The sequence below is a fragment of the Chiloscyllium punctatum genome, chromosome 22, assembly GCF_047496795.1.
Source record: "Chiloscyllium punctatum isolate Juve2018m chromosome 22, sChiPun1.3, whole genome shotgun sequence".
NCBI classification, from domain to species: domain Eukaryota; kingdom Metazoa; phylum Chordata; class Chondrichthyes; order Orectolobiformes; family Hemiscylliidae; genus Chiloscyllium; species Chiloscyllium punctatum.
This window is the reverse complement of record NC_092760.1, coordinates 13,117,892-13,406,249: the sequence shown is the minus strand read 5'-3', so window position 1 is coordinate 13,406,249 and position 288,358 is coordinate 13,117,892. Positions and strand designations below refer to the sequence as shown.

The 288,358-nt window shown below is 42.1% G+C and overlaps 3 protein-coding genes across 4 annotated transcripts; 1 reads left to right on the top strand and 2 right to left on the bottom strand.

The window, feature by feature from the left end:
* Window positions 1-12,094: 12,094 nt before the first annotated feature.
* Window positions 12,095-26,796, bottom strand: LOC140493410 (uncharacterized). 2 transcript variants are annotated; one of them, XM_072591814.1, is made up of 7 exons: window positions 26,687-26,796; window positions 26,237-26,346; window positions 23,365-23,461; window positions 18,621-18,892; window positions 16,636-16,691; window positions 16,293-16,480; window positions 12,095-13,478 (listed from the first exon to the last, which is right to left on the bottom strand). In XM_072591814.1, exons 3-7 carry the CDS (start codon window positions 23,453-23,455, stop codon window positions 12,460-12,462), a joined length of 1,626 nt encoding a protein of 541 aa, XP_072447915.1. In that variant the 5' UTR covers window positions 23,456-23,461; window positions 26,237-26,346; window positions 26,687-26,796; the 3' UTR covers window positions 12,095-12,459. The 2 variants fall into 2 exon arrangements, with proteins under 2 accessions (XP_072447915.1, XP_072447916.1); XM_072591815.1 differs by lacking the exon at window positions 26,237-26,346 and having other exon boundaries at window positions 26,687-26,732.
* Window positions 26,797-54,342: 27,546 nt separating this feature from the next.
* Window positions 54,343-170,789, top strand: f2 (coagulation factor II (thrombin)). The gene is made up of 22 exons (XM_072591813.1): window positions 54,343-54,472; window positions 65,906-66,066; window positions 67,773-67,797; window positions 68,557-68,616; window positions 75,993-76,098; window positions 83,345-83,481; window positions 99,140-99,308; window positions 101,350-101,489; window positions 102,429-102,557; window positions 123,134-123,294; window positions 124,686-124,710; window positions 125,456-125,515; window positions 129,621-129,726; window positions 131,750-131,886; window positions 132,709-132,996; window positions 139,066-139,194; window positions 148,162-148,285; window positions 149,475-149,642; window positions 152,036-152,209; window positions 153,253-153,431; window positions 161,344-161,414; window positions 170,484-170,789. The coding sequence occupies exons 1-22, from the start codon at window positions 54,397-54,399 to the stop codon at window positions 170,637-170,639; spliced, it is 2,781 nt and encodes a 926-aa protein (XP_072447914.1). The 5' UTR covers window positions 54,343-54,396; the 3' UTR covers window positions 170,640-170,789.
* A 14,014-nt stretch (window positions 170,790-184,803) lies between these two features.
* On the bottom strand, window positions 184,804-232,937 carry cat (catalase). The gene is made up of 13 exons (XM_072591812.1): window positions 232,769-232,937; window positions 227,027-227,198; window positions 220,846-220,956; window positions 215,602-215,732; window positions 211,974-212,078; window positions 209,277-209,402; window positions 208,596-208,787; window positions 203,497-203,649; window positions 200,432-200,570; window positions 194,897-195,027; window positions 193,164-193,271; window positions 192,533-192,619; window positions 184,804-187,862 (listed from the first exon to the last, which is right to left on the bottom strand). The coding sequence occupies exons 1-13, from the start codon at window positions 232,832-232,834 to the stop codon at window positions 187,809-187,811; spliced, it is 1,575 nt and encodes a 524-aa protein (XP_072447913.1). The 5' UTR covers window positions 232,835-232,937; the 3' UTR covers window positions 184,804-187,808.
* Between the last annotated feature and the right edge of the window lie 55,421 nt (window positions 232,938-288,358).

Here is a 288,358-nt window from a genome sequence, read left to right as displayed (position 1 = left end):
CTCCAGTTCTTCAGCAGAGTTTTGAAGAAAATCCAGTGAGGGTCTCCTGTCAATCTGAAGCAGGTTGTTCAGTAATAATTCACATGGTATAATTCTACATGTTGTAAAGGATATTTTGGCTTATGAGGGAACATGGCATGAATCGGAATTCTACCTGGGCTCCATGATTAAGCTATAGAAAAAGATTATGTAAAGATATTTCCCATTATTGACAGTGCTTTTCAGACTGAAGGATATGAACAGCAAGCATGAGTGCACCACATCTGCAAAATTCCATTCAAGCCATCCTCTCTTAGAACTATGTCACCATTCCTTCAGTCATTGGGTCAAAGTCCTGGAATTTCTTGACAGATGGTATTTCCAATCTTGAATCACTGCAACAAATTCTGGCCTAGTCAAAGATGTCCACATCCTTTGAGTGAATGAGGTTATCTAGTGATTTGACTAAAGTTTTCAAGATATTGAGGGGAACGTATAGGAGAAATTACATCTGGTTTGGAAATCTAGGACAGTGATTTTCAAGCAGTGTGATACACATTTTCAAAAATATATATTAAGAGATCTGAAGATAAGACATTGAGATAACAATTAAGGTTTTAATTGTTTTTAACATATACATATGTGTTACTCAGTTGAAAGTAAGTGGGTGCAAGGATGTTTTGGACAGAGGGAGTTCAGATCGTGGCATTTCTGAGAAAGTTAGGTGGTCTACAGGCTTAGGAGAAAAAGCTAGATATTTTAATGATGCATTACTGCCATTAGTATGGAGCTGCAACACCACAGCTTCTCCAGGTAAGATTTTCCTTTTGCTTTTCCTGTGTAAATTCTAGGTTGCCCCAGCTTTGTGAATATGCCATGATTTTGCGCACATCAGCCACACTGAAACTTCAACTTATAAAGAAATAGCTACTAGTATCTCATGTAAGCTCTTTCCTTCACATAGCAATAAAAATGTTTTTTTTCAATCCACCCTATGATCATCATCATGGTATACTATCTGAACTCATACTTTCTCTCCCCCGTTATTTTCATTACAAGCACTAGCCTAACCACATTAAGTTAATTATAGCCTTTGTACTGGCTAATTTTAGTGAGCTAGGGACTTCTCTAGCCCAAGGCACAGACAGACATTTCTGTGGCCAGCAGTGAAAAATCAGAGTAGTGTATTGCTTCCCTGGTGCCAGAACCAAGGATGTCTCAGAGAGGGTGCAGAATGTTCTCAAGGGGGAGAGGAGCCCAGCAGGCAGTCATTGTACACATTGAAACCAACGACATAGGAAGGGAAAAGGTTGAGATTCTGAAGGAAGAATATAGGGAGTTAGGCAGGAATTTAAAAAGGAGATCCTCAAGAGTAGTAATATCTGGATTACTCCCAGTGCTACAAGCTAGTGAGGGTAGGGATAGGAGGACAGGGTAGATGAATGCATGGCTGAGGAGCTGGTGTATGGGAGAAGGATTCACATTTTTGGATCTTTGGAATCTCTTCTGGGGTAGAAGTTACCAGTACAAGAAGGACGGATTGCACCTAAATTGGAAGGGGACAAATATACTGGCAGGGAGATTTCCCAGAGCAGTTTGGGAGGATTTAAACTAGTAAGGTCGGGGGGTGGACTCGCAGATAATGACAAAAGAGATCAATCTGGGACCGGTACAGTTGAGAAAAGAAGCGAGTCAAACAATCAGGACAGGCAGGGACAAAGTAGAGAACAAGGTAGGACTGATAAATTGCATTTGTTTCAATGCAAGGGGCCTAACAGGGAAGGCAGATGAACTCAGGGCATGGTGAGGAATATGGGACTTGGATATCATAGCAATTATAGAAACATGGCTCAGGGATGGACAGGACTGGCAGTTTAATTTTCCAGGATATAAATGCAACAGGAAGGACTGAAAGGGAGGCAAGAGAGGAGGGGGAGTGGGGTTTTTCATAAGGGATGTCATTACAGCTGTACTGAGGGAGGATGTTCCCGGGAATACATTCAGGGAAGTTATTTGGGTGGAACTGAGAAATAAGAAAGAGATTATCACCTTTTTGGGATTGTATTATAGACCCCCTAATGGTCAGAGGGAAATTGAGAAACAAATTTGTAAAGAGATCTCAGTTATCTGTAAGAACAATAGGGTGGTTGCGGGAGAGGATTTTAACTTCCGAACATAGACTGGGACTGCCATAGTATTAAGGGTTTAGATGGAGAGGAATTTGTTAGGCATGTACAAGAAAATTTTCCGATTCAGTATGTGCATGTACCTACTAGAGAAGATGCAAAACTTGACCAACTCTTGGGAAATAAGGCAGGGCAGGTGACTGAATTGTCAGTGGGAGAGCACTTTGTGGCCAGAGACCATAATTTTATTACCAGATCTGAAAGTTGAAGTGCTAAATTGGAGAAAGGCCAATTTTGACAGTATTAGGCAAGAACTTTCAAAAGTTGATTGGGGGCAGATGTCTATTGTACAGATAAAGGGACGGCTGGAAAATAGGAAGCCTTCAGAAATGAGATAATCAGAATGCAGAGAACCTATTAGGGTGAAAGAAAAGGCTGGGAGATGTAGAGAATGCTGGATGACTAAAGAAATTGAAGGTTTGGTTAAGAAAAACAGGAAGCATATATCAGGACAGGATAGATCAAGTGAATCCTTAGAAGAGTTTAAAGGCGGTAGGAGTATACTTAAGAGGGAAATCAGGAGGGCAAAAAGGGGACATGAGATAGCTTTGGCAAGTAGAGTCAAGGAGAATCCAAAGGGTTTTTACAAATACATTAAAGACAAAAGGGTAACTAGGGAGAGAATAGGGCCCCTCAAAGATCAGCAAGGCGGCCTTTGCGTGGAACTGCAGGAAATGGGGGAGATATTAAATGAGTATTTTGGAGCAGTTTTTACTGTGGAAGATATGGAATGGTGACATTTTGAAAAATGTCCATATTACAGAGGAGGTGGTACTAGGTGTCTTGCAACGCATAAACGTGGATAAATCCCCAGGACCTGATCAGGCGTTATGTAGAACTCTGTGGGAAGCTAGGGAAGTGACTCCTGGGAATCTTGCTAAGATATTTGTATCATCGATAAATCACAAGTGAGGTGCCGGAAGACCGGAGTTTGGCTAACGTGGTGCCACTATTTAAGAAAGCTGGTAAAGACAAGCCAGGAAATGGTAGAGCAGTGAGCTGACCTCAGCGGTGGGCAAGCTGTTGGAGGGAACCCTGAGGGACAGGGCGTACATGTGTTTGAAAAGACAAGGATTGATTAGAGATTAGAGATGGCTTTGTGCATGGGAAATCATGTCTCACAAACGTGCTTGAGTTTTTTTTAAGAAGTAACAAAGAGGATTGATGAGGGCAGAACAGTCGATGTGATCTATATGGACTTCGTTAAAAATCACACAACACCAGATTTTAGTCCAACAGGTTTAAATGGAAGCACACTAGCTTTCGGAGCAACGCTCCTTCATCAGGTGATTGTCAATATATGGACTTCAGTAAGGTGTTCAACAAGGTTCCCCATGGAAGACTGGTTAGCAAGCTTAGATCTCATTGAATACAAGGAGAACTAGCCATTTGAATACAGAATTGGCTCAAAGGTAGAAGACAGAGGGGGTTGTTTTTCAGATTGGAGTCCTGAGATGAGTGAAGTGCCACAAGGTTCAGTGCTTGGTCCACTACTTTTCGTCATTTATATAAATGATTTGGATGTGAGCTTCAGAGGTATAGTTAGTAAGTTTGCAGATGACACCAAAATTGGAGGTATATTGGACAGCAAAGAGGGTTACCTCAGATTACAAAGGGATCTTGATCAGATGAGCCAGTGGACTGAGGAGTGGCAGATAGAGTTAAATTTCGATAAATGTGAGGTGCTGCATTTTGGGAAAGCAAATCTTAGCAGGACTTATACACTTAATGGTAAGGTCCTCAGGAGTGTTGCTGAACAAAGAGACCTTGGCTTGCAGGTTTGTAGCTCCTTGAAAGTGGAGTCACAGGTAGATAGGACAGAGAAGAAGGCGTTTGGTATGCTTTCCTTATTGGTCAGAGTATTGAGTACAGGAGTTGGGAGGTCATGTTGCGGCTGTACAGGTCATTGGTTCGGCCACTTTTGGAATATTGCGTGCAATTCTGGTCTCCTTCCTATTGGAAAGATGTTGTGAAACTTGAAAGGGTTCAGAAAAGATTTACAAAGCTCTTGCCCGGGTTGGAGGATTTGAGCTATAGGGAGAGGTTGAACAGGCTAGGGCTGTTTTCCCTGGAGCATTGGAGGCTGAGGAGTGACCTGACTGAGGTTTATAAAATGAAGAGGGGCATGGATAGGGCAAATAGACAAGATCTTTTCCCTGGGGTGGGGGAGTCCAGAACTACAGGGCATAGGTTTAGGGTGAGAGGGGAAAGATATAAAAAAGATTTAAGGGGCAACATTTTCATGCAGAGGGTGGTATGTGTGTGGAATGGGCTGCCATAGGAAGTGGTGGAGGCTGGTACAATTGCAACATTTAAAAAGCATCTGGATGGGTATATGAAGAAGAAGGGTTTAGAGGGATATGGGCTGGGTGCTGGCAGGTGGAACTAGATTGGATTGGGATATCTGGTTGGCATGGACGGGTTGGACTGAAGGGTCTGTTTCTATGCTGTACATCTCTCTGACTATGACTATGAATTCCATTTAACCACCTTACACCAAATCAAAATAAAACAGAAAGCTGTGGCACCATATATGAGTGAACATAGACATTTTCTTGTGAGTAGAAAACAAAATAACAAGGTACTAGTATATTCAGCTAGCAGAGGTTAAAGTGAACCAGGTGATTAGTGGTTGTTTTAAAGACATTGCTGCTTTATCTGAGAGTAACTGTTTTGGTGGAAAATCTTGATTTGCATTTTTTAAAATTTTGAACTACAAATAAGATCATTCCTGTATTTGTTTCAATGGAATTCTCTATATTTACAAAAAAATTTTCATGGATCAATGGTATTGTTCCACACGAGCATTTTATGATAATATATATGAAGAGCACCTATGCCCATTAAAATTAAGGTATTTTATGTGAAATCATTTATATTATAATATTCCAAGCTATTATACAAGACCAGTTGAAATGCTCGTGTGGAATAGTGCCTTCACTCATTTTTTTATAACTGATGTGTACATCCTTTCTTGTTCCAAGTCCTCAAAAAGAAAGAAAATTAAGAATTTCTTGTTTCACATGAAATTAAACAAGCAAAAGTTATTCAACAATACTGACTGGATTTCCAAATTGGTATGCATAGCTGATATATTTGCAACCAAGGTTTCAAAAAGAAATTGTTTGTTTGGGAAAAAAACAGAATTGGTGAGGGGTTACGTAACGTTTCACCGATTTGCAGAATTAGCAGTGGACACCATATGTGACATCTGTAATAATCTGTATAAGCTTGAGACCAAATATAATGAATATTTTCCACCTGAAAATGATCCTCAAATTGGATTTTTGTAGGCGATAGATTAGATTAGATTAGATTACTTACAGTGTGGAAACAGGCCCTTCGGCCCAACAAGTCCACACTGCCCCGCCGAAGCGCAACCCACCCATACCCCTACATCTACCCCTTACCTAACACTACGGGCAATTTAGCAACGCCAATTCACCTGACCTGCACATTTTTGGACTGTGGGAGGAAACCAGAGCACCCGGAGGAAACCCACGCAGACACGGGGAGAACGTGCAAACTCCACACAGTCAGTCGCCTGAGGCGGGAATTGAACCCGGGTCTCTGGCGCTGTGAGGCAACAGTGCTAACCACTGTGCCACCGTGCCGCCCACAATCTAGTCACTCTGACGGTGAAATATACAAGATGTCACTTTCAGTGTTAGAGGTGGACAGTCTCAAAAAGATTAGCAAGTGATCTGACAGTGAAAGATTTAGTCAAAAATCTACCTTTGGATACTTTCTGGCTTCAAGTGAAGTCAGAATATGTATAATTTAATGAAAAATGATTATTAAATTACTACCATTTTCTTTGTGAACAAGCATTGTCTGTCATGGCAACTATAAAAGTGAAGCAAATAACTCATTTTTAACTCAGAGCAGCTCTTTGTGATGCTGTTTCAAGTATCAGCCCTAGAACTGACATACGTATGGATGAAATGCAGCCAAATACACTAGCTTCTCACTAATGATTAATGATCTAATTTTGTTTTAAAATTTTGCAATAAGATTTATTCTCAGCAAAATCATTACAAATTTTAATGTACAATTATTATTTTAATGTACTTAAAAATGTCAATAATTTTTTGTATAATATTAAAATTCATTTGCAGGTAAAAATGCAGTTTTTAGAAAAATGTGAGTGATTGCATTTATCATTGTGGAACAGGGTTTTTGACAAAATAATGGGTAGCATGCAAATGCAAAAGCCTGAAGACCATTGTAGGTACCTCTTGAAAGGTTAGGTCTTCAGATAAGAGTCCAAGTGTTGGTGATAGTATATTGCAAGGATACAGAACTCACCAATGGGCAGGAAACAGCAAGTGGGGATAAGATGTTCTTTTTCAGGTTGGTGACCTCCTCTCCGACCTATCACCTTCTCCCTCACCTTCATCTACCTATTGCATTCCCAGCTCCCTTCCCCCCAGCCCCACCCTCACTCCTCTCCCATTTATCTCTCAGCCCCCTGGCCCACAAGCCTCATTGCTGACGAAGGGCTTTAATCCAAAACGTCAATTCTCCTGCTCCTCGAAAACTGCCTGACCTGCTGTACTTTTCCAGCACCACATTCTTGACTCAGAATTAAGCAGTGGCAATTTAAGACTGGGATGAGGACGATTTTCAACTCTGAGGGTTGTGTGTCTTTGGAACTCATTGACAAGAGAGCCATGGGGGTAGGGTCCTTGTGTATACTGAAATAGATAGATTCTTGATTATACAGGGAATTAAGGGTTATGGGGAAAGGGCAGGGAAGTGGACATTAGAAATGTCAGTTCAGCCATGACCCTATTGAATGGTAGAGCAGAATCAACAGGCTGAATAGACTACCACTGTTCCTATTTTTATGGTCTTACAGTCTTATGGTTGATGTAGGATAAAGGATATGATCTAATAAAATGACAGATTTTTGAGTGGAATTAGGAAACAATGTATATAGTCTCTATTCTATGAATTCTACACATGCAGTGAAGTGCAAGTTTGGAACCATCAAATAGTAATTAATGCTGGATCAGTTATTAATTTTAAAACAGAGATTAATATATTCCTGTTGATCAAAGTACTGAGCAGTATGAGGCAAGGGGATGTAGATCTTGGTTGTGGATCAGCCATGACCTCCTAATATGGCAGAAAAAGAATAGAATTGAGGAATTAAAACACCTATTTCTGTTCTCGTCTCCCATTATGTTCCTAGGGTGGAAAACCTTATTCCCCAAATCAAAATGTAAATCCACTAGCAAAGTATATACTTGGAAAGATGATGAATGCCACTTCAGTCCAACAAATTTTGTGAGCAACGAGACTCATTTGAAATTCTAGGTTGTGTACAGTTAGTTAAGAATCTTGCTGAACCACCATCTGGTGGCTTTAAGCCCAGCCGTATCTACTCTATTTACACAGTTATGTGTAGATCAGGGATAGATTACTGTGCCAGCATCATTTTATTCAAGACATGCTCTATTTACTATCATGGTGGTGCTTTTAAACAGGAAGGATCTGCACACTTGAAAACTGATTGAGGTAAATGCTGCAGGACTGATTGCAGGACTATCACATTTAAAATCAGTATTGTGCTGATATTAATTGTCTAGATTGGAACAGGGAGCTTTTAACATCATTCAAATCAGGGAGGTAGAAGAATCCCAAATGGGGAATGCAATGGTAGAAAACTCAAACCGAAGAAAATATCAGACAAATTACCCACAGATATTAAGAAGCTTAAGGTGATGTGCAATGATTCTGGATTAGTGGTGCTGGAAAAGCACAGCAGTTCAGGCAGCATCCGAGGAGCAGTAAAATTGACGTTTCGGGCAAAAGCCCTTCATCAGGAATACAGGCAGAGTGCCTGAAGGGTGGAGAGATAAATGAGAGGAGGGTGGGGGTGGGGAGAAAGTAGCATAGAGTACAATAGGTGAGTGGGGGTGGTGATGAAGGTGATAGGTCAAGGAGGAGGGTGGGGGAAGGTAGCAAAGAGTACAATGGGTGGATGGGGTGGGGGTGAAGGTGATAGGTCAGAGAGAAGGGTGGAGTGGATAGGTGGAAAAGAAGATAGGCCAGTAGGACAAGTCATGGGGACAGTGCTGAGCTGAAGGTTTGGAACTGGGGTGAGGTGGGGGAAGGGGAAATGAGGAAACTCGTGAAGTCCACATTGATGCCCTGGGGTTGAAGTGTTCTGAGGCAGAAGATGAGGCGTTCTTCCTCCAGGCATCAGGTGGTGAGGGAGTGGCAGTGAAGGAGGCCCAGGACCTCCATGTCCGCAGCTGAGTGTGAGGGGAGTTGAAATGTTGAGCCACAGGGCGGTGTAGTTGATTGGTGTGGGTGTCCCATGTGTTGAGTGAATCCTGCAATTTTTGTCTGTGCAATTTCCGTACAAGAACAAAATATGCTCAGGAGTATATGCTCTTTTGAAAGACTTAGCTGACTGTAAATTATCGGATAATTAGGTTCCAAGAACTGTCTATGTCATCTAGACTGCCACATGAAAAACTAGGGAGCAAAGGGTAAATAGCTCATTTCAGTGAAATTGAATTTGAATTATTTTGGTTGGCAGCTTAGAGTACTGGGAATTCATGCACAATAAAAGGAATAGACAAGACTCTCTCTGAATGGAACAGTTTTCTATTTGGCAGAATAGAAACTGCTGTTGAATTGCAGAATAAGTGTTACCATGTGTTATACAGTTGGAAAGAACAGAATGGTGATGACAAGTATAAACTTGTAAAGTTGTGGAATAGACAACACTGCAAGGACAGATTTTATTTGAAATATAAGCAGGAAAATAGAAGCTTGGATTATTGCTTTTTTAAAAAAATAACTCAGAAGTGAAACTGGTGTTCGTTTGCAGGAACTGTATTCGATACTTCTGAGGTACAACATTATCAGCTGTACTGAAAAAAAAGGTCCATCAACAGGTTTTGAATCGATTTAAATATGGTTCAACACAGACCTCCAAAAAGCCTATAATCAATCCTCTCTTCTTTGTTGAAAAGTTTTAAGAACTGCAAAAAAAAGGAAGAAAACTTTTAATTCAAGATCTAACACCAACTAACCAGTTATCAAATTGAGGATTACCACAGTCAACACCATGCTATCATCACCAAAAATGAAAAAGAAAACTGAGAGAAATATCATCTCATTCATCCTCTTTGGCTTGGGCTTCGACTGACAAATATTGTACCTATAATATTCCTAAAAAAAGCTTTCTGTCTCATTGGTTTGACTGTGTTATGTCTAAACAAATATGTGTTCAGATTTAAAAAGGAGGTACACTAAGTTAGGGTCATAGAATCCGACAGCACAGACAGGCCCTTTAGCCAAAACTGGTCCATGCCAACCGAAATGTCCTTCCATGTTAACCTCATTTCCATGCACTTGGCCCATATCCTTCCAAATCTTTCCTATCCATGTATTTTCCAAATGCCTTTTAAATGTTATTAATGTACCCACCTCAACCACTTCCATTAGCAGCCCATTCCTTAGTTAAGTTACCCATCTGTTAGAGGACAATTTTTAAAAGATTTTGGTTTTCTCATTCATTGATGAAAATAGGTATGAGTTTCTTTCACATGATGGTCACAATCAGGCATTGATCATCTAGAGATTAAACTGGTCATATTTCACATTTGCGTTGACTTCTAGACTAGTGGGGCTTGATTTGCAGTGCACTATTCCCACCACTGTTGTCATGACAAAACTGATCGCAACTGTTTTTTTAAAAAATTCATTTGTATATTCAACATGAGTGTGCTGGCTGGGCCAGCATTTATTGCCATTTAATTGGTCTCAAATAAGGTGGTGGCAAGCTGCTTCTTGAACCATTCCAGACCATGTGCGGTCAGTAGGCCCACTCAAGCTCTACACTATCCAACGCAAAGCATCTCACTTGAACAGTACTTCATTTGGTATTCACTCCCTCTGCTACTGGCACATAAGTTTGCACCATCTTTAGGATGCAATACAGTTACACCAAGGCTCTTTCAATAGCACCTTCCAAATTTTTACCAGCTTGAAGAATGAGGGCAGCAAACATTAGGAAACATGAGAACCTGCAAGCTCCTCTCCAGCCACGTGGTATACTTAGATTAGATTAGATTACTTACAGTGTGGAAACTGGCCCTTCGGCCCAACAAGTCCACACCGCCCCGCCGAAGCGCAACCCATCCATACCCCAACATCTACCCCTTACCTAACACTACGGGCAATTTAGCATGGCCAATTCACCTGACCTGCACATCTCTGGACTGTGGGAGGAAACCGGAGCACCCGGAGGAAACCCACGCAGACACAGGGAGAACGTGCAAACTCCACACAGTCAGTCGCCTGAGGTGGGAATTGAACCTGGGTCTCTGGCGCTGTGAGGCAGCAGTGCTAACCACTGTGCCACCGTGCCGCCCACTTCTTTGGAACTATATTCTTTCACAAATCACCAGATCAAAATCTTGAAATCTCTCTCTGATAGGACTGTGGGTCAACCTCCACTCCACCCCAAAGGACTACAGCAGTTCAAGAAAGTGACCTATCGCCACTTTCTGAAAGGCATTTACTGGAGGGCGATGAGTGCTGGCCCAGCCAAGGATGTTAATATCCCAATCAAAAAATAAAAATTATTCCCTTTAGCATACAAAGTCCCTTCATCTTCTTACATTCTGGGATAAGGGAAAATTGTCTTCATTCAATGCCAATCTCATGCAGGATAGATACAAGAGTAACATTGTACCAAATTTCTATGGAATTCACTTGCCCTTCCAAAGACACTATTCAGTCTCCATTCAGAAGGTCCTCACAGATAGAGCTTACATTTCTGCTTGTACCTTTCAAGCTATCAATATCCACCAAACTACTCTGCAGCCAACTAAATGCTTTCGAAATGTAGATCTTGTTTCAGATGTTACCTATGACAGAACTGTAGAACTGTTGCCAAGGGCACTAAGAAGAACTGCCACACTGGTTCTCAAATGGTGCCATAGGATCATTTTATGTGTATTCAAGAGGCCAGACTCATTGGTCACCCATTTAAGATGAGATGTTGCACTGACAGTTCCATGGATGCTGCATTGAAGTGTGAGCTTCGATTTCTGTGCTCAAGTCAGAGCTATCAATTAAGCCATGGGTGATAATAATGACCATTAGTAATTCAGTATTGGATTAAGGTTGTGTTAAAATCACATCCAAGACTGCACATTGTATGAAATGTGTTGGCATGCCAAACAAAACTTTTATTTTGTGCTTTTAAAAACAAACTTTGTTTCTCATATCGTCTGTTCTTGTCCTCTCCAACAAGCCTGGCAAATGGATAGAATAATACTGCACAAAAGAAGGCTATATGCCCATCATATAGCCAGTGAAAAGACAGACTACCCAAAAAGTTTCATTCTTTCTACTATTTTCCCCACAGTCCTCCAAACTTCTCTTTTTCAAAGTTTACCCTTTTGAAAGTCACTACTGAATCTACTTCCACCATCGTTTCAGCCCATACATTCTAGATCATAATTTGCTGCTTTAAAATAAAATCTCCATCTTCCCAGCAATTGTTTTTGCCAGTTCTTGAAATTTATTGGCATGTATTATTATACTTCACACATATATCAGGAGATGATAAACCGTCAGTTTCTTAGACTAATGTCTCAGGAAGCATGCTGACTGCTAGGCAACTAACACCTCATTCCAACACTCTCCAAGCCCATTACCTGTGGATAGCAGCAGCTCAGTTTCGGAAGATGCTGGGTTGATCTATGGAGTTCAGCAAGTGTCCTATCTGCATTCTTCAGAAGAACACAAACAATAAATCACACAGCATGGAGATGTGCAACCTCAATGAAGAGATAACTTCAGACAAGATGCTGTGGTTCAGTGGAGAGCTACAGTGGCCAGTGAAGAGGGAGGGTGGAAGACACAAAGAAAATTCTGAAGAATTTTAAACCAAAAGCTTCAAAATTAAAATTCATTTTTAAAAAAATTCTTTACATGCCATTCATGCATCACAATTTAATAATTCTACGTCGGTTGCCAAGTGCACAAATAACAATTATTGCTGCCTTTTCCTCTGGGTTGACAGTGACTGTGTGGGATTGTAGTTGGATATCTGTGACACCATGTCTCCCAGGCACTGGCCCTGAAGTGAAACATGAAAGATCCCCAGTCACAATGATTTACAGGTGGAAAACTTCAGGGAACAACGTGCAGCTACATTTTTTTTCCTCAGCTGCTTGACTCACAAAGCCATGCTTTAAGGGCACAAAATTCTGGGTCGTTGAAAGAGAAGGGGTATGGTTAAAATGCCTCTGAGGTTATACTAGGTTTCTTGTACACTGAGCTCTATCTCTGAGCATAGCTGTACTTTAGCATCTCTCTTCCTGTGTACATTGAGATGCTTCCTCAGGTGCTGAGAGACCCTAAAGGTCTTTCCACATTTGCTGCAAGCAAAGGGCCGCTCTCCAGTGTGAATTCGTTGATGTTTTTTCATCTCCTTCAGCAGGGTGTAGCCCTTATTGCAGTAACTGCAGGCATATGGTTTCTCACCTCTGTGCGCCCTCAGGTGTGCCTGGAAACAGGCAAAGTCATTGAAGCCCTTTCCGCACTCACTGCACAAGTACTGCTTGACCCCTGTGTGGGTATAGCGGTGGGTATCCAGGTAAGCTGCCCGAGTGAATGATTTACTGCAGTCTGGGCACTTATAGGGCCTTTCACCCGTGTGAACTCGTAAGTGTCGGTGCAGCTCACCACTACCTTTGAACTGCTTGCCACATTCAGGGCACTCCAAACCCCCAAGGCCCTGGTGTGTCTGGAGATGGAGCTGGAGGCCAGAGGGCTGTTTGTACGACTTGTTGCACATCACGCAAACATGAGTTTTTCCTTTCAGGTGGATCTTCTGGTGTGCCCGAAGGTTGGCCATCTGAGCAAAACGCTTCGCACAGATTAGGCACACGTGGGGTTTCTCCCCGCTGTGGATGCGTACGTGGATGCGGAGATCCCCTGGTTGCACAAAGGCCTTCTCACACTCCGCACACTTGTGGGGCCGCTCATTTCGGTGGTAGTCCATGTGCAGCTTGAGGTGTTGGAGCCGCTTGAAGGACTTACCACAAAGCTCGCATGTGAAGGGTCGCATTGAGGTGTGGGTCCGGCAATGGTCAAAGAAATGGCCCCGGCGGCTCGTACTGTAAGGGCACTGTCCGCATTTGTACACCTTCTTACCACCCTGGGACTGTGAATCTTCTCCTCGGCTCATCACACTCCCAGCTTCATGTGCAAGGGCAATCGCTGTCTCGTCCTCTTGAACTTCTTCACCGACATCCAACACCAAAACATTCAGATCTGGACACACAGCAAACAAAAAAAAAAGTTATTTTCAAGTATCATTTTCATAGGAACATTGGAGCAGATGTCAACCTCTCATCCACTTCACCTCATTTTTTCCATAAATCATATCTGATCAATAGTTCTTCCTCACTCACTGCCTTTGCTCCACATGTCTTGATACCTTTGCTCTCAGTCTCAGCCTTGCAAACTTCAACTATCTCAGCAATCCACCTTTTTTAGAGAAAGTATCCAAGATTTCCATTACCCTCGGTGAAAAATTACTTTCAGGTTTCCCTCCTGACTCTTTTTTTAACAATTATATCATTTAAACTACTTCCATGTCTGGGGAATCGAGAATATCTAAACCTGCCCTATCAAATCATTCTATTATTTTTAAAAACTGGATTAGGTTACTTCTCAATTATCTGTTCCTTTATTCAGTTTCAGGAACACATCAGGAAATGTTTCTGCAGATTTTCTCTCTTTAAATGGATATCTGCTGGTACTCACAATGTTTGGGAATGCTGTGGAGGAATTATTGTAAATTGAATTTGCACTGTTTGGGACCAGAAAGCTACAATACAGAGGAGAAACAAGGAATACAGGTAACTGGAAGAGACAAATAGCACAACAGAAATAAACACATTCAAAAGTGGAAGGGATCAGACATAGGGTAAATTCAAGATAGTCTAAGGTTCATACTACACTTACACAATAGCATGACAAATAGACTAGCTTGCTGTCTTTACTGCAGAGAACCTTTGGAGGAGATTCGTCAAAGTTATTGAGAATCATTCGGGTTTTAATGGATTAAATAGGAAAAATCTGTTCTAGTAGCAGAGGGTTGATATTCAGAAAACACAGATTGGCAAAAGACCCAGAAGTATCTGGAGGAAACACTTTTTAAATCAGTGTCTTTTTTTACTGTGTTATGGAATTCCATGACCTGGAATGCACTTCCCAAAATAGTATAAAGAGAAGATTCAATAGTATGTTTTAAAAGTGAACTATATTATTAATTGAAGGGGAATAATGAACAGGGCCAAGGGAAAGAGCTAGTGAGTGGAATAATCCAGATACTTAGTGAAAAATCTTGCACAGGCATGAAGACCAGATTACTGAGTCACTACATCATGGGGTGTAGACAAAAACTGCACAGAACAGTGCACACACAACAGATTGATTCCACAAAGCATTAAAATCAGGCCCAACCACCTGCCAGTTCCCCTCTAAGTCACTCAATGTCCTGACTTGGAAATAGATTGTCATTCCTTCACTGTCACTGGGTCAAAGTCCTTGACTTCCCTCCCTAACAGTAGTGCGGGTTAACCTACAGCATAGGGACTACAAATGGTCAAGAAGGCAATTTATCACTGCCTTTACAAGGGGCAACTAGGGACAGGTAATAAATGCTGGCCCAGCCTGTGAAGCCCACATCCCATGAGAGGTCAAAAAGAAAAGCCATTAAGGGCTGGTTGAAAAAGTTAACATATTCACTACTTCAGTGAAAACCAAAGGGTTTACATTTATACAGTACTTCAGCACATCACAAAACACTTCAAAACCAATGAAATAATTTAAATATAGTCAGTGATGTAATGTGGAGAAATCCAGCAGCCAATTTGCATATAAGGTCCCACAAAAAGGAACATTGACCTGATAATAAGTTTCAGTGATGTTGGCTGAGGAATGGATTCTGGACAAGACAATGGCCAACACCTTTCTGATCTTCTTTGTTATAGTACTGTGGAATGTTCTATATACTTTTGAGAGAGCAGACAGCAAAACCAACACTGCCCCACTCCCTTGGTACTGCAGTGAAGAGTGTTTAAATTTCTGCAGTGGGACTTTCATCCACAAAACACTGCCATTGAGACAAGGCTGACACTTTGTCTCATTCCAAATTCAATATCAGAAGGCAGTAAGTGCCAGATGTCAGATAACATTGCAAATTTGACATACAGAAGACACCAAATTTAAATTACAGCATGGAAGAGGTTTAAGTCATCAACATTTTGTGTTCGCTACCTTGGCCTAACTGTCTTTGTTAACGTTTGGGAGAAGATTAGTAGCTCGGGTGCTCGTTGTTGTGGTTCTGTTCGCCGAGCTGGGAATTTGTCTTGCAAACGTTTCGTCCCCTGTCTAGGTGACATCCTCAGTGCTTGGGAGCCTCCTGTGAAGCGCTTCTGTGCTGTTTCGTCCGGCATTTATTGTGGCCTGTCTCTGCCGCTTCCGGTTGTCAGTTCGAGCTGTCCGCTGTAGTGGCCGGTATATTGGGTCCAGGTCGATGTGTTTGTTGATTGGGTCTGTGGATGAGTGCCATGTCTCTAGGAATTCCCTGGCTGTTCTCTGTTTGGCTTGCCCTATAATGGTAGTGTTGTCCCAGTTGAATTCATGTTGCTTGTCGTCTGTGTGTGTGGCTACTAAGGATAGCTTTGTTAACATGTAGACAAAAGAAATGAATCTCCCAAACAATTTTGATCGCAGAAAACACTAAGCCTTTCCCCTCCACATCTATTCATGGAATAGAATCATAGAATCCCCAGAGTGTGGTCATTTGGCCCATCGAGTAAACACCCACCCTCCAAACAGCATCCCACCTACTAATCCTGTCCCTGTAACCCTGTATTTCCCATGGCTAATCCACCTAACCCCCAGGCATCTTTGGAGTGTGGGAAGAAACTGGAGGAAACCCATGCAGACATGGGGAGAATGTGCAAACTACACACAGACAAGTCACCCAAGGCTGGAATCGAACCACTGAGAGGCAGCAGTGCTAACCACTGAGCCACCGTATTGCTCAAAATTCCATTAAAACCATTTACTTACTGCCCTCCACTTTGGAATCCCTGGTCTTTGATACACTCTCCAAGGCCTCATTTTTATTAACATCATCAAACCACACCAGCAATGCCGATCCCGGCTCTATAGACTTGCATACACGGAGGTACACCAGATCCTTGTACAAGAAGGGAACTGCATTTTGCTCAGTACTATTCCTTGCAGAGTTGGTATATCTGAAAAGTCAAAGATTACAATCACTGAAAATGCAGAAAAGGTTTCAGTACAAATATGTCAAAGAGAGGAGGAAACTAACACTAAGAGACTGCAGTCTGACAAAGCTGAATACATGCAATGCACAAAATATCATAAAATGTTCTCCATATCCTACCTCATCCAGTTTGATTCAGACTCCTTAATCTTACATTTTGACACAACGTGGTGCTTCTACATTAAAAGAAAATAATATGAAAAGAAAATAAAAAGAAAATAAGACTATGATCAATTCTAAACAATTCTAATCATAGTTAGATAATATAGATAATATAGAAGTTAGATAATATAGATAAATAATATAGAAAAGTAAAAATACCTGGAGTAGCATCAAGATGCAATATGGTAAAAACAAGGACTGCAGATGCTGGAAACCAGATTCTAGATTAGAGTGGTGCTGGAAAAGCACAGCAGTTCAGGCAGCATCCGAGGAGCAGGTAAATTGACGTTTTGGGCAAAAGCCCTTCATCAGGAATTGGGCTGATGAAGGGCTTTTGCCCGAAACGTCGATTTTCCTGCTCCTCGGATGTGCCTGAACTGCTGCGCTTTTCCAGCATCACTCTAATCAAGATGCAATATTCCAACATATTGAAACTCTGAATGAGCTTTAGTTGGAGCATAACATAGAACATGCTTCTCTGGATAGTGAGGTCCTATTCTCAACAATGCCATGATAGGGCTGAAGCCACGCAATGTCCACACTGAAGGATTGTTGGGAATACTCTAAAACAAATATGCATTTGGGAAACAGAGGACAGTTGAATTTGGACAGTTGTACTTTCTGTTTCTTTTTTAAAAAAAAGTCATTTGACTTTAGAGAACCTGCTAAGCAAAGTTCACCGAGATAAGAAATGCAATTTACTTTCATAAGTATTGTAAAAAAAAATATAACTTTTGGAGAACTAGGCAGCTGGTTGTCAAGCAGCCTTCTGTGGTTCAGAATTCTGTTTTTCAGGCCTAGCAGTCAATGAAGAGACACCCCAGAAGCTGCAGTCTCTGTCCTAAAATCCTGTGGCCTAGAATTTCTTGGGAATTTGACAAGTTTCCAAATACTAATGTTTCTGCCTCCCAGGTAAAAGTTGAAGGAGCAGACTATGATCAATTCTAAACAATTCTAATCATAGTCGATTAGATCAAAACTGGCCAATTGTCATTAATCCACAGCTACCTGCAGTCAGTTTTGTTGAGCAAAGGTGAGAGATCAAAGCATTTTATCTTTTATTTCCAGACCTTTGGCTCACAGGAGTTCCCTATTTGTCTTTTCCTATAATTTCTACAGACTTGTCTGACTCGGTTGCATGTGCATGAGACTAAGTGGACATAGGTGTGAACCAGAGTTTATCACTTGCTTAAAGAAGAAATTGTTTTTCATTAAAAAATTGATTACTTTCAGTTCATGAAAGAAGCCTGGTGGACATTTTTTTTAAACATTGGTAGTTTTACTAAGGAGAAGCAATTGGCCATTTTGCTAAACAGATTAGCAAAATTATATCAATAGTGCGACTTGATCATCAGTGCATGCTGCTATAACAGCATGGAATACTTCAAGGACAATCACTTATTTTGCCCTTCTCGGAGGCCTATTCAAGAGTAACACAAAGAATTTGGGGTCAGTCAGTGCTGTCTCCTTACACACAGAAGAAAGACAGACTTTCTTAAATTGAGTCGGATACACCATTTTCCCCACTAAGGGATTTTTAAATCCCACACGCAGCAAAGCAAATAATAAGAGACGCTTGCCCATTGTTTAATCAAAGGAAGAAGGAAAATCATAAGATGACTAGTCTCTGGGCAACTCTTACACAACTCCAAGTGGTAAAAACAATGACTGCAGATGCTGGAAACCAGAGTCTAGATTAGAGTGGTGCTGGAAAAGCACAGCAGTTCAGGCAGCATCCAAGGAGCAGTAAAATCAACGTTTCGGGTAAAAGCCCTTCATCAGACACAACTCCAAGAGCCCATCTTTGGCAAAGGCACAACAGCAGTACACCTGTACTCGAGTCAAAAAGACGTGAATGGATCAGTGATGCCCAGATGAAATGTGAACACATTTGTTTGCTAGGTAAGAAAAATTTCATGTTTCTACATCATCAAAAAACTTACTAGCCAAGAATGCAGAGCAGATCCTTTAGATTCATTATCAAAACCACCTCCGCGCATAGGACCAAAGATAGCTCCTTTAGGTATTGTCTTCATGGTGCACCAAACTCCTAGTCCTTGGTTGGGATCCTCAGAAGGGCCCAATGCCAATCCATATGGAAGTGAATTCAGTGTCTGATAAGGTATCCCATGGGCCATGGGGCAATCTTTGATAAACAATGGAGATGCATGTACAGGACATGTACCGACAAAGTATTCCTGACAGTCTTCACAAACTAGAAGACAGAAAAAATAAAATGCATTTTTACAAGCAAGCAACCTTCACAGTAAAGTGTAGAATTTTCATAAATGAATTTCTAATACAGAAATAGTGCTCATATATTCAGTCTTTTAAAATAAAAACTATTCTTTCAGTTTATCCAATGACTATATAATTGGAGCAATGACTGTGAATCATTTCATTCAGGTGAATCCGCCAACCATCTCCCTAACGGACAACAGCAACCAACCTCCCTATAATACCATTTCACCCAATGACAATAGACCTTCCATTATATTACCAATGAGTCACCGTTTATATCCTTATACAGCCTTGGTTCAAATATGGACAAAAGAGCTGAATTCCAGAGGTGAGGTGAGAATGACAGCCTTGACATCAATGCTGCATTTGACTAAGTGTGACATCAAGGAGCCCTATCAAAATTAGAATCAATGGGTATCCAGGAGCAAACTCTCCAGTGGTTAGAGTCATACCTGGCATATAGGAAATGGTCACAATGTTGGAGGTCATTCATCACAGCTCAATGACATCTCTGCAGGAGTTCCTCAGAGTAGGATCCAGGCTCAACCATTTTCTTCTGCGTCGTCAATGACCTTCCCTCCATCATAAGGTCAGAAGTGGGGATATTCGCCAATGATTGCACAATGTTCAGCACCGTTTGTGACTTCTCAGATACTGAAGCAGTCCATGCTCAAATACAGCAGGATCTGGCCAATATCCAGGCTTGGGTTAACAAGTAGCAAGTAACATTTGCATCACACAAATGCCAGTCTACGAACATCACTAATAAAGAGATAATCTAACCACCGCCCCTTGACATTCAAATGATGTTACCATCACTGAATTCCCCACGATCAAGATCCTGGGAGTTATCACTGACCAGAAACTTAACTGGACTCACCACATAAACAAAGTGGCAACAGGAGAAGGTCAGAAGCTAGGAATATTGTGGCAAGTAACTCATCCTGACTCCCCAAAACTTGTACACCATGTACAAAGCATAAGTCAGGAGTGTGATGAATAATCCCCACTTGCCTGGACGAATGCAATTCTAACAACACTCAAGAAGCTTAGCAGCATCGAGGACAAAGCAGAACATTGATTGGCACTACTTCCACAGGCATCCACTCCCTCCTTCATTGACGCTCAGGAGCAACATTGTGTACTATCTACAAGATGCACTGCAGAAATTCACACAAGACCTTTAGACAGCACCTTCCAAACCCTCGGCCACTTCCATATAGATGGACAAGGGCAGCAGATAAATGGGAACACCACCACCTGCAAGTTCCTTCCAAGCCATTCACCATCTTGACTTGTAAGTACCTGTATATCACCATTCTTTCACTGTCGCTGGGTCAAATTCCTGGAATTTTCTAACGGCATTGTGGGTCAACCCACAGCAGGTGGACTGCAGCAGTTCAAGGCAGCGGCTCACACCACCTTCTCAAAGGAAACTAGGGACAGGCAATAAATGCTGGCCCAGTCAGCAATGGCCACATCTCACAAATGGATAAAACAACATGAAGGCATGAGCCTCCAGCACAGATATCAATCAAGTACAGAGTATGATTCTGCTCTTACACAAACTATACACTAAATCATAGAATTGGTACCACACAGAAGGCAGCCACTGAATGCACTGTGGCTCTCTCAGAGTAAGAGTATCGCACCTCACACCATTCCTCTGATTTTCTCCATAACCTTGCACATCCTTTAATTTCAAACCATCTATTCCCTTTCAAATGCCTCAATGGAACCTGCCTGGCAGTGAATTCCAGACCCTAACCAATCAGGGTGTGAAAAGGTTTCTCTTCCAATTACTTTTGCTTCTTTTACTAAACAGTTAAATCTATGCCATCTTATTTAAACCTTATATAATTAAACCTTTTCTCTCTGTTTATGTTGTCCAGATTTTGAATACATCAATCAGATTTCCTGTTGGCCTTCTTTTGTCAAAGAAAGACACTCTCAACTTCTCTCTTGATTTTTATAAGTAAATACTTTATTCATAAAACCATTCTTCTAAGTGTCTTCTACATTCTCTCCAATGCCTTCACATCCTTACTCAAGTGCAGCGCCCAGAAGTGGATACAATGCTTTAACTGAAGCCAAACTAGTATATTATGGGCGACGCGGTGGCACAGTGGTTAGCACTGCTGCCTCACAGCGCCAGAGACCCGGTTTCAATTCCCACCTCAGGCAACTGTCTGTGTGGAGTTTGCACATTCTCCCCGTGTCTGCGTGGGTTTCCTCTGGGTGCTCCGGTTTCCTCCCACAGTCCAAAAATGTGCAGGTTAGGTGTGTTAGGTGAAGGGGTAAATGTTGAGGACTGGGTCTGGGTGGGTTGCTCTTCGGAGGGTCAATGTGGACTTGTTGGGCCGAAGGGCCTGTTTCCACACTGTAAGTAATCTAATCTAATTACCCACGTTCATCCAGTCCTCCTTTCTCTTGTACTCTATAGCCCTATTACTAAAGCTGAGGATGCTGTGTGCTTTATTAACTGCTGCCTCTAACTTGCCACATTTAGGCACATCTACACCCAGGTCCCTCTGCTCCTGTATACCTTTTAGAGTTGTACCTTTTATCTTAGGTGGTCTCTCTGTGTTCTTTCCAAAATCTTCACACTTCTCTACATTGAATTACTTCTACCAACTATCCTCCAACCTGACTAAATCCTTTTGAAATTCTATACCATTCACATCATAATTTACAATGCTTCCACGTTACATAGTTTGAAACTGTGCCCTGTTGCCCAAGGTCTACATAAGTAATATCATCAGAAAAGGCAGGCGTGTCCACATTGGCCCCAGGAATCTCCACTACAAATCTTCCCCAAGCTACACTCTTTCCCATTTTCCCATCACACAGCCAACTTCCTGTTCATGTTACTATTGCCCCTTTTGTTCCATGAGCTCAAACTTTGCTCCAGTCTTTTGCGCAGTTCTGTTTCAAATGCCACTTGGAAGATCATCAACAGCAATGCCCTGATTAACCCTTTCTGTTAACATCCATGGTGGTTCTCCTTAATTAAATAGCATTTATTCACAAATTCTGTCACAAATCATTGATTCTTGAAGTCTCCCAATCACTGAAGTTAAATTGACTGATCTGAATTTGCTGGTCTTATCCTTACTTTTTTTATGAACAAAAGTTTAATGTTTGCATTTCTCCAGGCCTCTAGCATCTCAGAGTATAAGGAAAACTGCAAAATTATTGCCAGGGTCTCTGCAGTTTCCATTTTTACTTCTGAGTATCCTGCCATTTCTTGAGTCAGGTCTCAGTTATTGACACACAATTATATATTCACTTGGCAATCTGCATCTGCAACTCACTCATCTTACTTAGCACACTCCCCATGCCTTGCCATACATGTACTGTAATCTTAATTTAGACTTCATCACTTTCTGTCTTACCCTGACCCCACTAGCATGTGATATTGTTTCAGAGTATGGTACTCCCCTCTGATATAATCTCTTAATTCAAAAATGCTAAATTAGATTTTGCTTGTCCCAATAGCTCAAACAAAACACCCTGTAAGGAATTCCGTCCCAATTCTGTCCAGGTGCAAGCTATGAGACCTGTAAAGGTCCCATCTTTTCCACGTGTCCCAAGAATCTAAAGCCCTCCCTCCTGTATCAGCTTTCCAGCCACAGTCATATCCTCCTATACTAATACTAATACTAATTTGTGCATAGCACTAGAAGTAATCCAGAAACAACTGCTTTTGAGGTCTGCTTGCTAATTTTCTACTTAGCTCTCTCAATTCTGACTGCAGGACATCCCGCTTTATACCCACCAACGTTGACCATGACTGCTATCTGTTCACACTTTACTCTCATGAGATTCTACTCTGCAGTCAAAGAAATGCCCGTCTGTTCCCACATGAACCAAGTTCACTGCCACACTCAGTCTACGTCTCATTCAGGTGTAGTTGGCTGACTATGTGTCCTTATGAAGTGGATGCACTTTTCAAAAGAGAATCACTAGCTAATGTTGTGGAGAGGTAATCCCAATTAGAATTCCCTTTTCCTTTCTACAGATCAGGTTGCTGACACTAACAGTGATGTTTCTACTATCAACAAAGTTGATATAATCTAGCGCAAAGACTATAGACAAAACCTGGATTTTCCATGTACAACAAGCAGTTCAATACCTCATTGAGTCTCAAAGTTAGGTTATTTGAACTGAAGAAATCTGAAGAATGATTCTGCATTCTATTGTTGATCAGTAGTATATTGGTACTGCTGGATGTTGGTCCAGAATTAATAGCCAGTGGTCTAGCTTGAATTGTCTGTAGCAAGAGATAAACTGTTGCATTTGACTCACATGCTGGAATGCTAACACTAAGCCCAAAGCTCACTCCAGGTTTACTGATGTTAAAAAGCAATGCGAGTAAAGTCTAGTGTACAATTCTGAGATCTCAGCATACCAGATCCTGAAAGAGAAGTCACTATTGATACATACACAGCCGTTCCTTCTCTGGCTTTGATGTTTCAGTGTGTACTTCTATTTCCTTTGACATGACGTAGGCTTTTCTTTTTAGAAACTGGAGCATGAAAACCTGCAGAAAATAAAAGATTTGAATCTTCTAATAACCATAAACATTTCGCAGAAAAGCATTGAAGGAACACTGAGAAACAACCAACCTGCCTTCCACTATTGAATGTTGACCTGTGACTTCCGTTTGCTACAGAGGATTATATCCAAGCTTGCAAACAAGGTGAATCCCAGTCGGCTACTTTCCTATATACACAGCTCGATGAAAAAACCATGGTCCGAAGATCCCAGCCAACAATCCTCTCTTTTCCTATGTTATGCAATATAACTGGTCATTCACTGAATGCTCTTCAGCTTTTTATCTAACTTCTACGTGTCCTCCTCTTAGTCTGGCTCATCCATTTTTAACTTTATTTCTCACTTTTTCCACTTTTACACTAAAAAAGAATGCAGTGCTGAACTCTTTAAACGTATTTTTTATTTATTTTTCTACTTCTGTAACTAAGATTTTATACCTTGGTACTTTGTACCCAAGATGGTGCTACATATGGTGACATTGCACAGTTTTCACTGTACTCTTGTAATCTGCACTTGAGTATGCGTGATAATAAAACCCAAATCTAAATCTACATTAGCCACTCACTGAAATGTTGTTTCAGCAAAGTTTCCACAGGATAGAGAGAGGGATCAAACCAATCAGTTCAAGTGCAGTTTGTTTCAATATGCACTTGATTCGCAGAATCAGTTTCTGGAAAGTATTTCTCAGCTTAACTGATTCAAAATGGAGAATTTGTATGATGCCTCCTGCTAGACACGGTCAAACCAGACATGGATACAAGGAAAGGATGCAAACATCACATAAAAAAGATTAGTATAGTTTAGTGTCGCAGCCACAGCTTTTCATTAAAAAAGTAGTAAAACAATGAGAAAATTTGAAATTAAAAAAAATGCTGGAAGTATTCAGCAAGGAAGGCTGCATCTCTAATGTTTCAAGTTGATGATCTTTTATCAGACCTGTTCAGTATTTCCAGTTTTTCTAATTTATAACAGCTATTTATTGTTCACTTCTTACTCATAAGGCAAACTTGATAACTAAACATTTATGATTTATTATTATTTATTGTTTCACATGTTTGGCAGTTAAGAGACCAAGTCATAGTGTATTGCAGAGGTATTCCAGTGATTTAAGACAAGGAAGATTACACTAGGACAACTGTTAAGACCAATAAGCCAGCTTAAAATGTAGAATAACAAGATTCATTTAAATAAGTCTCCCAACATACTGTACCATAAAAATGTCTTCAATTAATTAAATATCAATGAAATCGTACCCGATCACTTTGTGAACCTATGCGCTTGTCACAGAGAAAAGCTGCAGTGGACTGTGAATTTAAAAGGAACAACAGCCCTCTGACTTTTATTATTTTTCTTCCTAAGTGTCTGATTGCCGTCAGTTCTCTTCCTCCTGTTTACATTCTTAATGACTCTACACAATACTTCCAACTCCAGCTCAAAATTGTGGACCTCTCACTGTCCTTCCATCCTCATAGATACTGCAAGGTTTTTTTTAAGAAAAATCCACATTGGAGTCAATTACCGCTCCTTTATCTCTGCTAATCCTTCCATTTATCTATTTCAATCTTACTGCCCTGCCGAGCAAGTTCTACTTAGCGTATATGTTAGCAGTGTGACAGGAGCGAGGATATTAAAAAATGAAAATAAACAAATACATCTCAAAAGGGAGCAGTGGCAACAGAACACAAGCTGGGAATAGTGAAACAACCACCAGCAAATACCGCAATATCATAAGATATAAAAGCAGAATCAGGCCATCTGGACTATCAAGTACGCTCGATCACGGCGGTAATGTTACTCTCATGTCTTCTTCCCATAACCATTGATCCCCTTACTAATCAAGCTCCAATCTATGTTTGTCTCCACAGATGCTTCATCTTCTAACTGAAGAAATTCCTCCTCAGCTCAGTCACTCTGAGGCAGTGCCCTTGGGTGCTAGTCTTTCCTACGAGTGGAAACATCTTCTCCAGATCCACGCTATCCAGGCCTCTCAGTATTCTGTAAGTTTCAAATCAGACTCCCCCCTCCCCCCAATTTTTCTAAACTCCATCAAGTACAGACCCTTCCTCAAAAGACAAGACCTTCATCCCCAGGATCATTCTCATAAATCTCCTCTGGACCTCCTCCAAGGCCAGCTCATCCTTCCTTAGATACTAGCCCAACACTGCTCTCAATATTCCAAATGTCGACTGATCAGAGCCTTACATTGCCTCAGCAGTACATCCCTGCTCCTGTATTCTAGACTTCTTGAAATGAATGCTGACATTGCATTTGCCTTCCTAACTGCCATTGTATCTACATGTTAACCTTAAGGGAATCCTGAACTAGGAATCCCAAGTCCTTTTGCGCCTCAGATGTCCAAAGCTTTTCCCTATTGAGAAAATGGTCTACATGTCTATTCTTCTGATCAAAGTGCATAAACTTACACTTTCCCACACTGCATTCCAAATGCCACTTCTTTGCTGACTCTCCTAGCCTATCCCAGTCCTTCTGCAGCCTACCTGCTTCCTCAACACTACCTGAGCTTCCACCTATCTTTGTGTCCTGTGCAAACTTAGCAACAGTGTCCCTAGTGCCTTCATCCAGATCATTCATGTATAATACAAATAATTGTGGTCACAACACTGGCCCCTGCAGAATAACACCAGTCACCGGCTACCATTCTGAAAAACAAACTTTTTCCCCACTCTCTGCATTCTGCCAGTCAGCCGAATCCTCTATCCATACCAATGCCAATGCCTTGCCCTTAGCACCATGGGCTCACCTTATTGTGGAAATCCAAACTGGTCACATCCACTGGCTCTCCTTTGTCTAGCTTGGTCGTTACCTTCTCCAACAGATTTGTCAGGCATGACCTCCAATTTTACACAAACCCTGAATGACAGAATGTGAAGGATATATTACAGTAAAATATTTGTTTCCACCCTCAGAATGTATTTGAATTTATAAGCACGAGTGTTTAGTAATCATGTGCATTGTACTGCGTCCATTCTGTGCATCCCTCGATAGCACATTCAGCCAACTGGCTTCACACCAAAACAATGCACAGCTGCATTGACAGTGTCAGATTCACTGCCAGGAATCATCTATTATTATTTACATAAACATTATTTCAAGGATGCCTTCTAAAGAGATAAAATAACCTTCTTCTCCAGACTTGATACAACTCAATATTCAACATTTACATTAAAACATCTCCGAAGAACAAGCTCACCTCTCCCACACTTCGGTTTCAAAGGCCTCCCGTCACGGAAGCTTCCCCGCGGAGCATTTTGAGGATTGTAGTCCTCCCCAGCGGGATGTTACATTCCGCGGATACGTTAGGGCACGGAGGCGAAACTACAATTCCCAGAAGGCGGCGCGGCACATCGCCACCTGCGCTTGCGCATTGAATATTGTGCGTGATTGTTAATTTGGATGTGGGAAATTCATATCATTCCTATCATTGCAGATAGGACTTTCACCTGATTTCACATTCGTTCCGAAATAAATTCACATCTGGTAATGTCTTTAAATTTGGAGGTGTATCTGAATACAAATTCGTTTTGAGAAAGAGTGGGAGTCCAAGATTATTTTTAAATTTAAATAAGAGAAATTATAATGACATGAAAGCTGAGCTGGCTAAGGTGAACTGGGAAGTTAGCTTCAACGAATAAATCAATAGAATTGCAGTGGTGGACGTACTCAGGGGATATGTCTCAGAACCTGTAGAATTCAGATGATAAAGAAAAAATCCAAGTGAAGGAATCACTGTTCACACTTCACTAGAAAGTAAAAATATCAAAGATAGGCATATAATGCAAAGGTGGTTGGCAGGTTAGCGGATCGGACAGAATGTTGAACAAAAAACTGAATTGTTAAAGGAGTATGAGAGAAAACTAGCTAAAATATAAAAATAGTATTTGCATTTTGGTAAAACAAACCAGGACAGCAATTACACAGTTAATGGTGGGGCTCTGGGGAGTGTTGTCGATTGGAAAGAGACCAAGGGGTGCAGGTACATAATTCCTTGAAAGTGGCGTCACAGGCGGACAGGATAGTGAACAAGGCATTTGACACGCTTGCCTTCATCGTACTATTTTTATATTTTAGCTAGTTTTCTCTCATACTCCTTTACCATTCAGTGTTTTGTTCAACATTCTGTCCGATCAACTAACCACCTTTGCATTATATGCCTATTTTAATATTTTTACTTTCTAGTTAAGTGTGAACAGTGATTCCTTCACTTGGATTTTTTCTTTGTCATCTGAATTCTATATGTTCTGATATATCCCCTGAGTATGTTATGAGGACGGCATGTTATGGCTGTACAAGGTGTTGGTAAAGCCACATTTGGAATACTGCATACAATTTTGGCTGTCCTGCTATAGGACAGATGTTATTAAACTGGAATGGGTGCAAAACATATTTACATAGCTGTCACTGAGACTGGAAGTTTGACTTATGTAGAGATGCTGGGACACTTTTCCCTAAGTGTAGGAGACTGAGGGATAACCTTACAGAGATTTATAAAATCATGAAGAGCATAGTCAAGGTCTTTTCCCCAGGACAGGGGAATCCAAAACTAGAGGGCATAGGTTCAAGGTCAGAGGGGATTTAAAAGGAACCTGAGGGACAACCTTTTCACACACATATATGTGTGTATATGGAACAACCATATACATAGACACGTACACATATGTGTGTATATGGAATAACCTGCCAGGGGACTGGGATAAAGTAAGGAGTGCGATGCTGGAATTCCTGCTGAAGGGCATATGCCTGAAACGTCGATTCTCCTGCTCCTCAGATGCTGCCTGACCTGATGTGCTTTTCCAGCACATTTTTTGACTCTGCCAGAGTATGTGCTAGAGACAAGTACACTTATAGCCTTGAAAAGACAGATGTTACATTTTGGTAAGGCAAACCAGGACAGAACTTATACAGTTAATGGTAGGGCCCTGGTGAGTGTTGCTGAACAAAAAGACTTATGAGTCGAAGTGTGTAGTTCCTTGAAAGTAGAGTCACAGTTAGGCAGTGAGGTGAAGAAGGCATTTGGCATGTTTGCCTTCACTGGTCAGTGCACTGAGTACAGGAATTAGGACATCATGTTATGGCTGTACAGGACATTGACGAGGCCACTTTTGGAATATTGCATACAATTCTAGTTGTAGAGAGGTTTAAGAAGATTGAGGTTGGGGATTAGGTTGAGGTTCTGGATGTAGGTTTGCTCACTGAGCTGGAAGGTTCATTTCCAGATGTTTCGTCACTCTACTTGGTAACATCTTCAGTGGACACTAAGTGAAGCACTGCTGATGATTCCTGCTTTCTATTTATATGTTTGGGTTTCTTTAGATTGGTGATGTCATTTCCGTTTCTTTTCTTAGGGGTGATAGATGGGGTCTAACTCGATGTGTTTGTTGATAGTTCCGGTTGGAATGACATGCTTCTAGGAATTCTTGTGTATGTCTCTGTTTGGCTTGTCCTAGGATGAATGTGTTGTCCCAGTCGAAGTGGTGTCCTTCGTTATCTGTATGTAAGGATACTAGTGACAGAGGGTCATGTCGTTTTGTGGCTAGTTGGCAAATTTACAAAGGAGTTTACAAATTCCTTGGATCCTGATGGATTTTATCCATGTTATTAAAATAAATGGCTAGTGAGATGCAAAAACAGAAATTGATGGAAAAGCTCAGCAGGTCTGGCAGCATCTTTGGAGAGAAATCAAGTAACATTTTGGATCCAGTAACCCTTCCTCTGAACTTCCTTTATTCTGAGGAAGGGTCACTAGACCATAAGACACAGGAGCAGAAATTAGGCAATGAAGCTCATCGAATCTGCTCTGCCATTCAATTATGGCTGATAAGTTTCTCATTCTCCTGCTTCTTCCCTATAATCCTTGATCCCCTTGATACTCAAGAACCTCTTAAATATACTCAATGACCTGGCCTCCATAGCCATCTGTGGCAAAGAATTCCATAAATTTACCACTCTTTGGCTGAAGAAGTTTCTCCGTATCACCTTTCTAAAAGGTCTTCCCATTAGTTTACGCCTATGCCCTCAGGTTCTAGTCTTTCCTATCAATAGAAACATATTCCCAACATCCACTCTGTCCAGGCTATGTTTCAATTAGATCTCTTCTCATCCTTCTAAACTCCATAGAGTTTAAACCCAGAGCCCTCAAACATTCCGCATATGTTAAGTTTTTCATTACTGGGACCATTCTTGTGAACCTCCTCTGAACATGTTCCAAGGCCAGGACACCCTTCCTGAGATATAGGGCCCAAAACTCTGCACAGTACTCCAAATTTGGTCTGACCACAACCTTATAGAGTCTCAGAAGTACATCACTGCTTTTATATTCAAGTCCTCTCAAAATAAATACCATCATTGCATTTGTTTTCCTAACTACTGACTCAACTTGCAAATTTACCTTGAGAGAATCCTGGACTAGAACTCCCAAGTCTCTTTGCACTACAGATTTCTGAATTTTCTCCCTATTTAGAAAATAGTCTATGCTTCTATTCTTCCTACCAGCATATATGACCTTGCACTTTCCCACGTTGTACTCAATCCGTTGTAGACCTGAAACATTAACTCTGATTTCTCTCCATAGATGCTGTCAGACTTGCTGAGCTTTTCCAGCACTTTCTGTTTTTGTTTCTGATTTCAAGCATCTGCAGTTCCTTCAATTTTTACTTGGTTAGTGACATGCTTTTCCAGACTTCCCTAACTGGGGAAATTTCCATCAGATTGGAAATTAGCACATGTAAATCTTTTATTCAATGTGGTAAGAGACAGAAAGCAGTAAACTGCAGACCAGTTATTAGAAGCTATTATTAAAGATGATAGTGCAGGGTACTTAAAACATTCAAGGTTATCAGGCAGCGTCAACGTGTTTTATGAAAGAGAAGTCACATTTAACTAAGTTATCGGAGTTCTTTAAGAAAGTAAAATGTTACTGGTAAGAGGAACTATACATGATTTTTCAGAAGGTATTTGATAAAGTGCCGAGTCAAAGGTTATTGCAGAAAATAAAATCTCAGTGTATACAAAGAAACATTGCATGAATAGAAGATGGGTTAGCTAACAGGAGACAAGACAGTAGGCAGAATTTGATCATATTTTGGTTGACAAAACATAACAAGTATACATAAATGATCTGGTGGAAAGTATAGGTAGTCTGATTAGCAAGTTTGCAGATGACACTAACATTGGTGGAGTAGCAGATAGTAAAGGGGATTGTCAGAGTGCAGCAGAATATGGATAGTTTGGAGAGTTGGGCTGAGAAATGGCAGATGGATTTCAATCCAGGCAAATGCGAGGTGATGCATTTTGGAAGATCAAATTCAAGATGAATGATACAGCAAAGGGAAAAGTCCTGGGGAAAATTGACATACAGAGAAACTGGGTGTTCAGGTCCATTGTACCCTGAAGGTGGCAACGCAGGTTAATAGAATGGTCAAGAAGGCATACGGCATTCTTTCATTCATCAGACGGAGTACTGAGTACAGGGTTGGCAGGTCATGTTACAGTTGTACAGGACTTTGGTTCGGCCACATTTGGAATACTGCATACAGTTCTGGTCACCACATTACCAAAAGGATGTGGATGCTTTGGAGAGGGTGCAGAGAAGATTCACCAGGATGTTGCCTGGTATGGAGGGTGCTAGCTATGAGGACAGGTTGAGTAGATTAGGATTATTTTCATTAGAAAGATGGAGGTTGAGGAGGTACCAGATTGAGGTCTACAAAATTATGAGAGGTATAGACAGGGTGGATAGCAAGAAGCTTTTTTCACAGAGCATGGTTTCAATTACTAGGGGTCACGAGTTCAAGGTCAGAGGGGAAAAGTTTGAGATATGCCTGGAAAGTTCTTTATGCTGAGGGTGGTGGGTGTCTGGAATGTGCTGCCAGTGGAGATGGTAGAGGAGGGCCCAATAGCATCATTTAAAATGTATCTAGACAGATACATGAATGGGTGGGGAGCAAAGGGATACAGACCCTTAGAAAACAGGCGACAAGTTTACATAGAGGATTTGGACCGGCGCAGGCTTGGAGGGCTGAAGGGCCTGTTCCTGTGCTGTAATTTTCTTTGTTCTTAAGTGGTGTGCCACAGAGATCAGAGCTGGGCCTCAAGTTTTTACAATTTTTATAAATGAGTTGGAAGAAGAGACGGAATGTACATATGCTTAATTTGTCAATGAAGCTTAGTAAGAAACTAAGTTGTGATGAGGACACAAGAAGGATATAGATAAGTTGTATTTGGATAAAGAGATGGTAAATACAAATACAGCATTTTGTGAGATAATGTGAAATTGTCCATTTGTCAGTAAGTGTGAAAAAGTGTGTTATCTAAATGGTGAAAGATTGCAGAGTTCTGAGATACAGAGGGTTCTGAGGGTCCTGATGCATAAATTGTGAAGTGTTAGAATACAGCTATGGCAAGTAATGAGGAAAGCTAATGGAATGCTATCACTTATTGCAATGGAATTTGAATACAAAAATAGGAAGGTTTTATTTCAGTTATACAGGATATTGGTGAGATCACATTTGGAATATTGTGTACAATACAGGTTTCCTTATTTAAGGAAGGATACAAATACATTGGAAGCAATTCAGAGAAGATTTTCTAAACTGATATCTGGAATGAATGACTCGTGTTACAAAGAAAGGTTGGACAGGCTATACTTAAATTGACTAGAGTTTAGAGGAGTAAGAGGCACTTTGATTGAACCTTGTAAAATTCTGAGGAGTTTTGAGATCGTGGATGTGTAAAAGCTGTTTTCTCTTTGAAGAGAATCTAGATCTAGGGATCACTGTTTTAAAATACAGGTTGCTTATTTAACAGAGGTGAAGAAAATACTTTTTCTTACAGCGTCATTAATTTTGAGAACTTTCTTCCTCAAAAGGACGTGGATGCAGAGTCTTTGAACATTTTTAAGTCAGAGATGGATAAGTTCTTGGTGAACAAGGGGATTAAAGATTATCAGGCACATGAAGTATCCAAATCAGCCATGATCTTATTAAGTAGTGAAGCAGACTTGAGGGTCTGAGCGACCTCTTTCTGCTTCTAATTCATACGTTCATATATAATGTAACCATTACTCAATTTTAGGTGGGAATAGTGGCATAGTGGATTTGTTAATAGACTAACAAAAGAGTTCGAATCCTAACACAACTGGGAAACTTAAATTCAATTAATTAAATAAAGCTGGAATAAAAAGCTAGTGAGCAAGGAACTTGTGGTAAAAATTAATCAAATGCTGTAATGTCATTGACTAACATGTATATCTTTCCCCTGGCTTTTCCTGATGCACTGTGTATTTAAATAGTTGTTTGGTAAGACAATACATCATGATTTCCAAGATGGCGGCGGAGTGGGTAAGGTTTGGCTCATCAGCGTGGGGGCGGGGCGGGGTGGGGGGGGTCTGCCGCTCCCGGGCTCACGCGGTGGCTCCAACCACGTCCACGCAGCTCCATCGATGTCCTTCCAACTCGCTCACGTTTTGTGTTTGGTTCCTCTGGGGCCTCCTCTTGCAAGACTATGAGCCATCTCGGGTGGCGGCGGCGGCGGCATCGGAAGACGAGCCAGGACACCCTGTCGGTCGATAGCCACGGTCAGAGAAGAGGTGTGTGAGCCGTGCAGCGTGATCGTCTCCAGCTCGGCAGGCGGACACCGAAACGACGACGCCAATGGCGGCAGAGAGAGAGCACGTTGCCAGGGCCCCACCCCGGAGATGAAGTCGGACGGTAGCGACTGGAGGAGCAGAGAGGGTGAAGGCTCTGGAGAGGCAAAGATGAACTTTTGAAGCTGTTTCAGTAATATGATTTTTTTTTCACTGAGTAATATAAATTGATTCATTATTTTACTATTGATATTATTTATTCAGTAACTTATTTTTAATGCAAGATGGCGCTGGAACATGGCGACATTAGCCATGTTTCACGGTACCTACTACAAGGGGCAATATTAAATAAATCTAAATCTATTGCTGAGAACAAAGAAACATTTTGACCCTGGGACTTGTTCTGATGATTGCAAAATTAAAGATTTTGATAAAATATGTCGTTTTCAGCAATGCACTCAGTATCTGTTAAAGCTTTTCCATAACTGAATTTCACTGTTTCTGTCACCAGGATGAGGTACAATCTGTACTTCATTTTTTTTTGTCACAACAAGGGGGTACAGTCTGTATTTCACCGTCTCCGTCACCAGGACAAGGTGCAGTCAATATTTCACTGTCTGTTACTAGGATGAGGTAGAGTCGGTATTTCACTGTTTCTGTCATCAGGAGTTGTTGCAGTCTGTATTTCACTATCTCCATCACCAGGATGAGGTCCAATATGTATTTCACTGTCTCTGTCACCAGGTCGAGGTACAGTGTGCATTTCACTGTCTATGTCACCAGGTTGAGGTACAGTCTGTATTTTACTGTCTGTGTTACCATAAGGGGGGGACAGTCTGTATTTCACTGTCTCTGTCACCAGAAGCTGGTACAGTTGGTATTTCACTGTCTCTGTCACCAGGAATTGGTACAGTCTGTGTTTCATTGTCTCTGTCACCAGGATGAGGTACAGTCTATACTTCACTGTCTCTGTCACTAGGATGAGGTACAGTTTGTATTTCACTGTGACTATCAAAAGTTAAAAGTATTGTCTGCATTTCTCTATCTCAGTCACCAAGATTAGGTACAGTCTGCATTTCTCTGTCTCAGTCACCAAGATTAGGTACAGTCTGTATTTCACTGTCTCAGTCACCAGGATGAGGTGCAGTCTGTATTTCACTGTTTTTGTCACAAGGGGGTACAGTCTGTATTTCACCGTCTCCATCACCAGGACGAAGTACAGTCGATATTTCACTGTCTGTTACTAGAATGAGGTAGAGTTGGTATTTCACTGTCACCAGGATGAGGTACAGTCTGTATTTCACTGTCTCTGTCACCAGGAGTTTTTGCAATCTGTACTTTACTATCTCCATCACCAGGATGAGGTTCAGTGTGTATTTCGCTGTCTCTGTCAGCAGGAGTTGGTACAGTCTGCATTTTGCTGTTTCTGTTACCATGATGAGGTACATGTGCATTTTGATGTTTCTGTCATCATGATGAGGTACATGAGCATTTCGCTGTCTTTGTCACCAGGAGTTGGTGCAGTCTGCATTTCACTGTCTCTGTCACCAGGAGTTGGTGCAGTCTGCATTTCGCTGTTTCTGTCATGATGAGGTACAGTGTGCATTTCGCTGTCTTTGCCACCAGGGGTTGGTGCAGTCTGCATTTGCATTTCACTGTCTCTTTCACCAGGAGTTGGTGCAGTCTGCACTGCACTATCTCTGCCACCAGGTTGAGGTACAGTCTGTATTTCACTCTCTGTCACCAGGTGTTGGTACAGTCTGTACTTCACCGTCTCTGTCACCAGGACGAGGTACAATCTGTATTCACTGTCTGTTACTAGGATGATGCACAGTCGGTATTTCACTGTCTCTGTCACCAGGACTTAGTACGATCGGTATTTCACTGTCTCTGTCACCAGGAGTTGGTACCGACTCTATTTCACGGTCTCTGTCACCACAAGGGGGTGCAATCTATATTTCACTGTCTCTCACACCAGGATGAGGTCCAGTCTGTATTTCACTGTCTCTGTCATCAGGTGTTGGTACAGTCTGTAGTTCACTATCTCTATCATCAGGATGAGGTCCAGTGTGTATTTTGCTGTCTCTGTCAACATGAATTGGTACGGTCTGTATTTTGCTATCTCTCTCACCAGGGGTTGGTACAGCCTGTATTTCACTGTCTCTGTCACTAGGACAAGGTACAGTCTGTATTTCATTGTCTCTGTTGTCAAGATGAGGTACAGTCTGTATTTCACTGTCTCTGTGACCAGCAGGCAGTACAGTCTGCCTTTCACTGTGTCTCTGTCACCGGGAGGAGGTGTACTCTGTGTTTCATTGTCTTTCACTAGCAACAAGTATGGTCTGTGTTTCTGTGTCACTGTCACCAGGAGTTGGTACAGTCTGCATTTCACTGTCTCTGTCACCAAGCTGAGGTATAGTCTTCATTTCACTGTCAATATCACTAGGATCAGGTACAGTCTGTACTTTACTGTCTCTGTTAGCAGGTTGAGGTACAGTCTTCATTTCACTGTCAATATCAACAGTGCAAAGTATTGTCTATGTTTCACTGTCTGTGTCACCAGGGGTAGGTACAGTCTGTATTTCACCATCTCTGTCACCAGAACGAGGTACAGTCAGTATTTCACTGTCTATTACTGGGACGAGGTAGAGTTGGTATTTCACTGTCTCTGTCACCAGGAGTTAGTAGAGTCTGTATTTCACCGTCTCTGTCACCAGGAGTTTGTACAGTCTGTATTTCACTGTCTCTGTCACCAGGATGAGGTACAGTCTGTGTCTCACTGTTGCTGACAACAGTGCAAAGTACTGCCTGTATTTCACTGTCTCTGTCACCAGAAGGGGGTATAGTCTGTATTTCACCTTCACCCTCAGCAGGAGCAGATTCTGTCTGTACTTTACTGTCACCAGGAGTGAGTGCAGTCTGTATTTCACTGTCTCTGTCACCAGGAGTTGGTACAGTCTGCATTTCACTCTCTGTCATCAGGTTGAGGTACAGTCTGTATTTCACTGTCTCTGTCCCCAGGATGAGATACATTCTGTAGTTCACTGTCTGTGTCACCAGTGTGAAGTACAGTCTGTATTTCACTGTCTCTGTTACCAGAATGAGGTCCAGTCTGTATTTCACCATCTCTGTCACCAGGAATTGGTACAGTCTGTATTTCACCATCTCTGTCACCAGAATGAGGTACAGTCTGTATTTCACCATCTCTGTCACCAGGTGTTGGTACAGTCGGTATTTCACTGTCTGTTACTAGGATGATGTACAGTCGGTATTTCACTGTCCCTGTCACCAGGACTTGGTACGGTCTCTATTTCACCAGGAGTTGGTTTAGACTGTATTTCACGGTCTCTGTCACCACAAGGGGGTGCAGTCTATATTTCACTGTCTCTCACACCAGGATGAGGTCCAGTCTGTATTTCACTGTCTCTGTCACCAGGAGCTGGTACAGTCTGTAGTTCACTGTCTCTATCATCAGGATGAGGTCCAGTGTGTATTTTGCTGTCTCTGTCAACTTGAATTGGTACAGTCTGTATTTTGCTATCTCTCTCACCAGGGGTTGGTACAGCCTGTATTTCACTGTCTCTGTCACCAGGACAAGGTACAGTCTGTATTTCATTGTCCCTGTCCTCAAGATGAGGTACAGTCTGTATTTCACTGTCTCTGCGACCAGCAGGCAGTACAGTCTGCCTTTCACTGTGTCTCTGTCACCAGGAGGAGGTGCACTCTGTGTTTCATTGTCTTTCACCAGCAACAAGTATGGTCTGTGTTTCTGTGTCACTGTCACCAGGAGTTGGTACAGTCTGCATTTCACTCTCTGTCATCAGGTTGAGGTACAGTCTGTATTTCACTGTCTCTGTCCCCAGGATGAGATACAGTCTGTAGTTCACTGTCTGTGTCACCAGTGTGAAGTACAGTCTGTATTTCACTGTCTCTGTCCCCAGGGTGAGATACAGTCTGTAGTTCACTGTCTGTGTCACCAGGATGAGGTACAGTCTGTATTTCACTGTATTTCATAGGTGACAGTGAAAGGCAGACTGCACTTCATCCTGGTGACAGAGACAGTGAAATACAGACGGTACCTCATCCTGGTGACAGGGATGGTGAAATACAGACTACCTTGTCCTGCTGACAGAAACAGTGAAATACAGACTGTACTATGTCCTGGGGACAAACACAGTGAAATGCAGACTATACTTCATCTGGTGACAGACAGTGAAATACAGTGTGTCTGTGTATTACTGTCTCTGTCACCAAGTGGTGGTAAACACTGTATATCACTATCTCTGTCCACTGGGAGTTGGTATAGTCTGTATTTCACTGTCTCTGTCACCAGGATGAGGTCCAGTCTATATTTCACTATCTGTCACCAGGAATTGGTACAGTCTGTATTTCTGGATTAGTGGTGCTGGAAGAGCACAGCAGTTCAGGCAGCATCCAAGTAGCTTTGAAATTGACGTTTCGGGCAAAAGCCCTTCATCAGGAATAAAAGCAGCTTTTATGAAGGGCTTTTGCCCGAAACGTCGATTTCAAAGCTACTTGGATGCTGCCTGAACTGCTGTGCTCTTCCAGCACCACTAATCCAGAATCTGGTTTCCAGCATCTGCAGTCATTGTTTTTACAGTCTGTATTTCACCATGTCTGTCACCAGGACGAGATACAGTCAGTATTTCGCAGTCTCTGTCACCAGGATGAGGCACAGTCTATATTTCACTGTCTCTATCACCAGGAGTTGTTACAGTCTGTATTTCACTGTCTCTGTCACCAGGATGAGATCCAGTCTGTATTTCACCATCTCTGTCACCTGGAATTGGTACAGTCTGTAGTTCACTGTCTCTGTCACCAGGATGGAGGTACAGTCTGTATTTCACTGTCTCTGTCACCAGGATGAGGTGCAGTCTGTAGTTCACTGTCTCTGTCACCTGGACAAGGTACAATTTGTAGTTCACCATCTCTGTCACCTGGAGCTGGTACACTCAGAATTTCACCGTCTCTATCACCAGGATGAGGTACAGTCTATATTTCACTGTCTGTCACCAAGATGAGGTACAGTCTATATTTCACTGTCTTTGTGACAACAAGGGGGTACAATCTGTATTTCACTGTCTCCGTCACCAGGACGAGATACAGTCAGTATTTCACCATCTCTGTCACCAGGATGAGGTACAGTCTGTATTTCAATGTCTCTGTCACCATGAGGGGGTACAGTCTGTATTTTACTGTCTCTGTCACCAGGAGCTGGTACAGTCTGTATTTCACCGTCTCTGTCACCAGGATGAGATACAGTCTGTATTTCACTGTCTGTCACCAGGATAAGGCACAGTCTGTATTTCCGTCACCGGGACGAGATACAGTCAGTATTTCACAGTCTCTGTCACCAGGATGAGGTCCAGTCTGTATTTCACTGTCTTTGTGACAACAAGGGGGTACAGTCTGTATTTCACTGTCTCTGTCACCAGGACGAGATACAGTCATTATTTCACTGTCTCTGTCACCAGAAGGCGGTACAGTCTGTATTTCACTGCCACTGTCAGTAGTGCAAAGTACTGTCTGTATACCATTGTCTCTGTCACTACAAGGGGGTATAGTGTGTATTTCTCCGTCTCTCACAGGAGGAGCAGATTCAGTCTGTATTTTACTGTCACCAGGAGTAGGTGCAGTCTGTAATTCACTGTCTCTGTCAGCAGGAGTTGGTACAGTCTGCAATTCAATTTCTATCACCAGAACGGGGTACAGTCTGTATTTGTCTCTGTTACCAGGAGTTGGAACAGTCTGCATTTTGCTGTTTCCGTGTCACCAGGAGTTGGTACAGTCTGCATTTCACTGTCTCTGTCCCCAGGTGTTGGTACAGTCTGTATTTTACTGTCTCTGTCACCAAGATGAGGTACAGTCTGTATTTCACTGTCTGTCACCAGGATGTGGTAAAGCCTGTATTTCACTGTCTTTGTGACAACAAGGGGGTACAGTCTCTTTTTCACTGTCTCCGTCACCAGGATGAGGCACAGTCTGTATCTCACTGTCTCTGTCACCAGGACAAAGTATTGTCTGTATTTCACTGTCTCTGTCACCAGGATGAGGTGCAGTCTGTATTTCACTGTCAACAGTGCAAAGTATAGCCTGTAATTAACTTTCTCATCAGGAGTAAGTACAGTCTGTATTTCACTGTCTCTAACACAAGGAGCAGTTCGTAGATTCTTTGAGGTGTACAGCACAGAAACAGACCGTTTGGTCCAACGTGACGACTAAATAAACGTAGTCCCATTTGCCAGCATTTGGCCCATATCCCTCTAAACCCTTGCCATTCATATACCCTTGCAGTTGCCTTTGAAATGTGTCATTCTACCAGCCTCCATCACATCATTGGCAGCTCATTCCATACATGCAGCACACTCTGCATGAACATGTTGCCCCTTAGATCCTTTTTAAATCTTTCCCCTCTTACCTTAAACCTATGCCCACTAGGTTTGGACTCCCCATCGCTGGTGAAAATATCTATTTACCCTATCCATGCCCCGCATGATTTTATAAAACTCTATAAAGTCACCCCTCAGCCTGCGACATTCCAGGGAAAACAGCCCCAGTCTATTCAGCCTTTCCCTTTAGCTCAAGCCCTCCCACTCTGGCTACAGCCTTTTAAATTATTTCTTAAAGTTCTTTCAAGTTTCACAACATCCTAAATCAGGGAGACCAGAATTGCAAACAGTATTCCATAAGTGGCTGAACCAATGTTACGGCTGTGCAGGACATGACTGAAACATGTTAGGAGGCAGTACAGCCTGTATTTCACTGTGTTCCCTCCCTCATTATGAGGGGGGAGCAAGCTGTAATCTGGTTGAACCTTGTTTATTGGCAGGTGGGATTGTACAAGTGTTAATGTTTGATCATAAGTTGTCTGAATTCAGTGTGCTGGGAGGCTGCTGCCCTCAGTGTTTGTTCATTGCTTTCAAAATGTCTGAATGCAAATGTAAACTTTGTTTTATTGTGTCAGAAATGAATCCTCGAAATGAAAACAACCTGAAGCAACTTTAAAGAAAGAAGACTAAGTTTCAGTGAAATTTATCTCTTAGCGGAAAAAAAGTGTTTTTAAATCTAGTGTCCAGGTGCTGCGCCTATTCTTGATTGTTATAACAATGATGAAATGTTAATATGGGGAGCTGGGTCGGATCCTAAATATCTTCTCATATTTTTTATCGTCCTGATCTGAGACCAGTTGAACCCCCTCTTGAGCTATTAATTTTGTAACTGAGTCCTCCAGATTTCTCTTATCTTTAATGCACAGAGACAACAACACATCCACTGAGTAAATCTCCACTCGATCTGCATTTGACGACACCACGATTTTTCCGTGGATTTGTCGTAACAAGTTTTAAAAATTTCTCACCCCCAGAAAATGCGGGATAAAAGGTGACCTGGAGAGAGAAGGAGCCGGTGAGTGTCACCAGAAGCTAACAGCAGGTGGAAGGAAGAGAGGGTGCAGATACCTGATAAAACAGTGTGTGGAAAGCGGAAGAGACATGGGAGTGACATCACAGGAAAAACATGAGTTGATCCATGTTGAGCAGCTGCTGCCAGGGACTGTGTTTCAACTCCAAATATTTGTAAAACATAAACTTTCCAAACTAGCTCAGGAAAAAAAAGAATTTGTAGGCATAAGAGACAGACTAGTTTGTAAGGGCAAAGAATTTCTACTTTATCAATAATCTTCAGTTTTTAATTAATAGTTCAAGAGTTACAGTACATTAAAATAAGGGTACAATTAGTAAAGAATGTAAAAGTATGAGTTAAGGTATGGCAGGACAGCTTGATCATGTGGAATATCTGATATGGGGAATCGTGGTCAAGATGAGCCCATGTCACAGGCTGCATAAGCATGAGATCCGAGTTTCAGAGCTCAGGACGTTACTGGAGTCAGCAAAGAATTATGTGGACAGCACGCTTAGAGTGGTGGGAACACACACAGTGTAGGGTAATGACACATCAGCAGGGGTGCAAAAGAAACAAAAACTGAAAGAACCCAATGGATGCTGTAAATCAGAAACAAAAACAGAACTTGCTAGAAAAGCTCAGCAGGTCTGGCAGAATCTGTGGAGAAGAATCAGAGTTAATGTTTCGGGTCGCGTGATCCTTCAAGTGCAAGAGAAACAGGCAGGTATTGAGGGAGTTCCCAGAGGACTCAATCACTAACCAGCTTTCCGTTTTCGACAGTTGTGAGGGCGATGAATTTTTGTTGAGGCACAGCAACAGCCAAGCCCATGGCACCATGGTGGCACATTTGTATAGCAGGGGAGGAAGAGGATGGAAAGGTAGAACTGAAAAGAGATTGAGGAACAGGCATGCCTTTATGCAGTTGTTATTGTGACTCCAGTGTGGTTTGTTGCCTCTGCTGTTCAGGTCAAGGATGTTGCAAAATGATTGGGAGAGTGAACAACTAGAGGGCCTGGTCCATGTTTATATTAATGACATAGGTAGGAAGGGAGGTATGGTCCTGCAATTGAAATTTACGGAGCTAGGTAGTAAATGGAAAGACCTCTAGTAATCTCCAAACTACTCCCATGTGCAAGTGAATACAGAAATAAGAAGATGCTACAGATGAATGTGTGATTGGAAAGGTGTTGCAGGAGGAGGAAGGGTTTTAGTTTCCAGAGAAACTAAGACCATCTGGGGAAGAGAGATAGCACCTGAACAAGTTAGACAGATCACACTTGAACAGATCTGGGACTGAGTTGCTTGCAGTCCGTTTTGCTAATGCAGTTGGGGAGGGTTTAAATGAACTCAGCAGAGGTGTGGGAACATATTACATGACAACTAGGGTGCACAGAATGCTAGGATAGATAGATAACACTAAAATAGAGAATAGTAAGTAAATATGTGGAGTTGGAGTAAAGAATAAATTAATGAAGCCTTAATTAGGTATACACTGCATGTAAGTGTAGTTAATAAAATTGGGGAGTTACAGGTACAGCCTGCATGATGAAATTATAAAGTTGTGGCGGTAACAGAGACCTGGCATAAGGAAGGCAGGTCTATGAGTTCAGAATTCCTAGTTATAAGGTGTTCAGGAAAGACAGGAAAAGAAAAAAGAAGAAAACAGTTGGAAACAATGTTCTATCACATTACCTTTCTACCATTTTTGCTTTCTGTCACTCATCAATTTTGGATCTAACCTGTCACTTCCCCTTTGAATCAGATGAATTTCTAATTATCTGAAACACCTACCATGTGAAAAAAGGAGATTGACAGGGGACCTGATTGAGGTTTACAAAATCATGAAGGGTATAGACAGGGTGGAGAGAGACGGGCTTTTTCCCAGGGTGAAGGATTCAATAATGAGCGGTCACGCTTTCAAGGTAGAGGTGGAAAGTTTAAGGGGGATACACGCAGTAAGTACTTCACACAGAGGGTGGTGGGCATTTGGAACACGTTGCCAGCAGAAGTGGTAGAGGCAGGCACGGTAGATTCATTTAAGATGCGTCTGGGCAGATGCATGAGTAGGTGGGGAGCAGAGGGATACAAATGCTTAGGAATTGACCGACAGGTTTAGACAGTACATTTGGATCGTCTGAGGCTTGAAGGGCCTGTTCCTGGGCTGTAAATTTTCTTTGTTCTTTGTTCGATGGAAACTTAGCAGAAGCTTTGCTAAAATCAATGTCGACCACATCATATGTGCAACTCTCATTTGACTCTCCTTGTTACCATCTCAAAACATTCAATTAATTTAGTCAGACACATCTTGTTACTATTGGGTAAGTAGTAGAATAGAAGCCTGCATATTAATGAGGTGAGATTCATGTTAATAAGGCTAATAACAATCAATAATCTCCGTTAATAGGCATCTCACTGTTCCCTCATGAGAATCGTAATTCCTGGAACTTTGTTAGAAAATGGTTTCCCTAGTGCTGAAAAACTTTTCATGACACTTCTCCAGGATTTCTCACCATAGCCTACATTGTTCAGGGCCTTATAAGATTCTATCCCTTGTAACAGTTTTTGATACAATTGAGTGACTTGCTGGACAACTTCAGAGGACATTGGATGTGAGACTGGGTCAGCTATAGACAGAAATGGATCAATATTACAAATACTATGCCTACAGGAGCATGTCAGATGCTAGGAATCCTGCAGCGAGTAACTGACCTCCTGACTCCCCAAAACCTGCCCATAATCTACAAGGCGTAAATCAGGAGTGTGATGGAATACTTCCCACTTACCTGAATGGATGCAGCTCCAACAACACTCGAGAATTTTGTCACCATCCGGAACAAAGCAGCCCATTTGATTAGCACCATGTTTAGTACCATGAATATCCAGTGACAACAATATGCACCATGAACAAGATGTAATGCAGTACTTCACCAATGTTCCTTTGGCAGCAACCTCCGAAAATTCTAACACCCAGCAAGGAAGAAGGCAGTAAATGAATAGGTGCAGCACAAGTGCATTTCCCTTCAGAGTTTGAGTCAAAATCCTGGAACAACCTGGTTAACAACAATCTGGCTAAACCTACACCAGATGGACTGCGGTGGTTGACGGGCAAGGGAGGGGATTGTGGTACGCCACCACTTTCCAAAGAGCACTTGCAGTTGGCAATAAATGCTGGACCAGCAAACATCCTGTGAAAGGTTCATGAAAGCTAAAGTCAGTAGGTTTCCTTTCCCAGAGGACAAGTGAATCCTTGTATATTCCTCTGTGTCCACTTTTAATGTTTGTTGCTAACAAATTTGACAAATAGGAGTCAATGAATGTAGTAGGCTGGGAAAGTAGACCAAGGAGTAGATCTGGAAGATAGTAAGTATTGCAGATGCTGGACAGTCAGATTGAAAAATGTGGCCATGAAAAAGCACAGCTGTTCAGGTAGCATCCAAGAAAGAGGAAAGTCGATGTTCTGGGCATAAGCCCTTCATCAGGAATGAGGGAGATAAGGGGGCTGACAGATAAATAGGAGGGTGGGGGTGGAGCTTTGGGGGAGGTAGCTTCCTCCTACCAGGAGGTTGAACAGTTCATCAACTTCACTAATGCCTTCCATCCTAACCTTATGTTCACCTGAATCATCTCAGACACTTCCTGCCCCTTCTTGGACTTATCCATCTCCGGGAACTGACCCAACACAGACATCTATTTCAAACCCACCGACTCCCCCAGCTACCCGACTACACCTCCTCCAACCCTCACCCTCCTGTAAAAATGCGATCCCTTACTCCCAATTGCTTTACCTCTGCCGTATCTGCTTCTAGGAGGAGCAATACTACTCCAGGACATCCCAGATGGCTTCCTATTTCAATGACCACAATTTCCCCTCCCACGTGTTCAACAATGCTCTCTAGCGTATCTCCTCCACTTCCCGCACTTCCGCCCTTGAACCCCATCCCTTCAACTGGAACAAGGATAGGACACTCCCTCCCCGGTCCTCACTTTCCACCCCACTAATCTCTGAATACAGTGCATTATGCTCCACCGTTTCCAACACCTACAATATCAGACTCTGCCACTAGAAACATATTTCCCTTCCCACACCTATCTGCGTTTCTTAGAGACTGTTCCCTCCACGACCCCTTTGTTAGGTCCACGCTCCCCACTAACCCACCCTCCACAGCTGGCATCTTCCTTGCTGTTGCAAGAGGTGTAAAACCTGCTCCCACATCTCCCTCCTCACCTCCGTCCAAGGCCCCAAAGGTTCTTTCACATCTGACAGAGACTTTCCTGTACATCCACGCAACTAACCTACTGTGTTTGTTGCTCTCGATGTGGTCTCCTCTACATCAGGGAGACAGGATGCCAACTCGCGGAGCATTTTAGGGAACACCAAACAATCCACTTCTGCATGACCGACCACTTCAACTCCCTCTTCCATTCCACCAAGGACATGCAAGTCTTGAGCCTCCTCCACTGCCATATCCAAGCCACCCGACGCCTGTAGGAAGAACACCTCATCTTCAACCTTGGGACTCTTCAATATCGACTTCACCAGTTTCCTCAACTCCCCTCCCCCTACCTCATCCTAGATTTAACCCTCCAACTCGGCACCATGCTCTTGACTTGTCCTACCGCTACATCTGGATTAGTGGTGCTGGAAGAGCACAGCAGTTCAGGCAGCATCCAACGAGCAGCGAAATCAACGTTTCGGGCAAAAGCCCTTCATCAGGAATAAAGGCAATGAGCCTGAAGCATGGAGAGATAAGCTAGAGGAGGATGGGGGTGGGGAGAGAGTAGCATAGAGTACAATGGGTGAGTGGGGGAGGAGATGAAGGTGCTAGGTCAAGGAGGAGAGGGTGGAGTGGATAGGTGGAAAAGAAGATAGGCAGGTCGGACAAGTCAAGGAGGCAGTAACTGAGCTGGAAGTTTGAAACTAGGATGAGGTGGGGGAAAGGGAAATGAGGAAGCTGTTGAAGTCCACATTGATGCCCTGGGGTTGAAGTGTTCTGAGGCGGAAGATGAGGCGTTCTTCCTCCAGGCGTCTGGTGGTGAGGGAGCGGCGGTGAAGGAGGCCCAGGACCTCCATGTCCTCGGCAGAGTGGGAGGGGGAGTTGAAATGTTGGGCCACGGGGCGGTTTGGTTGATTGGTGCGGGTGTCTCGGAGATGTTCCCTAAAGCGCTCTGCTAGGAGGCGCCCAGTCTCCCCAATGTAGAGGAGACCGCATCGGGAGCAACGGATACAATAAATGATATTGGTGGATGTGCAGGTGAAACTTTGATGGATGTGGAAGGCTCCTTTAGGGCCTTGGATAGAGGTGAGGGAGGAGGTGTGGGCACAGGTTTTACAGTTCCTGCGGTGGCAGGGGAAAGTGCCAGAATGGGGGGGTGGGTCGTAGGGGGTTGTGGACCTGACCAGGTAGTCACAGAGGGAACGGTCTTTGCGGAAGGCGGAAAGGGGTGGGGAGGGAAATATATCCCTGGTGGTGGGGTCTTTTTGGAGGTGGCGGAAATGTCGGTGGATGATTTGGTTGATGCGAAGGTTTGTAGGGTGGAAGGTGAGCACCAGGGGCGCCACCAGGACAGAACGTTTATGTCCAAAACGTCAACTCTCCTGTTCCTCGGATGCTGCCTGATCTGCTATGCTTTTCCAATGCCACATTTTTGACTCAAGGGGAAGATCTATAGAATGAGAGGTGGCAGATCTTTAAGAAGATATAACTCTCAGAAAAAATGTATTGCTATCAAAAAGAAGGACTTGATAAAAAGGATGAACCACATGTGATTAACAAAGGCTGTCAACAAATGTATCCAACCAAAAACCTAAGGCATACAATGTGACAAGAACTAACAGAAGAGGACTGGGAATTATTTTGGAAATCAGCACTGTATGTCTAAAAGTCCAATTAAAAAAATGAAAAAAATTGATTATGAAAGTAAATTGAAAAGAAATAAAAAAAACAGCAAAACCCTTTACACATACATAAACAGAGTGGTTAAAATGAGAATGGGACCCCTGGAGGATGCAACTGGGAAATTAATAATGGATAATTTAAACCAATATTTTGCTTTGGTCTTCACTTCGGAGGACACTACTAACATCCCAAAGATGACAGGAAAGGTGCTAACGGGAGGAAAGGTCTTATTACAGTGTCTATCACAAGTGTTACGACACTGGGTAAACTCTCCTGCTTACTGTAAACCAGCAACACAGAAAATATTTACCCGGTGCAGTAATCTGTGAAAATTCGAGAGGCCAAGACCTATTAAAAGTGAAAATTAACAACTTTATTTCTTAAAGTATAACAGAGAATAATTAACTAACAACTATTTACAACTCCCTAAATGATCTTTTACCTTCCCTTCTATAATACTAGTCTGATAAAACTCCCAGTTACGATTTACAAAACAAAACTTCTTATCTCAAAACCAGCTTTCGGTTTTCTCTGTATTCCGGTCCTCTTTTCTTCTTTGTGGGGATTCTGTTTGATAGGTTACTGATCTCTAAAGATACCTTTTAACAGAGCTATTTTTCAGACAGTCTTTACATGCTGGTAGCTTGGCAGTTCTCCTCTCAACTGTTCAGTTTTCCTTGGTCTTATACCCCTAAAGCATCGGATTGTGTTGTTGGCTTTTAAGATTGTCAATGTATTAAATTTAAACTCGATTGGAGGCTGTTTTTTTTTTTGGGGTATAATTTAAACTGATTGGCCTAATTTGAATCTGTTTTGTCGTTTCCAGGTAACCAGCTATCCTAGTTACCCCAGTAGCTAGAGCACATGTTACTTTGTATCTTTTTTTCAGAACACTTGTTGCTGTCAGGTCATTTATGCTAGCTTTTAACTCTCCTAAAGGGACAGTACACCCACAATTCATAACGAGACAAAGCACTTGAAGAACTATTGGGACTGTCGGTAAACTAGTAACCAAGACCTGATGGCCTACACCTAAATGTTTTAGAGTGGCTGCAGAGATATAAGAGGCATTGGTCAAAGTATTCCACACCTTACTGAATTCCAAGAGGATTCCAATGGATCAGACACTGCCAGTGTGATACTCCTGTTTGTGAAGGGAAGGAGGCAGAAGGCAGGAAGTAATGCCAGCTGACCTAATATCTGTCTTTGACAAAATGCTAGAGTCAATTTTTAAGGAAGAAACAGGATATTTACAAAAGCTTAATGCAATAAAACAGAGACAACATGATTTATTGAAAGGAAAATAATGTTTGAAAAATTTGCTACAGCACTTTCAGATATAAAATGCAAAGTTGATAAAGCGGGAACCAATAAATTAGTGTATTTGGATTTCCAGAAACCATCAATAAAGGGTTATTGCAACAGAAAGGAGCTGACACTATAAGGGGTGATCTATTATCATGAATTGAGGATTAGTGTACAGAGGATCATCAGGATTTATGCCTCTTTTTCTGGCTGGAAATATATAAGTAGTGGTTCTATATTAGTGACTTGCTGAATGGAACTAAATGTAATGTATCAAATTTTACTGCTGATACAAAACAAAGTGCAAGGAAATGTGATGAGGACATGAGGAACCCGCAAGGGCATATATGTAGGTTGGTGAACGAGTGAGCAAAACTTGGTGGATGGAGTTCAGACATTCATGGAGTTGTAGAGCAGTACAATATGGAATCAGAGCCTTTGGTCCAACTCATCCATGCTGACCAGGTATTCTAAATAAAATTAGTACCATTAACCGGCATTTAGCCCATATCGTTCTAAACCCTTCTTATTGATATACCCACCCAGATATGTTCTAATTGTACCAGTCCCCATCACTTCCTCTGGCAGCTCATTCCATACATGCACCACCCTCTGTGTGAAAAAGTTGCCCCTTAGGTACCTTTTACATATTTCCCTCTTACCCTAAACATATGCCCTCAAGGTCTGGACTCTTCCCACCCAGGGAAAAGACCTTGTCTATTTACCCTATCCATGCCCCTCATGATTTTATAAACCTCTGTAAGGTCACCCCTCAGCTTCCGATGCTCCAGGGAAAACCCCCCAGCCTATTCAGTCTCTCCCTAAAGTTAAAACCCTCCACCCTGGCAACATCCTTGTGAATCTTATCTGAACCCTTTCAAGTTTCACAACATCCTTCATTTAGCGGGGAGACCAGAATTGTATGCATTATTCCAAAAGTGGCCTAACCAATGTCCAGTACAGCCACAATGTGACCTTCCAACTCCTATACTCAATGCACTGACTAATAAAAGCAAGTATACCAAACATCATCTTTCACTATCCTATCTACCTGCAATTCGGCTTTCAAGGAGCTATGAACTTGCCCTCCAAAGTCTCTTTGTTCATCAACACTCCCCAGAACTTTATCATTAAGTGTACAAGTCTTGCCTTGAGTTGCCTTTCCAAAATCCAGCATATTTATCTAAATTAGACTCCATCTGCCACTCCTTGGCCCAATGGCCCATTTGCTGTCCACTACACATCTAATTTTGATGTCATCTGCAAACTTAATTTTCCTATGTTCACATTATTTATATAAATGACAAAAAGCAGTGGACCCAACACCTTGCAGCACACCATTGGTCACAGGCCTCCAGTCTGAAAGGCAACCCTTCACCACTACCCTCTGTCTTCTACCTTTGATTCAGTTCCTTATCCAAATGGCTAGATCTCCCTGTATTCCAAGTTTTCTAACCTTGCTAACCAGTCTACCATGAGTAACCTTGTTGAATGCCATACTGAAGTCCAGATAGATAACGCCCACCACTCTGCCCTCATCAATCCTCTTTGTTATTTCTTCAAAAAAAATCAATCAAGTTAGTGAGACATGATTTCCCATGCACAAAGCCATGTTGTGTGTCCCTAATCGGTCCTTGCCTTTCCAAATACATGTAAACCCCATCCTTCAGGATTCTATCCAACAACTTGCCCACCACTGATGTCAGGTTCACTGGTTTATAGTTCCCTGGAATTTCCTTACGATCTTTCTTAAACAGTGGCACCATGTTAGCCAACCTCCAGTCTTCCGGCACCTTGCCTGTGGCTGTCAATGATACAGATATATCAGCAAGGAGCCCAGCAACCATTTCCCTAGCTTCCCACAGAGTTTGAGTGTACACCTGATCAAGTCCTGGGGATTTATCCACCTTTATGTGTTTTTAGACATCCAGCCCCACCACCTCTGTAATATGGACAATTTTGAAGATGTCACCATCTATTTCTCCATGTTCTCTATCTTCCATATCCTTCTCCATAGTAAATACTGAGGCAAAATATTCATTTAATATCTCCCACATCTCCTGTGATACCACACATAGGCGGCCTTGTTGGTCTTTAAAGGGCCCTTTTCTTTCCCTTCCACACTTCTATCTTTAATGTACTTGTAGAATCCCTTTTATTTTCTCTAACTCTCTTTGCCAAAGCTAACTTATTTATACTTTTTGCCCTCCTGATTTTCTCCTTAAGTATACTTCTAGAGATTCAATTGATCTCTGCTCCCAATATCTACAAAATGCTTCCTTTTTATTGACCAAAACTTGATTTCTGTCATCATCCAGCAGTCCCTACTCCTACCAGCCTTGCCCTTCACCCTAACAGGGACATACTGTTTCTGGACTGTTAAGTTAATTGTTGGAAAGTGTTTGGTCATGCACTTTGGTCAGAAGATTCAAAAGGCAGATAATAATTTAAATGGATAGAGACTTCAAAAAGTGGCAGCACAGAGGGGTGTGCTTGTGAATGAAACACAAAAAGTTATCATGCAGAGGTGGAACAAGTAATTAAGACAACAAATAAAATTTGGGCTTTCATTGGTAGGGGTTGGAGTTTAAAAACAGGGAAGTTTTTTTACAACTGTACAGAGTGTTGGCAAAACTGCGCTGGAATACTGTGTACAGTTTTTTTTCATATATTTAAAAAATGGACATACTGGTTTTAAAACTTGTTCAACTGAGAATCACTGGGTGCTTCCTGGGATGAAGGGGTTGACTTATCAAGAAAAGCTAATCAGCTTAGGGCTTTATTTATTAAGAGTTTAAAAAAAAAGAGGGGTGCGTTTATTGAAACATGTAAGATTCTGAGGGGTCTTGATGGAGAGTCTATTAATGGAGAGTCTTGAATTCAGGAAGATATTTACAGAACAAAGGGACACTGATTTAAAGCAGAGATGCAAAGGGCTTTCCTCTCCCAGAGAGTAAGGAATGTCTGTAATTCTCTACCTGAGAGCAGGTTAAATCACTGTAAGTAATTAAAGAGGAGGTAGATGGATTGTTGAAATATTGAGGCATTGACAGCTAAGAGGAGCTGGCAGAGAAAGGATCTTGAGGCCCGAAGCAGCTCAACCGTGATCTATAGAATAACAGGGCAGGGATAAGGGCCAAATGGCCTTTTGTTTCTCCTATTCCTTATTTTCTTATGATTACCAGTGGGGCAGTGTAGGGAAAAGGCACAGAAGTATTTGATCAGCCATGATTGTATTAAATCAGGCTTAACAGGCTGTTCAGTATTGAAGAAAATATTGCTTGGGATCACTAATGTAGTACAGTGAGCAGAATTGCAGGGAGTACTCTAAATCTGATACAACCAATGTTTGATATTAGAATTAAAAGTAGAATTATTGTCATATGCATTCAAGTGCAGGAATATAATGATAAATTTACAATGTCGCTCCTGACAGCGCCATCTTGGGTGCAAAGTACCTTAAGTACAAATGTTCAATATAGGTTTAGCATTTTTTGCTGTCTCCGAATAAAATCTGGTATTTTGTTTGCTTTTTTTGTGACCTTGCGATAGGAAATTTGCATTTCCAAATTTCCAACCAAGTTGCAAACTATCCTGATTTGTGTATACCATTCCTTCACTATTGCTGTATCAAACTCCTGGAACTCTACAATTCACTGCATGTATGAGTGCCTTCACTTTCCAGAGTGCAGGAGGTATTTCTATTGCCCTTCAGAGCCCCTGAAAATTGTATAGCTCTGAAACTGTATGATCCCATAGTGCCTCAGGTTGCAACTCAGTCAATAATGTTCCATTCTACCATCAATCACTGTGTCATTTACTGTCTACACTACTGCAAACACTTACAGTTTAAATCAAGAATGGAAGTACTTGCATTGCTCTAGCAGCTTTCACTATTGTAATAGATTGCAACATGTTTTCTGGCCATTTTTGAAGAACGGTGACTGCTGCACTGTGTTATACCATAAACCATACTGAGATAATGACCATATAACCTGCTTCATGGATTTGTGTCAGAAATATGGGAAGTTATTTTACTCATTACCTGCATGGAGCAGCCCGAGAAGTGCTTGGGTGAGAACTGAAGTCAATCATCAATTTGTCCTCCAAATTAAAAGTGTTATTTTTTAGATTGACAAAAGAAGGTAAAAATGTTAATCAAACAGTGATGGACAAAAATACATACGCATTAAAACTTAAGGCAGGGATAGGGATCTCACAGGCTACTCCCAGAATCATTTATTTCCATGTTATAACAATTCTACCCATTTTCTAATAAGATTCATGCAATTCTAATGAAAGGAATCTATATCGCGAGGGTTTTTTGTTCGGTATCTTAAACAAAGGCAGCAGTGAGTGGTTGGCCCTTGATTCAAGTTCCTTTCCTTTTACTGTCATCACACTGCTGCCAACAGTCACGGATGGAGTTATTTATTTAATAGCCCCATTTAGTTGGCATTGCAAAGCACTGCTGAGTTAATCACACTTCAGTCATACTTCTGTATATTGCATTCTGACCAATGAACCTGAATGTGGTAGATTTAAGTCCCAATCCAGAGACATGACCAGATAATTCACCATTCTAGAGACTGTTGAGGAAGCTTAGGTCTGACAGCAGTCTAGCCTTTTGGATAAGATGCCCAACTGTGGCTTCAGTTACCCTGTCAAAAAATGTGGTGCTGGAAAAGCACAGCCAGTCAGACAGCATCTGAGGAGCAGGAGAAATGTTGTTTCGGACATAAGCCCTTCATCAGGAATGAGGCTTGTGGGCCATGGGGGCTGTGATATAAATGGAAGGGAGGTGGGGCTGGGGAGAAGGTATCTGGGAATGCGATAGATAGATAAAGGTGAGGGTGAAAGTGATCAGTTGGAGAGGATGGTGGAGCCAATAGGTAAGAAGGAAGATGGACAGGTGAAGGGGATGGTGCCGGGTTGGAAGATTGGGACTGGGATAAGGTGGGTGGAGGGGAAATGAGGAAACTGGTGAAATCCACATTGATCTAAGAGTCCCAGGGCTGAAGATGAGGCGTTCTTCTTCCAGGCATCGGATGGTTAGGATTTGGTGATGTAGGAGGTTCAGGACCTGCATGTCCTTTGGTGGAGTGGAAGGGTAAGTTAAAGTGTTCAGCCACAGACCGGTGGGGTTGGTTAGTGCAGGGGTCCCAGCGATGTTCTCTGAAACCATTTGCAAGTTGGCGACCTGTCTCCCCAATGTAGAGGAGACCAATTGGGTGCAGCGGACACAGTAATGATGTGTGTGGAAGTATAGGTAAATTTCTGTTGGATGTAGAAGGATCCTTTGCAGCCTTGGACGGAGGTGAGGAAGGCGTTGTGGGCGCAGGCTTTGCACTTTTTGCAGTGGCAGGGGAAGGTGCTGGTAGTGGAGAGTGGGTTGGGGGCTGTGGACCTGACAAGGGAGTCATGGAGGGAATGGTCTGTCTGAAACACAGATGGGGGTGGGGGTGTGAATACAACTCTAGTGGTGGGGTCTGTTTGTAGGTGGCGGAAATGGTGGAGGATGATACAATGTATCCAGAGGTTGGCGGGGTGGAAGGTGAGGACCAGGGGGGTTCTGTCTTTGTGACGATTGGAGTGGTGAGGTTCAAGGGTGGAGAGGCAGAAAGTGAATGAGATGTGCTGGAGGGCATTGTTGACCACGTCTGGGGCAGGGGGGTGGCGGTGGATTGTGGTCTTTGAAGAGGCCATCTGGGATGTTCTGTGGTGGAATTGATCGTCCTGGAAACAGATGCAACAGAGGGAGAGGAATTGGGAATAAGGGATAGTGTTTTTATAGGAGTCAGGGTGGGAGGAAGTGTAGTCCAGGTAGCTGTGGGAGTCGGGTTTGTTGTGGATGTCTGTGTTGAGTTGGTCATTAGAAATGGAGATGGACAAGTCCAGGAAGGGGAGGGAGGTTTCCGACGTGATCCAGGTGAACTTAAGGTTGGGGTGGAACGTGTTAGCAAAGTTGATAAACTTTTCAACCTCCTCGTGAAAGCACAAGATGGTGCTGTAGGGAGGAAAAGGTGGGGAATGGAGCTGGTGTAGCTGTTGAAGATGGACTGTTCCACATACCTGACGAAGAGGCAGGCATTGCTGGCATGGCTACTGCTTTGGTCTGGAGGAAGTGGGAGGGCTTATCTCTCATCCCTCTTGGCCCACAATCCTCATTCCTGATGAAGAGCTTATGCCCAAAACGTCAATTCTCCTGCTCTTCAGATGCTGCCTGACCTAGTGTGCTTTTCCAGCAACAAATCTTTCAGCTCTGATCTCAAACATCTATAGTCCTCACTTTCTTCCAGTTGCACATATAAATAATTTCTTGGCAGAGTCTTCCTGGTCAATATTTATCCATTAACTGGCACCCATTAAACAGAACATGGAAGGTTGCCGCATCCTGGCTGCTGAGTAGTTTTAAATCAGTGACTATACTGTACTTCAAAAGGTCTTGGTTGTCCTAAAAACACACTTCCTGAGTCATGAGGGTGCTATATAAATGCAAGCTCTTTCTTCCTCCTCTGCTAAATGTCAAACAGAACTTTGTTGTCAGTTCTCTGGCCTGGAACAGAGAGAAGCTTGCTTGCTTGAGCAATATGACCTCTCAGTGCTGCAATCTGCTCTCTGCTGATCTTGGTGTACCATTAAGCAGAGTGTTTTTTTCCAGCCCGTCCATCAGTCTGCCATCAGGAGTTAGCAAACATGGAGCTAATCAGACACTCTCTGGTTGTGCAGTTTTTAATCCTTTCTATTATCCAGCTTTGCTTGACTGACAATGGTACGTATGATGATTTTTGTTAAACTAAATTTGAATGTGTATGGGATGTTATAATTGGGCCGTGGAAGGTTGGGATCCAGATAGAAAGTTTAATTTCAGTGTTTGTAATTTAACAGTAGGCAGGAAAGGAAGGGTTGAAACCCAGTAAGGAGCCTTGAGAAGTGGCTAGAACACAAAAGGGAAGAGGGTACGTTCAGTGGTACGCAGTTTTGGTCAAACACCATCTGATGTTTAATTTTGCTTTTATGCACCACACCTTAGGTACAGTATGTAAGCTTCAGATGGTGTTTTTGAAGATTTTATTCCTCTTACTCTAACCATTGTTTAGATTAATTTTCTTGACAGTTTAAAACAGTACTGAGGAGATAGAAGTATTTATTACATTTAGAAAAATTAACTAATTAAACTTCATTACATAAGGACAGAGAATAATCGAGCAATATTTTTAAACTTGAAAGCTAATTAATTAAATGGAATAAAAAGAAAAATGGTAAACCATTTGTTGTGTTGCATCTTGAGCATGTGGAACTGGCAGATAGCTGAGTCATCCATGACATCATCTCCACAATAGTTATCCGCAACTCAAGGGATTTCGTCCCTCTACAATTCCCAACGAGCAGGGCTGGGAGCAAAGCCAGAGACTGTGCTGGACAATCATTGCTGAATCCGGGACATTAGCTTCTGCTGTTCATCATCTACAGGTCACAGTTCATTAACCTAATGGGACTGGGCTCTGAGTTAAATCTTTGGTGGAGAGGGGGCAGAGGTTGATCCCAGTGGGCTTTTATTTCATGGTGGAGGAAAAAGAGTCTGATTATCATGGGATTTTTGGTGGAGAAACTGTTTTTCCTGCTTTCGCAAATTGAATTGAATTAGCTTTACTGACTATCAAGGTCTCCCCTCTTTATCTTTCTGGGCAGAAGCTGATTCAAGTTGGGAGGGAGTGGGTGCCAGGAAAAATACCAATCTTCATGGAATTTGAATTCAGGCAGAAACTGGAAGCATTTCTTTGTGTTTTTCAACTTTCCACTATAGGTCCTTATCCTCGGGGCAATTAATTAAATTCTATTTTATTGCCAGTTTATATAGAGCTGCAATGTTGAATTCTCAAGTTTCTCTGTGTAGAAGGGTGTTTTAAAAAAATTGGATGTGGATGTCTCTGACAAACTATTTGTAGCCCATTCTTAATTGGCCCTGAAGCAGCAGTAGGAACGCCAGTGCCAGCCACATATCTTCTCCAAGAGAGACAGATTACTTCAAGGGACGAAGTTTGGTGTTGAAACCACAGAAATGGGCATGAGGTGACATTGACGTGAGGCTATTTACATACAAAGTTCAGGTAGGTAAGGCAACACTGAACAAACATGTGGATCACATGAAAGTGCTTCCTCTCAAACAGGGCAGGAGCAAAACATACCCGGCCCCTCAGAACAGCTTGAATGGTTGTCAGAAACCATGGGTTCTCCCCTTCCACCAAGCGTTAAAGGTATCCCAGAGATGAGATGGATGCATTCTTGATACCATTACTGCCTGAAGAAGAGAAGGAAACTCTCCTGAGATACTCCAGGCTCAAGTGATGGACTACGGTCCAGTACATGCCGCCCATGTTCAAGTCAGAGGAACAGGACCTGGGGCGAAAACGTCACAGGTGAAGCTACAATAAAAAAGAACAGGTCTACATCCTCAGACTTTGTGGGAGGAGGAATGTGATGATTGGAATGAGGGCCAGGTGGATCTCATTGGGGATGTCCTTGATTGCCCAGATAAACTAGCCCCAATCAGGGAGCTCTGGCTGACAAATAGAAACAGGAGATTCAGAGAGTCTCCTTCTTCTAGGAACTGACTCTTAGCTGATTGGTCAGAGCTCATGTACTGTGCACATGTAAATGAAGGGTGACTTAGTGATGGTATACCAGCCTCTAGGTAGCTATTTCTGTCTCTTCAATGGTAAGGTCACATGAGTCAAACTTCCCAAGGCATGATGACAGAAATGCTTACCCCAACTCAAAGGCGATTGTTACAAGCAAATTTTCTTCTCATTACCCATGGCTATAACTGCACAGAGGCCGGTAATCACCAAGTTATTTGTAAAGTATATGGGCTCTGACTAACCAGCTCAGAGCAAGTTCCCAGAGAGAGGCGACTCTATGAATCTCCTGTTTATATCTGTCAGCAGGGCTCCCTGTTTGGGGCAGGTTAGCAGCCCCAATCCAGAATCACATACTGCATGACATTGACCTGGCCCTCGTTCCTAGCATTGCATCCCTGTATTGAGTGGCTTGCTAGGCCATTTCAAAGGCAAGCTAATTACGGTGGATCTGGAATCACATATAGTTAAGGATGACAGATTTCTTTTCCTGGGAGATTATGAATCAACAACTGTTGATAATTTAGTAATGATCTTAACTGAGACTAGTTTTACTCACTGAATCCAAATTCTATCCCAGAGCATTAACCCAGGAATGCTCAGAATAGGAAGTTTTGCCCATGAAGTAGTGAGATCCTGAGGAGCTCTGTCAGGACTGATCTTTTACCTATCTTCAAATCTACATAAGGCACTAGCAAGAAATAAGTTGAATCTTAAAGTGATGGATTTAGTCCTGTCTGATTTTGTTTTAAAGGGTGGAACTATGGTGTGAATTGGAGAGAATTTAAGTTAGAGCTTTAAAGCTGGATGAAATGGACCCAGTAATGAGTTTGATAGGGATCACAGTGTGTTTTCATCTCTTTGAAACCCCTTGTGCCACACCACAGGCTTTCTGTGACTTCACATTGACTACCATCTCCCAGAAAAAGTCAAGCCAGATTTGTCAATTGTATCTTGTGTCCCTCCTCAATCCAAGGCCTCAGGTAAGTGCAGTACCAGCAATAGCCACCATCTCTTCAGTGGTGCTGCTGAGTACCACAATGCCACCAGGCTGTGGCTGACTCCTGACAGTGGAACTCCACACGTGAGACCTAATTGTGTCTGAGAGCCCTGCCACCTCCACATGATTCTGTTCTTCATTCCAGGAAAAGCCAGGGAGATTATTCAGATTTGATCTCTGGACAAAGACAGGAGAGCATGATCTTAAGACTACTAAGGGGCAACTTTTTCACGCAGAGGGTGGTACGTGTGTGGAATGAGCTGCCAGAAGAAGTGGTGGAGGCTGGTACAATTGCAACACTTAAGACGCATTTGGATGGGTATATGAGTAGGAAGGGTTTGGAGGGATATGGGCCGGGTGCTGGCAGGTGGGACTAGATTGGGTTGGGAAAACTGGTCGGCATGGACGGGTTACACCGAAGGGTCTGTTTCCATGCTGTACATCTCTATGACTCTATAAGATATAGACACAGAATTAGGCCATCAAGTCTGCTCTCCCCTTCAATCATGGCTGATATGTTTCTTAATCCTGTTCTCCAGACTTCTCCCAATTACACTTCATCCCCTTACTAATCAAGAACCTTGGTCTTAAATACACTCAATGACTTGGCCGCCACAGCCCTCTGCAGCAATGAGTTCCACAGGTTCAGCAAGCTCTCGCTGAAGAAATTCCTCCTCGTTTCAGTTTTAAATGGTCATCTCATTCTCAGGCTGCCCTCTAGTCCCAGTCTCCCCTACAAGTGGAAACATCTTCTCCCCGTCCGTTTTATCCAGGCCTCAAAATAAGTTTTAATCCTATATCCCTCGACATTCTTCTAAACACCATCGACTACAGACCCAAAGTCCTCATCCAGCAAGCCCTTCATCCCCAGGATCAGCTTGTAAAATTCCACTGAACTCTTTCCAACGCCAACACTTCCTTCCTTAGATATGGGCCCAAAGTTATAAGAGTGTGATTATAAGGCATGTACAAGGATCCAGAAGGTTGCAACAGAGAAGCTTCCATGCCCACAATCCACAAGTTTGATGTTCTTGTAGTTTGTGTGGATGAGGATAGAGGAACTCCTGATGACGCTCATGCCTGAAATGCCGACACTTCTGCTCCTCAGATGTTGCCTGACCTGCTGTACTTTTCCAGCGCCACACATTTCGACTCTGATTTCCAGCATCTGCAGTTCTACTTTCTCCTGGATGAGAGTACGATCTGTAGGGAGGATGAACAAACTGACAACAGTAGATCTATATTTAAGTGGAGGGAGTTAAAAGGAGTGCAGTTGTAATAGATAACAGTATCATAAAGGGTTAGAGATAGTTCTTTACAGCTGAGAGCATGGACCCAGAGAATGTGCTGCCTGACTGATTCCACAGTTAATGACACCTTCTTGGGGCTACAGAGGAACCTGGAGTGAATGGGGAACCGTTCACTTGAGTATCATGGGAGGGAGTATAAACAGTTAGGGTCTAAATTAAGAAGCAGAACTAAGAGCATATAATCTCTAAAACTTTACCTAAATCATGAGCAAATTGGACTAAGGTAAACAAGATTAGGGTTGAATATGTGCCTCAAAGAGTGGAATGCGAGATACAGGTTGAAATAAACAAACACCTTAAACACAGTAAAAATGAAACAAAGGCTTACAAGTCGAAGTTAGAAGGACAGAAGGAGAGAGAGTTTAGCAGCCTGTTTCCACACAGCTCCATTGCTGAACTCCTAACTAAAGTTCTGAACTGAACTGAACTGCTGAGCTAGAAAGCTGGCCATGCCCCCCTTGACTTATACAGTTTACTTCTAAAAACATAAAAGCTTTGACCTAAAGTCTCATCTGTTTAGGTATGAACAAAAACGTCTTTCATCTCTGTACCAAACCAGTCAATTTGGAGCCAAGGTGGTCGACAAAACCCTCTGAAAAAATCCAAGGACACAGTATCCTTGAGAAAAGGAACAGCTTTTAGAAAAAAGGACCAGCTTTGTGACAGGAGTGGGATCTCATCAAATGCTTTTTGGAAATCTATGCAGCCCACACGGACAGCATAACCCTCAACTCTCTGTATCTCAAATAAACCTAAGCAAGTTGTTTAAATACAATTCACCTTTATCAGTTCGAAGCTAGATTTCCTTAACTATCCCATGTATGTATAAATGACTATTAATTTTGTCCTCAGCTATTGTTTCCAAAAGCTTGTCCAGCACACAGGCTAAAGTATCTGGAATTTAGTTGCCTTTGCACTGTTTTTCAAACTATTTGCAATTCTCCAGCTCTCTGGTACCTCTCCCAATTCTAAGCAAGATTGAAAAATTATAGTGACGGTCTCCAATATTTCTTCTTTTACTTCCCTCAGTATGTTCAGATGGGAGGCAAAGGTGTAGTGATATTATCGCTGGATTATTAATCTAGAGACCCAGATTATGGTTTGTGGACCTGGGTTTGAATCCTGCCATGGCAGACAGTGGAATTTGAATTCAATAAAAATCTGGAATTAAGGGTTTAATGATGATCATGAATCCATTGTGGATGGTTGGAAAAACCCATCTATGTCACTAATGTCCTTCAGGGAAGGAAGCTGCCATTCTTACCTGAACTGGCCTACATGTGTGTTCAGACCCACAACAGTGCAGTTGACTCTTAACTGTCCTCTGGGCAATTAGGGATGGGGAATAAATGCTGCCTAGCCAGCGACACCCTTATCCTGTGAATGAATGAATAAAAAATATTGGTACTGGTACTTATCACTTTTAAGTATAGGCAGCCAAAATTTCCTCCATTTCAATTTTAATAGCTTCAAGTGCCTGAACTGGCTCCTTTTTCATGACATTGGGAGCACCTTCTTCCATAATAAAGACAAATGTAAAGTATAGGTTTGGTATGTCAGTGATTCTCTCCACTTCCATGTGTAAATCTTCTTTTTGATCTCTAATTAACCTCACTCCTCATGTTTCCACCTTTTTCGTTACTATTTATATACCTACACAAAACATTCAAATTCATCTTTGTTGGCTGCCACTCCTTTTGGCTCTTACTTGTTCTATCAATACCACTCTGAACATTCTATTTTTAACCTGATTCTCAATTATATCATCCACCTGACATAAGTACAGTTCTTTTCTGCTTCATCTTAATTTCCATACATTTCACCTTCCAGGTAGGTCTGAATTCATCTGCCCAACCATTCCTCTTCAGAAGAATATATATATTGCCAGTATTCTATCACACTTTTGATTTGTGCCTTGTAGATGTTCAAAAGGCATTGAGACAATACAGGAGGTGTGCTACCCGGTGAATCATTCTTAGTCTCCGACCTTCTCTTGCAACTGCAGGATTTATATGGCCACTTGAATATCAAGGAAAGATGGTATTTCTCTCTTATTGGAGGGGGTCATTTCCTGGCACTTGCTACCTATCAGCCAAGCCTGGATTCTATAAAGATGAAGTATTTGATGGAGCACAAAGCTAAAGAATTGAGTATAATGTGTCAACCTTTAGAGACATGGTTGCAAAATGATAGAGACTGGGAGCTGAATTTGACATGTTGGACTTGGACATAGGAAAAAAGGAAAGGGAATGGCTCTTCAGGATGAGATCAGTAAATAGTGAAAAATTATCTTGGTTCAGAAGATCAAGATAAAGAATCAGTTTTGGCAAAGATAAATAAAAAAGGAAAGAAACAATTTGTAAGAGTCAAGAAGTAGTTGTGACTTAAGAAAGATACTTGACAAATTGCCAAATGTAGCACGGCTGTTGAGAGTGTATTGTGGACAGTTTCTTTAAGCAAAATGCTCTGGGATCAAACAGGGAAGAGGTTATTTTAGACTATGTGATTGTAATGAGACAGGATTAATTAATGACCTCATTTAAACAATCCCCCAGGTAAGAATGATCATAACATGATCAGATTTCACATTCAGCTTGACATGAGAAATTTGAGTCTTAAACTGCTGGTTCAGAGCTAGGCATGCATTGTAAAAGTGACTTTTTCTCTAATTACATGACAACTTTGGGCCTTACAACCAATATAAAGGAAACTGAAGTCCTACACCAGCCTGGTCCTGGAATGCTGTATCCCAAATCTGAGGTTTCTGTCCTTGAACAGGACCTGTTAGCCGTGCATATGTTCATTTGTCTTGGCAGCACACTGTCGGGACTGTCTCCATGCAAACTTTGGATACACAAATGTTGCTTCCCGACAGACATTGCCCATCAGACTGGGAATGAAGAGGAAAAAGTTTGCCATTAAATTGAAATCTGTGAAGCAATAGCCCTGCCTACTCTCCTCTACATATGTAAGATTTGGACAATGTACCAACATCTTTTCTAGAATCTTTAACACTTCCACTCAAATTGCTTTTGGAATTTTACCAGACACTGAGGTGCTCACCTGAACTGGTAGACCAAGCATTCACATGAATGTCACAACTGAATTGTCATGTAAGGACTACAAGATCATGTGGATAGAATGCCTGACCTTTGTTGACCAAAATGAATCTTTACAGAGAGTGTTGGTCTGGCGTCTTTCCCATGGTACTCAACGTAAGGGTTGTATGCACCCAATGACAGCCAAACTTTGAAATTTCAGCATTGACTTTAAGTTCTGAGAGAAGCTCACCCAGCATTTCTGTATCCAGTGCAACCAAATAATAACCAATGCAGCTTCCATTGAAAGCAAACGCATTTCATAAGCAGAGACAAAACACAAGAAAATGACATACTGAACAAGCAATTTGTTCCAAAATGTAATCATCTGCAATATCCTTTCCTATGTGTAGGGGGAGCTTCTGCACACAAATTGGCCCAAACCTTCACCGACCTTCCTAACTACTGAAACCCTATCAAACACCCTAGATGAATGTGGTCATCTTTGCCTTGGAGAACCTTATTCCATACTGCATGATGTGGTATGAAATCCTTTTAATCCCTGTGATTGTGAGAGCCTGTTGAACAGAGAGGACCAATGAGGAATAAAGATGTAACAATAGTTTGTTAGAGGGCAACAATAACTATGTCAGGTGAAGCAGGCACAAAGCTGCTTCAACATCTCGTCATGCATCTTCCTTGAGGCCATGTGAGGAAAATCAAGAATAACAAAAATGCAATAGACTTTTAAGAAAGATTGCAAACAACTTTAAGATGGAAATCTTTTACGATAAATCTGGAATGGGTTACATTACATGAGACCATTCATTCAGTCTGTCACATCACTGCCAGCTCTCTGAAGAAGAATCACATCGGGCTCAAAACGTTAACTCTGTTGCTTTTCCCAGATGCTGAGCTTTCCCAGCACTTCCTGTTTTTATTTCAGACTATCCAACATCCACAGTATGTTGTTTTTAGTTGAGGTTTAAACTATTTGCTGGCATGCAAAGGAAAGGTGCTGCCACAGCTTAGTTAGAGCTGTCCTTAATATATTTCTATGCAGATTGAAAATCACTTTGATAAGTCTTGAAGTGAATGGACTGATGAAAAGTGTAAGAATCAAAGTAGGGTCAGGCCCTGGGGAGTATTGTTGAACATAGGGACCCAGGTATGCGAGTTCATAGTTCCTTGAAAGTGGTGTTGCAAGGTCGTGAAGAAGGCATTTGGCAGAGCATTGAGTATAGGAGTTAGGATATCATGTTGTGACAGTGCAGGAATTGATGAGGTTTCTTTTAGAAGAATGTACTTCTGGTCTCCCTGCTATGGGAAAATGCTTTTTCACTAGAAAAGGGATAGAAAAAATTTACAAGGATGTTACTGGGAATAGAGCGTTTGAGTTATAAGGAGAAGCTGGATGGACTGGGAATTTTTTCCCTGGAGTCTAGGAGGCTATGGGGTGACTCTTATGGAGTTTTATCAAATATGAAAGGCATGGAGAGGATGAGTCCAGCTAGGGGAGTCCAAAACTGAAGGGCAGGTTTAAGGTAAGAGGGGAAAGATTTAAAAGGACCTGAAGGGTATTCTTTTTACACAGAGGATGGTGTGAGACAGGTACAATTACAACATTTAAAAGACATTTGCACAGGTACATTAATAGGAAAGGTTCAGAGGGATGTGGGCCAAATACAGAAAAATGGGACGAGGTCAGTTTTGGATACCCGTCGGCATGTTTGCGTTGGGCCCAATTGTCTGTTTCCGTGCTCTATGATTATGACTCCATAACTGGCTACCCAGTCTTTCTGCAAGTATCAGTTACCTCCATGAGAACCTGATGCACTCTCTCTCTCTTTCCCACAGCCACCATGAGTACTTGATTATCCTCCCCCAATCAAATTTCCTCAGCTCCTTCTCTCCTGATAGCCCACATTCTAAGTTTTCAATTGAATGAGCTGCCGTGATGGTGGATGGTTACAACTTTCTAAATTTTCCTACATTCTGCAACAGATTGGAAGTTAGTAAATGTAACTCTGCTATTCACAAAGAGGAGACACAACAGCGAATGACAGACTAATTTGCCTGATATCAATTGCCAGGTTAGTGTAGTATTTCTATTTTAATGGAAGACTTAATAATGAACTTAGAAAATTATAGCTTCATCAAACAAGGGAGAAATCATGTTTCATTAATCTGTTTCTTTGAGGATGTAACTGCTAGGCCCATGGATCCAGAAGATGGATTCCCAGAAAGCATTCAACAAAATGCCACATAAAAGTTTTTAATGTACAAGAGATTTGTTTTTGTAAATTTTGTAAATCAATGTTTATATGTAAGCCATTTTAATAGTGGCAGGGAAGTGGTGGACACAGAGCTGGATGCTGGATTTCAGCTGTAATTTCACCGCTTAGGCTTGATTCCATCATTACTGGGAACCGATGGACTGGATTTGAACAATGATTTAACAAATGGAAACTGTCATTCAGAGATCCTGGTGCATTGGGAGGAATCCTCTTCTGTTTGCTTATTCTAGAGAGGCATTAGAAAAGTCTTTAGGGCATCAGTACTATCTAGAGTTTGCAATATATTGATGCTGATTAGCCATCCCCAAGGAAACCTGCTGTGGAGAAAGTACTTCTTGCACTTTTGCATTTGAGAATCCTTTTCTATGAAGCATCATTGAAGCACAGAAGACTTTACATCAGCTGCTTCTGACCTCGACATTGGGTGTCAATAATGCAAGTTATCCTCCATATTGACTTCCAACAGTTGTATAATTTTACTGGTTGTTAAATGTCCTTGAACTAAATCATTTATTGATGTTTTTCATTGAACAATTGATCTTGGTTATTACAGGAAATCTATGCTGTACGTTTTGTAACTAAGATTCTGATTCCAAATGTCAGTCTAGTTAGATTATGTGAGGTTATGACAATAAAAACTGTTTTTCAAGTTGCTCTAAACTAAAACTAAAACGAAAACTATGGATCATCTACACATTACATAGCTGGGCACAAAAAGAGCAATTACGAGGAGAATCATTGTGTTTACTCATTGTCAGATGTATTTAATTATGGTTTCTGCTTCTGTGGCCAGGAGACAGTTGCTGTGTTATTTTCTAACTCTTATAAAGATTGCCCCTTTATGATCTCTGATTAAGAATCCCCTCTGAAAAGAAAGATATGACTTGCATTTATCTAGTCAAAAGTGAGGACTGCAAATGCTGGAGATCAGAGTCAAGAGTTTGGTGCTGGAAAAGCACAGCAGGTCAGGCAGCATCTGAGGAGCAGGAAAAATCGACGTTTCAGGCTTTTGCCCGAAACATTGGGTTTCCTGCTCCTTAGATGCTGCCTGACCTGCTGTGCTTTTCCAGCACCAAACTCTTGACTCTTGCATTTATGAAGTACCTGTTACAGTTTCTGGCTATCCCAAATGCTGTACACCCAATGAAGTATTTTGAAATGCAAACAATTGTAAAATAGGGAAGTTAACAAATCGGATTTAAGTAATTACTCTTTTACAATGAAACACTAACTTTTCAATACCCCAGGATAAAAAGTAATAGCCGAAGTCACACATGAGAGAACTACGGTGGGGGTTTCTAATGAGTCATTTGGAATGGGCTGAGAGAGGGGTTGGGCAGGAAAACCTATTAAAAAGCATGACAGGCTGGCTTCCTGACATTTTCCTGCCTCTGAGTGCCTCGTCCAGGACCAGATTGTGTGCCAGATGGCAATCTCCAGGCAGGAGCAAGAAACCAATTAACCAACAATTTCCTTGGACAGTGAGAGAATGCCAGGAGCACATCAGGTACTCACGGTATCTGCTGCTTGTCTCCTCACAGGAAAAGCACAGGAGAGCACAGCTGTACCCGAGCTACAAATCTCCCAAACTTTGAGCACAGCTGAAAGTTGGGGAACCATGAAATAAACATGCAAAGTTACCTTTAAGAGGGACTAAAGGATTTATTCAGTATACCTGTGAGTAAATGCTTTCAAATGGAAATGTTTCCCTCACAGACAGATTTGTTGAATAGTTCTGGATGTCAGGGCTTGTCTGCCGGTTCTAGTATCAGTAGTATATTTCCACGTGAAGCCCTCTCCATCCCTGATCACCAATGCAGACCTATCAACTAAACTTTCATGTGGGTTTATTTCTTCTTTCTATCTGTTATGTGTCCCATGTTATTTATTTGTTTCATAGTGCACTATTCACTTTCTTTAGTGTTCCTTGACAACCAGGAAGCATTCTCTGTATTGAACCGAATTCGGCGAGCCTACAACTTCTTTGAAGAGATGAAAACCGGAAATTTAGAGCGAGAATGTATTGAGGAGTACTGTAATCATGAGGAAGCCCGTGAAGTGTTTGAGGATGACCAGGAAACAGTAAGGAACAAGACCAAAAATTGCCTCGATTCAGAAAGTATAATTATCAGTTGTATTGCAGTAATGGAAGTGATGTCGTGTTCAAGTGAGGTTTTAAGTCATAGATTCATGGAGTCATAGAGATATACATCACGGAAACAGATCATTCGGTTCAACCCATCCTTACCGACCAGATATCCGAACTTAATCTAGTCCCATTTGCCAGCACTTGGCCCATATACCGCTAAACCCTTCCGATTCATTTACCCATCCAGATGCCTTTAGTTGTATTGATTGAACATTCATCAAAGCACCAAATGTTTCTTGACAGTGGGGGCATTCAAAATGTCATCCTAAGGAAAGCAAAGTAGTAATGAATAGTTTTCATGAGTAAAGCAAAATATTAATGAGTATTATAGCGCCAAGGGGCTCTTTCACCAAGTTTTAGGGAAGGTTTCTCTACATGAGGACCAGTGAAATCTCTTGCTATATCTCACCGAACCAGCTTAATTAATTACAAGCCCCACCCTTTGGCATTCCCTTCACTAACTTTGGATTCACATCAGGTCATTGAACTTCTGCGACACTGCATTGGGTTCTCAGGTGCTGACCTCCATAGTTAAATGCTTTCACTGTCTTTTCATTATGTGTCTCAAGGCCTCCTATGGCCAAAGTAACTCCCCTCCTAATTCCCAGCATCTTACCCAGGCAGAGAGGTGCAGAGTCCAAAGAGATTGGACCCTACCTTCTCCCACATTAAGTACTATTCTCATTGTTCCCTTTCTGCAAAACTTTGAGCAACTGTTCCAGACACAATGCAGCTCTCCTTTAAGAGGTGCAAATTAGCTTTATCGTGCCCAAAGAAGTTGTGGTTTTGGTCCCCTTAACTGACACTGCCAATACACAGTGCAATGATGGCTCACTGAATGCAGAGCCTATTCAACTGAGCAGGCAGAAATTCTTTGCAGTGCTGCCTCGCTACATTTAACAAATGCTTCATGATTCCCATAATCATTTTTAACTGATTATCCAATTTAACCTCTAATTATACCATCCAGTCTCACATTGATAATATTATATATGTTAACATGTGACAAACTCAAAGCACTTTCAAAATATAGCTCTGACAGTATTGACAAACTCGCATGCAGACATAAAAAAACAGATTGCTCCCTTCCTCTGCAATTGAACATCAAACTCATTTAAGCCTTCAGCCCAGATCGGAAAAGGACGCCCCTCCCTGCCATGGTGAGAAGGTTTGGATACATGCATGTCCTCCTCAACCCGTAAATTCTTCATCTCAGCAAATTGAGAAAAAATTGAAGCTAGTTGACTATCTGAACTGTGGTTAGCACTGTTGCCTCACAATGCCAGAGATTCAGGTTCGATTCCAGTCTGTGTAGAGTTCGCACATTCCGCCTGTGTCTACACGGGTTTACTCTGGATGCTCTGGTTTCCTCCCTCAGTCCAAAGATATGCAAGTTAGGTGGTTTGACCATGCTAAATTGTCCACAGTGCCCAGGTATGTGCAGTTGATTAGCCATGGAAAATGCAGGGTTGTGGGCTGTCAGTTTGAGTAGGATGCTCTTTAGAGGGTCAGTATGGGCTGAATGGCCTGCTTTCACACTATATATTAAATATATTAAAATTAATATATTTAAATCAAATTCTCTCAATATTCTCTATTACAGCATGCTATTTATTAATAATTGTTTTCTCTTTCTCAGGATAAATTTTGGGACAGTTATGATGGTAAGAAACTCTGCTCCTAATTCTTGCATGTCATTTCCTTCTCTTTTCGTAAAGATTTTCTGCATCATAGATTGCCATCCCTCTCCCCCTGCTTCTCCTTCTCTCAACTACTTAAAGATGGCAGCTGGTCTGCTGTAGACTTCTCTGCGTTTCTATGATAGGAAACAATTGGTCACTTGTACTTGGAATGTATAATCTGAATATTATAGATTTTGGACCATTAGAGACATATTTGTGTTTTCATTGCATTCTCAGCCATTGCTGACAACACAGCCTATTGTCCATTTCTATGTTTCACTGAAAGATTGGTAGTAATTCTTATTGAATTCTGATGTTCATACAGTGAAGGTGTTAGCACAATACTGTTGGATAGGCAATATCTGTTGTTACACTTTCTAGCAGTTTGATAGAGCAGAGGGGTTTGTTGAGCACCTTCAGAGGGCAGCTAAGAATGAACCATGGACCATACAATATGATACCAGAGTCACATGTAGGATAGACATCAGGTTTCCTTTCCTAAACGACTTTTGCAAACCAGTTGTATTTTAGTTATAATTTAACAGTTTTGTGGTCAGTTTAACTGATATCAAAGTCCAGTTCTTTCTCAATCTCTGTGGTGGAACCTGAACTGACATTCTCTAGATTATTAATCGAGATTGCCTGACTGATGATAACCTTTTCTATTCACCCCCTGTTCTGATATTCACACCAATACATGACATAGTTGTGTCTAATGTTAGTGTATGCTTTCATTTCCAGCATGTGTTGGTGACAGAGAAGGCACTTCCCCTCCGGATTATCTGAACAAATGTCTGGATGGTAAGAATTGATAGCATGCAATTTTGTCTAAAAAAACTAGGTTGTGAGAGTAATGCACTCACTTAATGCTAATTTAACATGGTATTTTCATATCTTTTTCAATTAGTTTTTGCTGCATCAGACATTGTTCTCTCTCCTCCTTCTACCCCCTCCCATGCTATGTGTTACCACAGTACATAAGGAAGTGAAGACCTGCCACTGACATTCAACTACGTCAAACAATTTAAAACTCTTCATCACTGAATTATGTTCCTGGTTTGGGCACGCAGTGATGGAAGAAACCTTGGCTACAGAGATTTTAAAATGGCTGCATGCACTTCAGATTTTCAATTGAGGGTGGACATGGCCCTGTGCATAGCTGCCACTGATCAACCTTTGCCCCTCCTTCTCCAATGCCAATTTACCTAGCATGGGCATCACTCAGGAGGTACGCTGATTTAAAAAGTAATCAGTTTATTGATGATGTCACTATTAAAGAAAAATCATATTGATGCAAAAAAACAAGTTGAAATTGTTGCAATTAATCCTTTATGTAAACAAATATTTCACTTAGGTGTTTGATCCCTTGGGTCATCAAACACTTTCATTCAATAATCAGTTGGATCCGTCCATTAATAGGCATTCCTCTATAAAAGAAATAGATCGGAAATCAGTTATGCAGCACAAATTCTGTAGTGGCCTTATGTGAACAGTAGAATTGACATTTCGGGCAAAAGCCCATCATTCCTGATGAAAGGCTTATGCCCGAAATGTCGATCCTCCTGCTCCTCGTATGATGCCTGACGTGCTCTGCTTTTCCAGTTCCACTCCTTTTCATTCTGATCTCCAGCATCTGCAGTCTTCACTTTCTCTCTCATGTTAACTGGCACTCTGATCTGGCTACCGTTATATTTTAACTCCATTGATTTTGGTTGGTGACTTGACAGCTTTGCCAGTGCCAGTGAATTTATACACTTCTTACACGTAAGTGTTCCTTTTCACAATCCCAAAGAGTACTATTCTTCACCGAAGTAGTCCCTTGATTCTCCTGAAAGGGTGTCTTACCTCCACCGAACATGTCCCAGGACCAGATCCAGACAAGTACCTTACCACCAAAAGAAGAGAAATATAAAACTATTCTTCATCTTAGTTCCCCTTTATTTCCCCTTATCTCCACTGGAGTCCCCATGTTCAATTATGCCAACCTAGTGCCCTCTACCCCTCGCCTATAGCCCCTTATACACCTACCATGCCAACCAATTGAGTATCTGCAGTATTCATGCGCATTGAAGGAAAAATATTCCTTTAATTTCTAAACTGCAGAGTACACTCCTTTTTTTAAAAAAAACACTTTCATTCCTAAGTACACTGCTTGATACGTAGACAGATCATGATACTTGTTAATACTTTTTGACAGGTTGGCAAATCTTGAACTTCTTGAAGTTTTTTGACAGGTCAACACTTGTTCATTGGTCAACACATCTTGATAGATCTTGACCAGTCAGACAATTCCAACAAGCTGGCACTGGCAAAGTTGTCAAGTCACCAATCAAAATCAGTAGAGGTTAAAAATTCTCCAAAATTATGTTCCTTTAACTCCTTCTATCCAGAGATGGCTAATAAGCAAGTTGCCTTTAATTTATTTCGAACAGCTTCTCCTTGTCCCTTTCAATTTGAGAAACAGTTTATTCCATGAAGAGTCATTGCTGTTTATATCCATCCATGAAGTTATTAATGTTTTAAAATTTACATTGTCATAATATCCTCAAAAGTGATTCAGCTCTCCAAAAGGGCTACTCTAGCTATCCAACTTAAATGGACTGGGCACAGAGCTGCTCCTTACCTGGGCTAATCTCCACACTCTGAGTTCCAGGCACCAGAGGCTCCAAAATCTCATTTCAAAAGACGTACCCAATCATTTAAATAGCCATCTATATCCGGAAACTGTGCATACGTGAATGACAACCTGACCTCAAACTCCATCCCTGGTAAAAATGAGACAGCATGGGTTTGGGGTCAGGACTTTGAGATTCCCAACCTCTTTTGGCATTTTCAGCATATCCACAGGATCAGAGCACAGAAAGAGGCCATTCAACCGATCGTGCCCTGCGCAGGTTCCAGTATCTTGTGCCAGTCTCCATGGTGGCATCATTTTCCCAGGGTGTATATCTGAGCCTTCAACACCAATTCCTTTCGAATGTATGGATTGTAACTATTTAACAGCCACACAAACATACTTTACACAATAAGAGAACACTGTGGATGTTGGAAATCTGAAATTGGTAACAGAAACCACAAGAAACATTCAGCAGTTACCATGGAGTAACAAACAAAACTAATGTTTCAGGTGATAACAATTCAGAAGAATTTGAAGTTGGAAGAAATTAACAACTGTTAAGCAGAAATAAAACCAGGGTTGCTTCTAACACTCACAACATCTTTTAATCTGATTAATGGCCATTGCCCTGCAATGTTAATTTGGAATTTTGTGCAAATATACTACCTGAAATACTTTTATATAAAATCATAGAACAATTTTTTGTTCTATTCATTCCTGGAATATTGGCATCTGACGAGGTGAGCTATTATTGCCCATCTGTAATTGCCCAGAGCGCAGTTAAAAATCAACCATGTTAATGTCTGTCTGGAGTCAAACATAGGCCAGATCAGGTAAAGACAGCAGATTGCCTTCCCTGAGCCAGATGGGTTTTGATGACACTGACAGTGGCTTTCATTAGGTTAGCTTTTTAATTCTAGATATCGATTGAATTCAGTTTGCAGTATCTGCCAGGGTGGGATTCAAATACAAAACCTCAGAACAGTGGCCTGAGATTCTGGATTATTAGATCAGAGAGGTGCTGGAAAAGCACAGCAATTCAGGCAGCATCCAAGGAGCAGTAATTTTACTGCTCCTTGGATGCTGCCTGAATTGCTGTGCTTTTCCAGCACCTCTCTAATCTAAACTCTGATTTCCAGCATCTGCAGTCATTGTTTTTACCTATTCTGGATTACTAACCCATTGACATTACCAATACACCATCACCTCCCCAGCCTGGATTGAGGCCTTTAAGCCATGCTGCTGGTTCCATTTCCCTGCCTTTTTCTGTAATCCAGAATTTCTTTTTCTCTTCTTCTACCTATTAAACATCTTTTTGAATCTCACAATTGATCCTCCACTACAGTCTGAGCAACATTCTGCTTTTAAAATAAATCTTATCTTGACGTCGAGTTTTTGCTACTTTAAATCAGTGTCATCTGGTTGTCAGTTCTTCGACCAATGGGAACAATCTCTATCCATCTATTCTTTCTGGAACTCTCATGATTTTCAGCACTTCTGCTGAATCTCTTGTCAACCTTCTCTGAAGAGACCACCCCAGCTACACTCATCTATCCACTCTACTGAAGTTCCTACAACCATTTGTATAATTATTTTATACATCCCTCTAAAACCTTAACATCTTTCAAAAATATTCAAGAATTGGATATAATATTCCAGTTGACATCAAATCAATGTTGTATAATACTCCCTTGCTTTTGTACTTTGCTTTCAATTAGAAACCTCGGACACTACCCACTTTGTCACTTATATCAATTATTTTAGTGAGAATATAGGACATTTGCGGGTGACATTAAAATGGGACAGTATAGTGGATAATGAAGAAGGTTATTTCAGAGTACAACGGGATCTTGATCAGTTAGGTAAAAACAATGACTGCAGATGCTGGAAACCAGGTTCTGGATTAGTGGTGCTGGAAGAGCACAGCAGTTCAGGCAGCATCCAAGTAGCTTCGAAATCGACGTTTCGGGCAAAAGCCCTTCATCAGGAATAAAAGCTTTTTTTTGTTTTTAAAGGCAGTGAGCCTGAAGCGTGGAGAGATAAGCTGGAGGAGGGTGGGGGTGGGGAGAAGGTGATAGGTCAAGGAGGAGAGGGTGGAGTGGATAGGTGGAAAAGGTGATAGGCAGGTAGGACAAGTCTGGACAAGTCATGGGGACAGTTACTGAGCTGGAAGTTTAGAACTAGGGTGAGGTGGGGGAAGGGGAAATGAGGAAACTGTTGAAGTCCACATTGATGCCCTGGGGTTGAAGTGTTCCGAGGCGGAAGATGAGGCATTCTTCCTCCAGGCGTCTGGTGGTGAGGGAGCGGCCTGATGAAGGGCTTTTGCCCGAAACGTCAATTTCGAAGCTACTTGGATGCTGCCTGAACTGCTATGCTCTTCCAGCACCACTAATCCAGAATCTTGATCAGTTAGGCCAATAGATTGAGGAGTGGGGCAGATAGAGTTTAATTTAGATAAATGCGAAGTGTTGCAGTTTGGTAAGACAAACCAGGGTAGGACTTCCACAGGGCCTGTGGAACATTGTTGGACAGAAAGACTGAGGGATTCAGGTACATAAATCCTTGAAAGTGGGCATCACAGCTAGACAGGGTGTGAAGAAGACATTTGACACATTTGCCTTTGTTGGTCAGAGCATTGAGTGCAGGAGTTATGGAGTCATGGAGTCATAGAGATGTACAGCACGGAAACAGACCCTTTGGTCCAATTCGTCCATGCTGACCAGATATCCCAACCCAATCTAGTCCCACCTGCCAGCACCCAGCCCATATCCCTCCAAACCCTTCCTATTCATATACCCGTCTAGATACCTTTTAAATGTTGCAATTGTACCAGCCTCCACCACTTCCTCTGGCAGCTCATTCCATACACGCACCACCTTCAGCGTGAAAACGTTGCCAAGCCAGTTTTGAGAAGATTTGTAGCTCAGGTTGAGGTTCTGGATGTAGGTTTATTCACTTAACTGGAAGGTTCATTTGCTGACGTTTTGTCACCATACTAGATAACATCTTCAGTGAGCCTCCGATGAAGCATTGCTGATGACTCCTGCTTTCTATTTATATGTTTGGTTTTCTTTGGGTCGATGATGTCATTTCCTGTAGTGATGACATTTCCTAGTTTTTTTCTCAGGGTGTGTTGAATCGGGTCCAAGTCAATGTGTTTGCTGATGGAATTCTGGTTGGAAATCCATGCTTCAAGGAATTCATGTGCGTATCTCTGTTTGACTTGTCCTAGGATGGATGTGATGTCCCAGACAAAATGATGTCCTTCCGCATCCGTATGTAAGGATATTAGAGACCCACTGTCACTAATATTCTTACATATGGATGAGAAAGGACATCACTTTGACTGGGATAACACATCCATCCTAGGACAAGCCAAACAGAGACACACATGAGAATTCCTAGAAGCATGGCATTCCAACCAGAACTCTATCAATGAACATGTTGACTTGGACCCGATTTACCATTCCCTGAGAAAAAGAACAGTAAATGACATCACCATAGGAAATGCCATCACCACAGGAAATGACAACACCAACCCAAAGAAAGCCAAACATATAAATAGAAAGCAGGAATCGTCAGCAATGCTTTGGCTGGAGGCTCACCGAAGATATTACCTAGTATAGTGACGAAATGTCTGAAAATGAACCTTCCAGCTCAGCAAGCAAACCTACATCCAGAAAAAGTTGCTTCTTAGGTCTCTTTTATATCTTTCCCCTCTCACCCTAAGCCTATGCCCTCTAGTTCTAGACTCCCCCACCCCAGGGAAGAGACTTTCCCTGAGCCTCCAGCATTCCAAGGAAAATAGCCCAGCCTATTCAACTTCTCCCTATAGCTCAAATCCTCCAACATCCTTGTAAATCTTTTCTGGACCCTTTCAAATTTCACAACATCCTTCAATAGGAAGGAGACCAGAATTGCACACAATATTTCAAAAGTGTCCTAACCAATGTCCTGTGCAGCCACAACATGACCTCCCAACTCCTGTACTCAGTACTCTGACCAATGATGTCTCATTGTTTTATGGGCAGAGCAGCTTAGAATTTTTAAGGACTGAACCTCACATTCAGTCCTCCCCAAAATCACTGTCTTCAAAGTCAACAGAATCTCTAGCTGACCAGCAACCTGCAATAAACTATATCTTGTTAACTACAAGAGACTCTAGTTACAGTGGGTAGTGGTTTCTTTCTACCATTGGCTTAAAGTTCCCCCCACTTAAAGAGGATGTTGGTAACTACCTCCGCGAGCAGTGTAGTGAGCTGACATATTAGTACTGCAGGGAGTTGTGGCTGTGCAGGGTTGGTCAGAGCATTGAGTGTAGGAGATGTGGCTATACAGAACACTTTTGCAGTACTGTGTACAATTCCAGTTAACCTGATATAGAAAGGATGTTATTAAATTGGAAAGGATGCAAAAAAGATTTACAAGGATGCTTCTGGAACTGGAGGGTTTGAGTTATAAGGAGGGATTGGATAGGCTGTGATTTTTTTTCTCTGGAGTGTAGGGAATGGAGGGGTGACCTTATCGAGGTTCATAAAATCATGAGAGGCATAGATAAAGTGAATGGCAAAGGGTAGGGGAGTTGTAAACTAGGATGCATAGATATAAAGTGAAAAGGGAAAGATTTAAAAAGGACCTAAGAGGCAACTTTACACAGAGCATGGTGTATGTATGAAATGAACTGCCAGAAGAAATGGTAGCTACAGGTACAGTTACAACATTTAAAAGACATTTGGACATGAATAGGAAAGGGCTTTGGGCCAAATAGGACTAGTTTAGTTTGGGAAACTTGGTCGGCATGGATGAGCTGGACTGAAGAGTCTGTTTCCATACCGTATGATTCTATGCCTCTATGAGCTGTAGCTGTCAATGCTCTGCACGCATTTAAACTTGAAGCCCTTTTAGAATTATACCCTTTCTTTTATATTGCCTCTTTTCATTTTTTCAGCCAGAATCTCACTTCACACTTCTCTGGATTCAGTGCCTAAACCACCAACCTTTGCATGTATTCTTCTCACACTTCATATTGGCTTTTTAAGTTTTGCATCATCTGCAAACTTTGAAGTTCTACTCTATGTGCCCAGTGTCTAGATCATTAATAATATCAAGAAAAACAGTGATTCAATGGAAAACCACTGTATACTTCCCTCCAGTCCAAAATAAATGGGTGCAAGTGCTTCTCAGTTGAACACAACATCATGAACCTTAGTGATGTGTTCTTGAAAAACCTTGAAAACTCTTGAAAACAATTTGAGATGTCTCTGCTCAACAAAATGTGTTTCACCTGATGAAGGAGCAGCACTTCAAAAGCTTGCAATCTCAAATAAACCTGTTGGACTATAACCTGATGTTGTGTGACTTCTGACTTTGTCCACTCGAATCCAACACTGGCATCTCCACATCACAACAAAATGTAGATCAAAATGAGCCTCTGCTTCTAAACTGAAGTCTTCGAACCTCAGTCGTCACCAGTATGGCAGCCAATTGGTTGAATTACTATTCGGTCTATTAGTAAGAAAGGAAAGCATGATAGACATGAAATTCTGTGTCTCTTGTTCAGGAGAATGCTATGTGGGGATTGGCTCCCATTACAAGGGCAACGCTTCGATAACTATGTCTGGAAGATCGTGTCAGAATTGGTCGAGCAACTTTCCACACAAATCAAAGTAAGTGACTGAGGCACCTTCATCAGCTCAATGAGCAGCTACTAAAAAGCTCTCTGATTCTATGTCCTGTCATGATAGCTGAATTCACTATTTATAAAATCTGTACACGTAAAAAGGTGTCATCTAGTAGACAGTAAGGAGGTAGTAACTAAAGTCTGTAAGGAACTTGATAATTAAGTCAGTGTGACTAAGGGGAAGAGTGGGTGAGGAGCAGATGATGAACGCAAAGGAACTGGTCGTCTCAGGTGAACTTGTTGTAATGTAAGAAGTGTAGTAGGTAAAGCAGATACACTGAGGGCTTGGATTAGTACCTGGGAATATGATGTTATTGCTGTTACTGAGACTTGGTTGAGGTAAGGGCATGATTAGCAACTAAATATCAATGCTTCAGGTGGGATAGAGAGGGAGGTAAAAGGGCTGGAGTAATTGCATTACTGGACAGAAAAGATATTACAGCTGTCCTGAAGAGGGCACTATGGAGGACTCGGCAATAAGGCAATATGGGCAGAGCTCAGAAATAGGAAGGGTGCAGTAACAGTTTTGGGGCTGCACTACAGGCCTCCCAACAGCGAGTGTGAGATAGAGGTACAAATATGTAAACAGATTATGGAAAGATATAGGGACAACAGGATGGTGGTGATAGAAGATTTTAATTTTCCCAACATTGACTGGGACTCACTTAGTTGAAAAATGTGTTGCTGGAAAAGTGCAGCAGGTCAGGCAGCATCCAAGCAGCAGGAGAATCGACGTTTCAGGCATAAGCCCTTCTTCAGGAATAACACTTAGTGTTATAGGTCTAGATGGAGCAGAATTTGTAAGGACCATCCAGGAGGGTTTTCTGGAGCAGTATGTAAATATTCCAACTTGGGAAGGGGCCATACTGGACCTGGTGTTGGGGAATGAGCCTGGACAAGTGGTTGAAGTTTCAGTAGGGTGTTACTTTGGGAATAGTGATCACAATTCCATAACGTTTAGAATACGCATGATCAAAGACAAGAGTGGTCCTAAAGGAAGAGTGCTAAACTGGGGGAAGGCCAACGATACCAAAATTCAGCAGGAGCTGGGAAACATAGATGGGGCACAGCTGTTTGAAGGTAAATTCACATTTGATATGTGAGAGGCTTTTAAAGAGAGTTTGATGAGAGTGCAGGAGAGACATGTTCTTGTGAAAGTGAGGGTTAGAAATGGCGAGATTAGGGAACCACAGGTGAAATTGTGAGACTAGCTAAGAGGAAAAAGGAAGCATACATAAGGTCCAGGCGACAGAACACAGACAAAGCTTTGGAAGAATATTGGGAATGTAGGATCAATCTGAAATAAGGAATGAAGAAGGCTAAAAGGGATCATGTGATATCTTTAGCAAACAGGATTAAGGAAAATTCTGAAGCCTTTTATTCATACAGAAGGAGCAAGAGGGTAACTAGAGAAAGGGTTGGCCCACTCAAGGACAAAGGAGGAAAGTTATGCGTGGAGTCTGAGAAAATGGGTGTGATTCTTAATGAGTACTTTGCATCTACAGCCCTTCCCTCATCAATCAACTTTGTCACTTCCTCTAAGGAGGGGGACATGACGGGTGTTGAGGTTAGGGATATATGTTTGATTACCCTAGGTCAATTCAGCATAGCGAGGGAGGAAATGTTGAGTATTCTAAAAGGCACTAAAGTAGACATGTCCCCAAGTCTGGGTGGGCTCTATCCCAGGTTACTGACGGAAGTGTGAGAGGAAATAGCTGAGGCCTTATCAGATATCTTTGCAGCATCCTTGAACACAGCTGAGGTCCCAGAGGACTGGAGAATTGCTAATGTTATCCCCTTGTTTAAGAAGGGTAGCAGGGACAATCCAGGAAATTATAGACCAGTGAGTCTGACATCATTGGTAGGGAAGCTGCTGGAGAAGATACTAAGGGATAGGATCTATTCCCATTTGGAAGAAAATGGGCTTATCAGTGATAGACAATATGATTTTGTGCAGGGAAGGTCATGTCTTACCAACTTAATAGAATTCTTTGAGGGAGTGATAAAGCTGATTGATGAGGGAAGGAGGAAGGTATAGATGGTCTGATTAGCAAGTTTGCAGATGACACTAAGATTGGTGGAGTAGGAGATAGTGAAGGGGACTGTCATAGAAAATAGATAGATTGGAGAGTTGGGCAGAGAAATGGCGGATGGAGTTCAATCTGGGGAAATGCGAGGTGATGCATTTTGGAAGATCCAATTCAAGAGCGAACTATATGCTAAATGGAAATGTCCTGGGGAAAATTGATTTGCAGAGAGAGATCTGGATGTTCAGGTCCATTGTTCTCTGAAGGTGGCAACGCAGGTCAATAGAATAGTCAAGAAGGCATACAGCATGCTTTCCTTCATCGGATGGGGTATTGAGTACAAGAGTTAGCAGGTCATGTTACAATTGTACAAGACTTTGGTTCGGCCACATCTGGAATACTGCGTACAGTTCTGCTTGCCACATTATCAAAAGGAATGCTTTGGACAGGGTGCAGAGAGGGTTCACTAGGATGTTGCTTGGTATGGAGGGTGCTAGCTATGAAGAGAGGTTGAGTAAATTAGGATTATTTTCATTAGTTAGACAGAGGTTGGGGGCGGCGGGAGGGGGGGGGGGGGGGGGGGGGGGAGCCTGATTGAGGTCTACAAATTCATGAGAGGTAGACACAAGGTGGATAGCAAGAAACTTTTTCCCAGAGTGGGGGACTCAGTTACTAGGGGTCATGAGTTCAAAGTGAGAGGGGAAAGGTTTATGGGAGTTATGCATGAAAAGTTCTTTACGCAGAGGGTGTCTGGAACACGTTGCCAGTGGAGGTGGTAGAGGTGGGCATGATAGCATCGTTTAAGATGTATCTAGACTGAAACATGAATGGGCAGGGAGCAGAGGGATAGAGATCCTTAGAAAATAGGCAACAGGTTTAGATAGAGGATCTGGGTCGGCGCAGGCTTGGAAGGCCAAAGGGCCTGTTCCTGCTCTATAATTTTCTTTGTTCTTTTGTTCTTTGAAACAAATGACTGTGCAGTTGTCAGGTTATTAGCAAAACCCAACCAGTTAACTTAATACCCTCTAGAGAAGGAAATCTTCAGTCCTACAAGTGATTTAAATTCCACACCAACATAGTTGACTCTGAACTGCTCCCTAAACTCTCTAACTCACCCAGTTAGTAGCAAGGAGAGGGAGGTCTCTCAACTACCTGGACCTTAGGAGGTTGAAAGATGACCTTATTGAGGTTTATAAAATCACAAGGGGCATAGATAAGGTGAATGACAAAGGTCTTTTCCCCTGGGGGGTGGGGCATTGGGAGGGTTGGTAGAGATCAAAACTAAGGGGCATATTTGTCAGGTGAGAGGAGAAAGATTTAAAAAGATATGAGAGGCAACCTTTTTGCACAATGAATGATTTGCATGTGGAATGAACTTCCAGAGGAAGTGGTGGATGTGGATACAGTTACAACATTTAAATGATAGCTGGATAAGTTCATGAATAGGGTGATTGAGAGTTACAAGGTAGCCAGGAAGTACCTAAAGAGAAAGCTAACACGAGCGAGGAGGGGACATGAGAAGTTGTTGGCGGATAGGATCAGGGAAAACCCTAAAGCTTTCTATAGGTATAAAAGGGATAAAATTAGGGCCAATCAAAGACAGTAGTTAGAAGTTGTGCATGGAATCAGAGGAGATAGGAGAAGTGCTAAATGAATATTTTTCATCAGTATTGACACTAGAAAAAGACAATTTTGTCGAGGTGAATACTGAGAAACAGGTTCACAAGGAGGAGGTGTTAGAAATTCTGCAAAGTGTGAAAATAGATGGCTCCCCTGGGCCACATGGGATTTATCCTAGGGAAGTCTTTGGGAAGCCAGGGAGGATATTGCCGACCCTTTGACTTTGATCTTTATGTCGTCATTGTCTATAGAAATAGTGCTAGAAGACAGGAGGATGGCAACTGTTGTTCCCTTGATCAAGAAGGGAAGGAGAGACAACCCTGGTAATTATAGACCAATGAGCCTTACTTCGGTTATGGATAAAGTGTTAGAAAAGGTTATAAGAGATAGGATTATAATCATCTTGATCGGAGTAAATTGATTAAGGATAGTCAGCACTGTTTTGTGAAGGGTAGGTTGTGCCTCACAAACCTTATTGAGTTCCTTGAGAAGGTGACCAAATAGGTGGATGAGGGTAAAGCAGTTGATATGGTGTACATGGATTCCAGTAAGGCGTTTGATAAGGTTCCCCACGGTAGGCGATTGCACAAAATACAGAGGTGTAGGATTGAGGGTGCTTTAGCGATTTAGATCAGAAATTGGCTAGCTGAAAGAAGACAGAAGGTGGTTTGTGGGAAATGTTCATCCTGGACTTCAGTTACTAGTGGTGAACTGCAAGGATCTGTTTTGAGTTTGCTGCTATTTGTCATTTTTATAAATGACCTGGTTGAGGGTGTAAAAGGATGGGTTAGTAAATTTGCGGATGGCACTAAGGTCGGTACAGTTGTGGATAGTGCCAAAGGATGTTGCAGGTTACAGAATAACATAGATAAGCTGCAGAACTGGGCTGAGAAGTGGCAAATGGAGTTTAATGCAGAAAAGTGTGAGGTGATTCACTTTGGAAGGAGTAACAGGAATGCAGAGTCCTGGGCGAATGGTAAGGTTCTTGGTAGTGTAGATGAACAGAGAGATCTCTGTGACCATGTACAGACATCCCTCAAAGTTGCTACCCAAGTTGATAGGTCTGTTAAGAGGGCATACGGTGTGTTAGCTTTTATTAATAGAAGGATCAAGTTTCGGAACCATGAGGTCATGATGCAGCTGTACAAAACTCTGGTATGGCCACACTTGGAGTATTGTGTGTAGTTCTGGTCACTGTATAATAGGAAGGATGTGGAAGCTTCGGAAAGGGTACAGAGGAGATTTACTATGATGTTGCCTGGTATGGAGGGAGAGTCTTACGAGGAAAAGCTGAGGGACTTGAGGCTGTTTTCGTCAGAGAGAAGAAGGTTGAGAGGTGACTTAATTGAGACATATAAGATAATCGGTGGGTTAGATAGGGTGGACAGTGAGAGCCTTTTTCCTCAGATGGTGATAGCTAGCACAAAGGGGCATAGCTTCAAATTTAGGGGTGATAGATATGGGTCAGATGTCAGAGGTAGTTTCTTTACTCAGAGAGTAATAGGGGCATGGAATGCACTGCCTGCAATAGTTGTAGACTCGCCAACTTTAGGGGCATTTATATGGTCATTGGATAGGCATATGGATGAGAATGGAATAGTGTAGGTTAGATGGGCTTCAGATTGGTTTTACAGGGCAGTGCAGCATCAAGGGCCGAAGGGCCTGTACTGAGCTGTAGTGTTCTATGTTCTATGTAATAGGAAAGGTTTGTAGGGGTATGGGCCAAGTGCAGGCAGATGAGACTAGTTTAGTTTGGGATTATGGTCTGCGTGGGCTGGTTGGACTGAAGGGTCTGTTATCATGCTGTATGACTATGAATTTATGGGTCGATGACTCTACCTTCTCAGGACAACTCGGGATGTGCAATAAACATTACTCTCACAAGAAACCCCTCATCCTGAGAATTCTGAATTGGAGAGTATATTTGAATGCAAAAAAAGTGCTCTCAATGGCAGTTAATTATGTGTGGTAGATTTTATTGCTGTGATTATATTTCAAACATTATCAACCTATCTGGAAAAGAACTCTATCATTTGACCATTAGAATCCTTACTGTGTGGAAACAGGCCCTTCAGCCCAACACCAGGCAGCCAAAGAGTATCCCACCCAAACCCATTCCCTATTACTCTACATTTAACCCTGATTTATACACCTAACCTACACATCCCTGAACACTGTTGGGAAATTTAGTATAGCCAATTCACCTGGCTTGTGGGAGGAAACTCACGCGGATACAGGGAGAATGTGCAAACTCCACACAGACAGTTGCCCAAAGCTGGGATTGAACGTAGGTCCCTGGCTTTGAGAGGTAGCAGTGCTAACCATGAGCCATCATGCCACCCAGCTAAAGAATGTAAGTTTGTCAACAGTATTGAAAGATAGATTATCCCTGGTGACAGTTTAACCTTGCTCGTTGGAAATCAGAATTCAGGCCCAAATTAAGTCACTTGTCCAAATATGGATTATTTAAGGATAACTTGTGTTTAATTAATTTACTTGAGATTTTTGATGATGAAGCCTTGTTACTGTTGAGATGAGGGTAATGAGTTTCATGTGATATACATAGACTGCCTGACGAAGGGCTTTTGCCTGAAATTCGATTTCGAAGCTCCTTGGATGCTGCCTGAACTGCTGTGCTCTTCCAGCACCACTAATCCAGAATCTGGTTTCCAGCATCTGCAGTCATTGTTTTTACCTTGCCAAAACAAAGGGCACGTAACAATTGTAATCTTGTCAGCAAAGTTAGAAAACCATGGAATGAAAGGGCCTGTAACAGCATGAATACAAAATTGGCAGTGTCAGAGGAAACAGAGAATAAAGGAGAACAGTGGCCTAGAGTGCAAAAGCAAGGAGGTTATGATAAAATTGTATAAGCTATTGGTTTGGTCTCATGTATTGAATTGACATAATTTCAGTAATCTGTAGGAACCAAGGCATTAGCTTGTCAGGACAATTGTTCACCACTTAGGCTGCTGACAGGCACCCACATCCATTGGCAAATCAGGATTTGGCCGTTCAGCAGCGCCACTGGGATCACTGGCCTAAATTAGGACTGCATCTGCAAGAAGGGGACATAATGAAACCATGCTGCCTCCCAACAAGCAAACTAGGTATGGGGGTGGTAGGCCTGGTCAGAAGTGTCCCACTGAGGCAGAGGGATGGGTTTGGTGAAGGAAGCCTACAGGGTAGTAGATCAGTCCACCACCCTGAGCTGGACTGGAGGTCACCGGGTCTGCCTAATGATCTCCCCATGCAGTAGACATCCTCTGGTGGTAAATTCCCATTGATGGCAGGAACTAACCTTTAATTAGCCTCTTAAATTACTCCCTTTGACCTTTGGTTGAGACTATCAGCCTTCCCTGCCTCTTGCAAGGTGACAGGGCAGAGGGATTACACTGGGCAGTCCACTCAGTGTCCACTTTACAACCCTTCTCAGAGTGTCCCTCGGCAGCTAGTAAAATCCAGCTAATTAATTCTACGTGCCACTCTGTGCAGTAACAGCCTGATTTGCCGAGTATTTGCAACATTTTCAATTGCTAGATCTAATGAGTTGTGTTTTTGCTGCCATTTCTGTTACATGTTCAGATACAATCCTGACACACACAGCCAGTATGACCTTATAAATAACTACTGCCGAAATCCAAATGACAGTAACATGGCGCCGTGGTGCTACACTAAGGACCCAGCAGTCCAATTGGAGCAATGTTACATTACGCGATGTGGTAGGTCTCATTTTGTCCTTTAGTTTTTTTTGTGTGTGTGGGGGGTGGTTTGGCGGGGGAGGTGGCAGTGGGTTTGAGCTTCCATTAATTAAAGGCTGCGGTTCTGATGATTGCTATGTGTATTACCTCTTCTGGTTTTGACCATTTCAGTTTCAGTGGCAGGGAGTAACTCACTGCAAAGATTCCAAAGAACTATGAAGCAGAACAAGTACAATCTGAAAGCATCTTTATACTTAACAAACCTTGCACTGCACCAACAGTCTGGTGTGACCATTGCCATCTCTATTGTCTGTAGTATTATTTCTGTAATCACCACATTTCTTGTTTATTTGAAAGTTCCTGCTGATTTCTTTACTCTTGCCCATTCTATCCTGAAAACGTTTTGTAACTTGTCTGAGTGGCATTTCTCATTCTGAGGTGGTGAACTGTGTGACCAATTGGCTTGATGTGGTGTCACAGTCAGTCCCGAATCTCTGCTCAAACATTGACCAGCAGGCAGTCTGAATGGGTTGGGCGAGAGTGGTGGTTTGCTGGATGGCAGTCAGCCACAGCAGCCTTTGATTACTTTCTCACTTGTTCTTATCCTAGTGTCGCTCAGCATCCTGGCTAAGATCAGCTAACATAGGACAGACCAGGCCCTTCCAGAACAGGTAGTACGGTGGCGCACTGCTGCCTCACACTGCCATGGATCCGGGTTCGATTCCAGCCTCAAGTGACTGGCTGTGTGAAGTTTGCACATTTTTTCCCCTTGTTCCAATCTCTTTCCACAGACCAAAGATGTGCAGGCTAGGTGGATTGGCCATGCCAAATTGCCCATCATGTCCAGGAATGTGCAAGCTAGGTGGGTAGTCATGGGAAATGCAGAATTACAGGGATTGGGTGGGATACTCTTCAGAGGATTAGTGTGGACTCAAAGGGCCATATGGCCTGCTTCCACAGTGTAAGGATTCTATATAAGTCTTTGACAATTAATGCTGTAGATTGAAGGGGATGTCATCACCATTTTCTGTCCATGATTTGGAGATGCCGGTGTTGAACTGGGGTGTACAAAGTTAAAAATCACACAACACCAGGTTATAGTCCAACAGGTTTATTTGGAAGCACATTAGCTTTCGGAGCACCGCTCCTTCATCGTGTGATTGTGATAGAAGAGCGGAACTCCGAAAGCTAGTGTGCTTCCAATTAAACCTGTTGGACTATAACTTGGTGTTGTGTGATTTTTAATTTTCTGTCCATGTAGTGAAATATCCAAGCTCATGCTGTTGTTATTATACTTGTGCATCCTGGGTCTGATAAGTGTCTATTTGGCACATGTCAGTGAGATATGTCCAGTCAATAGCTTGAAGCAGTCTTCATAATATCACACCAGTTGTATTTGACAATGACAGATCCTTTCTCCAAGTGAAAATTAGAGATATTCAGCCAACTTTTTTTTTCCGTCATGTTTCTGTTGCTTCTTTAGGTGAAGAATTGCCGCCATTATTGACAATCCACCAGTATCAGTTGGCTGTTGTGTTCCAAATCAGGGAGCAGACTACAGAATGTAACTAGACATGGAAAACAATGTCAGGCTTGGGACTCTCAACACCCCCACAAGCACAATTTTACCAGAGAGGAAATGATATCAGCAAATCTAGAAGGAAATTACTGCAGGAATCCAGATGGGGATGAAAATAGTGCATGGTGTTTCACCACTGACCGAGAATTAGAAATCGATTAAGGCAACCTTAATTACTGTGGTAGGCTATCAGAAAACATTACTTATACACAGTCTCCAGTCACCGAAGAAGTCCCTACATGTGGGAAAACAGATGCAGTCATGTTGGAATTTGATGACGGAATCAGTGAGGAATCAATAACAGTGATAGAATAGGTTTTGAAACTTTGACATTGTAGAAATTGTTTAATGAAGGAAGATGAAAGGTAAAATCTTACCATGCCCTGAATGGCATAGCTATGACAAGATGAGGGGTAGAATCGGGCAAGAGAAGGGGTAAAATCAGTGATACGGGGTTAGAATCAGGTGGGATGAGGGGAAGAGTCAGCGAGACAAGGGGTTGAATCAGGCAAGAAAAGGGGTAGGATCAGCAACTGCACCAGGGAAAGCAATGGGAGCCAACTTCATGGCACCATGGATGGGTTTGCTAGAGGAGAGGAAAGTAGAGAGTGTAACAGGGATATAGGGCAGGGGACTTGTCTGTGAGGGGAACAGACTGGTGTTTCTATAACTGTAAAAGAAACTCCAGGTGTGTTACCTCTGGTGTCAGGGTCAGGGACGTCATCAAATCATACAGCACGGAAGCAGACCCTTCAGTCCAAAATGTCCATACCGAACCTAAACCCAAACTAAACTAGTCCCACCTGCCTGCTCCTGGTCCATATCCCTCCAAACCTTTCCTATTCATGTTTCTGAAAGGGGAGGGAAAACAGACCGAGAATGTGGTATATATTGATACCAACAACATAAGTAGGAAAAGGAGGTTGGGGTAGTCCTGCAAGCAAGATTTAGGGAGCTGAGAAGTTGATTTAAAAAACGGGACTCAAACCATTCTAATCTCTGGATTACATCTGATACAATGTGCTATTGAGTAGAGAACTAGGAGGTTAGTCCAGATGAATGCATGGTTGGAGAGATGATGCAGGAGGAAGGGCTTTAAATCTCTGAGACATTAGGAGCATTTCTCGTGGCGCTGACCTGTACAAGTCAGGCATGTTGCACGCTGAACTGGAATGGAACCAGCATCTTTGTGGGTCGGTTTGCTTGTGCTTTTGGAGAGAATTTAAAATAACTTGACAGGGGATTGGAATTCTGAAAGAATGATCAGCAGGGGACACATCAGTGGCTAAAATTAGAAGAGGCAGCAGGGGGATCCGAGATGGTGGCGATTTGAAAGGTCTGCTTTGCTGAGCTCTACATTACAACTCAAGCAAAGTAGTACTTTAACCCTCCACACTTAAACCATTTTGGTAAAATTTGACATTGAAACAGTGCTAGAACCTTTACTAATCCTGTTTTGTAAAATGGAGATGCCAAAACATGGAAAAGGTCTAAGAATGTCCCAGCAAGTGGGACATCTGCTGGAGACATGGAGTATACCTGCAGCCGCGGCTGCGACTCCCCCTGCTAGTTCATTGGATCCAATTACTTACCAGGCCTTGGTCACAGAGTTCGCGAAGCTGCGCAAAATGATTGAGACTTTGATCAAAGAGAAGTTCTGCAGCAGGTTGGACACGGTTGCAGACATGCTTGAAGGCCTTAGAGAGAGAACGGAGGAGGTTGAACGCCAGGCTACAGCATCAGAGGCTGCAACAATTCCTTGAAAGAGCAGATTCAGGTACTCGAGAAACAAGTCCTTAATAGAGCAAGTCGACGATCTCAGAAATAGAGGTAGGAGGAAGAACGTCTGTCTTATCAGACTGCTGGAGGGAGTGGAAGTCGGTCAGGCAGTGAGGTTTTTTGAAAGTTGGCTGCCGCAATTCCTTCATTTAGAGGCCAAAGTGGATTGGGTAAAGATTGAGAGAGCTCACCAGGTAGCGATGCACAGGTCAGATTTGGACCAGTGCCCTCACCTGGTTCTAGTGTGATTCCACAGTTACATGGGTAAGCAGAGTTATGGAAGCCTCCGGAATGCAGGGAGAGATCAGAAGGCCTTAACTTACAAGGGCTTCAGGATTATGTTTTTCCAGGACTTTTCTGTGGTGGTGATCTGGAAAAGGAAGTCTTTTAATGATATAAAGAGAAGACTGAGGAACCTCAGGATTTATAATCTGTAAGGTATCCAGTGGTGCTTCATTCTACTTATAATGCGTCTGCACACTCATTTGACTCCTCAGGGAAAGCAAAAAACCTTCTGGGCACTTTAAGCTAGGCTGGACAGTAATTTTTTTTTATTTTCTTTTTCCTTTTCTCAAAGAAAGTGTTGATGGATTTTTTTTCTGATAATAATCAGCATTAATGTGTAGTTGGGGATGTACTTACTTCTAACTTCTTTGTTAATATTACTAGTTTCTTTTTTTCTGCTTGAGTTTGTGGTGTGGCTCAAGCTGGAAGGGGTTAGGAAGGTGGTTGTGGGATGTGTAAGTATCTCCTGGGGGCAGAGGGTAAATTCCCTCATTGAGTGCCTTTATTATATTTTGTTTTTTGGCTTTTTGTGTCTATAGTTTTGAAAGTTATGTAAATATGTTTATTGTGGTAGTTTTAGTTTTTGTAGTTTTTAGGCTCTGTGAGTCTTTTCTTGTTTATGCTCAGTGATTTGTAAGTTGAGTTCTTCATGTTGGGAGTTCAAATGTTGTTGCAGAGGGTTATGGCTAATGGCATGTTTAAATGATGTACCTGGAACATTAGGGGGATTCATTTGCCAGTTAAGAGGAAAAAGGTGCTCTCTAGCCTTAAAAAGGAGAGGGTGAACATTGCCCTATTGCAGGGGATACACCTTACTGATAATGAGCATTTGAAATTGCCTCAGGGCAGGTTTGATTGGGTGTATTTCTCATCTTTTAATACTAGGAGTAGGGAAGTGGCCATACTGGTTTAGAAGAACCTCCCATTTAAATTGCTAGATCATATTAAAAATGAGTACGGGCAGTTTGTAATCCTTAAAGCCTTGAGATAAGGGGAAGAATATGGTATTTTGAGTGTTTCTCGTCCCCTGGTGCACCTCCTTAAGTTCTTAATGGATGCATTTTCCAAACTGAGTACCTTTGTGTCGCTGCACGTTATTTATAGGGCGAGGTTTTAATTGTCTTATGGGTCCCATGATGGACAGAATGCCCAAAGGTCCACCAATACTTTCTTCACAATCTAAGCAACTAATTGACTTATATTTGGAATTAGGATTGGTTGATGTTTGGAGACGGCTCCACCCCACGGGTAGGGACTTTACATTCTTAACTAATCCACAAAGATGTCATACTAGGATTGATCTCTTCCTAACCCCCAGCAACGTTCTTGGGTTTGGTGGTGTCTTGCACAATTACGAATGTTACCATTTTTGATTATGCAGCAGTAGACCTAGTGGTTAAAGTAAAGGGCAATGTAACAGGTTCACGACACTGGCAAATGGATCCCTTTATTCTTAGGGACAGTAAGTTCATTGAGTACTTCTCTAATTAATTTAAAGCATTCTTCGCCATTAATTCAGATACAGCCAGTATTTAGAATTAGAATTCCTATAGTGTGGAACCAGGCCCTTCGGCCCAACAAGTCCACTCCACCCCTCCGAAGTGTATCCCAACCAGACCCATTACCCTATATTTCCCCTACACATCCTTAGACGTTATGGGCAGTTTTGAATGGCAGTTCACCTAACTTGCACATCTTTGGACTGTGGGAGGAAACCAGAACCCCGGAGGAAACCCACACAGAGACTGGGAAAATGTGCAAACTCCACACAGACAGTCGCGCGAGGCTGGAATTGAACCTGGGTCCCTGGTGCTGTGAGGCAGCAGAGCTAACCACTGAGCCACCATGCTGTCCCAGTAACCTGTCTATTCTCTGAGAAATTGCTAAGGTTTATGCTATGGGGAATAATTATTTCCACTCTGCCAGTCGGAAGCGACAGAAGGGAGAGCAGCAACGCTTACTCAAGGCATGGCTGAAGGCAGCCGAGAAGACATATTTTGGTAGACGATCGGTGGCTAAGTTGCAGCGGGTCACAGCACTTCGGTCAACTTTGAATTCCATGCACACACAGACAGCTAGGAAAGAACTCGCTTTTGCGAAACAAAGGTTGTTTGAGCATGGTGATAGGCTGGGCAGATATCTAGCATATCTTGCCAGTAAAAAGAGTGTCTCCCAATCCAGGAAGGGACTGGGACTCTTACCTGTGATACTAAAAAGATCAATAGATTTTACTCTGAATTATATCAGTCGGAATGTTGTGAGGATGGGTGGGCTAAGATGGAGTCTTTTTTTAAAACTCAGGATCTTCCAGGTGTTACCTCCAAGCAGGTGCCTTTCCTTAACACCCCTATAACAGTGCAGGAGATACAGCAGGCTGTGAAACAGCTTCAGAATGGAAAGACACCTGGCACTGATTGTCATCCTAGTGAATTCTACAAAGAAATTGTAAATATATTGTCAGAGCCAATGCCCAACATGTACAATTACTTGTAAGTCACGATCGCCTCCCACCATCCTTAACAGAGACTAACATCTCTCTTATCCTTAAGAAAGAGAAGACCCCGGAGGATTGTGCGTCCTACAGGCCCATCTCACTTTTAAATTTTTTAAAAATCTTGTCCAAGACTGGCATTGTTGGAAACTGTTTTGTCTTCCATAGTTAAGGAGAACCAGATGGGTTTTATAAAGGGCTGTAGATCCTCCAACGATGTTGGGGGGGTTGCTTAATATGATCCAAGCATGTCAGCAGCAATCTGTGCAAGAATTAGTGATTCCCTAGATGCAGAGAAGGTATTTGACCGGTTCGAGTGGCCATATCTTTTCTGTACACTGGAACAGTTTGACTTCGGTGAAGCCTTTATTAGGTAGGTAGGATCCTTTATAGTGAACCTTTAGCTGCGGGTTCTCATCAATGGTGTGAGATCCAGTAACTTTAATATTTATAGAAGCAGTCGACAAGGTTGTCCCCACTTACCATTGCGTTTTACATTGGTGATTTAGCCGCTGGCAGAGGCTACCCAATTGGATCCCAACATTGTTGCCCAAGAAGTGGGATCAAAATCACATAAGATCACATTGGACACGGATGATGTTCTGACATTTTTGTCGAACCCTGCAGTTTCAGTACCTCATTTAATACAATGTATTAATTCATTCGGTGCTTTTTCAGGTTATAAGATTAATTTTTCCAAATCGGAGGCCATGCCCATGGAGGGTCTTGGAAGGATACCCGAAATTGAGGGCGAATTGCAATTTCCCTTTAAATGATCACAGGGCGATTTTATGTATTTAGGTATTTTTGTTACTCCGTTCTTGATCAGTTATTTAAGGCTAACTTTGTCCACTTGTTTGAAGGAATTAAGCAAGACCTTCAAAGATGGGAGGCACTTCCAATATCTTGGTTAGGCCAAGTAGTCCTGATTAAAATGAATGTCCTACGTCGTTTGTTATACCCTATGCAAATGCTTCTTTTGAACTTTCCTGGGCAAATATTCCAGAGACTTCATGGCTGGTTTAGCCCCTTCTCAAGCTAGTCGAGCTGCAACTGCCCCATAGACTGGGAGGAGTGGACCTCCCTAACATTAAAAGATACCAACTAAGCTCTCTTTTTTTTGTGTGAGTGACTGGGCCTGTGAGGACTTGGCGTCAATTTGATTAAATATGAAAGCTTCTCAGTCAAAATGCCCCCTTATTAGTTTGTTGTTCTTAGATAAAATGAGAACAGTTATGGAATATTGTTATAATCATATTATTAATACCGTAAAAATATGGCAGACAATGCACGCCCTAACAACTGGTATGCCGGGTTTTAAGCCGGGGATAATGGATCCTGGTTTGAACTCTAGGCAGCTAGGGGCAATTCCTGCTTGGGTGACTTATTTGAGGGAGAAACAGTGATGTCCTTCGATAAGATAACTCGTAAGCATAGATTATCTAGTAGAGACCTTTTTCACTTTTTCCAGATTAGGAATTTTATTCAGAAAGTAACCACACTGTTAACCGACTCTTATAAATCCGATACAGAGAAGAGGGTGCTTTCCGCTAAAAGCACTTTCTCCGTTAGTACGCTTTATCATCTGTTGGGGTGGCTCCTCGGATGAGATTGAGCAGCTTTGAGAGGTCTGGAAGAGAGGGTTGGGCGCAGAGATCTCCTCTGAGACATGGGAGGACATTTGTGAAAATGCAAGAAAGATTTCCCTCTGTAATAGGACTCATGCCATGCAGTTGAAGGTTTTACGAGGGTCCATCTTAAGGTAGGAGTATACACACATGTCCCAAATGCAAACTAAGTACAGGTACTCTCAATTATTATTTGTGATCCTGTCACAGGCTTTGCACATACTGGCGTGCAGTGCTGGGAGTAATAGAGAGGATCTTGGAGACTGAATTTAAGAAGGACCTGGTCTCTCTTCTCCAGGGCCAGCCCAATTTACCTTCTTTAGATACTCATGGGAAAAAAAATGTCTTAATATTCTTCCATTCTGTGCAAGGAAAAACATTCTGGTGTGTTGGGTGTCTGAAACCCCTCCGGGTCTGATAGGTAGGTGTAAGCTAGTCATGGAGCATATCCCTCTGGATTTTCTTACAAACATGGTGTACTGAGAAACTGAAAACTTTTATAAGATGTGGCAGCCCTTTTTGGATAATCTTGATGCAGACTTGCCTGTGACTCTAACTAGGGCTTTTGTATAGCCACAACGGTTTGATTTAGAAAATCAGGTATCCTGAGAGGAAGGACGTCAAATAAATGAGTGTGTAATATTTAATGCCTCTCGAAGGTTGAGAGCTACTGTTTTATTATGCTGAGCGGTTTGATTAATTTTTTATTCCTATTTATTTGTTTATTTTGTTGTTCTATATGTATGAGGATAGTTTTGTTTTGTTTGCATTGTCGTTTAGGTCTTTTTTTGTTGAGTAGTGTTATTGGTTTACTGTAATTTTATAAAAAATGTTTTTTCAATAAAAATATCAAAAATAAAAGAGGCAGCCAGTCAGCCAAGTAAGCCTAGAAATTAAGGCACAAGAGAATTTGTAAAGATTGAATCATATTTATTTTAACGCAAAGACTTTGATGAACAAGGAGGGTGAGTTGAGAGAACAAATTAAAACATGGAGCCATGCTATCATTGCTATTACTGAGACACTGTTGGGAGAGGGACAGGGTTGGCAGCTCATATTCCAGGATCTTCAGTGGTCTTTTGTGGTCTTTGGTCAGACAGGGAACGAAGTAATAATGGAGGGTGTTGCAATATTGATCAGGGAATTAATTAGTGGAGAAAGTGAGGACTGCAGATGCTGGAGATCAGGCTGAAAATGTGTTGCTGGAAAAGCACAGCAGGTCAGGTAGCATCCAAGGAGCAGGAGAATCGACGTTTCGGGCATGAGCCCTTCTTCAGGAATGAGGAAAGTGTGTCCAGCAGGCTAAGATAAAAGGTAGGGAGTAGGGACTTGGGGGAGGGACGTTGGAAATGCGATAGGTGGAAGGAGGTCAAGGGAGGGTGATAGGCCGGAGTGGTGGTGGGGGCGGAGAGGTCAGGAAGAAGATTGAAGGTTAGGAAGGCGGTGCTGAGTTCGAGGGATTTGACTGAGACAAGGTGGTGAGAGGGGAAATGAGGAAACTGGAGAAATCTGAGTTCATCCCTTGTGGTTGGAGGGTTCCTAGGCGGAAGATGAGGCGCTCTTCCTCCAACCGTCGTGTTGCTATGGTCTGGCGATGGAGGAGTCCAAGGACCTGCATGTCCTTGGTGGAGTGTGAGGGGGAGTTGAAGTGTTAAGCCACGGGGTGGAAAGGGTTGGTTGGTCCGGGTGTCCCAGAGGTGTTCTCTGAAACATTCCGCAAGTAGGCGGCCTGTATCCCCAATATAGAGGAGGCCACATCGGGTGCAGGGAATTAATTACACAGGAAGAAGGGAAGAATCTTTGAAGGCTGCTCAAATTAACTTGAAAAAAACCACATTGGTTGGAGTATTGTATAGGCCCCTAACAGTCTGGGAGCAATAAGACCATAAGACATAGGAGTGGAAGTAAGGCCATTCGGCCCATCGAGTCCACTCCGCCATTCAATCATGGCTGATGCGCATTTCAGCTCCACTTGCCAGCGTTCTCCCCGTAGCCCTTAATTCCTCTAGACAACAAGAACCTATCAATCTCGGCCTTGAAGACATTTAGCGTCCCGGCTTCCACTGCACTCCGTGGCAATGAATTCCACAGGCCCACCACTCTCTGGCTGAAGAAATGTCTCCGCATTTCCATTCTGAAATGACCCCCGCTAATTCTAAGGCTGTGTCCACGGGTCCTAGTCTCCTCGCCTAACAGAAACAATTTTCTAGCATCCACCTTTTCAAAGCCATGTATTATTTTGTGCGTCTCTATTAGATCTCCCCTTAATCTTCTAAACTCCAACGAATACAATTCCAGTATCCTCAGCTGTTCCTCATATGCTAGACCTGTCATTCCAGGGATCATCCGTGTGAATCTCCGCTGGACACGTTCCAGTGCCAGTATGTCCTTCCTGAGGTGTGGGGACCAAAACTGGACACCGTACTCCAAATGGGGCCTAACCAGAGCTTTATAAAGTCTTAGTAGTACATCTCTGCTTTTATATTCCAACCCTCTTGAGATAAGAGACAACATTGCATTCGCTTTCTTAATCACAGACTCAACCTGCATGTTTACCTTTAGAAAATCCTCGACTAGCACTCCCAGATCCCTTTGTGCTTTGGCTTTATTAAGTTTCTCACCATTTAGAAAGTAGTCCATGCTTTTATTCTTTTTGCCAAAGTGCAAGACCTCACACTTGCTCACGTTAAATTCCATCAGCCATTTCCTGGACCACTCTCCCAACCTGTCTAGATCCTTCTGTAGCCTCCCCACTTCCTCAGTACTACCTGCCTGTCCACCTAACTTCGTATCATCGGCAAACTTCGCTAGAATGCCCCCGGTTCCCTCATCCAAATCATGAATATATAATGCGAACAGCTGTGGCCCCAGCACCGAACCCTGCGGGACACCGCTCGTCACCGGCTGCCATTCTGAAAAAGAACCTTTTATCCCAACTCTCTGCCTTCTGTTAGATAGCCAATCCTCAATCCATCCCAGCAGCTCACCTCGAACACCATGGGCCCTCACCTTGCTCAGCAGCCTCCCGTGTGGCACCTTATCAAAGGCCTTTTGAAAGTCCAGATAGACCACATCCACTGGGTTTCCCTAGTCTAACCTACTTGTTACCTCTTCAAAAAATTCCAACAGGTTTGTCAGGCATGACCTCCCTTTACTAAATCCATGTTGAATAGAAAATATGTTGGTAAATTTCAAGGAAGTGTACAGTGATTTCAACTTCTCCAATGTTAACTGGTCAGTGAGCAAAGTTCAGAGGGAATGAAATTCTTAAAATGCATCCAGGAGAGCTTTTTAAGCCAACACATAGAAGGCCCTACAAGATCGAGGAAAGTGTTGGACTTAATTTTAGGATTTTGCAGACAGTGATCATAACTCTGTTAGACTCAAGATTGTTCTGGAAAAGGACAAGGATGGGCCTGAGAACAAAATTTTAAATTGGAGTTAGGCTGATTTTAAGGTTAGGCAATAAATGCTGGCCGAGCCAGTGGTGCCTTCATCCTGTGAATAAATAAAAGTACCCCCTCGTCCTTCTAAACTCAAATCGAGAGCAGCTCCTCTTATGACAATCTTTTCTCCCCCAGAATCATTCTTGTGAACCTCCTCTGGACACCCTTTAATGCCAGCACATCCTTCCCTAGATATAGGGTCCAAATGCAGTCTGACCAGAGCCTCAGCAGTACATCTCTGCTCTTGTATTCCAGCCCCCTTGAAACGAATGCCAACATTGCATTTGCCTTCCTAACAGCCAAATGAACCTGCCCAGTAACCTTGAGAATCCTGAACTAGCACTCTCTCATCCCTTTGTGCTTCAGATTTCTGAAACCTTTCCTGATTTAGAAAAAAAGTCTGCACCATTATTCTTCTTACCAAAGTGCATAACCTCACTTTTCCACATTGATTGTTTTTCTACTTTTATGAATATCTACCACCAACCTGATTTTCACAGCCTGCTTGCATATTGAAATCCCCCATGATTCTGTAATAGTGCCTTTCATCCATGTCTTTTCTCTCTCATGATTTATTTAGGAGGCCTGTACATAACTCCCATCAGAGGTCTTTTACCCTTTGTAGTTTCTCAACACTATCCACACAAAGTCTCCATCTTCAAACTCCAAATCACTACTTGTTATCAATTTAACTTCATTTCTTAGTAACAAGACAACCATGTCCCCTCTGCCCATCTGCCTGTCCTTTCAATAGGACACATTTCCTTGGATATTTCGTTTCTCGCCCTGACCCTCTTGTAGCCACAACATCATACCTGCCAATTTCAATTCACACTACAAGCTCATTTACCTTGTTTCGTAAATTGTGTGTATTCATGTACAATACTCTCATCTTGTGTTGACTGCCTCCTCTTCTCATAATTGTCTCCTATTTGTTGTGCCCGAAGTTAAATGTCTGATCCTTTCTGTATTCTGTCCTATTACTTTTTCTTCAACTTTAATAACCCCTGCTAAGCCTCACCTCCAACTGCCAACCTTTTTTTGCATAATTTTCCATGGAACTGACCACCCCCCCCTCCATTCCCCACTACTTAGTTGAAAGCCCTGACCACAGCACAAGTTATGTGATTCATCAGGACTTTGATCCATTTTTTCTCCACACCAGTCTTTGAGTCTCTTTCATCTTGTTGACACTATGCCAATTTGCTATGGTTTAGGTATTAATCCAGAGATTATGACCTTTGTGGTCCTGCTTTATAATTTAGCCCCTAAACTGCTCATAGTGCCTTAAATTAATCTTTTTCCACTTATACTGATATCACTGATACCCACATTTCCCTCCCACTCCAGGTTCCTCTACAGCCTAGTTGAGATATCCTGAACCCAGGCTCCAGGCTGGCAATACAGCTTCAGGACTCTTGATCCTGGTCACAGAAAACAAAGTCTATTCTCCTGACTATACTATCCTCACTAACAGCGATATTTTCTCTTTTCTCCCCTCTCTTGAATGGCTGCCTGTAACTCAGTGCTATTTTCAGTTTACTCTTCCTCCCTACAGGCCTCACTCACACAGGGAACAAGTATCTCAGGAATTCTCCCCCTCCCTGATGTATCACCATGTTCAAAGCTTAGACTCTAACTCATCAATTCTGAGCTGGAGTTCCTCAAGCAACCAACATTTGCTCCAGACATGGCAACTTTGGGTGGCATGGTGGCTAGCACTGCTGCCTCTCAGCACCAATGATCCAGGTTCAATTCCAACCTCTGGCAATTGTCTGTATGGAGTTTGCACATTCTCCCCATGTCTTCATGCGTTTCCTCCAGTGCTTTGGAAGCCTCCCACTTTCCAAGGATGTTCAGGTTAGGTGGCTTAGCTGTGGGAAATGCATGGTTCCAGGGATGGGGTAGTTGGGTGGGTCTGGTTGGGATGCTTCTTGGTGGGTCAATGTGGACTCAATGGGCCAAATTACCTGCTTCCACTCTGTAGGGATTCTATGATTTACAATTGTGTCCAATTCCCACATCTTGTAGTTACAGCACATTGCCTGGCATCTCTATTTTAACTTTAGTTCTTAATTTGATTTTTTAAAAACTTCCTATTGGTCTTTTAGTTTGTAGCCTAAATATTTCCCCTCCTTACCTTCAATCTAAAAGTAACAAACCATTTGGAGTCCATTTAGCAGCTGCCACCAATGAATGAATTTATAGTTACTCTTTTGTGCTGGGCCCCTAATTGGGCTTCCATTTATCCTGTTTTAAAAAATAAACCTTACAAAAGTCAAAATGAAAAAGCATTTCTATCTCTCTGCACTGAATTCCCACATTGCCTCTAAATTCCCCAAACAATATACTCACTCAGGCTGTGTCTCACTCCCAGTGGGAGCTCTCCTTCCTGGCCCCCTCCTAAATTGAGCTGAGGTGCCTCAGTCGCATTAAGCTTCAAGAGTAATTAACACCTATTGAGGTACAGTACCTATTGACTGATTACCATAGAATCCCTACAGTGTGAAAGCAGTCCATTTGATCTATTGAGTCCATATTGATCTGCTGAAGAGTATCCCACTCAAACCCACCCCCTACCCTATCCCTACATTTCCTATGACCAATCCACCGATTTTTGGATTATGGGAAGAAACCAGAGCAACTAGCATAAATCCACTCCGACTCGGGGAAAACATGCAAACTCCACACAGACAGTCACCCCAAGGATGAAATCAAACCCAGGTCCCTGATGCCGTGAGGCAGCAGTTCAAACCACTGAGCCATCATGACACCCCATAACTGTCCCTCAGTCAGCTGAGGCAACTACTTTATTAACCTTTTCACTAGACTACTGATTATCAAACTTTTAAAATGGAGAAAGAGGAGAAACATTTCCCAGTTCTAAGATGATCATCAAGAAACACAACTGGAAATTCAGTCTTCACTCAAAGAGTGGTAAGAACATGAAAAAGTTGGATCTAATAGTGGAGATGCATTTAAGAAAATGAAGGAAAAGGCAATGGAGGTTACAATAACAGATTTAGATGAGAAAAAGTCAGAGGAGACTTGAGTAGAGCAGAAACAGCATGGATTAATTGGGCCAAATGGTCCGTCTCTATGCTATGCATCTGATGTAATGCTCTGTAACCTTTGGAAAGCGGCCCTTCTGTCCATGTTCAGAGCATTGTTAAAATAAAGTCAAGAGTTGAGTGTTTCTGGCAGAATCCAAGCTTAATATCAGTGAATATAATGATCAGGTGGACCTTGATTATCAATGCCACATTCCATCACTTTGCTGGTGATTAATAGTAGACAAATGGGGGCCAGGTTGAGTTTGTCCTGTTTTTGTGCACATTTTTGTCAGAGATATGCCAGTGTTGTAGATGCCCAGGTTAGATGTGTGGCCAGCCCAGACAGTATAAGTCTTCAGCACTATGGTAGAATGTTGTCAACATTTATAACCTCACATAGGGGAAAGAAGCAATGGGGCAGTATGGTGGTTCAGTGGTTAGCATGCTGCCTCACAGCACCAGAGTCCGAGGTCCGATTCCAGCTTTGAGTGATTGTCTGTGTGGAGTTTGCACATTCTCCCTGTGTCCATGTGGATTTCCTCTGGGTGCTTTGGTTTCCTCCCACAATCCAAGGATGTGCAGGTCAGGTGAACTGGTCATGCTAAATTGCCCATTGTGTTCAAAGGTGTATCGGTTAGGTGCATGTGTCAGTGGTAAATGTAGGGGAATGGGTCTGGGTGGGATACTCTTCAGAGGGTTGGTGTGGACTTGTTGGGCCGAAGGGCCTGTTTCCACACAGTAGGGATTCTAACTCTAATTCTAAAATGAGTTACCCCTGATTATGGTTCTGCATTAATGTACTGTCAAAATGCTGTATTATGTTAAACAGTAATAGTGAGTCCTGAATATATTAAGGGCTGGATATCAGTTTGCTTGCTGAGCTGGAAGGTTCTTTTTCAGATGTTTTGTCACCATACTAGGTAACATCTTCAGTGAGCCTCCAAATTGAAGCACTGGTGGTGTAGCCTGCTTTCTATTTATATGTTTGAGTTTCTAGGGTTGGTGATGTCATTTCCTGTGGTGTGATCATTTCCTACATACGGGTGTATGGTGACGTCATTTCCTGATTTTCTTCTCAGGTGGTGGTAAATGGGATCCAAGTCAATGTGATTGTTGTTAGAGTTCTGCTCGAATGCCATGCTTCTAGAAATTCTCGTGCGTGTCTCTGTTTGGCTTGTCCTTGAATAAATGTGCTGTCCCAGTCGAAGTGGTGTCCTTCCTCATCCATATGTAAGGATACTAGGGAGTGTAGGTCAATGAAATGTCTGAAAAACGAATCTTCCAGCTCAGCGAGCAAACCTACATCCAGAAACTCAACCTGAGCTACAAATCTTATCAAAACTCGCTATGTTAAGTGTCTGTGTATGAATGAAATGTGAATGATCTGATGCAGTAAAAGCTCCATTATACGTTTTCAGGTGTGAACTCAGAGTGCAGGCATCAAGGAGTCTCTCAGGAGGAGTCCAGTTCAGGACGCTACCAACTGAACTTCCAGGCAGGAATCAATCTCTGCCAGAGCCTGGGGACCACCCTAGCAACATTAGAACAAGTGGAGAGGGCGCAGAGAGCTGGCTATGAAACCTGCAGGTACGGAGGTTTGAGTCAATGAATCCATCTCTCTTTCTCTCTCTGCTGGAAATGGGTCAATTAGCTCAGGTCAGGGAGACAGGTGGAGTTTGTCAACCCGCTGGTGGCTGGACAAGGTACTATCAGCAACTGGCTATCTTAACCATTATAAAAGCAACACTCACACATGATACACACACACGCACACTGACCAATCTTTCACCATCTTGGGCACACTGTCCTTTGACAGCCTACAGGAAACTGGACAAATTTTTGTTTACCCAACTGGTTCAATTTTGAGTGTTACCAGTCTTTTGTCTTTCAGCTTTAATGCTCATAGTGATTAACAAATGAAAATATTCAAATTAAATGAGCAAAATTACACGCCCAAAATTGTCTAAGATTGGCCTGTAGTAGTCCACCAGTCAGGAGATGAAGCATACACCTCACTTGGGAGAGGTAATCAGAACGTTTGAGAGGTTTTATTCTATATCCCACTCCCCAATCCATAAACACCCCTCCAACTCTGAGAAATATCAGTACTCTTAATTGGTTCATCAAAGACTTTGAGAATTCTGCAGCAAGAAACTCACTTCCTGACTCCCCAAAACCTGTCCGCCATTTACAAGGCACAAATCAGGAATATGATGAAATACTTCTCACTTCCCGGGATGAGGGAAGCTCCAAAAACAAAAAGTTTGATGCCATCCAGGAGGAAACAACTGCTGGATTGGCACCCACATCCACAAGCACACACTCCCTCCACCACCAATGCTCCGTGGCAGCAGTGTGTACTATCTACAAGATGCATTGTAGAAATTCACCAAAGCTCCTCAGACAGCACCTTCCAAACCCACGACCATTTCCATCCAGAATGACAAGGACAGCAGATACATGGGAACACCACCCCCTGCAAGTTCCCCTCCAAAGAGACTCACCATCCTGACTTGGAAATATATCTCAGCTCCTTCAGTGTCACTGGGTCAAAATCCTGGAATTCCTTTCCAAACAACATTATGGGTCTGACATAGACTGCAGCAGTTCAAGAAGGCAGCTCAATACCATCTTTGCAAGGGGCAACTAGGGACAGGCAGGAATACTGGCCCAGCCATTCACTCACCGTGAGTGAATAAAATAAATCAGATCAATGCTTATTAACATTTATCATTTTAGCGAGGAAGCTCCCTCTGACATTATGATCCCTTTAAAATAAGTTCCGGCCCTCACTCCCACTCGCTTTAAAAAAGTGGGATTCCTCACCACACCTAGTCCTAGCCCCCAATCAAGTTCTTTTTTACAAACTGAAGAGTTGCTTTGACAGAAATTGCATTTCTTTAGTGCCCCTCCAGGTGGAATTTTATTTAAAGAGAGAGCTCCCAGCTCCAACATGAAAATCCCTTTAAAAAAGGACTCTCCTAATGTGCTTTTTATAATCACCATTTTCACCAAGAAACTGTCTCCTCTTCAAAGCCCATTGAGGTTACTTGCTCTGTGAAAGGGGGGGAATTCTTTCACTGATCCCTTTTGATCTCTCTCCAGCTCTGAACGGACTGTCTCAATAATATGGTCTCAAGTGAAAAGGGAGGTTCAAAGCCTGGCAGAAACCAGAATATCATGTTGCTTATTACAAGTAGAGTCATAGAGATATATAGCATGGAAACAGGCCTTTCGGTCCAACTTGTCCACGTCAACCAGATATCCTAAAGTAATCTGGTCCCATTTGCCAGCAATTGGCCCATATCCCTCTAAACCCTTCCTATTCATGTACCTATCCCAGGAAGATTGGTGAAAGAATGGAGAACTAAAAGTGGAGGGAGAAAGGTTAAACCTCTCTGGTTTAACAAATGTGCCCATCAGAACAAGGTTAAGACTGCCACAAATATCTATGTGTACAGTCAATGGACAGGAGATTTCCATCACATCTGGGAAAAGATCTTTTCCCCATGGGCTTTTAACCACCAGGCTCTTAATGTACATTCTTTTCTGTTATACTGACCTGAATGTTGAGGATTGACTTGTAGCTGTCTGACTGCTCGATGTTATGCTGTGTGTTGTTCTGCAGATATGGATGGATTCAGGGTGGTCTGATTGCTATCCCTCGAGTAGTCGGCCTCCCCAATTGTGCGAATAACTTTAGAGGGGTCTACACCATTCAAAAATCACCCAATGATACTTTTGATGTGTTCTGCTTCAATGCAACAGGTAAGTGATTGTTTAAGTGATCCAATTCCTGCATTGCCAAGGGATTTGGTGGGAGCTTTCTCCACCTTAAAGGGATTTGAGAGGGCTCTCCTGCCTTTCCAAAGGGACCCTGACAAAATAACAACTGGCACTAGCTGGTGGTGGAGGAATGATCTTCTCCTATGATTTCTGAGGAAATGAGCTTCCCAGTGACAGTTTGGACCTCTCACAGACTAGCCATCTACTGGGTGACAGGGAGGATGGGATCTGGGTCTGGGTGATGGCAAGTTGATATCAATCATTGACCCTCTCTAGATTCAGCAGCATTGGCGGGAACTAGGAGTCAATTAATTAACTGGCCCTTCTTGGGGGCTGCGGTGTTGGGTGGGAGTGCATGTGTGTGTGTGTGTGTGTGTGTGTGTGTGTGTGTGTGTGTGTGTGTGTCAGTCCGAGTGTGTGTGTTTTTTTTGTGCTAGTCTGTGCGTGTCAGTCTGAGTATATTTGTACGTTAGTCTGAGTGTGTATGTGCATAACTGTGTGTATGTGTCAGCCTGAGTGTGTAGGTGTGTCAGTGTGAGTGCCTGTGTCATTCTGAGCGTGCGTATGTGTCAGTCTGCATGTGCATGCGTGTGCGTATCAGTCTAACTGTGTGTGTGTGTGTCAGTCTGAGTGTGTGTCAGTGTGAGCATATGTGTGTGTGTTGCAGTGTGAGTGGGTGTCGGTGTGAATGTGAATGTGTGCTTGTACAAGTGAGTATACGCATGTGCAAGTGAGTACATGTGTGTATGCATATATATATGTACATGTGTTAATGTGTATGTGCATGTGTGATTGTTCATTTTGACATGTGTTTGCATGTAAACTTCAGTGTTCATACGTGTGAATGGTTGTATGTGTGTGTAGGAGTATGCAGTTATTTTCAAATCTGTAGAATTGATTAATTTCTTTTCTTACTTCCAGAATATGAAAGTTGTAGCTCTGAGATTTTACCACCAACACAGTCTCCTGCTGACCCCAAGATGATCACAGTCAGCCATGTTCTCACCACCCATGGAAAACACACTCCCAGCAGCTTACAGACTGGCAGAGGTACCTCTGGAATTCACTGTTTCCCTCTCCATTCTCTGTCATTGTAACTGAGACCATGTTTCCATGGGACATTCTTCAATAATGAGAACAGAAATCTGGAATTCTGCTTCTGACTAAAGAATTGTCTGCATTTTTTAAAAAAAACCTACTTTCCCAAACATACAGAGCTAAAGTGCAGTTTACAGGAACAATAATGATCAGGATAGGAAAGGTGATTTTACCCTTTTCTTAGATTCAGAGACAAAGAAGTGTGATGGACGCAATCGCAGAATAAATCCAACAGCTCTTTTTAAGAATTTGAAACAAAACTGATTCTATTAAATCAGACAACCTCCTTAGTGATCTAAACTGAGGTCTTCTTGTTTAATTCACAGGGACTATTCCCCTTTGAAACTTTTCTTGATGGTCCCAGTGGTTGACTTTGCAGGATTTCCCAGAGTTAGAGTGTGAAAGACTGCATGCTTTCTGGATAAGGATTAGTTAGTTGCTGGGTAATTTTGCTGTTGATTGGTTAACATATTCCCAAATTGTCTTCCAATGGCTTAACTATTATGGATCCTCTTCCTGTCCCTTGGTGACTCCTATCTGCTTTTGATCAGCGTCCCATTGTTCCATTTCAATTAAAATTGGTCTCATCAATTTAGCACACGTAACTACTACATCCACTTGTTTCCACATACCAAGCATTGCCCTAACCTGTTCCTTACACAGACTCACATTGATGTGAGTCTGTGGGGAAGCAACGAATGAGATTGCTGCGCCTCTGGCGATGATCTTTGCATCTTCATTCTCCACGGGAGTAATACCGGCTGATTGGTGGGAGGTAAATTTTGTTCCTCTATCCAAGAAAGGGAATAAGGAAATCCCTGGGAATTGCAGACCAGTCAGTCTTAAGTCTGTGATAAGCAAGGTACAGGAAAAGATTCTGTTAGATAGGATTTATGAATATTTGGAAAAAACATCGTTTGATTAAAGGCTTTGTGAGGTCAGGTCAAGCCTCATAAGTCTTATTGAATTCTTTGAGGATGTGACGAGACAAGTTGACGAATATTGATCAGTGGATATGGTTTATATGGGTTTCAGTAAGGCATTTGATAAGGTTCCCCATGGTAGGCTCATTCAGAAAGTTAGGAGGTATGAGATACAGGGAAGTTTGGCTGTCTGGATACAGAATTGGCTGGCCAAATGAAGACAACTAGTGAGAGTGGTTGGAAAGTATTCCGCCTGGAGGTCAGTGACCAGTGGTGTCCTGCAGGGATCTGTTCTTGCACCTCTCCTCTTTGTAGTTTTTATAAATGACTTGGATGATGAAGTGAAAGGGTGGGTTAGTAAGTTTGCTGATGAACAAAGGTTGGTAGTATTGTACATAGTGTCGAGAGCTGTTGCAGGCTACAACAAAACATTGACAGGATACAGAGCTGGGTTGAGAAGTGGCAGATGGAGTTCAACCTGGATAAATGCAAAGTGATTCATTTTGGAACGTCGAATTTAAATGCTGAATACAGGTTTAAAGAAAGGATTCTTGGCAGTGTGGATGAAAAGTGGGATCTTAGGCTCCACGTATATAGATCCCTCAAAGTTGCCACCCAAGTTGATAGGGTTGTAAAGAAGACATATGATGTTTTGGCTTTCATTAACAGGGAGATTGAGTTTAAGAGCCTTGAGGTTTTGCTATAAAACCCTGGTTAGACCCCACTTGGAATATTGTGTCCAGTTCTGGTTACCTCATTATAGGAAGGATGTAGATACTTTAGAGAGGGTACAGAGGAGATTTACCAGGATTCTGCTTGGATTGGAGGGCTTGTCTTATGAAGAGAGGTTACATGAGTTCAGGCTTTTCACACTTGAGAGAAGGAGGAAGAGAGGTGAATTGAAAGAGGTGTTACGAGGTAATGAGAGGCAAATATAGAGTAGATAGCCAGAGCCTTTTCCCCAGGACAGAAATAGCTGTCACAAGGGGTCATAATTGTAAGGTGATTGGAGGAGGGTATAGGGGAGATGTCAGAGGTAGTTTCTTTACGCAGAGAGTGATGGATGTGTGGAATGAGCTGCCAGTAGTGGTGGTAGAGTCAGAGACATTAGGGACATTTAAGCGACTACTGGGTAAGCAAATGGACGGCAGTAAATTGAGGGGTGTGTAGGTTAGGTTGATCTTAGATTAAGATAAATGCTCGGCACAACATCATGGGCTGAAGGGCCTGTACGTGCTGTATTGTTCTATGTTCTATGTACGTTGTGTGAAACAGTAATGGCTATTATAGACACCCAGAGACAAAACAAAAATGCAGGTGGTGGAATCCAAAATAGACAGGCAGGATGCTGAGAGAACACAGCAAGCCAGGCAGCATCAGGAGGTGGAGAAGTTGACGTTTCGGGTGTAACCCTTCTTCAGGACTGGGAGTGGGTGTAGGGGGAGCTGCAGTTAAAAGGGGTGGTGGGGGCAGAGTGTTGAAGTGGGGATAGGTGAAGGCAGATAGAGAATATGACCTGGTTGGTCAATCAGAGGAAAGAATCCAGTTGGTGGCAGGGAGGAGTGGAAGGGAGTGGGAGTGGCTGGGAAGGGAGTCGGGGCAAGGGAAGTTATTTGAAATTGGAGAACTCAATGTTGAGTCCTCCAGGCTGTAGGCTGCTCAGGCAGAAGATAAAGTATTGTTCCTCCAGTTTGCTATGTGGTTCGTTGTGGTGATGTAGGAAGCCAAGGATGGTCATGTCGGAAAGGGAATGGGAAGGGGAATTGAAATGGGCAGTGACTGGGAAGTCCGGTTGACCCCTGTGGGTCCGGCTGTGATGCTTGGCAAACAATTCCCTAACTTTACGTTTGGCCTCGCCGATGCAGAGAAGACCACATCGGGAGCACCTGATGGAGTAAACTAGCTTAGAGGAGAGGCAGGTGAACACTTAGAAGAACTGTTTGTGGCCCTGGATGGAGGTGGGTGGGGGGGGGGGGGAGTGGTGCATCTTTTTGCATCTTTTGTGGGTACAGGGAAGGTACCTGGGGGTTTGGAGGGGTTGGTGGGGAGAGTGGCACAAACCAATGACTGTCAGAGGGAATGGTCCTTGCGGAAGGCAGAGAGGGGAAGATGTTCTTGATGGTGGGGTCCAGTTGGAGTTGCGGGAAGTGTTTAAAGATGATGCTTTGGATACGGAGATTGGTAGGGTGGTAGGTGAGGACAAGGGAGTCTCTATCTTTATTGCATTGGGGGATTTAGAGCAGTGGAATGGGGAATGGAGGTGGTTCGGCAGAGGGATGTCTGGATGACAGAGAGGGAAAAGCATATTGTTCAAAATAGGTGGACATCTGGGATTCTTGCGAGTGGAATATCTCCTTTTCTGAGCAGATGCGGCGGAGGCAGGGGAATTGAGAGAATGGGATGGAGTTCTTGCAGGATATTGGGTGAGAGGAGATTTTGTCTAGGTAGTTATTGGAGTCTGTCTGTTTGTAGTAAACGTCTGCCTGGAGACTGTCAGCAGACATGGAAATAGTGAGTCGAAAGTGTGGTGCTGGAAAAGCACAGCAGGTCAAGCAGCATCCAAGCAGCAGGAGAATCGATGTTACGGGCATAAGACCTTCATCAGGAAGGGCTTATGTCTGAAACAACGATTCTGCTGTTCCTTGGATGCTGCCTGGCCTGCTGTACTTTTTCAGCACCACACTCTCAACTCTGATCTCCAGCATTTGCAATTCCTCACTTTCTCTATGGAAACGGTGAGATCAAGAAAGGGGAGGGAGGTGACCAAGATGGACCAAATGAATTTGAGGGTGGGCTGGAAGTGGTGGGTGAATTTGATGAACTGCTCCAGTTCAGATCGGGTGCAGGATGCTGCTGCACTAACGTAGTCATTGATGTAACGGCGAACGAGTTGGGGCACAGTGCCTGAGTATGTAGTGAAGAGGGACTGTTTGATATAGACAACAAAGAGGCAGGTGTAGCTTGGGCCCATCGGGTGACCAAGGCCACCCCCTTGATTTGGAGGAAATGGGAGGAGTTAAAGGAAAAGTTGTTGAGCGTGAGGACCACTTCGACAAAGCGGAGGAGAGCATTGGTGGTGGGGGACTGGATAGGTCTGTTGGAGAGGAAGAAGCGGAGGGCCTGTATTCGGACTGCACGTCCATAGTGAAGGTAAAGCACTGGGGCTTGGGGAATTGAAAGTTGCTGAAGAGAAGGTTGGTGTTGCGTATGTAGATGGGAAGTGCCTGAACTAAGGGGAACACGATGGAGTTGAGGAAGGATAAGTTCAGTGAAGAAGAAACATGCCAAAAAGATGAGTCAGCTGGGGTAGCTGGGCTTGTGGATCTTGGGGAGCAGGTAGAACCAGGCAGTGCAGGGCTGGGGTACTATGAGTTTGGATTTCCAGAAACCATCAATAAAGGTTATTGCAGCAGAAAGGAGCTGATGGTATTTGGGGTGGTCTATTATCATGGATTGAGGATTAGCATACAGAAGCTAGTCAGTATTTATGGGTCTTTTTCAGATTGGAAAGATATAAGTAGTAGTGTTATTTACTACTGACATTAATTAGTGCCATCTCAGGTATAAAGTGCCCTAAGTGCAAATTAGATTAGATTACTTACAGTGTGGAAACAGGCCCTTCGGCCCAACAAATCCACACCGACCCTCCGAAGAGCAACCCACCCAGACCCATTTCCCTAACACTATGGGCAATTTAGCATGGCCAATTCACCTAACCTGCACATTTTTGGACTGTGGGAGGAAACTGGAGCACCCGGAGGAAACCCACGCAGACACGAGGAGAATGTGTAAACTCCACACAGACAGTTGCCTGAGGCAGGAATTGAACCCGGGTCTCTGGCGCTGTGAGGCAGCAGTGCTAACCACTGTGTCACCGTGCCGCCCTGTTTGATATAGATTTAGCACATTTTGCCTCCTCGGAATAAAATCTGGTATTTTGTTTTTTTGTGACCTTGCGAATGGGAACATTAGCGTTTCCAAATTCCCAACCAAATTGCACTCTATCCTGATTTGTATCAAACTCCTGGAACTCTAGAATTAACCGCATGTAAGAGTGCTTTCACTATCCGGCCTGCAAGAGATATTTCTACTGCTCTTCAGAGCCCCTGAACTTTGTGAGCTTTGAAGCTGTATGACCCCAAAGTGCCTTGGGTTGCAACTCAGTCAATAATGTTCCATTCCACCATCAATCGCTGTGACATTCACTGTTTACTCCAACTGCAAACACTTAAACAAATATTTAAACAATGTTAAGTCAAGAATCGAAGAACTTGCATTGCTCTAGCAGCTTTCACTATCATAATACATTGCAAAATGCTTTCAGGCCATTTTTGAAGAACGGCAACAACTGCAATATGTTATACCATAAACCATACTGAGATAATGACCATATAACCTGCTTCATGGATTTGTGTTAGAAATATGGCAAGTTATTTTACTCATTACCTGGATGGAGCAGCCCAAGAAATGCTTGGGCAAGAGCTGAGTGAGTCATCAGTTTGTCCTCTGAACTAAAAGTGTTGCCAGAAAATAACAAGAAGAAGCTAAAAATGTTAATCAACAGTGTCGGACAAATATACACACGCATTACAACTTAAGTCAGGACAGGGATCTCACAGGTAACTCCCAGAACCATTTATTTCCATGCTATAACAATTCTACCCATTTTCTAATAAGATTCATGCAATTCTAATGAAAGGAATCTATATTGTGAGGGTTTTAATTTGTTCAGTGTCTTAAACAAAGACAGCAGTGAGTGGTTGGCCCTTGATTCAAGTTCCTTTCCTTTTACTGTCATCACACTGCTGCCAACAGTCACGGATGGAGTTATTTATTTAATAGCCCCATTTAGTTAACATCGCAAAGCACTGCTGAGTTAATCACACTTCAGCCATGCTTCTGTATGTAGCATTCTGACCTTTGAACCTGAATGTGGTAGATTTAACTCCCAATCCAGAGATATGACTAGATAATCCAGCATTCTAGAGACTGTTGAGGAAGCTTAGGTCTGACCGTGGTCTGATCTTTTGGATAAGATGCTCAACCATGGCTCCAGTTACCCTCTCACTTGCATATATGAATAATTTCTTGGCACTATTGCAGAGTCTTCCTGGTCAATATTTGTCCATTAACTGGCACCCATTAAACAGAACATGGAAGGTTGCCGCATCCTGGCTTCTGGGTAGTCTTAAATCAGTGACTATACTGTACTTCAAAGGCCTTTGTTGGCCTAAAAACACACTTTCCTGAGTCATGAGGGTGCCATATAAATGCAAGCTCTTTCTCCCTCCTCTGCTAAATATCAAACAGAACTTTGTAGTCCATTCTCTAGCCTGGAACAGAGAGAAGCTTGCTTGCTTGAGCAATATGACCTCTCAGTGCTGCAATCTGCTCTCTGCTGATCTTGGTGTACCATTAACCAGAATGTTTTTTTTCCAGCCCGTCCATCAGTCTGCCATCAGTAGTTAGCAAACATGGGGCTAATCAGACACTCTCTGGTTGTACAGTTTTTAATTCTTTCTATTATCCAGCTTTGTTGGACTGACAATGGTACGTATGAAGATTTTTGTTAAACTAAATTTGAATGTGTATGGGATGTTATAATTGGGCCTTGGATGGTTAGGATCCAGATGGAAAACTTAATTTCAGTATTTATAATTTAACAGGGAGTAGGGAAGGGTTGGACCTCAGTAAGGGCCCTTGAGAAGCAGCTAGAATATACGAGAGCGGAGGGTACATTCAATTATTCACAGCTTTGTTCAAATACCACCTGATGTTTAACGTTCAATTTTGTGCACCACACCTTAGGTACGATATTTAGTTTCAGATGATGTTTTTGAAGGTTTTATTCCTCTCACTCTAACCAGTATTTAGATTAATATTCTTGACAGTTTAAAACCGTACTGAAGAGATAAAAGTGTTTATTATATTTAGAACATTAACTTATTAAATTTCATTATGTAAGGACAGAGAGCCACCTAGCAATATTTCTAAACTTGAAACCTAATTAGTTAAATAGGACAAAAAGAAAGTTGGCAAAGCATTTGATGTGCTGCAACTTTAGTGTGTGGAGCTGGCAGATAGCTGAGTTATCCATGACACCACCTCCACAATAGTTATCTGCAACTCAAGGGACTTCATCCCTCTACAATTCCCAATAGGTATGGCTGGGAGCAAAGCCAGAGACAATGCTGGACAATCGTTGCTGAATCCAGGACATTAGCTACTACTGTTCACCATCCACGGTTCACAGTTCATTAACCTAATGGGACTGGGCTCTGAGTTAATTATTGGGTGGAGAGGGGCAGAGGTTGATCCCAGAGGCCTTTTATTTCATAGTTGGAGGAAAAAAAAAGTCTGATTTTCATGGGAGTTTTAGTGAAGAAACTGGCTCTCCTGCCGTTGCAAATTAAATTGAATAGAGTAAGTTTTATTGACAATCAAGGTTCTTGAAGCTGATTCAAGTTATGGGAGAGTGGGGGTGGTATGGGGAGAGGGGCTAGAAAAAATACCAATCTTCATGGAATTTGAGTTCAGACAGGAACTGGAAGCATTTCTTTGTGTTTTTCAACTTACCAGTTTAGGTTCTTACCCTCAGGGCAATTAATTAAATTCTATTTTATTGCCAGTTTATTACAAAGCTGCAATGTTGAATTCTGAAGTTATCTCTATATTGAAGGGTGTTTTTTTAAAAATTCTGTCATGGGATGTGGATGTTTCTGACAAACTATTTGTAGCCCATTCTGAACTGGCCCTGAAACCGCAGTAGGAACGCCAGTGCCAGCCACACACCTTCTCTGAGAGAGAGAGAGGCAGTTTACTTCAAGGGACGAAATTTGGTGTTGAAACCACAGAATTGGGCACAGGGTGACGTTGACACAAGGACAGGTCTCATTACATACAAAGTTCAAGTAGGTGAGGTGGCGCTGAATAAACATGTGGATCACATGAAAGTGCTACCTCTCAAACAGGACAGGAGCAAAACATACCTGATCCCTCAGAGCAGCTCAAATGGCTGTCAGAAACCAGGGGTTCTCCTGCTCTGCCTAGTGTTGAAGATAACACAGAGAGAAGATGAATGCATTCTCGATACCATTACTGCCTGAAGAAGATGAAACTCTCCTGAGACGCTCCGGGTGCAAGCGATGGATTATGGTCCAGTACACATCACTGTGCTCAAGTCAGAGGAATAGGACCTGGGATGAAAATGGCACAGGCGAAGCCACCAGAGAAAAGAACAGGCCTACATTCCCAGACTTGGAGGGAGGAGGGATGTAGTGATTGGAAAGACAGTAAGGCGAACCTTATTTGACTGTGAGATTCTTGATTGGTGTTGTTAACCAGGGAAATCAGGGAGCTCTGCCTGACAGATATAAACAGGAGATTCAGAGAGTCTAAGGACTGGCTGTGAGCTGGTTGGTCAAAGCTTGTGTACTGTGCATATATAAATAAAGGGTGCCTTGGTGATGGGATACTAGCCTCTAGGCAATTATTTCAGTCTTTGATAGCAGGATCAAATGAGTCAAGCTTCCCAAATAAAGGCATGATGACAGAAATGCTTACCCCAACTCAAAGGCATAGAGGCCGGTTATCACCAAGTTACTTGTGAAGTAAATGGACTCTGACTAACCAGCTCAGAGCAAATCCCCAGAGAGAGGAGACTCTATGAATCTCCTGTTTATATCTGTCAGCAGGGTTCCCTGATTGGCACAGATTAGCAATCCCAATCCAGAATCAAATACTGTATGAGATTCATCTGGCCCTCATTCCTATCATTGCATCCCTGTACCAAATGGCTTGTTAGGCCATTTCAAAGGCACCCTAATTACTGTGGATCTGGAATCACATGTAGGCTGGACCAGTTAAGGAAGACCGATTTCTTTTCCTGAGCAAATATGAACCAAATTAGATTTTTCAACAATTGTTGATAATTTAATAATAATCCTAACTGAGACTAGTTTTACTTTGCAGATTTATTCACTGAATCCAAATTCTATCCCAGAGCATTAACCCAGGAATGCTCAGAATAGGAAGTTTTGTCCATGAAGTAGTGAGATCCTGAGGAGATCTGTCAGGGCTGTTCTTTTACCTATCTTCAAATCTACATAAGGCACTAGCAAGAAATAAGTTGAATCTTAAAGTGATGGATTTAGTCCTGTCTGATTTTGTTTTAAAGGGTGGAACTATGGTGTGAATTGGAGAGAATTTAAGCTGGAGCTTTAAAGCTGGAGGAAATGGATCCAGTAATGAGTTTGATAGGGATCACAGTGTGTTTTCATCTCTTTGAAACCCCTTGTGCCACACCACAGGCTTTCTGTGACTTCACATTGACTACCATCTCCCAGAAAAAGTCAAGCCAGATTTGTCAATTGTATCTTGTGTCCCTCCTCAATCCAAGGCCTCAGGTAAGTGCAGTACCAGCAATAGCCACCATCTCTTCAGTGGGGCTGCTGAGTACCACAATGCCACCAGGCTGTGGCTGACTCCTGACCGTGGAACTCCACACGTGAGACCTAATTGTGTCTGAGAGCCCTGCCACCTCCACATGATTCTGTTCTTCATTCCAGGAAAAGCCAGGGAGACTATTCAGATTTGATCTCTGGACAAAGACAGGAGGGCATGATCATAAGACAATAAGATATAGACGCAGAATTAGGCCATCATGTCTGCTCTCCCATTCAATCGTGGCTGATATGTTTCTTAATCCTGTTCTCCTGACTTCTCCCTACTACACTTCATCCCCTTACTAATCAAAAACTTCTGTCTTAAATACACTCAATGACTTGGCCGTCACAGCCCTCTGCAGCAGTGAGTTCCACAGATTCAGCACCCTCTCGCTGAAGAAATTCTTCTTTGTCTCTTCGTTCTCAGGCTGTGCCCTCAGGTCCCAGTCTCTTCTGCGAGTGGAAACATCTTCTCCACGACCACTCTATCCAGGCCTTAGTATTCTGTAAGTTTAATCAGTTTTCCCTCGACACCCTTTTAAACACCATTGAGTACAGACTCAAAGTCTTCATACGGCAAGCTCTTCATCCTCGGGATCATTCTTGTAAACTTCCACTGAACTCCTTCCAATGCTAGCACTTCCTTCCTTAGATATGGGTCCAAAACTGTAAGAGTATGACTATAAGGCACGTACAGGAATGCAGAAGGTTGCAACAGAGAAGCTTCCACCCCCACAATTGTCCACAGGTTTGATGTTGTTGTAGTTTGTGCAGTTGAGAGTCAAGGAACTCCTGATGAAGGGCCTGTGCCTGAAATGTCAACTCTCCTGCATTTGGTTGCTGCCTGATCTACTGTGCTTTTCCAGCACCATACTTTTCAATGCTGATCTCCAGCATCTGCAGTTCTCACTTTGTACTGGATGAGAGTATGGTCTGCAGGAATGATGAACAAACTGACCACAGTAGAGCTATATTCAAATGGAGGGAGTAAAAAGAGTGTAGCTGTAAGAGACAACAGTATCTTAAGTGGTTAAGGACAGTTCTTTACAGCTGAGAGCATGAGTCCACATGATTGGTACCACAGTTAAGGACACCTTCTTGGAAACCTGGAGTGAATGGGGAACCACTCCGTTGCCATGGTCCACTTGAGTATCATGGAAGGGAGTACAAACAGTTAGGGTATAAATTAAGAAGTAGAACTAAGAACATATAATCTCCAAAACTTTACCTGAATCATGAGCAAATTGGACTAAGGTAAATAAGATCAGGATTAGTGGTGCTGGAAGAGCACAGCAGTTCAGGCAGCATCCAACGAGCAGCGAAATCGACGTTTCGGGCAAAAGCCCTTCATCAAGAACACAGCCTAAACTGCTGTGCTCTTCCAGCACCACTAATCCAGTATTTGGTTTTCAGCATCTGCAGTCATTGTTTTTACCTAAATAAGATCAGGGTTGAATATGTGCCTCAAAGAGTGGTATGCAAGATACAGGTTGAGATCCATTGGGCACTGATGCCAGTATGAGGGAAAAAGTGAACAGTTCTTTTAGAGTAATAGAAATATACAGCATGGAAACAGACCCTTCAGTCCAACTCGTCCATGCTGATCAGATAACCTAAATTAATCTAGCCCCATATGCCAGCATTTGGCCCATATACCTCAAAACCATTCCTATTCATATACCCATCCAGATGCCTTTTAAATGTTGTAATTGTACCAGCCTCTACCACTTCCTCTGACAGCTCATTCCATACACACACCATCCTCTGCACGCAATCATTGTCTTTTAGGTCCCTTTTAAATCTTGCCCCTTTCACCCTAAACCTATGCCATCTAGTTTTAAACTCATCCATCTCGTGGAAAAAGATCTTGTCTATTCACCCTATCCATGCCCCTCATGATTTTATAAACCTCTATAAAATCCCCCCCTCATCCTCCAATGCTCCAGGGAAAATAACTCCAGCTTATACAACCTCTCCATATAGCTCAACTCCTCCAACCCTGGCAACCTTGTAAACCTTTTCTAAACCCTTTCAAGTTTCAAAATATCCTTCCGATAGCAGGGAGACCAGAATTGCACACAATATTCCAGAAGTGACCTCCAAACTCCTATGCTCAAAGCACTGACTAATAAAAAGAAAGCAAACCAAACACCTTCTTCATTATCCTGTCGACCTGGGACTCCACTTTCAAGGAATTGTGAGCCTGCACTCCAAGGTTGCTTTGTTCAGCATCACTCCCCAGGACTTTACCATTAAATGTATCAATCCTGCTTTGATTTGCCTTTCCAAAATGCAGCATCTCACATTTATCTAAATTAAACTCCATCTGTGATTACAACCCTTAGAAGACACCTGGATGGGTATGTGAATAGGAAGGGTTTAGAGGGATATGGGCCAACTTCTGGCGAATGAGACTAGATTAATTTCAGATATCTGAACGGCTTGGATGAATTGGATTGAAGGGTCTGTTTCCATGCTGTACATCTCTATGACATTATGACATCTCAGCCCATTATCCATTCTGCTTTGGTCCCTTTCATGCTAGGAGCTCTAAAAGTCTGTTACAGTGAGTGGGACCTTATCAAATGCCTTTTAGAAGTCTATGCACACCATATGAACAGCATTACTCTAATCAACTTTCTGTATCTCAAATAAACCTAAACTAGTTGCTTAAACACAATTTGAAGGAAGTGAGGTCTGCAGATGCTGGAGATCAGAGTCAAGAGTGTGGTGCTGGAAAAGCACAGCAACTCAGGCAATACCCGAGGAGCAGGAGAATCAAAGTTTCAGGGATAAACCATTCATCAAGAATGAGCTTCATCAGGAGTGCCTTCAATTTGTCTTTATCAAATTCAATGTAATTTTCCTTAACTATCCCATATATGTGCAAGTGACTATTAATTTTGTCCTAAGCTGTTGTTTCTAAAAACCTCTTCACAAGCCAGGTTAAAGTAATTGGCCTTTGGTTTCCTTTGCACTGTTTTTCAAACAAGGATGTCCTATTTGCAATTCTTCAGCTCTCTAGTACCTCTCCCAATTCTAAGCAAGATTGATAAATTATGGTGATGGTCTCCGATATTTCCTATTTACTTCCCCCTAGTATGTTCCGATGAATCAGACCTGGTCCTGGTGTTTATCACTTATACGTACAGACAGCCTAATGCATATTTTCTCCATATCAATTTTAATACCTTCAAGTGCCTGAGCTGTCTCCTCTTTTATGACATTGGGAACGCGTTCTTCTGTAATAAATAAAAAGTAAACTATTACTTTAATACCTCAGTGATTCTCACTGCTTCCATGTGTAAATTTTTTTTTTGATCTCTAATCAATCTCACTCCTCACGTTCCTGCCTTTTTTTTTGCTATTTACATGCCTATACAAAACATTCAAATTCATTTTCATGTTAGCTGTCAGCCCCTTAAGCTCTTACTTGTTCTACCAATAGACGTGGACTTCCAAAGTGTTAAGGGTTTAGATGGAAAGGCATTTTTTAAGTCTGTATAAGAAAATGTTCTGATACTAGAGAAGATGCAAAAACTTGACCTACTCTTGGGAAATAAGGCAGGGCAGGTGACTGAGGTGTCAGTGGGGGAGCACTTTGGGGCCACAACTATAATTCTATTAGTTCTAAAATATTGATGGAAAAAGATGGACTGGATCTAAAAGTTGAAGTTTGAAATTGGAAGAAGGCTAATTTTGACGGTATTAGGCAAGAACTTTCAAAAGCTGACTGAGGGCAGATGTTCGCAGATAAAGAGATGGATAGAAAATGGGAAGCCTTCAGAAATGAGATAATGAGAGTCCAGAGAAAGCATATTCCTGTTAGGGTGAAAGGAAAAGCTAGTAGGTGTACGGAATACTGGATGACAAGACAAATTGAGATTTTGATTAAGAAAAAGAAGGAAGCATACGTTAGGTATAAACAGGAGAGATCAAGTGAATCTTGATAAGAGTATAAAGGCAGTAAGAGTATACTTAAGAGAGAAATCAGGAGGGCAAAAAAGGAATATGAGATAGCTTTGGCAAATAGAGTTAAGGATAATCCAAAGGGTTTTTACAAATATATTAAAGACAAAGGGTAACTAGGGAGAGAATAGGGCCCCTCAAAGATATGCAAGGCAGTCGGAGCTGCAGGAGATGGGAGAGATACTAAACAAGTATTTTGCATCAGTGTTTATTGTGGAGAAGGACATGGAAGATATAGAATGTGGGGAAATAGATGGTAACATCTTGCAAAATGTTCACATTACAGAGGAGGAGGTGCTGGAAGTCTTGAAACGCATAAAAGTGAATAAATCCCCAGGACCTGATCAGGTGTACCCTGGAACTCTGTAGGAAGCTAGGGAAGTGATTGCTAGACCCCTTGCTGAGATAATTGTATCATTGATTGTTACAGGTGAGATACCGGAAGACTGGAGGCTGGCTAACATGGTGCCACTATTTAAGGAAGGTGGTAAGGAAAGGCCAGGGAACTATAGACCAGTGAGCCTCACGTCAGTGACAATAGACAATAGACAATAGACAATAGACAATAGATGCAGGAGTAGGCCATTCTGCCCTTCGAGCCTGCACCGCCATTCAATATGATCATGGCTGATCATTCCTAATCAGTATCCTGTTCCAGCCTTATCTCCATACCCCTTGACTCCACTATCTTTAAGAGCTCTATCCAATTCTTTCTTAAAAGAATCCAGAGACTGGGCCTCCACTGCCCTCTGGGGCAGAGCATTCCACACAGCCACCACTCTCTGGGTGAAGTAGTTTCTCCTCATCTCTGTCCTAAATGGTCTACCCCGTATTTTTAAGTTGTGTCCTCTGGTTCGGCACTCCCCCATCAACGGAAATATGTTCCCTCCTGCCAGAGTGTCCAGTCCTTTCATAAGCCTATACGTTTCAATCAGATCCCCTCTCAGTCTTCTAAACTCAAGGGTATACAAGCCCAGTCGCTTCAGTCTTTCCGTGTAAGGCAATCCTGCCATTCCAGGAATTGACCTCGTGAACCTACGCTGCACTCCCTCAATAGCCAGAATGTCTTTCCTCAAATTTGGAGACCAGAACTGTACACAGTACTCCAGGTGTGGTCTCACCAGGGCCCTGTACAGCTGCAGAAGCACCTCTTTGCTTCTATACTCAATCCCTCTTGTTATGAAGGCCAGCATGCTATTTGCCTTCTTCACGACCTGCTGTACCTGCATGCTTGCCTTCATTGACTGGTGGACAAGAACACCCAGATCTCTCTGAACAGCCCCTTTACCTAATTTGATACCATTGAGGTAGTAATCTGCCTTCCTGTTCTTGCCACCAAAGTGGATAACCAGACATTTATCCACATTAAACTGCATCTGCCATGCGTCTGCCCACTTACCTAACTTGTCCAGGTCACCCTGTAATCCCCTAACATCCTCATCACATTTCACCCTACCACCTAGCTTTGTGTCATCAGCAAATTTGCTAATGTTATTGCTGATACCATCTTCTATATCAAATGGTGGTGGGCAAGTTGTTGGAGGGAATCCTGAGGGACAGGATTTACATATGTTTGGAAAGGCAAGGACTGATTAGGGATAGTCAACATGGCTTTGTGCATGAGAAAAACTTGATTGAGTTTTTTGAAGAAGTAACAAAGAGGATTGATGAGGGCAGAGCAGTGGACATGATCTAAATGGACTTCAGTAAGTCATTCGACAAGGTTCCCCATTGGTTAGATCTCATGGAATACAGGGAGAATTAGCCATTTGGATACAGAACTGACTCAAAGGTAGAAGACAGAGGGTGGTGGTGGAGGGTTGTTTTTCAGACTGGAGGCCTGTGACCAGTGGAGTGCCACAAGGATCTGTCCAATACGTTTTGTCATTTATGTAAATGATTTGGATGTGAACATAGAATGTACAGTTAGTAAGTTTGCAGATGACACCAAACTTGGAGGTATAGTAGACAGCAAAGAAGGTTACCTCAGAGTACAACAGGATCTTGATCAGATGGACTAATGGGCTGAGGAGTGGCAGACGGAGTTTAATTTAGATAAATGTGAGGTGCTGCATTTTGGAAAAGCAAATGTTAGCAGGACTTATACACTTAATGGTAGGGTCCTAGGGTGTGTTGCTGAACAAATAGACCTTGGAGTATAGGTTCATAGTTCCTTGAAAGTAGTGTCACAGGTAGATAGGATAGTGAAGAAGGCGTTTGGTGTGTTTTCCTTTATTGGTCAGAGTATTGAGTACAGGAGTTGGGAGGTCATGTTGTGGCCACATTTGGAATATTGTGTGCAGTTCTGCTGTCCTTTCTAACAGGAGGATGTTGTGAAACTTGAAAGGGTTCAGAAAGGATTTACAAGGATGTTGCCAGGGTTGGTGGATTTGGGCTATAGGGAGAGGCTGAATAGGCTGGGCTGTTTTCCCTGGAGTGTCAGAAGGTGAGGGGTGACCTTATAGAGGTTTAAAAAATCATGAGGGGCGTGTATAGGATAAACAGATAAGGCCTTTTCCCTGGGGGCGAGGGGGAGGAGGGTTGGGGGATTAGGGGATGTCCAGAACTAGAGGGCATAGGTTTAGGGTGGGAGAGAAATATATAAAAGGGACCTAAGGGGCAACTTTTTCATGCAAATGGTGGTGCGTCTGTGGAATGAGCTGCCAGAGGAAGTGGTGGAAGCTGGTACAATTGCAGCATTTAAAAGGCATCTGGATGGGTATATGAATAGGAAGAATTTAGAGGGATATAGGCCAAGTGCTGGTAAATGTCACTAGATTAGGGTAGGATATTGGGTCGGCATGGACGAGTTGGACCGAATGGTCTGTTTCTGTGCTGTACATCTCTGTGACTTGATAACTCTACAATTGCCCTCTGAACCTTCTATATTTGACCTGATTCTCAATTGTATGATCCATCTGACATAAGCATATTTCTTTTCTGCTTCATCTTAATTTCCATACATTTCACCTTCCAGGGAGCTCTGAATTCACTTGCCCAACCTTTCCTCTTCAGAAGACTATATATATTGCCAGTCTTCTATCACACTCTTGATTTGTGCCTTGTAGATAGATGGTGGAAAGATATTGAGAGAATACAAGAGGCATGCTACTTGCTGAATCATTCTTAGTCTCTGACCTTCTCTTGCAACTACAGGATTTATATGGCCACTTGAACATCAAGGAAAGATTGTATTTCTCTCTTATTGGAGGGGGTCATTTCCTGGCACTCGATACTCATCAGCCAAACCTGGATTCTGATGTAGCACAAAGCTAAAGAATTGAAAATGATGTGATAACCATTGAGACATGGTTGCAAAATGGAGAAAGTGAGGACTGCAGATCAGAGCTGAAAAATGTGTTGCTGGAAAAGCGCAGCAGGTCAGGCAGCATTAGGAGCTGAATACTCATGGGCATTTGACATGTTGGACACAGGAAGGAAGGAAAAAGAATGGCTCTGAATAAAGGATGAAATCAGTAAATAGTGAAAAATTATCTTGGTTCAGAAGATCAAGATAAAGATTCAGTTTTGGCAAAGATAAATAAAAAAGGAAAGAAACAATTTGTAAGAATCAAGAAGTAGTTGTGACTTAAGAAAGATACTTGACAAATTGCCAAATGTAGCACGGCTGTTGAGAGTGTAGTGTGGACAGTTTCTTTAAGCAAAATGCTCTGGGATCAAACAGGGAAGAGGTTATTTTAGACTATGTGATTGTAATGAGACAGGATTAATTAATGACCTCATTTAAACAATCCCCCAGGTAAGAGTGACCATATAATATGATCAGATTTCACATTCAGCTTGATATGAGAAATTTGAGTCTTAAACTGCTGGTTCAGAGCTAGGCATGCATTGTAAAAGTGACTTTTTCTCTAATTACATGACAACTTTGGGCCTTACAACCAATATAAAGGAAACTGAAGTCCTACACCAGCCTGGTCCTGGAATGCTGTATCCCAAATCTGAGGTTTCTGTCCTTGAACAGGACCTGTTAGCCGTGCATATGTTCATTTGTCTTGGCAGCACACTGTTGGGACCTGTGTCCATGCAAACTTTGGATACACACATGTTGCTTCCCGACAGACATTGCCCATCAGACTGGGAATGAAGAGGAAAAAGTTTGCCATTAAATTGAAACCTGTGAAGCAACAGCCCTGCCCACTCTCCTCTACATGTGAGATTTGGACAATGTACCAACATCTTTTCTCGAATCTTCACCACTTACACTCAAATTGCTTTTGGAATTTTACCAGACACTGAGGCGCTCACCTGAACTGGTAGACCAAGCATTGACATGAAGCAGCCACAACTGAATTGTCATGTAAGGACTACAAGATCATGTGGATAGAATGCCTGACCTTTGTTGACCAAAATGAATCTTTACAGAGAGTGTTGGTCTGGCGTCTTTCCCATGGTACTCAACGTAAGGGTTGTATGCACCCAATGACAGCCAAACTTTGAAATTTCAACATTGACTTTAAGTTCTGAGAGAAGCTCACCCAGCATTTCTGTATCCAGTGCAACCAAATAATAACCAATGCAGCTTCCATTGAAAGCAAACGGATTTCATAAACAGAGACAAAACACAAGAAAAGGACATACTGAACAAGCAATTTGTTCCAAAATGTAATCATCTGCAATATCCTTTTCTATGTGTAGGGGGAGCTTCTGCACACAAATTGGCCCAAACCTTCACCGACCTTCCTAACTACTGAAACTATCAAACACCCTAGATGATGAACGAGGTCATCTTTGCCTTGGAGAACCTTATGATGTGGTACGAAATCCTTTTAATCCCTGTGATTGTGAGAGCCTGTTGATCAGAGAGGACCATTGAGGAATAAGTAACAATAGTTTGTTAGAGGGCAACAATAACTATGTCAGGTGAAGCAGGCACAAAGCTGCTTCAACATCTCGTCATGCATCTTCCTTGAGGCCATGTGAGGAAAATCAAGAATAACAAAAATGCAATAGACTTTTAAGAAAGATTGCAAACAACTTTAAGACTGAAACCTTTTTGACAATAAATCTGGAATGGGTTACATTACATGAGACCATTCATTCAGTCTGTCACATCACTGCCAGCTCTCTGAAGAAGAATCACATCAGGCTCAAAACGTTAACTCTGTTGCTTTTCCCAGATGCTGAGCTTTCCCAGCACTTCCTGTTTTTATTTCAGACTATCCAACATCCACAGTTTGTTGTTTTTAGTTGAGGTTTAAACTATTTGCTGGCATGCAAAGGAAAGGTGCTGCCACAGCTTAGTTAGAGCTGTCCTTAATATATTTCTATGCAGATTGAAAATCACTTTGATAAGTCTTGAAGTGAATGGACTGATGAAAAGTGTAAGAATCAAAGTAGGGTCAGGCCCTGGGGAGTATTGTTGAACATAGGGACCCAGGTATGCGAGTTCATAGTTCCTTGAAAGTGGTGTTGCAAGGTCGTGAAGAAGGCATTTGGCAGAGCATTGAGTATAGGAGTTAGGATATCATGTTGTGACAGTGCAGGAATTGATGAGGTTTTTTTTTAGAATACTGCATGTACTTATGGTCTCCCTGCTATGGGAAAGATGAGTTATGCAGGCCATTTAATAGTGGCAGGGAAGTGGTGGATACAGAGCTGGATGCTGGATTTCAACTGTAATTTCACCGCTTAGGCTTGATTCCATCATTACTGGGAACCGATGGACTGGATTTGAACAGTAATTTAAGAAACGGGAAACTGTCATTCAGAGATCCTGGTGCATTGGGAGGAATCCTCTTCTGTCTGTTTATTCTAGAGAGGCATTAGAAAAGTCTTTAGGGCATCAGTACTATCTAGAGTTTGCAATATATTGATGCTGATTAGCCATCCCCAAGGAAACCTGCTGTGGAGAAAGTACTTCTTGCACTTTTGCGTTTGAGAATCCTTTTCTATGAAGCATCATTGAAGCACAGAAGACTTTACATCAGCTGCTTCTGACCTCGACATTGGGTGTCAATAATGCAAGTTATCCTCCATATCGACTTCCAACAGTTGTATAATTTTACTGGTTGTTAAATGTCCTTGAACTAAATCATTTATTGATGTTTTTCTTTGAACAATGAAACATCTTGGTTATTACAGGAAAACTATGCTGTAGATTTTATATTTAAGATTCTGATTCCAAAATGTCAGTCTAGTTAGCTTATGTGAGGTTATGACAATAAAAATTGTTTTTCAAATTGCTCTTAACTAAAAATAAAACCATTGGATCATCTACACATTACATAGCTGGGCACAAAAAGAGCAATTACGAGGAGAATAATTGTGTTTAGTCACTGTCAGGTGAATTTACTTGTGATATCTGCTACTGTGGCCAGCAGACAGTTATGTGTTATTTCCTAACTCTTATAAAGGTGGCCCCTTTATGACTACAGATTAAGAATCCCCTCTGAAAAGGAAGATGTGACTTGCATTTATGTAGTGCCTGTTTTTGGCTATCCCAAAGTGCTGTACACACTATGAAGTATTGTTGAAGTGCAAACAATTGTAAAATAGGCAAGTTAACATATCGGATTTAAGTAATTACTCTCTTACAATGAAGCATTTACTTTTGAGTACCCCAGGCTAAAAAGTAATAGCCAAAGTCACACATTAGAGAACTATGGTGGGGGTTTCTATTGAGTGACTTGAAATGGGCTTAGAAAGGGAGGGAGTGGGCAAGAAAAACCTATTATTAAGCATGCCTGGCTGGCTTCCTGACATTTTCCTGCTTCTGAGTGCCTTGTTCAGGACAAGATGGCAATCTCCTGGCGGGAATGAGAAACCAATTAAGCAGCAATTTCGTAGGACAGTGAGAGTTTGCCAGGAGCACATCAGGTACACACTGAATCTGTTGCTTGTCTCCTCACAGGAGAGCACAGCAGAAAATTGGGGAACCATGAAATGAATATGCAAAGTTATCTAAAGGACTTATTCAGCATACTTTTGAGTAAATGCTTTCAAATGGAAATGTTTCCCTCACAGAGAGATCTGTTTAATAGTTCTGGGTGCCAGGGCTTGTCTGCCGGTTCTCGTATCAGTAATGTATTTCCACGTGATGTCCTCTCCGTCCCTGATCACCAGTGCACATCTATCAACTAAACTTGCGTGTGGGTTTATTTCTTTCTTCTACCTGTTATGTGTCCCATGTTATTTATTTGTTTCGTAATGCACTATCCACTTCCTTTAGTATTCCTTAACAACCAGGAAGCGTTCTCTGTATTGAATCGGATTCGCCGAGCCAACAGTTTCTTTGAAGAGGCAAAAGTTGGAAACTTAGAGCGAGAATGTATTGAGGAGTACTGTGATTTCGAGGAGGCTCGTGAAGTGTTTGAGGATGACCAGGAAACAGTAAGGAACAAGACGATAAATTGCCTCTATTTAGGAAGTATATTTATCAAGTATATTTCTCTCCATGAGGCCCTGTGAAATCTCTTGCCATGTCCCACCAAACCGGCTTAATTAATTACCAACCCCACCCTTTGACACCCCATTCGCTAACTTTGGATTCACATCAGATCATTGAACTTCTGCGACACTGCACTGGATTCTCAGGTGCTGACCTCCATAGCTATATGCTTTCACTGTCTTTTCATTATGTGTCTCAAGGTCTCCTGTGGCCAAAGTAACTCCCCTCCTAATTCCCAGCATCTTACCCAGGCAGAGAGGTGCAGAGTCTAAGGACATTGGACCCTACCTTCTCCCACATTGAGTACTATTCTCATTGTTACCTTTCTGCAAAACTTTGAGCAGCTGTTCCAGACACAATGCAGCTCTCCTTTAAGAGGTGCAAATTAGCTTTATTGTGCCCAAAGAAATTGTGGTTATGGTCCCCTTCACTGACACTGCCAATACACTGTGCAATGATGGGTCACTGAATGCAGAGCCTATTCAACTGAGCAGGCAAAATGACTTTGCAGTGCTGCCTCACTACATTTGACAAATGCATCTTGATTTCCATGATCATTTTTAACTGACTATCCAATTTAACCTCTAATTATGTCATCCAGTCTCACACTGATAATATAACATATGTTAACATATGATTGACCCAGAGTGGTTTCAAAATAAAGTTCTGATAGTATTGACAAACTTACATGCAGTCAAACATAGATTGCTCCCTTGTTCAATTAAATGGGTGTAATTGAACATCACACCCATTTAACCCTTCAGCCCAGATAGGAAAAGCATGCTTCCCCGTAGTGAGAGGGTTTGGATTCATGCATGTCCTCCTCAACCCGTAAATTCTTCATCTCAGCAAATTGTGAGAAAATTGAGGCTAGTTGACTATCTGAACTGTGGTTAGCACTGTTGCCTCACAATGCCAGAGACCCAGGTTCGATTCCAGTCTCGGGTAACTGTCTGTGTAGAGTTTGCACATTCTGCCTTTGTCTACACGGGTTTCCTCTGGATGCTCTGGTTTCTTCCCACAGTCCAAAGATGTACAGCTCAGGTGGATTAGCCATGCTAAATTGCCCGTAGTGTCCAGGTATGTGTAGTTGATTTGTCATGGAAAATGCAGGGTTGTGGGCTGCCGGCTTGAGTGGGATGCACGTTAAAAGTCAGTATGGACTGAATGGCCTGCTTCCACAGTATAGGGATTCTATTCTGATTCAAGAGTAATCAATAATATCAGGATGGTTACAAAGAAAATAAACTTAGAATTAATATATTTAAATCAAATCTTCTCAATATTCTCTTTTACAGCAAGTTATTTATTAATAATTGTTTTCTTTTCTCAGGATAAATTTTGGAAGAGTTATGATGGTAAGAAACCTTGCCTCCAGTTCTTGCATGTCATTTCATTCTCATTTTGTATAGATTTTCATCATCATAGCTTGCCATCCCTCTCCCCCTGCTTCTCCTCTTCTCAACTACTTAAAGATGGCAGCTGGTCTGTCGTAGACTTCTCTGCGTTTCTATGATAGGAAGCAGTTGGTCACTTGTACTTGGAATGTATAATCTGAATATTATAGATTTTGGACCATTGGAGACATATTTGTGTTTTCATTGCATTCTCAGCCATTGCTGTTGTCCATTTCTATGTTTCACTGAAAGATTGGTAGTGATTCTTATTGAATTCTGACATTCATGTGGTGAAGATGCTGTCACAATACTGTTGGATAGGCAATATCTGTTATTATACTTTCCAGCAGTTTGATAGAGCAGAGGGGTTTGTTGAGCACCTTCAGAGGGCAGCTAAGAATGAACCATGGACCGTACAATATGATACCAGAGTCACATGTAGGATAGACATCAGGTTTCCTTTCCTAAATGACTTTTGCAAACCAGTTGTATTTTAGTTATAATTTAACAGTTTTGTGGTCAGTTTAACTGATATCAAAGTCCAGTTCTTTCTCAATCTCTGTGGTGGAACCTGACTGACATTCTCTAGATTATTAATCGAGATTGCCTGACTGATGATAACCTTTTCTATTCACCCCCTGTTCTGATATTCACACCAATACATGACATAGTTGTGTCTAATGTTAGTGTATGCTTTCATTTCCAGCATGTGTTGGTGACAGAGAAGGCACTTCCCCTCCAGATTATCTGAACAAATGTCTGGATGGTAAGAATTGATAGCATGCAACTTTGTCTAAAAAAACTAGGTTGTGAGAGTAATGCACTCACTTAATGCTAATTTAACATGGTATTTTCATATCTTTTTCAATTAGTTTTCGCTGCATCAGACATCGTCCTCTCTCTTTCTCCTATCCCCTCCCACGCTATGTGTTACCAAAGTACACAGGAAAAGTATAGACCTGCCACTGACATTCAACCACTTCAAACATTTTGAATCTCTTCATCCCTGAATTATGTTCCTGGTTTGGGCACGCAGTGGTGGAAAAAACCTTGACGACACAAATTTTAAAATGGCTGCATGCACTTCAGATTTTCAGCTGAGGGTGGACATGGCCCTGTACATAGATGCCGCTAATCAACCTTTGCCCCTCCTTCTCCAATGCCAATTTACATATAATCCATCATAGGCATTCTTCAGGAGGTATCCTGAAAAAAAGTAATAAATTTATTGATGATGTCACGATTAAAGAAAAACTGTATTGATACAGGAAATCTAAATATGTTGAAATTGTTGCAATAAATCCCTTATGTCAACAAATATTTCACTTAGGTGTTCAAACCCTTGGGTCATCAAACATTTCCATTCAATAATCAGTTGGATCTGTCCATTAATAGGCATTTCCCTTGACAATTGGATATCCATTATGCAGTATAAATTCTATAATTGTCTTATATCTAAACTATTAATATCTCCAGCTCCTGCTCACATTTTCATATTGACAGAATCACAGCACTGTTACGGTGCAGAAAGAGGCCATTCAATTCACTGTGCCTATGCAGGTTCCCGTATCTTGTGCCAGTCTCCATGGTGGCACCGTTCTTCCAGGATGTATATCAGAGCCTTCAACACTAATTCCTTTGGAATGTATTGATTGTAACTATTTAACAGCCACACAAACATACTTTACACAATAAGAGAACACTGTGGATGTTGGAAATCTGAAATTGGAAACAGAAACCACAGCAGTTATAATCGGGAAAGAAACAAAACTAATGTTTCAGGTGATGACAATTCATAAGAATTTAAAGTTGTAAGAGATGAACAACTTTTAAGCAGAAATAAAATCAGGTTTGCTTCCAACACTCACAATATCTTTTAATCTGATTCAACGCCATCGTCCTGGAATGTTAATTTGGTTTTTTTCTCCACATATACTGCCAGAAATACTTTTATATAAAATCATGAAACAAATTTTTTAATCTATTCTTTCCTGGAGTATTGGTATCTGACGAGGCCAGCTATTATTGCCCATCTGTAATTGCCCAGAGGGCAGTTAAAAATTAACCATGTTACTGTCTGTCTGAAGTCAAATATAGGCCAGATCAGGTAAGGACAGCAGATTGCCTTCCCTGAACCAGATGGGTTTTGATGACACTGACAGTGGCTTTCATTAGGCTAGCTTTTTAATTCTAGATATCGATTGAATTCAACTTGCAGTATCTGCTATGGTGGGATTCAAATACAAAACCTCAGAACAGTGGCCTGAGATTGTGGATTACTAACCCATTGACATTACCAATACACCATCACCTCCCCAGCCTGGATTGAGGCCATTCAGCCATGCTGCTGGTTCCATTTCCCTGCCTTTTTCTGTAACCCAGAATTTCTTTTTCTCTTCATCTACCTATCAAACATCTTTTTGAATCTCACAATTGATCCTCCACTACAGTCTGAGCAACATTCTGCTTTTAAAAATAAATCTTATCTTGCTGTTGAGTTTTTAGCTATTTTAAATCGGTGTCATCTGGTTGTCAGTTCTTTGACCAATGGGAACAGTCTCTCTGCATTTATTCTTTCTTGAACGCTCATGATTTTGAACACCTCTGCTGAATCTCTTTCAACCTTCTCTCAAGAGAACAGCCCAGCTACACTCATCTATCCACATAACTCCACATAACTGAAGTTCCTCACCCCTACAACCATTCACATAAATATTTTACACACCCCTCTAAAACCTTAACAATGCCAAGAATTGGATATAATACTCCAGGTGAGATCAAATCAACGTTGTACAATGCTCCCTTGCTTTTGTACTCTGGCATCATGTGAGTTCTGACTTTGTTCAATTGAATCCAACACCAGCATCTCCATATCACAACAAGATGTAGGTCAAAATGAGCCTCCACTTATAAACTGAGCTCTTAGAACCTCAGTAGTCACCAGTATGGCAGTCAATTGTTTGAATTGCTATTCGGTCTATTAGTAAGAAAGGAAAGCATTATGGAAATTAGAAAGCCGAGGACACTTGGTCATTTATGTAAATGATTTTAATGAGAATATAAGAAATTTGTGGATGACAACAAAATTGGACAGTATAGCGGACAATGGAGAAGGTTATTTCAGAGTACGACGGGTTCTTGATCAATTGGGCCAATAGACCGAGGAATGGGGCAGATAGAATTGAACTTCGATAAATGCGAAGTGTTGAAGTTAGGTCAGACTTCCACAGGCCATGTGGACCATTGTTGAATGAAAAGACCTGGGGGTTCAGGTGCATTGGTCCTTGAACGTGGGAATCACAGGTAGACAGGGAGATGAAGAAGATGTTTGCCTTTATTGGTCAGAGCATTGAGTGTAGGAGTTGTGGCTGTACAGAACACTTTCGCAGTACTGTGTACAGTTCCAGTTAACCTGATATAGAAAGGATGTTATTAAATTGGAATGGATGCAAAAAAGATTTCCAAGAGGGCTTCTGGAACTGGAGGGTTTGAGTTATAAGGAGGGATTGGATAGGCTGGGAGTTTTTTTCTCTGGAGTGCAAGGAGTTGAGGGGTGACCTTACACAGGTTAATAAAATCATGAGAGGCATAGATAAGGTGAATGGCAAAGGGTAGAGGGAGTTATAAACTAGAGTGCATAGATTTAAAGGGAAAAGGGAAAGATTTAAAAAGGACTTAAGCAGCAACTTTACACGAAGTGTGGTGTCTATATGAAATAAACTGCCAGAACAAGTGGTTTGCAGGTACAGTTACAACATTTAAAAGACATTTGGACAGTTACATGAATAGGAAATGTTTTGAGGGCTTCGGGCCAAATAAGACTAGTTTAGTTTTGGAAACTTGGTTGGCATGGATGAACTGGACTGAAGGGTCTGTTTCCATACCGTATGATTCTATGCTTCTATGAGCTGTAGCTGTCAATGCTCTGCACACATTTATACTTGAAGCCCTTTAGAATTATACTCTTTTTCTTTAAATTGCCTCTTTTCATTTTTTCAGCCAGAATCTCACTTTACACTTCTCTGGATTCAGTGCCTAAACCACCAACTTTTCCATGTATTCTTCTCACACTTCATAATGGCTTTTTAAGTTTTGCATCATCTGCAAACTTTGAAGTTCTACTGTATGCACCCAGTGTCTAGATCATTAATTATATCAAGAAAAGCAGTGATTCAATGGAAATCCACTCTATACTTCCCTCCAGTCTAAAATAAATCATCAGTTCTGAATATTTCCAGAATATTCTGTTTTGTGCTTTCAATTTCAACCTGTAACTGCAAGCAGTTATCGAAGCATTGATGTTGTATTTTAATAATAGCCTTTCCTTCCTGTGTGGGTCCTGGGAAAACCAATTCCTAATAAGATTTGACCTTGGCATCTCTTACTGAAGAACAAGAACAACAGAGGGATCAGCACTGATTCCAGTTGTCTTAGCCCCCACAGCTCAACAGTTAGCAGCAACAGGTCATGGGTGATAGGATAATGGGTGCAAGTGCTCCTCAGTTGAACACAACATCATGAACCTTAAAGTGATGTGTTCTTGAAAAATCTTGAAAACAATTTGAGGTGTCTCTGCTCAACAAAATGTGTTTCACCTGATGAAGGAGCAGCACTTCAAAAGCTTGCAATCTCAAATAAACCTGTTGAACTGTAACCTGGTGTCGTGTGACTTCTGACTTTGTCCGCTCAAATCCAACACTGGCATCTCCACATCACAACAAAATGTAGATCAAAATGAGCCTCTGCTTCTAAACTGAAGTCTTCGAACCTCAGTCGTCACCAGTATGGCAGCCAATTGGTTGAATTACTATTCGGTCTATTAGTAAGAAAGGAAAGCATGATAGACATGAAATTCTGTGTCTCTTGTTCAGGAGAATGCTATGTGGGGATTGGCTCCCATTACAAGGGCAACGCTTCGATAACTATGTCTGGAAGATCATGTCAGAGTTGGTCGAGCAACTTCCCACACAAACCAACGTAAGTGACCAAGGCAGCTTCAACTCATTGAGCAGCTATTAAAAAGCTCTCTGTTTCTCTATCCTGTCATAATAGCTGAATTCACAATTTACAAAATCTGTACATGTAAAAAGATGATATCTGAAACAAATGGCTGCACTGCTGTAAGGTTATTAGCAAAACCCAACTTGATAACTTAGTACCCACTAGAGAAGGAAATCTTCAGTCCTACAAGTGATTTCAGTTCCACACCAACATAATTGACTTTTAACTGCTCCCTGTACTGCCAAACTCACCCAGTTATTTACATCAAATCTCTACAGCTGTAGCAAGGCTCTCTCCACTATCTGGAGCTTAGGAGGTTGAGGGATGATCTTTTTTGAGGTTTATAAAAATCACATAGATAACGCATAGATATGGTGAATGTTAAGGGTCTTTTCCCTAGGGTGGGGGAGTTCAAAAGTAAGGGGCATATTTGTCAGGTGAGAGGAGAAAAATTTAAAAAGCACATGAGGGGCAATGTTCTTACACAATAAGTGGTTTAAATGTGGAATGAACTTCCAGAGGAAGTGATGGATATAGGTACAATTACAGCATTTAAAAGATATTTGGATATGTTCATGAATAGGAAAGATTTGTAGGGAAAAGGTGCAAGTGCAGGCAGATGGGACGAGTTTAGTTTGGGATTATGGTCTGCGTGGACTGATTGGACCGAAGGGTCTGTTGCCATGCTGTATGACTATGACTCTATGACTCTACCTTCTCAGGGCAACTCAGGATGTGCAATAAAAGTTACTCTTGCAAGAAAACCCTCATCCTGAGAATTCTAAATTAGAGAGTTTATTTGAATGTTCTCTCAATGGCAGTTAATTATGTATGGTAGATTTTATTGTTGTGATTATATTTCAAACTTTATCAATCTATCCAGAAAAACACTCCTTCATTTGACAAAGAACATAAGTTCGCCAACAGTAATTGAAAAGATAGATTATCCCTGGTGACAGTTTAACTTTGCTAGTTGGAAACCAGAATTCAGGCCCAAATTAAGTCATTTGTACAAATATGGGTTAATTAAGGATAAATCGTGTTTAATTAACTTAGTTGATATTTTTGATGATGAAGCCTTGGTTACTGACAAGAGATGAGGGTAGTGAGGTTGATGTCATGTACATAGCCTGCCAAAACAAAGTGTACAAACAAAGTTAGAAAACCATGGAATGAAAAGGCCTGGAACAGCATGAATACAAAGTTGACAGTGTCAGAGAAAACAGTCAAGGTTAACAGTAGCTTAGAGTGCAAAGCAACGAAGATGTGATAACATTGTATAGCTATTGATTCGGTCTCATGTATTGAAGAAACATAATTGCAGTGATCTGTAGGAACTAGTGCGTTAACATGTCAGGGCAATTGTTCACCACTCAGGCTGCCGTCCATATTAAGGACAGATACCTACATCAACGATCCATTGCCAAATAAGATTTGGCCATTCAACAGTGCCACATTACTTCCTCTGCCAGGACTGCATCTGCAAGAAGAGAATGTAACGAAACCATGCTGCCCTCCAACTAACTAACTAGGGATGGAGTGCCAGGCCTGGTCAGGAATGTCCCACTGAGGCAGAGGGATGGGTTTGGGGAAGGAAGCCTACAGAATAGTAGGTCAGTTCCCCACCCCTGAGCTGGATTGGATGTCATGGGGTTTGCCTGATGATCTCCCAGGCAGTAGGCATCCTCTAGTGGTAAAATTCCAGTGATGGCAGGATCTAGCCTTTAATTTGTCTCTTAAATCACTCCCTTTGACCTTTGGTTGAAACCATCAACCTTCCCTGCCTCTGGCAAGGTGACAGGGCAGAGGGACTACACTGGGTAGTCTACCCAGTGTCCACAACCCTACTCAGAGTGCCCCCCGGCAGCTAGTAAAATTCAGCCAATTAATTCTGCGTGCCACTCTGCAGGAACAGCCTGATTTGCCGAATATTTCCAGCATTTTCAATTGCTAGATCTAATGAATTGTGTTTTTTCTGCCACTTCTGTGATATGTTCAGATACAATCCTGACACACACAGCCAGTATGACCTTATAAATAACTACTGCCGAAATCCAAATGACAGTAACGTGGCACCGTGGTGCTACACTAAGGACCCAAGAGTCAAGTTGGAACAATGTTACATTCCGCAATGTGGTAGGTCTCATTTTGTCCTTTGTGTGTGTGTGTGTGTGTCATGCAGGATGGAGTGTGGTATGGTTGAGCTTCTACTAATTAATGGCTGCAGTGCCAATGATTCCTGTGTGTATTACCTCTTCTGGTTTCGGCCATGTCAGTTTCAGTGGCAGGGAGTAACTCACTGCAAAGATTCCAACAAATTATGAAGCAGAACAAGCACAGACCTGAAAGCATCTTTATACTTAACAAACCTTGCACTGCACTAACAGTCTGGTGTGACCATTGCCATCTCTGCTATCTGTAGTATTATTTTCGGAATCACCACATTTCTTGTTTATTTGAAAACCCCTGGGATGTGCAGACTAGGTGGTTAGCCATGGCAAATACAGAGTTAGAGGGATTGGGTAAGATATTCTTTAAAGGATTAGTGTGGATGCAATGAGCTAAACGGCCCAGTGCCACACTGTAGGGATTCTATATAAGTCATTGACAATTGAAGGGACATCATCAACATTTTCTGTCCATTCAATCCCCTGTAGTATGTTCCTGTAGCAAACAGGGGACAAGTTGTGAAGTATCCTAGGCTCATTCTGTTGTTATTATACTTGTGCATCCTAGGTGTGATAATTGTCTGCCTAACCTTTCTGACTGTAACATGAAACTGGTCAACTTAACATGTCAAGGCACAAGCCAGTGAGATATGTCCAGCCAATGGCTTGAAGCTCTCTTCACAATATCACACCAGATAGAGTTGACAATGACATATCGTTTCCCCAAGTGAAAATTGGAGATGTTCAACCAACTTTTACTTTTTTTAACACATTTCTGTTGCTTCTTTAGGTGAAGAATTGCCACCATTATCGACAAAACCACCAGTATCAGTTGGCTCTTGTGTTCCAAATCAGGGAGTACACTACAGGGGAACACAGAATGTAACTAGACATGGAAAACAATGCCAGGCTTGGAACTCTCAACACCCCCACAAGCACAATTTTACCAAAGAGGAAATGATATCAGCAAATCTAGAAGAAAATTACTGCAGAAATCCAGATGAGGATGAAGATGGTGCATGGTGTTTCACCACTGACCCAGAAGTAGAAATCGATTACTGCAACCTTAATTACTGTGGTAGGCTATCAGAAAACATTACTTATACACAATCTCCAGTCACTGAAGAAGTCCCTACATGTGGGAAAACAGGTGCAGTCATGTTGAAATTTGATGACAGAATCAATGAGGAGCCAATAACAATGATAGAATAGGTTTTGAAGCTTTGACATTGTAGAAATTGTTTAGTGAAGGAAGATGAAAGGTGAAATCTTACCATGTCCTGAATGGCATAGCTATGGAAAGAAGAGGTGTAGAATCGGGCAAAACAAGGAGTAAAATCAGTGATAAGGGGGGGTTAGAATCAGGTGAGGTGAGGAGAAGAGTCAGCAAGACAAGGGGTTGAATCAGGTAAGACAAAAAGTTAGGATCAGCAATTGAGCCAGGGAAAGCAATGGGAGCCAATTTCATGGCATCATGGATGGGTTTGCTAGATGAGAGGGGAGAAGAGAGTGTAACAGGGATATAGGGCAGGGGACTCTGTGAGGGGAACAGACTGGTATTTCTATAACTGCAAAAGAAACTCCAGGTGTGTTGCCTCCCAGGTGTCTGGGTCAGGGACATCATCATGTCATAAAGTCATACAGCGCAGAAAGAGACCTTCAGTCAATGTCCATGCCGAATTTAATCCCAAACTAAACTAGTCCCACCTGCCTGCTCCTGATCCATATCCCTCCAAACCTTTCCTATTCGTGTTTCTGAAAGGCTGCAGGGCACTCTGAAGAGGAGGGCAAACAGACAAAAAATGTGGTACATATCGGTACCAACAACAGAAGTAGGAAAAGGAGGTTGGGCGAGTTCTGCAAGCATCTGGACCATCTCTGACACCTCTCTCCTCTTCCTGGACCACTCCATCTCCATCAATGATGACCAACTCAACACTGACATTTTCTACAAACGCACCGACTCCCACAGCTACCTGGATTACATCTCCTCCCACCCTGCCTCCTGCAAAAATCCCTTATTCCCAATTGCTCCGCTTTCACCACTTCGACTCTCAGGAGGACCAGTTCCATCACAGAACATACCAGATTGCCGCCTTTAAAGACTGCAATATACCCTCCCATGTGGTTGATGATGCCCTCCAGCGCATCTCATTCATGTCCCGCGCTTCCGCCCTCCAACCGCAACAAGGACAGGAAGCCCCTTGGTTCTCACCTTCCACCCCACCAAACTCCATATACATCACATCATCCTCCACCATTTCCGCCAACTACAAACGGACCCCACCACCAGAGATATATTTCCCTCCCCACCCCTATCCATTTTCCATAAAGACCGTTCCCACTGCGACTACCTGGTCAAGTCCACACCCCCCAACAAGCCACTGCAGGAATTGCAGAATCTGTACCCACACCTTCTCCCTCACCTCCATCCAAGGCTCCAAAGTAGTCTTCCACATCCATCAAAGTTTCACCTGCACTTCCACATGTCATTTATGTATCTATTGATCCCGATAAATTCTCCTCTACATTGCAGAGACTGCACATCTACTTGCAGAGCGCTTCAGAGAACATCTCCGGGCCACCCATACCAACATTTCAACTCCCCCTCCACCTCTGCTGAGGACATGCAGGTCCTGGGCTTCCTCCATCACCACTCCCTTACCACCCGATGCCTGGAGGAAGAACATCTCATCTTCCGCCTTGGGACTCTTCAACCCATGGCATCACTGTGGATTTCACCAGTTTCCTCATTTCCTCTCCCCAGACCTTACCCCAGTTCCAACCATCCAGCCCAGCAGCATCCTCATGACCTGTCCCCTCTGTCAATCTTCCTTCCCACCTATCCGTTCCATCTTTCTCTCCGACCTATCACCATTCACCCCCACCTCCATCCACCTATTGTAGGCTCAGCTACCTCCCCCCAGCCCCAACACCTCCCATTTAACTCTTCACCCCCAAGGCTCCCAGCCTCATTCCTAATGAAGGCTTTTGCCTGAAACATCAATTTTCCTGCTCCTCAGATGTTGCCTGACCTGCTGTGCTTTTCCAGCACCTCTCTAATCTTGAGTCCTGCAAGCAGCATTTAGGGAGCTAGGAAATAGATTAAAAAAAACAGGACCCAAACCATTCTAATCTCTGGATTACAACTGATACCATGTGCTACTGAGTAGAGAACCAGGAGGTTATTCCAGATGACTGTGTGGCTGGGGAGATGGTGCAGGAGGAAGGGCTCTTGATCTCTGAGACATTGGGAGTGCTTTTGATGGTAGTAGGACCTGTACAAGTCAGACAGGTTGCACCCTGAACTGAAATGGAACCAGCATCTTTGTGGCTCAGTTTGCTAGTGCTTTTGGAGAGAATTTAAACTAACTTGGAGGGGGATCGGGATTTTGAAAGAAAGGGCAGCAGGAGAGACATCAGTGGCTACAATTAGAAGAGGCAGCAAGCGAGTTAAGTAAGCCTAGAAATTATAGGCCATTTAAGGCATAAGGGAATTTGGAAAGGTTGGATCATATTTGTTTTAACACAAAGAATTTGATTAACAAGGAGGGTGAGTTGAGAAAACAAATTAAAACATGGGTCCATGATGTCATTGCAATCACTGAGACATTGTTGAGAGAGGGACAGGGTTGGCAGCTCAATATTCCAGGATCTTCAGTCTTTAGTGAAACAGGGAAAGAGAATGTTGCAATATTGATCACGGAATTAATTACAGCAGGAAGAAGGGGTGATATCTTCTGAGGCTGCTCAAATTAACTTTGCTGGGCATATGGTATTGGCCCCTAACAGTCCGGGAGCAGTAGAAAATATGTTGGTAAATTTCAAGGAAGTGCATAGAGATGTTAGGGGATTTCACCTTCCCCAATGTTAACTGAGTTGTCATAGTATGAAAAATTTAGAGGGAGTAAAATTCTTAAAATGCATCCAGGAGAGCGTTTTAAGTCAATACATGGAAGACCTTACAAGACAGAGGAAAGTGCTGGACTTAATTTTAGTGAATGAAGTCAGACATATGGTTGGAGTATCAGTAGGAAGGAAGTTTGCAGACAGCGATCATAATTCTGTTGGATTCAAGATTATTCTGGAAAAGGACAAGGATGGGCCTGAAAGCAAAGTTTAAATAGGAGTAAGGCTGATTTTAAGAAGATCAGGTATGTTTTGGCCAGAGTGTACTGGGAGCAGATACTTTTAGATAAATATGTGTCAAAGCATTCAAGATGAAATAGGGAGAATACAGGGCCCAACATGTTCCAACAAATCCAGTGAACGCTGGATATTAAGGGATATAGAAGATTGCACAAAGAGAAAAAGGGAGGCTGGTGGCAGATACTGAGTGCTCCAAACAGCAGACACTGAGAGGAATACTGATTGTGTAAGAAGATATTTTCCATAAGGGTAAAATGCTATTTAGGGAAAGAGTAAGGGGTTATTGAGGAGCACTAAAGTATTTTGTGCCTGAAGGCTTCTCAATGCATACATTGTGTCAGTTTTCACTCGTGAGAGCGACAATGTGAACTTAAAATCAATGGAGAAGGTCTGTGATATACTTAAAGAAATTATCATACACAGAAAGGAGATTCTGAGTGGTCTGGCAGGCTTAAAAGTAGATTTATCTCCAGGGCCTGATTAAATGTATCCCAGACTGCTGAGTGAGGCAAGGGAAGAAACCGCAGGGGTGCTGTCAATAAAACAGGAGAGGTGCCAGAGGACTGGAGGATAGCCAATGTGTCAATGTTATTCAATAAGAGAGCAAGGGTTAAACCAGGAAACTGCAGGCCAGACAGTCCAACCTGATAGTGGGAAACTACTGGAAGCAATTCTGAGGGACAGAATGAATCTGCACTTGGAGGGGCAGGGATGAATCAAGACAGTCAGCATGGTTTTGTTAAAGAAAGGTCATGTCTGACGAACTCCATAGAATTTTTTGAAGAGGTGACCAGGTGTGTAGATGAGGGCAAGCAATCAACCATGTCTACTTGGACTTCAGCGAGCTTTTGGTAAGGTCCCATGTGGGATACTGATAGTGAAGATAAGAATCCATGAGATCCAAAAATTTGGATCTATAATTAGCTGAGTGGCAGGAAGCAAGAAGAGGGTGGTGGGTGAGTGATGTTTTTGTGACTGGAATCCTGAGTCCAGTCGGGTTCTGCACTGTTCATTGTATTGGGACCCTTGTTGGTTGTAGTGTATAAAAATTATTTAGATTTGAATGTAGGAGGGTTGATCAATAAGTTCATAGATGATATGAAAATTGATGGGGTGGTAAATAGTGAGAAGGATAGCTTTAGATTACAGGAGGGATTCCAAACTGATCAGGTAGGCTGACCAGATAGGCTAATCAGTGACAAATGGAATTCAAACTGGATAAGTGTGAGGTGATGCACTTGGACACGACAGACAAAGCAAGAGAATACATGAAGAACGGTAGGATCCTGGGAAGCACCAAGAATCAGTGGGACCTTAATGTGCAGGTAATGGAACAGAAAAAGTGGTTTAGAAAGCATACAGCATATTTGCCTTCATTAGCTGAGGCATAGAGTTTAAAAGTAGAAAGGTTATGCTAGAACTATATAGACATTGGCTAGAGTATTGTGTACAGTTTGGAATCCACATTCTAGGAGGGATGTGATAGCACTGGAGAGGGTTTAGAGGAGATTTACCAGGATGTTGCCTAATCCTATTGCAGTTGATCTCACCCATTACCGATAAGAAAACCCTCTTAGTGAACTCAGGGTGAGTCCGCTTCGTTGTTTTGAAAGGGTGACTAAAGACCAGGTTAAGATAAAACTTCCTGGATATGCTGTGTCCACAGAACTTCAGAGATAACCTTGTGTGATTAGGGACTTTGCCAATATACAAGGACATTAGAGCAACAGAACATTCCACAGTTTATCCTTTTGTCTTCAAGTGTAACCTATTGCCCAAATATTCTTTTTTTCAGGATGTTAGACTCTGCAGAGAAATCTGTTTTTCCCCCATTACTGAAGAGAATGTATGTTTACTTGTGTGCTTTGGGATTTGGGGATATTTAGGGATATAAGCATTTATATTTCTGTACATTGACCAATAATTGCATCCTAATTCAATAATTTGGTAATAAAATAATTGTTTTTTAAGAAACCTCTAGATAATTGTTTTGTTTGAAACTTGATATAGATAGGGTATTTAATTGGTCATCTTAGTAACTAGAAAAGGTATTCTTATGTTGTGTTCTGACCTGCAGGGCAGTGAGATTAGAATCACAACTAACCCCTCTAGCCTTAATCATAGCACTTGGAAGAGAGCCCAGATATTTGTTAGTTTGTTGACACAACTGCGCATGAGGGAAAACAGTGCTTGATTGATTTTTCTTATTTTGTAGTTCTTGTCTGTGAATGGTTAGCTATACATTTACAAAATTGTGTGCTTGTAGTTTCTACTATTGATAATTTAATGCTTTGGTTGTTTGTGGTACTTTTCTGGGATTTCAGGAACAGCAAAACTTTTACAAAAAGACAAAATTATGATTTTTAAACAAATCTTTCCATTTGTTATTCATTTTATTCAGAGCGTACATTGGATGAAGGAGACATGGAAGTATTCTAGGATGACATGGACCTTAGGCAGTCAGGAGAAATGTGTGGTGGAGGGGTTGCATGGATTGGCAAAGGTTGGCATGGATAAAGTATCAGGAGTGGGTGGGTGAGGGGGGTTGAAAGAAATTTGAAAGGTGAGTGCTAAAAGATCCACTATTGAAAACCACAAGTGGGATTAAATCCCAGAGATTTTAACCAACCTGCATTTGGCAGCCTCTGCATATCCTTGTCCGCCCACACCCTGAAACAAAAATTACGTTCTTCTGAGGTGGATGCGCTGAGCTAAGAAATTTGTTGATCCTTGGTAACCGCTTCTATGTTGAAAATCCAGTCCACTAATTCTGTTGTCTAGTGCCTGACCTGCTCGGTATTTCTAGCATTTTCTGTTTTGACTATGGCAGTGATCTACCCTTACTCTATCCATTCATAACTTCAGGTTTACCTCTAGCCCCACTCTCATAAAGATGGAGCTGTACTGCAGTCAATATTCTGATTAGTGTTTGTTGAATTCTCATTCACTTGGTCTTATCCATTGTACGTAGTCATCAATGTTTCTTACCACCACACAGATGACCTTGTGGATATATTCCAAGAACCCTCAGAGGAGGAAGTGGATGAAAGCAGGATAACTGGTCGAACAGTAGATTCTGGGTACACGACTTCCTTCAATCCTAAGTTTTTTGGTAAAGGAGAGGATGGTAAGTCCAGATGCATGCTTCTTATAAAAATGAAAATGAACTGTACTTAGAATTAGTTATCTCTTTCTTCGAATTTCTTTACTGGACTGTTGGAGACCTGTGAATAATTGCAGTGTCTGAGGCTTGATTATGCAAAGTCAGCCCTGGGACTAGAACAGTATTGTATGAGCATTAAAAGTGAGACTTATTTTCAAGATGTTTTATGTAAGGGACAGAGTGATGTCAGAAAAGTTAGATTTTTGGTTGCCAGAGTCATGAGTGGCTAAGTGGAAAGTCTACCTTATTCCAAGCCTTGGATTTCTCATATACAGTTCTCTGTCAGCATTCAGATGCCACTACCATTGTCAATGGGAACCTGTACTGCATTCAATGAGTAGGGAAGGACACAAACAAGATCAAGTCACAAAGCAAGGCATGTCAGTCGTATAAGTATATCATCCTGAGGATGACAGCATAGCAGTGTATCAATAATCTTAGCAGGAAGGTTGGGAGACAATTGCTCTGTTTCATTAACAAAAAGCTTCAAATGCCAGATCAAATGTAGTTAAAATCCCTGCGGTGTTATGTGTGGCCTTCAGGGTCACCTGCCTGTATGGTTTTAGGTAGGCTTTCCGCTTGGCTGCTCATGATGCTCTCTGGTTTTATTCATTGAGCTCCTCACAAAGTATCTGTGTAGTGTCAGGTGATTGAAGGTACAGGGCAATTCAGAGTTCTTATGGTGCAGTGGTGGAATCCTTACCAATGGGCTAGGAACTCCAGGTTCAAATTCCACCTGCACTAGAGGTGCTCCCAACCTCTGAACAGGTTGATTGGAAAATACTTAGAACACCGTGTGGTGGACTTTATGATGTGGTTGTAATGCCCCTATCTTTGGGCCAGGAAGTCTAGGTTCAAGTCCAGAGGCGCATCAGAATTCCAGACAGTGCATTCAGAAAATCTATACACACAAGACCTAGGGATGTTATGGTGCATTGGTAGTGTCCAGGTTCAGTTCCTACTTGCTCCAGAGATGTATTATAACACATCATGAACAGGTTAGTTAAAATAACTACAATACAGCTGTTGTGATGCGTGGTAATATCTCTACGTCCAAGCCATGAGGCCTAGCTTCAACTCCCACCTGCTTATCTCATAACACTTCTGAAGTGGCTGATTTTCTTTATGTTCAGAAATGCTCTTACAAACAACTGAAAGTTTTCTTTTCCCCATCACCAAATCACCTGCAGTATCGTTTTCCATCAATTAACCACCACCAATAAATCACCCATGTTTTCCAATTGATTAATTTACATGCAAACAACCAAACATGGAGAAGAGGGAAGGGGCAAAATGAAAATGGAGTTGGATGAACAGATTGGTTAAAAAAAAATATACAACACAGTTTGGCTGAGTTTCTAAGAGACTGGGCTTGGAGGTCATTGGTCCATATTGCTAGGTTTTTTTGGCTTTCCATGAACAATGCTGCATTGTGTATCATCTGCAGGGGTTGCTATTCTATCTACACCCAGCTATAATGTAATCAGCAATATAAAGGATTGCAAATCAATGTTAGCTCATTGCTCGCTATCATTTGTAGCATGTTATTTTGAGATAGTGAACCCATATGGTTATCGCTTGTGACCCCTATATCAGACAGCAGCTTCATCATACAATCCATTCTTTGAATACCAAACTATTTCTGGAATTTGAAAGCTTTTTTTTTGCTGGAGTTTCAGGGAAAAGTCCTTGACTACTTAGCCTATCCATGCTCCTCATGATTTTATAAACCTCACCCCTCAATCTCTGACACACCAGGGAAAACAGCCCTAGCCTATTCAACCTGTCCCTATAGCTGAAATCCTCCAACCCTGGCAACCTTCTTATAAATCTTTTCTGAACCCTTTCAAGTTTCACAACATCTTTCCAATAGGAAGAAGACCAGAATTGCACGCAATATTCCAAAAGTGGCCTAAACTATGTCCTGTAAAGCCGCATATGACCTCCCAACTCCTGTACTCAATACTCTGACCAATAAAGGAAAGCATACCAAATGCCTTCGTCACTATCCTATTCTACCTGCGACCCTACTTTCAAGGAACTATGAACGTGCACTCCAAGGTCTCTTTGTTCAGCAACACTCCCAAGGGCCTTACCATTAAGTGTATAAGTCCTGCTAAGATTTGCTTTCCCAAAATGCAGTACTTCACATTTATCTAAATTAAACTCCATCTGCCACTCCTCAGCCCATTGGCTCATCTGACAAAGAGCCCATTATATTCCGAGGTAACCCTCTTCACTGTCCACTACACCTCCAATTTTGGTGTCCTCTGCAAACTTACTATACATCTTAAGCTCACATCTAAATCATTAATATAAATTACAAAAAGTAATCGGCACAGCACATATCCTTGTGGCACTCCACTGGTCATAGGCCTCCAATCTGAAAAACAACCTTCCGCCACCACCCTCTGTCTTCTACCTTCAAGCCAGTTCCATATTCAAATGGCTAGTTCTCCCTGTATTCCATGAGATCTAACCTTTCTAACCAGTCTCCCAGGGGAACTTTGTTGAACACCTTACTGAAGTCCATATCGATCACATCTACTGCTCTACCCTCATCAATCCTCCTTGTTACTTCTTCAAAAAACTCAATCAAGTTTGTGAGACAGGATTTCCCATGCTCAAGCCATGTTGACTATGCCTAATCAGTCCTTGCCTTTCCAAATACATGTACATCCTGACCCTCAGGATTACCTCCAACAACTTGCCCACCACCGACGTCAGGCTCACTGGTTTATAGTTCCCTGGCTTGTCCTTACCGCCTTTCTTAAATTGTGGCACCATGTTAGCCAACCTCCAGTCTTCCAACACCTCACCTGTGACGATCGATGATCAAATATCTCAGCAAGAAGCCCAGCAATCACTTCCCTAGTTTCCTACAGAGCTCTCGGGTTCACCTGATCAGGCACTGGGAATATAATCACTTTTATGCATTTAAGACATCCAGCACTTCCTCCTCTGTAATATGGACATTTTGCAAGATGTTGCCATCTATTTTCCTACATTCTATATCTTCCATGTTCTTTTCCACAGTAAACACTGATGCAAAATACTTGTTTAGTATCTCCCCCATCTCCTGCGGCTGCACATAAAGGCCACCTTGCAGATCTTTGAAGGGCCTTATTCTCTCCCTATTTACCCTTTGTCCTTAATGTGTTTGTAAAATTCCTTTGGATTCTCCTTGACTCTTTTTGCCAAAGCTATCTTATGTCCCCTTTTTGCCCTCCTGATTTCCTTCTTAAGTATACTCCTACTGCCTTTACACTCTTCTAAGAATTCATTCGATCTCTCCTATCTATATCTGACATATGCTTCCTTTTTCTTAACCAAACTTTCAATTTCTTTAGTTATCCAGCATTCCCTATACCTATCAGCCTTTCCTTTCACCTTAGCAGGAATATACTGCTCATTCTGAAGGCTTCCCATTTTGCAGCCGTCTCTTTACCTGCGAACATCTGCTGCAATCAGCTTTTGAAAGTTCTTGCCTAATACCGTCAAAATTGGCCTTTCTCCAATTTAGAACTTCAACTTTAGATCTGGTCTATCTTTTTCCATCACTATTTTAAATCTAATAGAATTATGGTCGCTGGCCCCAAAGTTCGATTCCACTGACACCTCAGTCACTTGCCCTGTCTTATTTCCCCTTCTCTTGTAGGTACATCCACATACTGAATCAGAAAAATTTCTTGTACACGCTTAACAAATTCCTCGCCATCTAAACCCTTAACATTATGGCAGTCCCAGTCTATGCTTGGAAAGTTAAAATCCCCTTCCATAACCACCCTATTATTCTTACAGATAGGTGAGATCTCCTTACAAATTTGTTTCTCAATTTCCCTCTGACTGTTAGGGGGTCTATAATACAATCCAAAAAGGTGATCATCCCTTTCTTATTTCTCAGTTGCATCCAAATAACTCCCTGGATGTATTTCCGGGAATATTCTCCCTCAGTACAGCTGTAACATTATCCCTTATCAAAAGCGCCACTTCCCCTCCTCTCTTGCCTCCCTTTCTGTCCTTCCCCTGGTATTTGTATCCTGGAACATCAAACTGCCAGTCCTGTCCATCCTTGAACCATGTTTCTGTAATTGCTATGATGTCCTAGTCCCATGTTCCTTACCATGTTCATCTGCCTTCCCTGTTAGTCCCCTTGCATTGAAATAAATGCAATTTAATTTATCAGTCCTACCTTGTTCTCTGCTTTGTCCCTGCCTGCCCTGACTGTTTGATTCACTTCTTTGCTCAACTTCTGCTAGTAATAGCTTCAAAAATCTCTACCAGGTTGGAAAATTTTATTTTCCTTTTATAAATCTATGTTGCTGTGTCCAATGGGGCAATTCTTTTCTAAATATCCAGTAATTAGGTCCTTTATGATAGATTCTTATATTTTCCATAGTACTGATGTCAGGCTATCATAGTTAAGTCCATAGTTCCCTATTTCTCTCTCCTTCCTTTCTTAAACAGTGAGGTTCCATCTGCAATGTTTTGATTTATTAGTCTCATTTCAGAATGAATACATTTTGATTGATGATCACCAATGGACCCATTATCTTTGTAGCCATCACTTCCAACTCTATAGGGTGAAGGTTATCATATGAGGCTTTGTCAGCTTTCTGTCCCATTCATTTTTCCGATGCTGCTTTTTTTTTGAGATAATACTAATTTCTGTCAGTTCCACACACTCACTCAATCCTTGGATCTCCGTATTATCAGGGAGATTTCTTGTGCCTCCGCCTATGAAGACAGACACTAAGTATTTATTTAGTTTCACTGCCCCATTCCCAACTACAAATTCTTCTGTCTGTCTATAATGAACCCACATTTCTTTGCTAATATTCCCCTTTTTACAAACCTACAGATGTTTTTACAATTAATCCTTTAGACAAAGAAACAGGTGCAGTCTCACACACCTAGGACTGTCAGACTGCTGAAGGCTGGAGAAGCCACATGTAGTCTATCTCTCTCTTTCTCTCATTGTATTCTTATAATAAAAGGATTAAAACAATTAAATTGAATTAAACTAAACAAAATCAAATTAAACCAAATTGGGACAAACTAAACAAGTGGCAACCTTTTAAAGACAAAATCTCAAAAGGAAATTCAAATATGGTCTTGAGAGTAGCTATAATCTATAGCTCCTTGTCTCAGACGTGAGATAACTCCACAGAGGCTGGTATCCCATCGCCAAGTCATCCTGCTCAGAGCTGGCTCCTAGAGTGAGCAAAGCCCTTAACACTTCTGCTTATATCTGTCAGCCAAGGCTCTCTGACTGGACCAGGTTAACAACCCCTTTCAGAGAACTCACATTGTATGAGGTCAACCTGGCTGACCTTGTTCAATCACTACAGGAAGACCTTAATCTACCGATGAACACAATGCGATCCCTCTCTAGGATCACCTGGATGTGAGCATAAAATACAAAAGAAAGGCAGGCAGTCAGTTACAATCACTCTTCCATTGCCCACAGCCTAGACCCATTGATGGCCACCTTGGCTGGTCCCAGTAGCAGACCCAAAAAGAGGACATTTGACTTGCCTGCCCCACTCTGTATTGAGTGCTCAAAGACCAAGAGGATGAAAATGAGGTGAAAGTTAGATTTGAGGTGCAGGCCTCTTGGATGATGAAAGAAATATTGCAGCCTCAATCTCAGTGTAAGAATGATTGACGGACACCTGAATACAGATGGTCTTTCTTTATATGCACTCGAAGTACTCATTTCAACAATACCCTTTACTTTTGTGACTCAATTAATAAGTTATGTGCCAAGCACTAAACAGTTTTGGTGCTTTAAAGACATGATAATTTATTAATAGTCAAATTGTCCCAAAAGCAGCTTCCTAGTAATCGGACCCAAGAAAGCTAAACTGCTTCACAGATAATCATTTAGAATTAGAATTAGAGTTTTATTTTATTGTCTCACCTATTCAAGTATAAGAATACAGTGAAAAGTTTACAAAGTTGCCATTCCACAGCCTTCGGTCCAACTCCTCTGTGCAGACTGGATATTTGAAACCAATCTAATCCCATTTACCAGCACTTGGCCCATATCCCTCTAAATCCTTCTTATTCATAAATCCATCCAGATGTATTTTAAATGTTGTAATTGTACCAGCCTCCACCACTTCCTCTGGCAGTTCATTCCATACATGCACCACCCTCTGCGTGGCAAAAGTTGCCCATGAGGTCCCTTTTAAATCTTTCCCCTCTCACCTTAAACCTGTGCCCTTTAGTTTTGGACCATCCCAGTCCAGGGAAAAGACCTTGTCTATTTACCCTATCTGTGCCCCTCATGATCTTTAAACGCCTATAAGGTCACTCCTCAGCCTCTGATGCTCCAGAGAAAACAGCCCCAGCCTCTCCCTGTGGCTCAAACCCTCCAATCCTGGCAACGTCCTTGTAAATCTTTTCTGAATCCTTTCAAGTTTCGCAACATGTTTTCTATAGGAAGGAGACCAGGATTGCACATAATATTCCAAAAGTAGCCTCACCAATGTCCTGTGCAATCACAACATGACCTCCCAATTCCTGTACTCATTGCTCTGACTAATAAAGGAAAGCACTATCTTCACTATCCTATCTACCTGCGATTCCACTTTCAAGGAACTATGAACCTGCACACTCCCAGGACCTTATCATTAAGTGTATAAGTCCTGCCCTGATTTGGCTTTCCAAAATGCAGATCCTCACATTCATCTAAATTAAACTCCATCTACCAATCCTTGGCCAATTGGCCCATCTGATCAAGATCCCATTCTACTCTGAGGTAACCTTCTTCACAGTCCACTACACCTCCAGTTTTGGTGTCATCTTTAAACATACTAACCATACCTCCTATGTTCACATCCAAATCATTTATCATTGACATCATTAAATGGTAAGGAGATAGTGAGGACTGCAGATGCTGGATATCAGTCAAGAGTGTGATGCTGGAAAAGCACAGCAGGACAGGCAGCTTATAAGGAGCAGGAGAATGTAAGTTTCGGGCAATAGCCCTTCATCAGGAATAATGCTTGTGAACCGAGAGGGTTGGGAGATAAATGGGAGGGGGTGGGATTGGTGGGATGGTAGCTGAGAGTGCGATAGGTAAGTGGAGGTGGGGGGTAATGGTGATAGGTCAGAGAGGAGGGTGGAGCGGATAGGTGGGCTGGAAGATGGAGAGGTAAGACAGGTCATGAGTGCGGTGCCGAGTTGGAAGGTTCGAACTGGGATAAGGTGGGAAAAAGGGGAATGAGGAAACTAGTAAAATCCACAGTGATGCCTGTGGTTGGAGAGTCCCAAGGTAGAAGATGAGGCGTTCTTCCCCCAGGCGTTGGATAGTTAGGGTGTGGCAATGAAGGAGGCCCAGGACCCGCATGTCCTTGGCTGAGTGGGAGGGGGATCAAAGTGTTCAGCCACAGGGCAGTGGGGTTGGTTGGTACAGGTGTCCCGGAGATGTTCTGTGAAGCGTTCTCAAGTAGAGGAGACTGCATCAGGAGCAACGGATACAGTAAATGGCATGTGTGGAAGTGCAGTTAAAACTGATGGATGTGGATGGCTCCTTTGGGGCCTTGGACGGAGGTGAGGGGGGGTGGGAGAGGTGGGGGAGGAGTGAGCGCAGGTTTTGCAATTCCTGCAGTGGCAGGAGAAGGTGCTGGGAGGGAAGGGTGGGTTGGTGGATGGTGTGGACCTGACAATAGAGTCACAGAGGGAATGGTCTTTACGGAAAGCAGATAGGGGTGGGGAGCTTTACAGAAAGCGGATAGGAGTGGGGGGTCTTCCCATGCCCACACTTGCTCACCAACCCACCCTCCCCTCCTGGCACCTTCCCCTGCCACCGCAAGAATTGCAAAACCTTCGCCCACACCTACCCTCTCACCTCCATCCAAGGCCCCAAAGGAGCCTTCGACATCCACTTTCACACATTGTCATTTACTGTCTCTGTTGCTCCTCATGCAGTCTCCTCTACACTGGGGAGACAGGATGCCTACTTGGAGAGCACTTCAGAGAACATCTCCAGGACACCGCATCAACCAACCCCACCGTGCCGTGGCTGAGCACTTCAACTTCCCCTTCCAATACGGGTCCTGGGCCTCCTCCATCACCACACTTTAACAACTCGATGCCTGGAGGTAGAATGCTCATCTTCCACTTTGGGACCCTCCAACCACACAGCATCAATGTGGATTTTACCAGTTTCCTTATTCCCCTTCTCACCTTATTCCAGTTCCAACCTTCTAACTTGGCACTGCACACATGACCTGTCCTACCTTTCCAACTTCCTTCCCACCTATCCACTCTACTCTCCTCTCTGACCCATCACCATTACCCCCACCTCCACCTACCTATCGCACTCTCAGCTACCTCATCCCCCAGCCCCATTCCCCCTCCCATTTTTCTCTCCATCCCCTCATCTCACAAGCCTCATTCCTGATGAAGGTCTTTTGTCTGAAACGTCGATTCTCCAACATTAAATAGTAAGTCTACATTTCTCTTCATGTCTTTTGATTTCATTGTGAAATTTTGTGCTTCACTCCTGGCTTTTCTTGATCTATTATGCTTCTCCCCTCCACAGATATACTCTACAGCCCACTGTTGACCTTCATTGTACACCATACTTTTCCTAATATTCCACTTGCCAGCTGCTGACCATGTGCCAATCACTATCCCACTGGCCCACTCCATCAGTCTGCACATTAGATTTGATTAGATGGTCTCAGATGCCTGCAAGCAATAGATATATCCAGCAGGATTAAAAGTGCAGGGCTGATTTGAGGGTCTGGCTGTCTGAAAGGGTGGGGTGGAACCAGGCAAGGTAGAACTCAGTGTTCTATTAGAACAAGGTACTCTGTTCCCAACATGTTACAATGTTTATTCTTGTCTTTATAACCTAACATAAGGACATATGGAAGTTTTAAATGTTGGTGACTGAGCTGTTCCCATTGTTTCTAGAATGTGGTCTGAGAGCATTGTATGAACGCATAAACAAGGAAGATGGAGGAGAAAAGGAAATGCTGGCATCCATCAAAGGTCGAATTGTGCATGGAAGCAATGCTGAAGTAGGGAGTGCCCCATGGTAATGTATGAAGATTTTCCTGCCAATGTATCAATACCATTCAAAGTAGTAAAACTTCAAATACTTATGCAGAAAGGAAGGTTTACAAAAGACATTGGTGGACCAGATCGTTGGCACTGTTGACCACCCTGCAGAACTAACAATGTCCTTCCTGTATAAGGCCAACATGTGTGTGTTGGCAAGTCTGCTTCTTGTTGTAATGAAATGGATACACACACAGCAAATGGCTGTGGCTTCATTTATTTTCTGGTGGGTAATAGACTACCAGTGAGTCCAGTACTTTGGCCATGTGTCCCATACCCTGTTGTCTCATGAAAAGATATGATTCTATAAGATTGCCAGCTGAGATTCTATTCTTTCCAAATTCATTAACTATGTAGGAGTCCTGTTCAAAAAGTGGCAATGGACCCAAGGCCAAATGGGCATCAGCCACGTGTAAGCCCAGGCAGAGAGTCCTAGCATCTTGACACCTCCAGGCAGCTTCCTAGAATGAGTCTCTGGATTGTGTTTCAGAGTGGGAACCTTGGCTGTTGTATCTTGTTACTAGTTCAAGAATGCTAAGATTAAAAGTAGTGATCAAGCAGGAATCAAACCTGGGACCTTGGTCTATGCTCACTTCCAGCATCACAGAGAACAAAGTGACATCCTGAGCATCTGAGAGGCATTATATAAAAGCAAGTTCTTTTCCAAATCACTTTTTGCTTGTGATTTCTGATTTTACAACTATAAAACCCCTTCTCAATTTAAGACTATGTCTCCTTGATCTATTCTTTCATACTATCATAGAATCCCTACAATGTAGAAGCAGGCCACTTGGCCCATTGAGTCCACCCCAGCCCTCCAAAGAGTATCCCATCCACCTTACCCTATCCCTAAAACTTTGCATTTCCTAAGGCTAATCCATCTGGACTGTACATCCCTGGACACTATGGTGCAATTTAGCATGGCCATTCCATCTGTCCTGCACATCTTGGGTCTGTGGAAACAAACCCATGCAGACATGAGGAGAATGTGCAAACTATACATAGACAGTTGCTCAAGGAATTGAACCCGGGTCCCTGTAAGGCAGTAGTGCTAACTACTGAGCCACCCAACTGAAGGGAAGGCTTTACTACTAACCAAACAATCTAGTAATAATCATCAGGCAGGATTTCAACTTCCTAAATTTTTTCTATTTTCTCCTTAACAGGCAAGTAATGCTATTCCGTAAAAGGCCTCAGCAGATGTTATGTGGTGGCAGCCTAGTGAGTGACCAGTGGGTTATTACAGCAGCCCACTGTGTCTTGTATCCTCCATGGGACAAGAACTTCACGGAAAACGACGTTGTCGTCCGTCTTGGGAAGCACAAACGAACTGGGTAGGCCAAAAAGATATGTCAGTTCAAACTCACTTTTGGTTCACACGACATTGTTCTTGTAAGATATTCCATGGCATAATTATAAAGAGGCCTCTTTTATTCTTCAACCAATACCACAAAATTGTGGTGATTATCTGAGCATGTATATGGGAGTTTGCTGTGTGCAAATTGGCCACCATGTTTTCTATATGACACCAATTCCATTCTTCAAATTAACTGTAAAGCACTGTGTGATGTCCTGAGTTTATGAAGAGAGTTGTGAAGAAATGAAACCTTTCTTCCTACACTGATCATCAATTATAAAGGAAACTGGATGAGACCATGTAAGTAAAAGATAAAAAAAAACACTTCTTTAAACTCCATCCCATAATCTTCAGATTACTGCCCATCAGAAAGTGAAGTACATATCAATCAAATGGAAATCAGAATCAGCTTTGTTAGCCATTCCTGGCCAATTGTTTCAGATTAATGAAAACCACCATGTAGCTCCACCCTACTTCTGTAGATTTATCTGGCCACAGGAAATATACTGGGTTTGGTGCCATTTCAGTGACAATTTGGGTGTCACAACATCAGATAACAGAAATTATATTCACTTTCCTTACGTTGGAAGCAGGGAACAATCCTCGCATTAGACAAGCTAGGCCTAAGACCTGATTGAAATTAGGCCTCAGGCCTTATTTTAATGACCAACAACTTACTGGTGAAATGGCCATGCATTTTTGAAAGGAGTAATAACAGGGAGATGGTGATGGTCTTAGTAATCATAAGGAGGGGCAATTAGGTTGTGAATGGGGACAGTGAGGTAATCAGGAAGAGAAGACAACTTGGAGGCAAGACATATAGGAGGAAGCAATTTTCTTTTTAACTTTTTTTTATTGGATGAAACAATTTGTTGCACTGGTGATTCCTTTTAGATTGCTGGTTAAGCCAAATGTAAACTTGTTAACCTAACCATAATAGACCTCGTACTGTCTTTGTTCAGAGCAGCGCAGTTTTAGGAATGGATGCTTAACAACTTAGTGGTGAAATGGTCATGCATTTTTGAAAGGAGCAATAGCAGGGAGGTGGTGATTGTCTTAGTAATCATAAGGAGGGGGCAATTAGGTTGTGAATGGGGTCAGTGAGGTAGTCAGGAAGAGAAGACAACTTAGAGGCAAGGCATGTAGGAGGAAGCAATCCCGCACGACCCTGCATTTTTATGGGGTGGTATAGTGGCTCAGTGGTTAGCACTGCTGCCTCACAGCATCGAGGTCCCAGCTTTGATTCCAGCCTCGGGCGACTGTCTATGTGGAGGTTGCACATTCTCCCCATGTCTGTGCGGGTTTCCTCCGGGTGCTCTGGTTGCCTCCCACATTCCAAAGATGTGCAGGTCAGGTGAATTGGCCATGCTAAGTTGCCTGTAGTGTTAGGTGCATTAGTTAGAGGGGAGTTTGTTACTCTTTGGAGGGTTGGTGTGGAATTTTTTTTAGATTAGATTAGATTAGATTACTTACAGTGTGGAAACAGGCCCTTCGGCCCAACAAGTCCACACCGCCCCCGCCGAAGCGTAACCCACCCATACCCCTACATCTACATCTACCCCTTACCTAACACTACGGGCAATTTAGCATGGCCAATTCACTTGACCTGCACATCTTTGGACTGTGGGAGGAAACCGGAGCACCCGGAGGAAACCCACGCAGACACGGGGAGAACGTGCAAACTCCACACAGTCAGTCGCCTGAGGCGGGAATTGAACCCGGGTCTCCGGCGCTGCGAGGCTTGTTGGGCCGAAGGGCCTGTTTCCACACTGTAGGGGATCTAATCTAAACAGGCCATAGGTACACCATCAGTACATTGTTGACATGTTTTACAACTGTTTAACTATTCACTTTGGATGCCTAAAAACATATTCCACAGTCTCCACAGTAGGGTAATCTCCTGTATAGATCACCTGACTGCTTTATAACTGTTTACACGCAAAGAAATGGCTGCAATTCTTACCTCGCTCTACCACTAGTAGTTCATGGAAGTGCACTGGCTATACAATCATGGTCTTTTTGAGCATTCTCTGCAATCTGACATTAGTCACTCATACCGAGAACCATTTCACTCTGCAGGCTTGAGATATTCTGCTGAGACTTGGGCAGCAGGTCCATAACAATACTGTCACCTGACCTTAGTCCCGTATGTTATAGTTTAGAAATGTGTGGGCAGGTAAGTGGTGTGCACTCAGTGTGAAAGGAATTGTACATTTGCTGTTTATTTCCTTGTTGCTTTTCCTTATGCTAAGATTTCCTTTCAGTCCTACTTCATTTCTCTTTCCTGCCACTTCATCCTTTATTGTTGCACAATATTTCTTTATCCCATCGCCACTAAGAGATGTTGTTTGTGATTCTTTTATCCTCTAGGTATGAAACGGATACAGAAAAAGTCGTTGCAGTTGATAAAATAATTGTTCATCGCAATTATGAGTGGCAAACGAACCTTAACCGTGATATTGCATTGTTGCATTTGAAAAAACCCATTGTATTCACTCAGTATATATCGCCCGTCTGTCTACCAACCAAGGAATTAACCCGCAGGTTAATATTCCACTCTACTTGGTCTTTTCACCTTGTTATGCTTATAGACAGAGTAGAGAACTTTTATTATTTATGCATAGCTTTGAGCAAGATGCAAATACCAGGACATATGAATTAAGTCAGAAGTCACACGACGCCAGGTTATAGTCCAGCAGCTTTATTTGAAATCATAAATTTTCAGAGTGCTGCTCCTTCATCAGGTGACCTGCTCCATCAATGACCTTCCCTCCATCATAAGGTCAGAAGAGGGGCTGTTCACCAATAATAGAACAACATTTAGTACCATTTCTTACTTTTCCTTTAAGTTACTTCTTAAAACCTGCCTCATTGACTGAGTTTTTGATCCTCTGAATTAATTCTGCTGTTAAGTACCTTGGTAGTGTTTATTAGGGCCATATAAATGCACAATTTTGTTGAAAAATAAGACATATATGCAACTTTGCACCTATTTACCCATTTACATTCATAAACAAACTGGATTTGCAGTAAGGTACTTTGGAAAGTCCCACATTGTCAGAAGTGGTATATAGTTGCAAGTCTTTTGCTCTTTATATCTTATGTATGAATGAGTGTGGCAGTGCTGTGTTACCGTTCACTCAGGGAGTTTAGATCACTGTACCTATATGCACTTTTACTTGCTATGTGACGATAGTGTGTCAGACATGCTTTCCATCACATGGTTGACCAGGATGTCTCCCGCTGTTGTCACCTGCCATCGATGTATATTGGAGGAATCTTCAGGTTGATCCTCAATTTCATTATGAAACATCCTCTTTGGCCAACAAGTGCTGGAGTGGGACTTAACACCTAGGCTGAGAGGCAGGAACATTGCACAGCAAGACTGATTCTGAGAGGGAGGGCTAACATTACAGATCTACAAATTCAAGTGATGAGAGTGGTGTTTGGACTCTGACTGTGTCACCAGTTCTGGCTCCTTCAGCAAACCGAATAAGAGAGGGGATGGATGAGGCATTAAAATAACATCAGCTTCTAGTTTCTTGTTTGAGTAGCAGGAATATTCAGTCACTTGTCCTTGTTTCCAGGTTACTACACAGACAGCATTTGGGTCGGATCACAGGTTGGGGAAACCTGCAGGAAACCTTTGTCAATACAGCAACCAGTTTGCCTGAGGTACTGCAGGTGATCCAGCTTCCCATCATCTCACAACAACACTGTACATTATCCACTTCTATTCAGGTTACAAAGAACATGTTCTGTGCCGGTGAGTCAATGCATCATTGAAGCAGCATCTCTGTAGGGGAATAGGTACTGGTGTTGGTTAGAACATGATCTTTTCAAAACTGACAGGGATTGAATCAACCCTTTTTCTTGCAGCCCTTGGAATGTTGGAAAATTCCTAAATAAGGGCAGTTTGGTAGCAGGCTCACAACAGTGGCTTATAAGTAATTAAATAATTCAAATGGTAAATAATAACAAAATAAACAAAACCACTCTTGCTGAAATGTCTTTTGATCCATGGTCTCGGAATATAGGTGATGCTAACAAGACTGTATTCATTGTCTAGTTTGAGTTGCCCTTTGAAGCTGGCATTGGGTTTTCCCCTTGAATCAGTGATGCCCCCAAGATGATGGTATTGCCATAATGATGTTGAGTGGGGAATTCCAGAACAATGAGATGTGTTCTGCTCAGGCAAGTGCAAGAATTGAAGGTGGATGTTTCTCAGGAGTTTGTTGCTGTGAAATTTGGTTCGGGTCCTGGGTGGTGCCATCAAATTGACATCAGGAGTTAACTACAAAGCATCTTGCAGATTATATATACTGTAGCTCCCCCCTACAACCCGTACCCACTTTGGATGCATTCCGAGACCAACTACGGAAGCCTGAAACCGCAGATAGGAGCGAACTCAGTCATTTCAATGGGATGCCTTCGTGGCATCCTCCTGCTCCCTGGTGCTCCCTGGAACGTTCCCTATAATATATTCGGTTGCAGTAAACCGTGAGTAACTGAAACCACGATCTGCCTGTACAGCAGCCACAGTGCACCAGCAACGGTGGGAGTGGATATCATAAAATGAAATAGTCCGTCTTGTTCATAGAAGGAAAATGACAGGTACTTTATTTATATTTTTGTGACTGGCTTTACAGCAATATTAGTTGAGGCTGATCCACAGATTCAGTGTGAGCCTGGTGCTGTTCATAGAATCCCTACAGTGAGGAAACAGGCCATTTGGCCCAACAAGTACACAGTGAAGAGAATCCCACCCAGACCCATTCCCCTTGACTAATGTACCTAACCTACACATACCTAAACACTATGAGCAAGTTAGATGGTCAATTGGACTGAGAGGAAAGCCACGCAGACTCAAGGAGAATGTGCAAGCTCCACACAGACAGTTTCCTGACGCTGGAATCGAACCCAGGTCCCAGGCACTGTAAGGTAGCAGCACTAGCCACTGAGCCACCATGCTGCCTGGGTTCATTGGTTGTATCTATGTCCAGTCACTGCTTCTAATCTAATGCTCAATTAATGAATACAAAATGTTATTTGGGAATGAGGGCATGAAACAAATGAACCATTATATTCTTGGAATAAATGCAATGAAATAAAGATGTTACAAAATATAATTCCTTAATCTCAGTTCTCCTACCTCTGAATTAGGTCAATTAGTAAGATAGTGGTTAAAGAAGTATTTCTGTAACAGAAAGTGCTGTTAGGAAATGTAATTTTTAGAAGGAATGCTAATGATGGGAGGAGTAAAGACACAAATAATGTGTGAAAGCATGAATTAGTGCGATAGGAAGCGAGGGTGAAGAGTAATGAGGGAGATGTGAAGATGAGAAGTGATGGACTGCAGAGTGAAGATCAGAAATGAAAATTAGGAATGATGATGTGAGAAAACCAGATCTCATAAGATGAAGAGAAGTGAATAGTAAAGATGGTAGAATGGAGAAATTAGGAAAGAGTGTTGAAAATAATGTGCAATACACTAATATTATCAAAGATTAAAGTTCCCCATTTCAGTACTCAATTGAAGTTTATATCTCTCTAAACTCCTTGCAAATTTGTTCTTCCATGTTCTTCCCAATAAATGGTGATCTATATAGGACATGATTTGGAAATGCTGGTGTTGAACTGGGGTGTACAAAGTTAAAAATCACACAACACCAGGTTATAGTCCAACAGGTTTAATTGGAAGCACACTAGCTTTCGGAGTGACGCTCCTTCATCAGGTGATAGTGGAGGGCTCGATCGTAACACAGAATATATAGCAAAAATTTACAGTGCGTGATGTAACTGAAATTATACATTGAAAAATTGATTGTCTGTTAAGCCTTTCATCTGTTAGAATACAGTGATAGTTTCACTTCTTTCATGTGTAAATCACAAAACCTTTTTTTTAAAGTTGCATTCTCGGGTTAGCTGTTAATAATGGTGATAGCTAGACAATATGTTTACCTTCAACATATTGTCTAGCTATCACCATTGTTAACAGCTAACCCGAGAATGCAACTTTAAAAAAAAGGTTTTGTGATTTACACATGAAAGAAGTGAAACTATCACTGTATTCTAACAGATGAAAGGCTTAACAGACAATCAATTTTTCAATTTATAATTTCAGTTACATCACGCACTGTAAATTTTTGCTATATATTCTGTGTTACGATCGAGCCCTCCACTATCACCTGATGAAGGAGCGTCACTCCGAAAGCTAGTGCGCTTCTAATTAAACCTGTTGGACTATAACCTGGTGTTGTGTGATTTTTAACTATATAAAACATAGAACATTACAGCACAGTACAGGCCTTTCATCCCTCGATGTTGCACCGCCTGTGAAACCATTCTGAAACCCAGCTAACCTGCACTATTCCATTTTCATCCATATGTTTATCCAGTGACCATTTAAATGCCCTTAAAGTTGGTGAGCCTACTACTATTGCAGGCAGGGCATTCCACGCCCCTACTACTCTCTAAGTAAAGAAACTACCTCTGACATCTCTCGTATATCTATCACCCCTCAATTTAAAGCTATCTCCCCTCTTGCTAGCCATCATCATCTGAGGAAAAAGGCTTTCACTGTCTACCCTATATGACCCTCTGATTATCTTATATGTCTCAATTAAGTAATCTCTCAACCTCCTTCTCTCTAATGAAAACAGCCTCAAGTCCCTCAGCCCTTCCTCGTAAGACCTTACTTCCATACCAGGCAACATCCTCGTAACTCTCCTCTGAACCCTTTCCAAAGCTTCCACATCCTTTCTATAAAACGGTGACTAGAACTATACACAATACTCCAATTGTGGCCACACCAGAGTTTTGTACAACTGCAGCATGATCTCATGGCTCCAAAACATAAACTCTCTACCAATAAAAGCTAACACACCATATGCCTTCTTAACAACCCTATCAACCTGCATATGGTCACAGAGATATCTCTGCTCATCTACACTACCAAGAATCTTACCATTCGCCCAGGACTCTGCATTCCTGTTACTCCATCCAAAGTGAATCAGCTCACACTTTTCTGCATTAAACTCCATTTGCCACCTCTCAACCCAGCTCTACAGCTTATCTATGTCATTCTGTAACCTGCAACATCCTTTGGCACTATCCACAACTCCACCGACCTTTGTGTTATCTGCAAATTTACTAACCCATCTTTCTAAGCCTTCATCCAGGTCATTTATAAAAATGACAAATAGCAGGGACCCCAAAACAGATTATTGCGGTACACCACTAGTACTCCAGGATGAACATTTCCCATCAACCACCACCCTCTGTCTTCTTTCAGCTAGCCAATTCCTGATCCAAACTGCTAAATCACTCTCAATCCCATGCCTCTGTATTTTGTACAATCGCCTACTGTGGAGAACCTTATCAAACCCCTTACTGGAATCCATATATACCACATCAACCGCTTTACCCTCATCCACCTGTTTGGTCACCTTCTCAAAGAATTCAATAAGGTTTGTGAGGCACAACTTACAAAAGCGTGTTGACGATCCATAATCAACTTACTCCTTTCTAGATGATTATAAATCCTATCTCTTATAACCTTTTCCAATACTTTGACCACAACCAAAGTAAGGCTCACTGGTCTATAATTACCAGGGTTGTCTCTACCCCCCTTCTTGAACAAGGGGACAAAACTTGCTATCCTCCAATCATCTGTAGACAATGATGACATAAAGATCAAAGCCAAAGGCTCTGCAATCTCCTTCCTGGCTTCCCAGAGAATCCTAAGATTCCCTTCCAGCCCTGGGGAATTATCTATTTTCTCACTTTCCAGGATTGCTAACACCTCCTCCTTGTGAACCTCAATCCTGTATCTCAGTATTGTTCTCAATAACATTACCTTTTTCCAGTGTGAATACTAATGAAAAATATTCATTTAGTGCCTCACCTATCTCCTCAGACTCTAGGCACAACTTCCCACTACTGTCTTTCATTGGCCCTAATCTTACTCTCGTCATTCTTTTATTCCTGATATACCTGTAGAAAGCTTTAGGATTTTCCTTGATCCTATCTTCCAATGACTTCTCACGTCTCTTCATGTCTCTTCTTGGCTCTCTCTATAGTTCTTTCCGGGCTAACTTGTAATGCGCAAGCATCAGAACTGAGCCTTCACATCTCATCCTAACATAAGCCTTCTTCCTCTTGACAGGCGATTCAACTTCTTTAGTAAATCACAGCTGCCCTGTTCAACCACTTCCTCCCTGCCTGACAGGTACATACTTCTCAAGGATATGCAGCAGCTGTTCCTTGAATAAGCTCCACATTTCAATTGTGCCCATTCTGTACAGTTTGCTTCCCCATCCTATGCATCCTAAATCTTGCCTAATCGCATCATAATTGCTTTCCTCCAGATATAACTCTTAAATAATGCACTGAGCAATGTAATTATGACATTCTTATTCCTTAGCTCTAGCCAAATTACTCCAGTTCAAAGTTTAGGAGAAGATTTGTAGCTCGGGTGCTCGTTGTTGTGGTTCTGTTCGCCGAGCTGGGAATTTGTCTTGCAAATGTTTCGTTCCCTGTCTAGGTGACATCCTCAGTGCTTGGGACCCTCCTGTGAAGCGCTTCTGTGCTGTTTCCTCCGGCATTTATTGTGGCCTGTCTCTGCCGCTTCTGGTTGTCAGTTCGAGCTGTCCGCTGTAGTGGCCAGTATATTAGGTCCAGGTCGATGTGTTTGTTGATAGAGTCTATGGATGAGTGCCATGCCTCTAGGAATTCCCTGGCTGTTCTCTGTTTGGCTTGCCCTATAATGGTAGCGTTGTCCCAGTCGAATTCATGTTGCTTGTCGTCTGTGTGTGTGGCTACTAAGGATAGCTGGTCGTGTCGTTTCATGGCTAGTTGGTGTTCATGTATACGGATCGTTAGCTGTCTTCCTGTTTGTCCTATGTAGTGTTTTGTGCAGTCCTTGCATGGGATTTTGTACACTACATTAGGTTTGCTCATGTTGGGTATCGGGTCCTTTGTTCTGGTGAGTTGTCTGAGCGTGGCTGTTGGTTTGTGTGCTGTTATGAGTCCTAGTGGTCGTAGTAGTCTGGCTGTCAGTTCAGAAATACTCCTGAGGTATGGTAGTGTGGCTAGTCCTTTGGGTTGCGGCATGTCCTCGTTCCGTTGTCTCTCCCTTAGGCATCTGTTGATGAAATTGCGAGGGTATCCGTTTTTGGCGAATACTTTGTATAGGTATTCCTCTTCCTCTTTTTGTAGTTCTGGTGTGTTGCAGTGTGTTGTGGCCCTTTTGAATAGTGTCTTGATGCAACTTCGTTTGTGTGTGTTGGGGTGGTTGTTTTCATAGTTTTCACAGCCACGCTCAGACAACAACTCACCAGAACAAAGGACCTGATACCCAACATGAGCAAAACCAATGTAGTGTACAAAATCCCATGCAAGAACTGCACAAAACACTACATCGGACAAACAGGAAGACAGTTAACGATCCGTATACACGAACACCAACTAGCCACGAAACGATACGACCAGCTATCCTTAGTAGCCACACACACAGACGACAAGCAACATGAATTCGACTGGGACAACACTACCATTATAGGGCAAGCCAAACAGAGAACAGCCAGGGAATTCCTAGAGGCATGGCACTCATCCATAGACTCTATCAACAAACACATCGACCTGGACCCAATATACCGGCCACCACAGCGGACAGCTCGAACTGACAACCGGAAGCGGCAGAGACAGGCCACTATTAATACCGGAGGAAACAACACAGAAGCGCTTCACAGGAGGTTCCCAAGCACTGAGGATGTCACCTAGACAGGGGACGAAACGTTTGCAAGACAAATTCCCAGCTCGGCGAACAGAACCACAACAAATTACTCCAGTCCTTAAACCCTCTGAAACATCCTCTTCAGTGTTGCAATACTCTTCTATCTCAGTGCTAGTGCCTAACATTCTGCCCTGGTTTCCGCACTCCTGCTGAGCTGATTTAAACTCTTTACAACCGCACAAGCAGACTGGCCTAGCTTAGTTCAGATGCAACACATCTAGCTAATACACGTGCCACCTCCCTCAGAGCAACTACTGGTGTCCCATGAATCTAAAGCCCTGCCCTCCTGCAACATCGTTCCAGCCATGTGTTCACCTCTTTTATTTTCCTAGCTCTGTACTCACTTTTATGAGGCATTGGAGGTCCTGCTCGCCAATTTTCTACTTGGCTAAATGAATTCTGATTGCAGGACTGCACCCCACTACCTCGCTATGTAATTAATATGAATGTGGACCACAAACCCCCGACTGTCTACCCCGCTTCAGAAGAATGTCCTATTCTGTGCCATCCCTACAACTACTACCGGTGACACAACAATCCCCCATCCTGGAGTGATATTTGACAGCTGCAGAAAAACCGCTCTGTTCTTCTGATAAAAGAATCCTGGGCAGTAAATGCTGGCCTAGCCAGTAATCTCAGGTCGCATGAGAGAATTTCTAAAAAAAATACTGCCTGTCTCCACATATAGCTCTCAGAATGTGCTTTCCATACAGTTCTCTGCCTCACAAATGCTTCTTAATGATTCGAGCTGCAGCCCAGAGTCTGGAGGTATTCCTGTGTTGTTGGTGACGAATGGGCTTATCAAAGTCACAAGACGTGTAACTCCCCAAAGCCACAGAATTCTACTTGGTTGAGCTGTCCTGGCATGCCTTAATCATGAATCCTTAAATGACTTTTCTTACTTTAATGTTAGTTACTTCTGTTTACTTTAACTTTGGTCTGATACCATTACGTACCTGTAAGCTGAAGATTAGTCTGTTCTTTGCTCTTAGGGAGAGAATGGAGTTTCTCCTTTTCCAAGTGAATATGTGACAATGCTGCTCCTTTAACAAGGTTATACTGCCCATGGGTTATTTTTCCAGAGGGATTGTAAAGGCAGAGGTTCCGGTATTACTGGAAATATCTACTTGAGAAAGATTTTAAGTGCTTTTTTTTTAAAGCAATTGTACAATGAAAGGAGAGTGGCCAGATCTCCCAGTTCAGGGTTTGGTTTTAGCAAGCTGTTTATTTGCCATTGCTGGTCATGTCTAGGGACCCAGAGAAGCAGTTCCATGCTGATCCTGTTTCTCTCTGACAAGTCTCCTGTAAGAACCTGTGTTTGATTTTACCTTTGAGCCAAGGGGGTGTTTATGGGGATTGTTGCAAGGATTTAAGACAGCATCATTAAGTTGTGATGAGTTGAATGGATTTTCAGATTGGTTGTTGTTCTAAATTCAGTTCGCTTTAGTTTGTGGCTCATTCAGTAGTCTATACATAAATTCTGTTTTATTTAAAACTGAATAGCTGGACCAGCTGCATCACTCCTGGAATATCCACTTTACACCTGATTAAAACAACGAGAAAAGTTAGGATCTAGTCTACCTTCTTGAAATGTTTTGATGTAGTCTGACCTGGTCCATAGCAAATATCATTATCCATCCTAAATTAATAAAAACAGACCTTCTTTTGAAGGTAACATATAAGGATCAGAGTGTTTTTCAGTCATTTTGTTCGCATTGTTTAGAAATGAATGTGGCTTGCATAACAATTGGGATGGATTCAGTGAGATTCCAAGTCAGAAAAGAACAACTGAAGAAAAACAAAAGAAGGCATAGGTATATTGTGCATTTAGTTTGTAGTTTGATTGCTTCCTTTAAAATGTTTTCTTTTTTGTCTGTGTTAGGTTTCCCTCCAGAAGCTAACCAACGTGGAGATGCCTGTGAGGGAGACAGCGGGGGCCCCTTTGTGATGAAGGTTAGTTTTACGTTATTTCTAATTTCTTCAAATTTTGCAGGCATATTGTAACTTGTTTGTGTTGGCATGTTCCAAGTAACCTAAAAGGGTCGATGAATATGCTGAGACTGAACTTACTTTGTTCTATGTTTCATAAACCTGTTCACGTCTGTCCATACTGTGGCCAAATACGATAATGAAGGCAGCACTGGTGATGTGTTGCTGCTGCAAAATGTGGGAGCTGCTGGGCACCAATGTGATCCAGAGCGAATACATCTTTACTAAGTGTTTGCAACTCATGGAACTTTAAATCTAAGTTCAGGAACTGAAATCCAAGCTGTAGATATTGAGCTACATCAGGGAAGGAGAAAGTTACTTGAATATTTTGTTCCAGAAGGCAGTCATGTCTGTCAGTCAAAGATGATCTGTGATCCCAGACAGGTGGATGTAACTTAAGGTGAAGCAGGTATAGGGAGCCAGGGTTCAAATTGAGGCTCCGTAGCCCTTGCAATTATCAGTTACAAGGGTCGTCCAAGCTGTGCAGACAAGACCGGGGACTCTCTGGAGGATGGGCAAACCTACCACAACGCCCTAGTACAGGGAGCCATTCAAGTGGGGGGATATTAATAGGAATATAGTAGTGGTTGGGGCAGGAGAATTAGGGAGATACTATTCTCTACAACTATAAGTGCCAGAGTTAAGGACATTTTCTCAGGGCTGGAGACTAACTTGGAGATGGAGGGGAGGGAACCAGTGGTTATTGTTCATGTTCTTACTAACAATATTCATAGGATTAGAAAAGAGGGTTTACTAAAAGAGTTTGAACAGTTAGGAGCTAAATTAAAAAGCAGGATCTCTAAGGTAATAATCTCAGGATTACGATCTGAGCCACAGATATATTGGCATAGGGTAAATAGAATCAAGCAGTTAAATGAGTGGCTCTAAGATTGGTGTGGGAAGAATGGGTTCCAGTTTGTGGGGTAAAGGCACTAGTACTGAGATAGAAGAGAGCTATTCTAATGGGATGGGCTTCACTTGAGCCATGTTGGGATCTGTGTCGTGGTGAATCAAATAATTAGGGCTGTCGAAAGGGCTTTTAATTAGTTAGAGGGGAATTGGAGATTTGAGAGAGGGGAAATGTAAGCTTACAAAACAAGAGAAAATGGCATCAGTACAGGGCAGCTAACTGATAACAATACACTTTGTACGCATACATAGAAAACAGCAGTAAATTGGATCAAAAAGGGGAAAATGGTAAAAAAGCTAAATTAAATGGCTCTTGAATTTGGAGTAGTATTCAGAATATGGGTACAAGAAGATAAAAGCTGGGAAGTAAATATTCAGAAGTATGTGTTTGAAAGGACAGGCAGGATGGGAAGGGGGTGGGTTGCTTTGTTAGTACAAGATGGAACAAGTATGATAGCAAGAAATGATCTGCAATCAAAAAATGTAGAAGTCATACGAGAGGAAGTAAGAAATAAAAAGAGAAAGAAGACACTTAGGAGCATCCTTAAACACCCAACAGCAACTGTATGTTTGGTTAGCAATAAATCAGAAGATAATGAGGGCATGTTACAAGGACAGCACATTAATCATGGTAATTTTAATCTTCATGTAAATTGGGATAGTCAAGATTAACAGAGGGAGCCATGAGGAAGAATTCGTAGAGTGTTCGGGACAGTTTTCGAGAAAAATATTTGGTGGATCCAAACAGGGATCAGGCAATTTTAGATCTGGTAGTGTGTAATGAGGTAAAAACAATGATTCCTGTATTCCTGATGAAGGGCTTTTGCCCGAAATATTGATTTTACTGCTCGTCGGATGCTGCCTGAACTGCTGTGCTCTTCCAGCACCACTAATCCAGAATGTGTAATGAGGCAGATTTAATAAATTTTGTTCGGGTAAAATATTTCCTCGGGGCAGTGACTATAACATGGTAGAATTTAGCATTCAGGGGAAGACATTGGGTGAGAAACATTGGTGCTAAATTTAAATGTGGATAATTACATAAGAATAAGGGCAATGCTGGCTGGAGTGAACTGGGAAAGACAATTTAACAACAAAGAAGGTTGAGGAATAAAGGTTGAGGAATAAAGGCAGATATCTAAGAAAATATTACATGGCTCACAGCAAATATATCCCAGTAAGGATGAAAGATCTGAGGAAGGGAATAAGCCAACCAAGTTAAGGACACCACCAGAAGCAAACAATGTGGCAAAATTTAGTGGTAAACCAGAGGATTGAGAAAATTTTAAATAGACAACCAAATAAAAAGAAAATAACTGTTGAGGGTAAATTTGCAAGAGAGACTGCAAGAATGCATTTAAATATATAAAAAGAAAGAGGCCAAAATTAATATAGGCCCCTTAGGAAATGAAGCTGGAGAAATAATAATAGGAAACTAGCAAATGACAGAGGAACTGAATAAATGCTTTGCAAGAGTCTTCACCGTAGAAGACATTAATAGCACTCCAAAATTAGTAAATATTAACAGGCAGAGGAAGGCAAGGAAATAAATAACTGTCCTCGAGAACAAAAGTTAGGGAAACTAATGGGACTGATAAGTCTCCTGGACTTGATGTGATGTATCCTAGGTATTAAAATATGCAGAGAGTAGCAATCATCCAGGAATCTCTAAATTTTGGATAAGTCCCAAAAGATTAGAAAATTACCAATTTCACACTTTTATTTAGAAAGAGAAGGAGACAATAAGCAGATAACTGTAGACCTGTCAGCTTAATGTTTGTTATTGGGAAAATGTTAGCATCTGTTATAAAGGATTTGGGATCAGAACTCCGTTGACTGACTGAAAGGTTGGTGATGCAGAGTGATGCCTACAATGCAAGTTTAATTCCATCACTAGTTGAAATCCTGCCTTCTCAACCTTGCGCCTTACCTGAGGTGTGATCACCCTCAAATTAAACTGAGCATCAGTCATATCTGTCTCTAATGAGAGAGGAGCCCTGTAGGATTAAGGCAACTTTACCTTATTGTAAAGAATGCAATAGCAAAGCATTTAGAAATATGTAATGTGATCAAGCAGAATTAGTAGTACTTCATGAAGGGGAAATGAGGCCTGACAAATTTATTAGAATATTTTTTGAGGAGATAACAACCCACAACAAGCAATGGATGCAATTTTTGATAACTTAGGATAACATTAGGATAATTAATAAGGTAAGAGTTCTGGTTTTTGAGGTAGTATTTTAGCATAGATAGAGGATTGGCTAACTGGTAGAAGAGTTGGAATAAGGGGGCCATTTTCAGGGTGGCAACCCATAAGTAATGGAGTGTCACAGGGATCAGTGCTGAAGTCAGAATTATTTACAACGCAATTACAATTACAATGACTGGGATAAGGGGAAGTGAATGTACTATATTTAATTTTTAATGGCCATAGGATAAAGGAAGTGAATGTACTAGAACTTTAATTTTTAATGGCCAGAGAAAAGGCATGAAAGTGAAGTTGAGGATAATCAGGTCTGTCATTATCTCATTGAATGGTGGAACAGTCTTGATAAGCAGAATGGTCTATTTCTGCTCCAATGTCTTACGGTTTTATGGTCGACCATTCATTCCACACACAGATTTTTAGTTTCCCAAGAGGATGCTTAAATATTTCCTACCTTCCTATTTTCATGTGTCTTTTCCTTAAAACACCCTCGCGTTTCAAAGACATTGGTTTTCTCAGGCATCCCCATTCATATGATGTTTTATGACAAGGATTCTAATCTTTAAGGCTTAAGATACAGACCAGGATTAACAGCAACATTGATGGAGCCTTAGGGAGTAGATCAACTGGCCTGCAGCTGTGAATTTATCAGTCGAGCACCATACAGCAGTATTGGTGATGGGATCACACGAGATGTATCTCAGTCTTTCCAAAAGCTACCATAGTTTATTGTCTATTTGAGGCAATACGCTCTTATTCTCTTGTGGATCTCAGTGGATCTTCTAATTTAAAATCTCCTGCATAAAACCATTATTTTGTGGCTCATTGACTCCTTGCTTCCTTAGAATGCACCCTAAGAGAAACAGGATGGATGTGGAAACTATCAATGGGACCTTTGGAGAAGATTTATATTGGTGCTGGTCTGGAGATGGTGACATTGTAGTAATGTTGCTAGCCCAATATTCCAGAGCCCCAGGTTAATCTTCTGGGGACATGGGTTCAAATCTCACCAAGACCTGGGGAGGTGATCTGTCGATGATTAATCCAGAAACCCAGAATAATGTTCTGGGGACCTGGGTTCAAAGTCCTCCATGGCAGATGGTGGAATTTGAATTCAATTTTTAAAAATCTGGAATTAAGAGTCAGCTGATGACAATGAAACCATTGCCAATTATTGGAAAAACCTGTCTGTTCATTAATGTCCTTTAGGGAAGGCAATCTGCCATTCTTACCTGGTCTGGCCTACATGTGAGTCCAGACTCACAGCAATGTGGTTGACTCTCAACTGCCCTCTGGACTCCATGAAGTCTCACGGCTTCAGGTTAAAAATGGGCAAAGAAACCTCTTACTGGTGACCATATACTGTTCTCCTTTGGCTGATGAATCAATACTCCTCCATGTTGAACAACACTTGGAGGAAACACTGAGGGTGGCAAGGGTGCAAATTGTACTCTGGGTGGGGTTTCAATGTCCACCACCAAGAGTGGCTCAGCAGCTGCATTACTGATCAAGCTGGTTGGGGCCTAAAGAATATAACGGCTAGACTGGGTCTATGGCAGGTGGTGATGGAACCAGCATGAGGAAAAAACATACTTGGTCTCATCCTTACTAATCTGCCGGTTGCAGAAGCATCTGTCCATGACAGAATAGGTAAAAGTGACCACCGCACTGTCCTTGTAGAGACGAAGTCCCACCTTCACATTGAGAATAACCTCCATTATGTTGTGTGGCACTATCACCATGCGTAACGGAACAGACTTTGAACCAATCTAGCAGCTCAAGACTGGGCATCCATGATCGCTGTGGGCCATCAACAGCAGCAGAATTGTACTTCAGCACAATCTGTAACTTCATGGCCCGGCATATCCCCCACTCAACCATTACTTTCAAGCCAGGGGATCAACCCTGGTTCAACAGAGAGTGCAGGAGGGCATGCCAGGAGCAGCAGCAGGCAAAAAATGAGGTATCAACCTGGTGAAGCTACCAAACAGGACTACTTGTATGGCAAATGATATATACACTAAGGGATAGACAGAGCTAAGCAATCCCACAACAAACGGATTATGTCTAAGTTATGCAGTCCTTCCACACCAGTCGTGAATGGTGGTGGATAGTTAAACAACTCACTGGATGCAGAGGCTCCACAAATATCCCCATCCTCAATGATTGGGCACCCCAGCACATCAGTGCAAAATATAAGGCTGATGCATTTGCAACAATCTTCAGCCAGAAGTGCCGAGTGCATGATCCATCTCAGGCTCCTTCAATGGTCCTCAGCATCACAGATACCGTCTCCAGCCAATTCAGTTCACTCCCTGTGATATCAAGAAACAGCTGGAGGCCCTGGATACTGCAAAGGCAATGGGCCCTGATAACAATCTGGCAATAGCACTGAAGACGTGTGCTCCAAAACTTGCCACTCCCCTAGCCAAGCTCTTCCAGTACAGTTACAACACTGGCATCCACCTGACATTGTGGAGAATTGCCCAGGTATGTCCTGTTCACAAAAAGCAGGACAATTCCAACCTGGCTAATTACCGCCCCATCAGTCTATCTCCATCATCAGTAAGGTGATGGACAGTGTCATCAACAGGGCTATCAAGCAGCACCTGCTCAGCAATAACCTGCTCAGTGACGGCCAGTTTGGGTTTTGCCAGGGTCACTCAGCTCCTGACCTCATTACAGCCTTAGTTCAAACCTAGAAAAAGAGCTGAATTCCAAAAGTGAGGTGAGGGTGACAGCCCTTGACATCAAGGCCACATTTGACCAAGTATGGCATCAAGGAGCCCTGGCAAAACTAGAATTAATGGGTATCAGGGGGCAAACTCTCTGCTGGTTAGAGTCATACCTGGCACAAAGGAACATAGTTGTGGTTGTGGAGGGTCAGTCATCTCAGCTCCAGGACATCTCTGCAGGAGTCCCTCAGGGTAGTGTCCTAGGCCCAACAATCTTCAGCTGCTTCATCAATGACCTTCACTCTGTCATAAGGTCAGAAGTGGGGGTGTTCACCAGTGATTGCAGTGTTCAGCCCTATTCACAGCTCCTCGGATGGTGAACCTGTCCATGATCAAATGCAACAAGATCTGGATGATATCCAGGCTTGGGCCAACAAGTGGCAAGTAACATTCACGCCATACAAATGCCAGAAAATGACCATCACCAATAAGAGACACTAACCACCACCCCTTGTCGTTCAACGGTTTGACCCATCACTAAATCCCCCATTGTCAACATCCTTGGGGTTACCATTGACCAGAAACTCAACAAGCAGGTCAAAGACTAGGGATACTGCAGTGAGTAACTCACTTCCTGACACCCCAAAGTCTATCCACCATCTACAGGGCACAAGTCAGGAGTATGATGGAATACTTGTCTGGATGGGTGCAGCTCCAGCAAAACTAAAGAAGCTTGACACCATCCAAGACAAAGCAACCCACTTGATTGGCATCACATCCACAAACATTCAATCCCTCCACCACCGGCGCTCAGTAGCAGCAGTGTGTACTATCTACAAGATACACTGCAGAAATTCACCAAAGATCCTTAGCACCTTCCAAACCCACAACCACTTCCATCTAGAAGGACAAAGGCAGCAGTTACATGGGAACATCACCACCTACAAGTTCCCCTCCAAGTCAATCACCACCCTGACTTGGAAATATGCTGCTGTTACTTCACAGTCGTTGGGTCAAAATCCTGGAATTCCCTCCATACTGGCATTGTGGATCAATGCACAGCAAATGGACTGCAGCGATTCAAGAAGGCACCTCTTAAGGACAAATAGGGATGGGCTATCAATGCTGGCCAGCCAGTGGTGCCCATGTCCCACAAATGAATTTTAAAAAAGCAGAATTCAGTAAAAGAAAAATCTAAAATAAAAAGCTGGCCTCATGGAGACCATGTAATTACTTTAGATTGTGTTAAATACCCAAGGTGGTCCACTAAGTTGCCCTATGGACAGTTAGGAATAGGGACTGATTACTGGCACAGCATGCAACAGCCACATCACAGGAAAGAATGAAAAATAAATGGGCTCCTCTGTTGCAGATCTATTTGCCAGCCTTGGCTTCATGGTGGCAGCTGAAAGTTAAATTGAGGTGGGTTCAAAACTCACTTCACAGGCTCCAGGTGTAACCTAGGCTGACACTTCAATACAGTTCACAGGCTCCAGGTGTAACCTAGGCTGACACTTCAATACAGTTCACAGGCTCCAGGTGTAACCTAGGCTGACACTTCAATACAGTTCACAGGCTCCAGGTGTAACCTAGGCTGACACTTCAATACAGTTCACAGGCTCCAGGTGTAACCTAGGCTGACACTTCAATACAGTTCACAGGCTCCAGGTGTAACCTAGGCTGACACTTCAATACAGTTCACAGGCTCCAGGTGTAACCTAGGCTGACACTTCAATACAGTTCACAGGCTCCAGGTGTAACCTAGGCTGACACTTCAATACAGTTCACAGGCTCCAGGTGTAACCTAGGCTGACACTTCAATACAGTTCACAGGCTCCAGGTGTAACCTCGGCTGACACTTCAATACAGTTCACAGGCTCCAGGTGTAACCTAGGCTGACACTTCAATACAGTTCACAGGCTCCAGGTGTAACCTAGGCTGACACTTCAATACAGTTCACAGGCTCCAGGTGTAACCTAGGCTGACACTTCAATACAGTTCACAGGCTCCAGGTGTAACCTAGGCTGACACTTCAATACAGTTCACAGGCTCCAGGTGTAACCTAGGCTGACACTTCAATACAGTTCACAGGCTCCAGGTGTAACCTAGGCTGACACTTCAATACAGTTCACAGGCTCCAGGTGTAACCTAGGCTGACACTTCAATACAGTTCACAGGCTCCAGGTGTAACCTAGGCTGACACTTCAATACAGTTCACAGGCTCCAGGTGTAACCTAGGCTGACACTTCAATACAGTTCACAGGCTCCAGGTGTAACCTAGGCTGACACTTCAATACAGTTCACAGGCTCCAGGTGTAACCTAGGCTGACACTTCAATACAGTTCACAGGCTCCAGGTGTAACCTAGGCTGACACTTCAATACAGTTCACAGGCTCCAGGTGTAACCTAGGCTGACACTTCAATACAGTTCACAGGCTCCAGGTGTAACCTAGGCTGACACTTCAATACAGTTCACAGGCTCCAGGTGTAACCTAGGCTGACACTTCAATACAGTTCACAGGCTCCAGGTGTAACCTCGGCTGACACTTCAATACAGTTCTGCTGGAAACATCACCTTGCAGCTGAAATGTTAAATTGAGGTGAGGCCTCTTCTCCCAGATCCATATGAATCTGTGTTTAGGCAGGCGATGGCTTAATATTATTATCGCCGGACTGTTAGTCCAGAGACCCGGGTAATGTTCTGAGGACGAGGATTTGAATCCTGCTGTGGCAGATGGTGGAATTTGAATTCAATGAAAATATCTCAAATTAGGAGTCTAATGATGACCAAAATTTGATTGTTGGAAAACCCCATCAGAATCACTGTTGCCCTGTAGGAAAGGAAATTGCCATCCTTACCTAGTTTGGCCAACATGTGACACCAGACCCACAGCAATGTAGTTGACTTTTAACTGCCATCTGGACAATTAGGGATGGGTGATAAATGTTGGCCTAGCCAGTGATTCAGTCATCCTGTGAATGGTAAGTGTTAGAAAATGAGTAAAGGAATTCTTGTTATGCGTTATTCCTCACTCAGAAAGCAGATTATCTGGAAGACTATTACATTGCTTTTTGAGAGCTTGCTATACACTAATGAGGTATAGTGTTTCCTACATGTCAATATGATGTACTTTGCGACATTCTGTGATTGTGAAGACATTAATTAAATAGTACAGTTCTCCTTTGTATCTAACTTAAGCAATATTGTTTCCTTAATAAGCATTTTCTTTGAATGTCACACAGAATCCAAACAATAGGCGATGGTACCTGATGGGCATTGTCTCCTGGGGAGAAGGATGTGACCGGGATGGGAAATATGGATTCTACACCCATGTATTCAGGTTTAGAAAGTGGTTGGAGAAAGCTATACAGACCAAGATACCGTCACGAAAGAGTTAAAAATTGCAGTGTCTTAAAGAGGATATAGGCACTTTTAGATGTCCACTGAGGAAATTAACAAGAAATTGGATGTTTATCAATGATTCAGTCATTCCCTGTACCTGAATTAACTTTCAACATTAATGAAATAAAGTCAAATTATTACTGATAGTTTTGAAGAGTTTTATTTGCCTTCTCCCTCTCTTGACTGATTTCATAGATTTCCCCATGTATATCATTCCCTCCAGCTTTTACCATAACTATTCATCACGACAAACTCTGACATGCATGGAGAAAGTATATGTCACCACAAAATCTGAGACTCAATGGGAGTTGATTGGTTCAGTTGCTGGACAGTTGGTGGATCAGAACTGTGTTCAATCCTTGTTCTAAGCTGGTGTTTATTTGGGTAAAAACAATGACTGCAGATGCTGAAAACCAGATTCTGGATTAGTGGTGCTGGAAGAGCACAGCAGTTCAGGCAGCATCCGAGGAGCAGTAAAATCGACGTTTTGGGCAAAAGCCCTTCATCAGGAATAAAAGCAGAGAGCCTGAAGCGTGGAGGGATTTTGGACCTGCCTACTTGCTTTATTCAAAGGCAGTTCGATGTTACCATGCCACAATTGTCACAATGGGTAAAAATTAAATAATTCCTTCCATTTATTGTGTTTTCTTTTCCAATAATTCATGCATTTGAATGAAATCACAAATCATTTTGCATTTTGCATTTCACTATTCTGAATGAATAAAAACTCTTTCTTTTAATCAATTAAACTTAGATTTTGTTTTACGCCCAGTGATTTGGAAATTGAATTATTGCAGTTGGAATGCTGAATACAGACTGATATACATTAATATATAACTCACATTGTAAACACAGGAATGTTGTCAATGATGTACCTATTTCAATTTCACTAAAAGTATCAAACTTGTACATTAATTACTATCTTGGACATCATCAAATGATGAAGATTTGACAATGTCATCTATGTATTATACCACTGAACCAGCATTATACCCTTCTTCCCTCTTCTATGTTATTCATTATTCTTTTAAATACCTGAGACCCTAAAGCTATTACACCCTATGCCTTACAGCCTGCCATCTGGAGAATAATCTGCTTTGGCTTCTGTCCATCAACTAATTCTCAATCTGTACTAATATATTACCCCAATCTTTTGTAAAATACGTTTGTCTATTGCCTAACTTTTGAAGATCCAAATATACTACAGGCACTGATTTCCCATTGTCAGTCCTGCTGGCATACCCTGAAAATGTCCAAAAGATTTGTCAATTACGATTTCCGTTTGATGAGACCATGTTGACTCTTAATCATAGTAATTTGCCGCATTCTTTGACCTTACAAATAGGTTCATTGAAGAGTGCAGGAGGGAATGCCAGGAGCAGCATCAGGCATACTTAAAAATGAAGTGCCAACCTGGTGAACATACACAACAGGACTACTTTCATGCCAACCACATAATAGGCAAATGATGGACAGACATAAGCAACTCCACAACCAATGGATCAAATTAATGCCTTGCAGTTCTGAATGGTGGCGAACAATTAAACAGTCAGAAGTCATTGTGCACGTTGACACAAATGACATAGGTAGAAATAGGGATGAGGTTCTGCAGAGTGATTATAGAGAGCTAGAAAAGGTTAAAGTCCAGGACCTCATTGGTGGTAATCTCTGGACCATTTCCCGTGCCATGTGTTAGTGAGGGAAAGAACAGCAGGATATGGCAGATGAATGTGTGGCTAAAGAATTGGTGCAGGGAGCAGGCTTTCAGATTTTTACATTGTTAAGATCTTTTCTGGGGCAGAGATGACCTGTTCAAGAGGGACGGGTTGCATCTGAACTGGAGGAGGACCAATATCTTGGTAGTCGAAGAGTGTGGTGCTGGAAAAGCACAGCCAGTCAGGCAGCATCCGAGGAGCAGGAGAATCACTATTCCTGACGAAAGGCTTAAGCCCAAAATGTCAACTCTCCTGCTCCTCGGATGCTGCCTGGTCACCTGTGCTTTTCCAGCACCACACTCTTCAACTCTGATCTCCATCTGCAGTCCTCACTTTCTCCCACTATCTTGGTGACCAGGTTTGCTAGTGCTACAAGGGAGGACTTAAACCAGATTAGTAGTAGTGGTGGTGGGTTGGGGGGGGGGGGGGCGGAATTCACAACAGCAGGGAGGCAGGTGCAAGGCAGTAATCAGAAATAGTAAACTGAAGAGACATGTTAGGTGGGAAAGCAACAGCGAGCAAGGAATACCTGTTGGATTAAATTGCATCTATTTTAAAGCAAGAGGGTTGACAGGTAAGGCCGATAAACTCAGGGTGTGAATAGGGTACATTGGACTGGGATATTATAGCCATAACAGAAACATGGCTGAGGGAGGAACAGGACTGACAGCTTAATGTGCCAGGTTATAGGTGTCTTAGGTGCGACAAAAGTGGTGGAAGGAGAGGAGAGGGAGTTACATTTTTGATTAAGGCAAATGTCACCGCAGTAATCAGAGATCAAATAACTGAAGAATCATCCAGTGGGGCTTTGTGGGTGGAGCTAAGAAATAAGGAGGAGATGGCGACATTATTGGGGCTGTACTATAGACCCCCAAATAGTCTAGAGGAATTCGAAGAACAAGATATGCAGGGAGATTGGGGAGACTTGCAGGAGCAATAGGCTTGTCATATTGAAGATTTCAATTTTCCTAACATAGACTGGGACTGCCATAGTGTTAAGGGCTTAGATGGGGTGCAATTGGTTAAATGCATTTAGGAAAGTTTCCTCAAACAGTATATAGAGGGTCTTACTCAGGAAGGGACAAAGCTCAACCTACTCTTGGGAAACAAGGCAGAACAGGTGGCGGAGGTGACAGTGGGGGACCAGTGCCCACAGTTGTCTTAATTTTAAGATAGTTATGGAGAGGGACAAAACTGGCCCACAGGTTCAAGTTCTAAATTGGGGCAAGGTGAATTTTGATGGAATTAGACAGGAGCTTGCAGGGATTGGTTGGAGTAGTTTGATTGCAGACAATGGGACCTCCGGCAAGTGGGAGGCCTTTAAATGTGAGATAGCTAGAGTTCAAGGTCTATATGTTCTTATGATGGTGAAGGGCAGGGTTGGTAGAAACAGGAAACCCTGGATGACAAATATTAAGGATTTGACCAGAAAAAAGGTGTGGCACAGGTACAGGAAGCTGGGATCAAGGGAATCCCTGGAGGAATATAGGGGATACAAGAGTTTACTGAAGAACAAAATCAGAGGGTGAAAAGGGGGCACGAGATAGCCTTGGCTGAGAAGATTAGGGTGAATCCAAAAAGGTTCTTTAAGCACATTAAAGGAAAACAAAACTAGCAGGAGAACAGGACCCCTCAAGGACTAAAATGGACATGTATGTGAAGAACCACTGGAAATGGGTGAGGTGCTCAATGAATATTTTTCCTCTCTGTTTACCGTGGACAAAGACATGAAGACTTGGGAACTAGGGGAAGTTAGCGGTCATATTTTGAGAACAGTCCATATCACAATAGGATGTATTAGAATGTGTGAAGGTAAATAAATCCTAGTCCTGACCAGATATTTCCAAGAACACTAAGAGGCTAGGGATGAAATTCTGGGCACCCTGGCTGATATTTTTGCATCATTATTAGGCATGAGTAAGTTCCTCGAAGACTGGAGGGTAGCAAATGTGACCTTATTCAAAATGGGCTGCAAAGAAAAACTGGGAACTATAGACCAATAAGCCTAACATCTGTAGTAGGTAGGTTACTTGAGATAATTCTGAGATAAGATATATGCATTTGAAAAGACAGGGTTTGATTAGGAGTAGTCAGCATGGCTTTGTGTGTGGGAGATCATGACTCACAAATTTGTTAGAGTTCTTTAATGAAGTGACCAGGAAGGTCGAAGAGGCCAGGGTATTAGACATAGTCTGTATCAATTTCAGTAAGGCCTTTGATAAGGTTCCATATGGTAGGCTGCTCTGGAATGTTAGATCACATGGAATCCAGGGGGAACTGGATGCACAATTGGCTTGATGGTAAGAACACAGTGTAAGAATGGAAGGATGCTTGTCAGACTGAGGCCTGTGATGAGTAGACTGCCCCAGGGAGTCAGTGCTGGGTCCATTGCTATTTGTTACCTATATCAATGATTTGGATGAGAACATACAAAGCAAGATTAGAACGTTTGTAGATTACAATAAAATAAACAGTGTCATGGATAGTGAGGAAGGTTATCAGAAATTGAGCAAAGTCTTGATCAGCTGGAAAGTGGGCCAAGAAATGAAAAATGGAGTTTAATATAGTTAAGGGTGAAATCTTACATTTTGGTAAGTCAAATCAAGGTAGGAGTTTCATGGTGAATGATAGGGCCTTAAAGAGTGTTGTGGAACAGAGGGACCTTGGAGTTCAGGTGCACTGTTCTCTGAAAGTGGAGTCACAGGTAGACAGGACAGTGAAGAAGGCTTTTAGCACACTGGCCTTCATCAGTCAGGGCATTGAGTATAGAAGTTAGGAAGATATGTTACAGTTGTACAGGACATTGGTGAGGCAGCACTTGGAGTATTGTGTTCAGTTTTGGTCACCTTACTATAGGAAGGATGTTATTAAACTAGAAAGACTGCAGAATAAATTTACTGGGATGATGCCAGGACTCAATGGTCTCAGCTATACAGGGAAGTTGGACAATCTAGGAGTTTTTTTCTTTAGAGTGTACGTGACTGAGGGGGATCTTATGGAAGTGTATAAGATCATGAGAGGCAATGGATCGGGTGAATGCACTTAATCTTTTTCCCAGGGCTGGAGAATCAAGGACAATATCTACAAGGCACAAGTCAGAAGTGTGATGGAACCTTCATCACTTGCCTGGATGTGTGCAGCTCCAACTACACTATAAGACACAGGGAAGCTTGACACCACTTAAAATTATAGAGTCTGTACCAATTATCCAAACTAACCCAGCCTTTCCAGCACATGGCCAATAGCCTTGAATGTTATAACATTTCAAGTGCTCATCCATGTACAGTTCAAAGATTATGACACTTCCAACCTCAACTGCTCCCTCAGGCAGTGTATTCCAGATGCCCACCACTATCTGGGTAGAAAAATATTTCCTTAAATCCCATCTAAACCTCACCTTAAAATTATTCCCCTTCATTACTGATCCTTCAACTATGGGGAACAACTGCCTTCTGGTCACCCTGTCAATGCTCTGTCCTAAAGAAAATAACTCAAACCTATTCAACTTTTCTTAATAGCTAAAATGCTCCAACCCAGGTGACATCCTAAGGAATCTTATCTGTACAGCTTTCCAGTGCAATCACATCCCTTCTTATGGTGAAGTGACCAGAACACCTCACAGTACTCCACCCATGGCATAACCACAGTTTTGTACAGCTCCAACATGACCTCTCTGCTCTTCCAACTCCATGCCTCAACTTACAAAGTATCCCATAGGCTTCTCAACTATCCTGTTGCTCTGTTCTGCTGCCTTCAGGAATCTGTGGACAAAGACCCCAAGGCCCCTTCATTTCCTGTGAGCTGCCTCGTGTCCTGCCATTCAATGAGCACCCCTTGTCTTTTCCTTCTTCCAAATTGCATCAACTCACACTTTTCAGGCTTAAATTCAATCTGTAGTTGATCTGCCCATCTGACTAACCTGCCTATGTCTTTCTGAAACTAAGATCTTCTTCCTCATTATAAACCAACTGGCTAATCTTTGTGTCATCCACATTCTCATTTATATTTTTTATATATATCACAAACAATAACAGACCCATCATTGATCACGATGGTACACCACTAGACACCAGCTTCCAGTCACACAAACAGCCTTTTACCACCACTCTCTGTCTCCTACCACTAAGTTAAAAATAACACAATACCAGGTTATAGTCCAACAGGCTTATTTGGAAGTACTAGCTTTCAGAGCGCTGCTCCTTCATCAGGTAGCTGTGGGGCAGGGTCATAAGACACATAATTTATAGCAAAAGATCACAGTGTCATGCATGCAACTGATAAGATATACTGAGCAAACCTAGATTGCTGTTACGTCTTTCATCTTTTAGAACGAGTTGCAGGCTTTGATTCATTAATATGTAAATCTCAGAACTTCTTTCAAATCATGTTCTTGAGATAACTTAAGGTTTTATTTTTAGACAGTGACTACTCAGTGGTAAGATCAATGGTAGGATCTGAACTAAGTCCATTTCAGATCCATTTTGCTGTCACTCTGGATGCGGTGTGCTTTTACTTTCTTTACCAGTGCGTCGTGTGGGCTTTGCTGAAATCCATATAACTTCATCTACCCTCATCTGCACACCTGATCACCTCCTTGAAAAATTATATCAGATTTATTCAGCATGACCAGCCTCTGACAAAGTTATCCCTCAACAAATCTCACCCTTCCAAGTGGAGATTAATTCTCTCCTTCAGAATTTAAATTGCCTTACCACTGATACAAGACTCACTTGTTTATAATTCCCTGGTTTATCTCGACCACCGTTGTTGGAGAGTGGAACCATATTAGCTGTCCCACAATCCCTTGTGCTCAGAGAGGAATTAAAAATTTGGTTCAGAGCCCCAGTAATTTCCTTCTTCACCTCCCATAGCAACTCAATCATTTGAAAATGTGATATCATTCACTCCTACCACCACTGATGCCCAGTAGCAACAGCGTGTATAACCTTTTCAATGCACTGCACAAATTCACCAAGGCTCCTTTGACAGCACCTTCCAAATCATGACATCTATCACCCAGAAGGATGAAAACAGTAGACCTATGGGAACACCATGACCACAAGCCAATCACCATCCTGACTTTGAAACGTATCAATGTTTTTTCAGTGTCACTGGGTCAAAATCCTGGCACTCATTCCCTGATAGCATTGTAGGTCAACCTACATGTTCACTATAGCAGTTCAAGATGATGCTCACACCATCATCTCAAGCACAGGCAATAAGTGCTGGTCTGGCCAGTGATGCCCACATGCCATGAGTGACTAAATTAAAATTTTAGCACTTTTCTTATAACAGCAAAATTATCCTGCAAAAAGTCTTTGTTCTTAATTTCTTTGCTGCCCTAACTCATTCTGTCTTCCTCTGAACTTGCTGCACTCTCTTCAGTTGAACTGGACATTGCTGTTAAATTTACTAACACCAGTGATGCTCTTGTTGTCCGATTAACTAGCAGATACTGAGGGGCACTACCTCCAACATCCCCAGACTACTATCCAAACGTTGAACATCAAGCTATTAGTTCCAGGACTATCACTGACTTCATCTTAACTGGGGAATTTTTATAGTGTGGCTTCCATCCCCATACAGTTTGGTTGCATTTTCTTTTATTCATCATATATCTGAAGTGCTATAACAATCAACCAAATATTTATTTCCACCATCAAATCACTTGTGGTAATTTTAACCTCTGAACGTACTTCACTACTAAATCATTTGTTTCCAATTGCTCAATTTACATGCAGAACCTAATTAAGGGACATGCAGGTGTCCAGGAGGTAAGGAGAGGGTGGAGATGGCTAAAACAAAAGGGATTCAGTCTGATTTTACTGCCTTGTCAAGATCTGAAACAGGCGGATTGCTCTGTTCGGCCCATTGGTAAAGCCCATTCCTGTCCCATTTCTTTCAGTCTTGACTATAATTTCTCCCCTTGTTCAGCCTTTTCCTACCTATATGCATAACCTTTTCTGTTACTGTCACTTTAACAGATTTTAGAATCCTACTCCCTTGATCCAGTCTCACATAGAACATAGAAAAATACAGCGCAGTACAGGCCCTTTGGCCCACGATGTTACGCCGATCCAAGCCCACCTAACCTACACTAGCCCAGAATCCTCCATATGCCTATCCAATGCCTGTTTAAATGCCCATAAAGAGGGAGAGTCCACCACTGCTACTGGCAGGGCATTCCATGAACTCACGACTTGCTGAGTAAAGAATCTACCCCTAACATCTGTCCTATACCTACCACCCCTTAATTTAAAGCTATGCCCCCTTGTAATAGCTGACTCCATACGTGGAAAAAGGTTCTCATGGTCAACCCTATCTAAACCCCTAATCATCTTGTACACCTCTATCAAGTCACCCCTAAACCTTCCTTTCTCCAATGAAAACAGCCCCAAGTGCCTCAGCCTTTCCTCATACGATCTTCCTCCCATACCAGGCAACATCCTGGTAAACCTCCTCTGCACCCGTTCCAGTGCCTCCACATCCTTCCTATAATATGGCGACCAAAACTGCACACAATACTCCAGATGCGGCCGCACCAGAGTCTTAGACAACTGCAACATGACCTCAGGACTCTGGAACTCAATTCCTCTACCAATAAAAGCCAGTACGCCATATGCCTTCTTCACAGCACTATTTACCTGGGTGGCGACTTTCAGAGATCTGTGTACATGGACACCAAGATCCCTCTGCTCATCCACACTACCAAGTATCCGACCATTTGCCCAGTACCCCATCTTCTTGTTACTCTTACCAAAGTGAATCACTTCACATTTAGCTACATTGAACTCCATTTGCCACCTTTCTGCCCAGCTCTGCAGCTTATCTATATCCCGCTGTAACCTGGCACATCCTTCCTCACTGTCAACTCCTCCACCGACTTTCGTATCATCTGCAAACTTGCTCACCCAACTTTCTAGCCCCTCTTCCAGGTCATTTATAAAAATGACAAACAGCAATGGTCCCAAAACAGATCCTTGCGGAACACCGCTAGTAACTGCGCTCCAAGAAGAACCTTTACCATCAACTACTACCCTCTGTTTTCTTCCAGCCAACCAATTCCTAATCCAAACCTCCAACTCACCCTCAATGCCATACCTCCGTATTTTTTGCAGTAGCCTACCATGGGGAACCTTATCAAACGCCTTACTAAAATTCATATACACCACATCTACCACTTTACCCCCGTCCACCTCCTTATTGAATTCTTTGAGAAGGTGACTAAGGTTTGTGAGGCACAACCTGCCCTTCACAAAACAATGCTGACTATCTTTGATCACATTATTCCTATCCAGATGTTCATAAATCCTATCCCTTACAATTCTCTAAGACTTTGCCCACAACAGAAGTGAGACTCACCGGCCTATAGTTACTAGGGTTATCCCTACTCCCCTTCTTGAACAAGGGAACCACATTTGCTATCCTCCAGTCTTCTGGCACTATTCCTGTAGACGAGGACATAAAAATCAAGGCAAATGGCTCTGCAATCTCCTCCCTTGCTTCCCAGAGAATCCTAGGATAAATGCCATCAGGCCCAGGGGACTTATCTATTTTCACCCTTGCCAGAATTTCCAACACCTCTTCCCTACATACCTCAAAGCCATTCATTCTAAATTAATTGTGACTCAATATTCACATTGGCAACAATGTCCTGTTCCTGAATGAATACTGACGAAAAGTATTCATTCAGTGTCTCCCCAATCTCTTCAGCCTCCACACGCAACTTCCCACTACTATCCTTGACTGGACCGATACCTACCCTAGTCATTCTTTTATTCCTGACATACCTATAGAAAGCCTTTGGGTTTTCCCTAATCCTACCAACTAAGGACTTTTCATGTCCCCTCCTTGCTGCTCTTAGCTCTCTCTTTAGATCCTTCCTGGCTACCTTATAACTCTCAATCGCCCCATTGAACCTTCACGCCTCATCTTTACAAAGGCCGCCCTCTTCCATTTAACAAGGGATTCCAATTCCTCATTAAACCACGGCTCCCTCACACTACCCTTTCCTTTCTGTCTGACAGGTACATACTTATCAAGAACACTCAATAGTTGCTCCTTGAAAAGCTTGAAAATATCAATTGCGCCCTTCCCTTGAATTAAGACAGGATTTGAGGAGCATACGTTGGGAGCATAGGCTGTTAGGGAAGGATGTGGTGGAAATGTGGGACTTTTTCAAGGAGCAGATACGACGTGTCCTTGATATGTATGTACCGATCAGGCAGGGAAGAAATGGTCGTGTGAGGGAGCCTTGGTTGACGAGGGAGGTTGAATGTCTAGTAAAGAGGAAGAAGGAGGCTTACATAAGGTTGAGGAAACAAGGTTCAGACAGAGCAGTGGAGGGATACAGGATAGCCAGAAGGGACCTGAAGAAAGGGATTAGGAGAGCTAAGAGAGGGCATGAAAAATCCCTGGCGGATAGGATCAAGGATAACCCCAAGGCATTCTATGCATATGTGAGAAACCTGAGAATGACGAGAACGAGGGTAGGTCCGATCAAGGACAGTGGTGGGAGACTGTGTATTGAGTCGGAAGAGATAGGAGAGGTCTTGAACAAGTACTTCTCTTCAGTATTTACGAACGAGAGGGACCGTATTGTTGAAGAGGAGAGTGTGAAACGGACTGATAAGCTAGAAGAGATACCTGTTAGGAAGGAAGATGTGTTGGACATTTTGAACAACTTGAGGATAGACAAGTCCCCCGGGCCTGACGGGATATATCCTAGGATTATGTGGGAAGCAAGAGAGGAAATTGCAGTACCGTTGGCAATGATCTTCTCGTCTTCACTGGCAACTGGGGTGGTACCAGGGGACTGGAGAGTAGCGAATGTTGTGCCCCTGTTCAAAAAAGGGAATAGGGATAACCCCGGGAATTACAGGCCAGTTAGTCTTACTTCTGTGGCAGGCAAAGTAATGGAAAGGGTACTGAGGGATAGGATTTACGAGTATCTGGAAAGACACTGCTTGATTAGGGACAGCCAGCACGGATTTGTGAAGGGTAGGTCTTGCCTTACAAGTCTTATTGAATTCTTCGAGGAGGTGACCAAGCATGTGGATGAGGGTAGAGCAGTGGATGTAGTGTACATGGATTTTAGTAAGGCATTTGATAAGGTTCCCCATGGTAGGGTTATGCGGAAAGTCAGGAGGCATGGGATAGAGGGAAATTTGGCCAATTGGATAGAAAACTGGCTAACCGGTAGAAGTCAGAGAGTGGTGGTAGATGGTAAATATTCAGCATGGAGTCCAGTTACAAGTGGAGTTCCGCAGGGATCAGTTCTGGGTCCTCTGCTGTTTGTAATTTTTATTAATGACTTAGAGGAGGGAGTCGAAGGGTGGGTCAGTAAATTTGCAGATGATACAAAGATAGGTGGAGTTGTGGACAGTGAGGAGGGCTGTTGTCGGCTGCAGAGGGACTTAGATAGGATGCAGAGCTGGGCTGAGGAGTGGCAGATGGAGTTCAACCCTGCCAAGTGTGAGGTTGTCCATTTTGGAAGAACAAATAAGAATGCGGAATACAGGGTTAATGGTAGGGTTCTTGGTCAGGTGGAGGAACAGAGGGATCTTGGGGTCTATGTACATAGATCTTTGAAGGTTGCCACTCAGGTGGATAGAGTTTGTAAGAAGGCCTATGGAGTATTATCGTTCATTAGCAGAGGGATTGAATTCAAGAGTCGTGAGGTGATGTTGCAGCTGTACAGGACTTTGGTTAGGCCACATTTGGAGTACTGTGTGCAGTTCTGGTCGCCTCACTTTAGGAAAGATGTGGAAGCTTTGGAGAGGGTGCAGAGAAGATTTACCAGGATGTTGCCTGGAATGGAGAGTAGGTCGTACGAGAATAGGTTGAGAGTTCTCGGCCTTTTCTCGTTGGAACGGCGAAGGATGAGGGGTGACTTGATCGAGGTTTATAAGATGATCAGAGGAATAGATAGAGTAGACAGTCAGAAACTTTTTCCCCGGGTACAACAGAGTGTTACAAGGGGACATAAATTTAAGGTGAAGGGTGGAAGGTATAGGGGAGATGTCAGGGGTGGGTTCTTTACCCAGAGAGTGGTGGGGGCATGGAATGCGCTGCCCGAGGGAGTGGTAGAGTCAGATTCATTGGCGACCTTTAAGCGGCATTTGGATAGGTACATGGATGGGTGCTTAATCTAGGATAGAAGTTCGGCACAACATCGTGGGCCGAAGGGCCTGTTCTGTGCTGTATTGTTCTATGTCTATGTCTAAGGGGGTCTGCTATCTTTATGTTCTCTATATATTTTGATTGTAGCAGGTGTTGTTTCCTGCTCTCACCCTTAAGTGGAAAACAATCAATTTTGCTTCAAATTTCCATCCTTCCCTCATCTTAACATGGTTTATCTCCAACGTTTCTTTTTCTTGACTTTTTAGTTTCCATTTTCAGGGATAAGTTACTAATGAAGATTCCCTATAGAACCATTTACTCCTACAACTTCCAAGATTACAATTGCAAACATCCCTGTTATCAATGTAACCTTCCATACCAATGCATTTTCCCTTTTGTCAACGTAGGATTCCCTCCTGGTTAACAGAAACCTTGACCATAAATAATCCCGCCCTTCTGCTGTTTCGTGTTCTAAATACGATGTCGCCCCCTCCTCAGCTTCCAACCCAATCATCTTCAGTCATTTCACCACTCACCTCTTTTTCCTCCCTTCCCTTTATCAAAAACTTAAAACTACACATCTTTTTCATCAGAAACACTCAACAACCTGAAACATTGTCTGTTTCTCTACCCCAAAGATGCTACCTGAGTACTTCTGGCTTTTTATTGATTTCAAATTTCCAGTACTGTATTATTTTAGTTTTGTTTCCCTGATGCCCCTCAACCTTCAATAATAGTTTCAATGTTCTTAAATTGAAATCCTGCTGCTTTCTTGCAAGCAGGAGGAAGATGAAAGTGCTGGCTCAACTTGTGAATGGAAATTGGAACCCCTTAACAAGGGAATTTTCCTAGTATTTACTATGTAGCATAACATTTCATTCCATTCAATAGCTGTTATAGCAATTACTAAACTTGCCGAAATTCTAGCATGTGAAAGAAAAGGGAAGAATTATGAAAGACACTGAAGTCATGATGCCTTTTGAACGGATATCAATTTGTCTAGCACCAAATGAACCCTATTATCAGTTGCTTGTGAAAATAGGTATGTGTTCTTTGGAAAGAAAAAAAAGTCAACTAAGCCTCAGCTGGAGATATAGGGTATATGACAAGTTATCCTGATATCATGAGTAATCACCCATAGTCACTGGCCGAGGGGGTTTAGACAGCAAAGGCAGAGAAGACGCACTGTTTATTAATAGAGACTGATGGAGGAGGCTATGAGCAACAGCAGGAGTCATTATCTGCTGGAGGGAAGAGAAGGGGGCCCATGGGAGAACAAAAACATCTGGAATATGCGAGTACCCCAGATCCATTCCTTCATTTAACAGAATGGATTTGGAGTCAGTCAATTATTGTCATCAGTCATGGGATTTACGTAGTTCCTTTCTTCACAGAATTAACTTACCAAGCTTTCAGAAAATTGTCACAAATCAACTACCTATATTCATTAACTATGATCACAGAACCCCCAAATTTCAACAACGGCTAACCTTACCCTCAATTAAATTACAGGTAACAATTGTGGAGATGTTTAAACAATCGGTTCAGAGATTTTATTACATATTGAACGCCTGATCTAATGGTAGGAACACTACCAGTGTGCCACAAGACCCCAAAGAGGTCCAGATGAATGAATCAATCGATTCGAACACAACTTAAAAATTTAAGGCTCAACGATAGGTCCACTAAAACGAATAAGTGCATAGATGCAAACTTTGATTTCAACATGTGTAGGAAGATCACTAGAGTTCAATTTTACTGTCTCTCATGCTGCACGTTTGGAGGTTATGCATAGTAATGGTGCGCTTGAATCCTGCTGCCTTCCCAACCTATAATTCAATTGAGATCCTTATATTAAGTGTCAACATAAATGGGGTTACTCAAACGATAGTTTGTTCTGAACTATTATTTTAAGCTTAGTGCAAAAAGAATTGAGGCTGTATGAATCAACACACACAAAAATCAATGTACAATTATGAAGTGAAATTTTGTTTGACACAAGCATATATTGTTCGTTAAAAAGACTCCTTGTTTATGATCACATTGATTTTCAAGGCCACTACCTTTTTAAAAAAAATTAAACTTTCAATTTATTCACAATTGGGGTGGGCAGTGTTAAGGACAATCAAAAAGCCAAAGCTTTTTTTTGAAAATGATTAAGAGAAGGTCTATTTGTTAGACTCCATCCGTACTGAGAACTGTCATCCATTAGTGTTAAGAATCTTCGCCTCACATTATCTTCTCTTGGAAGCTTCAGAATTTAAGTCCGAGGATACGGAGGCACAAGTTTCAAGAGAATATATTTTGAAACAACACAAAATGCTATTGTTTGTATGTATTTAATCACATTCCTGGAATTTTATTATTAAGCATTAAAAATCATCTTTATCAAGTTACAAATGGTATTTCCAGAGTTAAGTCCTCAGTTTTAAAGGAGACAAAAAAATTTCTAAAGATATTCAAATATTCAGCTAATATAATTGGCTTCACTCTCCTTGTGTTCGTAGATTATGCGATTATTTAGGTTTAATATGTTGCCCAAGTCCCAACTTCTCATTACTACTGATCTCCTATTACATTTGTTTCAGTAGTGATTGGGTTAAACTTAATTAATAAATGAGCAAATAAGCTGAATAGATGCATATGTAACCTGCAATACAAATACATGTAGTTCTTCAGAAAGATTACATTGATTAAAAAGCATGCCTAGATGCCAAATTAAATGTAAACTGAGCTTTACAATGAAAGGAATCCATTGTCTAATTTTAAACAGTAACCTCAATCTCTAGCTTTTCTGAAGGAATATTATAATCACTGAATCCAATTTTAAAATATATTCATTTTATAACACTTAAAAGTAGCTCTAAAATTTATTCACTTTAAAAGTAAAGCTTCCAACTTGTGGTGGTTATTTATTTTATTACTCTTTATGGATATAAACTAAGTGTCATCATTGTGTAAAACAACAATAACCTTGGAGAGGAACTAATCTTTTCCTTTGTTTTTTTTTAAAATTACAAATTCAGAAAGAGCATGCATGGGTTTAAGTGTGACTTTTTCCCTAGTGTATTAGTTTTTACATAAGCTAATTTGACCAAAATGTTTACACCAGTAGGCTTTGATTTAGTGGCATTACTGCATCTCTGAAAACACCACAAGCATATGTATCCTTCAATTAACAAACTGCCACAATTGAGTGAATTGTTAAACATGGTGTGCAATCCACAAACATCAACTTCAAAGAAAAATGCTTTGGGAACTGAAACAGATGGCCTATGGGAAATTACCTGTGCCCATGAAAAGTGCTGTAAGGAAGCCTGGATGAATATGTCACACTTTCAACCTTCACCAAAGTTCCTACAATAAAGATTCCTGAGTTTTCCTGTTGCAGGGAATAGACATTGTTCAGGATTTCACTGTGGGAAGAATCTTGGGTACAAATCTGTATTCCATTAAATTGTGAGCAATATATTAATTCTCCTAAGTCTTCCAGACATGCCTGACATGGTTATAAAAGAATTCAAAGATGCATTTAAAGAATGTGGGAGTTTTTACTTATATTTTAATCCTGAATTAATAGCAAATGATTATCAAAGTACCTATACTTTTGTTTTTTGGAACCTTATAACACTAACTTCACTTCAAAAAGACTTAACTGACAGAATATGCTTTGAACTGCCCTGGAAAGATTCTATATAAGCCCTTTGCTGAATCACAGTATTTTCCTCTTGATTATTTTTAAAACAAACAATATTTGCACTTTTACAATATTTTTAAAAATTAACTGGATTTTCACAATGACTAAATGGATCTTCATCACAGTTCCACATTTACCGAAACAGGGAATGGGTTGATTTTAAAATGCTGTGACATTACAAATGAAGACTGCAATGCCTGCTGGCTGTCCAGTCACTGCTGGGGCAAACCTTCTATTTCATCATTGGGCAACACAGAGAAAAAAAAAGCAGAAGATGCTACCATCCAAGGCCTTGGAGAAGGGAAAAATCAGAACCAAAAGGAATTGGCTACAAAAATACAAATTCAGGAGGGATAAGCACTTGAGTGGGAAATCAAACTTATAACAGCTCAGCACAGATCATTTTAACACAAAGAAATAAAATCAAATGAGGACAAATCACAGGATGGTGCGTCTGACACCAGCTCAAAAGGCAGTAAAACCAGACTTTGAACACCCTCCAAATGAAAGATTCCCTGTAAAAGGATGAGCAAACAAACCTGCATTTCTGAGGTGCCTTTCACAACCTCAGGTCACCCCCAAATGGTGAACTGTTTAAGTATAATCTCTGCTGTGATTTAGGCAACATGACGGCCAACTGACATGCACCATACTCCTCTAAACAGCAATGTGATAATGACCAGACATTCAGTTGTTGTTGAACCGACGTAGATAAGACACCAGTTCTTCTTCAAAATACTTACATAGAATATTTAATTTGGACCTAAAAGGACAGACCGACCTCTGGGTTTAATGTCATATCCAAAAGGTGATATGTTCAACATTGCAGTGATTTGTCAATATTACACTGGAGCCTAGATTTCTGTGCTCAAGTCTCTCCTATCCATTTTAAACCAATCACCTTCACATTCAGAGACAGAAGTACTCTTATTGAGCCACTGTTCACATTTGTGAAAGTATATATTTATAACATTTGTAAGTTGTATTAATAATTTAATTGAGTTTGTGCATCACCTCCCAGATTAACAAAAATTAAAATTTCCATCGTTCAATGCAGCTTTCACATTTTGAGGTAAATTATTAGCCTGGATACTTCATTGCAAGAACAAAGGATAGAAGCTTGTGCACTGGGTATTCAGAAACCTTAACCTATTGTAACAAGATTAAATGTTAAATATAGTTAGGTACGGGGAGAACAATCTGTAAAAAAGTGCTGTTAAAAGCAAGCAGTGGAGGTAGAAAAGCCCAATATGAATTCTCAGCCATACAAATACCATGCTGCAGATTCAGCAAACATTGCGAGAGATGCACAGTATTAAAAAAGGCTCATCTTCAGGATCACAAATCTTAAACCTTGAAAGAAATAATGGATGGAATTTGCACATGTAAGTGAGGAAAGGTGGGAGAAGGGAGAGAGAGAGAGAAACTTGGTAGCATTGGTTTTAAATGCAAGCATTAAAATCAGACAATACTTTTTAGCTTTTGAACAAAATATGCAATAAGAAAATTCTTCAGTTACAAGATCTGAAATTTAGGGATGATCAATTATACAATCTTAACTAATGATTGAAGCATAAAATGGTTCTGGCAAGTTTGATTGTAGCTGTGACACAAAGCTTCACATTAAACTGTCACAGGTTTGACCTCTCAGCAGAAGCATGACGACTGTAGGTTCTGACCACAGGCTGTAAAAGAAAGACACACAATATTAGCACCCATTTTTAAATGCTCATCTGCTCACACATACTGCATGGGTAAACACCCAAGTTATAATAACAAGGCCAAATATTGAAGTTTTTACAGTTTACAAAACAGAAAACTGTTTCAGAAAGGGCACTAATTTCATACCAAGTTTAATTGCTTAACTTCATTCCACAATTAAATACTGGCATATTAACTCTGCCTCAGCGTTGTCCAACATTCAACTTTGGTGGGTTCAATTTTCTCTAGTTGAACACTAGGCAGATTAAAGTCCCCAAAACAAACTCCTTATTCTGGGCAACAGTTATATTTTCCTTCCATTAACTGTCATAGTTCAAAATTCTTTGATTATTCTTCCATCGTTTTTGCAGGTGATTTTGATGTGTTTAGGGTTGTTTTGCCACTCCATTGCTTGGGTTTGCTCCAGCCTCAAGAGGAACTTGCAAAGGGAGCAAGGATCCAGTGGTTCTGGTCTGCAGAGGTACCAAAAGTAGGGAAGCACTAGGGCCAAATTTTAAAAAAGCAAAACCTCAAAAAAGGTAATATAATAATTACATAATACAATAATTCTCCAGATCCACCAGCAAATTGACACTGGATAAATAAGATGAGAGTATTAAATGTTTGGCTCAAAGACTGATGTAGGAGAAAGGAGTATAATTGCTGTCACCTCCATACTTCACGTCAGCTCTGAAGAGGAGTCATTTGAACTTGACAAGTTTGCTTGCGCTCTCGCCATGAACACGGCCTGTTGCTTTCTGTTTGACTCATGGGCACTGGCAGCAGCATTCTGGGAAACAGGACTGTACTACTGGGACAGCTTTCACCTGAGCTCCCAGTAGAGTCTGTCTTTTGGCGAATTCCTCTGTCTGCCATTTTGGTGGTGGGGTCTCACACCTTTAATGCATTGTCTAAGCTAAGATACCACCTTCTTTTATAGAAATGCTTAAGTTATCTCGAGAACATGATTTGAAAGAAGTTCTGGGATTTACATATTAATGAACTGAAATCCACAACCCATTCTAAAAGATGAAAGACTTAACAGCAATCTAGGTTTGTTTAATATATATCAATTGCATGCATGACACTGATCATTTGCTATAAATTGTATTTTATGATCCTGCTCCACAGCTACCTGATGAAGGAACAGCGCTCCGAAAGCTAGTACTTCCGAATAAACCTGTTGAATTATTACCTGGTGTTGAGATTTTTAAACTTAGCAGATAAAGTTAGAGGTCACAAAAATAGTAAAACAAAATTACTCTGCATCTGAATGCTACTATTTGTATGCTTTGGTAGCCAGACACCAACACTGTACTCCAGATATGGTCTCACCAGTGCCCTATTTAACTGAAGCATAACCTTCTTACTTTTGCTTTTAAATTCCCCTTACAATAAATAGTAGCAAGGGCTTTTGCCCGAAACGTCGATTTCGAAGCTCCTTGGATGCTGCCTGAACTGCTGTGCTCTTCCAGCACCACTAATCCAGAATCTGGTTTCCAGCATCTGCAGTCATTGTTTTTACCTACCTAATAAATAGTAGCATTCCATTTAAGCTATATAAGCTGTCCTTATTAGCTAATTAAGGAATTAGAGTATTCACACAGCTAAATTTCTCAGCTTCAAATAACCCTTCCATGATTTTAATCAAACACTTCTGATCTGTAACTTTCAAATGGAGGTAATCCATTCTGAACAGTCCTAAAACTAACTTCTACCAGGACATTTGTGTATTGGAATCAAAAGGCATATCAATGGATATTTCCCCTTCGCAAAAAAAAAAATCTGAATCCCTCCAATTGAAAGTAGCCAAATGTGTGAAATATTTAGATTATCCACTCAAACTCCCAGATGCAAACAAATTTCCATCAACACTTAAGAATTTTCTTTTCATACTGTTTTCTTCATCATAGCTCCAGATGTGGCTCAGTGGTTAGCACTGCTGCCAAACAGCGCTAGGGACCCGGGTTCAATTCCCATCTTGTGCAACGGTGTGTGGAGTTTGCACATTCTCCCTGTGTCTCCATGGGTTTCCTCCTACAGTCCAAAGATGTGCAGGTTAGGTGAATTGGCCATGCTAAATTGCCCCTAGTGTTAGATGCATCAGTCAGGGGTAAACGTAGGAGAATGGATCTGGGTGCGCTGCTCTTTGGAGGGTTGGTGTGGACTTGTTGGGCCGAAGGGCCTGTTTCCACACTGTAGAGAATGGAAATACTGACAAGTTAATCAAACTCCTTTGTGTCCTCAAACCAAAACCCACAAATCCACAAAGTCCTATTTCAAAACTAAATGATATCAAGTTTTTTTTGTCATCCATAATCTCACACCTTGTATGGTACCAACACTGGTCACAGTGACTAGATTCTTCTGATTACACTATAACTTCCCTTCCAGATCTAAGATAATATACTAAACATTGGTACCAAGCAGGCAATGACCCTCACAGATTCTTGCTCTTTTCTTCAAAAACACTATACTGCACCCCACTACCTACACATTACCTTTTATTCCTCCCATTTAAATAGCATCCTGTACTATAGTGCCTTGTTCAGTTAGGTCATTCACCTTACAGTCCTTTAATTTTATCAAACTGAAAAAAACTGCAAACCAATTCAACTGCAAAGATTTAGATTCCGGCATTCATGCTCCCGGTGTTGGTTTACCTGCCTTACTCGCAGTCACGCTTTTCTTTCCCTGACCAAATTGGAAGATACACCAAAAATATAGAGAACAGTTTTGATCCTCTAAGAGAAAGAAATAGACTGGAGATCATCTAAAGAAGGTTCACTAGGTTGATCCCAGGTATGGAGGGATTTTGTCAGATGGAAAAGGTCGATTAGGTCAACCTCCCCACAAGTGGAAGTGCAATCTCTCTGCATTTACCCTGTCCAGTTGCCCATTTAAACCAGATGAGGAGTATCATCTCTGTAGACAGGGCTGGGTCATTAAATAGATTCAAAACTGAGATACACACAGGGAATCAATGGTTAAAGGGGGAAAGAAAAACAGAAGAGTGGAGTTAAGGATTATCAGATCAACTATGATCTCATTGAATGGCTGAGCAGGCCCAATGGCTGCTTCCTACATCTGATGAGCCCTAATCTAAGAGGTGTGAATCAGGGCTCCCTCAAGCTGACCGTGCACACACTTAAATGTTATCAGCTACAAGTTCTTGTCAATAAAATGATAAGTCTTTTCCATATATTTTCTCTTCACTGAAAAAAACCCCACCATTTCCCTTGGCATCCAAGTTGTTAACAGTCACTGCCTAGTGGTGCATTAGGCTACACAGAAAAAGGAGATATAGGGTCCACATCTGTATAGAATTAGCAGCTTCAGTCGGAACACAGTATTTTGGTCATGGGTACAATGACCCATTGAATATAGAACAAAATTAACAATAGAGGTTGAAAACTTAAATCTCACAAAAGGTAAGTGGCTAAATTGAATTGGATAAATCCATTAACTCACAAGCATTGTACAATATCAGTGGAGGGTTCTAAATAATTAGATAGACACACCTGAGAATTTGGGGAACGTGATCTTCTGCTCCAAACCATGTGACACCAATTTCACAATATGCAGGTGAAATAATTACTCACTCAAATAAGGGTTGTGACAACGCTGTCACTTAGCAGGTTATTTTGTTCTCGAGTTTTCTCAAGACAAGTCAAAGGCAGAAGCACCGAGGGGTCTGGAAAGGGGTTAGTTTAATTAATGATAATGGAGTGGCCAGTTCTCCAATGCAAGTTTTCTTCTAGTTTGGTTAGCTGTAGCCATGAAAAGCTGCTTGGAGTGCAGAAACATTTCAAGGTTAAGGGTTCAACAGATGATTCCTAACTGGACTTTTATCTCAAACCTCTGGAAGTTGTTCCCTCCTATCCATAAGGATCAGCATTTCAATTTACCTTTTTGGTAAAGGGTGTGTTTATGGGATGTTACTGATTTGAACATCCTTAGTTAAGTTGCTGTATCGGGTTGGTTATGTTTTCCAATAGTTAAGCTATTCTAAATTCAATTTTCTTTTCTGTGTCTCAATAAATTTGGTTTTGCTTAAAGCAGAGTGGTTTGACCAGCTGCATCACATCTGAAATATCCACTACACATTTGCCATTAAAAGAAAGAAAAGTTAGGGTCTAGGCTACTTTAAAATATTTTGAGGGGGTCTGCCTTGGTACATAACAGGATGGACAAATCAATATAGTATTGTACTTTTCAATTTTCATTCAAGAAGGTAAAAACAAAGCCTGGTGACCATGCCCCACAGCTTCCTGGGCCTGTAAGGACATACTATAAAGCTGAAATACTATCCCAGAAAAATAAGAAGATGAAAACTAGGAAGAAATAAAAGATTATTTGTTGTGTGAAAGGTATGAAGTGTCTGCAAATTACTGGCTATTTCCACTGAATGTTGGACACTCCACACAAGGAAGATCTAGAGTACTGAAAATGGAATCAAACAAAAGATTGCTGATGTAGCTTAAAGATACTTTCCCAGTCAGTTTGAGTTAAGTTTTAATTCTGTGGTCATAAGGAAACCACATGGTTCAGGAAAAGACTACAAACAATTTAATAAATAGGTAGTAATGGTGAAAGAGATAACAAGTACAATTAAATTGAAAGTTGAGTAAAAAGATTAAAATGGACAGAGTACCTTCTGAGGACATTTAGAATTGTACTGCTCCAGCAATGTGCGAACCTGAGCAGCATAGTCAGGATGAACTTTGTTTAACAGACAGACCTAGAAAGACAATGATTATAGTCTGAATACATATTTGTCCTTGAACAGTAGCATTCTATAAAACAACAGCCATTATCACAGTACATTTCTGAATTTCTCTTAGAAACTCTTTGTGGCACAGATCTTTCCGAGAGGTCAGATCACATACCAACACATTAACACAGGCACAAGTCTTGCTTTCTAGTAAATTCAGGTTCTTGGTCACTGTTTCTGCAAACCATCCTTTCTGTGGAAAAGTAACATGTTTCAACAAGGTTCTTCCCTATAGTGAAATATTGAGGTCAGTAAGTCACTGTGCAGGGTTCAAAATATTGATTGACTGAATTTGCCCTCAAAAGCCAGCAAAATAATGAGAAAAATTCAATCACGAGGCAGACCAATTAGAGAAAAGTCACCTCCTGAAGAAAGGAATATTGGTAACTGCTCCTTCTATCAGAAGCCAAATTGTTTTTACAACATCTATAAAATTTGATGAGGTATCAGTTTTCTTTTCTACAACCACCAAAAGCAGCTAAACATCTTATCCAAATAACGTTCAACTCACCATTCTGTTCTGAATGAAAAGCTGAGCATCCTTGAGATGGGCTGCTATGTTCTCACAAAGTCTTCGGCGCTCATCTGCATTCAGCACTTTCAGATAAAATGTGGTTACCTGGTCCAGACCAAAAAAAAATCAAAAGCTATGCAAAATAGTGCTTGTAGGAGCTCATTTCTTGAACACAAATGCCAACGAGGATTTGACAATAAAGAGGCAGCATAAACCAATCTGGCGGACTTCCAATTTTGCAGACTTCCAATTTTGCAGCAGACTGATGGGCTAATGGACATTTTAAAATAGCTTGTATGATGGGGTGAATGGCACCTTCTGTGCTATCGGATTCTAAGATCCCAATGCACTACATAAATGGCATCAAGCATCATCATTTCGGAAGGGTTTAGTTTTAAACCTTGGACTTTGCAAACGACATTGAGATGAGATCCAAACTAAGTGGAACAAGTGAAAAATCTTTCCTCTTAGGAAAGAAAGTTATAAGAATGTTAATATACAAGTAGTAACACTGTGGGGCGGATAGATGCTGCACTTTTGGAAGATTTTGCACAACCTTTAAGCTTGTTGAAATATTCCTCAAAACAAACAGAGGATTTTGATCTAGCTTACATATTGATGCAACCATCGAGTTAACGCTTAACTGGTAAAATATGTATCTTAACTCTGACATCCAGATCAGTCAGACCTACAACTGCCTGATAAAATGTCATTACCAAAATTCATACAAAAGATTAGTGACCAGCTGAGCTACTGAAACGCCATAAAGTTGTTGGATATTATAAATGCACACTTCTGCTAGTTAATTTTCTGGTAGATATTAGTACTTTAATTAAGTGATGATTGTTACAATAGCAATCAAAGCCAGTTTCTGATCAGGGACATTAAGGCTCAGATACAGAAAAGTCAAAATTGTATGGTACAGCACTTGTTATACCACTAAGCATTAGTGCAAATCACAGAATGTGAGATAACACTGACTGTAATGTGCCATTTCCATTTCCCACACCAGAAATTTTATCAAAATGATTATATTGTCACTGTGAAATAATGGTCTATTTTGTGCTTTGCTGAATTATTATGGGTATCTTTTTGACCCATTCTGGGTTGGATCAAACCCAAGTCCTACAAGATAAATACATAGCAAGCAGATTCACAATTCAGCCAGGTCCCTTGTGGCTGCATCTCCTCATTTGGTTACAATGTCCCTGTGGAAAACCCATGACATAATACCAATGTACTGATAAACATGGTGAACACAGCTTGGGTCCTGGTTTAAATAAAGCACTGTTGTAACCTGCCATTTGCTTTCTCTTTGCTTAAGACAACAGTTACAGATTGTAACTGTTTTTTTGTTACAGCTCTTCCCTCTTCGCAAGCTCTGACCTATGAAACTGTACGTCAAACACAATTTGGCAATAGTGGAGAAACACTGCAAGTCATTTAAATTGGTAAAAAGCTGTACTACAGCTTTTTCCAATTGCGAGGTATTGACTGGTTGTTTCAGTTTTCAAAAGTAGCATGTAGCAAATATGACATGATCCAGCCTCACGTACATTCAAAACATTAGTACATCAGGACACAATCAAAAAGGTTAATGAACACAAGACGCAATTTTGTTTGGGGGGGGGGGGGGGGAAGAAGGCGAGGAACGGGCGGGTGAAGGAGAGGACAACCAGAGAAGAATGAATAAGCAAAATTTTCATGCAGTGACATTCTACTGCACTTACCTGAGAGTAATCGTCATCGTCAGCACTGTTGTACCGAGCAACATCTTGCGTTACAGCCAAAGAGTGCTCTATGGCTAGAGGCTGAGTTTCAGGGCCACCAAAACTATTCGGATAATAGTTTGGTGTACCACCTACACCAAAGAACAAAGAAATCAGCTTTCACTTCCACAGTACTGATACTTTGTTTAGGAGAGGATATCAGCAAGGGCTGTGATGCTCATCTTGTCAGATAACCCACTGCCAATCCAAACTTTTCCACAAACAGTCTGCCAACACAGACCACCCCGGGTGTTAATTGTCAGTTCAGGAGACGATAAATTATCCAGGGTTGAGAAACTTTTAAATTCTCCATTTATGGACAAAGCTTTAGAATGGTTAAAATATGATGCATGAAAGGAATGATTTAGATAATAGGTGACGATACATCTGCCTGTGCCTACAATTCTCCAAAGATAATTCTGATAGGTCATTGAAGGTGCACTCAAAAACATAACAGTACCACAGGGAATCTCTCTGCAATTTATCTTCACATTCATGAAGCAAGCAATTCAAGTCTCATTAATAGAGAGAAAAAAAACAGCAGTTCAGCTGTTTTACTTAATAATGGGTTGTGAAAACTAATAGTAGTTTAGGTATTTACGTTCAGTATGACTGAAATCGTGCCAGGGAAATCTACTTTCCTACAACTCAGGACAAGTGATGTTTCACCAATCTTATCTTGCCATATAATTAGACCTTGTTCTTTGGACTTCTGACTCTTTCAGAGATAATGAGATTTACAATTGAAAAATAAACAACTAAACCGGTAAGAGAAAGTGAGGACTGCAGATGCCAGAGATCAGACTTGAGTGTGGGGTGCAGGCAGTATCTGAGGTGCAAGAAAATTGACGAATCGGGCATAAGCCCTTCATCAGGAATGAGGCTTGTGGGCCAGAGGGGCCGAGAGATAAATGGGTGGTGCTGGAGGGAAGATAGCTGGCAATGTAACAGATGAAGTCGGGGGGGGGGGGGGAAGGAAAGGAATAATTTGGACAGGAGGGTGGAGTGCATAGATGTGAAGGAGAATGAACAAGTCAAGTCAAGAGGGTGGTGCCGAGTTGGAGGCTTGGGACTAGGTTAAGGTGGGGGCAGGGGAAATGAGGAAAACTGGTGAAATTGACATTTATCCCATGTGGTTGCAGGATCCTGAGACATGGTTAGGGTTTGGCGGTGGCGGAGGCCCAGGACCTGGTGGAGTGGGAGGGGAGTTAAGGCATTTGGCCATGGGGCAGAAGTGTTGGTTGGTGCAGGTGTCTCAGAGATGCTCCCTGAAATAACCCACAAGTTGGTGATCTGCCTTCCCAATGTAGAGGAGACCACATCAAGTGGAACGGACACAGTACACTATATTGGATATAAAAAGACAGGAAGGTTAAACGATCTTTTATGTACTTACCTCAATACACAGGTTTCCTTGACCATTCCAGAAGCTTTTCCTAGCCTCTGGAACTGCTTTGCCACCATTAGCCACACAGCCAGTCCAGCTAAAACCACTGCAGCAAGTGATAATGTTACTTTTGTCCCTGCTGTCCCACAGACTGCAGCCACTGCTGACCTTGCTACGGTCGCTGTCCAGACAACCACCTCTGCAATCGCTGGGTAGACAACCACCCCCGCTTGTGCCACAGGATTTACAAGATCCACCGCCACTGGTGCCAATGACATACACATCATGCATGTCACTTCCAGCCCCACAGTAGCTGCAGCACAGTCACTTGTGCCTCTCCGGGTACTACCACGGACCCTACTTCTGCCCCCATGGTGTGTGTCACCTCCATTGCTGACATCGCTCTTGACCCCATAACCATGCCCGCTCCGGTGGCAGTGTCCACCCCCCACACCCAGCTCCTGGCTCCCAGCCATGCCATGTTTTTACCATTTCCCAAGACCTCCCCCTTACTGAGGATGAACAACCAGTCCTCAGCAAAGGCCTCAGCTTCATCTCACTAATGAGTTTCACTTGCATTGTGACCCAGAATATTTTTTCTGCTGCCTCAGAGCCCACTTTTTCCATCAAGTCTCCCACCCACCCTCAGAGGACCTCTTCGCCCACGTCCAACACACCCCTTCCAGTCGGTTACCTGCTCTTAATCTCCATTTCCAACTGCCACCGTGACTAGACCACCTCAACGTGTTATCCCTCTCACCCTCAATGCACAGCCCTGCGTCCCCCTCCACTCCAACCCCAACATCACCAATCAAACCAGCAGCCAAAGGGGGAGGGGGGGGGGGGGGGGGGGGGGGGGCAGTGTGCAGTGGTAGTTTGATGCACCAACCTCTACACTGCTGAAGCCAGGTACCAACTCACAGACACCTCTTCCTACTATTCCCTCAACCACGACCTTACTTCCCATTACCAAACCATCATCTCCCAGACCATCCACAACCTCATCACCTCTGGTGATCGCCTACTCTCAGCATCCAACCTCAGTCAGAGAACCCTACACTGCCCGATTTACCTTCTCCAAGGTTCACAAGCCAGACTGCCCCAGTTGACCCACTGTCTCAGCCTGCTCCTGCCCAACCGAACTGATCTCTGCATACCTTGACACCGTCCTGACCCAAAGTCCAGGAATGGCCCACCTACATTCAGGACACCACCTCCTTCTGTTTCCCTGGCCTCCAAAGTCTTATCATCACCATGGACGTCCAGTCCCTGTATGCATCTATCCGCCACGACGAAGGCCTCCAAGTCCTCCATTTCTTCCTCTCTTACATTGACTCATTCGCCTGGGTGAACTGGTCCTCACAGTCAACAACTTCTCCTTCCAATCCTCTCACTTTCTCCTAGCCACATGGGCCCCAGCTACACCTGCCTCTATAGTCCAACATCTGCAGGTACACTGGCACCATCCCTCACCTTTTCCACAGCCATATTGATGACTGTATTCACACTACCTCGTGCTCCCACAAGGAGGTCAAACAGTTCATCAAATTCACCAACACCTTCCACTCTGACCATCTGACACCTCCCTCCCCTTCCTGGACCTATCCATCTCCAGCAACTGACTAACCACGGTCATCCACTACAAGCCCATCGACTCCCACAGCTACCTGGCCTACACCACCTCCCACCCTGCCTCCTATAAAAATACCATCCCTTATTTCCAATTCCTCCACCTCCACCCCATCTGTGCTCAGGATGACCAATTCCACTGTAGAACATTCCAGATGGCCTCCCTCTTCAAAGACCACAATTTCCACTCCCATGTGGTCAACGACATCCTCCAGCACAAGTTCCCCACTTCCTGCACATTTACCATCGAACCCGACCTCTCCAATCACAGCAAGGACAGATACCCTGGCCCTCACCTTCCACCCCACCAATCTCCAGATACATCACATCATCCTCCACCATTTCTGCCACCTACAAAACAGATAAATTTCCCTCCCCACTCCTATCTGCATTCCACAGAAAGTATTCCCTCCACAGTTCCCTTTTCAAATCCACGCGCCCCACCAGCCCCCTTCCCCTGCCACCGCAAGAAGTGCAAAGCCTGCGCGCCCACACCCACCCACTCACCTCTATCCAAGGCCCCAAAGGATTCTTCCATATCTGACAGAAGTTTTCCTGCATTCCCCATATGTCATCTACTGTATCTGTTGCACACAATGTGGTCTCTCGGAGACAGGTCGCCAACTTGTGGATTGTTTCAGGGTCCATCTCTGGGACACCCACACTAACCAACCCCACCGTCCCTTGACTGAACACTTAACTCTCCCTCCCACTCCACCAAGGACATGCAGGTCCAGGGCTGCCTCCACTGCCAAATCCTAGGCACCCAACACCTGGAGAAAGAACACCTAATCTTCCTTGGGACTGTATAACCACACTGGATCAATGGGAATTTCACCAATTTCCTCATTTCTCCTGTCCCCAACCTTATCCCTGTCCTAAGCCTCCAACTCCGCACCACCCTCTTAACCTGTCCATCTTTCTTCTCACCTATCTGCTCCACTACTACTACCCCCCATCCACCTCCCAACTTCATCTATCACATTCCCAGCCACACCCTCCTCCTATTTATCTCTCAGCCCTCCTGGCTCACAAGCCTCATTCCTCATGAAGGACTTATGCCCAAAACATTGATTCTTTTGCAACTAAACCGATACACAAGAGTATAGATTCATACTGTTGAAAGCTACACCTCAACTAGTTGCCTCTACCTTCCTCCACAACCTGTTATGGATTTGGAATTACACAGGAGCCTCCAGGGCCTAGTAAAATGCAAGGAAAAAAGCTCCAACTTCATTAGTGTTTAATGTTCAAGTGAAACTCAGCAGGATTGTGCAGATCTGATCTGTTACATGGGATGAAAAGGCAATTGCTATGGAAACAGTACAACATGTTCTTGCTTTTACACTGAATAGACTTGGTTTGTTTAAAAGAAATAAATTTACAGCAAATCTCACTGGCGCCTTATTAACTACAATGAGGTACTGAAATCCCAATTTGGTCAATTTTTAAACCTTGGAGTCCGGGAGACCCAAGATTTAAATCATAGGACGACGTGGTGGCGCAGTGGTTAGCACTGCAGCCTCACAGCACAAGAGACCCGGGTTCAATTCCCACCTCAGGCAACTCTGGAGTTTGCACATTCTCCCCATGTCTGCGTGGGTTTCCTCCCGATGCTCCGGTTTCCTCCCACATTCCAAAAATGTGCAGTTCAGGTGAATTGGCCATGGTAAATTGCCCGTAGTGTTAGGTGAAAGGGTAAATGTGGGGGAATGGGTCTGGGTGGGTTGTGCTTTGGCGGGTCGGTGTGGACTTGTTGGGCTGAAGGGCCTGTTTCCACACTAATCTAATCTAATCATAGACAATTTGATGAAATTTTTGAGAATGCAGTCAGCACTGAAAAATTTTAAACAGAGAAAAGACTCTCAACTGCGGGGTTTACTTTGGTACAGAACAGGCTACGTGGAGATTTAATTGAGATATATTAAGTTTTGAGGGCTCAGTGTGGTTAGAATGGTCCTATTTTCTTTGGCATACAGGTCAATAACTAGGGATCGCAAATTGTAGTAAATTGGTGACCGGGTTAAAGGGAATTGCATGATAATTTTCTTTCACCCCGAGGGAGATAGGGATCTTGAAATCATAGTCTGTAAGTGAGTGATAGAGGAAAAACCTTCTGCTGAACTCTGAAGTTATATTCAAATGCTTTTAAAGTGTCATATCTATAGGATTTTAGGACAGTATCCGAAAATTGAAATTAATGGGTTGGCAGAAGCATTAAGAGCTAAATGACTTCCTTCTGTGTTATAAATTTCTCCGCTGCCAACACATTTCTCTTATTTTGCTTGACACTATACTTCCACAGAGGTTTCTTAGCACAACAGAATGCCTGGACATCAATCCAATTCTTTAGTCTTTGCTCACTAGCAGTCAAGACAGTTGTCACAGGAACTGCAGGCCAACTTGCACTTCTACACCCACCATCACTGCAGTGATCTAGTACAAAAGTCGATCCTCCCAGATGAAGGTAGAATGCTTACCCTGGTTATCAGTTGAGCACATGGGTCCATCTCTCTGGTAGTTAGTCACACGACACTTAAATGGGCAATTCACAGGAAGCTGAAGGTAGTTAGCACCCAGGCGATGACGATGAGTATCAGAATATGCAAACAAGCGACCCTGAGAGAATTGGAAGAAAATGAGAGTAGTTCGACATCCATTCAGACAGACTTGACATTACTAAGGAATGAATTTATAACTACTTTCTACTGAGAATCTCTTTCAAAAGTTTAAAATTCAAAAATGCTAAAACCAAGATGGCTTTTTTTAAAAAAACAAAGTAATTAAAGTCATCCAATCTCAACTGGCCCCAGTTGAAATATACAGCCAGCTTATACAATTAAATGAACCTGGGAGATACAGCTATGAAAGATAAGATCAGTGAGCAGCACTGGGTTTTAATAAATCAGTTTAAAGTTTGGCAGTCCAGTCCCTGTCCCCTTTCTCCTGATCATCTAATTTCCTTCTGACATAATGCAGGTACATCTCCTTGCTTCCCATTCTCTTATCTTTCTCGTTGGAATGGAAACTAAACCACTTTTATCCCACACACCACAAAGGAATACTTTAGAATAAAGAAACATAAAACGCAGAGCATACATTCAAAAGGTAGTAAGCTGACAATGTAAATGGAACTGGTGTGAACGTTATTAACTTTACTTGTTGTGAACTGATACATTAACAAACATTCGTAGAACTACAGAAAGCGGGATTCATTCCAGATTTCTTCACAATATCTTTCACATTCCCAATCTCAGTGATACCATGGAAACAGTAACAGAGTCATAGAAATGTACAGCATGGAAACAGACCCTCGTCCATGCTGACCAGATATCCCAAATTCATCCAGTCCCATTTGTCAACATTTGGCCCATACCCCTCTAAAATGTTCCTGCTCATATACCCATCCAGATGCTTTCAAATGCTTAATTGTATCAGCCTTCACCTCTTCCTCTGGCAGCTCATTCCATACATATACCACCCTCTGCATAGTCTGATCTCTCCCAATGCACCTGGAAGGGAAAGGAAAAGGAAAAGACAGCATTTTCTGCTGTTTTACAGCAGATTGGCCGAAACAACTGGGGCAAAGTTATAAAAATGTGTAGCTGTGCCAACATTAATGCTGAAGGTCTACACAGGTTTAGCACAAAATGCACATTTCAGAAACTAACAGAAATGAGCATCAACCAACAGCAAGCCCCTGGCTCAGAAATAGCTGAAAGGAGTAGTAGGAAGCGATTGGAGTAGTAGTAAACCCATGATTTAATGTCATATTATTGAATGACCTTAAATAAAGCAACTAGATAACTTAATTGTATCCAGAGATCAGAGCAGTATAAACTACAAGATTCACCTTAAACTGGATGCCCTAGCCAAACCTCAAAATATTAAAATTATGGGAGATAGTGTACCAGAGAGGTACAATGCTGAAACAGTCCCGAAGACAGACTGAAAAAGACTGGAGATCCGAAAGCAGGTCACTTGGAGAATTACATACAGGGGTTTAAAAAAAAAGGCAGCTTTTTTCACAGAAAAACATTCCAGCTCATACTGACAACTATTGCTAAATCAGTATCTGGTGTCAGTGACAAACCAATCAATTCAAACGCAGATAACTTTTGGGATTATTTAACTTTTTTTCTAATTAGACATACCTTTTGATTTCAATTATTTGACAGCACCCAAGTTATACTTGGGAGGTATTTTATCGACTCTTGTTTTTTTTTAAAAATGAGGGAGAAGTTTCCCTACAAGCTTTGCTGACAGTTATATTTTTCATGGAGTCCAAGAATATTACTTGTGCAAGACTTTGCAAATGATGCATACATTATGTTTTATAAACAGAGGATCAGAATAAGCCTAATTACCTCTGTAAAGCTGCTACATTACTGCTGCTCTAAGCTGATCCAATTATGGTTTGACAAGTTTGATTAGCAACTGAATTTTATGGCAAGGCTATTCTGCCTTGCAAAAACAGGAGGATCATACAGAGTCAGCATATGAAATTCACTAACATTTGGTTCCAGGAACGATTAATATTTACCTAGCTAAAAAGTTAGATTTCGAACAGAAACAAGAGCTTATTACAGAGAAAGGATTTGATAAAGATAGAGGAAATATTGCACTGCACTACTTCAAAATGAATATAAGGCATAGTCAGAGCTTGTGAAAAAGAGAAGTTTACCAATGTATCGAATGCTCGATTCCAATGGGAACACCATTAGACTTACTCACTCAGTGGACAGTTACATAGACGGAGGAGAATAAATGCACAACATTTTCATTCACTAATTCAATCTATGCTAAATGATTTCATTCACCTGTATTTCCTAGAATCTGTGCAGCCCAGCCTAACAGTGTACTTACCAACTTATTTACTGAGAGTCAAGGGAATTGGTCTGCTGAATAATTAATTCTTTTTCTCCTTAATTATATCCAATACAGAAATACGACAAAGTAGTATGAGGAAGGGTACGGAGTAAGAGACAAACAAATATACTTGCATGTACATGCAACTCAAGGGTGACTCAGTAAACACAATTATGAAGTACTTTTTTTTTTACAGCATACCTCTTAGTACACAAGGACTAGAAAACTACAAAAAAAAAAATCATTTAAGTTGGTAACATTTGCAAGACAGCATTTCTTGCTCATCCCTCATTATCCTGAAATCATTAAGAGTTAACCACATTATTCTGGACCCAGTCCCAGATTAAGGAAATCAGGACCCTTATGATTAACTATACAACCCAGTAATTTTTATTTGTAGTTTCTTTGCAGATATCGTGTTGTCAGTGATCTGAGCTCTGGGTTTCTAGACCGGAACATCACTACATAACTGTGGCAGATCTTCATTGCACCCACAACCCAATCTAGGATGCTCTCACTTGCTTCGAATAGTCAGGTTCAGAGTAATGGAACTGCAGTGTAGTAGCATGTCAAGACAAAAAAAATCTCTGAACCAGGAAAGACGACAGAAAATTAAATGGAGTTTCAAACCCTCCAAAATTAATGCTTTGAATAAGCCCACATATTTAAATCATACCTGCAGCATCTTATCAGGACTAGGTTCAATGCCTGGTGGCATGTTGTTGGGATCAAAAGCTATCTGTTCCACATCTGTAAAATAATTGACTGGGTTCTTGTTGAGGACCAACTGCCCCACAGGGATTAGCGGAAATTCCTTGTGAGGCCAAACCTAGAAAGAAGGAAATCTATTTGCAATTAAAAAGAAATACCTTTTTGTATAGAAGACAACTATTCATCTTGCCAAACATTCAAACCTCTCATCAGGTTCTTTTAGATTAAGAAACCAGAAGCACTGTATCCCTTTGCCTAAAGGAAACTGATGAATGTCCACCATTCCAGGTTGCTGGTTTTTAAAATCCACTGTGCTTTTGGTAAAAAAAAGTTGGTTTACTTATTGAGTCAGAGATATACAGGGAGGAGAAATCAGAGATCAGAGACGAGAATGTGGTGCTGGAAAAGCACAGCAAGTCAGGCAGCATCCGAGGAACTGCAGAATTGACATTTCAAGCATAAGCCATTCCTGATGAAGGGCTTATGCCAAAAACATTGATTCTCCTGCTCCTTGGATGCTGCCATGTTTTTCCAGCACCACATTCTCGACTCCAATAAATATACAGCACAGAAACAAATTATTTGGTCCAATTTGTCCATGTTGAACAGATATCCTGAATAAATCTAGTCCTAATTGCCAGAATTTGGCCCATATCCCTCTAAACTGTTTCTATTCATACACCCATCCACATGCCTTTTAAAACGTTGCAAATGTACCCATCTCCACCACTTCCTCTGGGAGCTCATTCTATAGATGCACCATCCTTTGCATGAAAACATTGCCTTTAAATGCCTTTTAAATCTTTCCCTGCTCAACTCAAATCTATGCCCTCATCCACAGTCTTGGTCATCCACAACCCCAAAGGAAAGGACCCTTTCTATTTACCCTATCTATATCCCTCATGATTATGCTCACCTGTAAGGTCACCCTTCAGCCTCTGACCCTCCAAGGAAAATAGCCCCAGCTTATTCAGCCTCCCCAACCCTGGCAACATCCTTTTAAATCTTTTTTGAACTCCTTCAAGTTTCACATCATCCCTATAGCAGGGAGATCAGAATTACACACAATATTCCAATAGTGGCCTAACCAATGTCCTGTATAGCCGCAACGTGACCTCCCAACTTCTATACTCAATAAAGGCAAGCATACCAAACATCTTCACTATTCTATCTATCTGTGATTCCACTTCCAAGGAGCTATGAACCGGCACTCCAAGGTTGCTTTGTTCAGCAAAACTCCCTAGGAGCTTACCATTAAGTGTATGAATCTTGCCCTAGTTTGTCTTTCCAAAATGCAGCACAGTACATTTATCTAAATTAAAAACTTCATCTGCCACTCCGCAGCCCATCTGATCAAGATCATCACTGTCCATTACATCTCCAATTTTGGTATCATCTGCAAATTTACTAACCATACCTCCTTTGTTCACATTCAAATCATTTATATATATGACAAAAAGCAGTGGACTCAGCACCATTGTGCCACACCGCTGGTCACAGGCCTCCAGTCTGAAAAGTAACCCTCCTTCACCACCTTCTACCTTCGAACCAGTTCTGTATCCAAATAGCTAGTTCTCCCTCTATTCCGGACTTAACTTTGCTAACTAGTCTACCACAAGGAATCTTGTCAAAGGTCTTACTGAAGTCTGTAAAGATTGCATCCATCACGCTGCCTTTATCAATCCTCTTCATTACTTCTTCAAAACAAAACCTCAATCAAGTTAGTAAGACACTATTTCCCATGCTCAAAGCCATGCTGACTATCCCTAATCCGTCCTTCCCTTTCAAAATGCACGTAAATCCTCCCCTCAGGATTTCTTCCAATAACTTACCTAGCACCAATGTCAGGCTTTCAAGTCAATTGTTTGCTGACTTTTCCTTACCACTTTTCTTAAATAGTGGCACCAGGTTAGCCAACCCCCAGTCTCCCACCACTCACCTATGGTTATCAATTGTATAAATGTCTGAGCAAGAGTCCCAGCAATCTCTTCCCTAGCTTCCCCGAATTATAAGATACACCTGATTATATCCTGGAGATTTATCTAGCTTTCTGAGTTTTAAGACATCCAACACCACCTCCTGTGTAATATGGACACTTTTCAAGATGTCACCATTTATTTCTTCATGTCATCTATCTTCCATATCCTTCCCCACAGTAAACACTAATTAAACACATGGATGGCCTTGCTGATCTTTAGGGGCCCTATTCTCTTTAGTTACCCTTTTGTCTTTAATATAGCTGAATACCACCTTTGGATTCTCCTTAGCCATATTTGCCAAAGCTCTCGGGTCCCTTTTTGCCTTCCTGATTTCCCTTTTATGTATACTTCAATTGTGTTTATGCTCTTCACTCGACCTTTGTCGTCTATACTTGACATTGGCTTCCTTCTTCTTGACCAAAACTTCAATTTCTCTAGTCATCCAGCGTTTCCTACACCTACCAGCCTTGTTCTTCACTAACAGGAGCATATGGTCTCCGGACTCAATCTCATTTTTGAAGATTTCCCATTTTCCAGCCATCATCTTACCTGCGAACATCTGCCCCCAATCAACTTTAGAAAGTTCTTGCCTAATACCTAATTAGCCTTCCTCCAATTTAGAACTTGAACTTTTACAGCCATTCTATCCTTTTCCATCAATATTTTAAAACTCAGAATTATAGTCGCTGGCACTTCCCCCACTGACATCTCGGTCACCTACCCTGCCACATTTCCCAAGTGTATGTCAAGTTTTGCATCTTGCAGGTACATCCACATACTGAATCAGAAAATGTTCTTATACACACAAAATCCTCTCCAAACCTTTAACATTATAGCAGTCCCAGTCGATGTTTGGAAATCTTCACATCCTTAACATTAAATGAATCCCTCAGATTCAACACTCAGAACTTTCCTGAATCAAAATCCTACTTAACGGTCTCTACCATGCTCCCTTACCCTTCTCCTCAACTTCGTAAGTTTTGCTCATAAATGCAGCTATTGCAAAATTTTTTAAAATAAAAAAAACAGCCTCAGGGGGAGTCTTGGAGACTCTCCAATAATTCAATATCATTTCTACAACATGGAGTGTAAGATTGAGCACAATGCTTAAAGTTTAACGCTTTAAGCTTCGACAAAAGCTTAAAGTAACTGCTCAATATATTTATCATTTAGCTACATATTTCAACATTAGTTCTGTTCTCTGCTGGAGCAGTGAAAAAAGCATTACAATGAGCTATCCAGCAACATCCTGCATCTTTAGTATATTTAATGGCAATCACATTCTTATTTATTCTATTAGTTTTCACAAAATGTGGAACTGTTCTCAATCATTAAAAACAAAGGAATAAGAGAAACCACTTGTTTGCAAAAAAAAAAAAGGACACAGACAGCAAACTCTAACAATCTACGGCTCAATAGACCTATCAAGTTAGATAATTCCATGATTTGAAGGTGGGGGTGTTGAACTGGGGTGTACAAAGTTAAAAATCCCACAACAACAGGTTCTAGTCCAACAGGGTTTATTGGAAGCACTAGCTTTCGGAGCACTGCTCCTTCATCAGGCGGTTGTGGATCGTAAGACAGTTTATAGCAAGAGTATACTGCGGTGATGCAACTGAAATTATATTTTGAAAGAGACTTGGATTGTTTGTTAAGTCTCTCATCTTTTAGAAACCACGTTGGTTTCAGTTCTTTCATGTGTAAATCCTAGAATTTTTTTTTTTTTTAAAAGTTACATTCTCAAATGAACTTTAACAATAGGTGCTATGTTTCTCGCACGCGCTCTCTGTCTCACTGTTTTCCCCCTCCCGCAAAAACTGCATGAATCCATGTAAGACTCTGTAAATCCCTTTTTTAGGAATAGAATCAGTCTGAATATTGGGCCACAGACAGCCTCACACAGGGCACCTCAAACCTTCAATGCAATATCTGAGCTGATATGGCACCTATTAAAGTTCACTTGAGAATGTAACTTTAAAACAAAGTTCTGAGATTTACACATGAAATAACTGAAACTAACATGGTCATTCTAAAAGATGAGAGACTTAAACAATCCAGGTCTTTTTCAATATATAATTTCAGTTGCATCACACTAAACTTTTGCTATAAATTCTGTGTCTTACGATCTTATATTCCATAACTACCCGAAGGAGCAGCGCTCTGAAAACTACTGCTTCCAAATAAATCTGTTGTACTATAACCTGGTGTTGTGTGATTTTTAACCTAGATCATCCCAGCTCTTTCATACCATCATTGGATCTTCATAAAATGAGGATTTTCAGGAATAGGCCAAGACAAGTTTTTTTTTTAAGAAAAAGCAGCATGCTGCAAGATCAAGTTCTATTAGAACGTACACCACTTAGAGAGCTGATCAATATTTAACAAGAAAGAATTACCAACCATATAACCTTTGGCTGACAACGTCTGACCCAATTATACTTCCTTTTAGTTATATATTGAGAAGGAATTGCAGGATTAAGGAACTTACTACAAGTTTACACTTTAGAACAGTACAGCACAGCCCTTCGGCCCTTGATGGTGTGTCAACCTTTTATCCTGTTATAAGATCAGACTAACCTACATACCCTTCATAGTACTATCTTCCATGGGCCTATCCAAGAATCACTTAAATGTCCCTAATGTGTCTGACTCTACTACCACTGCCTGCAGTGCATTCCACCACTCTAAAGAACCTACCTCTGACATCTCCCCTAAACCTTGCAACAATCACCTTAAAATTATGCCCCCTTGTGATAGCCATTTTCACCCTGGGGAAAAAAAAAATCTCAGGCCACCAAATCTCTCTGCTTCTCATCACCTTGTACACCTCTATCAAGTGACCTCTTCCTTCTTTGCTCCAATGGTTTAAATGGAGCTGTAATTTCAGAAATTCACAATGGTTTCATCCTGACTGGGGGGGAGCAGTGGCTGAGTGGCTTGACAGCTGAGCCTAAAATTTAGTTTGGGGAATTTATTCGGTATTGATCACATTCCAATTGGTCGAATAAAACCCACATCCTTGAGAGCCTTGCTTAAGAAATATTATCTTTAAGTAAGCTGTAATTTGCAAACCTCATTAGCTGACCTTAGTGAGATCAAAGGGGTTCCATCGATGTACTTGTGCTTCCTGAAAAGTCATTATTTGGACGTAGAAACTCCAGGACGGATAATTTCCAGTTGCAATAGCATTGTAGAGATCACGAATGGAATAGTCAGGGTCATCAGTAGTCAGCTGGCGAGCCTCCTCAACACTAAGATTTTTGATGCCTTGATTTGTCTGTGAAAAATCATTACTTTTTAAAAATCCTATCAATTCAGCTACATGCACATTGGGATGTCATATTTTGTTTGCTTTCATTTCCCTTAAACACAGTAACTGTCATGATTTAGATATTCAAACTAAAACTGTAACTATTTAGCAACAGGAATGATTATGTAGTTTTAGCTCAAATCAGTCCCCATTTCTTTGCCAGCTGTACTGACCTGAAGTCATTTCCAAGGAGTAATCTCAATCTAATTGTCCCCGGATAAATAAAACTACTCCTTCATTAGCCTTCTCCCAAACTAAACTAACATGCTACAGATGCGATGGTGTGGAAAATCCAGTTTATGTAGTCTTTAATCATTGAGAAATTAGCACAGCTGCATCATGTAGGTCATTAGAAATTACAGTATTTCTATTTTTTTGTGATTAGAGTTATCCAAGTCTGCACCCTGACTTCTGTCACCCAAAGTTATAACCACAAATCAGTAAGTTTTACTGTACCTTTAAATGGAATTTGCAATACACGGCCTCCTTTTTATCATTTACCAACTTGAAAGTATGCGACCCATACCCATTCATATGACGATATCCATCAGGAATTCCACGATCGCTATACAGGAAGCTAACCTAGGATAGTGAAATACTGCATCTAAAAATATATCCTATGCACATCATAGCAGATTGAGCACAGACTCAACTATGGGTCTCCCTTCCATCCCAATAATTGGCAAGGTGCAATCAGGACACCGACTGAGAAAGAGATTAAGTAAAAACATTGAAAAGAACCACATTGAATTATTCATCAGTAGAATGCCAGAAAACAGACTGCTCACAATCCAGCTGATATGACAAAGATAGCAGCAGTGACAAACCTGAACAAAGTCAAAATGCCAGTTCTGAAAACCAAGAGTTAAGTGCAATGACTGAATAGGATTTAACACATTGGAGCTGCTAATTCACACTTTCTACATACCATATGTGCAGTTCTGGAATTCACATAAAAGGAAGGAAGTGTTTGCGCTGGAGTGTGTGTGTGGAGAAGATTACCGGATGTTGCCTGGCCTGAGGAGGTTTAGTTATGAAGAATGATTGTATAGACTGGTGCTGTTTTCCTTGGAGCAGAAGAGATCAAGGGGGAACATGTTTATGGTGTATAAAGTTACTAGGATGACAGACAGGAATAAACTCTTACTCAGGAGGTGTAGATTTAAGGTAAGGGACAGGGATTAAAGAAGAGATGTGAGAATCCACCCCCCCCCCCCCGCCCCTCCCCCACAGAGGGGGTCGACTTTTGAACTCACTGGCACTAAGGGTGGCAGACACAGAAGCCCTCATAACAGTAAGTATTTAGACGTGTACTTGCGATACCAGGGCTATGGGTCAAGTGCTAGAAAATAGCACAGTTAAGTGGTTGTTTTTGACCTGCACAGACTACAGACTTGAAGGGCTGAAGGATTGTTTTCGGTGCTGTACAGCTCATGATTACAACTTTTCTGCCAGAGAAATTGACTTGGACTCAGCCCCAAGTTAACCGGAAATAAACTACACTTGTGTTGAAGAGAGGAGGAAATAGATTCCCCACTCCATGATCCCAGCATTCCATTTTTTACTAGCTTTCCAACGTACAAAGCTATTTGAAAGATTCTCAGTGCTTTGAGAATTTTTCATTTTAATTCTAGTGTTTCAAATAAGCTCAATGCAAGGTTGAGCAATGTTACCTCTTCTTTAATTTTCAGCACTTTACAGCTTTCCAAACTCATTTGAGTTCATTAATTTCAAATTGCAATCTCTTCATTATCTTGTTTTTCTTTCTCTTTGCTGGTATGTCCTGTTTATTTGCTTTCAGAAAGCAGCCACTCACACCTTTCATTATTGCTTTTCTTGTCCTAGTACCATCTCTTTGGCACCATTTGTCAGTCACTGTTAGTTTAGCACAGACCTTCCAGTTTGTTCTTTCATCCCTCCATTTTCCCACCCTTCTGTCCTTTCATTTGGTCAAAACCCATTACATTTCTGACTTTTTCTACTTCTTATGGCAAGTGACAGAACTCTAGCATTGACAGTTTCACTTCCCACAGCTGCTGTCAGATTTACGGAGTATTAAGCTTTGTAATTTTATCTCAAATTTCCACTATTTTACCTTTATAAACAAATTTAAAGTATGACAGAGTCATGAGCTATACAGCACTGAAACAGATCCTTCAGTCCAACTGGTTTGTGCTGACAGAATATCCCAAACTGATTTAGTCCTAAATCGCTAGCATTTTGAAATAGCGTAATTTCATAACTTTTTTCAGCTCTTGTAGCTTAGTTATGACATGATCGCTCATTCCCTAATGCTTCTCAACATTTAAAGCAAAACAAAAAAAGGAAAGCAAACAGGAAACTTCAAAAACTTATTAAGCCACTTTCAGAGGGAGAAAAAAAATAAACCACATACAGACCATCAAAATAAGCATGGATTTATATAAAACGTAAAGAAAATGCTTTGCTCAGGAAATATCAACTTCTAGACAAATTAACAAAAGCAATTTAAGTGCCCTCACTGTGCTGATCCCATCCAGGTAGTTCTCCTATAATGCGTGTTTATTAAAAGCGATTTGACTATCAAGCGATTAGCGAATTGTGGACCATTTTATATTAGAAAAAGAGAGAGACAACTCCTGTTTGCTGTAATGCAAATCCATTTTCGGCACTTACCCGAACAGCAAAAGACAGCCTAGTGATCCTGTCTGCAAAATGCAAATTCAGTGTGTTCAGCTGAAGCAGAAATGCAATTAACGCTGCAAGCCTTGAAACTTAGCTTGAAACTGTGAATTGTAGCCTACGTTTGGAAGGAACTTTATTTCAAACTGGGGGAGAATCTGGAGGTGGTCAGTCAGCTTGCGCGCTTTCTGGTGAAAGGTACAGTGCAGTATTCTGTGATTTTAGTGTCAAAGTGTTAAAAATACTGTATTATTGCATTAAAATATGATTTAAAGATTTACAATGCTTCCATGTGTGTTTGGCTATTATTTAGTTTTGATTTTTACTGATATTTTAGGCAGCTTATACCAACCCTGTTTTTCCCATTATGTGATTTTCTATAATAATGTTGCACAGGAACGCTTTAAAGGAGAACTACCTGTAGTTCTACTTGTACACATTAATTCCTACCATCCAACAGCTCACTGTTTCAAGGACTGCCCAAATTCTCACCTGGTGAAGAGTCTCTGGACGAAGTGAAAAAAAGTCCCAGGTCATGTCCGCATCCTTGAGGTGGGTTTGGGGGTTCCTCTTCTGGGTGTGGATAAATGAAGGAAACTGAAAATAGAAAGCGAGAGAAAAAGAGGAATATGAACATATGAATCACTTTGAAAATGCAGCCATTTTAATCAAACAAAATTATAAAAAACAAAACTTCAGATTTAATTTTTTGGATTTTTTGTTACTATTATGTTCACATTTATAATGGAATAAACCAACCCAAGTTAGCCATTCTGATTCCATAGTTCAGCCAACAGGCTCCCAGTATTCCTTCAAAAATGGTTTTCTGGAATTGCTTTTAATCTGGCATCTTTTTCTCAGTAACAGATTTTGTTAATTCAAAATTAACGTAGCAAAAGTTACATATTTCACTATAACATAATTAAATATATCTATTATTTAGACTATCCTTTTCCAGATATGTCTATCTGAAGACCTTTGCCTACCCCAGAAATCTGGGCTGGAGTTGATGTATTTTTCTACAGATATGATACCAGTTTGTCAGTGAATTACACATTAAACACACTTTTTCAAGGGTACAAAAAAAAAATGTTCAAGCAGCTGCATCACAATATAAACGATTAACTTCCACCAAATCTACTTCAAGGAAAGGCTAATTCCAAAAGCTTCAAAAGTCAAATGATATGTTCTAAGAAAAAAAAAATTGCATACCTTTTTGACTCTTCATTTTGAGTCCTGTGTATTTTAGAGAGAGTGCAAGAGAGATCATGTTCACACTCGTCAGGCAGGAATATAAATGCATTTTTCTCCATTTCTTATGACAATTGTCAAAATAAAAGTTAAGTTTGAAGACAGCCATGAAAGTCAAGGACACATACAAGTTATGAACCAGGCCAGAACCCCTCAATATTTTAAGAAGGTAGCCTAGACTCTAGCTTTTTCTTATTTTAAAGGCATACATGAAGTGGGTGTTCCAGATATGATGCAGCCAGTCAAATCATTCTTTAGCAAAACAGAATTTAAACACCCAGGATAAGTATCTTACTCTCATACACAATCTCACACTCATATAGTCTTGCCAACTAAGATAATCTCTCTCTCTCTCACTTACTCTTTCTCCCTCGCACAATCTCGGTTGGTCTTGTGTCTAAATGAACCAAGGTGACCCGGGGAGGGGAGAAGAGAAATGAAGAAGGATGGGAGGAGGAGGGAACTTAGCTCGAAGATCAGTCTTGACCATATTGAACAACAGAGCATGCTCGAGAGGCCGAATGGCTTACCCCTGGTCCTATCTTCAATGTTCTATGGAATGTCTCCAGGGTGACTGACAAGACCCACGATGGGAGAGAGAAAAAGCTGTGGGGACAACCAAAGGGGCTGTGACCGATATAGCCAGTTTCACCAAGTGGACAAGTCATTGGCAGATGGAATATATAATGTGGAGAAATGTCCATGTGCAGCATAGATTTCCAAAATAGCTCAGTGACAGATTAAAATCCCCATTTCCTACCCAGTCCACACTTCCAGTCCCAGGGAGGTTTCCTCTGTGAGGGAGGGCAGGTTTCTGACCAACATTATTACATTGCAACATGAAGATACTGAGCGTAACAGAGTTTGCTACATCCGACCATAACCATCTACTTTGCTGTCGGCATTGTGTGGATTTGCAGGAAGAACCGAAAAAGCAGAATGTTTGTGTAAAATGGTGAGAAACTCAAACATCCCTGTGGCACTGGAGTTCACAACTAGAGGACATAGGCTTAGAGCGAGAGGGAAAAGATATAAATGAGATTGGAGGGGCAAATTTGTCAGAGTGGGTGGTTACGTGTGTGGAACGAGATGCCAGAGGAAGTGGTGGAGGCTAGTACGATTACAACATTTAAAAGGCATCGGGATGGGTATATGAATGGGAAGTGTTTGGAGGGATATATGCTGGGCACTGGCAGGTGGGACTAGATTGGGTTGGGGTATCTGGTCAACATGGATGAGTTGGACCGAAGGGTCTGCTTCTGTGCAATGACTCAAATGATTCTATGACTACAGTTGAAACAAACAAAAGAAAGCGGAATTCAGAATAATAACCAACCCAACAAAGCAACTTAACTAATTAACTGTTCCAGTACTGTAACCCCCTCAAACCCATCCAATAGCAAAAAAGGTAAATTCAAACAGATTCTTACAGGCATGAGAGAACAACATTTAAGAGAGATTTCAGAAGACAGACTGAAGAATTCTTTACTGTTAGCTTGCAACTCTCCTAGATCCACACATCTTGTGCCTGCTACAGCTAAAACCAAACTAGAAAAAAAACCTGAACTGGGAGAACTGGTCACTCCCCTTTCATTGCTAAATTAGTTCTTTGTCACCTTTGCCTTTAAGGCCTCTGTTCAAAAAAAGGTCATTTTGTCCTTGGTTTTTAAAGTGACAACATTGTCATATACGACAGTGAAAAGGAGAGAGAAGGAGAAGGAGGAGAGAGAGAAGCAGAATCAGAGGCAAACCATAAACGCAATAGTGATTAATAAATGTTACTTTCCACAAGTGCATTTTTCCATTACGTATTTTGTAATGGAAACTATGCAAGTAAACCCTTTTCTTACAGTGGCATCGCTGCTTAATTTTGAATATAATTACAAGGCAATGACGTTAGTTATCTAATTACCATTATAAATACATATCAGAATTACCCTTAAAAGGCAAATAACACACCGTAATTGATAAATTTCACTCAATCTTGTAACCACCTGCAAGGGACGTCAGCCTGCAGAGCTTATTTTCCCACTTGCTCACTTTCAAATCAAGAGATTTTCTAATCTTCAACAATATACCTTAATGCACCACCCTGTGCAACATATTCCCCTCCCTGTTGAGCTTATGAAGACAATTTTCTGCTGAAAGGGAGGCTCCATATAACACCTCCAGCTCTCTGGAAAATATTAATTAGGCTCTACAGCATGATCAATATCACGTCAATTTTATGGAAACTTCAAAAATTTTCTCTATATCTTGAAATACACTCAACAGCCCAGATTCTGTAGTTTGACACAGTTCATTCTACACTATCATTCATTACATTAACAAGTGCCAGAAACAGCCTCCCTCCATGGCTAAATGCTTTGGAAGCTGTGTGAAAACATGCAAACTTCATGTACATCCAAACAATCTGAAAGATTGAGACTTCACATAAAAGTTATATTTTCAGTACCATAGATGTTGTTCTTAAGCAATTATGATAAAAGCACACAGATAAAAAGAGGGAAATAAAAATCACATGAAAAATTGGGGCTTGTCCTAATGAGTATTGTAGTTATCTATCACTATCACACTGGAAATATTTCCCATATTATGTATTTCAGTAATGAATTTCTTAGCAAGGTACTGCTGGAAGCAAAATAACATCTTGATTTCGACATTTTAATAGAATATTTTCTGTTAAGATGTTTTTAGCAGATTCATACAAAAGATTTTAGTAGAATATATCTTAGATAAAACTATATGAAAAGTTGGAGAAATGCATTCAAAGCATTATGGGAAGAATTATCTTTCCATAATATTCAACGGACTTGTTTTTCAAAGTGTCAACACAGACATTAAATGCCAGTCTTCAGCAATCACTAACCAAGAGAGGGTCCCGGATGAAGAAGATGGGGGTGTTGTTACCAGTTAGATCCCAATTTCCATCCTCAGTGTAAAACTTACAAGCAAATCCTCGAGGGTCACGGACGGTGTCTGCAGAACCTGATTCACCACCTGTAGATAGATAGATCAATCAATCCAAATCAATCACAAGTGATTGAATGTTACAATAACACAATCTTTGGATATATAGACACTTCTCATAAAAAAAAAGTGTATTTTGGCAGCACAATTTGGCTATAACGTTGCTGAATAATTAGGGAATGGCACTTTTGAGAATGCTTACTTCTGTTCACAATAACACGATTCCAGCAGTGATCATTTCACACACTTCATTCCATGCGTGCGCCACTGTCAGTACCAAGGTCTCTGTGCTATTTTGGGCACGCGCTGACGTCAGCTGTCGTAGAGCACGAGAGGGGTACAGTACTATACATTGAGCAGCTTCATCTCAAAAAATTAAACTAACAAATTCTCATTGCTCTCCCTCAAAAGACGAGAATATTCTTGTATAATTCCTGCAGGACTGCATTACTCTTAAAACGTACCATTTGCCTCTAATTTGTTCTTGTACCTACATATCACACAATCTACTCAGTTTATTTTGCAAAACATGGAGGGGCATAGTGTCAAGAATGTTAGCACACAGCATCCTGGTGATAAAATTGCAGGTGGTGAATGCTAAAGAAAGACTATAAACACTGGAAGAGAAGCTAGATGCTATAAAGCATTTTGGGCATACAGAGACAACATGATACAGCTCACTTAACATAAGGGAGGAATAAGGGAGTCTACCTCACCATGTGAGGCAAATATGAGAAGATTAAAGCAAGCTATACAGCTGGAACAAGTCCGAGTGCCAGCAAATCTAAGAGGCCACAGCCAAAGAAACTGGAGGAGATGGAGAGGCTTCTAAGCGTTTGGATAGAAGATCAAAACAGAAAAAAAGCGACTTGGGAACAATCTCTCTCAACATAATATCTATTTATGAAAATAGAAAGAACAGTACTCAAAATCCTGCAGATGTGCCTGGCTTTAGGAAATGCTATGCATTCCATAACAAAGTGGTGAATCTACCTATGCAGATGAGAAGCTTGCGCTGGTATTTCCTCCCATTTAAAAAAAAATGATGAAGGCAGCTATACCTTAGGTCAAATCTTCAATTTGGATGTGACAGGTTTATACTAGAAGCGAATGCCAGCAAGAACCTATATTTCTAACAATGAAGCACATGCTCCAGGCTTTGAGGTGGCAAAGGATTCTCTGACTGTGCTGCTGGTTGCCAATGTTAGTGGAGACTAAGCTTAAGCCTGTGGTGGTGTACCAGTCTGCAAACCTCCAAAAAGGAGAAAGTGAGGACTGCAGATACTGGAGACTAGAGTTGAAAAAATGTGATGCAGCAGGTCAGGCAGCATCAGAAGAATCAACGTTTCGGGCATAAGCCCTTCTTCAGGAATGAGGCCAACCTCCAAGCCTTGAAAGGTTACCCTAAGTCGACTCCAGGCATGCACTACAGGTCAAGCAAAACAGGCTGACTAAAGGGGAATTTTTTTCTGAGCTTATTGATGATGTTCTGGAAGGTGCTTTTAAATAGTATTGCAGACAAAAAAAGTGGACTTCAAGGCTCTCCTCATCCAGGAGAATGCACCAAGCCATTCTGCCACCATAGCACTACTACCTCCAAACACAACCTCTCTCATTCAGCCCATGGACCAGGGTGCAATATCAGTTTTTTTAAAGCTTATTATTTAAGCTGCACATTCAAGAGGTTGATTGTCCTTCTTATCCCCATCAGTAGCTGCAGAGTTCTTCAATTTTTGAACAGCTTAAACATCAAGAATGCTATTGACATTATTGTAGAGGCCTGGGATGATGTCAGTAAGGACTGCTGCATGCAGTTTGGCAGCAGCTTTAAAGAGCCTTCCAAATATCAAAGAGCATTGCGTTGCCCTTGCAAAGCAGGTTAGGTTTGAAGAAGTGAAAATTGTGGATGTTGACGAGCTGCTGGAGTTCCACTCTCTACAGCTGATCTACAACAGCTTGTTGCTAAGGGGAAATGGAAGCTGGAGATGAAAAAGATGAAGCCCAGGATGTAATACCATGACAGCCTTGCACTTCTCTTTTGTCTTCCATCCTGAGGGAATTTGAGAGGCAGCTGCAGCTCTTAGAGGACAATGACTACAACACAGAACACAGCAGGGTTGCAGTTCCTTCAGTAAGTTATTATCTGGCACCCTGTGAACAGCTTCTTCAATTGAGAAGTAGGGCAAAGCTACAAAAACCGAATGCCTTTTTTAAACCAACCCCCAAGAAATAAACAATCAGAAGACAATCAACCACAGCCATTCACTTCTGCAACCAAATCTGCACCTGACAATAGCGATGATGATGACGACGAGACTCTGTCCCTGCATTAACAATACTTTTTCAATGTTATTGTTACTTTTGATTCATTAATAAATGAGTGTTAAACTTTCATTCAGACAGTGCTATACTGTGTGCGTGTTGGGCCTTTGGGCGATTTGAGTGATTGCGATTTTTGCTGGTCTACCCCCATGTCAGCTTTCTCCAGTCCCCATTACTTCTATTAAACAATTTTCTATTAAGTGAGGTTTCACTGGAAAGCAACTATAGTGTTACAGAACTACCTGTGCACTGCACATCAACTGAAAATTGAAGTGAAACGATAGCAGAAGCTTTCCAGACGAAATTCAAGGAAACGCTCATCTCTATAGTAGATGCATGACCATTGGTGACTTAAGTAGTTAATTTGTAATCTGCAACCCTTGACCTATTAGAACACAAGAATTCCTGATTTAAAAGCAAGTCCTTTCTGCTGCCTTTAGTGGTCTCATTCTGATTTGTTTCACAGTTGTAAATTGCTTTACTGATTCTTTGGAAGAAACTCTTGAATTTTAATTTGTCTTCAAAGCAATCTTGGTTCTCCTGGATTGGGAAGCTAAATACTTCCAATGCTTTTTTTCCTAAGACAGATTTCAATTATTCTCACTGCTCTGCACTTACAGTTTTTTGGCTTGTGGATCTTTCCTTTTGGGTGATGGCAGGAATGAGCAAAAGCTCCAAGGCAGTCATGGCAAAAGCATGTGTAATGGTAATGGTTCACTTCTGCTAGAATTCTTCACATAGCATGAACCCAACATTAATAATTTTCTATTGCAGCAGAAAAGCAGATTTGACTGCTTGACAGTACCCAAGCTCGTAAGTACTGGTATGCCAATACAAGCTATTGATATATTACACATTAATGCCCACGGTTGAATATCAAACTAACAAACTAGTTCAAGACAATACTGCCTTCATTATCAGCCATTGCCCACATCAAGAAAACTGTACTGAAATCTGTGTGGCATAAGCCATGTCAAAAAAATAACAATGTTAATCTTCGATAGTAAATACAGCATTTTCAGAACTCAGGATGCCCTTCTCCTAAGCAGGTGAGTCCCAGTAGATAGCAAAGTCAATAATGGAGGCCTCTGCCATTCTGAAACCATGAGCATAGTTTAGAAACCTGGCTCTTTATCACTTCTTATTTAGCATGGCCTTTACTGAGTGGGCAACTACATTATTCCATAGTTTGTCATTGTATCCTATACTTCTTGTTGATATATTTTCACCTTTTTCTTAAAAGGAAAAAGTTTTTTTTTGAAAAGCAAGATGTGCATTTCTGTTATTGTTGTGCTGACTTTAATTATTAAACTATACACTTTGTAGGCCTGTAGATATCTGCTGACATTTGTTTCAATATTCAGGAAACTATTTGTTGTGTTTGTAGAGTTGAGATTTTGCTGTACTTTAGAATATGCAATTTCTGTCTTTTGGCAAAAAGAAAAATGCCTACAAGAAACAAGGGAGGCTTTGTGATTTCAGATAAACAAATTAAGATGCTAATTTCTGAAGTGCAGTGTAAATTTGCAGACAAATTGTTCACTTGATGTGCAGTCAGATGAAGATATCCAAATATCCAGCAAGTCTGCAGAACAAGGCACTGTTTTGGTTTTGACTATTTCTTCAAATTATATCTACTGATGTAAAAAGGAGTATAGTGAAGCTGTTTAGCTTATAAAAAAATTGCAACTGTGCAGTATAATTTAACATGTCAGTGAATAGCCTGCTGTGGAGTAACAGGATTGCAGAGAATTAGAAGTCAGAACTGTACCACAGAGGAACAGGCCCGTTGGCCACCATATCTTTACTAACCACAATGCCATTCTAAACTAATCCAATTGCCTGTATATGCTCCATATCCCTCTATTGCCTGTCTACTCATGTGTGTCTGTCTCAATGAATCTTAAATGTTGCTTTACTAATGGTCAGGTCTTTGATTCAGATACAGGCAACACCAAAAATCTCAGATTGAAATGCCAATCCATAGAAATGTATTAAATTTCTTTTTGATTCTTCCAGGTAACTAACATACCTAGCAGTTTAAAAACAGATATCCCCCCCCCCCCACCTCCCCTCAATGCTATCCTAATTGACAAGTCATGGAATAATATAAATTTCCCAGACAATACATTCCCAACATTTAGACAAGATAAGAAGTGATAAAGTACAGACTCAAAGGAACAGTACAATCAGAAAGTGTCTTTATTTTTGATTTATTCATTTGGGAAAGTGAGCAGATCACTGCCCTAAAACGTGCCAGCAATTTTATGCGTCAGCTTTTGAACAATTGAATGGCTTGAGTGGACAACGTTCAGAATAAACTGAAATACAGCCAAGGCAAGTGATTTGTCATGGCTCACAACACTGAATAAAGCAGTGCAAATTAACCTGATGTTTTTGAAACTTGTATATTAACAGCCTTAAAAAAGTTTCCTTTAAGATGCAGTTAAAGAATCAACCACATTGATGACTCACATATGGATATGGCAAGGATGGCAGTTCTCAGAAGAATATTTATGAATTGGCTTGGTTTTCATGAGAAACCAAAAATGTGGTATTCATTTATTGATCCAATTTCAACCTTTAAAATGAAACTGTAAACTCTCATTGGGGGATTTAAACTAATTTGATCTGAGATTATTAATCTTAGTCTCTCGATTACTTATGAAGTACCAGAATCATAGTATTACAATCCACCATTTAATATCAAAAAAGGAAGCTAGACACATTTGATATGGGGAAAACATTACTTACAACAAAAAAAAAGCAGACAAAATTGACCCCAAACCTAAAAAAAAAAAGCAAGAGTAGGAACTCTTACCAACTGTTGAGAAGCGGACAGATGCAGATGTTCTCTTCCCAACTGGGTGAAATAATTTGGCTTTGCAGTACCTTGAAATATCATGGGTCACCTCAAAGAAGCCAAAGGCACCTAACAGAAAGGTAAAAAGACAGTCATAAGCTCTAACAGTCTCCTGTTTCAAATTTCACTTCAGTCGCCTTAATTATACCCAAACATACACATTGTTGCATATGTAACCCTTCGATGTACAATGTTCAAAGTTCAATGAACTAGAGCACTGTGCAAGATCACATTAACGTACAGAACTCAAAGGAACAGTATAATCACAAAGAGCCTTTAGTTTTGATTTATTCATTTTGGGCACATAAGCATTACTGCCCTAAGAAGGTGGCTGCATTTTATTCATCAGCTTTTGGCTTGAGAGGACAATGTTCAGAATAAACTGGAAATGCAGCCAAAGCATGTGTATCATTGTTCTATCCAAAGGACTTATACACTTAATGGTAAGATGCTAGGTAGTGTTGCTGAACAAAGAGACCTTGGAGTGCAGGTTCATAGCTCCTTGAAAGTGGAGTTGCAGGTAGATAGGATAGTGAAGAAGGTGTTTGGTATGCTTTCCTTTATTGGTCAGAGTATTGGGTATAGAAGTTGTGAAGTCACTTTGCAGCTGTACAGGATATTGGTTAGATCATTTTTGGGATATTGCATGCAATTCTGGTCTCCCTCTTGTAGGAAGGATGTTCTGAAACTTGAAAGGATTCAGAAAAGGTTTACAAGGATGTTGCCAGGTTAGAGAATTTGAGCCATAAGGAGAGGCTGAATAGGCTGAGGCTGTTTTCCCTGGAGCATCGGACACTGAGGGGTGACCTTATAGGAGGTTTATAAAGGTCATAAGGGGCACGGTTGGTAAATAGATAAGGTCTTTTCCCTGAGGTGGAGTCGTCCAGAACTAGAGGGCATAGATTTAGGGTGAGAGTGTAAAAATTTTTTTTTAAAAAAAAAGGACCCAAGGGACAATTTTTTCATGCAGAGGTTGGTGAATATATGGGATGAGCTGCCAGAGGACATGGAGGAGGCTGGTACAGTTACAGTATTAAAAAGGCATCTGGACAGTTATATGAATAAGAAGAGTTTAGAGGGATATAGGCCAAGTGCTGGCAAATAGAAATAGATTAATATAGGATATCTGGTCAGCATGGATGAATTGGACCAAAGGGTCCGTTTTCATCCTGTACATCTCTAATGATTCTAAGAACCCAAGGTAATTTTGATCTACATGAAGATAAACTAAATTAGATTGGCAAAAGTAGCCTTGAAGGTGTGTTGGTAGTATGTGAAATCTGTGGATGTATTGTACCGATTTCCAAAAGGCATTTGATAGATGCCAAAGGATATTGAGGAAAGCAAAAGATCATTGTATAGGGAGCAACATATTGGCATTCAAGAATGGGAATAGGGCTAATCCTAGGAATTAGACTAGTCAGTCTCACGGCTCTAGTGGGTAGTGTATTGGTGAGGATTCTGAGACACAAGATTTATGATTACTTGGAAACCCAGAGTTTCATTAGAGATATGGGCCGAAGGGCCTGTTTCCACACTAAGTAATCTAAAAAAAAAGATAGTCACCATGGCTTTGAGGGGGGCAGGTCATGCCTCACATTTCTTACTGAATGCTTTGAGGATGTGACAAAATATGATGAAGGTAGAGCAGTGGATGTGGGGTACATGAATTTTAGCAAGGCATATGAGAAAGTTCCCCACGGTAACTCATTTGCAAAGTAAACAGGCATCGGATATAGGGAAATCTGGCTATCTGGATACAGAATTGGCTAGCCCATAGAAGACAGAGGGAGGTGGTAGATAAAAAGTATTCAGCCCGAAACTTGGTCAAGTATATTCCTGTCACGGTGAAAGGGAAGGCGGTAGGTATAGGGAATGCTGAATGACTAAAGAAATTGAGGGTTTGGTTAGGAAAAAGAAGGAAGCATATGTCAGGTATAGACAGGATAGATCAAGTGAATCCTTAGAGTATAAATGAAGTAGTATACTTAAGAGGGAAATCAGGAGGGCAAAACAGGGATGAGATAGCTTTGGCAAATAGAATTAAGGAGAATCCAAAGGGTTTTTACAAATATATTAAGGACAAAAAAAAAAAAAGGGTAACTAGGGAGAGAATAGGGCCCCTCAAAGATCAGCAAGGTGGCCTTTTTGTGGAGCCACAGAAAATGGGGGAAGATACAAAATATTTTGTATCAGTAATTACTGTGGAAAAGGATATGGAAATTTAGACTGTAGGGAAATAGATGGTGACATCTTGCAAAATGTCCACATTACAGAAGAGGAAGTGCTGGATGTCTTGAAACGGTTAAAAGTGTGTGTGGACCTGATCAGGTGTACCTGAGAACTCTGTGGGAAGCTAGAGAAGTGATTGTTGGGCCTCTTGCTGAGATATTTGTATCATCGATAGTCACAGGTGAGGTGCCGGAAGACTGGAGGTTGGCAAACGTGGTACCACTGTTTAAGAAGGGTGGTAAGGACAAGCCAGGGAACTATAGACCAGTGAGCCTGACCTCAGTGGTGAGCAAGTTGTTGGAGGGTATCCTGAGGGACAGGATGTACATGTATTTGGAAAGGCAAGGACTGATTAGGGATAGTCAACATGGCTTTGTCTGTGGGAAATCATGTCTCACAAACTTGATTGTTACTTCTTCAAAAAAAAACTCAAAGATTGATGAGGGCAGAGCAGTAGATGTGATCTGTATGGACTTCAGTAAGGTGTTCGACAAGGTTCCCCACGGGAGACTGATTAGCAAGCATGGAATACAGGAAGAACTAGCAATTTGGATACAGTTTCCTCATTTCCCCTTCATCCACCTCACCCCAGTTCCAAACTTCCAGCTGAGCACTGTCCCCATAACTTGTCCTACCTTGCCTATCTTCTTTTCCACCTAGCCACTCTACCCTTCCCCGCCCCCCCCCCGCCCCATCACCTTCATCCCCTTCCCCACTCACCTATTGTACTCTATGCTACTTTCTCCCCACCCCCACCCTCCTCTCACTTATCTCTCCACCCTTCATCAGGGTCTCTGCCTGTATTCCTGATGAAGAGCTTTTGCCCGAAATGCCGATTTTACTGCTCCTCGCATGCTGCCTGAACTGCTGTGCTCTTCCAGCACCATTAATCCAGAATTTGGATACAGAACTGGCTCAAAGATAGAAGACAGAGGTTGGTGGTGGAGGGTTGTTTTTCAGACTGGAGGCCTGTGACCAGTGGAGTGCCACAAGGATCGGTGTTGGGCCCTCTACTTTGTCATTTACATAAATTATTTGGACGCGTGCATAAGAAGAGGTACAGTTAGTAAGTTTGCAGAGGACACCAAAATTGGAGGTGTAGTGGACAGCAAAGAGGGTTACCTCAGATTATAACAGGATCTGGACCAGATGGGCCAATGGGCTGAGAAGTGGCAGATGGAGTTCAATTCAGATAAATGCGAGGTGCTGCATTTTGGGAAAGCAAACCTTAGCAGGACTTATATACTTAGTGGTAAGGTCCCAGGGAGTGTTGCTGAACAAAGACCTTGGAGTGCACACTCACAGCTCCTTGAAAGTGGAGTCGCAGGTAGATAGGATAGTGAAGGCGGCATTGGTATGCTTTCCTTTATTGGTCAGAGTATTGAGTACAGGAGTTGAGAGGTCATGTTGCGGCATGACATTGGTTAGGCCACTGTTGGAATATTGCGTGCAATTCTGGTCTCCTTCCTATTGGAAAGATGTTGTGAAACTTGAAAGGGTTCAGAAAAGATTTATAAGGATGTTGCCAGGTTTGGAGGATCTGAGCTACAGGGAGAGGCTGAACAGGCTGGGGCTGTTTTCCCTGGAGTATCAGAGACTGAGGGGTGACCTTATAGAGGTTTACAAAATTATGAGGGGCATGGATAGGATAAATAGACAAAAAGTCTTTTCCTTGGGATCGGAGAGTCCAGAACTAGAGGGCATAGATTTAGGGTGAGAGGGGAAAGATATAAGAGAGGCTTAAGGGGCAACTTTTTTCACAGAGGGTGGTGTGTGTATGGAATGACCTGCCAGAGGAAGTGGTGGAGGCTGGTACAATTGCAACATTTAAGAGGCATTTGGATGGGTATATGAATAGGAAGGGTTTGGAGGAATATTGGCCAGGTGCTGGCAGGTGGGACTAGATTGGGTTGGGATATCTGGTCGGCATGGACCAAAGGGTCTGTTTCCATGCTGTACATCTCTATGACCAGTGTTGCGCTGCAAGGCTTGGTTCTGGGACCTCTGTGAGGTTTATAAAATTCTTGGATGAGGAATAACATGAAGATTGGAGTGGTAGATAGTATGAAGGGTTGTTCCTGAAGAAGGGTTACAACCAAAATGTCAACTTCTGCACCTCCTGATGCTGCCAGGCTTGCTATGTTCTTCCAGCCTCCTGCCTGTCTACATAAGTTGCAATGGGACATTGCCAGGATGAAGAACTGAGCTGATAAGCGGCAGATGGAGTTCAACCTGGAAAGGTGTGAAGTGATCCACTTTGATAAACCTTAATTCCGAGAATAGTATAATTACAACTGTGCCACTGCATCCCCCTTCAGAGCCCGGTAACTGAAATGACTACACTATACATCCTTTAACAATTTGATGTTGCAATACAGGTCTGATACCAAGAGCTGCAGAAATTCCAACTCCTATGATGTGCATTGAATCTGTAGCAGTTAAAAAGCTCAGTTGGATCTTGGGATCAAACTGATAGCCCTCACCAGAGGACAGTGGACGTCCTGGTGTCCTGGGCCCAGGTCATTTTACCCAGATGTACCACCCTATCCCTAGTCCCAGCAGCTATTCCAGGACATGCCCTTTCTGGATGAATGCTGTGAGCTTCTGAAGTATTTAGACTGAGAAGAGATTACATCTGGTGTCTAAAAACAGACTAAATTAAAATATCAAGGGAATGGGATATATTTGAAAAGCAAAAATATACATCGTGATTTGATTTAAGACAATGGGTTGGAGAAGTGAGGATACAAGAAAGAACACGTGAAGGGAAATGTCTAAAGCTTCCCTTTAAGTCTGGAGTTCAGAAGTGTTTTTTTTAAACATTAGCACCAAGCTAAGTTTAGGATAATAGTTCTATCAGGAATGTCCCAAATAGTAATCATCTTAAAAGGGAGTAGCTGGAGGCAGGTGGTCTAACGGAAGTTAAGATGATTAAAAGAGTGGATTGAAAATATTTCCTCTGTTGTCAAAGTTGTGTGGTCCTGGTATCACTCCAAAGCATGCAAGTGTAACAAGTCAAAGACAGCTTTGATCACCCTGGATCCACAAGATGTGCCCTTTTAGTTTATGCCGATAAGCGTGCATCTTAATTAAGCCACTTCCATAGCTCCTAGACAGATTCAGACAGAAAATAGTGCAATAATGGTGATCAAACATATCCACATATTTTCTTAAAATTTATTTGTTGCAACTAAAAGGTGGTCATTCTAGATGGACAAGTAATCAAATTCATATTCTACTAGAGCTGACACTTGAATAATGCATGATCAATTTCCCCATTACTTGGATATCCAAGAGCTGCAGGTAAATTAGACAGATTTCAAACATCATAAAATTGGTCAAAACATTAAATTCTTGGAAACCTGGCAACAGGGATCTGAGCCAGGACTGTGCGTTAGTCCTGCCATTCTTTTGTCTTCACCATGTCGACACTTCCAAGGTCACACTCACAGCTCACCCCCATTTCTAAGGTGATGTGCCTTGGTGCTGGCATTAATTGTAAAACTAAACTCAGCCCAGGTCCTAGAAACACTGTCTTAATATACATTAATTAAACACTGCACACCTCATTGTTAGAGCTTTTACAAAACCATATTATCTGCAATGTTTATTGCAGCTCACATATTTAAACATTACAATGACAGGTGCATTTCCCTGAACTAGTATCATACTATTCATTTACACAGTACATTATGCTTTCATCAGCATGTCATGCTTCAAGTGGCTAGAGTTAAGATAGAGTTTTAATTTGTACCCTCAGGTCACATTCTTTGATGGAGTCATCATAAACTGACATTGATTGCAAAACATAACATAATAGGGGAGACAGTTTTAATGAGAAAACTAACATTCTGCCATCTATTTTACCAATGACTAATGTAATTCATTAGCCAAAGTTTCAACTGACCTGCACCCTTTGCATGTACAACACGCTCAGGGATCCTTTCCCGGTCGAAGTGTGCCATCTCATCAAGATATACAGTGTCCTGCATAAGCATTGGCCCTCTAGGCCCAGCCGTAATGACATTTAGCTTGTCACCAATAGGTTGGCCACCTCCAGTAGTCAAGGTATCCACATTCTAAAGAAATGACATAAAAATTACAAAACTCAGAGGGACAATTTATGGAGTCTGCTTAAGCCACTGAAAAGCACAGAAACTGAAATCATCTTTTTCTGTCCACTCCACATTCGTAAAAACCTGACCATTTTACATCAAAGTCCAGGCACAAATATTTTAACTTTTCACTTTGTATTGATACAGGAGGTTGTGTTCCATCTAAAATAATAAAAGCCTCAAAACCTCCAATTATCAGGTACAACAGTTCTGGCATCTGTTTCTGTGCATGTTCCAACTTATTATATTGCCAAAACTCTTTGTGCAAATTCAGAACATATTTGAATTGAATAGGGCAGCACAGTGGCTCAGTGATTAGCCCTGCTGCCTCAACGCCAGGGGCCAGGTTCGATTCCAGCCTCGGGCAACTGTGTGGAGTTTGCACATTCTCCCCATGACCTCCAGGTGGTCCAGTTTCCTCCCATAGTCCAAAGATGTGCAGATTATGTTAAATGGTTAGGTGGGTCTGAGTCGGTTACTCTTCAGAAGGTCAGTGTGGACTAGTTGGGCTGAAGGGCCTGTTTCCACACTATAGGGTATTAAAAAAATCTTGTTCCAATTCCTCCAATTGGAATTCACTTCCATTAACAATAGATATTTTTAATCAACTGGTTCAGAACTTTTATGACACTCTTATGGAGCAAGTGTCACAGCCCAGAAGTAGGGATAAGATCACTGCACCACAACAGCCCAAACAAATATACAGAACTGTACAAATGCAGTAGATGTGAGACTATAACTTATTTTCCATTTCCTTTAAAACATCAATTATTGCCAACCAAATGAATTTTATTCTGAAACTTTCGTAAGCCTGTTTTCCTATGGTTCTGGCTGACAAAAAGAAAGTATATGTGCAGTGGATTCTCCATCCATACACAGTAAAAAGGTACAATTTCTCCAAAGGTGTGCCAAAGAATACTGCTGCCTCCTACAATTTATTAAGAACAGAAAATGACAGTTAGTCTGACCTCAGTGGTGGGAAAGATGCTGGAATCTATTATAAAAGGATGAAATTATGACATCTGGATAGTAGTAACAGGATAGGTCAGAGTCAGCACGGATTTAAGGGGAAATCATGCTTGACTAATCTTCTGGAATTTTTTGAGGATGTAACTCTGAAGATTGATGAAGGATATCCAGTAGATGTAGTGTACCTGGACTTTCAGAAAGTCCCACACAGGAGGTTATGAGCAAAATTAGGGCGCATGGTATTGGGGGCAAAGTACTAACTTGGATTGAAAGTTGGTTGGCTGACAGGAAACAAAGAGTCGTGATAAATGGTTCCATTTCGGAATGGCAGGCAGTGACCAGTGGGGTACCGCAGGGATCAGTGCTGGGATCACAGCTTTTTACAATATATATTAATGATACAGAAGATGGTATTAGTAATAACATTAGCAAATTTGCTGATGATACTCAGCTGGGTGGCAGGGCAAAATGTGAGGAGGATGTTAGGAGATTACAGGGTGACCTGGACAAGTTAGGTGAGTGGTCAGATGCATGGCAGATGCAGTTTAATGTGGATAAATATATGGTTGTCCACTTTGGTGGCAAGAACAGGAAGGCAGATTACTACCTAAATGGAATCAATTTAAGTAAAAGGGGCAGTACAGAGAGATCTGGGTGTTCTTGTACACCAGTCAATGAAGGTAAGCATGCAGGTACAGCAGGTAGTGAAGAAGGCTAATAGCATGCTGGCCTTCATAACAAGAGGGATTGAGTTTCGAAGCAAAGAGGTTCTTCTGCAGCTGTACAGGGCCCTGGTGAGACCACTCCTGGAGTACTGTGTGCAGTTCTGGTCTCCAAATTTGAGGAAAGACATTCTGGCTATTGAGGGAGTGCAGCGTAGGTTCACGAGGTCAATTCCTGGAATGGCAGGACTACCTTATGCTTAAGTCTGGAGCGACTGGCCTTGTATACCCTTGAGTTTAGAAGACTAAGAGGGGATCTGATTGAGACATTAGATTATTAAAGGATTGGACACTCTGGAGGCATCAAACATGTTTCCAATGATGGGCGAGTGCCGAACCAGAGGCCACAGCTTAAAAATACAGGGTAGACCATTTAGGACAGAGATGAGGAGAAACTTCTTCACCCAGTGTGGTGGGTGTGTGGAATGCTCTGCCCCAAAGGGCAGTGGAGGCCCAGTCTCTGGATTCCTTTAAGAAAGAGTTGGATAGAGCTCACAAGGATTGTGTAATCAAGGGTTATGGAGATAAGGCAGGAACAGGATACTGATTAAGGATGATCAGCTACGATCATATTGAATGGTGGTGCAGGCTCGAAGGGCAGAATGACCTACTCCTGCACCTATTGTCACAAGACAGTTCACGCAGGATTTATGAAGAAATACTTGTGGGTTGATGTTGAGTGCAAGACAAAAACTTAAACATTAACATCTTACTCCCTTACAAATTTTTGTAAATCTGCTTATTTAGCTTTCATTTTAGGAATTCATGTTCTTCTTAAAAATCAAGATTGCTGGGAATGTATCTCCTTCCAAATATAGTTCTGCACTCTCAAAAACCTTATGAAGTACCCCAGATTTTATTCTTCCATAAACAGATTAGTCAGCACTCTCTATAAATTTAATCATTTTTTTTCTCTTGTGCACTATAGGGTAACAAAGTTTAAATATCTGTCAATTTTGCCTCTCACTTTTAAAAGATCTGAGAACTTCAATATATAATTATTGTCAAAGTGTGGGGACCTGGTCAGCAGCATCAACGAGCCAGGAGAGTCAACGTTTCGAGCATAACTATCAGGAATGTGGGGGGGGGGGGGGTGGCCCAAGGAGGCTAAGAATGTGATAGGTAGAAGGCTAAGAGTAGGGTGGAGTGGATAGGTGGGAAGGAAGATGGAAAGGTGAAGAGGGCTGTGCCGATGCAGAAGGTTGGATCTGGGATAAAGGTGGGGGAGGCGAAATGAGGAAACTGGTTTGCTTATTTCCCCTCCCCTCATCTTATCCCAGATCCAATCTTCTAACTTGGCATGTTGCAATTGTCTATTTTAAATGGTAGTGGTAAAAAGCAATGCTGAATAACAGAATCAACAACCTAGCAAAATCAGAATTTTTGGAAATTTATATGCCTGGATTTTTATAATCCTTGATATTTTTCTCTGGTTCATGAGCATCAGCCTCTACCAAGTTGATTTTGTATACTCCATGATCCAGACATTGCTTGGGCTGCCTGTTATTGGACAGGCTGAAGAGAAGTCACCAAACTCTGGGTCACTTTGCTGGATAAATGTGTCATAGCAGATCTCCTGAACTACAAACAAGAACAAGTATTATCAGACCACAGTTCAGAATACACAAAACCACTAAACATTAAATCAGGAAAGTGAACTGTGCTCAGTACATTGTCTATTTATAGTGAGAAATCTTGCTTTACTCTTGCACCGTCAAAGATTTCTCCTTTGTTAATCTTTAACACAAGAGTGATCCTTGAAACATATTCAGAGTCATACAGTCATTCCGCACGAAAACAGATTATTTGGTCCAACCCATTTGCATTGACCAGACATCCCATCTGATCCAATGCCATTTGCCAGCATTTGTCCCATATCCCTCTAAACCCTTTTTATTCATATATCCATTCATGTGCCCTTTAAATTATGTAATTGTTCCCACCTCCACCACCTCACTTCATACATGCACCAACCTGTGCATGAAAAAGTTAGGTCCTTTTTAAGTCTTTGCCCTCTCACCTTAAATCCATTTTCTCTAGATTTGGACTTCCCTATCCTAGGAAAAAAGATTTGGTTATTCACTCTATCCAAGCTCCTTATGATTTTATAAACCTCTACAAGAGGTTCATTTAAAGGAATATCTTCCACAATGAAAATCCTGATTGGCTCACTAATCAAGGCCACAAAAGCTAATCTTATCAAAGCCATTATACAGCTTCAAATTTTATCTGGAGGGTGATTCTATAAAACATGTGGGTGTGGGGCACCCTCAATAAAAGGGTCTTTTTGCCCTGCATCAATTTTCACATTTTGTAACATTAAAAGTGAATTTAATAAATGATTAGAGCAATTACAAACACTTCAGTTTATACTTCCAAGAGACAAAAAGTAGATTAGCTTGAGTTACAGAAGGCTTGTGGTACCAAACAACAGGAGTCTTACAATAACACAGAGCTTAGATGAAATCAGTAGTGTGCGCAGTTTGGTCCTTATACCAAAAGGATAAACTTGCTCTGGAGGAGAGAAGTGGTTTGTCCAAAGAGAATGAGTAGACCTGCATTTCTTAAGAGTAGAGAAGAATTAAACAAGAAGCAATCTAATTGAAATAGAACATTCTTCAGGGGTTGGGCAGGACTGAAATAAAAAAAAATTCCCTGGCTGGGGAATGTAGAACACAGTACTACAATCTCAGACCTAACAGGCAACTTTTTCAGAGGGTGGAGAGTATACGGAAAGAGCTGCCAGAGAATGTAGAAGAGGCTGGTACAACTGCAACATTTAAGAGGCATTTGAATGGGTATATGAATAGGAAGGGTTTGGAGGAATATGGGCCGGGTGCTGGCAGGTGGGACTAGATTGGGTTGGGATATCTGGTCGACATGGACAGGTTGGACCGAAGGGTCTGTTTCCATGCTGTACATCTCTATGACTTTAATAGGTCAATAGTTAAATAATTTAGAACACAGCAAAGAGAAATTTGCTGGAAAGTTGTGCATCGTGGAATTTTCTACCTCTGAAGACTGTGGATAGTCAAGATAGAAGTCAGAGTTTTAGCTCATAAATTAGACATTTATGGGAATAATGCAGAAGGTCAGACTCAAGGTAGAACGTGTTCTGCCAAATGCTGGAGCAGGGCTAATGGCATGCTCTAGGATCCATTTCTTAAACAATCCACAGATTAAAACAAACACAAACAGGGGATAAATCTGAAGCCTCTCAGGGCACCCAAAAACCGACACACCCAATTCATAATGGAGTTCATCTTTTAGTTCTCTCGAAGGGCTTAGAACTTAAAAGAAGTTGCAACTGATGAGTCGGGTAAGACAACAACACAGCCAACCGGTTCAGAGCAGGGCTCGTAGGCAGGGCCTGCAAAAAGAAATAAAAACAAAGAAATCCGTTCAGCGTTTCCAAATGCAGAGATATTTTGGACAATGACAGTGGAATGGGACCTACTGCAGGAATGTAAACACTGCACTGACTGATCTGCTCCGGTTATAACTGCCACAAGGATATCTAGAATAAGAGATTTTGTTTAAAAAAAACTCACTTTGCAGCAAACGCACAAGTTTGGGGAAGGGGGGGGGGAAAATAGGAGAGAAGGATATTGCTGGCCTTTTAATCCAAATAAGTATAAAAGTCATAAAGTTCAAGTGCATTGCCCCCCCCCCCTCCCACGTTAAGGCTATAAGAAGCCGTTAATAATAACAACAACAAATGAAGATTAAAAGATCATGGAAAAGTGACACCACCCCCTCAAGGGGAGGGTGCTGGGTCTTCGAGAAACATCTGTGAACGAGGGTTGAATTCCCTCAGCCCGGGGGGGGGGGGGAAGCACTCACCTTGTCGGCCTTCGTGCAGAGCCAGTTACGGAGCTGGTCACGAGCCGGATCCCTCGCGTCCGTCATGTTGAACGTCCAAGTATCAAGCTCGCGCTGCCGCCCGCACTCTCACCTCTCCCGGAGAAAAACTCTCAATCCGGGGCCGCTGGCCAACCGCCACACCGCCGGCCCCGCCCACCGTACACGCCCGCCGCTTATTGGATCACAAAGACGTCATTCAAACTTCACACCGCCCCTGTCTTGCGTCACCGGTTGATTGACACCCCCACTCCCCTCCCCCCACCCCTAACAGACAGAAAGTCTCCACAGCTCGGACCACTCAGTGCATGTAGTGCAAACACAAACAGGCCCATTGTCCCTGAATGCCCTTTGCTGATGATTGTCATCTCTGTCCTCTCTGATTCTATATATCGTGTCCAGTTATCCATAGTGATCCCTACAGCATGGAAACAGGCCCTTCAGTCCAACACCAACTCTCCAAAGTGTAACCCACCCAACACCCATTTCCTCTACACTGACCCCTGACTAACGGATCTAACCTAAACACTATGGGCATTTTACCACACAAATTCACCCAACCTGCACATCTTTGGACTTTGGGAGGAAATCAGAGCACCCAGAGGAAACCCACGCAGACACGGGGAGAATGTGCAAACTCCACACAGTCACCTGAGGCTGGAATCGAACTCAGGTCCGTGGTGCTGTGAGGCAGTAGTGAGCCACCATGCTAGTTATAGGAAAGGTTACAATCAAGCTATGATGTGGAGGTGCCAGACTGGTTTTTTAAAGTTTATTCATTCACGAGATGAGGGTGTCACTGGCTAGGCCAGCACTTATCACTGATTCCAAATCGCGTAGAGGGCAGTTAAGAGTCAACCACATTGCTTTGAGTCTGGAGTCACAAGTAGCCAGACCAGGTAAGGATGGTGTTAGAAACGAAAATTGCTTCTTAATAATCGCTCTAGACAAATTCAGGAAAACAAAGCTTTATTTTTTTATTTCAAAAATATACTTTATTCATAAATGATTTGATGGTCTGTACATTGGATCATGCCATACATATGTCCATATTTACAAACACAGATTCGACTTTATCCTTGTCCTTTACAATCCTGTGCATTTTTCAATCTTGTATATATACATATATTTGGCTGAGGCATCAGCAGAGCCTAAAAAAACATCTGTATGGGCCCCCTGTTCTTCTTTCGGCAGGCCGATCTTACACGGTGGTCTTTCCCCACCGCGCCTTGGCGGCAGCTGCCCCAAGCTTCAGCGCGTCCCTCAACACGTAGTCTTGGACCTTGGAATGTGCCAGTCTGCAACACTCGGTCGGGGTCAACTCCTTCAGCTGGAAGATCAACAGGTTTCGGACCGCCCAGAGAGCGTCCTTCACCGAGTTGATGATCCTCCAGGCGCAGTTAATGTTCGTCTCGGTGTGAGTCCCGGGGAACAGGCCGTAGAGCACGGAGTCCCGCGTCACGGCGCTGCTCGGGATGAACCTCGACAAGCACCACTGCATTCCTCTCCAGACTTCCTCTGCATAGGCACATTCCAGAAGAAGGTGTGTGACAGTCTCGTCCCCCCCGCAGCCACTTCGAGGGCAGCGTGCGGTGCGGCAGAGAGTCCGGGCGTGCATAAAGGATCTCACAGGCAGGGCCCTTCTCACCACCAGCCAAGCCACGTCTTGGTGCTTGTTGGAAAGTTCTGGCAATGAGGCATTCTGCCAAATGGCTTTGACAGTCTGCTCAGGGAACCGCTCGACAGGATCCGCCCTCTCCTTTTCCCGAAGGGTCTCAAGGACGCTACGTGCTGACCACTTCCTGATGGACTTGTGGTCAAAGGTGTTTTTCCTCATAAATTTCTCCACGAAGGACAGGTGATACGGAACGGTCCAACTACTCGGAGCGTTCCGCGGCAGCGAGGCCAGGCCCATCCTTCGCAACACCGCGGACAGGTAGAACCTCAGTACGTAGTGACACTTGGTGTTTGCGTACCGGGGATCCACGCACAGCTTGATGCAGCCACACACAAAGGTGGCCATCAGGGTGAGGGTGGCATTGGGCGTGTTTTTTCCCCCATTGCACCGGTCTTTGTACATAGAGTCTCTTCGGACCCGGTCCATCTTTGATCTCCAAATGAATTGGAAGATGGCCCGGGTGACTGCGGCGGCACAGGTCCTGGGGATAGGCCAGACCTGTGCCACATATAGCAATACTGAGAGTACCTCACACCTGATGACCAGGTTTTTTCCCACGATGGAGAGCGACCGTTGCCCCCATCTGCCTAGTTTCTGTCTCATCTTCCTGATCCGCTCCTCCCAGGTCTTGGTGCACGCCCCAGCCCCCCCGAACCAAATACCCAGCACCTTCAGGTGGTCAGTCCTGACGGTGAAGGGGATAGAGGATTGGTCGGCCCAGTTCCCGAAGAGCATGGCCTCGCTCTTGCCTTGGTTTACCTTGGCCCCCGATGCCCGAGGCCTTAGATACAGTATAGACATAGGAGATTAGTAACACTGAATTATGTTGAACAATCCTTACCCAGTGTCACATCCTGGTAAAGATGGCAGAAACCAAGATTTGGCTAATGGCAATCAGAGCAAATCCCAGAAGCGGACAATTCCAATGGAGTTATTTGGGCTTCTGTAACTACCAGGATCAAATTCTTGAGTATGTTGATTAATAATCAAACAAATGTGAATTCCAGACCCTAGAGGTGTTATTTTTCTCTCCCTGTAGTCTTATCAGTCAAAGACTTATTCTTCTCTGTCTGTGCTAACGGTCTTATCAATCTGTAGCAGATGTCTCTGTATCAATCTGTAGCAGATGTCTCTCGAGTCGTTTCCCTGTCCTGCAGTCTTTATCAGTCAAGGACTCATCCTTCCCTGCCTGTGTTTATGGTTTCATCAATCAAGGGCCTGCTTGTTTTACTCTGCTCACAAACTGCATGCACTATTTTAAACTATTCTACTTTTGAGTATACAAAATGTTTTAAGAAAGCAAAAGTCTAATGTTTTAGAAAAGAAGCAAAAGTTTTATCTTTTATTATAGATCAGTCTGTGGTCTAGGCACATCTTAAAATTGCAAACCGAAATTACCTCTCACAGATGGCAGTGTCCTTCCCTAAAGGACATTAGTGAACCAGATGGGTTCTTCCAGACAATCAGCGACTGATTCATGGTCATTCTAAATATTTAATGAATTTGAATTCCACCATCTCCTATGGCAGGATTTGAACCTGGGTCCCCAGAATATTGGAGAAAGTGAGGACTGCAGATGCCGAAGCTCAGAGTCGAGAGTGTAGTGCTGGAAAAGCACAGCAGGTCAGGCAGTATCCAAGGGGCCGGAGAATCGACATTTCGGGCATAAGCCCTTCATCAGCAATTCCTGATGAAGGGCTTATGCCCGAAACATCGATTCTCCTGCTCCTCGGATGCTGCCTGACCTGCTGTACATTTCCAGCGTTATATTTTCAACTCCCCAGAACAGTACTGGGTCTCTGGATTAACATTCCAGCGATAATATCATTAGGCTGTTGCCTCCTCTGGGGTGAACAGTCAGAAGTCACATGACACCAGGTTTGAAATCACAAACTTTCAAGGTGATGCTCTTTCGTCGGGTGAAGTCTTCAAGCTTATGGTTTCAAATAAATCCTGTTGGGATATAACCTGGTGTTGTGCAACTTCTGACATTAATAAGATAGAGATGCTTCAAAAGAGATTTACTAGGATGTTGCCAGCTATGGAAGTTTTGAGTGATAAAGAAGGGCTGGATAGGCTGGGACAGCTTTCACTGGAGCATAGGAGATTAAAATGAAACCATATAGAAGTTTATAAAATCATGACATGTATGTTAATGTTAGGCATCTTTTCCCTCGGATGGGGAATTTCAAGACTAGAGGGCACGCTTTTAAGGTGAAAGGAGAGAGATTTACAAAAAACAAGAGGGGCAATCTTTTTTACACAGAGGTTGGTTCACATGTGGAGTGAACTTCCCAAGGAAGTGATGGATGTGAGTACAATTACAATGTTTAAAAGATATTTAGATAAGTACATTTATTAGGAAAGGTTTGGAGGGGTACAGGCCAAGAGCAGGCAGGTGGGACTAGCTTTGTTTGGGATTATGTTCAGCATGAACTGGTGAGACTGAAGTGTCTGTTTCAGTGATGTATGACTCCTTACTCCTTTCTTCCTGATATATTTGTCTAGCTGCCCTTGATTGTTACTATAATAGGATTATTCTCTAATTGGTTCAACTACTCCTTGTGGTAGCAAATTCCTATTCTCTGGGTAAAATAGATTTATGAGTCATTATCAGTGCAGTGATGATTTTCAGCCTTCATTGGTAATGTGGAGCCTTATAAAGTCACTCTTCATACTAATATTTCAACAGGACTTTGTGGGAAGATGGGGAAAAAATTGCAGAGACCCTAACAGAGATATTTGTATCACCTGCAGCCACAGGTGAGGTGCCAGAAGTTTAGAGGGTGGCTTATGTTATGCCTTTATTTAAAAAACGCTACAAACAGAAGAACCATAGACCAGTGAGTCAGCTGTCAGTGGGATAAGTTGTTGGAGGGAATTCTGAGAGATAGAATTTACATGCATTTAGAGAGGTGAGGACTGATAATCAGCATGGTTTTGTGCATGGGAAATCATGACTCACATACTTGATTGAGTTTTATGAGGATCTAACCAAAAGATAGATGAGGGTAGAGCTGAGATATAAACTTTAACAAGGCCTTTGATAAGGTTCTGCATGTTTGACTGGTAGTAAAGTTAGATCACATGGAATCCAGGGTCAGCTCACAAATTGGATGCAAGATTGGCTGGGTGGTAGAGGTCAGTGAGTTTTGTTTTTCGGACGGAGGCCTGTGATTCCAATAGTGTTCCAGAGGGATCGGTGCTGGATCCACTGTTGTTTGCCATTTATATGAATGGTTTGGATGAGAATATAGAAAACATGGTTAGTATGTTTGCAGATGACACCAAAATTGGTGGTATAGTGGACCGTGAAGAAGGTTACCTAAGAGTGCAGTGGGATCTTGATCACTTGGGCCATTGGACAGAGGAGTGGCAGATAGAGTTTAATTTAGATATATTTGAAGTGTTGCATTTTGGTAAGACAAATCAGGACAGGACTTACACAATTAATGATAAAGGCACTGGGTAGTGTTGTCAAGTAGAGAGACCCCAGGAGTTCATGTACATAATTCCTTGAAAGCGGTGTCACAGATAGACAGTGTGGTGAAGAAGGTAAAAACAATGACTGCAGATGAAAGTGTGGTGAAGAAGCCTTTTGGCACATTTGCTTTCATTGCTCAGTTCATTGAGTTTAGGAGTTGGGACATCATGTTACAGTTGTACATTACATTGGTGAGGCTACTTTTGACAAACTGCATACAAGTCTAATCGCATTACTGTAGGAAAGATATTGGAAAGGGTGCAAGAAAGAGGAGAGGCTAGATAGGCCAGGACTTTTTCCCTGGACTGCAGCAGGTTGAGGGGTGACCTTATAGAGGTTTATAAAATCATGAGGAGCATAGATAAGCTGGAAATTATGGGTATTTTCCCTAGAATAGTTCAAAACTAGAGGGCATAAGTTTATGGTGAGCGGGGAAAGATTTAAAATGGATCTGAGAGGCAATTTTTTCACACAGAATGCAATGGTGCATATATGGAATGAACTGCCAGAGAAAGTGGTAGATACAGGTACAATTACATTTAAAAGACATTTGAACAAGTAGACAAACAGAAATAGTTTAAGAGGGATATGGGCCAAATGCAGGAAAATGGGACTTGTTTAGTTTGGGAAACTTGGTCGGCATGGACAAGTTAGAGACCAATGGGTCTGTTTTCATGCTGTGTAACTGTATGACTCCACTTCTCCAAATAACCTCATTAGTTACGTAATTATGTCATTACTGTATTATTGGCTTATTATTACTGGCTTATTATGATAATCTTATACCTCACAATGTTTGGAATCATCATCAGAATTCCCCTTCAATGCATCACCTTAAATGCAATCAAAGTTAGCTTTCTCCTTCTTATTAACAGCAACATTTCAACACATTTCGACAAACCTAATCATTGTTCGAGGAACCACTTTCCAATGAGCATAGTGAAATAAAATCATGTTTAATTAGTTGTATTTTATACCATTAACATGACACTAAAGCTGGGACAAGATGAATCAATTTATCAAAAATTACACCAGTTTATTAAAAATAGATTTACTTCGCTTATTATCAGAGATGAATATACCTTACAATATTTGTTGTAAATTTGCTTGTTGTGAAATGTGTATATATTAAGCTTTAAATATAAAATTCTTACGGTTTTGGTTATGCCTAACAGTTTAATAGGCATCAGAAACTCCTGTTTATGTTAACAGAGAGAAGCAGCTGTCTATATCAATGTATAATATTTAGCCCAATAGTTGTTCTTTTTTCCTTTCCACTTTGTTGAACCAGCATTACGAACAAACCAAAACTTACACTTATATAGGGATTTTTCTGATCACAAAGCATTTGATAGTTCATTAGATGCTTTTGGAACAGCTATTACTAGAGAAATGCAATTGCTTACAGCAGTCTAGGTAAAAACAATGACTGCAGATGCTGGAAACCAGATTCTGGATTAGTGGTGCTGGGAGAGCACAGCAGTTCAGGCAGCATCTGAGGAACAGTAAAATCGATGTTTCGGGCAAAAGCCCTTCATCAGGAATAAAGGCAGAGAGGCTAAAGCATGGAGAGATAAGCTAGAGAAGAGGGGGTGGGGGGGTCGGGGAGGGGGGGGGGGGTGGCGAGAAAGTAGCATAGAGTACAATAGGTGAGTGGGGGAGGGGATGAAGGTGATAGGTCGGGGGCGGGGGAGGGTGGAGTGGATAGGTGGAAAAGAAGATAGTCTGGTAGAACAAGCATGGGGACAGTGCTGAGCTGGAAGTTTGGAACTAGGGTGAGGTGGGGAAGGGGAAATGAGGAAACTGTTGAAGTCCACATTGATGCCCTGGGGTTGAAGTGTTCTGAGGCAGAAGATGAAGCAGCATTCTTCCTCCAGGCGTCTGGTGGTGAGGGAGCGGCGGTGAAGGAAGCCCAGGACCTCCATGTCCTTGGCAGAGTGGGAGGAGGAGTTGAAATGTTGGGCCACAGGGCAGTGTGGTTGATTGGTGCAGGTGTCCCAGAGATGTTCCCTAAAGCGCTTTGCTAGGAGGCGCCCAGTCTCCCCAATGTAGAGGAGACCACATCAAGAGCAATGGATACAATAAATGATATTAGTGGATGTGCAGGTAAAACTTTGATGGATGTGGAAGGCTCCTTTAGGGCCTTGGATGGAGGTGAGGGAGGAGGTGTGGGTGCAGGTTTTGCAGTTCCTGCAGTGGCAGGGGAAGGTGCCAGGATGGGAGGGTGGGTTGAAGGGGGGGGCGTGGACCTGACCAGGTAGTCACGGAGGGAACGGTCTTTGGGGAAGGCGGAAAGGGGTGGGGAGGGAAATATATCCCTGGTGGTGGGGTCTTTTTGGAGGTGGCGGAAATGTCGGTGGATGATTTGGTTGATGTGAAGGTTGGTAGGGTGGGAGGTGAGCACCAGCGGCGTTCTGTCCTTGTTACGGTTGGAGGGGTGGGGTCTGAGGGCGGAGGTGCGGGATGTGGATGAGATGCATTGGAGGGCATCTTTAACCACGTGGGAAGGGAAATTGCAGTCTCTAAAGAAGGAGGCCATCTGGTGTGTTCTGTGGTGGAACTGGGTCCTCTTGGGAGCAGATATGGTGGAGGTGGAGGAATTGGGAATACGGGATGGCATTTTTGCAAGAGGTAGGGTGGGAAGAGGTGTAATCCAGGTAGCTGTGGGAGTCGGTGGGTTTGTAAAAAATATCAGTGCCAAGTCGGTCGTCATTAATGGAGATGGAGAGGTCCATGAAAGGGAGGGAGGTGTCAGAGATGGTCCAGGTAAATTTAAGGTCAGGGTGGAATGTGTTGGTGAAGTTGATGAATTGCTCAACCTCCTCGCGGGAGCACAAGGTGGCGCCAATGCAGTCATCAATGTAGCGGAGGAAGAGGTGGGGAGTAGTGCCAGTGTAATTACGGAAGATTGACTGTTCTGCATAGCCAACAAAGAGACAGGCATAGCTGGGGCCCATACTTGTGCCCATGGCTACCCCTTTGGTTTGGAGGAAGTGGGAGGATTCAAAGGAGAAATTGTTAAGGGTGAGGACCAGTTCAGCCAAACGAATGAGAGTGTCAGTGGAAGGGTACTGTTGGGGATGTCGGGAGAGGAAAAAGCGGAGGGCTTGGAGCCCTGGTCATGGTGGATAGAGGTGTAGAGGGATTGGATATCCATGGTGAAGATGAGGCATTGGGGGCCAGGGAAACGGAAGTCTTGTAGGAGATGGTGGGCGTGGGTGGTGTCTCGAACGAATGTAGGGAGTTCCTGGACGAGGGGGGTAGGACAGTGTCAAGGTAAGTAGAGATGAGTTCAGTGGGGCAGGAGCATGCTGAGACAATGGGTCGGCCAGGGTGGTCAGGCTTGTGGATCTTGGCAAGGAGGTAGAACCGGGCAGTGCGGGGTTCCCAGACTATGAGATTGGAAGCTGTGGGTGGGAGATCTCCTGAGGTGATGAGGTTCTGTATGGTCTGGGAGATGATGGTTTGGTGATGGGGGGTGGGGTCATGGTTGAGGGGGCGGTAGAAAGAGGTGTCCTCGAGATGGCGTTTGGCTTCAGCGGTGTAGAGGTCAGTGCGCCAGACTACCACTGCGTCCCCTTTATCTGCTGGCTTGATGGTGAGGTTGGGATTGAAGCAGAGGGATTGGAGGGCTGCGTGTTGTGAGGGTGAGAGGTTGGAGTGGGGGAGGGGGGTAGACAGGTTGAGGCGATTAATGTCCCGGCGGCAGTTGGAAATGAAGAGGTCGAGGGCAGGTAATAGGCTAGCGCGGGGTGTCCAGGTGGATGCAGTGTGTTGGAGGTGGGCGAAGGGGTCCTCGGAAGGTGGACGGGAGTCCTGATTGTGAAAGTAAGCTCGGAGGTGGAGGCGGCGGAAGAAGTGTTCGACGTCACGGCGTGTATTAAATTCATTGATGCGTGGACGGAGGGAGATGAAGGTGAGTCCTTTGCTGAGGACTGATCGTTCGTCCTCAGTGAGGGGAAGGTCTGGAGGGATGATGAAAACTCGGCAGGGCTTGGAGCTGGGATCTGGTGTGGGTATGGAGCTGGGATTGGGGGCAGAGCCAGTAACTGGAGGTGGGTGTGATGGTGGGGGAAATGGGGGTGGAGTCATGAGCAGGGGTGGTGTTCCCCTCAGGGTTCTGGGGGCCGGGAATGGTGACAGTGGGATCTGTGGTGGGGGGGCATGTCAGCAGAATGCAGGTGAGTGGCATTGGTGGGGCGGAAGTGTTGGCAGACACGGCAGTAGGGGTGGCGGAAGTCATTGAGCGTGTGACATCAGCGATGATGTGAGGGGCGGAAGTGATGTCACGTGTGATGCATGAGGAATTGTGAGGGATGGAAGTGGTTGTAGGAGTGGCCATGATGAGGGCAGAGGTGGCATCATCAATCAGTGTGGGGGTGGCAGCTGCACCAGCCGCATGGCTGATGGCGTCTGAGCAGTTCCAGAGGCCGGGGGAATCTTCTGGAATGTTTGAGGACCGCTGGTTATGGGGGTGGGTAGATAAAAGTTTGTTATACTTACAGTTTTTGATGTTTGAGATGGGGTTGAAATACTGTTTGTTGAGAGTATGAATTCTCCTGAGGATGTCGTACAGAGTGGGCCCTTTGCAATTCTGAGAGAGTGTGGCCCTCAGCTGAGGCAGGGCCGACTGTAGAGAGGTTAGGTGCCGGTGCATTGCTGCAAGCGTGGAGCGGAGGATCTTGAAGGAGAACTGTTGCTGTTGTTTTTGAATCTGCAGTCTGTACTGTTTGTCCTGTTTGGGTCCGAACTCTGCTGGTTTAAAGGTGGTCTGGAGTCCGTGTGGGATGAGTTGGTTACGGAGGCAGGCACTGAGGAAGCAAATGTGGCTGAGGTCGCGAGTTTGTTTCACGACATGGTTGAAGAGTTTCAGGGCAGAGGAAATGACCTGGGAGTTGCAGTGGGAGAGGGACTCCCTGAGATTCTTGTAGAGAGGGGAGGAAAGCTTCTTCAAGGCAGGCATCCTTGCAAAAGGATTCGCAGTAGGGTTAAAATCAACTCGGTAAAAACAATGACTGCAGATGCTGGAAAGCAGATTCTGGATTAGTGGTGCTGGAAGAGCACAGCAGTTCAGACAGCATCCAAGGAGCAGTAAAATCGACATTTCGGGCAAAAGCCCTTCATCAGGAATAAAGGCAGAGAGCCTGAAGCGTGGAGAGATAAGCTAGAGGAGGGTGGGGTCTGGCAAACGTCTATAATATGAATGGCAAAAGCTGGTTCATTTGCATTGTGATATCCTGGAATTGTGGAAAACAGTGTGTGGATGCAAGTCTTTTTCTTTCCAATAGCAGTAGGTCATATAAGGCAGTAAGCAGTCAACTTTTTCCAATTCAATATTGGACTTTTCCTGCAGTGTACATAGTTCCTTTATATTCAGTCTCAGGGTGTGGGCATGGTTGATAAAGAGTAGTATATTCACTCGTTTCTAAGTGCCATTAAGGAGGTGATAGTGGGTCTCTTTCTTGGATCACTGCAGTCCATTGTGGTGAAACAATTTCCAGCAATCTGTTAGGCACAAAGTTCCGTGTTTTTGTCACAGAAAGGATGATGCAATGTCTTTTTATTAATTTTTTTCATGGAATGTGGGAATTGTTGGCTGGGTAAGGATTATTGTCAATCTCTAATTGTTCTTGAGAAGGTGGTGGTGTGCTGTCTTCTTTGAACTGCTTGCAATCTTGCAATGTAGATACATCCACTTTACTATTAGGAAGAGAGTTCAAGAATTTTGACCCCATGATAGTGAAGGAGCAGTAACAAGTCAGGGATGGTGTGCTGTTTGGAGGGAAATTTGCAGGCGTTGATGTTCACATGTACCTGCTGCCCTTGCCTTCTGGGTGGTAGTGGAAGATACTGTCTAAGGAGCATTAATGGGTTATTGCAGTGCATTTTTTCAATGGTACACCCTGATCTCATGTGTATCCATGGTGAAGAGAGTGAATGTTGAAGGTAGTTGATAGGGTACCAATCAAATGCGCTGTGTCATCCCGGATGGTGTTGAGATTCTAGAATGTTGTTGGAGCTGCACTCATCCAGGCAAATGGGGAGTATTCAATCAGTCTCCTGACTTGTACTTTGTAGATAGGCAGTGGGGAGACAGGATGTGAGTTTTTGCTGTAGAATCTCAGCACCTTGACCTGCTCTTATTGCCACAGTATTTATGTGGCTAGTCCAATTCAATTTCCTGTCTAGTAATTCCTGACGAACACAAACAGGACATGTCTGGGCAATTTGAGACATAACAGGTAAATGCCGTTTGGATTAATTTGTGGCTTGGATGAGAGCTTGGACATGTTATTGTTTCATGCACGTGCAGATACGGTCACCATTTCCTGAAAGTACATTAGTGAACCAGAAAAGTATTTTAATGACAATTGATCATGGTCATCATTAGGCTAGCTTTCAATTTCATATTTTGAATTCAATTTAAATTTCACAATCCAATATTCTTGGATGTGAACTTACATCCCCTAAACCTTAGCCCCAGGTTCCAGATTTCAATATTATTTATTCAGCAGTACGACCAGTACACCACTGCCTCCCCCAATTCTGGGCATTTAACTTACTTCGTTTTTTAAAAAGTATATTTATTTTATGTTTTATTTCATCTTATTTAGGTGCATTGAGGTGTTGAACTGTAAGATGCTCCATCTTTGCCTATTAAGGGAATAATTGGCCCATTCAATTCCTATAAAAAATTCCTATAAAGAAAAGTTCCTTGATGTGGTTCAAGTCTCAAGTGGTTTGCACTGCTGCCAATCACTTGTTTTGCTGATGCACAGATCACAAAGTGTTACACAATGTCAATTGGCAAAATGCATCAAAATGTCATTATCCTTGGAGCCACGAGGTCAAATTCACTGTTTGCATTAAAATAGATTAATGACCCACGTTTTGGAACCAGTTTATAGCCAATCAGAGAACAGTTTCTGGATTTACATGCAACCCACCTTCCACTTATTTTTGTGATGCACAGCCAATTCCCTAAAGTATACAGTACCTTGACTTTTGTTTACTGCACAGCTAAGCACAAATGATGATCTAAAGGGCAAACTTACATTTGGCCTGTGCCAAGGCTGTTGTGACCACACATCTTTGCCAGAATATTAGGTGTATTAGAACAGAGAGTGTAATAGTGGTCAGTGTAATTCTTGGTCAAATTTTGCAGTAAGTATAACAATGAGGCTAGCAACATTCACAATTCCAAACATGTAAATTTGACAGTACTTGTAACCACAGCAAATGCACAGTTAAATGTATACATCAGGAACTTGCCATCAGAAAAATTCAGAGTCCTTTCTAAACTGCTATCTCAAGGACCATATCATTGAAATAGATGCAATTGCCAAATTCAAACTGATATTTGAGCATAAAAGTATCCTTCTATCAGTGTTTATCTTAACAACTGCGACTTTTGAGAAGAGTTGTAGCTCAGGTTGAAATTCCGGTTGTAGGTTTGCTGGCTGAGCGGTAGGTTTGTTCTTAGGCGTTTCATCATCATGCTAGGTAACATCATCAGTCAGCCTCTGGTGAAGCGCTGATGTTCTGTCCTGCTTTCTATTTATGTGTCGTGGTCTGTTAGGGTGGGTGGGTGGTTCTTTTTCTCAGAGGTTGGTAAATGGGGGTCCAAATCAATGTGTTTATTGATGGAGGTCCAGTTTGAATGCCAGGACTCTAGGAATTCCCATGTGTGTTTCTGTTTAGCCTGTCTTAGGATGGATGTGTTGTCCCAGTTGAAGTGGTGTCCTTCTTCATCTGTATGTAAGGATACTAGTGTGAGAGGTAATTTCGGTTTGCAATTTTAAGATGTGCCTAGACCACAGACTGATCTATAATAAAAGATAAAACTTTTGCTTCTTTTCTAAAACATTAGACTTTTGCTTTCTTCAAACATTTTGTATACTCAAAAGTAGAATAGTTTAAAATAGTGCATGCAGTTTGTGAGCAGAGTAAAACAAGCAGGCCCTTGATTGATGAAACCATAAACACAGGCAGGGAAGGATGAGTCCTTGACTGATAAAGACTGCAGGACAGGGAAACGACTCGAGAGACATCTGCTACAGATTGATACAGAGACATCTGCTACAGATTGATAAGACCGTTAGCACAGACAGAGAAGAATAAGTCTTTGACTGATAAGACTACAGGGAGAGAAAAATAACACCTCTAGGGTCTGGAGGCATGAAGGGGAGGGTCTGGAGGCATTTGTTGCAGACTTTATAATAAGGATGCAAGTTGGAGAACAATGATGTTTTTAAGAATGTGAACCTCATGGCTCGTTAAGAGCCAGGAAGGGGAGGGTCTGAAGACATTTGTTGCAGACTTTGTGATAAGGATGCAAGTTGGAGAATAATGATGTTTTTAAGAATGTGAACCTCATGGCTCGTTAGAACCAAGGAGGGGAGGGACTTGTGCTGTATATAATGAGAAACTTTGTAAGCCTCAGCGCGCCTTTTACTCAGAAGGCTGCCCATCTCTGCAGACTTGCTAATAAAGCTTTGTTTTCCTGAATTTGTCTAGAGCGATTATTAAGAAGCAATTTTCGTTTCTAACACTAGTGAGAGTGGGTCATGTCTTTTGGTGACTGGTTGGTGTGCGGGTATCCTGGTGGCTAGTTTTCTGCCTGTCCATCCGATGTAGTGTTTGTTGCAGTCCTTGCAGGATATTTTGTTAAGGACATTTGTTTTGCTGATTGTTGGTATAGGGTCCTTTAGGTTCATCAATAGCTGTTTCAGTGTGTTGGTAGGTTTGTGGGCTACCATGATGCCAAGAGTCAGAGTAGTCTGATAGTCATCTCCGAGATGTCTTTGATATATGGTAGTGTGGCTAAAGTGTCTGGGTGTGTTGTGTCTACTTGTTTGGGTTTGTTGTTTAGGAATAGGCAGACTGTGTTTATTGGGTACCTGTTCTTCTTGAATATGCTACATAGGTATTTTTCTTCTGCTGCTCGTAGTTCCTGGATGCTGCAGTGTGTTGTGGCCCGTTTAAATAATGTCCTAATGCAGCTCCATTTGTGGGTGTTAGGATGATTGCTTCTGAAGGGGAAAGTGAGGACTGCAGATGCTGGAGATGAGAGTCAAGAGTGTGGTGCTGGAAAAGCACAGCAGGTCAGGTAGCATCCGAGCAGCAAGAGAATTGATGTTTTGGGCATAAGCCCTTCACCAGGAAGGACGTATGCCCGAAATCTTGATTCTCCTGCTCCTTGGATGCTCCCTGACCTGATTGCTTCTGTAGTTAAGTATCTGATCTGTGTGTGTTGCTTTCCCGTAGATGCTGGTCTGCAGTTCTCCATTGACTGTTCCTTCCACAGTGGCATCGAGGAAGGGGAGTCTGTTGTTGTTCTCCTCCTCTTTTGTGAAATTTATGCCAGTAAGGATGTTGTTGATGATGTTGTAGGTTTCTTCTAATTTGTTCCATTTTGGGATGACAAAGGTGTCATCCACGTAGCAGACCCAAAGTTTGGGTTGGATTGTGGGGAGGGCTGTTTGTTCAAGACTCTGCATTACTGCTTCTGCTAAGAAGCCTAATATTGGTGATCCCATGGGTGTTCCATTGACTTGTTTGTAGGTCTTGCCATTGAAGCTGAAGTGGGTAGTGAGGCATAGGTCTACTATCTTGAGGTGCTATCTGGTGTTTGTGTCCTTGGTTCGTCCAGTAGTGCAGCCAGTGTTTCTTTGGCCAAGCTGATGTCAATTGATGTGAATAGGGATGTTACATCAAAGGAGACCATGATTTCATCCTCTTCTATTTTGATGTCTTTGATAATGTTCAGGAATTCTTGGGTGGAGTGGATGGAGTGGCATGAGTCTTCTACTAGGTATTTCAGTTTTCGGTGGAGTTCCTTTGCTAGTCTGTGTGTCAGTGTGCCAGGGAGTGAGAGTATGGGTCTAAGGGGGTCCCTGGTTTGTATATCTTAGGTAATCTGTAGAAGGGAGGTGTATGGGATCCATCAAGTTTCATTTTTTTGGAGATCTGGCTTGTTAATTTCATCTGATTTATGAAGCTTCTTCAATGCAGCTGTGATACGGTTTTCTAGCTGTGAAGTTGGGTCTATCGCCACCTGTTGGTAGGTGTCAGTATCTGCAAGCAGTGAGTTCACCTTTCAATGCATGGTCATATACCCTTTGTCTGCAGGTTGGACTACAATATTTCTGTCTTTTCTGAGTACTTTTAGGGCTTTCCTTTCCTGAGTGTTAAGGTGTTCCCTTCCTTCTTCCTGCTTAGTATTGATGCAACTGTCTGTCTGATAGTCTGCTGGATTTCTTCTGTGAGTCCATTGTCATTCAGGGATGATTTTAATGCTGCTAAGAAGTCCTTTTTTTCTGCATCTCTATTATTGTAGTGTATCCTCTTACTCGGATGGCTTTTTCCATGTTTGTTAGTGGTCAGTCCAATAGGTTCTTAATCCAAACTTCTGAATTGTCTGTGGTTTTTTTTGTGTGAGCTTATCCAGTTTTTGTTGTAGGGATATTTTTTTTCTTTTTATTGGTTGGCCGTTGTTTGATGCTGATGGCTTGTTCTAGTCTGCTTGTCCATTCACACGAGAACAAGCCATCAGAATCAAACAACAACTCCATCAATAAACACATTGATTTGGATCCCATTTACCAACCTCTGAGAAAAAGCACCAGAAATGATATAACCCACCCTAACAGACCAAGTCATATAAGTAAGAATACCAGAATTTCAGTGGAGGCTCACTGATGATGTTACTTTTTCTGACGAAAGGTCAAAAAACAAACTTTCCAACTCAGCAAGCAAACTTACAACCTGAATCGTAACCACTGCCAAACAACCTCCATTAACATCAACAAACTCCCATTCACCCAGGTTTTAATTATTGTAAACTGAGATAAATCAAACAGTTAATTTTATTTTTTCTTTCTATCTTAGATTTATTCTTTTATTTTACCTTGTTTTTAAAAAAAATTACATTAAACAAGTATTATGTGTATAAAATGTGCATTAAGGTCATTGGCCAAGTGCTTGAAAATGGGGTGAGAATAGATGGATCTTCATGATCTGCGTGGATGCAATGAGCAAAATGGCTACTTTCCATGCTGTAAAAGCTTTAAAGTGAAATTTCCTGATTTAGACTCATTAATAGCTCTTTAATCTGCTTGGTCAAAGAGCAGTATAATTGCTTTACCTTTTTATACTGGTTCCAAATAAAGTGTAAAAAGTACTGGATTTTTTAGATGGTAAACTGACAGGAACAAAAGGTGCTAAGGTCCACAGAAATTAAATCAGCAAATGTAGTTAAAGCCGTCAGTGGCTGTGCACTGAGGTAAAGATCTACTATGTTTATTAAATCTTTTTTGAAAATCAGAGAAACAAGAAGAAACATATTTCTGTTTTATTAGGCAACTACTAATTATTTACACTCAGAATGTAGGGATTGCTGCCAAGGCTAGCATTTATTGTACATCCTAAATTTCCTTTGTTGTAGTTTTGATACAACTGAATGGCTTACGAGGGCATTTTAGAGGACAGCTAAGTGCGAATCATGTTGTTGTGGGTGTATAGTCACATATAGGCCAGCATGGGTAAGGACAGACCATTTTCATAGTCACCATAATAACAATAAGGTAGCAATAGTTGGGGGTTTCAACGTCCCTGACATTATCAGGGGTAGTCATAGTGTGAAAGATTTAGAGGGAGTGGAACTCTTAAAAACTGCATCCAGACGAGCTTTTTAAGCCAGTATGAAGAAGGCTCTACAAAAGAGGGGATTTAGTTTTAGGTCATGAAGCTGGACAAATCATTGAAGTATCAATGGAGGGAAGCATTTTGCAGATAGCAATCAAAACATCATTAGATTCAAGATTGTTATGAAAATGGATCAAATGGGTCAGTATCAAAGCTCTGAGGCAAGGCCAATTTTAATAAGATCAGCTATGAGTTGGCCAGAGTGGACTGAGAATGGATATCTTCAGATAAATGTGTGTCAGAACAGCAGGATGCATTCAAGAAGGAATTATGGAGAGTACAGGGCCAGCAGATCTGAGGGAGGTTGGTAAACATGTCCACTGGTCCCTTAAGGTAGCAGGTGAGATAGTTCAAGTGGTTAAGAAGATATATGCGATATTTGCCCTTATTATCTAAGACATAGAGTTCATGAACAGGGAGGTGATGCTGGAACTGTATCAGCTGTTAGACCACAGCTAGAGTATTGTGTGTAGTTGTAGAATTCAAACTATAGGAGACAAATAAAACTACTCCGTCAATAGCCTCTTCACAGACTAAACTAACATGCCACCATGTTCAGTGGTGTGGCAAATCCATAGTTTAAGCAGTCTTCAAACTTGGAGAGATGAGCACAAAATCTTACTCAACAAGTTGACAACACAAATGCATTATGCATGTCATTAGGAGTCACATTATTTCGATCAAAATTCATTCATTAAAATAATTAGCTATGTGAGTCTGAACCCTGACCTCTGTCACACAAAGTTATAACCATAACTCAGTGAGTCTTACTGTACCTTAAAATGGAATTTGCAATACACGGCCTCCTTTTTTGTCATTTACCAGCTTGAAGGTATGTGATCCATACCCATTTATGTGATGATATTCATCAGATATTCTACAATCACTATATAGGAAGCTAATGTGGGATCAACAAATACTGCACTTAAAAAAAAATCCAATGCATGCCATAGCAGACTGAGCACAGACTCAATAATGGGTCTCCTATACACCCTAATAATTGGCAAGGTGCAGTCAGGATACTGGAAAGAGATTAAGTAAAAACATTGAACAGCATCATATGGAAATATTTACCAGTAGAATGCAAGAAAACAGACTGCTCATAATCCAGTTGGTATCACAGAGATAGCAGCAATGACAAACTTGAACAAAATCAAAATGTCAGTTCTGAAAACCGAGAATTAAATGCAATGACTGAATGGGATTTAACACATTGGAGCTGCTAATTCTCACTTTCTACATACCATCTGTGCAGTTCTGGAATCCACAGTATAGGAAAAACGTGACTGCACTGGAGAGGGAACAGAGAATGTTGCCTGGGCTGGAGAGTTTATTATGAAACGGCATTGGATAGACTGGGATTGGAGCAGAGGACACTGAGAGTGGATATGATTGAAAAATATAAAATTATGAAGGACATAGACAGGGTAGACAGGAAGGAACTTCTTCCCTTGGTGGAGGAATCAAAAACTAGGGGGCATAGATTTAAGAAAAGAAGCTGGGGTTGGAGAGTTTTAGTTATGAAGTCGAGACCTCAGCAATCTCTCCCCTGAAAGGCCTATTCCTGCTCCTTAGTCCTATGTTCCAATTGTTCGTTTGTTCCTGAGTGCAAAATCCAGTCTATTTAATAAAATATTGTTCAACAAAGGCGCAGAATATATTTAGAAACAATATAAAACTAATTGTAAAGAATTGACTATAAGTGGAAGGCCCATCACCAATTAGAAATGGGGCAATTAGGTCTGGACAGTAAATGAATGCATTTTATAAAATATAAAAGAAAGTGAATAGGAAACAACAGATAATTATAAGGCTCTTATAAAATAAGGCTCTTAATTACTCAAAATACTGTAAGGCGCATTTTTAACAAGTGAAATGTCACTTTTCCTGTTTATCAATGTGCATTATTACTGTTACGTGAGATAAGTTTATTTCCATTATAGTAGGTGAGTTGAAATGTAAAGAAACCTCCGATTACATGGAATTTTGTCGAGCTACCCAGCATGTAAAAGATTCAGAGATAAGAGACAGTGGTAAGGTGGATGGATGCAGATTGCCTGCCATTTCAGAAACAGGGGACAAGTGGAAATGTTAACAAGAACTTAATAATTAATAGAACTTTACAGTGGACCTCTTCACAAAGACACATAGAACATAGAACATAGAACAATACAGCACAGAACAGGCCCTTCGGCCCACGATGTTGTGCCGAACTTCTATCCTAGATTAAGCACCCATCCATGTACCTATCCAAATGCCGCTTAAAGGTCGCCAATGAATCTGACTCTACCACTCCCTCGGGCAGCGCATTCCATGACCCCACCACTCTCTGGGTAAAGAACCCACCCCTGACATCTCCCCTATACCTTCCACCCTTCACCTTAAATTTATGTCCCCTTGTAACACTCTGTTGTACCCGGGGAAAAAGTTTCTGACTGTCTACTCTATCTATTCCTCTGATCATCTTATAAACCTCGATCAAGTCACCCCTCATCCTTCGCCGTTCCAACGAGAAAAGGCCGAGAACTCTCAACCTATCCTCGTACGACCTACTCTCCATTCCAGGCAACATCCTGGTAAATCTTCTCTGCACCCTCTCCAAAGCTTCCACATCTTTCCTAAAGTGAGGCGATCAGAACTGCACACAGTACTCCAAATGTGGCCTAACCAAAGTCCTGTACAGCTGCAACATCACCTCACGACTCTTGAATTCAATCCCTCTGCTAATGAACGATAATACTCCATAGGCCTTCTTACAAACTCTATCCACCTGAGTGGCAACCTTCAAAGATCTATGTACATAGACCCCAAGATCCCTCTGTTCCTCCACCTGACCAAGAACCCTACCATTAACCCTGTATTCCGCATTCTTATTTGTTCTTCCAAAATGGACAACCTCACACTTGGCAGGGTTGAACTCCATCTGCCACTCCTCAGCCCAGCTCTGCATCATATCTAAGTCCCTCTGCAGCCGACAACAGCCCTCCTCACTGTCCACAACTCCACCTATCTTTGTATCATCTGCAAATTTACTGACCCACCCTTCGACTCCCTCCTCTAAGTCATTAATAAAAATTACAAACAGCAGAGGACCCAGAACTGATCCCTGCGGAACTCCACTTGTAACTGGACTCCATGCTGAATATTTACCATCTACCACCACTCTCTGACTTCTACCAGTTAGCCAGTTTTCTATCCAATTGGCCAAATTTCCCTCTATCCCATGCCTCCTGACTTTCCGCATAAGCCTACCATGGGGAACCTTATCAAATGCCTTACTAAAATCCATGTACACTACATCCACTGCTCTACCCTCATCCACATGCTTGGTCACCTCCTCGAAGAATTCAATAAGACTTGTAAGACAAGACCTACCCTTCACAAATCCGTGCTGGCTGTCCCTAATCAAGCAGTGTCTTTCCAGATACTCGTAAATCCTATCCCTCAGTACCCTTTCCATAATTCTGCATAGATCATATCCTTAGAAATAGAAATCCTCAATGAGAACATGACAAGGGAGAATATAAATATTATTCCCAAAATAATCAGCAAAAGATGGTGAAGGTAAAGAGGAGCTATGAATTTTAATTATTAAAAGAACACATGATTCTAAGTATTACAAGAAATTTAAGTACAGGAATAGGGCCAGTGAAATGTTAAATAAATATTTTTCTTGGCATTTATCAAGCAGATGGGTCAGGTGGACATGGCATAGGCACACGGGATTACAAATGTTATACCTGCAAAGAGGACAAACATTAAATATATACTAATTATTTAAGGAAGATGTTAACAGACTGGTCCCAACACAGTGCATTCACACAATCTTTAAAGTGTTCAAAGGCACCAGCCTTACATCTTGTCAGCCTATTCATGTTCTTTAAATTCAAGGAAATGGGTTCAGTGAAAGAAGTAGATCAGTTGGAAAAACACAATTAATTCAAGAGTCAGATCTACAAATGAATGGAAACAATAGAAGAATGGACGGGAAGAGGAATGGGATCAATGGAACAATGGGTAATATGAGAGGAAGAAAAGAATCAGAGAAAGTTGGAATCAGTAGAAAACTGAGTTTGGTAGAAGATGCATCAGCAGGAAACTCCAATTAGAACAAAAGTAGAATCAGGAGAGGATTGAGACAATTGGAAAAATGGGATTGTAGAATCCCAGATTGATTATTGCGAAGAAGGAGAATGTTGTGTCCACTCCAGCTCTCTAAAAACAGTTCAGCCAGTTCCATTGTATGTAATGGAATGTCTCTTATAAACAAAATAATTGCTCTTCTCGAATGCTAAAATTAACATTGGTCAACTGAATGGCATGCTGGGAAGGGAACCAAAATAGGTAGCTTGCAGAATTCACTGTCAAATTAGATTCGGCCAGTCAATGTGCAAGCCATTTACCTTAATAGAATACATTGAATGGGTGTTGATGAAACAATGATACAAGGTTTTGAATGGAACAACAGATTGGAATTTCAGTGGAACTGTTTTGAGATAGCCCAGCTCCTAATGTATTCTCACGTTGCTCCGAGGGAAATTACAATATATAATACTGTCTTTTGTAACTGAAATAACTCCACAGGGGCAGATATCCCATCTCCAAGTCACCCTTTAATTACACGTGGACAGTCTTTGATAATGATCCAGCTCTTTCAGAGCTAGCCCTCAGAGTGAATAGGATATCTGACAATCCTGTTTCTTTTTACAGTCACAAGGCAGGACCTATGTGACAACAGCTCCATGGAAGCAAGTATCTGGTCGGACAGGTTGGACCGAAGGATCTGTTTCCATGCTTTACATCTCTATGACTGTGACTCTAAGCCACATTTTTATTTGTATGTGCAAAGTATAAGGCACTGACCCAGCTAGCTCAGAGCTGACTACTAGAATGAACAGGATGTCTGACACTCCTGTTTTTTTTCTTTTTTTCTTATATTTTACCAGCACCCATGGTGTGTGTGTGTACAGGTGTGAGACACAGTGAGAGACACAAAGTGCATGAATCTTTATTCAATTTCCACCACCAGGAAGATAGGAAAACACCTGAGTGACCAGTGATAAGCACTGCCCTTCACATCAAAGGGCAATGCTGTGTGATCAAAACAGTGAAGGGGAGGGTAGGGATTAAATCAAAATAGAGTTAAACATTAAGTTTTTATTTTTTTTATTTAACCCCCACACTACCACCTAACTGTGGTAGTGCTTATTTTTTCCCCAGCACCCATGGGGTGTGTGTGTGTAGATGTGAGACACAGTGAAAGACACAAAGTGCACGAATCTTTATTCAATTTCCACCACCAGGACACTCCTGTTTTTTTCTTTTTTTTTTCTTTTTTTTTCTTCTTTTTTTTCTCTTCTTTAACCCCCACACTACCGCCTAAGTGCGATAGTGCTTATTTTTTTCCCCAGCACCCATGGTGTGTGTGTGTAGATGTGAGACACAGTGAAAGACACAAAGTGCACGAATCTTTATTCAATTTCCACCACCAGGACACTCCTGTTTTTTTTTTTTTTTTTCTTTTTAGTGAAGGGGAGGGTAGGGACTAAATCAAAATAGAGTTGGAGACACCATGTTTATTTTTTTTTTCCCTTTTTTTTTCTTCTTTTTTTTTTTGGAAACACTCAAGTGGCCAGTCACAACTCCAGGGTGTCAGTGGACACCCGCGTGCTCCTTCTCCAAGGACACCCGGGACACTCCTGTTTTTATCTGTCAGCCAGGGCTCCCTGATTGGACCAGATTAACTGCCCCAATCAGGGAACTCCGTTTCCATGAGGTCCACCTGATTGACCTTGTTATAATCACTTACACTAACACCCTTCATGGTTGGAAACTCATTCACATGGAGTAACTGAATTATGTTAATTATGCTGCTGTATCAAACTGCTATAACTGCATAGCAGGAATCTGCACGTTGGTTACCATGCCAACAGAGTAAATGATAGCAGGCCACAGTACTTGGGGATGACACAGAGAATGGGATTTAAACTGCATTTAATCTGAGGGTCTAACACACTGGAGACAGTGTCAGCACAAGAAGCAGGAACCCTGGGAGCAAGAGGACCCACCTGAACCTTAGTTTGGCCAGCTGTAACCAGGGTGGTATAAACCTCTTTAACAACAAAAGCAGGAATTGCTGCAAAAGCTCAGCAGCATCTGTGGAGAGAAAGCAGTGTTAACGTTCCGGTCCAATGACCCTTCTTCAGAACAATTCTTTGATTTTTTTTTGTTTAGGTTATGCTTCTTTACCATCTTACACTTCCAATGCAAATTTTAAACTAATGTGAGAACATAGTTATTTAAGAACAATAAAGTTACTTAGGAATTTGGAGGGAAAGACAGGTTTCATAGAATTGCAAGTACAGTATATATAAAAATATACTGGTACTGGAAGGGGGTGCAGAGGAGCTTCAATAGGTTGGTTCTGCAATTGAGAGGGTTTGCTTATAAAGAGACATTGAATAGACCGGGACTATACTCATTGGAATTTAGAAGAATGAGGGGGGATCTTATGGAAACATATAAAATTATGAAGGGAATATATAAGATAGAAGCAGGGAGGTGGTTTTTACTTGAAACAAGAGCTAAGGAGCACAACCTCAAAATAAGGGAGAGCAGATTTTGGACTGCGTTGAGGAGGAACTTCTTCACCCAAAGGGTTGTGAATCTGTGAAATTCCCTGCCAGTGAAGCAGTTGAGGCTACCTCATCGAATATTTTTAAGGCAAAGATAGATTTTGAACAGTAAAGGAATTAAATTGAGCGAGCCATAAGTGGAGTCAAGAGTGTGGTGCTGGAAAAGTCAGGCAGCATCCGAGGAGTAGGAGAATCTATGTTTCTACCATAAGCTCTTCATCAGCAATGAGGCTTGTGGGCCAAGCGTGCTGAGAGATAAATGGGAGAGTGGTGGGGCTGGGGGGAAGGGAGCTGAGAATGTGATAAGTAGATGAAGGTGGGGGTGAAGGTGACAGATCGGGCAGGAGGGCGGAGCTGATAGATGGGGAGAAAGATGGATGGGTAGAACAGGTCAAGCGGGTGGTGCCAACTTGAAAGGTTGGATCTGGGATGAGGTTGGGGAGGGGAAATGAGGAAACTGGTGAAATCCACATTGTGGTTGGAGGATCCCAAGGCAGAAGATGAGGCACTCTTCCTCCAGACGTCAGACAGTAAGGGTTTGGTGATGGAGGAGGCACAGGACTTGCATGTCCTTGGCTAAGTGGGATGGGGAGTTAAAGTGTTCGGCCATGGGGCAGTGGGGTTGTTTTGTGCGTGTGTCCCAGAGATGTTCTCTGAAGTGTTCCGCAAGTAGGCATCCTTTCTCCCCAACATAATAGAGCTGAGTCCTCAAAAAGATCAGCCATGATCTTATTGAATGGTGGAGCAGGCTCAGTGGGTCAGATGGCCTACTCCTGCTCCTAGTTCTTATATTCTTATGTTCTTAAATCTTGCATTTCAATGATAATAAACCACGTTTCATTATTAGTGTGAAATTAATCCCAGTAAGTAAGCAAGTAAATCAAAAAGATGGCATTTATATTTTTGGTGCCCAGTGTGGTGTCTTGCTAAGAAGTGGTTTAATCCTCTGAGTGTGAGCTGTAAGCCTCAAAGTGTGTGTTTTTTCCCTCTCAATCATTTCCTCTTGAGCTGGTTGTTAAGATGGCAGCTGACCCATGCAATGGTCAAGAATATAAGGGTATGAGTGAAAACCCAGATCTTTTGACCAATAATCGGGTCATCAATTGATGTTCTGAAGAGCAGAAACAACAAGTGGTAGAAGTTGAAAAGTGATGTGAGAAACTCCAGAGTCAAGCCAAGTGAAGGGGCTAAGACTTAGCTCCTTGGAGTGTCAGAAGGGTCAAATGTGTTGTTTTCTGACGTGCCTCAGACTTAGAGGGATTGGAACAGGAGTTTAGCAGAAGTTTGACCCCAAACACAACTGATTCCCATATCCTTGATGAAGTTGGAGAGGGTGGCAAGATGCCAGATACTGAGTCAGGGATCTGCACAAAGGCAAGGAGACAGATGTTGGGGTCAGGGACCCATGGAGCAATACTTAGAGGGAGAGTGGAGGGAGACAGAGAGAGAGAGTCAAACAGAAAGGGTCAGGGACCCAGAGCAGCAGAACAGTGAACTACAGGACAGCTCCCATATTCGGGGAATCATTTTCCACGGTTTCACTTAACTGCAGTTTACCTTGGCCAGAACATATTATGGGAAACGATCCAGCACCAGGGACTAGGAGGCTGATGGGAAGGTATGGGAAGGGAAATTGTGTACCCATTTAAATCAATGGGTTCGTTCCCATCTGCAGTTTTGGGCTTACACAATAGATTCTGGAATATAACCCCCGCATATACAGGAGGATTACTGTATATTCCTCTGTTAATTTCACTTAGTAAACCACATTTCATTGTCAGATTCATGGAGTAAGAGCACTGGGGTAAATGCCTCTCTGGGTATTAAGTTGGTCGAAGTACTAGTCTTAAAATACTGGCACCAAAAGAAAATGTGATAGGTTTACTTTGATCCACAAGCTCACCTTGAAACAATGAGGATCCATAGAAAATCAGTCCTACATTTTCCTGGGCCAGGGTTAAGTTGTGGGAAGAACACACTAAGGATAAAGTAAATGACTGAGCAATGAATCACTCCTAACAAGGGTCATAGTCATAGAGATGTACAGCACGGAAACAGACCTTTGGGTCCAAATCATCTATACCGACCAGATATCCTAACCAAATCTAGTTCCATTTGCCAGCACTTGGCCCATATCCCTCGAAACCCTTCCGACTCATATACCCATCCAGATGCCTTTTAAATGCTGTAATTTTACCAGCCTCCACTTCCTCTGTCAGCTCATTCCATATAGTGGAAACTGAGACAATTGACATCAAATTATTGTTCCCCATCAGGTTGTTTCAGTAAACATGGGACAGGAAGGAGAGCATACCTTAGGAACAGATCATATGCAAAAGGCTGGCGCCCAATCAACTGCTGCATTTGGACTTTTAAGGGTGTCACATATTCGAGGACTGTGATCCAAAGGGGAACCTATATAGGCAGGGCCTGCTGTTAAAGATCTGGATCCCTGGGGTGGGGGGGGGCGTCTCTCGTTCTGCAATCGGTCAATAAACACTACCAATCCAGTCTGGTTAGAGTATGGAGTCATAGAGATGTATAACACGGAAACAGACCCTTTGGTCCAACCTATCCACGCTAACCAGATATCCCAACCCAATCTAGTCCCACCTGCCAGCACCCAGCCCGTATCCCTCCATACCCTTCCTATTCATATACCCATCCAAATGCCTATTAAATGTTGCAATTGTACCAGCCTCCACCACATCCTCTGGCAGCTCATTCCATACACATACCACCCTCTGTGTGAAAAAGCTGCCACTTAGGACTCTTTTATATCTTTCCCCCCCTCACCCTAAACGTATATGCCCTCTCGTTCTGGACTCCCCGATCCCAGGGAAAAGACTTTGTCTATTTATCCTATCCATTACTCTCATAATTTTGTAAACCTCTATAAGGTCACCCTTCAGCCTCCGCGCTCCAGAGAAAACAGCCCCAGCCTATTCAGCTTCTCCCTATAGCTCAAATCCTCCAAGCCTGGCAACATCCTTGTAAATCTGATTTCACACTTTAATTATTACGGCTGGGTGCTGGTTGTCCAGCAACACAGAAGTTAAACACTCCTGTGTCCCTAGGAGAAACTGCACACATGGCTTAAGACAAAGACATTTTTATATCTTTATTTGAAAAGAGGTATAGCAATAATTACAGAGCAAATTCAAACGATTACCAATCAAATTTAATAAAATGGCTTTACTGACAGCAACGTAGCCCAATGATATTTCCTGGGAACCAACCTTGCTTTACATATCCAAGCACTTTTATCTGCTGAATATATTCTCTCCACCTGCACTTGCAAGGTCAGTTAGGATGGCTAGTAATGTCTTATCTAGTCTAGTTATTCTTTGCTGTAAAGGAAGCATTGTCTGCTAATCTTTGTTAAAGCACAATATGGTTAATTCAGGAATGCAGCTTTTAGCAGGGTTAAAAGCCATTTTATGCAGTTTTTAAGCAGAATTGTCAATTTGTAGCCTAGAAGCCATTTTGTCATGTTACACTTGTTAGTAAGAGCATGTATTAAATGGTTGTTCCCGACAACAGCCTGTATTCCGATTTCAGATCCTCATTGTAGTAAATCCTTATGGACCACGCCAGAGGACATGATAGACTATCATGAAATTATAAACATACACTAAATGAGACAGTGTTTGGCTGGGAGCATGGTGTAAGACACTGATATAGAGGGACCTGATCCCTCCATTTCTGAAACCAATAGAAACTGAGATAGCTGAGGCTACTGAGAACCTCTTAAAACAAGGTGTGCTGTGACCTATCGCTTTCACAAACAACAGTCCTCCCTGGCCCGTGAGGAAATTGGATGGTTCCTGATGCCTCACTGTCGATTATGGAGAGCTATGTAAGGTTACTCCCCCCACTGCCCCCACAGTGGAGAACAGCCCAAACACCAGGTTGGAACTGGTGCCAGATGCCAATGATCCCAGACATTAGTAATAGTTTCTAGTCTGTCCCACTGACCCCGAAGTGTCAGTTTAAATTTGTCTTTACGTTTCAGGGTATCTAAAATAATTGGACCTGCCTCCATCAGGGATTCCTTAACTCACTTTTGATCTTTCATCAAAGGTTGACTCAGGGCTTAGAGAGTTTCTCCCAACTATACTGCTTGGTCCAGTACACCAGTGATTTACTTTTGCCAATATTCTCAGCTGTGAAGTTAAACACCTACTGGAAGTGTTAACTGATCTTGAGGTTAAGGTCAACCTTAATTATCACGTGATCTCATTTAGTTTACAGGCAGTTTGCAATTTTCCAAGGCAGTGGAGGGAAACTAGATGGTAACAATTCCGGACATGAAAGTCTAACAGTTGTAATTCATTGTGTCTTCTGTGGACCTCCACCCTTGTTTAGAATTCCCCAGTATTGGTGTCAGACAAGGATTAGCTGCACCACACCACCATGACACATTTCAGACTCATCTCTCATGCAGTTCAACACTTAAATGTTGCACTTCAGAGCTCACTGACATATTATATCGCAATGCTGCTGCCAGCCTGCTTTTCACACAGGCCTAGGCATCCATCTAATGCAGAGGTGGGGAACCTTTTCATGTTGGAAAGCCACTTTATGTTAGTTGTAATCTAATAAGGCCGCATCCAGGAAACTTCAATCACATATTCTTCAAGGTTCACATTATTTTGTAAAATTCTACCTACTATGTACTTCTAGAGTCACATTATAACTAAATCATGAACATAGCAGGTGTCGAAATAGCCCTTTTGACTTACCAATTTTTTAATTGTGGCAGCCAGCCTGTGAGGATTACTTCGTTGAATTTTCTTTTACTCTTTGGTATTTTAGATACATTCATTTTAAGATTAAAATAAAAATAATAAAGGATGAAAGAAAACATATTAATAAAAAATAAAAGATTTGTTCTGCAAAATTTGGATTCATTCAAAAGGCCCCACACAATGACCTAGAGGGCCTCAGGTTCCCTACTCCCTGATCTAATGCATCAACACAGAGCGCATTGTCAGGCTCTTATCTTGCATTCTTTTTTATATAGATATTTTTATTGAAAAAGAAGATTTTTGAGATTTTTTACAAAATTACAACAATAGTACAAAATAGTGTATTCCACTTTACAATACAATAACAGCACCAATACAAAATAAAAAAAGCTAACTACTAATCTATTCTACAAACTACCAAAACATAAAATAGGATATCATACATTACTAACAATTAACAAAGGAGAAAAGAAAATAAATAAGTAAATAAATAACGAAATACATATTCAAAATAAATTTATGTAAAGTCATAACAAAACCCGTATTTATACGGGATTCCTCCTCCCGGGAGCCCCCGAACCAGCCAGAATATCTTGCATTCTTAATGCTCATTTACTTTGCGACTATTTGGATGCTCAAGATTTCTGCCTTGCTTTTCGTTGCCATGCTTTTATGCCCAGGAAATTCCTGCTTCATTCAGAACTTACAGGGTTGCAGTATCTCTGTCTTGTCTTTTAGCACAGATACAAAACTTGGAAGTTTGTCGTGTTTGCCAGCAACAATCAGTCAAGGGGGCGGACATGCTGCCGTACTGCACCATGCTACATCAATGTCACACTTGCGGCCTATGTAGCAAACACACTGCGTGTGCCTCAGACAAATGGTCATGTCTGAAAGGCTAAGGCAAACTGTCTTCAGTTGAGTCCAGGGGCACTATCTTTAGTCAGCAGATGCTGGCACAGTTAGCGAAGAATATCATTCCAATGGCTTGGCCATGGTCAGTCTGGCATTTGGGCAGGTTAGGGTCAGCGTTCCTTGTCCTCACAGTCCAGGCATAGAGCGGGGTCCTTCAGATCCCTTGCAACCAGTCAGGCAGTAGTGGTAAGTCAGTCAGGGAGCTGCACAAACACTAGTTAGATTCTGGTCAGTCATCAAATGGGGCTGTCCTTTCAAGTCAGTCAGGGAGGTCAGCCATGGTTAGTCTAGGGAGTCTGTTCACTGAGATTATCTCTGCAATGTGGGGTAAATTGGGGAAGTCAATTTTAGGCATTAGAGCCAGCATGCTAGTTTGCAGAGAGGATAATAATTGTTGAGGGGGCTGGGGATGCAAATCAACTTATAAAGGTGGACTTAGAGATTGGAAAGTTACAATGTTCTTTTATCAGGCTGACATTTGGAATGAATTTGGAAAAATCCAATCATGTCAATCACCAACAGATCAGATCTAAACTCTGCAGTCCTGCCACATCAAGTGACTGGTGATATATGTTCACATAAACAATGGACAATTTGTGGAGGTGAAGCTCCACAGATATCCCCATCCTCAATATTGAGGAAGTCCAGCACATCAGTGTTTGAAGTATTTGTAAACATCTTCAGCCCCGATGTGCCATGTGGATGATCGACCCCAGTCTCCTGAGGTCCCCAGTACCACAGAGAAAACTCTTCATCTCATTTGATTCACTGAAGGCATTGGAGACTGAAAAGGCAAGGAGCCTTGACAACATTGTACTAATAGTATCGAAGACATGTGCTCCAGAACTAGCTGCAGCCCTATCCAAGCTATTCAGTACAATGTGAAAAATTGCCCCTGCATGTCCAATGCAGATTAGACATGACAAATTCAGCCCATACGATTGGTACCATATCAGTTCTTCCTTGATGATCAACCAAGTGTTGGAGGGATCATCAACAGCACTATCCAGTGGCACCTATTCACAGATGCCCACTTTGGCTTCTGTCAGGACCACTCTACTCCAGACCTATTGGAAGGATGTCGTGAAACTTGAAAGGGTTTGCCAGGGTTGGACAATTTGAGCTACAGGGAGAGGCTGAATAGGCTGGGGCTGTTTTTCCCTGGAGCACCGGAGGCTGAGGGGTGACCTTATAGAGGTTTATAAAATCATGAGGGGTATGGATAGGGTAAACAAACAAGGTCTTTTCCCTGGGGTTGGGGATTCCAAAACTATAGGGCGTAAGTTTGAGGTGAGAGGGGAAAAAATTGAAAAGGGACCTAAGGGGCAACTTTTTCATGCAGAGGGTGATGCCTGTATGGAATGAGCTGCGAAAGGAAATGGTGGAGGCTGGTACAATTGCAACATTAAAAAGGTTTCTGGATGGGTGTATGAATAGGAAGGGTTTAAAAGGATATGGGCCAAGTGCTGGCAAATGGGACTAGAGTATCTGGTTGGCATGGACGAGTTGGACCAAAGGGTCTGTTTCCATGCTGAACAGCTCTATAGCTCTATGATTCTATGACCTCATTACAGTCTTGGTCCAACCATGGACAAAAGAGCTGAATTCTGATGTTGAGTGACAGTGGTATTAAGGCAAAATTTGACCATGTGTGGCATCAAGGAACCTAAAGAAAAATGGAGTCAACGGGAATTAGAAGGAAAACTCTCTGCTGGTTAGCATCATACCTCGGACAAAGGAAGATGGTTGCAACTGTTGGAGGTCAGTCATTTCAGCTCCAGGACATCTCTGCAGTGATTCCTCAGAATAGTGTCTTAAGCCCAAACATCTTTAGTTGCTTCATCATTGACCTTGTTGTTGGGCAGCTGCTTTCAGTTCAAAGACATCTGGATTAATTGTATCTTGTAAAGGTATTGTGAGAAACGAAGCTCACTGTTCAATAATTTCAGTCTGAGTCAAATTCTGAAGCAGTCTTTATTCATACGGTCTTGCAAGCTGGGTGACCATAAAGGAGGCACCACCAGATCAGGAGGTTACATTACAATTTATACAGTTCAGTTGAGTCTCTTGGGTACTCCCCTCTTACTTCTGCTCATCTAATCTGTCTGTTGTGTGCAACCCCCCCTTGATAGCTGGGTCTTGTTACATTTGCTGATGCAACACAGGGTCTTATTTGGTTATCTTGTTCATACTAACTCCCTATGTGCGTGACAATTGCAACAGTCATGTCAATACATCTGTTTCTACCAGTCGACCACCTCCCTTTTCAGTTAGTTATTTCTTGGAATACACCCTCACGATTCCGCCTTGCGATTTTTGCAGAAGCAAGATGCAGCTACTTGTAACTGCTTGCAAGCATATCTAGCTTAACATATACCCCTGCCCCATGACTCAGCCTTGTGATTTTTGCAGAAACAACAAACTTTGCAAGCGCTTCTTACAGGTATCGAAATCCAACTTATACCAAAGTTATATGCTCCTATATAGCCATTAAATGACCACACAGTTCCACCTTCCTTTGAGTTTTATATTTTAAAAATCTGGATCGGTTTCTTGTCAATGATAACTCCAAGGATGTTAATAGTGACAGTGATGGCATTAAATACCAAGGGGCAATGGTTAGACTCTGCTGCATTTGAGGATGGGCTGCTTCAGTACTTGACGAGTTGTGAATGGTGCTGAACATTGTTCAATTACTGGTGAACATCCCCACTATGATGGAGGGAAGGTCAATAAAACTCAAAGACTGTCTTATCAGTCTGCCTGTGCTGTCTGTGAATGAATGTATGGATGGATTTGAGGAGGATATAGTTTGAATTTGCATTTGCAACTAATAAGCAGCACAAGTACAAGTCACTGTTGGAAAGAGACTGTCAAAAATACAGCCCACCCTAAATCTCTCTGTTGAGCAGGAAAATGGCAGAGCAGAAATTTTAAAAGACACGCTCAGTTTAATGTGAATGATACATTTTAACTACAAGGGAATAAAGTGAAACAGCGACTATTGATAACTCAGCTTGCAGAAACCTGTGAATTTGCACAAGTAAACGTATTTCCACTGTTCCAGAAGAGTATCAACACTGACAACATGAGACAGTCAGTGATTTTTTTTAGTGAAAGTTATAGCAGAAGATTTCAAGTTTGTGGATGTGGAGACACTGTGGAAGAAGTCATTGTTGGCCAAGACCAAAAGCTAATGTGAATGCTTGACAGAACCTTAAGTTGAACAAGGAAAAAATATAAGTAAAGATGCCTAAAGTCAAATACATATGCCACATAGTGACAGAAAAGTGTCTTTGCGTGTGCCTCAAAAGGTGAGAGCTGTAGCAACAATGCAGCAGCCAACAGATGTATTACAGTGAAGTGATTTCTTGGACTTATCAATTATTTGCAAGATTCTTGCACAATTTGTCGCTGGAGTGTGAAACGTAATGCCAACTTGTACCCAGGAACACAGAGTGGTACTGGTGCAGAGAACAAGAAGCAGCATTTACTAAGTTCAAGCAACTAGTGAGAACAACTTCAGTGCTGAAGTGTGTACAAAATAAATGATGAAGTCACCCTGTAATGTGATGCAATAAGATAGGATTTGAAATGTCTACTAACGCAGCAAGGACAATTGGTTGCATTTGTATACTGGGTACTAACACAAATTGAAAGTTGATACACTCAGATGAAGAAAGAATGCCTGGCTACTGTCTTAGTGCGTGAACATTTTCATCAATACCTCCCCAAAAGAGATAAAGTGGCAGTCAAATCCAACCACAAGCCACTTTCCTCAAAGTTTCCACACTTCCCACATTTTCCTCAAGCTGCTACTGTCTCCTCCCAAGTGTCTGCAAAGCGTTATACTCTGGTTATAGAGATATCATCTCAATGTAACATACAAGACAGGGAAGCAGACATATATTACAGACTGGCTGTCAAGAGCAGCGCCCCTGATAAAGTAAGAGACTAGCATAGAGCAGTTATCACCTCAATGATACACAGTAGAGAGAACATCCAGAGATACCATGAACTGCAGTAGTATCCGTTCCTTAACTGTAGGCAGCTGATTAGGTAGGCCACTACCTACAGACAACACACACCAACGATCAGACCCAGAGGAACACAGCAACCCAATAATAGAAACAGAACAACAACTGCAACCACAGCATCAACAAATGGCACTGGAATACAACATCATCCAGATAAACAATGACAACACATATATGCATCTTTAGAGTCATAGAGATCTATACCCTAGCAAAAGGCCCTTTGGTCCATCAGGTCAGCATTGGTTATCTTACAACTCTAATCCTATTTTCAAAAAATCACTCACCCAATTTGGGGTTCAAATTTACAACTCTGTAAATCAAGAAGCTCTACTGACTGACCTAGCTGGGCCATTAAGAGACAGGCATGATTTAAGGACTATGTGGTGTACATAAGCAGAGACTGAAGGAAATAACAGACTGCTAAGGCATGAGAACAGTGATGTTTATAGTTGGCAACTTGGGTAACTAAAAAGATACAACTTGGGTAACTAAAAATAATGCATGTGTTTTTTTTAATAAAAGGGGAATGTGAGTTTTGAGAAACTTTGTAGCTCAGGTTGAGTTTATGGATGTAGGTTTATGAGCTGTAAAGATCATGTTCAGACATTTTGTCACCATACTTGATAACATCTTCAGTGAGCCTCCAAATGAAGCATTGTTGCTGATTCCTGCTTTCTATTTATATGTTTGGGTTTCTTTGCGTTGGTGATGTCATTTCCTGTGGTGATGCCATTTCCTATGGTGATGTCATTTCCTGTTCTTTTTCTCAAGGGGTGGCAAATAGCGTCCAAGTTAATGTGTTTGTTGATTGATTTCCGATTGGAATGCCATGCTTCCAGGAATTCTCATGCATGTCTCTGTTTGGCTTGTCCTAGGATGGATGTGTTGTCCCAGTTGAAGTGGTGTCCTTCTTCATCTCTATGTAAGGATATTAGTGAGAAAAGGTCATGTTGTTTTGTTGCTAGTTGATGTTCATGTATCCTGGTGGCTAGTTTTCTGCCTGTTTGTCAGCAAAGAAGGTTACCTCAGATTACACTGGGATCTTGATCAGATGGGCCAATGGGCTGAGAAGTGGCAGATGGAGTTTAATTCAGACAAATGTGAGGTGCTGCATTTTGGGAAAACAAATCTTAGCAGGACTTATGCACTTAATGGTAAGGTCCTAGGGAGTGTTGCTGAACAAAGAGACCTTGGAGTGCAGGTTCATAGCTCCTTGAAAGTGGAGTTGCAGGTAGATAGGATAGTGAAGAAGACATTTGGTATGCTTTCCTTTATTGGTCAGAGTATTGAGTGCAGGAGTTGGGAGGTCATGTTGCAGCTGTACAGGACATTGGTTAGGCCACTGTTGGAATATTGCATGCAATTCTGGTTTCCTTCCTATCGGAAAGATGTTGTGAAACTTGAAAGGGTTCAGAAAAGATCTACAAGGATGTTGCCAGGGTTGGAGGATTTGAGCGATAGGGAGAAGTTGAACAGGCTGGGGCTGTTTTCCCTGGAGCATCAGAGGCTGAGGTTTATAAAATTATGAGGGGCATGAATAAGATAAATAGACAAAGTCTTTTCCCTGGGGTGAGGGAGTCCAGAACTAGAGGGCATAGGTTTAGGGTGAGAGGGGAAAGATATAAAAGAGACATAAGGGGCAACTTTTTCACCCAGAAGGTGGTACTTTTATGGAATGAGCTGCCAGAGGAAGTGGTGGAGGCTGGTACAATTGCAACATTTAAGAGGCATTTGGATAGGTATATGAATAGGAAGGATTTGGAGGGATATGGGCCGGGTGCTGGCAGGTGGGACTAGATTGGGGGTTGGGATATCTGGTCGACATGGGTGAGTTGGACCGAAGGGTCTGTTTCTGTGCTGTACTTCTCTATGAATCTATGTGTTAAATTTCTGTCTTTCTCTGCTACAAGCCTGTTATCATTAAAATTGTACATATTACTCTAAATTTGATACCATACTTTACGTTAATATTACTCACAGTGGCAAGTGTTAATCTGTTCAATTCTATCCTGATGATTTTAAATTCACTTTTCAATGAATTTGTGAGTATGCCTTGATAATGTAAAGTTTTGTCTTACTCTAAGGGTCATGTTAATCATTTCATGCCATGCTGTTGTCAATTGGCTGAGCATATCTGAGACTTAAACTTCAGTCCACATTCATAATACATAACCGCATGTTACTTCCTTTACATAAAAAATCTGTCAGCTCATACCAATACCTCAACAACATGCCACGCTTGGCATGTCATACAAGCTAATCTTGGTTTTATATCTCCATTCCTTCAATGTCATTGGGTCAAAATGCTGGAATCCCCTCTCTAATGGCTTTTGGGTTTATTTACGGCACATGTTCTGCAGTGGTTCAAGAAAGCAGCTCACATGACCTTCTCCAGGGCAACATGAATGGGCACTGAATGCAGGCCCAGCCAGCGATGCCCATGTCCCATAAATGAACAAACAAAACTCTCCTGCATAGTTGTGATATCTCAAAAAATAAACAGGCTATCAAAAGGTTCTCATACAAAGGTTCACAGAGGAGTGTACAAACATCACCAAGAAAAGACTAGAATAAACATTGATTCCAAATTGATATATTCTGTGTCAATGCACTTGTGATGTTTCCAATGCCCACTTAGTGGTGTGATTTTTGTGATGTCAATTATGTATGCTGACTGGGCGCTTCTCATTTGTTCCCATTCTATCTGATTCATGAACCCTGGAAGAAATTGACTGTCCAATAAGATATTCTCATAGTATTACTGGAAATTTATCATAATATTTTTGATAATTTTTTTTAAAAATTCCCATGTTAAAACTTGTTGATCGCTTTTTAAGTTTGCTATTTTTTACATTCCCCCCAGAAAGCTAGGTGGTGTCTGATACTTTATCATTCAATATTTGTCAAATCCAAATAGCAGATTGGACTTGCCAATGTTCAATTTTAATCCCTCCACTACCTACCAGACCCACAGAAGGAGTTTTCCCTTTTCATATTCATCTGGACTCCTTCCCACCAGTGGCCTTTGATGAAATAACAACTTAAATCAATTTCCTTGATCAGTTTTCATTTCAGAAATAAGGATGTCCAGGATTGTTGGTTTGACAAAGGTTCTCACAGCAAATGTAGAGGTAAGTTCCATCTCTTGCCTCCTTGAGTACTTAGTCTTGGAAACTCACAAATGTATGAAAGTCAAGTTTTGAAAAGACAAAGGCTTTAGTTCAATTAGTCAACATACAGTCACTTCTGGTGAATGCAAATATATTCTTAAGTTTGTAAAGCTGCTGAATCTCTTGCAATTAGTATTCACAGAGATCTAGAAACCGCCTTCACCCGCTTGAAGAAAAATAACAAGAATACTATTGTGGTTTTCCCAAGGGTTGAGTTGTTCAATAAAATCTGACACTTTAGAAACTTTATTCACGGTGTACATTAATGTTGAACATGAAAAACATTGTGTAGTGAACTCAAAAAAAAAAGCTGTCAATGGAAAGGGTTGACATCTGCGAATATTTTACAAGTCGCGTGATCAAAACATTTCCATATCCACACAACAGTGCCACTTCACATATTTTACAGAAAAGCCCTTTCCTAACTAAAAATTACCAAACTCCAGTTTAAAACTTTTCTCTCAAATTCAGGTAATTTTCCAAACTTGCAAAATAAAATCACAACTTCAAAGGGAAATATTTTCATCAGGTAAGACAGCATTTTAGATTAAAATCCAATTGTTCACAAATCTTTCAGTGTTTTTCTCAAACTGATTTTTCAATCTCTGATGTTTGCTGCTTAATCTCAAATGTGAAAATGGACAGTAAGAGCTTCTTTAATATATAAAAAGGAAGAGTTTTTGTATTCATTCATGGGATGTGGGCATCACTGGCTGGACCAGCATTCAACTGACCTCTGGGCAATAAGGGATGGGCAATAAGAGTCAATCACAGAATCACAGAATCTCTACAGTGTGAAAACAGGCCATTCAGCCCATCAAGCACACACCAACTCTCCTAAAAACATCCGACACGGACCTACTCCTCCACCCTATCCCTGTAACCCTGCATATCCCATGGCTAACCCACCTAGCCTGTGCATCCCTGGACACTACGGGGCATTTTGGCATGGCCAATTCACCTAACCCACACATCTTTCGACTGTGGGAAGAAACCAGAGCACCCAGAGGAAACCCACGCAGATACGGGGAGAACATGCAAATTCCTCACAGACAGTTGCTCGAGACTGGAATCAAACCCAGATCCCTGGTCATTTCTATGGGTCAGGAATCATACGTAGGCCACACCAGGTAAGGATGGCAGATTTCCTTCTCTAAACGACATTAGCAAACCAGATGCTTTTCTTCTGACAATCAGCAATGGCTTCCTGGTCATCATTAGGCTCTTAATCCCAGATTATTATTGAATTCCAATTCCATCATCTGCTGTGGTGGGATTCAATCCTACATCCCCAGAACATTACCTGGTTTTCTGGATTAATATCTTGTGATGGTAATACCATTAGGTCATTGCATTATTGGAACATATGCCCCTTCGAAAATAAGATGGGGTAAATAGAAACAAGGAACCAGAAAACTGCAGAATAGTTAAATAAATGCTGAGCATCAGTCTTCATGGATGAGACACTAATAGCATTGCAGAAGTATAAAATAATCAACTGGTTAAAGAGGTTTGGGAGTGTGGAAATAAATACAAAAACTAACACTAGAGAAAAATTATTAGAGAAATTAATGGGGCGAAAGGCTTACATGTTCCCTGAATCTGGTGGATTGAATCCTGGGATTTTAAAGTAGCTGTAGAGATATATTGGAAGCACTGACAGCAATCTTCCAAGAATCCTTAGATTTTAGAAATGTCTCAGAGACTTGGAAAGCTTCCAATGTAACACACTTATTCAAAAAGGAAAAGCAAGAATAGGCTAGTTAATTTAACATATGTCATTTAGAGTCTGTTATAAAGACTGTAATAATGGAGCATTTAGAAATAGACAATATAATCAAGAAGAGTCGGTAATGGCTTCACGAAGGGGCAGTCATATCTGACGAGTTTATTAGAGTCTCTTTGAGGAGGTAACAAGCAGATAGACAAGAAAGATAAAGGGGAATCAAAGGATGTAACATATGGATTTCCAAAAGGTGTTCAATAATGTTCTACACATGAAACTACTTGGAAGTAGTACATTAGCATGGATAGAGGATTGGCTAACTAAGAGAAAACAGAGTGTTGGGTTAGAGGGGACTTTTCCAGGATGGCAACCTATAATTCATGGAGAGATACAGGGATCAGTGCTGGAGCCACAGTTATTTACAATAATTCATAAAATTAGATGAAGGAAGTGAATGTACTATCACCAAGTTTGCAGATGACACAAAAATAAACAGGAAATCAAGAAATGAGTATGACACAAAGAGTCTAGACAGGGATATAGAAAGGTTAAGTGAGTGGCCAAAAAAGTGGCAGACGGAATACAAGGTGAAAAATTAGGAACTTTGGAATAAGAACAGAGTGTTGAATATTATTTAAGACTGCAGAAAGTTGTAGCACAGAGAGATTTGGGGGTCGCAGTGCGTGAAAACGCTTGCACCCATGTTCAGCAGGTATTAGGGAAGGCAAATAGAAAGTTAGCATTTATTTCAAAGGGTATGGAGTACAATGGACCTATGCTCATTGGTGTTGAGAAGAATTAGAGAAGACATTACTGAAATATATAAGATTTTTAGGGTGCTTGACAGGGTAGATGCGGAAAGGTTGTTTCCCCTTGAGAGAGAGTCTAGGACCAGAAGGCATAATCTCAGAGTTAGTTGTTGCCCATTCAATACGGAGATGAAAAGGAATTATTTCTTTCCAAGGGTAGTGAAGCTATGGAATTCTTCACTACAGAGGGATATAGAGGCTGGGTCATTAAGTATATTCAAGACTGAATAGACAGGTTTTTAATCAGCAAAGATATCAAGAGTAATAGAGAAAAGGCAGGAAAGTGGAGTAGAGGATTAGCAATCAGTCATGATGTCATTGAATGTCAAAATAAACTTGATGGGCTGAATGGCCTACTTCTGTTCCAATCCGTTCTGGTCAGACAGAAGATGGATCTTTGATTTTAACTGTGTTAAGTAAAAATGAGTTTTTAAAACTGTCATCTGATTAAAGAAAAACATTTTATAAAGTTCAGATTGAATTTCTACCCGATAGACTGGCAGATGTATCTCTTGGGCTTCAAGGCTGAAATATTTATCTTTTGTGAAACAAACTCTTTGGTATCTTTCATTATTTCACAGTAATTTTTTTGAGTCAAAATAAGTCAGCACAAACATGCTTAACTTAGAAAATGATTGGATTTAAAAGAAAATCTCACTTCTGAGTATACAATCTTAAATTGAAATGAACATCACTTGATAATTCACATTTCCATATTTTCACACAGGGGAGCAATATGTAAAGGGTCATGAACTCGAAGTGCCAATTTTATTTTAATATCCCAGGTTTTAAAGTGTGGGAAATCTTACAGATTTTAAACTTAGTTTTGGGGTTGAGGTGAGATTCTCCAGAAGCAGCAATGGTGAGTTGCCTAAAAGGGCTTACATATAAATATATTAACTACTACTTTCACTTCATCAATAGACAGCATCCTATCCTTCCACTCACTGCAAATAAAGCAGGCAAGAATTCTCAACAGGGAGATCCAATTGGTGAGTTAAGCTCACCACTGGCTACAAAGAGCCTCCATCTTGGTCACCATGCCATAACATCTCAGAGCGTGGATACCAGCCTCACACACCCGCTTATCCACAGACATTGGCATCTGATATTTGACAACCTTTCAGGTTCCTCATGGCACCTCCACCATCCACTTGCAAGATGCTCAGGAAATACAAACCTGCACTGAGGGAGCACCTGATCCTCATAGCATCCCTGCCTTGCCTATTAGCACAGTCACACAACAGCACGGAGGTTGGTCTTGCTGCTTCACTGTCCTCAGTCAAGAATGTGGCTACCTTGCTGGATGGCTGTGTGTTACCTCAATCTCACAGGAGGATGTGTACCCGCAGCTTATATGGCAAGCACAAGCATCCACATCTCAAAGTCTTAGGGGAGTAGTCCTAGCTAAAGTCTCTGTGCCTCTATTTATTGAGCTCAGGGTATCATGTACACGACTAAACACTTTCTCCACCTGCCGTGCCTCTTTCAACAATTTGAACACATATACCCTTGTTCTTCGACCATTGTACCCCATTTAGAATTGCATCCTTTAGTTTATATCTCTTCTCTTCATTCTTCCTGACCAAATATTGCCCTTCATACTTCTCTGCATTAAACTTCATCTGACACGTTCCCACACAAAGGATATGGAAGATAGAGATTGTAGGGAAATAGATGGTGACATCTTGCAAAATGTCCACATTACAGAGGAGGAAGTGCTGGATGTCTTGAAATGGTTAAAGGTGGATAAATCCCCAGGACCTGATCAGGTGTACTCGAGAACTCTGTGGGAAGCTAGAGAAGTGATTGCTGGGCCTCTTGCTGAGATATTTGTATCATCGATAGTCACAGGTGAGGTGCCAGAAGACTGGAGGTTGGCAAACATGGTGCCACTATTTAAGAAGGGCAGTAAAGACAAGCCAGGGAACTATAGACCGGTGAGCCTGACCTCGGTGGGGGGAAGTTGTTGGAGGGAATCCTGAGGGACAGGATGTACATGTATTTGGAAAGGCAAGGACTGATTCGGGAGAGTCAACATGGCTTTGTGTGTGGGAAATCATGTCTTACAAACTTGATTGAGTTTTTTTAAGAAGTAACAAAGAAGATTGATGAGGGCAGAGCAGTAAATGTGATCTACATAGATTTCAGTAAGGCATTTGACAAGGTTCCCCATGGGAGACTGAATAGCAAGGTTAGATCTCATGGAATACAGGGAGAACTAGCCATTTGGATACAAAACTGGCTCAAAGGTAGAAGACAGAGGGTGGTGGTGGAGGGTTGTTTTTCAGACTGGAGGCCTGTGACCAGTGGAGTGCCACAAGGATCGGTGCTGGGTCCTCTACTTTTTGTCATTTACATAAATGATTTGGATGCGAGCATAAGAGGTACAGTTAGTAAGTTTGCAGATGACACCAAAATTGGAGATGTAGTGGACAGTGAAGAGGGTTACCTCAGATTACAACAGGATCTGGGCCAGATGGGCCAATGGGCTGAGAAGTGGCAGATGGAGTTTAATTCAGATAAATGCGAGATGCTGCATTTTGGGAAAGCAAATCTTAGCAGGACTTATACACTTAATAGTAAGGTCCTAGGGAGTGTTGCTAACAAAGAGACCTTGGAGTGCAGGTTCATAGCTCCTTGAAAGTGGTGCCGCAGGTAGATAGGATAGTGAAGAAGGCATTTGGTATGCTTTCCTTTATTGGTCAGAATACTGAGTACAGGAGTTGGGAGGTCATGTTGCGGCTGTACAGGACATTGGTTAGACCACTGTTGGAATATTGCGTGCAATTCTGATCTCCTTCCTATCGGAAAGATGTTGTGAAACTTGAAAAGGTTCAGAAAAGATTTACAAGGATGTTGCCAGGGTTGGAGGATCTGAGCTACAGGGAGAGGCTGAACAGGGTGTGGCTGTTTTCCCTGGTGTGTCAGAGGTTGAGGGGTGAATTTATAGAGGTTTACAAAATTATGAGGGGCATGGATAGGATAAGTAGACAAAGTCTCTTTCCTGGGATCGGGGAGTCCAGAACTAGAGGGCATAGGTTTAGGGTGAGAGGGGAAAGATATAAAAGAGACCTAAGGGGCAACTTTTTCCCTCAGAGGGTGGTACGTGTATGGAATGAGCTGTCAGAGGAGGTGGTGGAGGCTGGTACAATTGCAACATTTAAGAGGCATTTGGATGGGTATATGAATAGGAAGGGTTTGGAGGGATATGGGCCGGGTGCTGACAGGTGGGACTAGATTGGGTTGGGATATCTGGTCGACATGGACGGGTTGGACCGTAGGGTCTGTTTCCGTGCTGTACATCTCTATGACTCTATGACCCCTATCATTCCACCAGCTTATCTGTGCCCCTCTGAAATGTGTCACAGTCCTCTTCACAGAACTGCGTTATCTGTCAATTTTGAAGTTGCTGGCCTTCCCCCCGAGCGATGAATCCAACCTTACACCACGCTTCTCGTTAGAACAAATGGCCCTGACACTCTCAGAGACAGAGGGTTGGAAGAGAGTTGGATATCACTGTGAATAAACAGTAAGAGGGAATTGGGGATGGTCAGAAATAAGTGATTGGGAAAGCAGGTGTTAGTGTGTTGTTCAGGTATGTGTCACATGAAGTTACACTCAGCAAAACTGGCTGCTGGAGCACTGACAAGCCCTAATTACCAGCACTGTCCAGAGTGTGGTGTTGTGAAGCTGTGCTTACCACAGCTGGCCAGTGGGAGGCGTAACACACTGCATAATGGTAACTGTCTCACCAAAGCGTGGAAGCAAGTGAAGAAATGGTAATGCAGCCAAAATGACCAGATCACTTTTAACACTGGTATATACTTGCGTAAAAGTCGAATTTCTGAGACCAATCTTTTAGGCCAAAGTCAAGGGGCCAGCTTTCACATGAGTAATGTTTGAGAGGACCAAAATAGTTTAATTTGGGCCCAAACAACTATTGCAATAGAAAAAGTTTAAAAAACTTTTAAAAATTAATATTAATTAGTCAACTGATATACAATATAAATTTATACCACCATGAGTTAAGTGTCACGTTGAATACCTTCAACTTACTCTGATCGTTATCTGAATCACTGAACAATTCATGTCGCTTGTTTAACATTATCACATGCATCTTCTGCACTTTGTTCATAATGATTATGGCCAGCTCTGATAGTCCCAGTGACTCATTCCATAACTAATCATTGTCCTTACTGTCAGACTGAGTAACGTTGTTACTTGGGGGGCGGGGCACCAGGAGTAAAGGCAATGTTGGTGTTGGTTGAACTCAGCAAGATGAGGTTTTGAACAAGCCCCAGTTGAACATTCTTCTTTACATAAAAAGCAGTCCTTGGTCTCAAATGCCACGCTTTTCCCACGCGTTTTGTTTTGCAACTGCCTTCATTCCTGCAGGTGACCATGGACGATAACCCCTTTCTGAAACTCCTCTGTCGTGAGATTTTGCGCTTGAGCATTGCCACTGGTTTTACTTTCATGCCATTTGTCGTCTGTCTTCACTGTGCTTCCCCCAGCCCTCCCAGTCTTGTTCATTGAAATGTTGAAGTTCATCCATATTTCTACATCCTTCCCTCAATGTCAGGTGACAAAACTCAGGAGTTTGATGATTTCATTGTTGAGATCAGTGGCAGATGCAGCGAAATGTTTGTTTTTCTGATGAGGTGCCTTGCACTGATTAGTCTTCTCAGTGAATGCTCCAAGTTTGATTTTAAATTGAGTTGAGTACTTGATTTCCTTTCTCAAAGGCATCATGAGAGGATCATGTTGAAATAACTCCACAGAAGGCAGTATACCTTCACCAAGTCACCTTTCATTTCGATTAGACTTTTAGATTACTAACAGTGTGGAAACAGGCCCTTCGACCCAACAAGTCCACACCGCCCCGCTGAAGCGCAACCCACCCAGATCCATTCCCCTACATTTACCCCTTCACCTAACACTACGGGCAATTTAGCATGGCCAATTCACCTAATCTGCACATTTTTGGATTGTGGGAGGAAACCGGAGCACCCGGAGGAAACCCACGCAGACACGGGGAGAATGTGCAAACTCCACACAGAGAGTCGCCTGAGGTGGGAATTGAACCCAGGTCTTTGGCGCTGTGAGGCAGCAGTGCTAAACACTGTGCCACTGTGCCACCGTGCTGTCCAAGTTAGAAAAAAATCACACAACACTAGGCTATAGTCCAACAGGTTTATTTGGAAGCACTAGCTTTTGGAGTGCTGCTTTTGCATCAGCAGCGTTCTGAAAGCTACTGCTTCCAAATAAGCCTGTTGGACTATAACCTGGTTTTGTGCGATTTTTAACTTTGTACACCCCAGTCCAACACCGGCCTCTCTGAATTATGACCTTAATACTGATCCAGTTCCCTCATTACTAGCTCTCCGAGTGAACAAGATGTCTGACGCTCCGAACAGGTCTCCCTGATTTGACCAGATTAACAGACCCAATCAGTGCTGACCTCATTACAAGCATGACAGCCCTCTTCCTCTGAGTCCACGGACGTGCGACAGTTCTTTTTTGTAGCAATTCCTGGGGTATTTTAGCACTGGCTCAGGGTCCTCCAAGGCTGCCTCAGATACAGGTGGAGTGTACTGGATGGTGGCCTGCCTGTTGTGGCCGGAGTGTCTTGGAAGAAATTCATTCTCTTTGTCAGGAGGCAAAAGTGTCATGGCAGCTACATCTGCCATGTCCATCTCAGATTCCAAGATATCTTCAACATTTGATGGAGGGGGAGAACCCACAGGCTCTGGAACAGACGGAGAGGCTGTCAAGGAGTTGGGCATGCTTTGCTCTCACACTGTTTGCAAATTTGCAGCTTTCATATGGTCCATGCGCTTTTTCAGGACCATGGCACCTACACGAGCTTTATACATCACTGGACCTGACCTCTAATCGACTATGCAGGGCCATTCCCATGGTTCCTACATCAAGCTTCATCCCACTGAACAGTCTCTCTGGAGTCTTGTGTCCCGTATTGGCGTTCCTGATGCCATTTCCCCCTCCCCCAGGTTCAGGAAGATCAGATTTAACCTGGTGCGGAGTCTTCTCCCCATTCGCAACTCTGCTGGAGCTATCCCTGTACTTGCATGAGGGGGTGGTCTTACAAGTAAAAAGGAACTCACTGAATTTGGTTTCTAAAGACACTGTAGGCTATTTCATTAAGCGTGCCTTCAACATTTGGACTGCTCTTTATGCCAGACCGTTGAGATGATGGATGGGATGGAGCTGTCCTTATATGTCAAATAGCATTCGACTTTACGAAATTCTCCAATTCCATGCTGGCAAACAATGGCCCCAATGTCTGTGACCAGCACTTCCACGAGCCTGTGTCTATCGTCATCCTTCCGTTTGACAAATGAACTCTCTGCATGTCCAGCCACTTTGAGCGGGCATCCACAATGACTAAAAACGTCAAACCCATGAAAGAACGTGCATACTTGATGTGTAACTGAATCCAGGGTTTGCCTGACCATTCCCACAAATGTGGAGGAACTGCTGGTGGTAATTTTGTTCTTGTTGACAATCTGGACACTGTCTTACCAAAGCAGCTATGTCTGCATCCAATCCTGGCCACCAGACATAACTTCTTGGCTTCTAAAGAAAAATTAACAGCAACAAAATTCACAGCTGATCTTGGAAGAACCTGTGTGGGAGTGTTCACAGCACAGGAGCAGATAAGTGCATGTTCTTTAAGTATAACCTTGCTATCTTTTTTAATAGTGAGAAGGGTAGGTTCTTGTTGATTATATGCTATATTGAGATCTGTCTCTTGATTAAAGTTTAAAAATATAAAACGTAGGTACTAAATTAGCCTGGAGCCTTTTTTTTAGAGCAGTAAGACTGTACTATTTTCTGTAGATTTTTGTGGTGCAAAGATGGCCTTTTGTAGAGTGATAAGGTCTTCCTGTCAGATGTGGGAGATTGGGAAGTGTTTCCAAGCTACTGATGGTTATGTCTGAAGTAAGTGTGTTTGGTTGCGAATCCAATCGGTTGGAGCGGCAGTTAGAGGCAATGAGGAATTTACTGGAACAAGGGGTTGTGATGGATGCCAGTTATATAGGAGGGGAGAAAAACCGCAGGTGATGGGTTACCTCCAGAAAAGGTAGGAGAGAGGGGCAGGTAGTGCTGGAGTCTCCTGTGGCTGTCCCCATCTCAACAAGTATGCTGTTTTAGAAAATGTAGGGGGTGATAAATTCTGAGGGGAACGTAGCACAAACAATCACATTTCTGGTACTGAGACAGGCTGTAATGTAATGAGGGGTCAGGTTCTGAGTGATCGATTTTGATAGGGGACTCTCTAGTCAGAGGCACAGACTGATGTTTCTGCGGCCGACATCGAGACATCAGAATGGTGTGTTGCGTCCCTGGTGCCAGGATTAAGGATATCTCAGAGAGGGTGCAGAATATTCTCAAAGGGGAGTGGGATCAACAGGAGATTGTTGTACACATTGGAACTAACAACTTAGGAAAGAAAAAGGATGAGATTCTGCAGGGAGAAGAGGGGAGGTTAGGTGGGAATTTAAAACGGAGGTCCTCGGGGGTAGTAATATCTGGATTACTCCTGGCGCTATGAGCTACTGAGGGTAGAAATAGGAGGATAGAGCAGATGAATGCATGGCTGAGGAGCTGGTGCAGGGGAAAACGGTTCACATTTTTGGATCATTGGAATCTCTTCTGGGGTAGAATTGACCTGTACAAGAAGGACAGATTGTACCTGAATTGTAAGGGGACTAATATACTGGCAGGGAGATTTGCTAGAACTGCTCGGGAGGATTTAACCTAGTACGGTGGGGGTGTGGGATCCAGGGAGATAGTGAGGGAAGAGATCAATCTGAGACTGGTACAGTTGGTAAAAGGAGTGAGTCAGACAGTCAGGGCAGGCAGGGACAAAGCAGAGAACAAGGTAAATTAAACTGCGTTTACTTCAATGCAAGGGGCCTAACAGGGAAGGCAGATGAACTCAGGGCATGGTTAGGAACATGGGATTAGGATATAATAGCAATTACAGAAACATGGCTCAGGGATGGACAGGACTGGCAGCTTAATGTTCCAGGGTGTCGATCCTATAGGAAGGACAGAAAAGGGGCCAGGAGAGGAGGGGGAGTGGGGTTTTCATAGGGGTTATCATTACGGCTGTAGTTAGGGAGGATACTCCTGGAAATACGTCCGGGGAAGTTATTTGGGTGGAACTGAGAAATAAGCAAGTTATGATGACCCTATTGGGATTGTACTTGAGACACCCCCTAATAGTCAGAGGGAAATTGAGAAACAAATTTGTAAGGAGATCTCGGTTATCTGTAAGAATAATAGGGTAGGGGATTTTAAATTTCCAAACATAGACTGGGACTGCCATAGTGTTAAGGAGAGGAATTTGTTAAGTGTGTACAGAACGTTTTCTGATTCAGTATGTGGATGTACCTACTATAGAAGGTGCAAAACTTGACCTACTCCTGGGAAATAAGGCAGATGACTGAGGTCTCAGTGGGGGAGCACTTCGGGGCCATAATTCTATTAGTTTTAAAATACTGATGGAAAAGCATAGACAGAACCTAAAAGTTAAAGTTCTAAATTGGAGGAAGGCCAATTTTGACGGTATTAGGCAAGAACTTTCAAAATTTGATTGTGGGGGAGATGTTTGCAGGTAAAGGGACGGCTGGAAAATGGGAAGCCTTCAAAAATGAGATGATGAAAGTCCAGAGACAATATATTCCTGTTAAGCTGGTAGGTGTAGGGAATGCTGGATGACAAGAGAAGTTGAGGTTCTGGTCAAGAAAAAGAAGGAAGAATATGTCAGGTATAGACAGGATAGATCGAGTGAATCCTTAGAAGAGTATAAAGGCAGTAGGAGTATACTTAAGAGGGAAATCAGGAGGACATGAGATAGTTTTGGCAAATAAGATTCAGGGGAATCAAAAGGATTTTATAAGTACATTAAGGACAAAAGGGTAACGAGGGAGAAAATAGGGCCCCTCAAAGATCAGCAAGTCTGCCTTTGTGTGGAGCTGCAGGAGATAGGGGAGATACTAAATGAGTATTTTGCATCAGTGTTTACTGTGGAGAATGACATGGAAGATATAGAATAGGGAAATAGATGATGACATCTTGAAAAATGTCCATATTACAGAGGAGGAAGCGCTAGATGTCTTAAAATGCATAAAAGTGGATAAATCCCCAGGACCTGATCAGGTGTACCCTAGAATTCTGTGGGAAGCTGGGGAAGTGATTGCTGGGCATCCTGCTGAGATATTTGTATCATCGATAGTCACAGGTGAGGTGCCGGAAGACTGGAGGTTGGCTAACGTGGTGTCACTATTTAAGAAAGGTGGTAAGGAAAAGCCAGGGAATTACAGACTAGTGAGCCTAACATCAGTGGTGAACAAGCTGTTGGAGGGAATCCTGAGGGACAGGACGTATGTGTATTTAGAAAGGCAAGGACTGATTAGGGATAGTCAACATGGCTTTGTGCGTGGGAAATCATGTCTCACAAACTTGGTTGAGTTTTTGAAGAAGTGATGAGAGCAGTACAGTGGACCTGCTATATGGACTTCAGTAAGGCATTCGACAAGGTTCCCCATGGGAGACTGATTTGCAAGGTTAGATCATATGCAATACAGGGAAAACTAGCCACTTGGATACAGAATTGGCTCGAAGATAGAATACAGAACGTGGTAGTGGAGAGTTGCTTTTCAGACTGGAGGTCTGTGACCAGTGGTGTGCCACACGATTGGTGCTGGGTCCACTGCTTTTCATCATGTTATGTAACTGATTTGGATGTGAACACAGGAGATATAGTAAGTAAGTTTGCAGATTTCACCAAAATTGGAGGTGTAGTGGACAGCAAAAAAGGTTACCTCAGAGAACAAAGGATTTTGATCAGATGGATCAATCGACTGAAGAGTGGCAGATGGAGTTTAATTTTGCTACATTTTGGAAAGGCAAAATCAGGGCAGGACCTATACACTTAATGGTAAGGTCCTGGGGAGTGTTGATCAACAAGGAGATCTTGAAGTGCAGGTTCATAGTTTTTTGATAGTAGAGTTGCTGGTAGATAAGATAGTGAAGGCTGTGTGGTATGCTTTCCATCATTCCTGATGAAGGGCTTTTGCCCAAAACATCGATTTTCCTGTTCCTCGGATGCTGCCTGACCTGCTGTGCTTTTCCAGCACCACTCTAATCTAGACTATGCATTCCATCATTGGTCAGTGCATTGAGTATAGGAGTTGGGAGGTCATGTTACAACTGCACAGGTAATTGGTTCGGCTACTTTTGAAATACTGCATGCAATTCAGGTCTCCTTCCTATTGGAGGGTTGTTATGAAACTTGAAATGGTTCAGGAAAGATTTACAGAATGTTGCTAGGGTTGGAGGAGTTGATTTTTAAGGAGAGGCTGAATAGGCTGGGGTGTTCTCTGGAGTTTTGGAGGGGTGCCTTATAGATGTTTATAAAATCATGAGGGGCATGGATAGGACAAATAGACAAGATCTTTTACCTGGGTTGGTGAGTCCAGAACCAGAGGGCATAGGTTTAAGGTGAGGGGGAGAAATTTAAAAGGGATCTAAGGGGCAAATCTTTCACGCAGAGCATGGTATGTTTGTGGAATGAGCTGCCAAAGGAAGTAGTGGAAACTGGTACAATTACATCATGTAAATGGCGTCTGGATGGAGGCATGAAGGGTTTAGAGGGATTCCAGCCTCCGCCATGCCACCGCCATAATCCCTCTCCAGGCATCCCAGCCTCTGATATGCCACCGCCATAGTCCCTCTCCAGGCATCCCAGCGTCTGCTATGCCTCTGACAGTGTCCCGCTCCGGACTTCCCAGCCACCAAGGGCTCACTCCACCCGGAAGTGAGAGTCCTGCTCCACATGGTGTCAATCTTTGCTCAGTACAATCATTCTTGCTCCCCATAATAATATGCCATCCTCTGCTCTGATCTTGTCTTTATGGGCCCAAACAAAGTTCCAATTCTGGTTGTGATGGCCCTTTGGTTTTCCCCCCTCAGTACCAGCTGTTTCAGTTTTGCCAGGACTTGATCTTTCTGCATCCAAAGTCCGATATTGTCAGCTGTGACTGGAAGTGTGTGCAGTGGAGGTACCACTGGTGGTGTATTTGCCAGTGGGAGGCAGCTCAATGCATCTGCATTTGCTACTTGTAATTATAGCTCTTAGTATTAGAGCCCACCACTGAGTTCCACCTGAAGCTATGGGTGGCATTGTCTTGTCTTTAAGTAGTCCTAGCAGGGGTTTGTGGTCCATTATTATTACAAATTTACATCCATAAAGGTATTGGATGAACTTCCTGACTCCAAATATGACCACCAAACCTTCCTTATCTATCTGGGTGTATTTACACTCTGCATTAGCCAAAGTCCTGGATGTATATGTTATTGTACATTCCTCTCCAATGGACTACCTATGAGCTAATATTCTCCCAATGCCACGTGGGGAGGCATCCCATGCCAATATCAGATCTCACCTTAGAGGATGATAGCTGTTTATTTACTTCCCTGAAATCTCTGGCTTGGATATGCGACCATTTCCAAAGTTGATCCTTTTTTAAGATTTGAGGCAAAGATGCCAGGATAGATGCCAGGTTATGTATGAACCTTCTGTAATAATTCACCAATCCAAGGAAAGACCTAAGCTCCATTACAGACGTGCGAGCTGGGGTACCTTTGATCATTCACACTTTATTTTCCAATGGTTGCAACCCAGTCTTGTCTGTAGCCTAAGTGGGTCACTTGGACTGCCTGGAAAACACATTTTTGACTTCTAAGGTGTATGCATTTGGGAAAGATATCTAATGACTTTGTCCAAATTCTCTAACTGCTCTCTGTTATTAGTATGTTATCTGGATAAATGGTGACCTTGGGTAGACTTTGTTAAGAGTTTTCCGTCATCCACTGAAATATTGCACAAGTTGATGGTACAAACCCTACAGGTATTAACTGTGGCAGACCTCTGAGACTCCTCATTGAACTGCAATTGCAAGTATGCATGGCTCATGTCCAGCTTCATGAAGGACAGCTCCCTTCCTAGGTTGGTGTGTAAATCCCCTACACAAGTGATTAGGTATTTATCCAACTGCAAAAATGGTTTACCATTTGGTTAAAATCCCCCCAAAGGCCAAGAAAGCCATTGGCCTTCACAGTTGGTATGACCGGTGCTGCCCATTCCGCTACCTGGACTGGTTTGATGATCCCTTCGCTTTCCAGCCTCCTGATTTCTGCCTCTACTTTTGCCCATAAGGTAAATGGCACTGGGCGGGACCTTGCAGAATCATGGAATTGCTCCCTGGTCAACATGCAAGGTGGCCTTGGCTCTTTTGATCGTCCTCAGATTTTCAGGGGAGGTATTTAATTAATTACCACAACGTGATTTGATGTTTGATTTCTGAAAAAGTGATATATAGAAACATGAAAACACTGCTTTTAAGACCAAAGGCCCTGGGACCAACTTTTACAGTAAGACTATTTTTTACAGCAGTTTAAAATCCTCGGTCCTATTAATGTTCTTAAGGGTTAGACATAATGGCCATAACTGAGACCTGGCTGTATATTGAGGATGACTGAAAGCTAAATGTTCGAGGTGCTCAGAAAGTACAAAGAAATTGGATCAGGAGGCGTAAGAATATTGACAAAGAACTCTATTGTGCTATTAGGATGAGGGGATTTGAGTAAGGGTTAGCAGCAGAAACTCTCTGGATCCTGTGATAAAAGGTGTGTGATTTAAATTACTATTAATTTTTTTCAGAGTTTGGATTTTAAGCTACATTTAGGTATTGGTTTGTTTTTGTTAAGGGATTTAAAAAATACCTAGCTCAGGCTATTTTCCAGAACCATGATTTTAGACTAGTTTGTATCAGAGAGCAGATGATTGCAAATCCTTCTCGAGTGTTATTGGGCGTTTGCTTATACTTTGATGGCTTGCAGCAGGACAGAGAGAAGTTAAAGCATTAGCTTTAGCAGAATGTAGGATGAGCAAATATTGTTTGAATTTAGTTCAAAAGCTTCTGGGTGCACCTTGATGGAGACCTTGACTCGGCACCGACACTTGAATATTTTCTCATAGAAAAGGAATTCAATACTAGGTTTATTCCAAACAGTTATGGGAATAGATTACCTCATGAAAGAGTTTATTTTGTCAAATTTCCAGACAGAGTTTTGGATATACACTTGCATTGATTATTTTAAATCAAAATAAGAAAATCTAAGATCTTAGTTGTGTGAGTAGGAATATGACTCACAGTAAAGTGTACAGTAAACTGTAAAGTGATGGCTTTGGACAATAAATGTGATTTTATTTCAAGATATATTGTTATGTTTAGATGGCTAGGATTGGTTTAGAACAAAGAACGGTACAGCACAGGAACAGGCCCTTCGGCCCTCCAAGTCTGTGCCGCCACATTTTGTCCTTCATGCTAAAACTGTCTTCACTTACAGGATCCGCATCTCTCTATTCCCTTCCTATTCATGTATTTGTCCAGGTGCTTCTTGAGTGCTGCTATTGTGTCTGCTTCCACCACCTCCTCTGACAGCGTGTTCCAGGCTCGCACCACCCTTTGTGTGAAAACAATTGCCTCGCAAAACTCTTTTAAATTTCCCCCTCACACCTTGAACCTGTGTCCATTAGTAATTGACCTCTTCACCCTGGGATAAAGCCTCATACTTTCCACTTTATCCATGCCATTCATAATCTTATAAATTTCTTTTATTAGGTTGCCCCTCAATCTCCTGGATTCCACTGAAAACAAACCCAGCCTATCCAACTTTCTTCATAGCTAAAATCTCCCATACCAGCCATCATCCCGGTAAACCTTTTCTGTACCCTCTTCAGAGCATCTAGACCCTTCTGGTATGTGGTGGGCAGAACTGTATGTAATATTCCAAGTGTGGCCTGAAGAAAGTTCCAAAAAGCTGCAACATAACTTGCCTATCCTTATACTAACTGCCTCTTCCAATGAAGGCAAGCATGCCATAAGCCATTTTTACTAACTTGTATGCCTGCACTGCCACCTTCAGTGATCCACAGACCTGCACACCCATCTCCCTCTGCAAATCAATACTCCTAAGGGTTCTGCAATTCACTGTTTGATTTCCACCTGTACTTCACTTCCAAAATGCACCACCTCACATTTGTCTGGATTAAACCTCATCTGCCATTTTTCTACCCATGCCTAAATCCTGTTGTGCTTATTTTGCATGTATTTATTTTGTGTAATAAACTTTTTTGTTTAAATCAAGCACAGTTACTGCCTTTTCTGTTTGAATTCATGTATCACTGGACATTGGAGTGCATCTGGGAAAATTAACAAACAGTGAAATTTACAACTGATTTTGGAGGAACTGTTTGGGCGAAGTCACACCACAGAAACAGTTAGGTGAATAGTTATAACTGTGGCCTACAGAACGTCTGCAGTAGTGAATAGAGTGGGTTCTTTCTTGGTTATATGTTTTTGAGATATGTCTCTTGATTAAATTTAAAATATAAGCCATAACTATTAATTTAACCTAGAGCACTGTTTTGTAGAGGAATAAGACAATGTTATTTTCTGGGTCTATTGATTGTGAAGGAGCAAAAATGGCCATTAGTAGAGTGATATACTCTTCTTGTCAGATGTGGGCTTTTAAGGAGAGTTTATAGGTTACTGTGGATTATATTTGCAATAAATGCTGTTGGTTGCTAATCCTATCAGACTGAATGGATCAGTTGGAGAGACAGTTAGAGGCAATGAGGAATTTACAACAGCAACAGTATGTGATGGATGGCAGTTATAGGAAGGGTGAAAAGTCACAATACAATCACATAGATGGGTTAACTCCAGGAAAGCTAAGAGAGGTAGGCAGTTAGTGCAAAAGTCTTCTGTGGCTATCCCCATTTCAAACAAGTATGCTGATTTGGAAAATGTAGGGGGTGATCGATTCACTGGGGAACTTGGCACGAACAGCCAAGTTTCTGGCATTGAGACTGGCTCTAATGCAATGAGGGCTACGTCAGGTTCCAAGAGGTCAATTGTGTTAGGGGGGTGTCTAGTCCGAGGTATAGACAGATGTTTCTATGGCCAGCAGCGAAAAATCAGAATGGTGTGTTGCCCTCTTGGTGCCAGGATCAAGGATGTCTCAGAGAGGGTACAGAATGTTCTCACGGGGGAGAGGGGCCTGTAAGAGGTCATTGTCCACATTAGAACCAACGACATATGAAGGAAAAAGGTTGAGATTCTGAAGGGAGATTACAGAGAGTTAGGCAGGAATTTAAAAAGGAGGTCCTCAAGGGTAGTAATATCTGGATTACTCCCAGTGCTATGAGCTAGTGAGGGCAGGAATAGGAGGATAGAGCAGATGAATGCATGGCTGAGGAGCTGGTGTATGGGAGAAGGATTCACATTTTTGGATCATTGGAAGCTCTTTTGGGGTAGAAGTGACCTGTACAAGAAGGACGGATTGCACCTAAATTGGAAGGGGACTAATATACTGGCAGGGACATTTGCTAGAACTGCTTGGGAGGATTTAAACTAATAAGGTGGGGGGGGGGGGGGGGGGGGGGGGTGGGGTGGTGGGGTGGGACCCAGGGAAATAGTGAGGAAAGAAATCAATCTGAGACTGGTACAGTTGAGAAATGAGTCTAATAGTCAGGACAAGCAGGGACAAGGTAGGACTGATAAATTAAACTGCATTTATTTCAATGTAAGGGGCCTAACAGGGAAGGCAGATGAACTTAGGGCATGGTTAGGAACATGGGACTGGGTTATCATAGCAATTACAGAAACATGGCTCAGGGATGGGCAGGACTGGCATCTTAATTTTCCAGGATACAAATGCTACAGGAAGGATAGAAAGGGAGGCAAAAGAGGAGGGGCGGTGGCATTTTTGATAAGGGATAGCATTACAGCTGTGCTAAGGGAGGATATTCCCAGAAATACATCCAGGGAAGTTATTTGGGTGGAACTGAGAAATAAGAAAGGGATGATGACCTTATTGGGATTGTATTATAGACTCCCCTAATTGTCAGAGTGAAATTGAGAAACACATTTGTAAGGAGATCTCAGCTATCTGTAAGAATAATAGGATGTTATAGTAGGGGATTTTAACTTCCCAAACATAGACTGGGATTGCCATAGTGTTAAGGGTTTAGATGGAGAGGAATTTGTTAAGTGTGTACAAGAAAAGCTTCTGATTCAGTATGTGGATGTACCTACTAGAGAAGGTGCAAATCCTGACCTACTCTTGGGAAATAAGGCAGGGCAGGTGACTGAGGTGTCAGTGGGGGGGCACTTTGGGGTCAGCAACCATAATACTATTAAATTTAAAATAGTGATGGAAAAGGATAGATCAGATCTAAAATGTTGAAGTTCTAAATTGGAGGAAGGCCAATTTTGACGGTATGAGGCAAGAACTTTCAAAAGCTGATTGGAGGCAGATGTTTGCGCATATAAGGACGGCTGGAAAATGGGAAGCCTTCAGAAATGAGATAATGAGAATCCAGAGAAAGTATATTCCTGTTAGGGTGAAAGGAAAGGCTGGTAGGTATAGGGAATGCTGGATGACTAAAGAAATTGAGACTTTGGTGAAGAAAAAGAAGGAAGCATATGTCCGGTACAGACAGGATAGATCGAGTGAATCCTTAGAAGAGTATAAAGGCAGTAGGAGTATACTTAAGA

What these genes read in the sequence shown, in the direction of transcription:
- LOC140493410 (XM_072591814.1), bottom strand. Translation starts at nt 23,455, where the DNA reads ATGCTCCAGTTTCTAAAAAGAAAAGCCTACGTCATGTCAAAGGAAATA. An exon ending in GCCAGAGAAGGAACGGCTGT is followed by an intron (nt 18,893 to 23,364) that starts GTATGTATCAAT and finishes TCTGTCTTCTAG; the next exon opens with TTTGTGAAGACTGTCAGGAA. An exon ending in TCTGAATCAAACTGGATGAG is followed by an intron (nt 16,481 to 16,635) that starts GTAGGATATGGA and finishes TTGACTTTTCAG; the next exon opens with ATATACCAACTCTGCAAGGA.
- f2 (XM_072591813.1), top strand. Translation starts at nt 54,397, where the DNA reads ATGGAGCTAATCAGACACTCTCTGGTTGTGCAGTTTTTAATCCTTTCT. An exon ending in AACTTTCCACACAAATCAAA is followed by an intron (nt 76,099 to 83,344) that starts GTAAGTGACTGA and finishes TTACATGTTCAG; the next exon opens with ATACAATCCTGACACACACA. An exon ending in CTGCAACCTTAATTACTGTG is followed by an intron (nt 132,997 to 139,065) that starts GTAGGCTATCAG and finishes ACCACCACACAG; the next exon opens with ATGACCTTGTGGATATATTC.
- cat (XM_072591812.1), bottom strand. Translation starts at nt 232,834, where the DNA reads ATGACGGACGCGAGGGATCCGGCTCGTGACCAGCTCCGTAACTGGCTC. An exon ending in ATTGCAAATTCCATTTAAAG is followed by an intron (nt 208,788 to 209,276) that starts GTACAGTAAAAC and finishes GATTTTTCACAG; the next exon opens with ACAAATCAAGGCATCAAAAA. An exon ending in TTTTCATTCAGAACAGAATG is followed by an intron (nt 192,620 to 193,163) that starts GTGAGTTGAACG and finishes TTGTCTTTCTAG; the next exon opens with GTCTGTCTGTTAAACAAAGT.